At 36.7% G+C, this 288,358-nt stretch overlaps 1 protein-coding gene across 1 annotated transcript; it reads right to left on the reverse strand.

The window, feature by feature from the left end:
- Positions 1-79,336: 79,336 nt before the first annotated feature.
- MDFIC (MyoD family inhibitor domain containing) lies at positions 79,337-198,490 on the reverse strand. Its single transcript, XM_043967302.1, has 5 exons — positions 198,278-198,490; positions 197,612-197,768; positions 173,044-173,166; positions 130,133-130,408; positions 79,337-81,221 (listed from the first exon to the last, which is right to left on the reverse strand). Exons 2-5 carry the CDS (start codon positions 197,703-197,705, stop codon positions 80,974-80,976), a joined length of 741 nt encoding a protein of 246 aa, XP_043823237.1. The 5' UTR covers positions 197,706-197,768; positions 198,278-198,490; the 3' UTR covers positions 79,337-80,973.
- Between the last annotated feature and the right edge of the window lie 89,868 nt (positions 198,491-288,358).

Consider the following 288,358-nt stretch of genomic DNA (forward strand, 5'->3'; position numbering starts at 1 on the left):
TTAGTCCACAAAAAATTGGATGCAAGACCTAAAAGAACCACATCATCCCAAGTATGTTTAGAGATAGAAAATGCGGAAAGGCAACAGGAAGATGTTGGTCACCACTTTGGGGAAGCATTCTGACTTCTTAGAGTAGATGCAGGTGAGCCCTAGCTCACAGGGAAGAACTGGAGTCAATGGGACGGACACATTTTAAGTAGGACATTTGTAACATTTGCTATCATTTATTTCTAGCATCAATTGTCAGTCAACAGTACAATATTGGTCAAGATCTAAATGGTTGACACCATTAGTCGGTAATCCAACCACAATCTGTGCCTTGAATTAGACATATAGAAGCAGATGCTACAGACTGAGGCAGTATAGAAAGTTAACAATGAGAAATGCTATTTTAAGCTAATTTTTAATACTTCATATTATATGGCACAGGATTGTTTTAGTTCCAGCAGCTCTGCATTGTGCAGCTATCATCAAGTTTAAGAGCTTAGTACACTGTTATTGTGACATGAATTTTGACAAAAGCAATCAGCTATTGTTAGCCAGTGAAAGTTGAACGGGTCAAATCAAAGCATTTTAGCCTGGGAATACACTTGATAAAATGCAACCATCAAAACACTGCCAGAGTGATTCATGATGTTGGAATGTTCTGTTATCTGGATTAGGTCAGAGGAAATGCTGAAGTGGTATCATGGTTTACCCCAGAAGTTCAAATTCTGACTCTGGTCTGTCTCTCACCTAAGACAATAGACCAAGACAAGGCACATTGACAATTCAAAACAATGACCATGAATCATATTGGTTATTTCTTTTTTTTTTTACTTAACTTAAGGAGTACACTGAAACAACTTTCCATTACTGTTTAAAACCATTACTAAGTTCTGTTTACATGTGTTTTTTAGCATTGTATTCTGCTGTAAAGCTATCTATTTTGTAACTCCAGGCTCTGTAGCAGAAAGCAGTTTGTATGTGAATTAAATCAGTGAGTTGGAGCTGCAGGGATGTGGTTAATGATAACATTAACCTTTATATTTAAATTAATCAAGCTGTAAAAGCTGGTTATCTCTGTGGGGAGGAGGCAACTTAGTGCAGGGTTAGTTAGGGAAATGACAGTCACTCAGATTCATACTACCTACTGGTTTAGGAGTCTGCTGTATTACTGAAATTTCCTGTAGTCCAAATCAAAATCTACCCGTGGATATAGAAATGAGGAAACTAGCAAAAGAAGGAACCATAGGAAATGGAAAGGTTACAACTTTATTTAGCACTATCAGTTTGGAAGGGCATTATAAGATCATAAAATGAGAGCCAGAAGATACTTTAGACTTCATCTAGTCTAATTCCCTAATTTTCTAAATGAGGAAACCCAAGGCCAGAATGGATAAAATCACTTGCTCATTGTCATATGACCTCAAAGCCTTTGTTCAACCAGACTACAGTACCTCTCAACAAATAGATAATGTGTGGTTTTGAAAAGGGGATACTTGTTGGCATATGGGAAAATAAAACTGCAAAGGATTTTTGTGCCAAATGACACTGAAGCCCCAAAGAACTGGAGCTATGCACATCCCCTGAGAAGAATTTTTACTCTAAACTAGGATATTTAAGGTAAATTTAAAGATGCATTCTAGTCAATAGGGAGGAAAAGAATGCTAGGTTAACACGTGAATCGTAACAATTAAGGAATAATTAGATACTTAGATGTGCCATTTGCCATCCAAATACTGATTCACATTATGAATCATTTTCCTTCCCTATCAGAAGAGTCCTCAGTTGTTTAACTAACCCTGTCCCAAATTCTTCTTCTCCACAGATATTACCAGCTTCTATGTTGGAGTTGCTTGATTTAAATACAAAGGTTTATGTTATCATTTACCATATCTCTCAAGCTCTAACTTTGTGATTTAGGTCACATTTTTATTCTCTTCTGTTACAGAGATACTTGGATTCCAATTCAGCTCTGCCATTTATTCATTCTCTGATCATGGTTGAGTATCTTCCCAAATCACTTTATGACAATTACTCTTCTGCAGCAATAAGGGGTTCCATTAAATAATCTGACATCTCATTCTTCTTTAAGATCCTGAACCTATATTTTTGATTTTAGAGACATGGGGAGGTGGGAGACTGGGCCATATGATATCAAGTAACCAGTTTGATTTTCTTTTTTTATTTATAATTCAAATTACCCAAATATTTTGATGTCATAGAAACACAGTTTGAGACACTTGCCTGGGAAGTTATTATATCCTTTTTAAAAGCTGGTTATGAGAAAACTAGAGAACAAAGTTAAGATAGAAAGAATTCAATTGCTTCCTGAACCCTACCCCACACCCCCACAGGAAAAGTCCCAGGCATGTGATGCCAACATGTAGAACTCATGTGTCAGATAAAAAATACTGTAAGCATCCAAAAAGAAGCAGTTCAAGTACCAAGGAACCACAGTCAGGATCATAAAAGATCTGGCAGCTTCTGTTGTTAATAGGAGAATATCTTTAAATACAGGGTGGGCCAAAAGTCACAAAGGGTTTGGATAGTTTAATAACTTTTTGAAAATTATCTTTTCTTTATTTCCTATATTTCTTTATTTCCTATATATGCTGTACATGATGCTATGGTATTGTAAATTAAAAACAAAAACATAAAGAAGTCATTAAATATTAAAACCCCTTAATGACTGTGGCTTTTGCCCCACCCCGTACAATATCGAAAAAGGTAAAGATAAAGGCTTGAAAACAAGAATAGTTTATCCTATAGAGCTGAGTATAATCTTAAAGGGTAGAAAAAGGATCTTTAATGGAATAGAGGATTTTTCAAGGATTTCTGATGAAAAAACTACAGCTGAATAGGAACTTTGAAATACTATGATTGATTAATAAATCAAGAATTTGGGGATGTTTGAATTTATTGATTATCCTATAAGAGGGGCAGTTAGATGGCACAATGGATAGAGTACCAGGCCACGAGTCAGGAAGACTCATCTTCCTGGGTTCAAATCCAGCCTCAGAAACTTACTGTGTGACCTTGGGCAAGTCAAAACCTTATTTGTCTCAGTTTCCTCATTTGTAAAATGATCTGGAGAAAGAAGTGGCTAAGCTAAACTTACTTACTTGACTTGAAGCTGAAAAATCTCATTGTTATTCATGTGTCTTTTTGTATGCTTTCCAATATCTTCCTCCAAGAGACTCTCTAATACCTGGGGCAGAGGGTGAGAATTTTGGTCTGAATTTGTTTTGATGTGAATACTTCTAAATGTCTCATAATTTTGAAAGGGCTGAAAGACCCCTGGTAACATCCAAGGCTCAGGTCTTCCCCTACTTTGTAAATCCTTATCCATCAATGAAGCCAGTTCTATTTCTATGTGTTTTTTTTTCCCCCTTGGCAGAAGTCATCATTACAGATTGGTAGAATTTAATGCTAAAGGAGGGAAGTGTGTTCAAGTTCAATTTTTCTCAAACAACAGCCTGTGGCAAACTTTTAACACCCGGCAAAACTAATGATTCTTACTTCTTAAAATTTACGTAGGGAATGTGTCTTTTGGGATACAGTTTTTCCAAAAGTACTGCCAACATCACTAGGATACTTTCCAGTTGGCTTTGGTGTCATTGTGGCCCAGATTATTATAGCCTCCTAATTGTTCTCCTTGCCTCAAGTCTCCCCCCCCCCCTCTAATCTGTCCCACACACAGCTGCCAAATGGGTATTCCTAAACCAAAGCTCAGAATTTATCCTTCTCTTGCCTATCAGAATACTTCAGCAGTTCCCTGCTGCTTCTAGGATGAATGACCTATTTTTTTTTTTCAGTTAAAGCCCTTCACAATCTGACTCTAGAATCCCATTCCAGGCTTATTACATGTTGCTTTCTTTCACATTATCTAAGTTCCACCCAAACTGTACTACTTCCACAACATTTCATCTCCAGGTCTAGAATATAGCTCCTCTCAATGTTCATGAGGTCCTTTCTAATCTACTCTCCCTCCCATATAATAGTGTCCTCACAAATTACTCTATAACTATCCTGCATATCTGTTGATTTGCCTATCTCAATATTTGTTATTTTTCCTGATCAATTATAAAGTCCTCAAGGGCAGAAATTGTTTAATTTTTTGAAGTAGGGGGCCATACTCAGTATCTTACCACAGTGACTGACCCATAGTGTATATTTATTTGATCAATTTGACGGGGGACATGAGTTGGTTGGGCAGGATTTAAAGAAGAAAAAAGTGACAGGTGGGAACACAACACATACACACCTGACTGCATAACTTTTGTCGAAATTAGATTTATGACAGCCATTTGGGGCATTTGATCTATGCTTTTTTTCAGGGCTGAGGAGGCAGTGAGAGATAGAGTCACAAGCCAGAAAAATGCATGATAAATTTTCAGGCATCTGGCAACCAGAGGTAGAGTTAGGGATGTAACTCTTTGACCACTCAACTGGGACCAGGAGAACAACCAAAAGCTTCTAAAGTGCTCCTGAATTCCAACATCGATGACCTACTGGGAGATAACTGTGTCTATGCCACTCCCATTTTGCCTAAAGATAGAAGGTTTATTTTAAGACACTCAACTTAGAAGTTCTCTCTCACACATAATCCAGGAGACAGAAAATAATGAAAATGGACCCCAAATTGAAAGAGGGCTGGGAAGTTGGATGTTGCATCCTGTGATACATGTGGCCAATGTTCTTTGCTTTTATCATGCTTTAATCTAATTAAAATGTTTGTTTAACTATGTTTAACTATGAAATTGAGACTGAAGTGATCTGTAAAGAACATGCAGTACCTCAATGGAAAGAGGGATTTTTAAGCGACATGGCAGCACATGAAATAACAAGAAGAGAGCCTGATAAAAACACGGTCTGCTTTGCATGCTTTGCTTTTGTGGGGACAATGTGTTGCACTTAAACATTTTAAAATGTTTGTTTCTCTTTCATAGGAATAACAGAATTAGAAGAGATTTCAGAACTCCTCTAATTCAATCCATCCCTACTCAGGGATTCTTTCTGCATCTCTGAGAAGTTGTCATACAGCCTCCACTTATAGACTTCCAGTGAGGCAGAACCCACTCCCTCTAAACTCAGCCCATGCTGCTTTGGGGCAGCTCTGATTGGTAAGAAGTTTGTTCCAAATCTCAGACTGAAATCTGTGTCTCTTTAACTTCTTCCCATTGCTCCTAGTTCTGTTTTCTGAGACTTGAAGACAAGTTTAAAACTTCTTTATTACACATGAAGTCCTTTAAATACTTGAAAACAACTATTCTCTTTTCCTGGTCCTTGTATGAATGCCATCCTGATTACACTCACCCAGATGTGCTCTATTTTGTCAAGGTTTTCCCCAAAGTGTGGAGCCTATGCCTATAGACAGTATTTCACTTCCTTCTCTGTGTGCCTTTCTCTACCCTCTCTCTTTTCTCCCAAGATCCTAAGTCATCAAAAGCTGACACTGTGATGCTATGATGGATAGAACTGTCCTTTGTCTGTCAAATGTTTAGATTTTTGCCAGTTTTCAATATATTTGGGGTGGGGACAATTGCTCTGTTTGGGGAAAAATACAAGATGTGCATAGAAACAAAAAATGGGGAGCTTCAGGCAGCAGTGAGTACTCCATTTTGCTCAGATAGAATTCAAGCCAATTCAGTCTGTTATGTGCAAGGTATCATGCTAGACACTGGGGACAAAAATAGCCAAAAACAGCAATAACGACAACAACAGACACACAATCCCTGCCCTCAAGGAGCTTATATCTTCCTGAAGGACACATATAAACAGAAAAGTACATATAATAAATGAAATTGGACATACTATTTTATGCCATAGTTTTTGTATATTTATATGTACTCCTAGAATGTAAACAAACTCCTTGAGGTCAAGACTATTTCTTACTTACCTTTGTATCATCCTCAGAATCCAAATATAGTAAATTGCATATGATAATCAATCAATAGACATTTATTAAATGCCTTCTATGTTCCAGGAAATCCATAAGTACTTGCTGAATTGCATTGAATTTTAAAAGTATCAAGATACATGGATTCCAATCCAGCTCTACCACTTATTCATTCTGTGATCATAATTAAGCCTCTTTCCAAATCACTTTATGACAATTACTCTTCTATAACCATAAGAGGTTTTATTAAATTATCTCAGAGATCTCATTCTTCTTTAAGAGCCTGAACCTGTATTTTCAGTTGAAGAGTAGTGAAAAGGCAGGAGAGCATTTGGAGCACATGATACCAAATAATTTGATTTTCTTTTTTCAGTTTTTGATCCAAATTGGTAAAATATTTTGATGTAATGGAAACACAGTTGGAGATATTTGCCTGGGCAATTATTCCATTCCCTTTAAAGGCTTCCACTGCTGGTTATGAGAAAACTGGAGAAAAATCTGCAGATAAATGCTAAGGAAAATACTACAGGTTCACTAAATGTTTTTGTTCATGATAGCAGAGTAAGAGAGTTCCTATAAGATAACCTTGAATGACTATGAAAGATTAAAGGAAGCATTCATGGTTAAAATTACATGCTTTATCACCTTGTAAAGAACTTTATAGTTAAAGATTACAGAAGAGTATGTAGTCTCCACAGTAACAAAGAAATATAAGGAATCCTTCCCATATTGTATATTTATCCATAATAGCAGGACCAGAGACAGGGTTGAGAATGAGTGGGGAAGAATGCTAGACAAGATGGAACCCAAAGATTCTTCCACCTTTAACAGTGTCTTATTATACAATGCACAGTGCCTGACACTTAGTAGGCATTTAATAATTGCTTATTTATTGATTGATTGCGCAGGTTCTGTTCAAAGGATAGAACCAAAGACCTAAAATCTAGGGTTGCCTATGGATAACCAGGTGAAAAATGTAATGATAGACTATAAGAGAAATCTGCCCCTCTCCCAAGAGATAAAAATAATCCAATTCTTTCTTTTCCCAGGATCAAATGAAAAAAAATGCACAACAGACCTAGTGAAGCCAAACAAAACAGAAAAACCCCACTCTTCCAATTTAGCAGTAGGTAAGTCTCCTAGATGATCTCTCCTGCTCCGTTCTCTGCAGGCCCCAGTGGAACCGTGAACAAAGATGACAGGGGAGTGATTGATGAAGCTCTGTAATGCATTGCCCTGATTCTTCTTCTTTTCTTTTCTTTTCTTTTTTTTTTCCAAATCTTCAATCTATTTCTGTAATGATATTAGATGGGTTTTGCATCAGGAATAAGCAATGGTTTTTATTGTTAGGTTGACTTATACTTTGAGAAGTGTCTTCGTTGGCATGTGAAGGGGACTGACAGATGAGCAGAATCTACAAAATAGGAGCTTCGCTTTTGAACTTCCTTCTCTCTAAAGAGGTTAAAAGTTGGTGGAAGGCCATGGGAGTAGTGGTCAGCAGTGGTCAGATCCTACAAAGACAAAGGTCCCTTCAAATGTCTCTGAATGTTTCTTAGTAGGCAAGATTTAACACCTGCCTCACATATGTTGTTCTCCTGCATTATTCAGGCTAACTTTGAGTAGCGTGCTTTGAAACAACCTATGTTCTTTGCTTTATTTAAAAAATCCTGAGTTTTTTCTGCCTTATTTTTCAAATGTCATACATTCTGTGGTGCTTTCTTATTAATGCCATTGTTTCAAAAACGAGGCATGGAGACTCCTGATCTCAGCAAATATCTTCGCGACTACACTTTTGCTTTGGGGCGAGCACAACTTAATATTCATAAACCTTGGAATGCAGAGGCAGGACGTGAAGAGAATCAATGTGGATTCTCAAGCATTAGGTATTGGGGCTAAATATCTGATGTGAACAACTTATCATGGGATTGGCAACATTATTAAAGTATCATGTAAGAGCCAAGATAGCTCTAAGTTTCAAAAATCCAGGGAAAGGAAAACTCTATGACTAGTTGACATTTCAATAAAATATGGCTAAGAAGAAAATGCCTTGTATAAAGAGATCTCAATGGGCTAGCATTGAGTGAAACAATAAAGGAAAAGACAAAGCAGTAAAATAAAAATATATCCTAGTGATGACACTTGAAAGTTGAAAATCAATTAAAGCTTATTTTAAAACAGTATAATTAGGTTATTTTATGAGGGGTCCAAATAAGAGACAAATAAGTGTGTTTTAGTATCTTAGCTCACATGTAGTTTTATTACCATCTATTCTGTGTCAGACTTGCTAATGTTAGCCAATGTCACTGATTTCAATCAAGACACTAAGCAATTTTCAAAGGTAATTAGTTTATTTCACCGGAGCAGTTCACACAGCATCCAACATGGTGTTTAATGTCAATGGGGTGGTAGGGAAAATGTGACAAACTCAAATAGTTTCAGGGGATGCATTTGGGTAAGTTCTTTTTTCTGAAATAAGCAAAATTTGGCAATGTATTTTTAAATAAAAATAAGAAGGATTCAGTTGCAAATTGCGAATTATGTTGGCTCTTTATCCTTCATCCTCTTAGTCTCCATCATACTCTTAATGCTGGTTTTTTCATATTCAAGAAGATAAAATTATTTTCTGAGATTTGCATTGTGGAATGGGTAGGTGAATGGGTTGAAGATACTGAAACTGAAGTGAAAATAATATTAAATCCACTACTGCTATAAGAAGGGATTTGGGGGGCACAAATGGGCCCCTACCCTTCCCAGCAGTGGAGAGTGGGACACTTAACTGGCTGAAATCCACTGAATAAATAGACAATTTTGCTCAGGAGAGATGGAGAGAGATTATTTAATGAGGACTAGAAAGTACATGGGCTTTCAGGGAAAATCCTAGCTTAGGATAAACATGCAAATTCATCAAAAATGCTTCTATGAAGAAAGAATATGATTCTTAACAGTAACCCTAAAAATACAGGATTCTGAATCATTCCTGAGAAGAGGATGGAACTAGATTATTAACTGATACCTGTCCTAGGCCCAAACAGGCCTCACACAGACAAGAGCCTAGGAAGGAAAATGTGCTACCTGAATCCTGCTCCTCCAGTCACCTGGAAGGGAGCCAAGAGAAAAAGAGAATGTAAAAAATAGAATTGCTGCTTTCTGCTCTCTCTCCTTTGTTGTACAAAGACCCCAAAGAAGAAGTATAAGAGTGGTGGTGGGTAGGAACTGTTTGGCTGATCCTTAACCTTCTCTCTGACCCCTACCCTGTTGAGGATGGATCTCACTCTTTTTCAACTACTTCCTCTTGTGTCCCCATGAATAGTTTTAGACTTTTCCCTTAACCACAACCCTCCATTCTATCTGTCTGGTTGAGAGGTACAAAGGACTTTTTTTTAATAAAAGTATTTTATTATTTTCCAGTTACATGTAAGAATAGTTTTCAAAGGATTTTTAGTACCAAATTTTTCCCCACCCTCCTTTCTCTCCCTCCTCCCCAAGACAGAAAACAATCTGATATAGTTTATCTATGTACAATCACATTAAGCATATTTCTGCATTAGTCATTTTGTGAAAGAAGAACCAGATCACAAGGGAAAATTGTCAAAAAAGAGGAAAAAAATGGCCCAAAAGTAGAAACAATATGGTTCAATCTGCATTCATAATCCACAGTTCTTTTCTTCTGGATGTTGAGAACTTTTTCTATCATGAGTTCTTTGAAATTTTTTTGGATCATTGCACTGCTGAGAACTAAGTCTATCACCATTGTTCATCACACAATGTTGCTGTTACTGTGTACAATGTTCTCCTGGTTCTGCTCCTCTCAGTCAGCATCAGTTCATGTAAGTCCTTCCAGTTTTCTCTGAAATCTGCCTGCTCATTGTTTCTTACAACACAATAGTATACAATTCCACATTCATATACCACAACTTGTTTAGCCATTCTCCAAATGATGGGGCATCCCCTCAATTTCCAATTCGTTGCCACCACAAAGAGAACTGCTATAAATATTTTTGTACATGTGGGTCCTTTTCCCTCCTCTAATGATCTCTTTGGGATACAGACCTAGCAGTGGTACCACTGGGTCAAAGGGTATGAACAGTCTCATAGCCCTTTGGGCATAGTTCCAAATTGCTCTCCAGAATGGTTGGATCAGTTCACAGCTCCATCAACAATGCATTAGTGTTCCAATTTTTCCACAGCTTCTCCAACATTTACTATTTTTCTTTTTTGTCATATTAAGCCAATCTGATAGGTGTCAGGTGGTACCTCAGAGTTGCTTTAATTTGCATCTCTCTAATCAATAGTGATTTAGAGTATTTTTTCATATGGCAATAGATAGCTTTGATTTCTTCATCAGAAAACTGCCTGTTCCTATCCTTTGACCATTTCTCAATTGGGGAATGACTTGGATTCTTATAAATTTGATTTAGTTCCTGATATATTTTAGAAATGAGAAGTACTGGCCATAAAAATTGTTTCCCAGCTTTCTGCCTCCTTTGTAATTTTGGCTGCATTGCTTCTGTTTGTACAAAAACTTTTTAATTTAATATAATCAAAGCTTTCCATCTTGCTTTTCATAATATCCTCTATCTCTTGTTTGGACATAAATTGTTTTCTTCTCCATAGATCTAAGAGGTGAACTACTCCTTCCTCTCCTAATTTAGCTATGGTATCAACCTTTATGTCTAAACCTTGTACCCATTTTGACCGTATTTTGTTATACAGTATAAGATGTTGGTCTATGTCTAGTTTCTGCCATACTATCTTCCAGTTTTCCCAGCAATTTTTGTCAAATACTCAGTTCCTATTCCAGAAGCTGGAGTCTTTGGGTTTATCAAACAGTAGATTACTATAATCATTTACTACGGTGTTTCCTGTGCCTAACCTATTCCATTGATCTATTCTACTCTATTTCTTAGCCAGTAACAAATAGTTTTGATGACTGCCACTTTATAGTATAGCTTCAAATTTGGTATAGCTAGCCCACCTTCCTGTGTATTTTTTTCATTAGTTCCCTTGATATTTTTTACTTGTTGTTCTTCCAGATGAATTTTGTTATTATTTTTTCTAGTTCTATAAAATAATTTTAGGTAGTCTGATTGGTATGGCACTGAATAAATATATTAATTTAGGTAGAATTGTCATTTTTATTACATTAGCTTGGCCTATCCATTAGCAATTGATATTTTTCCAATTATATATATATATATGATTTTATTAGTGTGAAAAGTATTTTGTAATTGTGTTCATAGAGTTCCTGGGTTTGTCTTGGCAGGTAAACTCCCAAGTATTTTATATTCTCTACCATTACTTTAAATGGCATTTCTCTTTCTATCTTTTGCTGCTGAGCTTTGTTGGTCATGTATAGAAATTCTGATGATTTATGTGGGTTTATTTTATATCCTGCAACTTTGCTAAAGTTGTTCATTGTTTTGAGTAGTTTTTTAGTTGATTCTCTAGGATTCTCTAAGTATACCATCATATCATCTGCAAAGAATGAAAGTTTTCTTTCCTCTTTGCCTATTCTAATTCCTTTAATTCCTTTTTCTTCTCTTATTGCTAGAGCTAACATTTCTAGTACAATATTAAATAATAGAAGTGATAATGGACATCCCTATTTCACCCCTGATTTTATTGGGAAGGCCTCTAACTTATCCCCATTACATATAATGTTTGTTGATGGTTTTAGGTAGATACTATTTAGTATTTTAAGGAAAGCTCCACCTATTCCTATGCTCTCTAGTGTTTTTAATATGGATGCGTGTTGTATTTTGTCAAATGCTTTCTCTGCATCTATTGAAATAATTATATGATTTTGGTTACTTTTGTTATTGATGTGGTTGATTATTTTGATAGTTTTCCTGATATTGAACCAGCCTTGCATTACTGGCATAAATTCCACCTGGTCATAGTGTATTATCCTGGTGATCACTTGCTGTAATCTCCTTGCTAATATTTTATTTAAGATTTTTGCATTGATATTTATTAGGGAAATTGGTACGTAATTTTCTTTCTCTATTTTAGCTCTGCCTGGTTTAGGTATAAATACCATATTTATGTTATAAAAGGAATTTGTAGAACTCCTTCTTCACCTATTTTTCCAAATAATTTGTATAGTATTGGAATTAATTGTTCTTTAAATGTTTGGTAGAATTCACTTGTAACCCCATCTAGCCGTGTAGATTTTTTCTTACGGAGTTCATTAATGGCTTGTTCAATTTCTTTTTCTAAAATGGGCCTATTTAAGGATTTCATTTCCTCTTCAGTTAACCTGAGCAATTGTATTTTTGTAAATATTTATTGATTTCATTTATATTGTCAAATTTATTGGCATACAGTTGGGCAAAATAGCTTCTAATTATTGCTTTAATTTCCACTTCATTGGTGGTGATTTCACCCTTCATTTTTGATACTGGTAATTTGGTTTTCTTCTTTCTTTTTTTAAATCAAATTTACCAAAGGTTTATATGTTTTATTGATTTTCTTCATAAAACCAGCTCTTAGTTTTATTGATTAATTCTATACTTTTCTTGCTTTCAATTTTATTAATTTCTCCTTTGGTTTTCAGGATTTCTAATTTAGTATTTAATTGGGGATTTTTCATTTGTTCTTTTTCTAGATTTTTTTAGTTGCATGCCCAATTCATTAATCTCTTTCTCTTCTTTATTCATGTAAGCATTTAGAGATATAAAATTTCCCCTAAACACTGCTTTGCCTGCATCCCATAGGTTTTGGTATGTTGTCTCATTATTGTCATTCTCTTGGATGAAGTTATTGGTTGTTTTTATGATTTGTTGTTTGACCCACTTGTTCTTTAGGATGAGATTATTTAGTTTCCAATTAATTTTCAGTCTACCTTTCCATGGCTCTTTATTACATGTAATTTTTATTGCATCATGATCTGAGAAGGATTTTTTAAAACTTTTTTTTTTTTTGTGAAGCAATGAGGGTTAATTGATTTGCCCAGGGTCACACAGCTATTAAGTGTCAAGTGTCTGAGGCCAGATTTGAACTCAGGTCCTCCTGAATCCAGGGCCAGTGCTCTATCCACTGAGCCACCTAGCTACCCTGTAGGAAGGACTCTTTAGCCTACTTGGGGAAGTTGTGGGGAAGAGATAATAGAAGGGAATTTACTTGAGGTCATCACCTCAGAAAAGAGCTTATTCTTACTGCCATTTACCAAACCTCCTTCTACCAGAACACTGTGGGTTCAGGTTGTTATCTGGTATGGATTCATTTAATCTTTCCTTACTTTCAGGGAGTTACAACAATATGTATCAGCAAAGCCTTTGGGGTTCATTTTGAGCCCTTAGCTTTTGATTACAGCAATTGGAAAGTGTATCTCTCTTTCTGTTGTAGTCTACCATAGCTTTTCTCTTAGCTGCCTTTGAGAAAATGAAATACATTAGCTATAAGCCTACTGCATAAATCTCTGATATTATCTTCTTTTAGAAATTATGATGTTCCTTTGAACAGGATGGTAACTTTAAAAAGGTATAATAGCCCCAAGAACTCAAAAGAACTTTTAAGTAGTTGTGGTAACATTAAATTCTAGCTATACCAAGAGTTAAAATGAAAGAATTATTACTAAGAGAAATATTTCATGATGAAATAGTCATATCATGTGCATAGTTAGACCAGTAATGCCTTGGTTAACCACAGATTTATCTTAATATTGGCTTTTAGAGATTAGATGGACAAATATTCAAAATAAACTGTGAAGAAAAACAAATAATCTTTAGCTTGTATGCATGCTTTCTTAAGAAGTAAGAGGGGCAGGGTAGAGGAGACTTTCACTATTTGTGGTTCCTGGCAAAAACAGAAAATTACAATTTTCCTGCTATGTCTCTGAGTGCCAACTACTGCCCCCCAAATGATCCCCTAGCAATCCATTTCCACATTTTTGCAGTCTACCCTCTCCACTCATCTCTTCCCCTCAAATCAAATTAACATATCTGTTTAAAAATCAAATGAAATAATATTTATAAAGCTCTTAGCACATTTTCTGACATAGAGTAGATATAAACACTTATTCCTTTCCCCTTCCTCTCCTTTACACCTCAAGAGAGAAGCTGATTTCCTCCCTCATTTCTCTCAAGATTTCTCCTCTTCCCTTCCTTCAGGACAGGGTGGAAAGATCTATCTTTTCAGAGGGTAGCTAAAAGGAAGGCTAAGGGATAAAGCACCAGCCCTGGATTCAGGAGGACCTGAGTTCAAATCGGGCCTCAGACACTTGACACTTATTAGCTGTGTGACCCTGGGCAAGTCACCTAACTCTCACTGCCCCTTACAAAAAAAAAAAAAAAAAGGAAGGCTAAGACTCCTCATGGTTCACAGCAGATTAAGTAGAGATAAGGAAAATGCCAGAATCCTCTTTATATTAGTGGACCTAAGTTCTACCTACTACTTCTGGGCTAGTCAGTTCACATACAATTAATTTCTGCCTTTCCAGCAGCTAAATATCCTGCTCCTCAGCGCTCCCTAAGGTTTGGAAGCAACAATCTAAATTCCAATCTCTATTTCATATGTAAAGACCGATTGAGATGTCCTGCTTTTCAAGGTAAAGTCTGTTTTGGAATAGAGAAGTCAAACCCTGTTAACAACATAAAGCTGCCTGCTGACTCTATTTGTACAGTTTATGGGATCATAGAATTAAAGTTGAAATGGATCTTAGATACAATAGAATCCAACCTCTTCACTTTACAGTTAAATAAATTGAGTTACAAAGAAGTTAAGTGACTTCCCTAGAACCATACAGCAAGTTAATGTCTGACCCAGAATTTGATCATAGGTTTTAACTGCAACTCCGGGGCTCCTATCTATGCCTCCTCATTATTTTTTCTCATGTGCAAAATGAGAGGTCGACTCAATAGCCTCTAAATCTTTTCTCCTATAAACCTTGTGATTAGACTGAGGAGGCATCTTTTGTTTTTAACAGGTTCGTGTCTCTAATTCAAAACCAACTTGTATCATGAAAAGTAGAGCATTAGGTTGCTGTTCACTCTTCTGAGACCTATTGTTCTGACTGGAATCTTGTGGAGGGGTGAATTTTTCTGCTTGCTCCCCAACCTTCACATACATGTTACACTTAGCTAAAAGGTAACAAGAACTCAGTTGATAACAAAGATATTTCTACTGTTAACTGAATAGACAGGTCTCTAATAATAAATTAAGCAGTTGAATCACTGAGAGGGGGTGCTTGGTGAGGAAGGGGAGCAACAGAGGGAAAAGGTAGCTTTTATAATAGTTTCATAAACTGTGATTATGATTGATTATTAGACACATTTAGCAAAATTCAGTCTTAAGGATTCCCCTCAAAGAACTCCCATGAAGAGGTTCCCAGATTTATAGATCTTGTTTGCCAGCATGGATATTTGAGACAGATGATACAAATAGACAGAAAGTTGGTCCCAGGGTGACCAGTAGGAAGCAAGAGGGATACTTACAGAAATCACAAAGTGCCTCTAAAAACCCAACCTCTTCTGGAAAAAAAAAAAGCCCATTTAAAAAAGATATTCCCATTCTACTGCCATTGTTGCTAAATGGAAGTGAGGCTTAGAACATAATACTTTCTGGGGGCAGCTAGGTGGCACAGTGGATAAAGCACCGGCACTGAGTTCAAATCCGGCTTCAGACACTTGACACTTACTAGCTGCGTGACCCCGGGCAAGTCACTTAAACCTCATTGCTGCCCCCCACCCCAGACACACACAAAAGAACATAATACTTTCTGAAGAATTAAAAATGAGTATCACACAGTGGGCAATGAAGATATGCATGGCAGGTGTGGGAAGGTGTATGTGTATGGGAGGAATTTGTAGAACAATGAGGAACTTCAAAGAAGAGGAGTCACAAGATGTCACTGGGGAAGGGAGAAGGGTGGGCTGATTATATGGTGAAGGAGAAGGGTGACATGTGAACAAACAGTGCTCCTCTGGCACCCTTACAATGTCAAGAGAAATTGGTAAAAGGTTCTAGGAAGGAACTCTGGGGTGAGTTTATGAGAGGATACAGGCAAGATTTGTGGAGGATGGGCTGGCATAGGTGGAGTGCATCACTAAAGGAAATCCCCATATTGATGGGATCATGAATCCATCTGAGCATCTGAGCACTCAGTGATTTGCATGGAAGATATAGCATAAAATATATCATGCATAAAGCATTAGATCAGAAAAGGAGATGGACTAGACATATTGCAAGAACGAGGAGTAAGAGATGAACAGCTGATTGCTGCATATTGCCCATTAATTGTTTTTGTTTTGGCCGGGCAATGAGGGTTAAGTGACTTGCCCAAGGTCACACAGCTAGTAAATGTCAAGTGTTTGAGGCTGGATTTGAACTCAGGTCCTCTTGAATCCAGGGCCAGTGCTTTATCCACTGTGCCACCTAGCTGCCCCCCCCCATTAATTGTTAAAAGACCAAAGGATGTCTTCAATGCATTGGTAGGTATTCTGTGGAGTATTTACAGTAGGAGTTGGAAAAGAACCCCACAGCATTAGAATGCCAATCTGTGCTGATATGGGGAGTTTTTATATTAATGAGATCATCATAGATCCGTGTAAGTATAAGAATATTTAACACAGTTATGATTACAGCATTCTTCAACTCTGCTTGTAGAAGCCCTTTCCTTTTCTCTTGCCTAACCCCTCCCTTATCTCCATCTTTCCTTTCTACATTTTATTCTTCTGCCAAACTTTCTTACCACTTCAAAACATGATAAAAGATGTGAAAAGTCAAAAAAAGATGGAACCTCCATGTTTGAAGGCAGACCCCAAATTTGGGTTTAGCTTATGGTTTGATAGTTAAATTGTCTTTTTGTTCTTAGTTAATAAAACATTTTAAATGTGGGAAATAACAATTTCATTTGACAAGGGAATGTAGCACATGTGGAGCTTCTAAAGGTTATGTTCAACATACTTTCTTTTGTGTGTTGGGGGTGGGGGTTGAGCAATGAGGGTTAAGTGACTTGCCCAGGGTCACACGGCTAAGTAAGTGTTAAGTGTCTGAGGCCAGATTTGAACTCAAGTCCTCCTGAATCCAGGGCTGGTGCTGTATCCACTGCCCTACCCAGCTGCCCCATATTCAATATACTTTCAATGGTGGATGACATTAGATTGTCAGAAAAAACCACAACAAATAAACATCTTACTGGATCAGATTGGTGGTCTATCCTTTACAGTGTTAATTCTCTTGCAGTAACACCAACAAATGTTTGGGAAGAAATCATGAAATATTTCCTTGATAATAACAATCTCAAAAAAAGAGAAATCACATCAATAACAATCTCAAAAAAAAGAGAAATCACATCAAGTATCCTTAGTTTCTCTTCTCTGTTAAGTATCCATTCATCATATTCTTGGATCATAGAATTAGAAGGGACCATAGAGATCTCTAGCCCAGTTGCTGTCATTAGAAAGATGAGGAATATGAAGCTAGATAAGAAAAGTAACTTGACAAAGGTCAAATTGCTAGTTAGTGGCAGAGATGAAATTCAGACCCAAGTCTTCAGACTTCCGAACTAGTGCTTCATCTATTATACCTCAATGTCGAATTTCCCATTTTTAAATAATGTTTTTAAAAATTGATTTTATTTAGTCAACTGGTTATTTTATTTGGGTTTTTTCATAAAGCTAACTCCTAGTATTATTAATTCAATGGATTTTTTGCACTCCAAATCACCTTTAAGGTTTAGGATTTCCAACTTAGTGTTTAACTGGGGATTTTTAGTTTGTTCTCTTTTTAGTTTTTTTTTTTAATTGCATACCCAATTCAAGTATGCTTTTAACTTCTCTTATGACTATTATTTAATATTGATCTTTCACCCTGGTCTCTAATGCGAACATTTTAAAGGTTAACTTAAAATGAATCATTCCAATTCCTCTTTGTATGCCATGGATTTTGGTTTTGCTTTGTTTGCTATCCAATAAAATAGGATGAATTGGCTAGTAATCTACACAATGACAATTGAGGAGTGGGAGGGAGGAAAAATTCTATGTAGGGAAAAGAGGACATCTTTTCTTATTCAGATACTGGGGTTGTGATTTCTTCTCTCCAGAATTCTAGGTTTATAGTCCCAAATATGACTTCTCAAAAATGAATACTACAGAAAAAAATCAGACACTAACCTTAATTCAGCCCCTTCATCTTTCCATTAACATTGTACTTTCTTCTAAATTCAATCATAGATTTAGAACTGGAAGGCCTTCTAGTCAAACCTCCTTTTTTTAGAGAGGCAGAATCAGGTCCAGGGAGGCTAAGGAATTTATCCAACATTATCCACATAGTAAGCGGAAGGGTCAGAACTTGAATCCAGGTCATCTGACTTCAAATCCATCATTTTCCTGTTGCACCACATTACAACCATGTAACTATAAAAAATAGAGAATCTTAGTGTTAGATTAAGCCTCAGAGGGCCTCCATGCCAACCCCAAACTGGATTAGAATCTCCTCTATCAATAGCATAATTGTAGTTGTCTATAAGAATTAAGTTTTCTATGAAAACATGCAGTCAAAAAACCCAACAACAACAACATTTTATTATTATTATTTTTTTGGTGAGGCAATTGGGGTTAAGTGACTTGCCTATGGTCACACAGCTAGTATGTGTCAAGTGTCTGAGTTTAGATTTGAACTCAGGTCTTCCTGACTCCAGGGCCAGTGCTCTACTCACTGCGCCACCTAGCTGCCCCAACAACAGCATTTTGATAAACAAAAAAGCCACAGAGCAATTAACAGGATGATCTTTTAAAGTTAAAAATGTAAAAATATTAGAAATGTAAAATACAAATTTTACTTTCTAGTGGAAATTGCAAGAGAATGGTATAAAAACTGATGGAGATTCATAATCTCTTAGTGTAAAGAAGCTACTGTATTTTGTTTTCAATAGTTAGCTCAATGTTTACATGTCATTGAAAAACATTTATTTGGGGGTTTACAACACTTTTGATTACAAATAAATAACTCAAATTAAATCAATATATTGTGTTTTATGAATTGAATAAGTTGAAAAAATATATGCTGAAAAATGAGCATGATTTTCTAATGTGATGTACAATATAGTCAAATCAAGAATTTTTAAAGCCCATTCACCAATGATACTTTAGGTATAGTTTGAATGACATTTTAAAATCCATCAAATTATTCATTTTTAGCCCCTGATACCAAGAGCTTATTGAATTAATAAATTCATTCAGGATAGATTCCTTCTTCTGCTTGTCTCACACCAGCTTGTCACTGACATAGAATCCTTTTCCATAGATGTAGTTATTTGACAAATTAAAAAATGCTAGGGCTTTAAATGAAATTATCCCCATATGTTATTTGTTTTGGTTTGCAGTAATTTTTTTTGCATGTGTATAGAGACAGTGCTTCTTTGATGGGCTACAACATGCTATGTCTCATACCTTGAAGTTAACTACATATTTTATTTTATTTGTTTGGTTATTTTTTATGTGTAGAGAGCATTTTTGTACTGGGTAGAAATAAACAAAATAGGATCACACCAACATTTTTCTTGCTGGCAGATATACATAATAAAGGAAGGACTATAGAAACATAGATTTAGAGCTGTAAGGGTCCCTTGAGGTCATCTCATGCAAACTCCTCATTTTACAGAAGAGGAAGCTGAGGCCTAGAGAGGTTAAATGACTTGCCCAAAGTCACACAGTTAGGAAGTTACAGAAATGTGGTCCAGGCCTTTACCTGATCTTTTATCCTTGCCCTAACTTTGAATGCCACCCCAAGAGGATCTTGAAAGTGAGGTGGTCTTTGTTACCCCAGCCTCTACACTTCACAAGCTACACTTTGTTTGAACCAACCTCTATGGGTTTTCCTGAAATAAAGGGATTTGGAGAGCAGACTCACAATCAGGAATGTAACAGTAGCTACAAGGAATTTTCCAACCCTGAATCAGCATCAGATGAAGGAAACAAAAAGAATAGATCTAATCTTATCCTGGGGTTTTCTGCTGAGCTTTGTTGGCTGAATTAGAAAAATGTAGCAGCTAAAAACCTCAGGTAGATGCTAAAAGATCATCAGCCTAGTTCAGGAGGGTCTTTTTTAGTCACTACACCTCAGTCGGTGGGAGCTGAAGGCCAAAAGAAGATCTTCACGATGAGATCCGCCACAATACCCAGCAGAGACGACAGGATGATCAGCACAAACAGGAGATGTAATGCCCAGAAGGGAAGACAGAAGACCTCAAAGAGAGCAAAGACATAGGAATGATTGGTCTGTGCCTGTCCACACTGCCACATATATCCCCATATTTAAGTTTTACATGTATACTCCCTGGGCCCATGTGTCCTCTGTACGTATGCCCTTCCAGGTGGACAGTGTGATAACCTATGGGAAACTACAGCTCATATGTGCACTGGACGATCTTTTCTTACCATTTGATTTTTTGTACTATTTGATTAAATGTCTTTTGTTTTGAACTGTGTGGTAAAAGAAAATACATTTCTGTTTGTGGTTTTTTGTTTGTTTGTTTTGGGTGAGGCAATTAGGGTTCAGTGACTTGCCTAGGGTCACACAGCTAGTAATTGTCTGAGGTCAGATTTGAACTCAGGTCCTTCTGAATCCAGGGCCAGTGCTTTATCCACTGAGCTACCTGGCTGCCCCTAAGAAAATACATTTATGAAGGCTTATTTGCTATGGTTTCTGGTTGACTCAGAATACCTCAAAGCATGGGGTAGCTATCTAGGGATCCAAGAGAAGTGGGGAGGGGCCCGGGTGTTACACATAGAAATTCACATCAATGAAGAAAATTGCTATGGGAAAATGCCATTGTGGATTTTCCCTAAATTTCTCTTATTTGCTTGAAATAACTATCATTCTACTTTTCTACACTCCTTTAGCAGAGATGGAGATTTCTACAGAAAAAAATTCAATTAAAATATTTATTAAGTGAATATAGGTCTAAATATATTGTTAGCATTTTTGAACTAAAAACCCAGGTCAATTTATGCTTTGGATACTGAGGAAGTTAAATATCAAAATCCTTACTGTTCTTTTAGCAGTTGATGACATAATATACACATGATACGACTGCAATAGTTCCTAAATTATCACACATTATTTGTAAAAGCATCTAATAGGATACAAACCTAGCCCCTATGACTATGTTGTTTGGTCATTTCACTCTTGTCCAACTCTTTGTGACCCCATTTGTGGTTTTCTTGGCAAAGATGCTGGAGTGATTTGCCACTTCCTTCTCTAGTTCATTTTACAGATAAGGAAATGAGGCCAACAGGGTTAAGTGACTTACCCAGGGTCACACAGCTAATAAGTGTCTGAGGCCAGATTTGTACTCCAGGAGATGAGTCTTCCTGACTCCAGGCCCAGTGCTGTATCCGCTACACCACCTAGCTGCTCTAGAACGATAGGATACAGTTAAATGGATACTTTAGCAAGATGAGTAGCACCTAGCATATGCTTCAGTACCTTGCATATAGTAGGTACCTAATGAATGCTTGATAATTGATTGATCATACCACAGAATCTCAAATCATATCCCACTATCCTTTATAATAAAATGTAATAAAAAGAATTCCTAGAAACCTAGGATCCAAATCCTGTAGGATAAGAACTCTAGAACTGGAAAAAAACCATCCATCTATTATATACTATATTCTTCTCATTTTACAGATAAACACTCTGAGACCTTTAGAAAGGTCAAGTGACTTGCCCAACAATACATGGGTAGCATGTGTCAGATCAAGGACTCTCTCCAAAATCCAGTTCTCTTTCTGTTGTATTACTCTGCCTTTCATTAATAGGATACAGTTCAGTCTTGAAATTCTGTGTTAAGGATCTTCCTTATGAGTTAAAGGATGGAACCAAATGGCTCTTTCAAGCATTATAATGCCTACAAAATCTGAAGAGATGCAGTTTGTTTTTGTTAACTGATTCAGTGATCTAAAGGGGGATATAAAATGTTCATCTATGTTCAAGCCTCAAAATGAGTGCTTTCTTTGGTATTATTTTATTGAGTAGGAAGGGGAGGTTGATGATTATATATTTTAAATTGACTTGGTTTATCCAAATACTACAATTTGATAGTTGCCCAGATGAAAACTAGGTCCCCAAAACTTTTAACATGACCTGTCCTTTGCTATATTTGCTGATCTGCAGTGGTGGAGTGAACTTTTTTTTTTGCAGGGGCAATGAGGGTTAAGTGACTTGCCCAGGGTCACACAGCTAGTAAGTATCAAGTATCTGAGGTCAAATTTGAATTCAGGTTCTCCTGAATCCAGGGCTGGTGCTTCATCCACTGTGCCACCTAGCTGCCCCCTGATCTTCTTCACCTATCGATGAATTACAGATTCAGTGACAAGTATTATGGTAGGAGCTGTGATTACAAAGATAAAAATGAGACATTCCAGTCTTTATGCACATTATATTTTATGAGAGGAGGAAACCTATACACTTGTTTTATATGTACATATATAATAAAACCTATATGTGAGCTATGAAGTTATATTTATACACATAGTAATATATAATCAAGTATCTATCATATATAATTTATAATATACTTTATATATTAAGAAATGCATTATGTATAGTATAGCATTTGTGTGAAATATGAAGTAATATATAGTTTATTATTATGTCTTTATATATTATTACAAAATATATGTAATATATTATTATACATTATATAATATAGAATATATGTACATAGATACATATATACACATATATGAGAAATATGAAGTAATTCAGGGAGGAGGAGACACTACCTACTAGGGAAGACTAGTAAAGGATTTGTGTAGAAGTTCTCTCTTGAAGTAAAAAGAGATTCTAAGAGACAGAAGTGAAGAAGGATGGGGTGATGGTTATGCAATTAAGAATGGAGAGTCACCATGTACAAATTAGTCCCAAAACAACTTTAACAACTTTCTTCTGCTTAAAGCATTTTATAGCCAAATTTATTTCAATGTGATCAGAGATTTGTTTTTTTAAAAAATCTTTAATACCTCAGGAAAAAAAGCCCATGGTTAATGGAACTCTCTAAAAAATTTTTTTTCCAACTGTCTGTCTATATTGCACTGAATTTTGGTGTTATTAAATGTGACATTTCACCTATCATGTTTTAAGCTTCTTCAGGGAAAAGAAAAATACAGCAATTTTTCTCTTTAGGAGTAAAGGACCAACGTTACGTTGTTATGGTAACAAAAGTTGTGAAACATTTAAGAGAAGGGTGACTCTTCGAAAGTTGCTCCAACTTGGTAATCACACAGGCACAATGCCATTTGTCTGGAATAGATGCATTATTACATGAATATAATTGTCTCCAGAATGTACCAAAGTACTTTCTTAGTGGGTTCATATTTCCCCAAAGGCTTTTTCTGAAGATTAACAAACCAAATTTTTATTATTTTATTAAGGAAATTATTCAGAGAATTTCACGGGGTCTATTATTTTTAATTTCTTTTCCAGTAATTTATGTAATTTCTTTTCTAGTAATTTATGCACATCTTGGAATTCTTTCAGATTGATAAAAATAAGCATGTTATTTCTCTCACAGCTAGGCAGAGAGGTATAAAATATTTATTAGATATTTCTATAACTATTGATTGTGGTTTTTTTTTTTTTTTTGGCTGGGCAATGGGGGTTAAGTGACTTGCCCACGGTCACACAGCTAGTAAGTGTCAAGTGTCTGAGGTCGGATTTGAACTCAGGTACTCCTGAATCCAGGGCCGGTGCTTTATCCACTGCGCCACCTAGCCGCCCCCTTGATTGTGTTTTGAGTGGGGGGAATCAATGTTTTAAGTTACTATTACTCTGTCTTTTACATTTTTCCCATATACTATCACCTTGAAATGATAAGGACATTACAAAAATACAGTGCTTTTAATAAGAAATATATATTACGCTCTACATTTTTAAATTAATGTTTAATTAACAATAGAGTGCCAGTATGCATCACACTATCATCACAGAATCTGAGGTATCAGTTTAACTCAGATTTCATTTAGTCTCAACCATATGGGCACCTGAGATTTACAAAAGAAACCCATTCTGCTGTTGGATACCCCTGTTGTTGTTCATTTGTTTCAGTTGTGTCCAACTCTTCATAACACCATTTAGGGTTTTCTTGGCAAAAATGTTAGAGTGGTTTGACATTGTTTTGGATGAGGAAAGTGAGGTAAACAGGGTTAAGTGATTTGCCCTGGGTCACACAGCTAGTAAGTGTCTGAGTCCGGATTCAAATGCAGAAGACATCTTCCGGACTCCAAGCCCAGCACTCTATCTACTGCATCACCTAGCTGCCCCTTTGAATAGCTCTAATGGTTAGTAAATTTTTACTTATATGGAGCTGAAATTTCCATTTCTTCAACTCCCTCTGAGGGTTCGTAGTTTTGTCCTCTGGAGCTAAGTGGAGTAAACTTAATTCCTCTTCCAAAAGGCAAAATTCATATACTTGAGTATAGGTAGCATGTCGCCCACAAATCTGTTCCACTTCAGGCCAAACTTCAGGCCCCAGTGCCTTTGGTTGATGCTTGGCTGGTATTATCTCTAGGCAACTGATCGTCCTGTTCAGCCACCTCTATACGCCCCCCTCCAACTTGCTATTTCCTTTTGTAAAAGTTGGTGCCAATACTATAGATGTGGTCTAGATATTAGGGCAGAATACAGTAGAACTATCCCTTCCCTTATTGGGGACCTCTATTAATGTCTCTTTAAGAGATTTGTGAAACTTCTATTAACTATAATATGGAAATAATGGCATTGTATTATATTGCTAATATAATGAGAATACCTACCTTTATCCCTATGCCTTGGAGCAAACATGTCCCTAACTAAACAGGTATAAGGGGGAAAATATGTCTTTAAGATTACAGAGTCTATGTAGTAATTCGAAATGGAAATTGGAAAAAAATCTTAATATTGAGCTAAATTTGCTTTTTTAAAAATTATATCACACTTCAAGACATAGGTGAAAGAAAGCTAACTTGTTCCTGGAGAGAAAAAAAAACACTTCAGAAAAATCTATATATAAACCTGACACTGTAGTGGCCACTGGCTGGAACAGGATGCTCTGGACATGAGTAGGGAAACTTAGAGTTTTCCTTCTGTGCCTCACTATATCTCTAAATGAGACTATAGAATTATTATTTTCCAGTTTTGTATGTAGACTGAGAAAGTTGCTTTAGGCTCAGTAGGAAAGACACATTATATTCACTAATATCAATTCCACAAGTAAGGATTGGACTAAGGGGTCAAAGCAAAAAAAGAAAAAATTCAGCAGCAACTAGTCTAGTCAATGGTGTAGATGTGTATTTGTGTGTGTGTGCATGTGTATGTGTGTGAGAGAGAGACAGAGAGAGACAGAGACAGAGAGAGTAGGGAAAGGGAGGGCAGAAAGGGAAGGCAATGTAAAGAGAGAGACTAAGGGAGAAGGGAGAAAGGTGAGAGAAAGGATGAAATGAAACATTAGTGCTATGAGGGGAAAAAAATTGGAAAACTGACCAATGAAAATCAGTGTAAGTTTATGCTGAGGTTGGAGAAATTCAAGCTGTGTAATGTATCTACAAAGCAATCACCTTAAAACTACATTGGTGGGGGCAGCTAGATGGAGCAATGGATAAAGCACTGGCCTTGGATTCAGGAGGACCTGAGTTTAAATCCAGCCTCAGACACGTGACACTTAATAGCTGTGTGACCCTGGGCAAGTCACTTAACCCTCATTGCCCGGCAAAAAAAGAAAGAAAAAAAAACTACATTGGTAGTGGGGGCAGCTAGGTGGTGCAGTGGATAAAGCACTGGCCCTGGATTCAGGAGGACCTGAGTTAAAATCTGGCCTCAGACACTTGACATTTCCTAGCTGTGTGACCCTGGGCAAGTCACTTAACCCTCATTGCCCCACAAAAACAAAACAAAACAAAACTATATTGGTAGTGAAACTATTGCTATAAAGATGAAAGCTGACACTCAAATTTTGGGGTTTGTTTTGTTTTGTTTTTTATCAAAGTCACCAAAAAGAAGTAAGAGACAATGCGGTCTACCTATATAATACTTTTCTAGGCTAATTCTAAAGAGCTTGTGGATTCCTATTTTTTTAAAGTATAACAGTGATGTGAATACAAAAAAGTATAAATAAAAATTTAAAATAAATGGTATAAGGTTTTCATATGAACAAAAGAATCTCATAAGAAATGAAAAAGGGAAAAACAAGGATATGCAAAGTAGTATATTTCCATTATAGTGGAAAGAGCATGGGATATTGAGACAAGTGTTCAAAACTCCTTTCTGGAACTACCACTGTGGCCCTAGACAAATCACAATCTCCCTGAGACTTAGTTTCTTCATCTGTTAAATGAGGAGGATCGATTAGATGATCCCTGAGAGCTATTCCACCTCTAAATGTATGATTTTATAAGGGTCACAGATTAATACCAGGTGGGATCTAGAGCCAAAACTATGACTCCATCTACCTAAAGTCAATGCCTCAAAGGTTTTAGTCAAACACGTTTATAGGTAAATAATTCTATACTAGCATCAGCAATCTTTTAAAAAATGTTTTCCATGGCAAATTATAATTTTGTTGGTAGGACTAATGGATAGATTTGCTATCCATCCAATGAAAGTATTTCCCTCCAGTAGTGCAGATTATAATCCATCCATGCCTGCCTATCCTCTGACACTCTTCTCTTAATGTTGTGTGGATGCCAATGGAGCAGATAGGATGGCTATATTTCACTTTCTCTTTATGGGGTGGGTCCTTTTTAAAAAATCAACTATACATTTTTACAGCAGTTCTCCCATGTAATTCCTTGTTGGTAATGTGTTACAACCCATTCACACCCTAACACATGCTAGAAATGTTTGCTTCAATGGTCTGACTCTCCAGGCTTGAGTAAGTGCCTGGGGGAACTGAATTTGAGGTATAAGTTAGTAGAAATTTTACATTTACAAAGTTGCCAGGAGGTTTACATGGCCTAAGTTGCCACATCTGTCAATAATTTCCAGTCACCAACCTTAAAGCAAGCAGAAACTCACTTTCTAATTTCACAATTTAATTCAATTCACTAAGCATTTATCAAGAGCCTGCTGTGTAGGAGGTTATGTGTCAGGGACTCAAAGACATAATGGAAAAATCCTGCCCTCAAAGAGCTTATGTTCTATTAGACTTATACAACATTTACACAGATGTCATTACCAGATCATTAGTGAAGGGAGGGAGAACTAAACAATTTAGGGATCAGGAAAAAGGCTACACATGGCACCTCAGTTCATCCATGAAAAAGCTAAAACTTCTAAGACACTAAAGTATCTTAAAAGGTAGAGAGGTAAATATCTTAAAGGTAAGGAGGGCTTGCCAGAGAATGTATACAAAGGCATGGCCCCAGGTAACTAAGTTTCAGATGAATGAATGAGTGAAAGAATGAATAAAAAATGCATTTTTAAAGCACTGAACTAGGTATTAGGGAAACAAATACAAAAACTAGATAATTCCTGCCCTCAAGGAGTTTATATTCTAGTGGAGAAGTAATACTTGGGGAGTATTGACCACCAGGAAAGAGAATTTTAGTCTGAGAAGTCACAGAAGGTGAGTGGAGGAATGGAGACAGTTCATTTGACGTGCACTCTCTTGAAGCAGTAGTCAACTGTTGATCTGATTCTAGTTGGAGGGTAGGGGTGAAGAGAGAGAATGGTTTGGCTGGTATGGAAGAAATGGCTAGGGAAAACAAAGATGAGGATCTGTGGACCTAGGGAAATCTGAAAAGTTGATCTCCTCCTAGGTATGGTGTCTGGAGGATCTTTGGAGTATGGAATAGCTGCTGGAGTAGTTGAGTAAAAAATGGCCAGGTTTCAAGAATAGCTAGAAGTCAGTTTGTCTTGAATGTAGGGTATGTGAAGGGTTGTAATGTGAGGTATATTGGGAAAGGTAGGTTGGAACCAGATTGTTGGAGGGTATTAAGTGCAAATCTGAGTAGTTTGTATTTTTTAAATAAATGGCAAAGTATATTTGGTCATCACAGTATTACTGAAGAGCAGAGGAAATGACAGAATTCATCATTACTAAAACTGATTATTTTGGGCATTAGTTACTTCATCCCTTTTTTAAAAACTTCCAAAATATTTTTGAGCTATTGTGTATACATATAGACACTTTGAATTGGTTTTGGTTATGCCAGTGAGAGACAGAGGATACATGAGGAAATGACATCCTAAGAGAGTCATTTGGGGTCAACTGAAGGTGCCATAACTATTTTACCATTATTAACAGATGAACAGTAACAATAGGAGGTAGCTTACAAAGTGTTACTAATGGTTATAATAAGTATGGGTAAAGGCTATGCAGTGAAACCAGTAGAGAACACTATGGATCCAATGCAAATTATTTATGTAGACATACATTAAGCTATTTAATCTTCCAATTTATAAACTGTGGTTCCAAAACATATTTCTGCCCCATCTGTGCCATGACACTTATTTAACTTCTATGTATTAAATATTCCCTAGCTGCTCTTTAGAAAATAATAAATTGCTTAATTTAACAACAGCCACCTATGGCTAGGATGATTCAAGAGACACAATGGAGTGAAGTAGTTCATAATTTTTGACTCGGAACTTTAATGAACTAACAGTAATGATGTCTTCTGTGTTCACTGGAACACTTCTTCCCCATGAGAGTAACAGTATATTAAAGCATTATAGAAACTTACTCACTGAATATCACTGAAATATCTTATAGAATATTTTCAAATAGTTTCTTTTTCAGTTTGCTGCATAATGCCACCAGATGTGATTGTATTCCTCTCCCTAAGAGTATGTTTGCCTATCTTTCCACTCTCCTGCATAAAATGAGCAAAACATCATAGCAGACCTTGTTAGATGAGAGTCAAGAGGAAAAACATGCAAAGCACAAACGATATTGCCTAGGAATAAATGAGAAGGAATGGACTTGAAACACCTTTCCACTTCTCAGATGTAGGTCTGACTAGACCATAACCAAAGTTAATTTACAAAACAGCATGGTGGTTGACCTAGGTGAGGTGGCAGCCCATTAATCTTGTCCCTAAGTAGCAGACAGAGGAAAACCTTGGCTCACCATATCCTTTCCTTCTAAATAAACTTGGAATGGAATTCATAGGTATAGCACAGCATGGAGTCTTTTCTATATTATAGAAAGATATGATCAGGCATATAGAATTATATATCAAAAATTCACTGTTCTATATAAAGTAACAGATGACTAATCCCTGTACTAAATATTATTGAGAGTTCAACAAATAAACTGGGGCATCATTACAGACAGAACAGTTGCCTACAACTGTCTTCACATTACATTGACCAAAAAAAATAATAATAAAGACAACATTTTAGTAGATGTCACTAAACTAAATTCACATAATTTCCATAAGACATGGAATGAATATAAAAAGAATAGTAAATATAAAAGAATAATAGCGGGATAGCTACTGTCCCAGGACCATTACTATCTGACTCTCACTGAAAAAGATAATAATGTAACAACACAAATAACAATAATAGTAATAATACTAACTCAATATATAGAAAGGAAAAATAAAGGTAGAAAGCTTAATTCTTTATGTCAATCCAATGGATGAAAGTGATTCTTTTTTTTTTTTTTTTTTGCAGGGCAATGATGTTTGAGTGACTTGCCCAGGGTCACACATCTAATAAATATCAAGTTCTGAGGCCATATTTGAACTCAGGTCCTCCTGAATCCAGGGCCAGTACTCTATCCACTGTGCCACCTAGCTGCCTCCAATGAAAGTGATTCTTACCTATATCTTGATTATCTCCAGGCAAGACATATCAAACAAAAAATTATCAAGGAGAAAATAGCAGTGGTGTATGATAAGAGACACACTGACATCCTAATATAAAAGCTCATTGGTGAGGATGTTCATACAATTTTTGAATAGGAAAATACTTGTTAATGAATTGGGAAATATCTAAGCTACTTAGATAATATTAACAAAACACAGGGCCCATCATCCTATGGAAGTATGGAAAGATGAATATTTCCTTATCACAAATGTGGAAGAAGACTGATAGGTGGTCTTAGGTTGTAGGAAAAATAGATTTAAAATTCATAGAATTACACATGAGATACCACCTCATTAAATAAAATTTTTTATAGATGAGGCTTCATTTAATAAAATAAAAATAAAGTTTGACAATAGGTATACACTAATGAGGATATAAATGTAAGTGATATTGATTTAGCACTCTACTGGTCCCATGAAATGACTAAGATTCAAGAATTAGTTCCTCTGTACTATTCAGGCATTTTATTTTATTTTATTTTATTTTTTATTTTTATTTTTGGTGAGGCAATTGGGGTTAAGTGACTTTGCCAGGGTCACATAGCTAGTAAGTGTCAAGTGTCTGAGGCTGGATTTGAACTCAGGTCCTCCTGATTCCAGGGCCAGTGTTCTATCCACTGCGTCACCCAGCTGCCCCATCAGGCATTTTATTAAATACATAAACTAAATAAACCAGCAAAAATAAAAATAAATGCCACCCCCCAATAAAAAGAATAAGTTCCTCCATGAGTGGCATCCACAGAAACTCAGACTACAACGATGACAAAGAAGTATTTAATGGGGCCCACATAGAAATATAAAAGAATATGCCATTCAAATGTCTGAGTCAAGCAGATTTGTTTACAAAAATGGAGGGGTTGATAAGAGTGATACAAGATCATGTCACGAGTTCCAAAAACTACAGAAATCTTATTCTTAAGGAGTCCACACCTATTGATTGATACATATTTTGTAAAGGAAGCACAAACTGTAGACTATGTCACTGTGTGCTGTAAAAGCTTAGCAACTCTACCAAACACTAAGAACACTATCAAGTGGGCAGAATTATATACCCAAAAAATCAACATTTTTCAAAAACAAATCTTTGTACTATAAATACAAACCTCAAAATATGCTTGAGAATTCAATAAGTAAACTCTGGCCACGTATCATCACAAATAAGAATTCTCATTAATAATTGTTCAGTTATAACACTAACAAACAAAATTTTAAAGAATATTTTAATAGATATTACCATAGAGAATACTCATAACCGTAAACTACATGGAATGAAATATTCTAAAAATATAGAAACTTAGAAAAATAAATCAAAACCACATAGGAACAGGAACTACATATCATTCCTTTCATTCTGTCTGCTACTGAAGTTTTCCCAAAATGTTTTCTGTGAGTCCACAAAACTTGAAGCTGTATCCCTACAATTCCTTCATTCAATTGTAATAATAAGAATGATAACAACAACAATAATAGCATTTATGTAGTGTTTTAAAGTTTGCAAAGTGATTTATAAATATTATCTCATTTTATCCTCACAACAACCTTGGGAGGCAGGTGCATTATATTCTCAATTTACAGATGAGAAAACTGAGTCAAACAGAGACTAAGTAACTTGTCCAAGGTCAAACAGTCAATGTCTGAAACAGGATTTTAACTCCAGTCTTTCTGACTTCATGTCCAATACTCTAACCACCAGACTACGTATTCATTTTATCCACCTGTGAAAAAAGAGTTTATTGAACACTAATCATAAAAGAATGATTGAAGCATAGTGACTTGTCCCAAGATAATTTCTATTTGAGCTCAATTAAATAGAAATGAGAATTTAATAATAATAATAATATATTTATAGATTATTTTAAGGTTTGAAAACTACTCTCCTCAAATAATCATAGTATTACAAACTGGTAGAGGCTTTAGAGACTATATAATCTGGCCACTTCATTTTACAGTTAAGGAAACCAAGTAGCATGAGGCTAAGTGACTTGTCCTGATCAGCCAGGAAGTAGAGCTAAGATTATGACATCAAACATAGGTAATGCCAAGATGGCAGTATTATCCAACAAGTCCATGATAAAATGAGGATTGTTTTTTTCCTTTCAGAGTCCTATTTGAATTTTTTTAATGGTTATCTTATTACCTTTTAGCTTCTCTGCATTAAAATCTTATAATTCAGATCAAATTTGAGTTAATGAAAACTAAATTTTAGAGTATTTTCTGCTCCTTTAAAGCCAAATAAGTAAGAGATAATATTACCTTCAAGTATAAAGTAACAAGAAGGGAAAAAAGGGAAGGGAATGAACATTTATTAAGTGCCTACTATGTGCCAGACAAATACTGTGCTATGCATTCTACAAATATTATCTCATTTGATCCTAATAACTACCTTGTGAAAGAGGTGCTATTAAACTAACAAGTATAACTAAAATGTATTCATATTCTTAAGTTTTATAAAACAATTTTTTCAAAACAGCTGTTTGAGGAATATGTTATCATATTATTACTCCCATTTTACAGAATGGAAGCTGATAATGAAAGGTAAAATACTAGTCAGGACTCAAAACTCTGCTTTCTGACTCCAATCTAGTATTGTATTGGCTATAGCAATACTATCTCTCATTACACCATAAAGCCTAACAATGTAGGATCCATTGGGACTTGATTTAATACATTAAGGATGACTTTCTAACTCTTACATTGTGTTTATATGCAAATGAGTATTCTTCAGGTGCATGACTATAATTTGTTCTCTTAATAAGCCAACATCATCCCTACAATGCTGTATATATTATTTGTTTACATAGCAAACCCCTTTTATTTAAATGACCCAAAGGGAAATTTCAGCCCTGTTTTTGTCTGAATTATTACAGATTTCAAATTACTATGGACTGAATTTTTAAATATATTTTTTGGTCAATTTCTCATAGTTCTTGAAAGCCATGATAGCAGACTCTGGCAGTACCTACCTATACCAATACAGCTTTGAGTGTAGTCAAAGTAAGTATCGTCAAAGATAGGGTGAGTCTGGTGACTGAGGACCAACCTATGTTGGTAGAGAGAGGCTCCTCACTAATAGATGGATCAAAAGGTAATGAATTCTTTGGATATAGTTACCCATAAAACGAAGACATTTTTCAGTGCCCCTCACTCCTTTCTGATTATTGATTGTGATAGAATGGTAGAATATGGTCCATGATTTACAAGGTTATGACCAACTTATAAATATTAATTAATACTCTGAATGTGAAATCTTTATCCAATGAAGTGGCATATATTTGTAATAACTGAAACACAGGAATATTGAAAGGCTCTTAATAAAATACACCAAAAGACAAAAGTTAAGTGTCAGCAGAATAGATAGATAGCTCATAGGTGTATATAGCTTTACCATGGTCCCAGTGGCAACCAGAAATATTATTTTATGAGATGCCTGACCACTCATGTTAATCATTAAAAAGATAAACATAATAGTTGAAATTTCTATAGCAAAATATGTTGTGGAAGATGAAGACATAAATTCTATGATAAATTGAAAAGAGCCTCCAAACCAAGTTAATATGTACTTTGATATTCAGATATTTCAGTGGCAAAGCAGATACATAGAAGAATCGTGAAAAATACATTGGAAAATGTCTCAATTTTGATAAATAAAAACAACCAAAGGTTTATAAACTATATAGAAGCCTCATGTCTGAATAATATAAAAAAGACTATTTAGAATAATTGGACATGTTGAATACCAAACAAGATCTCACACACACAGGAACAGAAATCAACTGTATTTTAATAGACAAAAATGGCAGATTACTGATGTGTCATAAAAAATCAGCAATTAAAGTATGTTCAGATCATTATCTAATTAGAAGAAAGGTATAAACCAACATCAAGGTATAAGAAAATATGCAAATGAGAACAATCACAACAACCCATTCAAATACAATCACAACAATATAACCCATTCAAATGATGCTTTCAATGCCCCCTAAAAGCTAAGTGGAAAAAAAGACAAAGCTATTGACTCCATGTGTTGTACAGTGGAAAGGGTATGTGTTTTGGAGACAGCAAAACTATCTTCAAATACCAGTCCTGTCATTTCTTGCTAGTGTGACCAAAGGCAAATCACTTTATTTCTTGAGGTCTTGTTTTACTCAGCTATCAAAAGACTGGGTGGGATTCAATGACTTTCAACATTCCTTCAAGCTCTAACTTTGTGACCTTATGCTCTTATATTGACCTTGATTATCACCATTACCTGCAAATGTGTGATTGATATAAAGCAGTAGCCACAATGTGAAGTCCAAAAGAGTTCAAAAGCTACCTTGGCCAACAAATGCTTGATCCTGCTCAGACAGCACAAATGGCAGCTCAGGGAAACATCAGTTTGCAATATAAACTTATTTGTAAAATATTCTTGAGGAGGACAGTAACATCATCTCATATAGTATTAAAAAGAAGCAGAAGGGGGCAACTAGGTGGTGCAGTGGATACAGCACTGGCCCTGGATTCAGGAGGACCTGAGTTCAAATCCAGCCTCACACACTTAACAATTACTAGCTGTGTGACCCTAGGCAAGTCACTTAACCCCAATTTCCTCACCAAAAAAGAAGAAGAAGAAGAAGAAGAAGAAGAAGAAGAAGAAGAAGAAGAAGAAGAAGAAGAAAAATAAGCCTATAGAAAGTTTGGCATGAAACCAAAGTGAACCACATCATCTTGAGTATTCACAGATGAAACTTATAGGAAGATTAATAAATACCTATTAAATAAAATGAATTTTCTGACATTCTCAAAATGGCTTATTTTCATTATCAGTAAGAGAGGATCTACCATATTTGGACTCAGACATATAAATGCTAAAGTGCTAAATGGGTGTTAACGGCTAAAATTCTAGCTAGTCTGTCTAAAATATTTAATGAGTGGTCGCCAATAAATTATAAGCTTTAGCAAGAGTTAGACTTTTAAGCATTTATTAAGGAGAATAAGAATTTGGTAAAGAGAGAGAAAAAGGCCTAGATTCCTATCTATTAAAGGGAGAGCACATTTCTAGCTCCGCTCTCCACCAGAGTCCAGAGGAAAGAGCCCCAGAGTCAGCGCCAGTCTCTTCCTTCCTCCTCCCACTAGTCCGCGTCACTTCCTCCCGCCAAAGAAAAGGCTCCTGGTCTTGCCCTCAAAGACCTTCGCTTCATGGGCAGAACTCTTCTACAGTAAGTATCCAGCAGGTGGCATCATTCCAATCGTTACATGGGGATGATTCAAAGGGCAATAAAGAAGAATATGGTGTGGCTCGTTTTCAGTGATGACATATGTATAAAAAGTTACATAAGCAAAATTGTCTTGGAAATGTGTGAACAGGAAAGGTGAGATGCTAGTTATATGGCAAGAGAGAGGGCATAGCATAGCAAATAAATAGCTTTTCCACTGGAACCCACTAAATCCCAAATATACAACGATAGAGAAAAACCATGGTGGGTGGATCTCATGTAAAGGTTTTGTGGCAGTACATGTGGAAGAACCATATTGAATGAAAAGCCAAAAATCCTACACTGCTAAAAGGAATGCCTATATTGATTAAATCAACTATTCCCTAAAGTGTTGTTGTTTATTTTGATTTAAAATGCAACTCAGGGAATGAACCTTCTCTGACATTTTTAGTATGGGCAATGGCCATTCTCTAATCCTATCTAGTTGCCCCGTGCTGCTTCCCTAATTCCAGATTTTTTTTTTTTGCCTCAGATGGCAAATTAGATCTTTCAGAATGCCAGTGTATGAATTTGTAAATTACTTCTTAGTAGGCATTAGTGAATGAATAGCATAATAATCCTCATGGCCTGATTCTCATTAGCATTAGAATTAATTAATATTTCATGAGCACCCAAAAGTTGCAGTTTATTATATGAAAGACAAAATGACATATTGCCCAATCATGTGGTACCAAACCTGGCTTCATGGCACCTTGGGGAAATTTTACTGATCCCAAAGGATGTCTTTATATTCTCAAAACATTCTCAAAAAAATTAATTAACTTTGACTAGCAAGTTAATAGAGATTTATTTTATAGCTTCTATACTCATGGTTAGTGTTAATCAATTCCAGTTATCTTGTCATATATTAGTCAATTTAAGAATAGGTAAAACTGAACTGAGAAGAAGTTGGTTGCAAGAAAGACCTGGGAACAAGTCTAATCACTAACAAATACTGGTTGTGTGACAGCGGACTAGTCACCTAATTTTTCACTACCCCCAAGAAACTCTCAGTGACTAGTAAGCTGCAGAAGGTGCCAGTGCACATTTTTAGAGGTAATTTCCTTCTATCAGGAGCTCCCTATGCCAATAAAAACATTCAATTTTAAAAACACTGAATTTCATCATATAGCTATATGGATAAATCACATACACTCTTTTGGTTTTTTTGTTTTGTTTAGTTTAATGAGGCAATTGGGGTTAAGTGACTTGCCCAAGGCCAGATTTGAACTCAGGTACTCCTGACTCCAGGGCTGGTGCTCTATCCACTGCGCCACCTAGCTGCCCTAAGTCACTCTTAATCCTAGTTACTTTATCAGGGAGGAAATATAGAGACAGAAGGCTAAACTCTGCTTAAAGACAGAAGGCTAAACTGGATAATCTCTTGGACCCAAATCAATTAATTCACTTCAAAATATATTTATTAACAACCTATTTAGGAAGTATACTGTGCTATTTTCTGGGGGAGATGTAAGGATTAGATAAAATCCAATCCCCACCCACATGAAGTTCATAGTTTAATAGGTATTGTAGTAAGGAGGGTTAAGAAGTGCAGAGAAGGCATATATATATATATATATATATATATATATATATATATATATATAAATATAGACTAGAGTTAACTGTATCTCAAAATTAGTGTGGTTACTAACACGGGAAAATTCCTAAAGTAGGTGTCAGGAGTTAGGAATGGCATAGAGTGGAAGACTTAATCAGGTGCTGAAGTGATTGAGAATGTTGAGAGAATAACTAATGACTTGGAGGCTGGAAGATGATAGCAAAAATATAGGGAGAGCATGACATAAATTTAAAAGAAGCAGCATCATGGAGGCATGGGGTTGAACAATCATCTAGAAGGGCAAGTATGGAGGGAGGAGGATGATAACCCATGAGTCACAAGGAGTATGAGACGTGTTCTTCCGGTGGTGAGTGTTTCAAGGGATGTGGTGGTCTCAAGGATAAGGCAGATTTCTGTTAAGGTGAGAAGATGAAAAGAGTGATACTTGAAAAATTCTAAGATATAGATGAATTCATTTAGTTTTGCTACAGTCTTTGTGTGTGTGTGTGTGTGTGTGTGTGTGTGTGTGTGTGTGTGTGTGTGTGTGTGTGGCAATTGGGATTAAGTGACTTGCCCAGGGTCACACAGCTAGTAAGTGTTAAGTGTCTGAGGACAGATTTGAACTCAGGTACTCCTGAATCCAGGGCCGGTGCTCTATCCACTGCGCCACCTAGCTGCCTGGTATATAATTTCTGCCCCTCCATTTCTTTCTATATAAATTTTTCCCATCCTTCAAGATCCAGCTCATTTCACCTTTTCCATGATACTTCTCTTTTCTAGTTCTTCTCTCTGAATTCTTATAGTATATGAGTCTTTATAGAATATATAGAATATGTAACACAAGATAGGATGTAATTATTACTGTATTATATTATTCGTTGCTATTATGTATTAGCTCTGGCTAGCACTTTGCAGGGTAAGTACTTGGTTCAGTTCTTCCTTTGTTCACATTCAATAAATGCTTGAGAAACTGAAGTTGTTCAGAATTTGGAATGTTGGCTATGGCTTTGAAAAAAATATTTTTTTTCTCAGCAAAAAGCTTACTTGGCTGTATTAGGAAAAAATCAGGATCCTCTTAGTATGAAAATAGAGTGCTATCTGGCTTATCCAAGACTGAGCAGAGAAAGTTGAAGGGTGACAATCATAATCACATATATCAAAGGACTCACAGAGGAAAGAATACCCATTTATTTGCCATCTTTGTTGGACAATTGGCTAAACTCCTGGCTTCCAACTTCGAAATCATGCTTTCATATTGTGGAACTTCCCTCACTTCCTGGTGAATCCTTGCTCAAGAACATACCATGTGGCCTTCTCAACGTGAAATCTTCTATAAAACCCATCCCTTTCTCTTATTTGTGGTTCTTCCTGGTGCCTAGAGGTGGGATGGGGAGGGCAGGCCAGCCTTCATTCCCCTATGGGTTCTGTTTCTAGCTTCCAGACTTCGAAACCATGCCCACATGCTTGAAACCTGCCTTTCTCTTCATTTTAGCTCTCTTTTATGTGTTATTTACACCCATCAGTATGTGTTATTTGAAGAAATGGACTGTCCTTTCTTGCTCATTTTTTTATCCCTAGCACTTAGTACAATGCCTGACGAAATCAGAGAAAGCTTCATGGAGGAGATGGTGCCCAAGGTGAACCTTGAAGAAATAGAAGGGTTCTGGAAGAACGTGGTAAGGAGAGAATGCATTCTAGGCATGGGCAACTTATTAAAATGCACTGAGATAGGAGAGAGGTCAGATTCAAGGAAAAACTAGTCATCGAATTTGGCTAAAAAACAGCCTGTGAAGGGCAGTAATGAGAGGTAATATTAAAATATAGGTTGGAAATAGCTTATTGAGGAATTTCTATTTTGTCCTAGAGTTAAGAGGAAGACACTGAAGGTTTTTCAATAGAGTTTTTTAATTGATCAGACCTGTGCCTTAGAAATAGTACTTTGATAGATATATGGAGGAAGGGCAAGGTAGGGAACAGGGTGATGGATAAAAAGATTATTACAGTAGTCCAGGTGAGAGGGGATAAGGGCTTGAATAGAGTGGTTGCTGTTTTAGTTTAAAGAATAGGACAGATGCAGAAGATGTGGAAACAACCACAAACTTTGACAATTCATTGGCTGTTTGTGAGTGACAGTGGGGAAAGAATCAAGGATGACTTCAGTTACAAATCTGAATAATGTGGGGAAATGGTACTTCTTTCAACAGAAATAAAATATAGAGGGAGAAATGGATTGCAGAGTAGGGGCATGAAGAGGTGATCAGTTCCATTTTGGAATGTTAGATTTGAAATGCTAATGGGATATCCTGGTGGAGATTTTTATCAAAAAGTTGGTAATGTGGGACCAGAGGTCAGAGAGAGTAGGAGTAGATATAGGAATCTGGGATACTTTGGCACAAAGAAGATAATAGAAGTCATGGAAAGAGCACAGAAAAAGAAGAGAAAAGAAATGGGTTGCTGAAGAAGATTGAGAAATCTCTGAAAAACTTAAAAAATAAATCTAAAAAAATTTTGGTGTGATTCTCCATGAAGGCAGTTGGAAGAAGAGATTTAGATTATATACACATCCCCCTAATTACTTTGTAAATGCATTTTTAATGTTGTATAATGTGAATCAATCATTACAATCATTTCACAGAATCACAGAATTTAAGAGTTGTAAGAGGCTTCATCAGTCATCCAGTCCAACCCAGGCATGAAAAGAATTCCCATGATATTTATATCTTCATTCAGTATTTATTGTCTAGTTTTTGCATTTCTATTAAACACTTATTTGCAATACTTTTCCTCGGATTCCTCATCAGAGTGGATGCGCCATCTGAGGCATCACCATGCTTCATGGTGTGGAAATAATTATGTAAGCAGAGCCCAAGCTCTCGAAGCTCTTACCAAACTGGAAAGGCCTAGAATAGAAGTGCCGAATTTGCAGTCAAAATTCCCCCCGATCAGATTAAAATGTAATTGGGAAATGTTTTAAAATAAATGAAAATACAATAAAACATAAATAATGTTAATTTGTGGTCTTCTACATCAATATGTGGCTTCCAATAATCATTTCTTTTTTATTTTGGCACCTCTGGCCTAGGGTATTGGTCTGGTGATGGTCCAAGATCTAATATAGATAAGTGCAAAGGCTTATACCTAAAAATTTGGCTATCAGTTGTTAAAGCAATTGACCTTTGAGGAAAAACTGGGGTCAGTGTGAACAGAAGAATGATCCATACTAATAGATCTTTCAAAGTAATGCTGTCTATCTTAGATTATACATTTCATAAAGTTGAACACAATGTTGGATCAAATCATTTTATGTTATCTCATGTAATTACATATTAAATAAGTTCTTTTGACCTGATCATCTCTGTGGTGCAGTGGATAGAGCACCAGGCCTGGAGTCAGGACGATCTGAGTTTAGATCTGGCCTCGGACACTTACTAATTGTGTGATGCTGGGCAAGTCAGACATGACCAAAATGAATAAACAATAAATTCAATAATGACACTGATGATGAAGGTAATGGATGATTTAGAGTACAAAATCAGGAAATTTGAGGGTTAGAAGTTGTGGAAGACAAAGAATTAACTTAAACATAGAGCAGCTGGCAATAGTTGAAAAGGAACTTCTCCTTCCCCCATCTTGGATTTAAGCATGGGGTCTCTAAAGGGCAGCCAATTAGGATAAGGTAGATATTCTGAAACCTGACTTTCCTGTTCCTTAGCAGCAACTCAGACCTGAAAAAGAGAATCTCTAGCTCAGTGCAGAATGACCAAGAGAAGCTTTGTAGACAATGGAATGTTTCAGGGAGACATACTCGATGTGTATTCTCTTATACCACTGCTTAAGAAAAAAAATTGAAATTCAGTCATTTTTTACTTCATGACCCCACTTAGTGTTTTCTAGGCAAAGGTAATGAAGTGGTCTGCCATTTCCTTCTCCAGATCATTTTACAGATGAAGAAACTAGGACAAACAGGGTTAAGTGACTTACCCAGGGTCACAGCTAGTAAGAGCCTGAAGCAAGATTTGAATTCAGGAAAATGAATCTTCCTTACTCCAGGCCCAGCACTCTATCCACTACACCAAAGTTTCTTAAACTGTGGGTGGTGACCCCAAATGGGGTCACATAACTGAATATGGGAGTCATGAAAAATTTGGCAACAGTAAAAGGTTATGTATACCTATTTCCCATTTCTATATTCATGGAGTTGTGTTAAAATTTCATGTGCAAAAAGGGGTCACCAGTGAAAAAAGTTTAAGGCCTGTACTATACCACCTAGCTGCCCTTCTTAAGAAAAGTAACCTATTAATCTTATACTTAAGAACCATGTATTATATTGAGTAAGAACAGAGCAAGATTCAGTTGTTAGACTGAAGCAAAGTGGCTTAGTGGACAGGGTCAAGATTGTCCCCACATCCCTCCCAGACTCCAACAAATACCAGGGTGGCCTGATATAGGCACTGGGTATCTGTTTACAAAGTGAAAATAAAGAGTGAAGGGACCATTCCTTGGCTGGTGAGGCAAACAGCTGACCAGTAAGACCATAGGCATTGCTGTCAAGACCATTGTAACCATTGCTCACTATTATTGTCATAAAACCTAAAAGTTCCCTCCACTCTACGAACAAGACAGTGCCTTATGCTTAACCCCATAATTGCCCTGGAGCTCAGAAGTAAGGATATCGAGGGTAAAAGAGTGAGAGAGATAACAAGCTAATAACTGCCTTGATGAAGCTACAAGAGGTGAGCTGAGTTGCTGTGCTATAGCTATGACATTTTTTGCCCTATTTAGGAGCACTGTTGTCCTGGACCTTAATGTCTTTCAGAGTAATCGGTAGCCCTAGATATTTATGCTATTGGAGGCTAGGAATCAGGAGGTAATAACAAAAAAATAATTAACAACAATCATAGTATAAATTATTATTATATATAGGCAGGCCAGCAATTGACTTCAAGACAGAGCAACTAGCAACATCTAGAAGGATAAGCATATCTATCTCAAAGTCAACTTCTCTAAATATTGTTGACAATGGTCAGCATTAAGTTGATTTCCAGTTGTCTGGACCAACTATACTTTGTGATAGTACATTACAGTTTGCTTTTGTATTATATACTCAACCTAGGACTCTGAAAAATCAAGGAAACAGAAGCAGTATCCTGAAAAAAAAAAACAAACAATAAAAGGGCAGAAGTAACTTCAATGTTAAAATTAGAAGCCATAATCAATAAACCTTCAATGAGTGAGAAAATATATCTACATTTTTTTATTAACTCTTTTTACTAACAATCTTCTTGCCTTTCCAGTAAAACAAAGAAGTTAGAAACAGTGATATCTTAGAGAAAATCTGGGTTTTGACCTCCTTTGAATGTGCTGCTATTGACTATAGAAAGCTGGTTCTAATCAGGAATGGAATTTTCAAACATGACCTAGGGCACCACAGAAAGCAAAGGTAAACAAATTGTTCAATGTATGAAAGTTATATGTAGGGGAAAAAAGCTAATATTTTCTTGAACATATATAATGTAAAATGAGGTAAGATGTGATGTCATACTTTAATAAAGAATTTCTTTCCATTAGAATTCACAGAGTTCTTCAAGGTCAAAAAAATAGCATTACCAGAAAATGTGGAGTAATAATTCACTAGTGTTTAGAAAACAAGTCACAAATTTTCATTAGTTTGGAACATGATTAAGACTCTATTTTTAGGAACTAGGTATAACAAAACACACACACATATACATACATACATACTATACACACACACACATACATACCTTTATAGATATATAATTTGTTGTTCATCCATATCAGTTATGTTGGATTCTTCATGAACCCACTTGGGATTTTCTTGGCAAAGATACTGGAGTGGTTTGCCATTTTCTTCTCCAGCTCATTTTACAGATGAGGAAACTGAGGCAAACATGGTGGAGTGATTTGCCCAGCCTCACACAGCTGTAAGTGTCTAAGACCAGATGTGAACTCCAGTCCTTCTGACTACTGGTCTGGTACTCTATCCACTTTACCATCAAGCTACCCCTAAATATATACATATTCCTCCTTTAAAAAAAAGACTACATTCAATATATGGCCTTGGGTCTTATTCACCTCTCTGGGCCTCAGTTTCTTCATATATAAATTAAAAAGCTTGTATAAATGGCCTCTTAGATCTCTTCTAGCTCTAAATATATGATATTATGATCTTGTTGTCAACAATTTCAAGAAGGAGGAAGAGATAAAAAGGCATCTTTTAAAGGGGTGGATGCTTTTTCTTTTTTTTGCCAGAACTTTGCCAGTGAGAATTTTTCTCCATGTTTTTATTAGATCCTCTAGCCATCCCATCTCTCATTTGCTGCCACCACCTAACCTACCCCCATGTACTCAGAACAGAGGCAGAAAAAGAAAATGAGAATAATGATTTCTTGGGAAGTGTTAAGGTGTCTAACAATATAAGATCAGAGGTAGAACAGAAACAGAACTTTAAAAAATCCCCTTTTACACCAGGGAGTATAGAAGAAAAATTCCTAGAAAACTTACACATCACTAATATGTTCCAAAACGTGAGCCAATAAAGCCCCTGCAGCCATCTGTGTGAAAGATTTTCATTAAAGTCCCTTATCATTTGATTTCCAAGTCCCATCAAGATGGTGACGTCGCCTTGAGCCAAAATGAAACATATCCAATTGTTTCTCTCCATAGGTGAGAAACAAAGCTTTTAAAGACATACTAACTAGTATGGCATTCAGTTACTGTAAGAAAGCTTTTGATTTAAAAAAATGAATGGGTATAAGGAACAATGTAAAGAACATTTTTGGGGCATAACAAAAAGAGGTTTCATTTATTTTGGCAGAAAAAAAAAACTTGAAATTGAGTCCTCCCCTATATATAGGTACTCTTTTTTTTGAAACAATTGGGGGTGACTTGCCCAGGGTCACACAGCTGGTAAGTGTCAAGTGTCTGAGCTCAGATTTGAACTCATGTCCTCCTGATTCCAAGGCCGTTGCTCTATCCACTGCGCCACCTAGCTGCCCCTTCTTCCCTGTATATAGGGACAGTTAGGTGTGCAATGTTCAGATCATCAGAGTTGGCGTCAGAGCAGAGTGACCTAAGTTCAAATCCAGCCTCAGACATTTACTAGCTGTGTGACCCTGGCCAAGACATTTAGGCTCTATTCACCTCAGTTTCCCTCAACTATAAAATGGGGGATCATCATAGCACCTACCTCCCAGTGTTGTTATGAAGATCAAATGAAATAAGATTTGTAAAGTGCTTGGCACAGTGCCTAGCACGTAGTAGGTACTATATAAATGTTATGATGATAATGTAGCTATTAGAATCAGAAAAGAATCAGAAAGAACCTTCAAAATCATCTAGTACCACTCCTTTGTTTTATAAACATGAAAACTGAGACCTGACTTATTGACCTGTCCAGGGTCCCACACCTAGTAACAAAGAAAACTGGTACTTTAACTCAAGTCTTATGAATCCAAATTCATCACCCCTCCTACTATATATATTTATATGAGTATAAACAAAATTACCAAACAGATTGTAAGAATGGGAGAAAGCAGAACATCATGTCTTCAAATGTCACTGAAGTTTGCTTTTCTCAAGAACAACAACTATAAACGAACTTGCTGCATATCCACTCTGTGGTCTTGGCTACTTTGCCAACTAATAAATTCAGTGATCTCTTAGATAAGCCTAGCTTTATGGTATAAAAATAAAACTAACGTGTGCCACCTGACTTAGGAGCAAGCCATTTTGACAGCAACTTGGCCATGTGGGCAGAGGGATACTCCTGGAAGCATAGAATGGAAGAAATCAATAACAGAGAAACTGACAAGCCTTTAGAAAGAAATGAAAGAGACTATGCCTGAGTTTTCTGCATTCAGATGACACCTGTCATGGCTTCCTAGAATGAAAATGCAGTGTTGTAGCTTGGCACTGGTGATCGAACTAATCTCAAGGAAGAACAAATAAAATCACTGGAAACATTAATATCACCTAGGAGATCATCTAGTGGGCAGGAGGATAATATATTACTCTCTAGTGATATGTTGATTTCTCTGGAACAATAATGATGCTGAATCAAATCCCTGGTGTCAAAAAGCTGACTTCTGTTCAAGTAGGAGAATACAGAGAACTCGAGATGACTCTTTGCAAATATACTTCACATTGTCTTGTGACAGAAAATAAAAGAAAAAAAGTTTTTGAGAGTTGGAGCAGAACTTGATTCCCCTTCAAGAGAGAAAGGGAGTGGTAGTTATGTTCCCCCTACTCTCCAAAAAGTTTTTTGAATAAAATAAAATGAAAAAATTAAGAGCAAAAAACAAAATAAAAAATACTCAACTGTTTTCTGATCCTAAGGACAAGAGATTTGTTTAGAGCAGAGAGAAGAAAGCAGCTAGCCAGTGACACCTCTGAACAAGTAACTGAATAAGGAAAAACGGCTAGGAGTTCCAAAGAGGCAAATTCAAGCTTTCTATAAAAAGGGGGGAAAAATAAAGCCACAAAACTTCCTTATGAGTGGCCCAAATCAGAGCAAATTAGATTTAGACCAAGAAGGATTCTTGGTTATCGTCTAAGCCGATATCTTCATTTTATAGATGAAGAAACTGAGGCCCAAGGAAGTTAATCAACTTGTAAAATATCACATATAGTATGACATGGATGGTTAGTGTGAAGTAGCTGGTGTTTTAGTGGATAGGATCAGGATGACTTGAGTTCAAATCCAATTACAGATGCTTGCTAGCTGTGCGCTAAACAAGTCGGTTAACCTTAGTTTCCTCATCAGTAAAATAGAGATATTAACAATACCTACCCCCTTGGGCTGTTGTGAAAATAAAGTAAATTAATGTCTGTAAAGTGCTTTGCCAACCTTAAAGTTCTATATCAATGATAGCTATTATTGTTGTTGTTATTTTTATTATTATTACATTTGAACCCAGATCCTCTCACTTCAAAACCACCTCATCTTTCCACTTCGTCATGCTAATTGAGTTCCCCCTCATAGGAGATACTTAAGCCAAAGCTAGATGACTATATGTCAGGTATGTTGTGAAAGGGGAAAAGGGAAGAGAAAGGAAATAAATACTTGTTGATTGGAGGAAATTAGAAAATGAATGTGAATAAAATAACTCATATTTGTGTAGCACTTTAAGATTTTCAAAGTATTTTCCACACAACAACTGTGTGAGGAAGCTAGTGAAAATAATACCCCCTTGTGTAAATGTGAGATTCAATGTATTGCTCAATTATTAAACCTGAAAGGACCCTAACCCAGGTCTTCTAAAGCACAAAACCAGTTCTCTTTCCACTATGCTGGTCTTTCTTTGTCATAGACATTCTAATCAATTTCTTTAGTTTTATCTACTTTCCAGTTTTCCAAGTCAATAGTCAATTTTAAAATTTGAGATTAGAAGTGGTATAGTTGTGTGTCTTTTCCTCTTTCCTCTAATTCAGTATTTGTTTTGAGTTTTACTCTGACCAGATGATTAATCCAATTGCCCACAGATAGCTAATTTTGAAATATGTATCATGTTGGTCACTAGTCATTTCCTGACTATTAAAACATTATCAATTTCATTTTGGGAAATATTGGTCAGTGCTCACCATGTCTAAGCATTTTCTGACTTTTGAAAAAACATTGCATTTCAATCAACATTGCTTGGCTGATTCATCTTCCATTTGTATCTCCCAACATTTCAGCTGACTACTCTTCTCTTTTTTCTCTCTACTGTATCCCTTGGTGATCTCATTAGTTCCCATACATAGTCATCCCTTTTCTCTCTCCTCAATTCCAGCATAGCATTACCATTTCATAGATCTCTCTCAAGTACCATGGTATCTTCAATTCAAAATGTCCCACATGGAATTTATATTCTACCCAAAACATGTCTTCTCCAATGTTTTCCCTGTGAAGGGCACTACTATCCAACCGTCATCCAGGTTCATAACCTGGCTATTATACACTCCTCCATCCCCAATATCCAAACAATTAACACGTCTTGTTAATTATACTTCCACAACATTTCTTTCACCCATCCCATCTACTATACTCACCTGGTCATCACCTTTTCATCTGAGGGTGATGGCCCTCTTTACCACTTATCTGCATTATTATAATAAACACCTAATTGATCTGTTTCCAATCTCTTCCCTCTTTAATCCATCCTTCACACAAATGCTAACAATAATGTTAGGGCACAGGTCTGTTCTTGTGATACCCCTGTGAAAAAAAAACTTCTGTGCCTCTGAGTGGTCTCTAAGAAAAATCAGATTCCTTAAACTGACATTTAAGGTCTTCCACAATCTAGTTCCTACCTTTCTTTCCATCATTATTTCATTATAGTCCTCTTCAAATATTATGGGTTCAAACCAAACCAGAAAACAAGGTATACCCTGAATTCACCAACTCTTACCTCTGTGTGTTTGCAGCAAATATCTTCCAATCTTGACATATATCCCCTCATCCCTGCTACTCAGAACCCTAAATTTCCATCATGGCTTAGGTCAGTGACATTTCTACTGTGAATTCTTTCTTGATATTCCCCTAATGTGTTTGCTATCTTCCTCCTCAGATTGTGGTGCATTTATCTGCTTATATTTATGTTTTTCCCTTATGCCAACCCCCATCCCCACCTTGTAGAACAAAGACTTATTGAAGCCAGGGATTATTTTAGTTGTTTTTTTTAATCTCCTGAACATTGTCCCTAGTATTTGTACATATTAAGCATATATACATACGGACACATACATATACATACATATGTGTGTGTATATGTATATACATGCATATATATATATATATGAAAGGTTATTGAATTAAGCCAAAATGACATGATCACTCACACACAAAAACATAATTGTTGTATGTGAACAAGGACATTTTTTAAAAGTATGCACATTACCTTGAAATTTGAGTAGATTTACTCAAGTAGAAATACTTGCCACAAAGCTTACCCCTTTGAATTTCATGATCTCTTTTCTGTGTGTTTTTCTGGGGATTTTGTTGAAAACAGGATTCTGTATGCTCTATTCTTGCATCATGTTTTAGCTTAACGGTCTTTGATGCTTTTGTCCCTTTTCATTTTTTGTTGCTTATCTAGAAAATTATTTATGCAGAACTGGCTTATTTTTTAAAAATACAGATATCTTGTTTTAAGTCTCACTGCCAGATAAAGTGACAAATGAAGGAAAATGCGCACAACATTGGAAAACAAAGTCCTTCAAGGTCTGATTGCATTGTCCTTCACTAATTGTGCCTACCAATTTATTCAGACCCAGAAAACCTTTTAAAATTTTCTTCTTCATCATTTATATAAATAACAATAGAAAAACATGGGCTGCCGCATTGCATTTTTGCTACCATATTTCTAGGAGGATACATGGTTTGCTTTTCACACTTGCTAAGATCTTACATGACGGAAAAAACTTCCTATATATTCAAAAATGGCTTTTGATACTGTTTCCAATCTGCCAATCTGAAAATTACTAAGGTTGGCTTGATGAAAACAGGACACTATTGCAACTTTGACAGGATGGGAGTCTCTTATCAAAAACTAGGATTCCATTTAAACCCAGAGAAAGCAAATACTTTTCCTTAACTAGGGATAATTGTGGTTGTATGGAGAAAATCAGCTAGTTGTCATTTGTAGTGAAGATAATAATACCTATCACACATATGTGTATGTATATATATATATATATATATATATGATAGATTTAAGGCAATTACATGTTATCACATTTGATTCTCACAACAATCCTGTGAGCTAGGTGCTATGATTACCTCCATTTTATAGATGAGCAAACAGACTGGGATCAATCAAGTGACTTGCCCAGGATCACACAGCTATATTCCAGATTAGCGATATAATCAGGGATCTATGGTCAGACCACTCCAGAGATCCTATATTCATTTCTTGGCACCCCCTTTTAGGGGCAATGTTGATAAGTTGGTTCATCTTCAAAAGGTGGTGACCAGGATGATGAAGAAAACTGAAGCTATGCTATTCATTGAAGTAATCTATTAGAGATGCTTAGCTGGAAAAAGACAGATTTTGAGAAATTATAATGTCTTCAAACATTAGAAGGATTGTTAAATTGGAAGAAAAATTAGACTTATTCTACTTGATCCAAGAAGAGAGAAATAGAACCTAGAGTTGGACATTAAATGGAATTACGTTTGTCTCATTATAACAGGGGATGTATGGCACAGTGAAAGAATTTAGGAATTGGACTCAGGAATTAAATACCTGAGTCCTGACCTCTTCCACTTACTAACTCTGTGATTCTGAGCAGGTCACTTACCCTCTAGATCAAAGCTTCTTAAACTGTGTGTTGCGACCCCATATAGGGTCACATAACTGAATGTGGGGGTTGGAAAAAAATTGGCAACAGCAAAAGGTTATATATACCTATTTTATATATACTTATATACCTGGGGTCACATGAAAATTTCTCAGGCAAAGGGGGTTGAGTGGAAAAAGTTCAAGGAGCCCTACTCTAAATGTCTCAAACAGTCCCCTAGTACTTATCTACCAAGTACACAGGAGGAGACTTTCCCAATGATGACAAAATCATGCATCCTTCACATACTCAAGTAGGGTTATAAATGGTTTCCCCTCCATGGACTGTAAGTTCCTTGAAGGCAGAGATTGTTTTCATTTTCATCTTTTTATCCCTAGCTTCTAGCACAATAGCTAATAAATCTTATTAAATTTAAAAATCTTATTAAATTAAATTGAATTGAGTTGAATCAAATTGGAAAATGAAATGATCTTTCTTATGAGAAGAGCTCTTTGTTGAAGGAGCTGTTCATACAGAGACTAGATGATCTTTTAGGAATGTTGTAATAGTGATCAATAGATTATCACTTTGGTCCTTTACTGACACCTTACCACTACTCCTTATTATTATAAGGTTCTATGATGAACTTAGAGACTAAAGATTCAATTTCTTAATGAAACCAAAGAATTCCATTGGTTTAAAAACCACTGAAGATTCTAGTTTTTAGAACTTTAGATCATCTTATAAGGTTATGGCAAAACTGATTTCTACATCTATTTGGAATCCCTGATGGGGAATTCTATTGAGTGACTAACTGAAGGTTTCTGTTTTTATTTATTTAATTTATGTTAAATCTTTTGGAGAAGGGACATATCCGAACCATGTCTATGAGATGGGCTTATAGGAATTAGTCTCTCAGTTGTTCTTTTGTTGTTTAGTCATTTCAGTTGTGTCTGACTCTTCATGGCCCCATTTGGGGTTTTCTTGGCAAAGATACTGGAGTTACTTCCCATTTCTGTATCCAGCTCATTTTACAGATGAGGATATTGAGGCAAACAGGGTTAAGTGACTTGCCCAGGGTCACATAGCTGGTTAAGTGTCTGAGGCCAGATTTGAACTCCGGAAAATGAGTCTTCATGACTCTAGGTCTGGCACTTCTATCCTCACTGCCCAATTGCACCACCCAGCTGGCTAGTCATCAATAGCCATCTAAAGACCACATCTTATATCCTTTTCTTTACCTTTGTCCACTTTGACATGTCTGCTGGCCAGTACTTAAAATTTTATTCAGTGAATGTTTGTCTAGTCTAGGTTTCCCATGAACACTTTCCTTTTTTTTTTTTTTTTTTTTTTGCAGAGCAATGAGGGTTAAGTGACTTGCCCAGGGTCACACAGCTAGTAAGCGTCAAGTGTCTGAGGTCGGATTTGAACTCAGGTCCTCCTGAATCCAGGGCTGGTGCTTTATCCACTGCGCCACCTAGTGGCCCTCCAATGAACACGTCCAAGAGTGGGTTAGTGAAAGCCATTACAGGGACTCATTCTTCTCCCTTTTCCATAAAAACCATCTTTGTTTCTCTGTATATATGGCCCACAGGAACCCTTATTCAAAATAATTCTCTTCTGAAGCTCCTACTTCCCATCTCATTTTCCCTCCAAAATCTTAGAGATGCAAGAGAAAATGTTGAACACCAAATTTTGGGTATTAAAAAGGATCCATTATTCTAAAGTTCATCCAACTGAATAGAGGGGTGGGGAAGGCCTAGGCATGGGGGCGGAGGGAACATGTAAAAAGGGAGGTCAACTGAAAGAGAGCAAAAGAAAATCAGAAGAGGGAAGACAATAAAGGACTGGGATAGGGAAAGATGGAGAGAGACAGAGAATGTCAGATTGAGAAAGAAGTATGTGCCCAAGAAGATGGAGCACCTGCTTGTAGGAAAGCAACACCCATCACTTTTGCAGATGTTAGAAAAGAGAGAAAAGGGGTGATTTAGGCTGAACTACATCCTATTTAAGATGAAGAAAATGAGGTTCAAAAATGGCAAATGACTTCTTTACTTCCACAGCTAGTTAGTGATGGTGCTGTACTAAAAACTATGTGTCTTTGTTTTCTGTTTTGTTTTTCTTTGTCTTTTTGCAGGGCAATGAGGGTTAAGTGACTTTCCCAGGGTCACACAGCTAGTTAAGTGTCAAGTGTCTGAGGCCAGATTTGAACTCAGGTCCTCCTGAATCCAGCACCAGTGCTTTATCCACTGTGCCACCTAGCTGCCCCAAAACTATGTGTCTTAATGGCCAGTCCAGTGTTCTTTCATTGTGTTCTATGGCTTCTCCAATAATGAATACTTGTAAGCTTCCCCTCCCTTTATTTTCTGCTCCCTAACGTTGCATAACTATATCTCCTTGTTTCATGGGATAGTTCTGTTGGAAGGGTCATAACTGGGAAATGATTATGGTGTGAAAGACAAAAAGCATCAATAAAACATCATTTAAAATATAATGGGTTTTGTGTGTGCCTAAAGTCAACATATGCATTGTAATAATTTTGAGACAAAAAATTATATTTTCTAATTCCAAAATGCTCTATAGTTTAAACATTCTCTTATAATTCTCTTGGCAATCCATTCCCAAATCTAGGAAAGGATTTTAAATAGATTCTAAAGTGTCTGTTTCACAATATCTAACATTTTACCTGATCCAAAAGTCAGCGACAGTGCACTGTGAGCAGTGGTAATTAGTCTGTCAAAAAGTCTCTGAACGATTCCCAAATCAAAAATGACCTGGCTGGCTCAAACATGCTAGCAACTTCAGAGAAAAATGGATACAGTTTATAGTGTTAATTCTCCTTGCCAGACTGTAGTTGGAAAATAGAATAGATTTGAAAGCTTTTTTTTGATTTTTAGATAGAAAGAATTCTGGAGAGGCTTTAAGATTTGTTACCATGTTCCAACTTTCTGAATTTATATGACAATGTTTTTTCCATAATTCACATGAAAACAAGACGTTTCCATGGGTCCAATACACTTTTCCTACTGCCCTGCAGCGATCCGGTAATCTGTTATACTACTGTTCAGTGTTGCAGGAATCAGAGGTTTCAGCCCTGCAATGACTGACACCTTGCCCACACTCCTTATTAATAGACAGAGAACACTAGAACCATATCTCCCCAGCCCCTGACTAGCCATTTCTTTTTCTTTTTTTATATCTGGACAACTTTGCTTAGTGACCTCTCCACCCCTCTCTCACAAAGAAATAAGCTTGACTAACCATGCTGGTTTGATATGGACCTTGTATGGTGACACCCTGATGTCAAACGGATCCCCCAAATTATTCCATAGCAACTTAAAGAACAGAATGTCTCCAGGTTCTCTTTGTAAGGGTCTGTAGGATTCCTCTCCAGAGTAATCACACAGATACAACCACTCTGGATAGATGGGATTTTATCTGTACTTGACATATTTTCCACCTCAAAAAATTATGCAAATGGAAAAGTAGGGATATAGGTCATTTATATCTTCATAGTTGCTTTGGTAATAATAAAGCCTGAAATTTTCTAAGCTTTTGGTGTCCTCTCTTATTTCACTTTACTTGAGAACTTGTCTGTTGCTGCCTTCAGAACCTTGTCGCTTCCAGTGATTCATAGAATTATTGGATCATAGATTTAGGATTGGAAAGAAACTTAGGCAATACTTAGTCCAACTCCCCTCCCATTTTACATATAAGAAAATTAAGCCTTAAAAAAGTTAAATGACTTACCCAAGATCTCGGTGGTATCAACGTAGGGTCACACATATAATGACACAAATTACATTCTGGTATTTTTTCATACATAGACCAAATGGGAAAAAAGATAGAATCATAGGTTCTTAGGTCTATGACCATTAGGGACTTTGGAGGTCACCTAGGCCAATACTTCATTTTACAGATGATGAAACTGAGGCCCAGAGAGAGTAAATGACTTATCCAAGGTCATATTGGTATCTTGTATCAGAACTTAAAATTGAACCCATGTTATCTGACTTTAAAGCCAATATACTTTCGCTAGCAGTATGAAAACAACCTGCATCATCACAATAACACTTGAAAAGTATACTTTTCAGAAGAAGCAAACTTAGTACTGAATACTGGATAATGAAATACTCCAATAGGGCAGTGGATTCATTGAAATGGATATTCCCACCAATGAGGTAGCTCATAATCCATCCCTGCCTGGGAAGTTTACTAGTCCATGGCCTTCCATCACTTTACCACTGTGGGCCTAGCAACAAGTTATAGCCTTGCTAATATGTTTTTCACATCATGGGTACTCTTAGGGTATGCAGTCTCTATATATGTCATACCTCGCATTTGTTATGCTAACAACCCATTTCCCCCCATTTCTCTGATTATATCCTTTACACCATTTCTCCCACGTAATTCCTGAGTTATCCTACAAAGCATACTTACATGGTCAATCCCATGATATTTCAGTTCAGTTCTTCAGAGGGAGCCTTATCAAAAGATACCCATATCACTCTCAAAATACTGATGTTTACAAAATGGGTCTTTGTTTCCAAGAGATTTAGGGGAAAGTATAATTAAAATAATTATACAATTTCCCAAAGCAGGCCATCCTTCCATCTCTCCCCTGTTCAATTTTGGACCCAGTTCATTATCATGTTGCAATATCTGTCTAAGATATATACACAAATATTTCTATATATAGCTATAAGTGATATTGATGTATATATATGTGTTCTAGATATATGCTCTGGATATAGATGACAAAGGATGTAGATATATGGTATAGACACAGATGAAAAAGATATATGGTCTAGACATAGATATACAATATAAAGGTAATATAGATATAGATTGTAAATATGTGATATAGACATAGATGATAGAGATATAGGATATAAATATATGATATAGACTTAGATGGTTATAGCTATATGATCTGGACATAAATTTTATATATATGCTATAGGTATAAATGATATAAATATAGGATGTAGACATATGATTTAGACAGAAATTATACAGGTATATATGTATGGGATATATATATATATTCCCAATATAGATATAGATATTGATAATATAGCTATGTGATATAGATAGAGACTATTGAAGAACTATGCAGGTTTTCTTAAAATTGCATATTGTAGTCTGAAAAATTAGTTATCTTTTATCCACTGGGGTTTTCCTGTGTGGAAAGTGAGGGCAAATTCTGAGTGATTGTGGATCTGATTTAAGAAGGGCTACAGGCTGCACCATCCAACCCTCTAATCAGAAGGCAGAGAATGCTGAAGGAGATGGGAAGGACAGTTTTAGGAGCTTGAAAGGTTGGAAGGAGGGAGATGTTGTGCTGATACAGGAGTCAGGCCCAACCCCACAGTCACCCTGACACAAATCCAGTCCCAGGAAGGCCTCCCAGAGAAAGAGACCCCCAGAGCCTCTGAATCAGCTGCAGTGCCAGTGTCATCTGGAACTAAGCTCACAGTCTGGTGAAAGGGATGAGCCCTTGCCAAGGGGGAGATTACAGGGGTCCTTGCTGGTACTGAGGCAGAACTTGGGTTTTTCACCCCTGCTGGGAACCAGGAGGTTCGCTCGAGTAGCAATGCCCCAGGTGGGGGAGGGGCATAGACTCATCAGAGCTGACAACCACAGCACATATAGCTGGTTGATTAGCAAGTTGGTCTGGGGTCTTCTACAGACCAGGGAACAGGACAGGCAAGTGAAGAACCTGATCCTCCTTAAATCATACCACCTGGGACTTCTTAAGCTTGGGATACTGCAGCCTGTAAACACTTCAAGGAGCTAAAATGCAAGTAAAAGAAAGACAAGATGAGCAGACAGAGAAAGGTGAGGACCATAGAAAGTTTCTTTAGTGACAAGAAAGATCAAGGTGCACCCTCAGAGGAAGATGTCAATGTCAGGGCCCCTATATCTAAAGCTTCCAAGAAAAATATGAATTGGTCTCAGGCCATAGAGGCACTCAAAAAGGACTTTGAAGATAAAGTTAAAGAGGTAGAGAGAAAAAATGGAAAGAGAAATGAGGGTAATGCAGGAAAGACATGAGAAAAAAAGTCAACAGATTGAAAAGCCAAATGGAAAAGCTCTCTGATGAAAATAACTGCCTAAGAATTGGGATTGAACAAATGGGAGCTAGTAACTTTATGAGAAACCAAGACACAATAAAGCAAATCCAAATAAATTTTAAAAATAGAGGGCAATGTGAAATATCTTCTTGGAAAAACTGTTGACCTGGAAAATAGGGCCAGGAGAGATCATTTGAAAATTATTGGTCTACCTGAAAACAATGATCAAGGAAATAGCTTAGACATAATTTTCCAAGAAATTGTCAGGGGAAATTGCTCTGATATTCTAGAAGCAGAAGGTAAAATAGAAATTGAAATAATCCACCAATCACCTCCTGAAAGAGATCCCAAAAGGAAAACTCCCAGGTATATTATAGGCAAATGCCAGAACTCTCAGGTCAAGGAGAAAATATTGCAAGCCACCAAAAAGAAAGAATTCAAGTACTGTGGGGCCCCAGTCAGGATAACACAAGATCTAGCACTTTCTAAATTAAAGGACCAGAGGGCATGAAATATGATATTCCAGAGGACAAAAGAATTGGGATTACAACCAAGAATCACCTACCCAGCAAAATTGTGCATAATCTTTCAGCGGAAAAAAATGGTACTTCAATGAAAAAGAGGACTTTCAGGTATTCATTATGAAATGACCTGAACTGAATGGCAAATTTGATTTTCAAATACAAGACACTAGAGAACCATAAAAATTGGAGTTGGGGGATATACCTGGGGTCATGCAGTGGGTGACTGTCTTGTGTCTGAGGCCAGGTTTTGGCTGGGATCCCCTGGATCCAGGGTAGATGCTTTGTCCACTGTGTCACCTAGCTGCCTCATGATGGCATCTTTAGGGTAGAATTGAGGGGTGAGGGGAATGCACAGGGGGAGGGGGAAGGGCAGAGGTAGCATGGGGTAAAACCCCACATGAAATAAACAGGAAAGGACTTAAGAAGTGGGGGCAGAGATGGGGGAGAAGGAGGGCAGTAAATGAATTTTACACTCATCAGAATAGGCTCAAAGACCTTAATCTCACCAGAGTTGGCTCAAGGAGGGATTAACATACACACTCAATTGGATGGAGTAATCTATTTAACCCTGCAGGAAAATAGGAGGGGAAAGGGATAAAGAGAGAGGGGCAAAAGAAGGGAGGACAGATTGGGTGAGAGGACAGAGAAGCAAATCCCTTTTGAAGAGGGATAGGGTGAAAGAAGATAGATAATAGAGTAAATATCATGGGGTAGAGAATAGGATGGAGGGAAACAGTTAACAATAATAATTGTGAAAAAAGAGAAAAGGAGGAAACATTGTACAAAAAAATATTTTTAGCAACTCTTTTTGGTGGCTAAGAATTGGAAATCAAAGGAACGTCCATCAATTGGGGAATGACTGAAGAAGCTGTGGTATATTATTGTAGCGGAATGGCATTGTGCTATAGGAAATGACAAACAGGATGATCCCAGAAAAACCTGTACTCATATGAACTGATGTATAGTGAAGTGAGTAGAACTGGGAGGACATTGTGCATAGTGACAGCAGTATTGTTTGATGAGCACATGTGAATGATTTAATTACTCTCAGCAATACCATAATCCAAGACAATCCCAAGGGACTAATAATGAAACATACTATCTACCCCCATAGAAAGAACTAATAAAAAGAGCACTTGTGGATTGTACACATAAAACTTATATCAGATTGGTTGCTGTCTTGTGGAGGGGGGAGGAAAGGGAGGGAGGGAGGAAGAAAAATTTGGAACTCTAAATCTTATGAAAATTAATGTTGAAAACTACCCTTACATGTAACTGGAAAAAATATAAATGTTTATTGTTTCAAAAAACCCAACAATAACAAAAACAAAAACAAACAAAAAGAAAATAGTTTATATGCCATAGAGATCACTTGTACTTTAAATATTTAATAAAATTCATGTGAACCAAAAAAAAGAAAAAGATTTGAACCCAAAGATTTTCTTACTGCAAATTGAGCTTTTTCTTCATTGTACCATGCCATTTATATTCCAAGACAGGATTGTCAATAAGAGAAAAAATGTGCTCGACTTTTCAAATGAATAAATATGATATTTACCAAAAAAAAGAAGAAGAAGAAGAAGAAGAAGCGCTATGAACTGCTGGATCTTGTTAAGAGCTGCATTGTGTTATCTACAAGTAACAGTCATGTTCCATGACAGTGGGGAGCACCTTTAGCAAGCATGTATCTCTCTCATTTACACCTTACTTCATATGCATAAAAAGAGGGTCATCAAACCAAGGAAGATTAAAGGTTTCTCGTGTGACTTTGATACATGCAAAGGAGAAATCATATTGGAGAAGGCTGGCTTTTGAGGTAGTGATTCACTCTGCTGAATTAAATGTGTCTTTCAAAAAAAATCAACAAACAACAATCATAGTAACAACAATGATCTTATGATCTATTTTCTAAATCTTTCAGGAAATTCTATTACCAAAGTCATACTATTCGTTCCCTACTTAATGCTGTCACCTAGTATGCCTTTGATAACTGTGATGTTAGGGTACAAATCTGATGACTCCAATGTCCCTAATGATAAAAAGTTTGTCATAAAAAAATCTATAAAGATTTTTCCCATTTTTTTTATGTTTATTGTCCTCCTTACAGTTTTATTTCTAAATATCCTGGGTGTGACTTTCCTTATTATATCTCTCACCAAACTCTACTTTAAATTTATTTTTATTTTTCCTTTTATTGCTTCTTGCTCTTTTATGAGAAAAATACTCCTTATAATCTCGAGATGGTTATGTTGCTCTGTGGTTAGAACACTGGATCTGAATTCATGAAAATCTGAGTTCAAATCTTACCTCAAATACTTATCAGCTTTGTGACCCCCAGAAAGTTACTTCTTAACCTTTGTCTGCCTCAGTTTCCTCCTCTATAAAATGAGGATAATAATAGGATCTACCTCTCAGGATTGTGAAGATAAAATGAGATAAATATTTGTAAAATGCCTTGCAAACCTTAATGCACTATGTAGATATTAGCTATTACTATCATAACTATTATAATCTTCTACTATCCTTCTCAATAAGATTTTACAAAATGGTTTATAATTTATTCCACTGCTTCTTGGCTGCCATAGCTCTCTTTTTAGTGAAGAGATCAAATATTTGCTGCCTGAAGTTCTTTGGTCTCATCATTATGGCAATTGATTTATGTCATCTAAACTCCTTTATAAAATTATTACAGTTAGTGTCTATGTTCTTCCCCCATCCATTTCCCATTTTTACATCATTAATTCATTAAAATATTAAGATGTTATAATTGCATATAATCTCTTTTTCTAATTTTTTGTTAATTATTATAATTATGTATTAATTTTTATCATTGTTTCAACAAGTCTGATTCTGTAACAGAGAGCTAATTCAGAACTTCTCCCATTGTGTCTACTAAAATGTAATCAAATTTGAGGGGGCAGCTTTCTATGTCCTCCCAAAAGTTCTGTTTGTATAACTTATCATGGTGTGTAAGTATGAGTGCAAAGGTTCTAACATGCTACAAAGTATGGTGCCAGCAATAAATTCTAGCTGTTTTCTGAGGATCAGACTAGGTAAGTACAAAGAGGTTAATCACTAATAAGATAGTCACTTGGTGATTACATTGGACATGGAGCAACCTATGGAAAAATAATCAAAATGGCCCTCAATGCTGCATAATGTGCTTTTGTTTCTGTGATTGGTTTATAGAATGGTAGAAAGCAGGTCCAAGGCTTCTATGTTTCACAAATTTTTTAGGTCATCTAAATATATTAACTTGTTGATAATCTAAATGTGAGATTCTTGTTATATGACCAATGAATGGTCTGCTGAAGGAACTGAACTATATAAATCTTGTTATTTTTGCTATATATTAAACCTGAAGAATAAAGAACTTGAAAGTTAAATGGGTGGATGACATAGCTAAGGATACAATAAATGTATTAAAAGAGTTAGTTTTCAAAGAAAAGCTTTGGGAAGATACCTCCCTCTCTTCTTTGAAGAGGTGGGGAACTATAGGTGTGGAACATTAGAGATGTTGGACTCTTTCAATGTATTCTTTTGTTTGTTTTTTAGTGAGGCAGTTGGGGTCAAGTGACTTGCCCAGGGTCACACAGCTAGTAAGTGTAAAATATCTGAGGCCAGATTTGAACTCAGGTACTCCTGACTCCAGGGCTGGTGCTCTATCCACTGCGCCACCTAGCTGCCCCTAATGTATTCTTTTTAGTGAATTGTTTTCCTTTTTTAAAAATGGTCTCGGGGGACAGAGGGAAAGGATGCACTGGGAAATGTTGGTTATATAAAAACAAAAAATATCAATAAAAATCTACTCTGAAAATTTTAAAAAGAGTTAGTTTTATGATGTGTCCAAATGCAAGAAGAAGCATAATTTCTTGGGACATTTTGGCCATCTCACATTGAAAATAATGATATGATTTTGATAGGTAAATGTAAGAAAACCAATATGAAAATAAATGCAGTTAATATACTAAAATAGGTTTCAAAGGATAAAGAGGTGGAGAGAATATTTGAAAAGTATGACAAGACCTTCAACATTATATCACCATGTCTTATAATAATCACTGCCATCCCTTTTATTCATACAAAGGTGGAAGAGAAATGAAGGCAAGATTTAAAAAAAAAAAATAAGGTTCCTAGAAGGAATGAAAGAGCCTAGCTTAGTGCCTATATATCACAAACACTTCCTTTAAGAAAGTTCAAATACATTATGGAATTATTAAAAAGGAGATCATTGTGAAATTATGATTCATTTTTTCGCCCCTGTATTTATCATTTTAGAAGTAACTTATTTTTACTCATCCTATCAAAAGAGTTTCTCTCATATCCATTTCTCCTATTACCTTGTAAGATTTTTCTGTACCATAAACTATCCCTGTGAATTGATTCCACACTCCCTCAAATATGACTTCTCATAAGTCAAATCCTTTAAAAATACAATATTTCACATATTTCTCAGGATTCATGTCAAATCAAGGTCTTGCAAACATAATACTTTTCTAGCATTTTCATAAGGCTTGGTGTTAGGAAGAAGAAATTCAGGATATCTATGGTTAAATCTGAAGTAATGCAATTATTAGTAGTAGTGCAATTATTAAAATTGCTTTTATCTGTAGCCTTTTTCAAATGAAAGTGGCAGTTAAATTTAATGGTAATTATACCATGAATCTCATACACAAAGTTCGGCCCTATGTATATATGGTCTTTTGGTGTTATTAAGGCAGCTCTATTTATTTCACATCACTATGGATACAGGTTCCCAAAAATCTTGGTTTAGTTTTAAGCTTCAAAAACTTAAAGCTGCAATAAGACTTTTGGAATACCCTGCAAATAAATAAATATATATGCATATATGTATAAGTATATACACAGATATATACACATACATACATACAAAAAGATGATATATGTATATTTAAATATACATGTTCCAGATATAGTCTATGTATACATATATACATACATTCTATTTGTGTATATTATTGTTTGTCCTTCATTTTTTAAGAGGACCAGTAATCTCGAGGGTGATATGTTGATTTAAGCATGAATTGGATTTAAATGAGCCTGAGTAGCACAAAGTCATAAGCCTCACCCTGTCTTCCAGAGTCATCATAGTCCAGTGGTAGGACAAAGTCAAGACAACTGGCAATGGCCTGGAATATAGTGTATGATCTTGGTGTATTTGATGTGTGACCAAGCTCTAAGCACTCCACAGTGCCTGATTCACCCACCTTCGTGGCCTTTGAAAACAAATTGTTCTCATCTGCCCTTTCTGCTTGGGGAAATGTTCACATTCTTGGGGTAACTCACCAACAGGTTTGAGGACTGTTGATTACCCTCAACTCTCACTAAGAAGTTGTAGCATTCAAAATGGCCATACCCTGGTAAAATGTCTGGGTAGATAGGCTAAAATGTGTGTACACATGCACATACATACACACATATGTACATATATGTGTGCATATGTTTATATGTGTATATAGAAATATCCTCCCCTTTGATACTATTTAGGCAACTATTTTTATTCTATTCTTCAGCCAGGAAACTTATTCTGGACATAGTAAGACTTCACCCATGAGGCATTGTCTATATCCAGAATAATTTCCAGAGGATTCAACAATGCTACATAGAATTCATTAGACTCTAAAGAAAGAAGAAAAAATTATTATGAGGGATTTCATCAGAGGCTGGCTTTCAAGATATCCCAATCTTTTATGATATCTTCAACCAGGGAGTATATAGATAGAGCCAGGATAAGATAGCATAAAAGTCATTTGTGTCTCATGATGCCTACCCTACTTTCACTTCTAGTACTTGAATAGATATGGTTGTTTAAATATTGTTCCCATTAGAATGTTAGCTCCTTTAGGACAGGGACTATGTTTTTGCTTCTTTGTTGGTATCCTCAATGCTTAGTAAACAATAAATGTTTGTGGACCAACTAACGAATCTCACAGATTATTTATCGTGTTTCTTCTTGGTAACTTATCAAATTTATTTCCCAGAAAAGGGCTTAGAATCGCCATTTGGTCAGCATGGCTAGAAGCTGTAGAATACTTCTGTCTTAAGTGAATTAAAATTAAAAACCACCCAATTGAGAGAAGAACCAGGTATGTGTGAATGGGCATTCCAATACACTACCAACTAAGAAATGCACAAGACATGGTGTGAAAGTTGTCATCAGGGCCTTATATCTGACCAGAAAAGAAGATGGGCCAGTCATGTGGCAAGCTATCAGTTACTCACCAATATCTTCCATATTCCATTGGTATCCATGCAAAATCAGGAAAGTTAGGGGAAGGCCTATAAAAACATTGGTTGGACACTTTATGGAAGACTAAAAGGAAGATATAAATAGGAGTTGCTCAGGTTGAGAATGATAGATTACTCATGACCTATATTCTAAGAGAGAGTACACAAATCAGTGAGATCATAGCTTCATAAAAATATGGAAGAGGGCTGCGTAAAAAAAGGATTTAGCTAAACCTGTCACCTGTTTACTAAGCTACTCAGGACTAATCTCTGGGGGAAGAAGGCAGCACCCCCTTCCTATGCTAATGTGTTTAAATGTCTCAGCAATGGATTATATTTTAAATATCCTTCTACTTTCATGTAAATTGAATGTGCTAGAATCCTTGCTGTGGTGCTGATAACCTTCTTGTATCACCCACAGTCAACAATACCTTTTCTTTAGCTGCAATGATTAAATGAGTGACATTCACTCTTGGTGAATCCCCCATGGAGTAACTGGAGCTCACATGTGCCTAGCCACAACACCGGTAATGACATGATTCTGAGGGAATTGGAAACCCTACCTCAACAAATTTATTTCTGTTTTTCAACCTATATTCAAAGCAATACTTTGGCATTGTAATGTGATTCTTGACAGGGCTAAGGTAAATTCATCATGCTAAACTGAAATGTTTCTGGCAGATGTCTCCTCTGAAACAGTCAAACTGTGTGTACTGTAATATGTAACAACCACAGTGCTACTTCTAGTTGTAAAAATTATAAGTATAATACTTTATTAATGGGAATTCAGAATGTAATTATGCAATATATTATAGTCTCACTTTTTTCTGAAGAGAAAAACTTTCTTGAAGACAGTCTCCCCACCTAGGAAAATAATAGAAATCCTGAAGGCAAAAAAAGAAAAGCAACTTTCCTATTTACAAAGACATTGGTATTTTGATACTTTTCAAATATTTCAAAATTTTCTTGAAGATGAAGGAAACAAGAAAGGGAAATTTTGTCTCTTATTAACTGTTGGTTTGCTTTCCATATGTGTAGCAGTTTGTCACATTTAGTGTTCTTCAGAGAAGAAAGAATTACAAATTAAACAGCTAAGGGACAGCTAAGTGGCGCAGTGGATTAAGCACTGGCCCTAGATTCAGGAGGACCTGAGTTCAAATCCGGCCTCAGACCCTTGACACTTACTAGTTGTGTGACCCTGGACGAGTCACTTAACCCTCATTGCCCTGCAAAAAATAAATAAATATATAAACAGCTAAGCCCCAGAGATCAGGTGCCACTTCCTCCAGGAGGCCTTTCTTGATCTCTCTCCTTCCCTTCCGTGTTAGGGCTTGTTGCCTCTAATTATGTTGTATTTCTACAATTATGTTATACTTCTTTGTATTTAGCTGTGTAATGATTGGAATGACGCCACCTACTGGAGACTTGCTGTGGAGAGCTCCACCATGAGGAAAATGCCTCAGAGGCATTGTGGCTTTTCCTTGGCGTCAGGAAATGACGCTTGCTCATGGGTGCTGTCTATCAAGTCTACCAGCCAATCAACTGGAGGAGCCTCCTATGGTCTGGGAGGAGACAGGAAGGAGGAAAGGGAGCCTGCGCAGAGAGCGCGGGCCTTTTTGGCTTCCGGACTTGATGGTGGTGGCGGCAGAGGACTTCACAGGAGATTTGAGGAAAGATAGGAATGCCAGACTGTTAGAATTCTGTTCTCAATCCTTTTCTTTCTATTTTCCAATAAACCCTTAAAAACCTAAACTCGTTTTATCAGTGATTTTTAGTCAGTTTCCCCCAAACTGGGGGAACACATTAGAATCCACATTTAGAATCTTAAATTACACAGTTGTATATATATATATATTACAATATCCCAGCAGAATATAAGCTCACTGAGGGCAGGAATTGTTTTGTTTTGCCTTTGCAAATACAAAACTTAGCACAATGGCTTACTCTAAGATGGTGCTTAAAACTATTCATTAAATTGAATTTAATACATATATTCAACAATAAATAGTTCTTGTGATACTTCTAATTTTTTTCAAAGTCCACACATGTTACTATAATGAATCACACTTTAAACTTGAGCACTTTATATTATTTTATATTTGAAAAGACAAATAAAACATCCACATTCAGACTTCGTAAAAGACCAAAAATATCAGTATAGTCATATTTATCTTGTCAATGTTTAATATTCCCATTTAAAACATTACTGAAACCAGACTCTGTTCTTCTAAGAATCTGAAAAGTTTCCATTTTAGCATGTTACTTTGGCCCCTCCATCACCTAAACCTAGATGTAATTATTTATTAATTGCCTAAAGTTTGGGGAAGGGGGTGGAGCCAAGATGGCAGTGGAAAGGCAGTGAGCTCTCAAACTCATAACACAATCGCTCCAAAAAACATCCAAATAATACCATAGGACAATTCCTGGAGCAGCAAAATCCAAAGAATAATGTGCTGAAATCATTTTCCAACCAAGGATGGCTTGGAAGGTCAGAAGGAGGAAGGTGTTGTGCTGAGACAGGAAAGGAACCCAACCCCACAGTCACTCTGACACAGATCCAGTCCCAGGAAGGCCTCCCAGAGAAAGAGACCCCCAGAGCCTCTGAATCAGCTGCAGTGCCAGTGTCATCTGGAACTAAGCTCACAGTCTGGTGAAAGGGATGAGCCCTTGCCAAGGGGGATTACAGGGGTCCCTGCTGGTACTGAGGCAGAACTTGGGTTTTTCACCCCTGCTGGGAACCAGGAGGTTCGCTCGAGTAGCAATGCCCCAGGTGGGGGAGAGGCACAGGCTCATCAGAGCTGATAACCACAACACACAAAGCTGGTTGATTAACAAGTTGGTCTGGGGTCATCTTCAGACCAGGGAACAGGACAGGCAAGTGAAGAACCTGATCCTCCTTAAATCATACCACCTGGGACATCCTGAAGCTTGGGACACTGCAGCCTGTAAACAGTGCCCCACTTCAAGGAGCTAAAAGGCAAGTAAAAGAAAGGCAAGGTTCACAGACAGAGAAAGGTGAGGACCATAATAAGTTTCTTTAGTGACAAAGAAGATCAAGGTGCACCCTCAGAGGAAGATGTCAACATGAGGGCCCATATATCTAAAGCTTCCAAGAAAAATATGAATTGGCCTCAGGCCATAGAGGCACTCAAAAAGGACTTTGAAGATAAAGTTAGAGAGGCAGAGGAAAAATGGAAAGAGAAATGAGGGTGATGCAGGAAAGACATGAGAAAAAAAGTCAACAGATTGAAAAGCAAGATTGGCCAAATGGAAAAGGAGATACAAAAGCTCTCTGATGAAAATAACTGCCTAAGAATTAGGATTGAACAAATGAAAGCTAGTGACTTTATGAGAAACCAAGACACAATAAAGCAAATCCAAATAAATTTTAAAATAGAGGGCAATGTGAGATGTCTTCTTGGAAAAACTGTTGACCTGGAAAATAGAGCCAGGAGAGATCATTTGAAAATTATTGGTCTACCTGAAAACAATGATCAAGGAAAGAGCTTAGACATTATTTTCCAAGAATTTGTCAGGGGAAATTGCCCTGATATTCTAGAAGCAGAAGGTAAAATAGAAATTGAAATAATCCACCAATCACCTCCTGAAAGAGATCCCAAAAGGAAAACTCCCAGGAATATTATAGGCAAATGCCAGAGCTCTCAGGTCAAGGAGAAAATATTGCAAGCTACCAAAAAGAAAGAATTCAAGTACTGTGGAACCCCAGTCAGGATAGTGCAAAATCTAACAGCTTTGGGGCAACTAGGTGGCACAGTGGATAAAACACTGGCCCTGGATTCAGGAGGAACTGAGTTAAAATCCGGCCTCAGACACTTGACACTTACTAGCTGTGCGACCCTGGGCAAGTCACTTAACCCCAGTTGCCTCACCAAAACAAAGAAAGAAAAAAAGATCTTCCAGCTTCTACTTTAAAGGAACAGAGGGCATGGAATATGATATTCCAGAGGGCAAAGGAATTGGGATTACAACCAAAAATCACCTACCCAGAAAAACTGATCATAATCTTTCGGAGGAAAAAATGGGACTTCAATGAAAAAGAGGACTTTCAGGTATTCATGATGAAGACCTGAACTGAATGGAAAATTTGATTTTCAAATACAAGACACTAGAGAACCATAAAAAATTGGAGTTGAGGGACATATCTGGGGTCATGCAGTGGGAGAATGTCTTGTGTCTGAGGCCAGGTTTTGGCTGGGATCCCCCTGGGTCCAGGGTGGATGCTTTGTCCAGTGTGTCATCTAGCTGCCTCATGATTACATCTTTAGGGTAAAACTGAGGGGTGAGGGGAATGCACAGGGGGAGGGGGGAGGGTAGAGGTAGCATGGGGTGAAATCCTGCATGAGAGAAACAGGAAAGGGTTTATGAAGTGGGGGAAAAGATGGGGGAGGAGCAGGGCAGTAAAATGAACTTTTCACTCATCAGAATAGGCTCAAAGACCTTAATCTCATCAGAGTTGTTTCAAGGAGGGATTAACACTCACAGACCCAATTGGGTGGAGTAATCTTTTTAATCTGGGCAGTAAATGAGCCTAACACTCATCAGAATTGGCTCAAAGACCTCAATCTCATCAGAATTGGCTCAAGGAGGGAATAACATACACACTCAATTGGATGGAGTAATCTGTCTAACCCTGCAGGAAAATAGGAGGGGAAGGGGATAAAGAGAGAGGAGCAAAAGAAGGGAGGGCAGATTGGGGGAGGGGATAGACAGAAGCAAATCCCTTTTGAAGAGGGATAGGGTGAAAGAAGATAGATGATAGAGTAAATATCATGGGGAAGGGAATAGGATGGAGGGAAACAGTTAACAATAATAATTGTGGAGGGAAGCTAGGTGGCACAGTGGATAAAGCACCAGCTCTGAATTCAGGAGGACCTGAGTTCAAATATAACTTCAGACACTTGACACTTACTAGCTGTGTGACCCTGGGCAAGTCAGTTAACCCTCACTTCCCCAGCAAAAAATAGTAATAATTGTGAAAAAAGAGGAAAGGAGGAAACATTTTACAAAAAATATTTATAGCAACTCTTTGTGGTGGCTAAGAATTGGAAATCAAAGGAATGTCCATCAATTGGGGAATGACTGAAGAAGCTGTGGTATATGATTGTAGTGTAATGGTATTGTGCTATAGGAAATGACAAACAGGATGATCCCAGAAAAACCTGGAAAGACTCATATGAACTGATGTATAGGGAAATGAGCAGAACTGGTTGGACATTGTGCATAGTGACAGCAGTATTGTTCTATGAGCAATTGTGAATGACTTAACTACTCTCAGCAATACAATGATGCAAGAAAATCCCAAGGGACTAATGATGAAGCATACTATCCACCCCCATAGAAAGAACTGATAAAAAGAGCACTTGTGGATTGTATATATATATAACCTATATCACATTGGTTGATGTCTTATGAAAGGGGAGAGGAAAGGGAGGGAGAGAGAAAAATTTCTAACTCTAAATCTTATGAAAATGAATGTTGAAAACTACCCTTACATGTAACTTGAATAAATAAAATAAATGTTTGTTGCAGAATAAAAAATAAATAAAGTTTCGGGAAAGAAGAAAGATGGAAGCTCAGTACAAGATGATGTGCTGACACAGACTTTCTCCAGACAACTAACTGAGTAGGAAAAGTCTGGTTTAAGGAGTGACTTGAATGTGTTAAATATGAACAGAGCTACTCCAATGCCTCATCAAGGCATGGCATAGAGGAGATCCTAGGTTCTTTTTAAAATAATATTTTCTCAAATTACATGTAACTTTTTTTAACATTTGGGTTTTTGTTTATTTTTTAATTTTTGAGTTCATGAAAAGTCTTGAGAAGTAGTATAGGTAGAGAGCAGACCTGGAAGTGAAGAAATACTCATTCAAGTTCTGGCACTAACATATACTGGCTATGTGATTCTAAGGAGGACGCTCAGCCTCTCAGTGCCCCCAGGCTACTCTCTTAGACTAAAAGTTGCAAAGAAGGTGCCATTTTTAGAAGGTGCATTATTAGAGGAAGAATATTCAATAGGAGCTCCTTATACCAATTAAACCACAGATCTGATTTAAAAAGAAGAAAAAAAAGCTTTTGTTTGCAAGGTTAATAATCCCACTTTTCATAAATTTAAAAAAGAACCTCAAGAATCTAACTTCTTGTAAGCTACCTTTTTGTAATTGTGTGAATAGAGAAACTAACAATCAGAACAGATTTGAAAAACCCTGTAAGAACTCCATGAACCCAATGTAGAAAGAGATTGTGGATATTTAATAGGAAAATCACAAAATGCCAGTCACCCAAAACCTGGTTCAACTAATTGCACTAAAGTCAGAGAAAAACAAACAAACAAACAAATACTCTTCATTAAGGGTAAACAAAAAGGTACCATGGTCAATCAGTTAAAAAGTGATTAGTAGTGATAATCTAATAAGAAAAAAAAGGTCAAACTTTTTTGTAGATACTGTAGCCTGAGAATTTTCTTTCAGCAATACTTTTTCAGTAACTTGTCCATTTTGTATAACTTATCTGCCATTTGTATTATACATATATTTATATGTGCTGAAATTGGGACAGAGCAGCTGAACCGGAATCCCAAGAGCTGCTACTTACTACTGGTATAACCTTAGTCAAGGAACTTTCTGAGCAATCGTAAAATGAACAAGTTGGATTAGATAACCCCTGCTTTTAAATTCTAAATCTATATTGCTCTGTGTGTATATGTATTTGTATGTGTATGAATGTATGTTTGCCCCTCCTCTCTCTCTCTCTCTCTCTCTGTCCATCCACACATCCATCCTCCACCAAAATCCTACTTTGATTCTAGACTGTAAACTCCTCAAGGGAAGACATTATTTCATTTTTCTCTTTGTATTTCTAGCATCTAGCATGATGCCTGGAACATAGCCGGCACAATAAAGTTGAATGCTATGCAAAGAACAACAAACTTCTAGTGCATGATTGTGGAGGAGAAAAAGCACAGAGTTGTAAAGATGTATGACTAGAAAATAAAGTGACCAGGTGACTAAACATGAGTGAGACTAGCTTACTAGGCAAAATCGTGGTGAGCCCATATTCTGAGAGGCAACTTAGCTGAGAAATCAAGAGCCCTGGGCTATAGTCAGTCCATCCATTCTATCCATCCATCCATCCATCCATTGACTTGTTCATTCACATATTCATTCATTCAGTTTCTTCAACAAGCATTTATTAAGCACCTATGCTGGGCAAGATGCTTGTCTATGGAAATACAAAGGCAAAAAAACAAAACAAAAAAATGAAAGAATCCCTGCCCTCAAGAAGCTTATAACTTTTGTTCCAGCTCTCTTACTAACTTTCTATGATAACCTTTCTGTGTATTCATATCTTTATTTGTAAAATAGGGGAAACAACCCCTGCCCTGACTACCTAACATGATTTTTTTCTGGACCTTTGGCATAGGACACTCCAGGTGAGGACATTCCCTCTCCCAATGGAATTGGACATATATTCAGCAACATATGATCTTAGAGATTTTCCCGGGAGAACTGAGAGGTTAAGTGATTTGTTCAGTCACATAGCCAGTATTTATGTAAGAGGTGGGACCTAAACTCAGGTTTTCCATTCTCTCAGGGATCTCTTTATGCACTCTGCCATGGCATTTTTAAAAATGTGTATAATGCAGATCACATAATCAATACAACAATATTCTTAAAAGATGAAGATGTGGGGCAGCTAGGTGGCGCAGTGAATAGAGCACCGGCCCTGGATTCAGGAGTACCTGAGTTCAAATCTGGCCTCAGACACTTAACACTTACTAGCTGTGTGACCCTGGGCAAGTCACTTAACCCCAATTGCCTCACTAAAAAAAAAAATGAAGATGCCATGAAAATATACTATTTTTCCATACTATCCTCATAACCCATAACCCATATAGTCATAACCATATAGTCAGTTCATTTCTGTGAGACACTGTTGAGTCTATTAACTACCATGACTAAAAGCAGGGAAGGTAGTATAGGCATGCAACTGCCTGTAGCTGTTAATTATATCTATGAAAAGCTGAGGAAATGTAAGTCAGTTATGCATGTGTGAGAAAGATGACATAGAGCAATTATTAAATTATTAAATGTTTTCTGTGTGCCAGGATGACCAAACACTTGGAATATAAAGTAAAACATGCTAGACACCTCCTACCCTCAAGGAGTTTACTTTCTTATAGGGGAGGACAACAGATAAAAGTGAAAGAGTGACTGGATATGGAGAGTGAGATCAATGGAAAACTCAATGGCTTAGGAAGCCTTACAGTGAGGGCCTGTCCTAATTCTGCAGGAGTGGGGAAAATGTGAGGATCAAAGCAAACTCCAGGGACATGAACCCTTGTCTACCTACCTATCTGGAAAAATTGGGTAAGAGACACATCAATTCCAGTTTGGGAGCAACAATGAATGTCTGCTAGTCAGATATGATATTTCTTCACTTTATCTGCATCAGTATTTAATGAGCCCCTTTTAGTTTCTGAAGGGAAAAAAAGGAGAGACATCAGAGACAAACGAACCTGAAGCTTGCTGAGTAAATTTGAGAGCTGTGTGTGAATGAGTCCATAAGAGGGTGAGAATCTTGGTGTGCCTACCCCCACCCCTATTGCCCCCTTATCTCCCTTTCCCCTTCACATGGTACTCAACTCAACTCCAATTTGAACTTCACTCACAAAGGAAAGATAAGCAGTAAGCAAATCCAAAATGAGTTTGTCATACTTCTGCATGCAAAGAACAGAGGACTTGGTTCACATTGGGCTCAGTTCTCTTGGTGAGTAACTCCCCTTTCCAAAGGTCCTATTAACTTCAAAGGGAGCTCCATGCATGTAAATGATTATATTTATTGGATGCGCCAACTCTTTCTTAGCCTCTGGGCACAATTAGAAATATCATAGAAAAAAAGGTATGTCTGTGAGTTGGGCCCATATTTGATATTCTATGGGAAATTTCCCATAGAGTTACAGTTATTAAAAATCCTGCCCAATGCTTTGCTTAGGAGCACTATGATGTTTCTAATCAACCAGCTTTCCTTATTAGACTTTTTTTGTTTGTTTCTGTTAAAAAAAAAATGGGGTTTTATGTTGTTTTTCTATTTGGATGAAATAAAAAATATTTTCATTGGGTTTGAACCTATGACAAACTAAGGGTAAAATCCTGGCTTCCTATATAATCTCGCACACTTATAAACATTTAGAATGTATAGTACCACTCTTCCAAGGGTTTGCTAGTGTTTTTACTAAGGAATCAATACTAAAGACAATACTGTGAGTTACACAGAGATGTGACTATTCTTTCTTCAGGGTCATACTATGAGTTACTTATTGAATGAGTTATTGAAACTCATCATCCAGTAAGTAGGGGAAAAAAAAACTAAGTTCATGGTCACCTGATTTAGTATTGTATCTACAGCATACTACTACTTTAATATATGAGATAAACTCCAGCCAATCAAAATACTCTTTATTATTATTATTTTTTTTTTTAGTGAGGCAATTGGGGTTAAGTGACTTGCCCAGGGTTACACAGCTAGTAAGGGTTAAGTGTCTGAGGCCGGATTTGAACTCAAGTACTCCTGACTCCAGGGCCGGTGCTCTATCCACTGTGCCACCTAGCTGCCCCTAATCAAAATACTCTTGTTGAATATTTGTTATAATCTCTATGCTTCACTTGCAGAAGCCATAGTAAAGGACAATATAGATTTTGAGCTGAAATGTACCTCAGAGGCCACCTTGACCAACCTCTTCAATTTTATGGATATAGAAAATTAAACCCATTTAGATTAAGTAGTTTTCCCAGGTTTATATGGGTAGTAGCAGGGAAAGAGGATTTAAACCCAGGCTCCCTGTCACCAATGGGCAAGTAAGCGTAAGAGTCCAAGGAACACCACCACTCCCTAGACCTCCAGCCCTTTCCCCAGGTTGCTTCTCTCTATGGAGAACTTTCTCTTCACACACTGTAGTCCCCACCTCCTCAACAGCCACAGTTTACTGAGGATTTGGTAAAGAAAGCTTTTACCACCAAAGTTCTTGATACTGATAATTCAACATCAGAAAAAGAGGATTTTATGAATGGGGATGATGTTAAAGAAGATGCATCACCATCAGTTTTGTTGCTAACACCTACCATCCTTGGGAGTCCTTCCATGTAAGCTGTTACCCTCCCCTACCACTCTATTAGAAAATGAGCTTCATGAGTGTAGGCATTGTTTGTATCTTTAGTACTGAACTCAGTTCTTTACATGTAATTAGCATTGAATAAATGTTTTTTCATTCATACATTCATTCATATATATAGATATAGATGATATAGATAGATAGATACACACATACATATTTAGAATACATTTTCCTTATATTCTATAGGGGAGTCTATATTCTACACACCTCTTTTTAAAGCTATACTTTTACTATCTCATGATTTACTCTCTCTTTCACATTTTATGATCTAAGTGAACTCTTTAAGAAGAATCAAGAGTTTTAGATAGTTTTAGATAGGAGTTGTGATGTACAGTAGTAGTTGGAAAACAGGGACCCAAGTCAGGAAGAGCTCATTTTGAATCTCGTCTCTGGCGTAAGCTGTACAACCACTGGCAAAGTCCTAAAGTCTCCCTGAGCCTCAGTTTCTCCAACTCTAAAATGAGAATAATGATTCCTATAAGTAACTACCTCACAGAGCTGTCTCAAGGATCAAATGATGCAATGGATGTGAAGTAGTTTGCAAACATTAAAATGCTCTATAAATGCCAGTTATTATTGTTAATAGCGATCATACCTCTGGCTCTGATTCCTGAAGGAGGCACTTAGCTTTTCCACCTGGGCCTCTGTGTTTACATAGCACTCACAAAGAACTCTGAAAGTGCTAAAGAAGCAACTCCATAGTGTTATTACTTAGAATTTAGTGTCTGGACAACAATGCAGGTGGTACTTTTGAACTGTTCATTATTCAAGTCTCCAGATAAATGCCAAAGAGCATTGGGGAAAAGAATGCTTGTCCTTGAATGATGAAAACATTCATTGAAAATGTACCCACAAGTGAAGGGTGGTTTGAAAAGACATGGAAGATTTATAAAAATGTTTTGATAAACAACATAACTTACAAAAGGCTTATTCTAACCAGCCTTACTATAGACACACACAAAACCATTTAAAAATCATTTGGATGTATTCTGAGTCACTTGTAAAGGAAAATTAAGCAAGGACAGCCTGATTTTTAGTAAATATTTATAGAGCAAAACAATATGAAGCATATATAATAATCAGAATTCTAGTGAAAATGTGTGCAAGTAGGTTTATTTTGAAAGGAAAATTCCTACTCCCAGTGTCATACCCAATTAAATTCTCCAGGTAATGACCCCATTTGCATAGCGAGCTGAACCCACAAGTGGGAATTTTAATGGGCACACCACCTGAGTACGTTAATTGAGAGTGACACTACTTGAACTAGTTTTGTGCTTACCCCACTGAAAATTCTACTCATATTATTTTTAATGTCAAGCTACAAGTCAAATTTCAAGATGATGGATTTGTTCTTTTTTAAGCACTGAGTTTGAATAAAAGAAATGCTTTAATTCTGTTATGCATTGCATATCTTTGCTTTAACTAATCTATAGTTCTGATTCTTACCCTTGCCTCATTTTTTCAGTGATTGGAATTTAATTTTCTTCATTAATTTGTGAATAATTAGATAGAAAGTCTTCAGCAGTTAAATTGCTTTTGGATTGCTGTTTAATGTACTTTTATAAGAATATTACAGTTAAGCTGGCATAGTAGTTTACTAAAATGTAATTGTGTAAATATGCCCAATTATTATTTCTGAGGATCTAATAAGATTTAATATAATATGCATCCAGAGATATTTTCCTTCTCTGTGAACCCCCACCCCCCACTAATAGTCCAATTGCTGCAGAGAGCATAACAGATGCAGTGTCATCTGAGATTGCCACTATTTTCCTCATCTCTGAGGCACTGTCTGGGTCCTTGAAAGTATTTTGCATTCTGATTTGGGGATCCTCCTTTGAAGTCAATATTAAATGATGCCACAATATAGTCTTTACAACTTGGAAAATCAGGCACACGATCAACAATGATTTCTAGGTTTCTGGATGGAACATTAACTTTTCTTTTGTTTCACAACAACACAGCTGGCTATGTTAACTATTTGCAGGTCTTTGAAACCACACTTCGACATCTGTAATTGGTACAGGATCAAGCCGATTGGCTCCATCTTTAGACCGCTACCTACCAAGTTAAGAAACGGATTGGTTCAATATAAAACAGCAGGGCTGTTTTTAGAAATAGTTACTAGTGCCCAGTCTTCAATATGGCTTGGCTTCTTCCTATAATGAGATCTTTTCGTTCCTTGCTCAACAGGGCTTTATTCTTTCTGCAAAAGGCTATGAACTGTGTCAAATGGATCAGGAGCTTTTATGCACCCTCTTTCTTGGTCTTGGAACTTAATTCTTTTGCCTCTAACCCCTTTATACATCAGCACTTAGAGATCTTTTCAATTTTTAAAGCTAAACTTAGAAAGCATTTGTTTGAATTTGTGTTTTCCTCTTCAATTTTGTTAATAATTGTGTCCATACATGCCTAATGTGACAATTTGCTTTATGACTATACATATTTGTAATGGGCTTTTTCTAGCCTTTTCAATGAGTTGGGAAGAGGAGAGGGAAAAGAAGATAATTTGGAACTGAAAATAAGATAAAATTGAATTATTTGGGAAAGTAATTAAAGTATTGGCACACGATTTTTTAAAAAATACAATTCTGTCCTTATTCAAACTGAGCCTTATTAAAAAAATTATGCAGGAAGAATATACTTTATCAGTATTTTAGAGAATTACATTTCATTTTCAATATTGGAATACCCACTGAGTATAAAATATTATGGAGATATATCAAGATCATGACCAAATTATACTCACAATTCATAATTTGCCACATGATTATAAGGTAACAGTAGTACAGATATGTTGTTTAAACAGATAAAGGTGAGGGAAAGGGTGGGAATCCACAATCTTGTTGAACGTTGAAAGAAATCTACTGGTGCTGGTTATTTGGTTATATTTCATAAATAATCTTAAGTATTATCAAGCTTAGCCCCAGTGAAGAGATATGAGAAAGTATCTCAACTTCTTTCTTCAAAGGAAAGGGCCCATAGGTGTAGAATACCACATATCATGTCATATTTTTTTCTATGTTGGTTATTTTTTCCGAACTGTTTTGTTAAAAAAAAAAAAACAGTCATTATAAAGAATGGTTGAGGGTGAGTTTTAGAATAGATTGGAAAAAATAGTGCCTTCTTTAGGAATAAATTGACTCATTTTACAACTAACAACCATTTGCATAGAATATTAGAAGGAAAACTATACAATTTCATGATTTCTACATAAATTTCATGATTGTTAAGCATTTGATTTATGCAAAATTAGAACTTAATAATAATAACTAGCTAGTATTTAGCTTTAAGGTTTGCAATGTGTTTTATAATTTGAAAGAAATTATTTCTCTCATATTAACAAGTAATTATTGAATTAGGGCTAAAGTTTTTTTCCTTTTCTTAAATCATCATTCAGAAATCAGTCCTTATACATTATCCAGATAGCCTTTGAAGGGCAGCGCTGATGATAAGATGAAATATTGGGTGAGATGCAGCCAACTGGGAAAACTCATATCTGATCAAAAGGTAAAGAAATTCTGGGCTAGGTGAATTGATTAATTCTGGCCCATTGTATTTTAGTCAGACTGGTTGTAGGAGATGTGGATTCCCCCTTTTGTCTAGATCAGGGCTTCTTAAAGTTTTTCCACTCAAAACATCTTTTCACCTGAAAAATTTTTACATGACCCCAGATATATAGGTATATCAAATAGTTATGCATAACCATTTACTGTGGCCAAATTTTTTGTGACTCCCATATTCAGTTATGCAATCTCATATAGGGTTGCAACCCACAGTTTAAGAAGCTAAGGTCTAAATTACCCTAGACAGTGATATGGGGATACATAAGTCTCTTTGACCAAGATTCAGTGATCAGTCATGTCCTGCATATCCTCATTATAATATTCATTCTCTCATTACTTGTTAACCAGGGGTAGCTAGGTGGTGCAGTGGATAGACCACTGGCCCTGAAGTTGAAAAGACCTGAGTTCAAACATGACCTCTGACACTTACTAGCTGTGTGACCCTAGGCAAATCACTTAACTCCAATTTCCTTAAACATCTGGGACCATCTTCAGTCATCCTGATATATATCTTGCCCCTGGACTCAGAAGGCTCTGGAGAGAGAGTGAGATTGGTAACTTTGTGCAGCCCTGCCTCACTTAAATCCAATTCACGATATCACCCCAACATCATAGTCCTTTTCAAGAACTAAGGACAAACAACTCTATCCACTATACCACCTCACTGCCAACATAGGACATGACTAGCATTAGTAAAGAGAAAAAAAATATGAAAGGTAATATATGAAGCTGTCTTCACTCTTAGATGCTCAAAATTAAAAGGACCTCAGAAAGATATCTAAGTCAATTCAAACCTGAAGAAAAATCACCTTTAAAACATCACTGATAAGCAGTCATAACACCTTTTGGTTAAAGATACCTAGAAATGGTAAATTCACTACCACCTAAGACAGTCCATTCCACTTCTAGCTAACTTAACTTGTTGAGAAGTTTTTCTTTTTTATATAAAGCCTCAATTTGCCTCTGTATCTTCCATTCTTTGATACCAGTTCTTGCTCTTTGGGGCTAAGAAGAGCAAATCTATCCCCCCTCCCAAATACTTAAAGACAGTAAACATGTCTTTTCTTTTGGTACTCTTAATTTTAATCTAAGCATCCTTAATTCATTTAACTGATGCTCATATGATGACGACCTTGAGACCTTACACCATTCTGGACACACACCTCTGGATGCTTTCCACAGTTTTAGTGTCTCTCTTATAATATAGTGTTGAGAACTGAATGGTCTATCCAAAGCAAAATATGACAGGACTATCCACTCATTAGTTCTGGATTCTGTACCTCTCAACACAGGCTAAAGCTTCATTAGGAGAAGCTAAGTGGCATGCTATATAGAGTGGTGGACCTGTAGTCAGGAAGACTCATCTTCCTGAGTTCAAATCTGGCTTCATACACTTACTAGCTATGTGATCCTGGGCAAGTCACTTAACCTTCATTGCCTCAGTTCCTCATCTATAAAATGAGCTGGAGAAGGAAATGGCAAACCACTATGGTATCTTTGCCAAGAAAACCCCAAATGGGGTCACGAAGAATCAGACATGACTGAAATGATTGAACAACAAAAGCTTCATTAGTTTCTTTGGAGGCTACATCACCCTGTTCACTCATGCTGACTTAAAAGCCCTTTAAACTAATTCCACATTTTTTCAGATGAATTGCTAACTAACCAGGCCTCCTCCATTTTCTATCTGTGAGTTAATCTGGACTCAGGTATTTAAAAAAAAGATCAAAATGTATTGAAAAAACCCCCACAGAATTTGGGATGAGAGGACCTAGTTTCAAATCCTGACTCTGCCATTAACTCCCCTAGTGACTTAGGGTAATTCATTTAATTTCTTTGTACCACAGCTTCCTCTTCTTTTAAAAAAATGAGCGGCACTATATTAGATGACATCTAAGCTCTAATAAATTATCATGATTTGTGCTTATTAAATTCCATTTTAATAGATTCAGCCTTAAGTTTTAGTCCATTAGTGGGGTTTGTTTGGTTTTTTTTTTGGGGGGGATCATGATTATCATCAAATCTTACTATCTCTCCTAGTTTTGTGTCATCTGCTCATTTGATAAGCACATCACTTTTGGCTTCATATAAGCCCTTGAAAAAAATATTAAATAGCAGTGGGTCAAGCATAGATTAACCAGGGGCACTCCACTAAAAATCTCCTGCATATCTGGCATTATTCAACTAGTTCCCAATGTCTAGTCTAGAGCAAATCTTCTTATACTGTGGGTTGCAACCCCATATGGGGTCACATAACTGAATATGGGGGTTGTGAAAAATTTGGCAACACTAAAAGGTTATGTACCTATATAACCCAGTGTTGCATAAATATTTCTCAGGTGAAAATGACTCATGAGTGGGAAAAGTTTAAGAAGTTCTGCTCTAGAAGGAAGTGCTAAGATGAAGTAAAAGTCTACTGCAGGTGAACAGAGTTAGTTTATCCATAGTAATATAACAAACATCAAAGTTATTATTCCCCAAGAGTTTCCTAAAGCAGTGAGCTTGATCATTTGCTTAGTCAAACACCAACTCTCTATCCTAAGATATCAAGTTAAATAGTACTTATATAATGTGATGGAGAATCCCCTAGAATAATTTGAACATTTCTGATGATTTTCATTCTCCTGAGATCCATTAAACCTCACACTCATGATGTACTACTTGTGAATGATCAGTCTGTTTAATCATACAGTAAAAGTTAGCTTTTTAATAAGTGAAAGGTGAAAATTTTAAACCTGATCATGAGAAAATTTGCCAACTTCAATTCAGTATATACAAGTGAATGATTGATTTTTAAGTAAAGCAAACCTCTGATGTCAGAATGCATTACAGTTATTTGTCCTCATTGGTCCATTTATGTTCATGTATCACATCTGAGTGACAGAATCAGCAAGATCAATCTTCAGCAAAAAAAAGAAACTTAAGAGGATAAAACAAACCTTCCAGTCTTAAATCAAATGAAAAGCATTAAAAGAGAAAACGAAAATCAATGAAACAGTTTGGCATGAAAATATACCAATAATTCAACATAAAGCTGTTTCTTTAATTTCAAAATAGTGTTCTTTAAGATAATAAAAGATCCAGTTAATATAAAATTCAAAGACCACATTACCAATTTTTTAAAAAGGGAGTTAGAAACCCCCCCAAAAAAAACTTTAACTGTAAACTACAGAACTTAATCACAATTTCCATAGTATTCAAGAGAACATTTTATACATAGAAATTCTGAAACAATGCTCAAAAGTACAAGTTCACATTTATCTACTTTTATTTCTGCTTTGTTTTCATTATGCAAGGTACTTACAAAATGATTGTCTGAAGTAGACAAGAGAATTTTGAGAATATAGAAATGAAATTCCACTATCCAACTATGTTCTCTGCTACAGAAACATATATTACAAAAGTGCTGATATTTATATAGTAAATAACAGAATACATTTAAATATCAGATATCATAGCCAAAAAAATTTTAGGAAAAAAAAATGAAATAATTTGATAATCCCAGGTCATTAGAAGACTTTATATGTCTACACAGAAGATACTCATAATCTGTAATGTTTCATATATCTAGTGAGTATATGGAATGTTAGACTTGGGTACATATAAATATTGAGTTTCCGGTTATGTATAAAATACGACAAAGCTCTTATATTTGGTTTAACAAATAGAAGTCATTCTTTAGGAAAGAGAGGGGGAAAGGGATGTTTATGAGCACTCTAAAATTCAATAGCTCAAAAGTCCTCAGTTTGTAAAATGCACCATAAGTAGGATTGAAGACATTTTGTTGTTGCCATTTTGCTTTTTTTAAGCTCTGCAATACATGAAATAAGGCAGCTAGGTGGCTTAGTGGATAGAGCACTGGGCATGGAGTCAGGAAGACCTGAGTTCAAATCCAGCCTCAGACACTTACTAGCTGTGTGACCCTGCTAAAGTCACTTAACCTGTTTGCCTTAATCCATAGGAGAAGGAAATGGCAAACCACTCTAGTATCTTTGCCAAGAAAACCTCATGCACAGTATGGTCCATGAGGTCATGAAGAGTCAGACATAACTCAACAACAACAATAATAACAACAACAAAAATACATGAAATAACTATTAACTAGGTTTCATGAAAGGGATATGGTAATAGATGGCACTTGTGTCCTTGGAGCCTATGGCCATGCATTTCCAGGACTAATGCCATGATGCCTTTTTAAAAAGCCTATCTATGCTAATAGTTGGATGGAAAGGGGCAGGTTAATTAAATTGATCAACCACAGTCAGACACATTGTACACTGACCCCTGACATTGTGATGTCATTTTAGTCCTCTTCTATTACAAAGGACAAGAATGGGAAATGGGAATGGGGAAAGCAATAAATTAGATACATAGCAAGAAATATCAATCCAAAAATGTACTTCCATAACCTCTACAAAAATTACATTAAACCAAACTTAACAATCTAGAAAAAAATCAAGACAGAGGGAGACACATAATAAGGAAACATATTCCTCATTCTAACAAAATACACAAATGTTGTTAAGTCTCAAATCAGCTATAACTCTCCTTGTCTTTTCCTACTTTCCTAAGACATAAGGTGAATATATAATATGTGTCATTGACATCTTGGCTAATTTCAAGACTGGAAATCTTGAAATCTAGTCAAGTCACAATGGTGGAAATAGGAATTCTCACTGCATTGTTAAGCAATAGTTTGTTGTAATTGCCATCTATGTAATCTGTTGCTTTAAGACTAGTTAAAATCCAACAGAAACCAAAACAACTCCAAAAAAGGCAAACACCCACAAAGTTTCAAATTAAACTGCAAATTTACTAATGTTGCTCCTCTTGTTGGCACTGGCATTTCCTCACTCTGAATATACTGTATCGGCTTCATAAGTTTTTACTTTTATCAACATAAAACCTCATAATGAAACCAAAAATATTATAATCAGCTATAACAAAATACACATTTTGGTAAATCTTAGCCAACACATTTTATCCTTAATACTGTATTTTTTTTTACTGCTTTAAAATGGCTATGTATACTTAATTGTAATTGATTAAGAGTACAAAGAGTTTTCATCTTGACTTCTAAAGTTTGGTATGAAATGAAATTCTTCAAGTAACAAATGTGGAAAGTCTCTGAGACCTGAGCTCCCACAATTTTGTTTTTAGGACAGCTTTGAGTTTGTTCTCTCTAATTTAAACTACAAAGAATAGTTCATTTTAAACATTAATAGACGCATAACAAAAATAAATTTTCTTTTTTAAATACTCATTCAGAAATAAATGGTTGGAGCAAGGAGGCTTCCAGGAATGGTTATCTAGCTAAGAAGTAGGAGAAAAATGAATATTTGTGTGTGTGTTTTTTCAAAATCTCCCACTAATTTAAGCAAAGTATTAAAGGAAAAAAAGTAGTTACAATTTCACACATAAAACCATACATATTTGGTTATGATATGGAGTTTTCAAAGAGTCTTAAAAAAAAAAAAGAGAGGCAACAGTGCAAGTAACTGGTTTGTTTCATGAGAATCTTGTGATGCTTTTTCCCCCTTAGGAGAATTTAAAACAACAACAACAACAAAAACTCCAGTTTTGAATGAAATAAAATAAGGGATAAATATTTATGATGGGAAACAAATTCCACAGCATTCCATACAGATTTCTAAACAGTCTGATGATTCACAACAGGCATCCATTATGCCACAATCCATGTCACAAGGGCAGTTACAGTCATCTCCTACTTCATCACCACAGCAACAGCAGCAGGCCTCCGAGGTACAGATGCCACATGATGCTTGTCCTAATACGATATTGCAGAGGGTCAGGAACTCGCAGAACAAGCAGGCCAGGATACAGTGAACACAGCAATCTTCATAATGTTCATTCAATTGTCAAGCATATCACAGATAGAAAGGGAAAGAAAAATAATAATAATACATGTCAATAGAGAAATAATTCCAACAGATTAAAAAAAAAAAGAGTAGCAATCCATGTGTCATCCCAGGGCCTCTTCTTCCTATCAAATGCTAAAAAGGAACAAAGATCATCCTCATTAATCTTGAAATGTCATAATTAGAAATTGGAATTAATAGAGGATATAAGGGGGAAACATTTTTTAAAACAATTTAAGCAATCTAAAAGTGAAATGAAATGCATTTCCTCTATTACTCAGGGACCTAAGTTTTTGATTGGGAGTCTTCCCCAATTTCCAGCCTGAGCCAAACCCCAACAATGCAGTTTCTGTGCCCTTATCTCACCATGTTCACACTCTTTCACATCCCTCACCCACTTCTACCCCCATTCGTTAAGCTTTCCACCACTTGCCTTGGGAGCAGTAATTGAACCATCACTACCATTGCCAGAAAGGAAATGTCAAACAATCACTCTGAGTTTGTTCTCTGAACAAAATACTTTAACAAGTTCTCTGAACTTAAAGCCGTCCCTTTCCTCAATGAGTCTACACTTCATAAGGAAAAGCAGTCCATCTAAGGTAGTGGAGGCAAACAGAGTGTCTTGCTTTTTCCTTTAAAACAATGGGGTGGGAAGAATATCCTCAGCATTTAGCTGGAAATTCTAAGTACTTAATAAATGCTTTTTCACTCATTCATTCATTCATACTGGGTACTAGTGAGTTCCTCTTCACTGGAGGCTTTTAAAAAAAGTCTAGATGATGACATATTTCAGATGGTTTAAGAGGATATTCCTGTTCGGGTATATGACTAGATGATCTTTGGGATTCTTTCCAATTCTGACGTTTTGTGATTACAAAACATTTTGTAAAAATTATCAGAATGAAAATGGAGCAGTGATGGAAATGGCAGGTCTATTTTCAGTTGTAAATGGGATTCTGTTTTCTTTCTCTTTTATACCACTGTCTTCTCTGGGTTTAACTTCAAAGCGAGCCCTTTGATGGTATGAATAGGTTATGTTTCTCTTTCATGATTTTAAAGGTCCTATAATGTTATGAACATGCAGCCCTTTTGAAATATACCGTTGTCATTGTTCACTTGTTTTCAATTGTGTCTGACTCTTCATGACCCCATTTGGGGTTTTCTTGGCAAAGATACTGTAGTGCTTTGCCATTTCCTTCTCCAGTATGTCTCCATTTTACAGATTTGGAACTGAAGCAAATAGGGGTTAAGTGACTTGCCCAGGGTCACACAGCTAGTAAATCTCTGAGGCCAGATTTGAACTGAGGAAGAGGAATCTTCCTGACTTCAGGCCCAGTTCTCTAGCCACTGCACTGCCTAGCTACTCCTTGTAACAAATGAGTAATGTTAAATAGGCAACAGCTCTTTCAGCAGAAAACCAATGTGGCAAATATATAGCACATATTCAGTCCCTTTTAATGAAACCCCAAGTCATACTTTCTGGTATATTTTTCACTATCTTCCTATGTACTTTGCATTAAAGTCACGAAATACTGATATACTGTTCATTTCCAATTCCATTTGGAACAATTTACATTTCAAGATTTATAAAGGCAGTTTACAAAAAGTCACCTGGAGATAAAGAAACAACTCAGCTTTCATAAAACACTCATAAATACCTAGAGACACCACTGAATGTTTGGTAGTTGTGTTTATTATTGTCATTACTTAATACTTATTTCAAACCCATATGCCATTTTTTTAAAAGCAACACCCCAGTAGTGGCAGGCTGTCTCTAAGACTGGCTGGGTTTTGCAACAAGCCTATCAGAATGCTAGCTGGATTTCACAGGCACTAAGAGTGGGTGCCAATGCCTCATGTACAGACATTGGTAATATAAAAGTGAATATAATAGGAGGTACTCATTCTAACTTGGCAGTTCTCAGGCTGGCTTCTAATTAAGCAAGAAATTTTACATGATGTTATGCACTCAGATAAGAATCTGGCTCTACCAGAAAGATCTGGTGTAGCTTAGTTCTGGAGTGATGAGTAAATATCTATTCCCATGTAAATAAGGAACATTAAACATTGCCACAACTAGTCAACTTAAAAAGTTCAACTTAGATACACAGTGAAGTAGCCCTTAAAATATGTGAAGGGGTGGCATACAGTTAGAATCTTATTCTCAGAGAACTTATGTATTAACTAGCACAAATATGAAGTCAAAAGAATGACTTGGTACCAACAAGTAAAGGAGAACTGTCTTGTGAAATGGGAAAAACTTTGGGTCAAATCACATCCCCTAAAAACATAACCAATATGTTAAAAGCCTTAAATGATACCCAACAGCATGAGTTCCTGACTTGCATTGGTGGAGAGAATTTCTATATTGGTAATTTTCTGTACTAATGAAATAATAACCTTGGACTAAAAAAAAAAGCCAAGTTAAGAAGCTTTGAGAAATTCACTTATTCTAAGACTTTTTATTCATTTATAAACTAAAAGGGTTGAACTAGGTCACTTTTAGGGTTCTTTTCAGCTTCAAAACTCTATGGACCTGGGGCAGCTAGGTGGCGCAGTGGATAGAGCACCAGCCCTGGAGTCAGGAGTACCTGAGTTCAAATCTGGCCTCAGACACTTAACACTTACTAGCTGTGTGACCCTGGGCAAGTCACTTAACCCCAACTGCCTCACTAAAATAAACACACACACACACACAAAACCCCACAACAACAACAACAAACCTCTATGGACCTGCTTATTCAAGAAAGTTATATATATATATATATATATATATATATATATATATATATATATATATATATATATATATATTCAGAGATGAAGACTGATCTGAGCATGTTAAGTTCTTATAAAAAAATGTGGAACTGGAATAATACCCTAAAGTAGGAAGGGGGCTAGAAATTAAAGTTAAGACTTGATGTTGTAAGTGTTAAGGAACCCTTGATTGGGGAGGTTGTGGGGGGGGAGGCGGACCAGTGACAGATATGATGAAAACATTTAAAGAAATGAGTGTGGAATTCAATTCAATATATAACAAAGATGTTGAGAAAACACTCGAATCCAACACCCATTTGTGTTAACATTAGAATGCATATGAATAAATGAACATTTATTATACATTATAACTTAATGTATTAGAAATATCTATCTAAAACCAGGAACCAGAATGTTATATAACAAAGATAATCTAGATGCCTTTTCAATAAGATTTGAGCAAAATGAGGATGCCAATATCACCACTACTATTTGATATATATAGCGCTAAATATGCTAGTTATAGACTAAGACAAGAATAAAGAAAATAAGGGAATAAGCATGGGCACAGAAACAAAGCTGTTGCTTTCAGCAGATGATATGATGGTTTACTTTAAAAACCCTAAAGAGGGGCAGCTAGGTGGTACAGTGGATAAAGCACCAGCCCTGGATTCAGGAGGATCTGAGTTAAAATCTGTCCTCAGACACTTGACATTTACTAGCTGTGTGACCCTGGGCAAATCACTTAACCCTCATTGCCCTACAAAACACACACACACACACAAACCACAAAAAAACCCTAAAGAATCAACTAAAAATTGATGGAAACAATTTAAACTTTAGCAAAGTCTAAGCAAATGAAATAAATCCACTTAAAACATCTGAATTTCTACCAATGATAAAAAGACAGAGAGAGAGTGTGACAAAGAAAGAGAGAGAAGTCAACAAAGTCAGAAAGAGAAATTCTATTTAAAATAATTTCAGAATCTGTAAAATGTTTGAGATACACACAGGTACTATATGAAGACAACTACAAAAGACTCTACAGAAATTAACAGGCCTAAATAATGGTAATTAATAAAGATAGCAATATTATTTATATTAATTTACTTATTCAATGATAGTTCCAATCAAACTATCAAACAATTATTTTATAGAGCTAGAGAAAAAATTCATTTGAAAGAACAAAGGTCAAGAATTTCAAAGGAAATAATAGGAGAAAAGGTGAAAAGGAAGGTGGCTTTGCAGTGCTAGCTTTCAAACTATACTACAAAGCAGTAACCATCAAAATGACTTGGTACTAGTTAAGAAAGTGGTTGATGCATGGAATATATTAAGTACATAGCATCTATAAGCATATGAATACAGTAGAACAGTGTCTGATAAAGCTGAAGACCTCTGGTACTAGGGGTAGGAATTCAGTAACTGCTGGGAAAACTGGAAAGAAATCTGGCAAAAATTCAGGTTTAGACAATACTAATACTTGATCAAATAGATACATGACCCAAACATAAAAGTTCCTATCAGAAACAAACTAGCAAAGAAGAAATTACCTTTCAGGTCTACATATAGAGTCCATAATCAAACAACAGATAGGAAGGATTGCAGAAGAAAAAATGAACAATTTTAATTACATGAAATAAAAGGGTTTTTTGGAACAAATAAAACTAATGCAAACTAAAAATAAAAGAGAAGCAGCCAAGTGGGGGGAAATTTTTACAGCAAGTTTCTCTGAAAAGGTCTTATTTCCAAAATACGTAAAGACCTGATTCAAATATATATGAACAAAAGCCATACCCCAAAAGATAAATTGTCAAAGGATAGGAACAATTTTCATAGGAAGAAAACCAAGTTATCAATAGCTATGTGAAAAAATATTCCAAATCATTAATAATTAGAGAAATGCAAATTAGACTGGCAAAGATGAATTGGTGCAGCTATTCTATAAAACAATTTGGAAGTATACCCCCAAACATCAGGAAACTGAACATACTCAGTGATACCACTAGTAGGTCTATAACCACAGAGATCAAAGAAAGAAGAAAAAAGACCCAGAGTTAAAAATATATATATATATATATATATTTTTTAACTACTCCTTTGGATATTTATCTACTCATACACATACACATACATATACATATACAGCAAAAAATTAGAAACCGAGGAGTTATAGTATTACATGTTAACAAATGACAAAATGGTTAGTTTTGGAGAAAACTAGGAAGAATATATGAACTGATATTGAGAGAAGTGAGAACTGGGAGAATAATTTACACAATAACTACATTGAAAAGAAAGACAATCTTGATAAATTTAAGAAATCTGATTAAGGAAATGGCAACCATGATTCTATGGAAGTGATTATGAAGCATGCCAGCTACTTCCTGAGGGAAGTGAAGATGATGGACCTGAGATACAAAATAAGATGTTTTTTGGATGTGGCTTATGTTGGTATTTGTGTTACTTGACTGTGCATATTTGCTACAAAGGTTTTGTTTTTATTTTTATTTTCTTCCAGTGGGGGTGGGAGGAGGTGTGGGGGGGAGGGATATAGGAAAGAAGGGAATGGAAGGGAGAGAGGGAGGGAGGAAGGAAAAAAAGAAAGGAAGAAAGGGTCATTGAAGCATCTTTATAGAAAATGCACTACACATACATACACAAAATTCATAGAAGAGAAGGAAAGTCAAAAAGAATCACAGACATGTAAGATAGTACAAGGTAGCTTCGAAAGTTATATGTTGAGAGATGGAGCCAAGATGGCGGAGAGAAGCCATTGAGTTGCCTGAGCTCTCCCATTTCCCTCAAAAACAACATTAAATCAAGCCTCTAGACTAATTCTGAAACAACAGAACCTACAAAAAGACAGAGACACACAATCTTCCAACTTGAGATAATTTGGAGGACTTCAGAAAAGGTCGGTCTCACTCAGGCAAAGGAGGAGCACAGCTCAGCTCAGACAGTGTAGCACAGCACAGAGGAGGTCTGGGTAGGTCAGCAGGAAGCTCTTGGCCACAGTGGAGCAACTGAGGCCCTTTGATCCTGGATCAGCCGGCTGGTGGCACAGCAGGCCAGTTGTGAGATCCATCAGCACCAGCTGAGAGGGCAGGCTGCCAGCTGGAGGGCTACCCACGGGTAAGGCATGACTAGGCCCAGCCATCCCAGTTCCTGGAGCAAGCACAGGGAGCAAGCCCAGGGTGGTGAGAGATCCAAAAGTCATAGAGGCCTCAGAGTAGAAAGCCAGTGACACAGTCCCTATCCCCCAGCACAAGAAGCTTGAAACAGTGACCCTTGTGCCCTAGGTGCAGACCTCAACTTTAAAAAAAAAAAAAGCTGCAATATGAGTAAGAAACAAAAAAGAGCTCTTACAATTGAGAGCTTCTGTGTTGACAGGGAAGAGCTAAACACAATCTCAGATGAGGACACTACTCTCAAATCACCTACATGTGAACCCTCAAGAGAGAAATTGACTTGGTCTCAAGACCAAAAAGCCTTCTTGAAAGAGCTCAAAAAGGATTTTAAAAATCAATTGAGGAGGGGGTGGCTAGGTGATGCAGTGGATAAAGCACCGGCCCTGGATTCAGGAGTACCTGAGTTCAAATCCGGCCTCAGATACTTGACACTTACTAGCTGTGTGACCCTGGGCAAGTCACTTAACCCCCATTGCCCTGCAAAAAAAAAAAAAATCAATTGAGGGGACAGCTAGGTGGCACAGTGCATAAAGCACTGGCCCTGGATTCAGGAGTACCTGAGTTCAAATCTGGCCTCAGACACATGACACCAGCTGTGTGACCTTGGGCAAGTCACTTAACCCTCATTGCCCCACCAAAAGAAAGAAAGAAAGAAAGAAAAAGAAAGAAAGAAAGAAAGAAAGAAAGAAAGAAAGAAAGAAAGAAAGAAAAATCAATGGAGAGAAGTAGAAGAAAAAATGGGAAGAGAAATGAAAGTAACACAAGAAATTTATGAAAGAAGAATCAAAAGCTTGGAAAAGGAAGCACAAAGACTGAATGAAGAAAACAATTCCTTAAAAAATGCATTTGGATTTATAGCTGCTCTTTTTGTGGTGGCAAGGAATTGGAAGTTGAGGGGATGCCCATCAATTAGGGAATGGCTGGACAAGTTGTGGTATATGAATGTAATGGAATACTATTGTGCTGTAAGAAACGATGAGCAGGAGGAGTTCAGAGAAACCTGGAGGGTCTTGAATGGGCTGATGATGAGTGAGATGAGCGGGACCAGGAGAACATTGTGCACAGTATCATCAACATTGTGTATTGATCAACTGTGATAGACTAGATTCTTCTCACCAATCCAATGGTACAAGAAAGTTCCAAAGGACTCATGATGGAAAAGTCTCTCCAAATCCAGAAAAAAAAGGAACTGTGGAATATGGATGCTGATTGGACCATACTATTTCTTTTGTTTTTGGTGCTGTTGTTTTTTCTTTTTTGAGGTTTTTCCTTCTTGCTCTGATTCTTCTTGTATAACATGATTAATGCAGAAATATTTTTAATGTTATATATCAGATTACCTGCTGTCTAGGGGAGGGGGCAGGGAGGGGAGGGAGGGAGAAAAATTTGAAATTGGAAATCTTATCTAAACAAAGGTTGAAAACTTAAATAAATAAATAAATAAATAAATATTTTAGAGATGCATTTGGCCAAATAGAAAAGGAGTTGCATAATCACACTGAAGAAAACAATGCCTTAAAAATTCGAATTGGACAGATGGAAGCTAATGACTCCATGAGACACCAGGAATCAAACAGAATCAAAAGAATGAAAAAATAGAAGAAAATGTGAAATGCCTCATTGGAAAGACAATTGACCTGGAAAATAGATCCAGGAGAGACAATTTGAGAATTATTAGACTACCTGAAAGATGATCAGAAAAAGAGTCTAGACATATTCCAGGAAATTACCAAGGAGAACTGCCCTGATATTGTACAATCAGAGGATAAAACCATAATTGAAAGAATCCATCAAAAGAGACACCAAAAGGAAAACTCCAAGGAATATTGTAGCCAAATTCCAGAATTATCAGATGAAAGAAAAAATACTCCAAGCAGCCAGAAAGAAGCAATTTAAATATCATGGAGCCACAGTCAGGATTGCACAGGACCTGGCAGCTTCAACATTAAAGGATCACAAAGCTTGGAATATGATATTCCAGAAGGCAAAGGAGCTTGGATTGCAACCAAGAATCAACTACCCAGCAAAACTGATCACTCTCTTTTGGGGGAAAAGATGGACATTCAATGAAATAGGGGACTTTCAAGGTTTTCTGATTAAAAGACCAGAACTGAATAGAAAATTTGATCTTAACATACAAGACTCAAGAGAAGTTTAAAAAGGTAAACAGGGAAAGTGTTACATGTTGAATTTATTATATAATTAAAAGAAAAGTTTCTAATACAGAGTCACAGTTTCATGTATAATCCTCTTTTTTTGTTATACTATGTATCTGGAAATACCCATTTTATTTGGTGTTTAAGTTCAGACTCTTTAAGAAAAAAACCAACAAAGTCATCTGTATGTAATAGAGAGTCAAAGTTTCACTTATAATTCTTTTTTGTATGTATTCTATTTTGCATATGAGAATATTATTTTTCTAGTGATTACTGAATTTTAAAAGTTAACATTTTTTAAAAATCTATTAAGTAAACAACATGAAAAGGCCCTATGATAGGCACTGGAGATGCAAAGACAAAAAAAAAAACCAACAAAAACAAACAAACAAAAAAACTGCTTAGATTAGAAATGAGAGAGCCTAAAGAAAAGATACGATCCATGACTATAGCACATGCAGGGGAAAATGATGATCCCTTGGTGATCTCAATTATAGCCATGGTTTCATTTCAATCATATCCATGGTTTTATCCTTTCTGGGCAGCTGATTCCCTAATCAATTTACAATTCCAACACTCTCCTGAGCTCCTTACCTGTATTTCAAACTGCCTACTGGATGGTTTCCCCTATATATACACTCTGCTACCTCAAAGTCAACCCATCTGAAAGAAAATTAACTATTTTCCTTCTGAAACTAGCTTCTCCTGACATCCTTATTTTTGTTAGTGTTATCACTTTCCAAGAACTCATGGTTGAAACCATGTTTGATGCCTTTCTATCTTGTCCCAGCTACACTACTCCATCAAGTAGACATATGCCAATTCTTTCCCCTTAAAATCTCTTCCATTCAAGCCTGTAGTTTATAATTTCCTAATTCAAATGCTCAGTACTTGAAGACCCAGAACAATATGCATTTCTTCCATGAAGTCTTCATTCAGCCTCATTAGCAGTAGTTCATTAAAACCAATGTTCAAAGCTGAAAAGGATCTTGAAGTCTAAGAAATTTTCAGACTGGGAAAGTGGGGTACATACAGATGGAGTTACACAGTTAATTCATGAAATATTATGGACTAGAACTTAAGTCTCTCAAGCCTAAATCTAAAGCTCTTTCCCTATATGAATTTATAGTTCTTTGTACTTTCATATTTATCATGCCATATTTCATACTAAATTTAAATGCTCTGAGAACTTGTCATATCAATAGTGTGGGCATTCCCTCTACTATCAATGCATGATGCAACCCATCTTTGACTAAGCAGAGGGTTCCAAAAATGAGTGTGATAAAAAAAAAATCATATTGTGGTCAACCAAGTAATGAATCTCTCTAAACTTTGCTAGGGTGGTATTTAGAGGGCAGACATTTGTTTGTTCTTATTTGAAACCTTTCTAGAGTGCTTGTTTCAGCAGCACATATACTGAAACCGTTCTAGATAAATAGAACATTCATTTTTTTCTCAGTTAGTTAATATTTCCTTTATATTTCTACAAAGATGGAAGGGGCTTCAAAGACTATCTAGTTGAACTTCCTCATTTTTATACCTGTGGAAACAAAACACTTGAGAGATGAAGGTCACAAGGCTAGTTATTGGTAGGACCAAGATTAGAACCTAGTCCTCCTGCTTCTTGGTCCAGTATTCTTACAAGAAAACGAAGATGATATCCTTAGAACTGAGAAGTTAAAATTCCCCACTACAACTTTTAGAGACATTCTAATTATAATTCAAAAAAGGAGCAAGCAAGTGTTTATTTTAAACAGGAAAGTCTAGCTTCAGCGTAGTGGAAATAATTATTTGTTGTTTTGAAAATGTGGACTTTTTTTTCATTCTAGGAGTAGGGCCTATTTTTGTCATTCTTTCCATTTGCAGTAGTAACATTAAAGCTGTTTCTAGAAATTGGATGATGCTTTATAAATGGTGTCTGGGGAGGGAGATTGGATATAAATATAAAAAATTCCTGCTGGTTGACTTGTTGCCCATCTATCTTTTTTAGCCTTTGCTCACTGTCTAAAACTTCAGACCTGGTCCCTTTCCTTGCAAAGATTATTCTAAAATTTAATTTTAAGGAAGAGAAACTGAGAGCAACTATTAACTCTCAGTAAAGAAGTAAATGACATCACTCATCATAAAAGACTGATAAAATTTAGATATTAATCTATTTGATATATCAGAGATTCTCTTAATCAAGAAGATGTGTCAATCTGTAAATGACAAATGACAATAATGAAAAACCACACTATCCTTGGCTCTATGGGGTCCAGACTTTGAACCAAACAGATGGGAATTCCAGATCCAATGGAGGATTTCAAAAGATTAAGTTCTTGGTAAAGTGTTCATAAAACTTTCTTTGAACAATCACTCTGTTACTGGAAAAAGTGATGTGGGCCCCTTTTCTGGAAACAGTTCTATGAATAGATAACGGAAAGAAGTCACAAACCAAAAGGAACAGATTTTTAAAGATCGAAGTGATAAAGGATTAAAAAAGTAGACCAAAATTTTACTAGAAATAGTTTCATTTTCTGTATTTTACACACATAAAGCTTTTAGTAGTATGCAGTACACACTAAGTTCTAACTGAAGTGATTTAATCATCTGGGGATTTTTTTTTGTCTTGTCTTTTTCCTAGCAAATAACCTCCCTTCCATCTCTTTTCTGTGATTTGCAACTGTTCTACTAGATAAGTTCATTGTGACCTCAGGCAAAGAGAAGACTAAAAGCAAATTTGAGGAAGTAATTGTTTAAAGCTTGTTTTTTTCTCTAAAGTAAACAAAACAATATCAGTCATACTTTTATACAAATCATGAAAAAAAAATGACAAGGGTACTTTTAATATGAACTTTTTTTCCCCCTGGGAAAATATTTTAGGAAAGTAGTGAGAGAAAAAAAAGCCCAGATACAAGTAGAAAATACAAACATAAAAATACAAATGTTTTGAATTATTGGTTCCTCAAAGAAGAGATATTTCTCCCATAACATGTAATCATGTGATTCTTTGTCAAGAAAGAAATGTCATCTTATTTTCCTTATTGTTGAAAAGTTAACATTCTATGGCTTTATACATTAACATGCACAATCTAATTCCAAAATGTTTGGCTTCTAATGAACACACTAGTTTCAAGAAAGGATGACTTTGAGTTCATGTAAGCATTTCATAATTAATTGTACTTTAAAAAAGGGCAAAGCTCAGCAAAAGAAAGACTAAAAACTCCTATTAATTATGGCAAAACAAAGGCAAAATAGCAAAAAGTATATAATGGGGAAATCTTTAGACACATACTAGAAAAGAAATAAATGTAAAAATTGAAGTGAACAGAAACAGATCTTTTAGTCAACTAAAAGGTCTTTGAATTAAGATGAGTTATTTCTAAAACTAGTAAAGGTAAAGAGAACTCCAAATGACTGGGGACAATACCTGTGACTTCTATAGAAGAGGGCTAGGCTTTGCTCTAGATAAACTGAAACTTCAAACAAACAAACAAAAAACAAAAACCAAAAAACCCCTGGTTTCTTTTTTTTTTCAAGGCTATTTTAAATGTTCCAAAATTTTCAAAACTGACTGCCTCAGTCAAAACACTATTGGAAATCTTTGATTATAAAACAAGTGAGTGAGGAATGAAAAAAACACTCATTCTAAGTCTTTTATCTTTCTTTGGTTTCCTTTTTGTAAAAAAAAATATATATATATATATATATATATATATATATATATATATATTTCACAGGATGCCCTGAATATCTGTGAAACTGGCACTGAATTCTGAGAATAAGTGTAAACAAATACTTGGGTTAATAAGGACCTCTTATTTATATGCTAACCTCAACAAAGTTTCTTTTGATCAAGAGTAACTAAAATGCCTCTTCCAACTGCCTAAGTTCCTTGATTTAGATGTACATCACAACACATACAACTAAGGGAATTATATAAAACTAATATAACTATATTGTATCACATACTACGCTGTATTATATGCGATATAATATCATGTCACATACAATAATTACATACAACTAATATATGTGTGTACATATAATTGTAATGGATTAATAAGTGACTAAACATTTGTTAACATTTAAGACTCCAACTATAAACACAAATTACAAAACAAATATAAGCAATCCAATCCCATGGCACTCAATATTCACATCTTAGCTATTTGTGATTAGTAATTTATAAAGTTATACTAGGATTAAACCAAGCTTTGCTGTCAGAATTATCTATCACTAACAGTTGTTCCAAATGCTTTGGCTACTAAGGTTACTCTCTGAACAATGATAGTGCAACTCTACAACAGAAGCCCCTTTAGGTCTAATCATTATTCTTTCCATATATTATTTTACTTAAAGGCTACACATAGAAATCGAGGCTTCAAGAATAAGACTGAATATAAAAGATTACAATTTCACCATACAAAATTAGAAAGTAGAGCAGAAGAGGATTCGGTCATCCTGGACTGCAGCAGACATTGCTAAGTCATTTATCTAGCTTCTGTGAATCCAGCTGTGGGGAATGAGGCCCAGACATCTCTAGGGAATTGTGCTCCTCAAGTGTGTGGGGGTGGGGAAATATTTACTAATACAGCACAGTAGCTCAGTTTCAAGTGGTTCAGTGTCTCCAAGCCAGAGGCCTTGAAGTGTTTCTGGCCTGGAGCCCTAGACTGACCTACAGCCTGAATAAACTGGCCTGGTGTGCATACAGAACCCTGTCCCAAATGGCCACATATCATTTTAGTTAGAATACAGCCAAAAACGAGTAACATTTTCCTACAATGGCGAAGAAAATGAGATAGGTCAAGGAGGTTTTTTTTTAAAGAGTCAGAAAGACTTTATTAAGGAAAATTATAAGCAAGGAAGGCGAGTGTTCAGTTTCTATAGTGCTATCTGTTCCCTCAGGAACTAAAGAATAGTCTGGAAACATCTTATTAAGCAATACAACACTCCTTCGAGGCAAGACTCAGGTGGTAACTATTGCTGTTCTCATTTTCTGAAAAACTTATTAGAAGTAAACTCTTTATTAAAGTAAAGAGCACTTTATATTGTATCCAATTCTTGATTGCTCACCAACATGTAGACAGCATTACCTTGGGTGACTGTGTTACTTATTACCACTTCTACCCTGAGGATCACAGAATTTTAGAGATGGGAAGGAGCCTTAAAGGTCATCTAGTCCAAGTCAGTGGGATGAGAGAGAAGGAAGACTTGGACAGGAAGAGATGGTAAAACCAAATCTATCATTGGCTAAAACAAACAACACTAAAAATATACTGGAGTGTGTTTTTTGCAATATTTATGGATTTCATTTAACATGATCATCATCATTAAGACTGACCTGTGTCTCTATTTTAAAAGAGACTTGACATTTAGTACTGAGTACTGTTCATCTGAAAAGTTTTCAAGTCAATCAGTATTTATGAAACACCTATGTGCCAAGAACTGGGCTAAACACTGAGGTTATAAGAAAATGCAAGAACAATCCCTACCATCAAGTAAAGATGACATGAAAACAACTAAGTGGAAACAAGATATATACAGGACAAACTGGACATAATATCAGAGGGAAGGCCCTAAACAATAAGAAAAAATGGGAAAGTCTTGCAGAAGTGAGATTTTAGCTAAGATTTGTAGGATGCCAGAGGAGTCAGGAGAAAGAAATGAGGAGGAAAGGAATTCTAGGTATGGGAGACAGCCAGAGAAAATTCACTGAATTGAGAAATCTTGTCTTGATAATGGAACAGCAGAGGGCAATCACTGGATTTTTTCAAATAAAAATCGTATGGGGGGTGGGAGGGTATTGAAAAATCACCTAAGTATTAAGGGTACATTTACCTTAAATCATTTTTTTAAAAAATTTTTTTGGTGAGGCAATTGGGGTTAAGTGACTTGCCCAGGGTCACACAGCTAGTAAGTGTTAAATGTCTGAGGCTGGAGGTCTTCCTGACTCCAGGGCCAGTGCTCTATCCACTAGGCCACCTAGCTGCCCCTACCTTAAATCATTTTACAACTTTGAGAGACACTACATAAATATTACTATCATAAGATTTCTATCTAAAGAAGCTTACAAATGGATCCTTTCATTGTTCAACCCTTTAAAGGAAGGAGAGTAGAAAGTCAACATCTACAAATGGAGCTTGTGGAAGACTCAACAAGAAACAAATGGGTTTACATTCAAAAGAGTATAGAGTGTGGTTTGAGAGGAGGAAAATCTTCTTGACTGAGAGATGGCAAAACTGGCTACCATGTTAAGCTATGGTGTATTCATCCTTAGAAATTCTTAATGAGGGGCAGCTAGGTGGCGCAGTGGATAGAGCACCAGCCCTGGATTTAGGAGGACCTGAATTCAAATCTAGCCTCAGACACAACACTTACTAGTTGTATGACCCTGGGCAAGTCATTTAACCCTCATTACCCTGCCCCCCCCAAAAAAAATTTTTTAATAAGTCAACCTTCTGTCCTGAGAAATTTAGTTATTTATCCGGAGTGGAACTACTGCTATGTTTCAAAGATTAGCTATGCATTTTCATGAAAAACTTAACGGTATCAAAGTAAAATCCCACTTTAGTATAAAAATATATAATTTTATGTATATTAGACTAGTTGAAAATAAATATGATCATTAGGAAAGATTTTAGCTAATAATGAACCAAAATATACATTATGGATTTTTTTTAAAAATTCTCCTAGTACATTTTCTTTTTTTCTTTTTTCTTTTTTTTTGGTGAGGCAATTGGGGTTAAGTGACTTGCCTAAGGTCGCACAGCTAGTAAGTGTTAAGTGTCTGAGGCTGGATTTAAACCCAGGTCCTTCTGACTTCAGGGCCGGTGTTCTATCTACTGTGCCACCTAGCTGCCCCTACATTTTCAATAGATTGTTAAACTTAGTGATAACATTTATTGCACTGGCAAGCCACACCTTCTGGTTAATAATAACAATTTGAAACTAAAAAATCCTTTGGTTTAACAAAATTACATTTTTGAAACTTTTGATCTTTTAGATAAATCTTTAAAGTCATGCTTTTTTTTTTAAAGATTTACATCTTGATTTCACCATTTCCCATCCTTTCTTTTAAATTTTGCTGATAGGCAGGGGTAGAACTGAGATGGCAGAGTAGAGAAAGCACTTAAAGCATTCCTGGTAAAAAGACCAGAGCTGAATAGAAAATATTACTTTCAAATATAAGACTCAAGAAAAGCATAAAAAGGTAAACATGAAATAGAAATGAGAAATAAGATTAAACTGTTTACCTTTCTACATGGGAAGATGAAAAATATAACTTCTAAGAACTTTACCCTTATTATGGCAGTTAGAAAATCTCTAAATAGAGAGTGCAGGAATGAGTCAATTATGTTGGGATGATGTTAAAAAAAAATAAGTAGGTGAGAAAGAGGGATGCCCTGACAGAAGGGGGAAGGAAGAGGAAGAATAGGGATAATTATCTCACATAAAAGAGATTCAAGAAAGAGCTTTTACAATGCAGGGTAAAATAGCAGGGGTAGAGTGGAACAAGCAATGCTTGAACCTCACTCATATCTAAATTAGTTTAAAAAGGGAAAACACACAAACATACACTCACAAGAAATCTATCTTAACAGGAAAGTAGGAGGGGAAGGAGGCAAGAGAAGGTGGAAGGGGATAATAAAAGGAAGGGCAGATAAAAGAAGGTAGTGGTCAGAAGCAAAAAAAACTTTACAGCAGGGACAGAATAAAAAGAGAGAAAAGGATAAACAGAAGGAAATAGGATGGAAGGAAATGTAGTTAGTAATTATAACTGTGAATGTGAATGGGATGACCTCACCCATAAAATGGAAGTAGATAGCAGAATGGATTAGAAACCAGAATCCAACAGTATGTTGTCTACAAGAAACATAATTGAAACAGAAAGACACAAATGAAGTTATAATAAGGGGCTAGAATAGAATCTATTATGTATCAGCTGAAGTACAAAAAAGCTGGGGTAACAATCATGAACTCAGAGAAAGCAAATGCAAAAATAGAGCTAATTAAAAAGGATAAGTAGAAAAGCCATAACTTTAGTAAAGTTACAGGATACAAAATAAACCAACATAAATCATCCATTGTTTTTTTATATACTACCAGTGCAGCAGCAAGAGATTTCATTTAAAATAACTGAATATTATATAAAATACTTGGGACTCTACCTGCCAAGACAAACCCAGGGATTATATGAACAGAATTACAAAATACTGTCAGACAAATAAAGACAGATCTAAACAATTAGAGCAATATTCATTGTTCCTGGATAGGCCAAGCCAATATAATAGAAATGACAATTCCACCTGAGTTAATTTACCTATTTAGGGCCACACTAAACTACCAAAGAATCATTTCATAAAGCTAGAAAAAAATAGCAACAAAATTCATCTGGAAGAACAAAAGGTCAAGAATATCAAGGGGATAAATGAAAAAAAAAGTTAAGGAAGGCAGCCTAGAATTTCCAAATTTCAAACTATATTACAAAGCACTGGATAAGAAATAAAGTAGTGGACAAGTGGGATAACATTAGGTACACAATACACAGCAGCAAATGACGATAGTAATCTATTGTTTGATAAATCCAAAGATCCAAACTTTTGGGGTAAGAACTCACTATCTGACCAAAATTGCTGGGAAAACTGGAAAGCACTTTGGCAGAAACTAGGCATAGACCAACATTTAGCACCATATACCAAAAGCAAGGTCAAAATGGATAAATAATTTAGACATAAAAGGTGCTATCATAAATAATTTAGGGGAGCATGGAGGGAAGTATATGAATGGTCTATGGGTAAGGAAAGTTACGTCCAAATATGAGATAGAGAGCAGCAGAGGATATAAAAAATATAATTTTGATTGTTGCTACTGAGTCATTTCCAGTCATGTCCTGCTCTTCATGATCCCATTTGGGGCTTTCTTGGCAGTGATACTGAAGTGGTTTGCTATTTCTATCTCCAGCTCATTTTACAGGTGAGGAAACTGTAGCAAACAAGGTTAAGTGACTTGCCCAGAGTCACAGAGTGAGTAAGGGTCTGAGGCCAGATTTGAACTCAGGAAGATGAGTCTTCTGACTCCAGGCCCAGCACTTTATTCACTGTAACACCGAGATGAAATTAGAAAGCTTTTGCACAAAGTAATGCAACCAAAATTAGAAGGAAAACTGAAAACTGGGGGAAAATTTTTACAGTAAGTTCTTTAAAGGCCTCATTTTGGAAATATGTAGGGAACTGAGCCAAATTTATAAAAATAAGAGCTATTTCCCAATTGATAAATGGCCAAAGAATATGAACCGGCAGTTTTCAGAAGAAGATATCAAAACTATCAAAATTCATATAAAAATGCTCAAAGTCACTAATAATTAGAGAAATGCAAATTAAAACAACTCCAAGATACCACCTCATACCTATAAAATTGACTAACATGACAGAAAAGAAAAATAATAAATGCTGGAAAAATTGGGACACTAAAGCACTGTTGGTAGAATTGTGAACTTATCCAACCATTCTGGAGAACAATTTGGAACTACAAAGGGCTATAAAACTGTGTATACCCTGTGACTCAGCAATACCACTAGTAGGTCAGTATGCCAAAAAGACTAAGTGAAAGGGAGAATTACATGTCTGCACAAAAATATTTATAGCAGCAAAGAATTGGAAATTGAGGAGTTGACCAAAAATTGGGGATTGGCTGAACAAGCTCTGGCATCTGATTGTCATGGAACACTACTGTGTTATAAGAAATGATGAGCAGGATGCTTTCCAAAAAACCTAGGAAGATTTATAAGAACTTATGCAAAGTAAAGTGGGCAGAATTAGAACATGAACATAGTAATAGCAATATTGTAAGGATGATCAAGTGTGAAAGATTTAGCTATTTTCAGCAATACACTCATCAGGACAACTGCAGAGGACCCATGATGGAAAATGCTATCTACCTCCAGAGACAGAGAACCGATAAACTCTGAATGCTGATTGAAGTATACTTTTTTTACCCTCTTTATTTTTATTGTTTTTATATCTTTTTTTTTAACATGGCTAGTATAGAAATATGTTTTGCAAGACTTTACATGTATAAATGATATCAAATTATTGGCTTCTAAAGGAGTGGGAAGGGTGGGGGAAGGGAGAGAATTTGGAATTCAAAATTTTTTTAATGATTATTAAAAAATTTTATATGTAATTGGGAACTACTTAAATAAATAAATATTTCTTTAAAAATAAAGAAAGAAATTTTGCTGATAGGTTATCTTTAAAGAACATCCAATATAAGTCACACCACTCTAAGGGAGTAAGCCTGGAAAAGATAAGTGGGGGAAAATGCTGGGGCTGCTGTCAGCTGCTTTTAGTCATTGACATTAGCCTATAATAAACAAACCCACTGGGCTAGCCAGGTCACCTCCATATGATAGGAGGTCTTGATGGCATTGTAGCAGTAAATAAGGGCACACAGAAGATGCTGACCTTGGTCAATGTCTAAGCTAACTATATTCACAAGCTTCAGAGCTCTCACAACAAATCTCCAGGCACTTAGCTGCCTCACAGTAAGAATCAGAAAGGGCAAAATCACAATCCAAGTGGTGGCTGAGGTCCCCAGTGGGAGGAGGTGTTCCTCTAGGCCCACGGTGAGGCAGGAACAGCAGTCACAGCAGGTGTTACAGGCTTCACGCAGGCAAAAGGAACTAGGCCTTGAGAAGGACAGCCATGAACTGCGGAGCACTGACAGAAAAGGCAGGCCATCACCAAGGAAGCACAGCAGTATAATACAAATTCAAGGCAAGATGAAGAGGACCAAGCAGAGTAAAAACTTTAAAAAGAAGCTGGGATACCAAAGCACATTTTCAAAGCAAGAAATAAATCCTGTTATTTATGGAATTAATTTGCAAATCAATGCTGCCCTTATTATTCTTTCCATACTCCTCCCCTTCCATCCATCCAGGATACCTATTAATATCAATATCCCAAATTTCATTTGCTGGATGTTGAGGTTTTTCGTTATTGTTGTTGTCGTTGTTTTGTTTTAATTTTTAAATGCCACTACAATGTAGCTTCAGCCAAGCAGGACAGCATGACATGGAATTTTTAAAAGCATAAATAGCTCCACTTTAATTTAGTTGTTTTGTTACTACAGAGAAAAAAAATTTCCAGAGTCCAGGAAATCCATAAAAATGTTCAGAGTGCTTTAAAGTTGATAAAAAGAGATATGCCTGGATTTACCATATAATTAAATAAACAATAGCAACAAAACACCACTCTACAAATTACTTAAAATAGCAAGCAAAAACCAAGAATAAAATAAAACCTTTTACAGCAACTAGAAACTGTCCAAAATAAAGAATATGAGTTGCTCTAAAACTAGGAAATTAACACAACAATGTAAGAATTGGTGCAGTTAACAATCCTTCTGCCTCCTGATATTAACTTACCTACACTGGCTCCTATGCTCTCCATGCAAACACAAACAAATTATTTTTTTCTATGTTGGTCTGTCTAGTAAGAGATTACAGGGCTCTGAAGAGAAGGGCATTAAAATTTGGAAGGTATTATATCCATTCTGATGATCATGAAAACAAGGTATTCCAATGAAGAACGGTTAAGTTCCCCAATGGATAGAAAGTTGGATGTGAAATCAGAAAGAGTTCAAATCTGGTCTCAGTTTTGGTCTGTGTGACCCTGGGCAAGACACTTAATCCTATCTGCCTCAGTTCTTCATCTGTAAAATGAGCTAGAGAAGGAAATGGCAAACCACTCTAGTAGCTTTGCCAAGAAAACCCCAAATGGGTTCAGTGTTGGATACAACAAAAATGACAGAACAACAACAACAAAGCCTTGTGACTCTGGTTAATTTACTGTGACTCAGTTTCTTCATCTGTAAAATTAGGAGATTGGACTCAATGGCTTCTATGTTTCCTTCCAGTTCTAAATCTAAGATCTTGTGAATGCTCTGAAGAGATACCTTTATAAGATCCCTTAGCCCAGAATTGGCTCAAAGGCCTTAATCTCATCAGAGTTGGCTCAAGAAGGGAATAACATACACACTCAATTGGGTGGAGTAATCTATCTAACCCTGCAGGAAAGTAAGAGGGGAAGAGGATAAGGAGGGAGGGGTGAAAGAAGAGAGGGCAGATTGGGAGAGGGGGCAGTCAGAAGCAAATCACTTTTGAGGAGGAATAGGATGAAAGAAGATAGAAAATAGAGTAAATATCATGGGGAAGGGATGGAGAGAAATAATTAACAATAATAATTGTGAAAAAAATTTTGAAGTAGAGGCAAGAGTAATACAAGATGATGATGGATGACTGCTTGATTAAAAGAGGTCATACTAGGTAAACTCTAACTCAATTGATATTTATTAAAGGCCTACTATATGCCAGACACTGTGCTAAACTCTGGGTATACAGAAAGGAGCAAAAGATGATCCCTGCCCTCTAAATGCTTACAATCTAATGGATTATAACTAGCAGGGGTTCTTAACCTGAGGTACATAAGCATTTTTAAAAATATTTTGATGACTATTTTAATATTATTTACTTTATAATCTTATGTATTTCATTTTATGCATTTAAAAACATTAACCTGAGAAGGGGTCTCATAGGCTTTATCAGACTGACAAGGGGTTCATGACACATTAAAAAGCCCTATCTTGGGTTCTTTTCCAGTTCTGACATTCTATGATTTTGCGACTCTCAATAATTCACATAACTATTGTCTGGGCTAGGCAAGGGTATATCTTTAGTCTTTGGGCCAAGCAACCTACGGTGAAAATACCATGCAAAAAAATGCAATGGATAGAGTGTGGGGCCTGGAGTCAGGAAGACCTGACTCAGACACTTGCTAGCTGTCTGACTCTGGGCAAGTCACTTAATCTGTTTGCCTCACTTTCCTCATCTGTAAAATGAGCTGGAAAAGGAAATGTCAAAACATTCCACTATCTTTGCCAAGATAATCTCAGATGGAGTCACAAAGAATTGGACATGACTCAACAACAACAACAACAACAACAACAACGACAAACAGTGCTAGAAACAGAGTGTATGGCTCCTTACCTAAAAGAAGTTTCAAACCTTGCTGGGGACAAAGAGAATATACACATGAAACAGATTTCAGAATGCTTAGAAATTAACATTGACTTTTTTTTTCTAAAGTGCAATAGATTATAGTACAAAATCATAAAATGTCCCTGGGGATGAAGAGTAATAATGGGGAAGAGGAGTCAAGTTTAATGAAAAGGAAAGAGACTAAGAACACTATAGAATGCATGATATACAATGAGCCACAATAATCACAGCTCCAGCTGCTTTCCAAATTGATGAAGTTATTCAGGGGCCAGATTAGGAACCAAAGCAAGATCCATGGAAGTCAAATATTACTCTTTAAATTTAGTTCCTTCATCCCTTCTCCACTTTCTAAACAGGGCTCAAGAGCTGGTATGTAATATACTTTCCTAAATTGATAATTCTTGGCATAATTGGCATTGCAACTAAAAATCCATAGCTCATACCTCTAAAAGGGGGAGAGGATAGAGGAAGGGAAGAAAAGAATGCCATGCTTTGGGGAAAAACCTTATTGCATCAGATATACAGTAGGCGCTTAATAAAATAGCTGTTCTGATTTAAATCATTTATGCAGCTTGGAGTAGAGATCATTTTCAGTTTTACTTTAGCAACTCCTGTCAAATACTCCATAGTTGTTGGAAATTTCTTTCTAAAATAACTCCCTTTCTGTCACTCCAGAATGCAATTTCTGTGTCCTTCTCTGAGCATAATTATTAGAAAAAAAATAAACTTCAACTTGCAGTGTCAACTTTAAATTATGTTACGTTATAGGGATATTATTCCCCAAGAGGTCCAGTACCTCCAGTTTGATTTCCCTGGAGAAGTCAGAGTAGAAATTTAGGCAGGTTTAATATGTCTTTGGAAAACTAGTATATTAATCCATTTTGCTCTTTTCTTTCAATTATCTTCACATTCTTCCCTGATCCCTGGATTTTCCGAACTTCTAAAAGACAACTACCATTTGTTTGTGTGTTTTTTTCCCCTCTAGAAGTGATGGAGATGGCTAACCTCCCTGGGCTCTGTTTTCCAAGTATTGTATTCTATTTTTCTAATTGTCTCCTACATCTACTTTCACCGAACATATATTATCTTCTATTTTTCCTTCCAGAATAAGATGTTTTTTTCTTTCTCATCCATTTTGACTTTTAGGCCTTCCTTAGGAATCACTTTTGTTTTCTCAATTTCTAACTTATACGGCCTGTGCTGTACTAAGATTATTGATATCCTAATGGGCAGCACTTCAGAGAAAATGAAGTTAATGTCTCTTTTTCCCCACATTCTTCTAAACCCTCTCCTAAACCTTACTAAACCAATGTAGATGATTCTAGTCATAGTTTTAACACAAAAGTAAAGCCAGGAAATTACTGTTCCTTAAGAAGGGACTGTCTTCAAAAAAAAAAAAGGGGGGGGACTGTTTTCATATGGTTTTATGGTATATATACTTATATTTCCAACTTTTACCTGTTACTTAACGTTTGCTGATAAGCAACTTCAGTAAAATGCCTGTGATAAGAAATTCTATATACTAAAATTATGAATTTATAAAACAGATAAGCTAATATTATGTATGTGCATATATGTACATTACAAAATGGAGAAGAAATATAATGTGGATATGCATACATATACATGTGTGTATGTACATACATGTGTGCGTGTATGTATGTAAAATTGACAAGAAAATTGTTTATGGGATCATGAAGAGTCGGATAGGACTGAACAATCAACCACAGATGTATATTATTATAAAGGGGTTTTAAAATATTTCACCTAGCATGTTAGAATCCAATGTAAAAAAAATCTAGTTTACACGCAATTTTTCAGAATGACATTTAGTAATGTGAACTCAAGTTATTCCATTTAATACTTACTAATTTGTGCGACTTATGTAAAAATTTGACAATATATTCACAAAACTTAAAAAGGCTATCAGTAGCTTTTTAATCTTAATGATACTGAGATACTAATTACTGCCATATTTAAAGAGATAATTTCTCTTATTTTAATTAGGCACTGGATACCTTTGGCAATTAAATGGACTATTTGGAAGTAAATAAAAACAATTTGGTTAAATATCAAAACAATTCTACTTCCTTTAAGGTAAGAACTTAATTCAAATATTATTAGATCTTGACATCTAATTGGAAGCCCTAATCATTGCTGAGAAAGTACATGAAATTTAGACTTTTATTGTTTGTTTCAAATTATGTAAGTCATTGAAATTCAAAACAAACTGAAAATATAATAAAATATATTTTCCATATTTTATCTCATCCTCTCAAGTTTACTACAGCTATATTATATTCTATTAGGAAGATTAGTGGCTTGGAATTTAAGTTCAAATCCTATTTCCGCCACTTTATGACCTCTGGTAAAACACATATCCATTCTGAATATGTCTCCATATCTATAAAATCCACTGCATAATGGATAGAAAACTGGCCTTTAAGTCAGAAAGACCTGAGTTAAAACCTCACCTTTGACCCATTATATGACTATGGACAAATCACTTAATCTTTCAATGTACCAAATAACTTTCTAAAACTTTAAGTTACAGATCAGTACCAATCTGTACAGGTAGACAGTTTCCTCATCAATAATTCCTTAAACCGATGAATTCACAAGTCCAATTTCATCCCAAATTGGAGATAGGTCCCACTACATCTCTCATCTACCATACAGAATTGTTGTTGAGAATCAAAGTATTTTGTAAACTGTAAAGAGCTACACAAATATAAAATGGTATTACTATTCAATTCAATATAAATTTATTAAGTATCTAATGTATCCCAGGTGCTCTGCTAGATGTTGGAACTACAAGGACAAAAACTAGAAATGCCTTGCCCTCTGTGACATGTACACAGATAAATAAAAACCATTGATCTATACATCTACATTATATATAGAATATGTATACACACACACACACACACATATGCAAAATTTATATTCACACACAGGTATACACGAAAATATAAATACAAAGTAGCTCAGAGGGCAGCACTGACATCTGGGAAAATTAGGAAGGGGACCCTGTAGGAAGTGAGTGGTACTTGAAATGAGTCTTAATGAAGTCATGAATTCCAAGAAAGAAAAGTTCAGAAGAAGAGCAACCTCTAGTCATGGGGTTCCGTTTATGCAAAGGCATAAGAAGGAGAGTTGAAATGTCATATATGGGGAACAGTAAGTAGGCCAATTGAGACCAGAACATAAAGGGCTTGAAAAGAGTAATGAATAATCTACCTGGAAATAAAAGTTGGTGCCAAACTATAATGTTGCCAGTTGCCAGGCTAAGGAGTTTGTATTTGTATTATAAGCCCCTGAAGCTTTGTGAGGCAGGGAGTAATGTGGACAAACCTATGCTGTAGAAATATCAATCTGATAGCTGTGTGTAAGATGAACTAAAAAGGTGAGAAACTAGATGAAGGGAGGCCAGTTATAGAAGTACTGCAATAATCTTGGTGAGAGGTGATAAGAGGGTGGATCAGGTTAGCTATGCTTTGAATAGAAGGGAACAGATGTGAAATGTTGGGGAAGTAGAACCAATAAGACTTGGAAAGGGATTAAATTGGGGGTGGGAGGAGCAGTGGGGGAAGGAGAATGAAGAGTAGAGACTGTAAATCTAGGAGGCTGGAAAGATAATGGTAGCTTTGACAGATATAGGAAAATGGAAAGGAAAGGGTTTATGAGAAATGAAAATTAATTTGGTTCTTTTTCATGTTCAGTTTAAGATGATTATGGAAATCCAGATGGAGATTTGCAGCAGTAAAAAAAAAAAAAAAGAGGCCTGTAATACACCTGCATATAGGATAGGTCATGAATGATGACCTGGTGAAGGCAACTGAGAAGGCAGTTACATGGGTGGCAAGACAGTGAACTTGGACGTAACAGCATTACAATCACCCAAAGAGTAGAAAATCTACACATCAATGGTGTCAAATGATACAGTGAAATAAAAAAAGGAAAGGACAAGGGATTATAAAGCTGCTAAGGAATGGTGTCAAACAACAATGCACTGATGACTTTAAGGAAACCAATTTTGGTGGAATGTCAGAGACTGAAACCAGATGACAAGGAGTTGAGAAGTAAGAGGCTTTCTAGGAATCTGGCTTTGAAATGAAGAGTTGGTATAGGATGATTACTTGAGAGGATCAAGTGGAACTCTGGAAGTCAGTGGATGGGGACTCAATGGATAAGGAAAGATTGGAAGCTGTCCCCTCTCCTCTCCCTAACGACCCTGGCCTTTGCAACTTCCTTTTTTGTGTTGTCTTCCCCTGTTAGATTGTAAGTTTCCTGAGGACAAGCATTGCTTTTCTTTTTCTTACTTGCATCCTCAGTGTTTAATCCAGTGCCTGGCACAGAGTAGCCTCTTAATGCTAAATTGAATTGAAAATTAAGGTGAGAGGAAAGAGAACTTAAGTGGCAACTTCTTAGATACATGAGGGAATGGGGTCAAGGAAATAAATATAGGGGTAGACATTGGAAAGAAAATGGATTAATAGCCAGGTGATCTAATGGTCAGAACTCTGGTGATTTTTTTTTTGTGTGTGATCACATACACAAAAACCTACCAATCAACTTGGTAGGCACAGCCTCACACACAAATAATGTCCTCCCCCACAACACATCAAATCTGAGTCTCTACCCACCTATAATCTGGTTTACTTTTTAGCAGTCATACCAAAACAAACATAGAAGTCTTTAGGAGAAGCTAAATTCTGGGCCCAAGCAAATCAGACCTAAGTGAGGCTTTTTAGTCCAGAGCATAAAATAGTCTTGCTATCTGTTATTTTCACCATTAAAAAAAAGGGCAAGTCAGGACAACTGCAATATTTTACTCCTTTCCAAAACTATTTCCAACTTGTTTTAATGTTTGTTTATTCAGTAGATAAATTCAATAGTATAATAAATTGAGATAAAAGTGATTAAAAAAAACAAATACTCATGAACATCAAATACTAAAGATCTTTAAAGCATTCAGGAGAGCTAATGGGGACATTTTTTTTTTCTAAAAGCATCCAGAAAAACAGTTAAAACCATCACAGTAAGGCTACAGACCAAGCAAATTAATTCAAATTCAGTCTGGACTCCATAATTTTAAGATTTTCTCCATGAACTGATGGTCTTCTTGATCAGAAGACCAGAAGGAAGGTCAGATGGCATTTGAGTATACTGTTTATGATTCTTCAGTCTGTTGACTATTTTAAACCCTTCCATCCTCTAAAATGAAATGCTATATAAACTATCAAAACCATGCTACTCCTTAATGAGATTAATATACTTAAACTGGGGTTAAAATTAATTATAATTATTAGTAAAATAAACATTTTCATTTATTCTGAGAAATCCAAGTGGTTTTTTTCTACCACAAATTGCGACCTCAAATCTTTGAAAACATTAAGTTGGTGTCAGCTCTTCATAACTGTAAGAGACTTGAGTCATCAACCAGTTTCTGTCAAAGAACTCATTCTTCACTCTGTACTTTTCTTCCAAAACCTGGAATCCTATGAATCAAAGCATTAGACAATTTCTAGGGTTAATCCTATGGTTATAAAGTTGCTTGGAGAAGAACACTATGATGAAATACTCTCAAAATGATGGCAAATGTTGGAAAGATCCAAAATCTCTCCTAATGATAAACTTTTGTTATTCATAAAGACTTCAAAATGGTGACTTTATTATGTCACATTTCAAATTAAACATTCAGTAATTATTTCCTAAATGACAATTACATGCAAGGCCCTGTTCTATGTACTATGGTGGCTACAAAAAGAATGATTATTTTCCCTTCCTTTAAAGAGTTTGAAGTGTCAAAGGAAAGATGGGGCATACATACAAATAACTGTAGCACAAGCCAGCATGTAGTAAGTATTTCAAAAGTAGAACTAAGAGTTTTAACAGTGTAGGGGAAAGAGGGATATTTCTTGGCTGATGTGATCAAAGAAGGTATCATAGAGAAGGTGACTAGGCCTTGAATGACAGGTAAATTAAATGATGGGCAGAAATGAAGAAATTCCACATTCTTTTGATAAGCTACACATAAAAATTATAGCTCTTGTGTTGAGGCTTCCTCTTTAGGGAGAGGAAGTTCATTCTGAGAACCTCCTAGATAGACCTCATCAACCCTTTAAGCACAAAAATCTCTTAAGATTCAAAACATAAAATTTCTAGTGACAAATTAATGGGCATGTAATAAGACTCACAGGGGACTGACTTCCTCTCTCAGGAACTTGCACATACATAGTACCTTAAAGCAGTGTTCTGATTGGGCTCCAGCAAAAGAGAAAGCAGAAATCTGTCTATCATTGTACTGTCTCCTGATGACTTTATCAACATCCCTCTACTGGATGAAGAGCTCAGAGGTATATCCTCACTCCTTTCCAATTTCTTCCTCCTTCTCTTATCACCTCCCCTGAGTCAACTAAGCAAAGTTATTCACATTACCTTGGGACTGCCTCAAGAAAGAGCTCCCAAAGAAAGTGAAGATAAAAGGGAGATCTGTCTTCCCTGATACACAATATCTTGGAGGAAAATATTATACTATAGTAATATAAAATGCTACTGAATTAGTTTCCTCAGGTAAAGGACAGATGTCTACCAGCATTTCCCCCAAATATGGATCAGTACCATGCCTCTTCCTTCCCTCCTAGGACAGGGATTAGTTTTCCGTAAAAGGAGACAAAGCAGTCCCTGGACCTGATTCGCCTCTGCTTCCTGGTGACCCAAGGCATAAAAAGTCCCACCTTAGTAAGGACTGGGGCTTCTCAGACTTGGTGGGATCTTGAGAGGGAGAGGATGAAGATTGTATCTGACAAAGGTAAAGCTAAGTTGCTTTGTTGCATATCCTTTCTAAGTTAAGGCAGAGTAAACCTCCTTTTTTTGTTAACTGTTCAGTGACTTATGAATGCTCTATTTCATCCCCAAATCAAACTTGAATTAAGAGTGCCAGTGTTAGGCCTAACTCATCTGCAAAATAAGAATAGCAATGCCCATGAGATCTTCCTTATAGAGTTGCTGTGACCACCAAATGGTATAAAATGCCTCACAAACCTTAAAGCGTTACATAAATGTTTGTTGTTTTTATTATTGTTTCATTTTGGGGTTAATTTTGCTCAGTTAAAGGTATTGTGAAAATGGTAACCAAGCGGGTGGAGTATACAATGAAAAATTTTAAAAAGGACATCTCAGCTTTATCAGTGGCATCAGACCAACCAAACTGCTTCTCTGCTATGTGGACTGGGAGCCAGTTAGTAGCATAACCCATGAATACTACAAAGAAGAAACTAGTCTGTTCAGTTCATAGACTCACTGAATTTTTCAAACAGTAGCCTAGAGACCTTCAGGTCATATAATTCATCTGACTATTTCCAGGAATACAACAAAGTTAATTCTACAAATATTTACTCAGTACCTACTATCCACGTGACACTGTAGGAGGAAGAAGGGGAATACAAAAATGAGTAAGATATAATCCTATTCCTCAAGGGGCAACTTTCATGATTATCTCTAGAGAAGATTCACAACCTCCTCGCTTAAAAAAAAAATTAACCAAAGATGTTTCTTTTAAAATAATTAGTGGTCATTCAGTAACTCCCTACACATATGTAAAGTAAATCTTACCTGATGTAAGATAAGACTATTGGGAGTGGGGATGGAGGAGTTTAAAATGGAAAACAGATCCCACGTTTGTTTAAAAAAAACAAGCCTGTCTTATGTTCTCTGGACCATATTATACCATTCATTTGACATTTCTTTCTCGATTGCTTCATCTATAAAATAGGAACAATGCCTTATCTGGTTAAAGGCTAAGACAAGATGATGTCATGGCTAATTAAGGAAGGAGCTCAGCTCAGACCTGCCTGCAGGTCTTTGGGACTTCTCTAACTTTTTTGCCAACCCCAAGGAAGCTCATAATTGGGAAAACCCATTCCTGCAAGATCTTGTCAGCCTTAGTATTTTGCCTCCTCACCATGCTGTTTCTCTGATTAGAGGGAAAAGCCACGAATTCCAAAACCTCCATTTAAGAAGGGCAGTTACAGTGAATAGAGTACCAGGTCCGTAATCAGAAAGACCTGAGTTCAAATCTGGCCTCAGATGCTAGCTGTGTGATTCTGAGCAAGTCACTTAACTCTCTTTGCCTCAGTTTCCTCATGTCTAAAATGAGCTGAAGGAGGAAACAGAAAAGTGCTCCGACACCTCAGCCAAGAAAACCCCACATATGGTCATGAACAGTAGGATGCAACTGAAAAGACTAAGCAACAAAATGACTAAAGCTGTTACTTAATTGATAAAGGGAATTCCTGGACAATTTACTAGCTGTATGACCCTGGGCAAATTATTTAACCTGTCTGCCTCAGTTTCCTCAACTGTAAATTAGGGATAATAATGGAATCTAGTTTACCAGGTTGTTGTGAGGATCAAATGAAAAATATTTGTAAAAGTGCTTAGCACAGTGCCTAGAATATAGGAGTTATATAAATGCTTATTCCCCCTTCTTTTTCTGGATAAAAAAGAGTCACAAAGCAGCTGATAGGTCAGAGACAGGATCAGAACCGAGGTCTTCCTGGTTTGAGGCCAGGGTCACTAATCATTTCATCATGCTACCAAAAGAAGACAAACCTCAACACAGTATTCACTCAAGGGCCTCATTCAGCAAGGGTTCAGCAAGAGCCAACCTTCTAAGTGGGGGCAGGAGGGGAGGTTGAGTTCCGAAAGTTCATCTGTTAAGGTTGCTATCTGGAACTCAGAATGTCTCAACCAATCTTTAAACTAAAGCAAGCAAAATAAGCCAGGGCACAAAGAGCCATGTCCTGTCTTAGTCATTCTCCACTCCTGGTTTCCTCCCTCTTCAACCCCTTCTTTAGAGGTAGGAGGAGGAAAAGGAGGATGCCTGAGACAAAGCCACTTAACTGACTTGTTTCTTTAGTCAATAAATGGGCTTAGTTGGTTGGTGAAGTGGGGTGGGGCGAGGGGAAAGGGCAGGGTGAGAGTAGGGACAGGAAGGATGAGGGAGGGGAGCAGTGGGAGGAGTAAGAGGATCCAGAGAAGGTGGGGGCAGGAAGCTGCATTCCTCATTCTCAGCAGGGATACCACTAGCAAGTATGGGTGACAAAGTGTAGTGGTCCTGGGAACAGCTTTTTTTTTTCTCTCTCTCTCTTTTTGCTTCTGAAACTTTGTGGGTATCCACAGATATTCATAAACAGGATAATCGTAACTTGGGGAGTGGCTGTCGAGTGATTGGGAGATTTACCTTTGGAATGCTGTTTCTAAAAAGTAAGCATTATTTTTAGATATTTCATAATAGTAATCCATGTGACCAGTCATACTGGTGATCTAATAAGTAACAGTTCATATAATGTAATAATACAATTACTCTTTTATTCATGAAGTTTGAAAACAATTTTCTCCTAGCATAATAGGCTAGTTGAGGTTAGAAGCATAGGTGGAGGGCTGGGATAGGATCCCTACAAACTGGTTATTATTCAGTCATTTTTCAGTCATGTCTGATACTTAGTGACCCCATTTGGGGTTTTCTTGGCAAAGATACTGGAATGGTTTGTTATTTCCTTCTCTAGCTCATCTGACAGATGAGGAAAACGAGGCAAACAGGGTTAAGTAACTTGCCAGGGGTCACAAAGCTAGTAAGTATCTGAGGCTGAATTTGAACTCAGGTCTTCCTGACTCCAGCCAGGTGTTCTATCCACTAAGCCACCTAGCACCCCAGAGGAGGGTTTAAAGGCCATAAAGTCCAACCCCCTCATTTTACAAAGGAATATAACAAGGTCCAGGAGTCCCAAGGTAGCTTATTCGAACATCAGAAGTAGATTTGAACCTAGTGGCTTCAGTCAGTGCTTTTCCCAATTGTGCCAGGAAGTTACCTCAGACTCTTGTTTGTTTTGTGACAATCGGAAAAGATGTCAGAAAATTTTAAATTGAGAGAGAAAAGTTTAAAAAAAGAGAGAAAATAATATGTTCACCAGAAACATTTAATAGTGTTCAAATGTGCTACAATGTAAACATTCATTAGAGGCAGAGGGATATGTTCACACAGATCTGAAACCAAGTTGACTTGTTCTAGCTCATGAAGGGTACAGCATATGATGCTGCATATTTCTGACCTCATTCTCATATGAATCAGAGAGCTTTTACTCTACAACAATGACAAATGATTCATAAGACTTCACCCCCAAAGCTCTTGGGGACAAGCAGAAAGAAACAGATGATGTTTTTTTCCTGTTATCCTCAATTTAAGTGCCAGGTGGGAACTGCAGCTAGCACTACCCAATCCACATACCCAGGGTCTCTCTCAGTTTTGCCCATGTTACCATCACTTTTAACCCTTGCAAAACTTTGCTACATTCATAAAAAGAAGCACAAGTGATAGAACTACTCTAAGCAAAGTTGGGTTTTTGTTGTTGTTTGTTTGTTTTTCCCCCTGCAAAGAAAATCCACTTCAAATCATTTGGAGGAAAAATAAAATGGAACTTTGACAATATTGTTGCTATTGAGTTATTTCAGTCGTTTGTCTGTGACTCCATTTGGGGTTTTCCTGGCAAAGATACTAGAGTGATTTGCCATTTTCTTTTCCAGCCTATTTTATAGATGAGGAACTGAGGTAAATAGGGTTTAGTGACTTGTCCAAGGTCACACAGAATAAGGAAGTGAGGCCAAATTTGAACTCCAGGGCCAGCACTCTATTCACTGTGCTACCCAGCTACCCCTCTGTCTATGTTACTTCCCTAATTAATAAACTCCAAGAGCTCCCTATTTCCTCTATAAACTCTTCGTCTTTTAAGGTCCTTCACAACTTGCTCCGACCTTCCTTTTCAGCCTTTATTCTATATTACACCTCTCTACACATACTAGACCAGCCAAACTCATCTTTCCGGATGTTATTCATACACAAAACTACAAATCCTATCTCTACGCATTTTTGCTAGTTGTTTGCCATGGTTGGAATGCATTACCTCCTCCCCTGCTTCCCTCAAGGGGAAGCTTCCTTCAAGACATAACTCAAAGCTACCTTCTAGACCGTGCCATACCTAATCTCTCTAGTTGCTAGTACCTCCCCCCCCCCACCTCCCACTTCTCCCTATATCTATTTTTGCATTTAACTCTATTTGTGTATGTCTTCCTTGGCTAGATTGTAATCCCCAGGTAGCAGGGACTGTTATGCACATGTCTTTGTATCCCTGGCAACTAATATAACACCATACACGTAGTAGGTGCTTCATAAATGGTTGTCGACTAACCAGATGAAATTAGGCCTGCTCATTTTGACTATTTTACTGTGCATATGAAAAAGAAAGGAAATTTACATTAATAACAAGAGTCATTTCTATAGTACTTGGTAGTTTTACCAGGTGCTTTCATCAAAAGGTGGTCAATATGGGTACTATTTGGACAGCTAGGTGGTATAGTGGATAGAGTGCTGGGCCTGGATTCAGGAACACTCATCTTCCTGAGTTCAAATCTGGCCTCAGCCATTCATTAGCTGTATAACCCTGGGCAAGTTACTTAACACTGTTTGCCTTAGTTTCTTCATCTGTCAAATGAGCTGGAGAAGGAAATGGCAAGCCATTCTGGTGTCTTTGCCAAGAAAACCCCACATGGGGTCACAAAGAGTTGGACATGACCGAAAAATGACTGAAAGTTATTGGTTGTATCATTCCCATTTTACAACTGTGTCCATTGAGATCCAGCTTGGCAAAAGGGTGAAGTGACATTGGCTTTGTAAATGTTAGAGGTGGTATTTATACCTAAGTTTTCTGGACTCCAAATCTCATGTTATTTCCACTATATCACATTATACTATTTAGTATAAATGTGTTACATATTGGTAAAATTTAGGAGATATTTCTTAATGAGACAGAACTGGATGTTTATTTTTATTTAATGCTCTCCAGGACTGGATTAGCCTTGCTAAAAAAAAAATTTCCATGATTTGAGACACTAGTTAGTTTCCACCAGTGGCAAGACACTAATACTCCTCTACCACCCTGGAAAAATACAAAACCAAAAAGTTGTTACACACCAAATAATGACTACTAGTTAAGTACTAGTCCAACATGAGAATGTCCTTGGAAGTAGGCCCAGTGAATATTAATGCAACTTCTAAAAAAGTAGTATTTTAGGTTAGAAAACAACAGTTTAATGCAATTTTAAAATAAAAGGAATACCCTCAATGACAATGGGAATTCCATCCCACAAAAGTAGTCTGTACTCTTATGAGAAACCACATCATACCAATATGGACTAAATGCATCAGCAGCTTATTGGGAAGCATATGTTTATACCTAAATTAATAACAGTGCAATATTTACAGGCATGTTTTCTTAGACTGAATTTCCCTATTTTTACCGAGCCACTAATAAACCCAGTCCCACTTGTAATCACTAAAGAAGCTCTGACCTTCTCAATTTCCAAACTGAGTGGGTTGAGCCCTTCTCAGGCAGCCTCATGGTCCCGTTCTCCTAGGGATGCCCCAGGTTGGTGCCAGTTTTTGTTCAAATACCCAGCTGAATTAGCTTCACTGTACCTCAGAACTTCTGAGCTAAAACAATCTGCCAGGATTAGCCTTCTAAACAGCAAAGATTACAGGTATGGCCCATCATGCCTGTTTAGAAGGCTAATTCTGGCAAATTGTTTTAGCATTCTACTTTTCTTATTATGTTGCATTCTATTCTTTTGGGGGGGGGGGTAATGAGGGTTAAGTGACTTGCCCAGGGTCACACAGCTAGTAAGTGTCAAGTGTCTGAGGCCGGATTTGAACTCAGGTTCTCCTGAATCCAGAGCTGGTGCTTTATCCACTGGACTACCTAGCTGCCCCCTCGCATTCTATTCTTAACGTAGGGCAACTAGGTGGCACAGTGGACAGAGCACTGGGCCTGGAATCAAAGTCACCTACCCCTGTTTGTCTCAATTTCCTCATCTACAAAAAGATTTGGAGAAAGAAATGGCAGACCACTCCAGTATCTTTGTCAAGAAAACCCCAGATGAGGTCACAAAGAGTCAGATATAACTGAAATGACTAAACAACAAATTCTTACTGTATTATTTCCTTTCTTTAATTCTGTGATGATAGATAAATTATACTGTATTTTATTCCATTTATCACTCTAAAGAAACAAAACATTTGGGTACCTCATTTGAGTCACAAACAAGCATTTTTGTGAAAAATAATAGAGTAAGTCAAGTGTTAAAGAGGTTTTGGGTTTGTTTGTTTTTTCCATATCAGAATGACTTAAGTGGTTTTTTTAAAAGAACTGACCTCAAGGAAGTAATAACTTCATTTCAAGGGCAGTTGTCTTTCCTTCTTGGTAATCTCTTCCCCTACAATTCATAAAGGTCATGGTAGAAAGGAAAGGAAAAGAGAAATATGCTGCCATAAGTACCAAAAATAATAGAAAAAGCAAGTACCAGGCTTTCAAATATTTTCTAGTCATACCAGTAAAAAAAAAAAAAAAGGAAGCCTATGTAAAACAATATCATTCAAAAATATGAAAAGGGGGGAATTATAATTAGGACAGGATAGAAAAAGTTACAAAGGATGAAACAAAATTTTAACTATCTAAAATTTTAAAACCTTTGAACAAAATCAATGCAGCTAAAATTAGAATGAAAGATGTGAAAAGAGGATTATAAGATTATATATTTGGAGTTGGAAGGGACCACAGAAGATATAATTCTAAATCTCCAGCCAAGGACCAGAAAGACTAAGTGATTTGTCCAAGTTCACACAAGCCTTAAATGACAAAAGATAAGGTTCAAACCCTGGTCTGCTGAGTCCAAATCTACTACTCTTTCCACTGTACCAAGCTCACTTTTTATCACATAGCTCTAATATCTGACATCTAAAATTGATAGGGACTTAACATCTAAATAAGGACCTATACCTATAGCTATATATCTATATATGTGTGTATGTACATTTATATAATATATACATATAAAAGAACATGTGTGTATATGCATATACCCACACATACAGGGTGTCATTTATAAGAACCATTGATCACTAGAGAGGTGATCAGAGGGCAGAAGCAATTTTCAAGAATAAATCAGAACTAATAACTATCTAAAAATGTTCAAAAGCACAAATAATCAGATAATATGCAAATTTAAACTCTGAATTACCACCTCACACTCACACTTAGAGGGGGCTAAGGGAAGGAGTGCACATTAATTCACAGCTAGTAGAGCTGCAAATTGCTTCAAATGGCTCAAAAGGTTTAGTATTATGAGTATTAATATCAATATAACAATAATATATTTACATGCATATAACCTTTAAGATTACAAAGTACTCATAATACAAGTCATTATAAATATATATTATATAATATATAAATATATATATGTTAATATATATTACCAGCACAAGGTCAAGCACAGATTTATGGGACATACTTATATCCAACATTTAGCAATCACTTAAATTTTTCTTTTTTCCTAAATATATCTGGAATAGGTAACTTTGTACACACTGAACTTTAGGAAAGTGGACCAGGGTTTGGACTCACAACTTGCTCTGCCACTTATTTATCTCATGACCTTGTACTAACCCTTCATCTTTCTAAATCTGTTTCTTAATCTCTAAAACTACAGTAATAATACTTGCACTATTTATTGGCAAAAATGTTATAAGTAAGAAAACACATTATAGTTTGTAAAGTATAATACAATATACTTATCAATCAATAGATAGTTTTTAGTAGTAGATAGTAGATACTCTTATTAGTAGCTCAGTAGTAATGTATAATAATATTATTATGGATGAATAAATAAATAAGCATTTATTGAACATTTATCATCTACCAAACAAGGTTCTAAATACTAGAGATACAAATACAAAAACTAAGACAGTACCTACCTTTATGAACCTTACATTCTACTATCATGCTATAACAAATGATGAAGTAGATGTTTTCAGAGAAAACTGGGAAGATTTTTATGAAAAAAATACAGAATTGAAACGAGCAGAAGCAAGAGAAAAATTCATAAGATAACAAAACTGTAAAGACAAACAACTTTGAAAGACTTAAGAACTATTGATCAGCACAATGGCCAAGCCATGATTCTAGAGGATTCATGATGAAATCTACTACCCAGACTTCCTGATAAAGCAATGACAGACTCAAGAATGCAAAGGAAAGACATGATTAGTTGGATGTGGTCCCCCAATAACAGAAATTTGTTTTGCTTGACTACACGTGTTTGTAACAGGAGTTGGGTTTTGTTTTGTTTTATTTTTCTTTCTCATTTGGGGAAAGGGGTGATGGAGGGAGAAAAGGTAGATTTTTGCTCATTGAAAAAAGTTATGGGGGGCAGCTAAGTGGCACAGGGGATAAAGCACTGGCCCTGAACTCAGGAGGACCTTAGTAAACTGGCTTTAAAAAGCCAGCCTCAGACACTTGACACTTACTAGCTGTGTGACCCTGGGCAAGTCACTTAACCATCATTGCCCTGCAAAAAAAAGAAGAAAGAAAGAAAGAAAGAGAGAGAGAGAAAACAAAAGAAAAGAAAAAAGTTATGGTGGTGATATATGGGATTAGACTGACATACCCTTTCCAAAAGCAATGACACTACCAATTTAATTATGGTTCCAGAGACATAAAGTATAAGAAAGAAGTGTAGGGTTTGGGGGGGGGGGCGGAGGATAAGGGTGATTTTCTCAGTTTCCTCACCATTACGATAAGGGCGATGGATTACATGACCTCTCAGGTTCCTTACGGACAGCTAGGTGGTACGGTGGATAGAGTGCTGGCCTTGGAGTCAGGAAGACCTGTGTTGAAATCCTGCCTCATACATTTACTAATATTGTGACCTTGGGCAAGTCACTTAACCTTGTATGTCTCAGTTCCTCATCTGAAAAATGAGCTGGAGAAGGAAATAGCAAACCACTCTAGTACCTATGCCAAGAAAACCCCAAGTGGGATCACAAAGATTTGGACATGACTGAAAAGACTCAACAACAACCACAGGTTCCTTATACTTCTATGAGTGTATAAGCTACTGCCCCTTCCTCCACAGACTCCCTCCCAACAACCTGCTTAGTTTGGTTCCATTTAGCTAACTTGTTTCTCCAGGCCTGGAGAGACTCCTTCTTATCTCCCTTGGGAAATCCTTCCTTCTCTTTCAGGACCAACCCAAGAGCCATTGTTCTGTTTCCTCCACACCCACCAACAGAGATTCTCAATCTAAGTAGAACTTTGATTTACAAAGAGAGTTGTGCCTCCCTAAGATAGGTCTCATCCACAGACCCTCTCTCTCAAAAGTACAACAATTGTTGGTTATGTAGAGAGGCTAAGAGGTTATGGTGCAGAAGAAGCAATAATTACCAAAAACCTCTAAAGCATGAATTGTGAGGAAGGATGGGAAACTTTCTAGAACTTGGTACTTTTCTAATTTCCAGTGGGTTTACCATAAAATGCCCACATGGATAATTTATTCTGGATCACAAAATAAAGATTTGACTCACAGTCAAAAAAAAAAAAAGGATGAAATACACTAAAATGATAACACTATATCAACCATTAGGAACCATTAGAAAAACAAAACTTTTTTGTATTTCATTTAACAAGGCTATCTGAAAATTACAGATCGATAGATGACAACAATGTTATAGTTAAAGCTTCTAGAGCAAATTGTACTTTTATTTACACTCCATCAAAGTCCATTTAAACTCTTTATAAATTTATAATTTTTATTTAATGGGTTTATGCTACTGTGGAAAATGCAATTATCACAAAGTAGTTGAAAATTCTCATTTTTAAAACAAACACTTTTCTTTTCTATCTGATGTGGATAAGTTCTTGATATTTGGTACTCTTTAAAAATAATTTCCAGCCAGTGAAATGCTTGTGTTCCATTTAGTGTGTTGGCAGCAGAATGAGATTTATTAAAATACCGTTTTCCAAAGGCCTGACACACATTACTTCAAAAGCAATATTGCAAGACCTTTCTCCCATATCAGCATAGTGACACAGAATGAAGGGTCCAGTGCCTGGGAAAAACAAAACAAGATAGCATCCAAAAAAACCAAAGTATGTGGAGCAATTCAGAGCTATTTCCTGTCAGAAGTCATAGGAAATCTGTTTCTGGAAGCTGTGATTACAACACGAGATTATACTATCCTTTTATCCTACATGGGCATATTTCATTCTCTACCATGAAGTATAACTAAAATTGTAGGTTAAATGAGAATCCAGAGCTCTATACTCTAAATATTAATTCTGTATTTTGGTTATTTTATTTGGTTTCACAATCTGCATTTTTCTGGAAATGATGTTATTAGGAGAAAGAGCCTGGGGCTAGGAATCAAGAGCACTGGATCATTGCTTTAGAGCCCAAATTCAGATGTTTCCTAATCCAGGCCTCTCAGTTTAAAGATGAGGAAACTGAATTGTACAGAAGTTAAATTGCTTGCTCACACTCACACAAGGACTACGGGTTAGAGGCAAGATTTGACCTCCAGTCCTCTTCTTACTCCAAATTCAATCACTTATATAGTGCTTACTGTATGCCAGGCCCTATATTAAGCACTTTATAATTTTGATCTCATTTGATCTTCATAACAACACTGAAAAATAGATACTATTATTATTCCCATTTTATAGGTAAGGAACTGGAACATACAGAGGTTAAATGATTTACCTAAGGACATGCAACTAGTTAAGTGTCTGAGGCTGGATTTTAACTCAGATCTTCCTGACTCCAGGCATCCACTGTACTACCTAGATGCATTATTAATACTTTGCACTGACCCATCTCCATTCCCCTATCCATGCCATTCCCTTACCTAGAATATTCTATCTCATGCCTCTCATCACCCACTCATCTTTCTGTGTCCAACTCAAATGACATGAAATCTTCCTTAATAATCATAAAGGAAAAATTATCTGTCTCTTATCTGAACTTCTACAGCAATTTTATTATAACACCAATATATTACTTATTGTGATCTGTCTCATCTTTGAAAGATAAAACATTTGTTAAATGCTTACTATGTGCCAAGCACAGTGCTAAATGTTGGAGATACAAATATAAACCTGAAGACAGCTTCTGTATTCAGGAAACCCATATTTTCATAGGAGAGATAACATATATTGGGGAATGGTGGCCAGGGAAGGGCGTTTTGGTTCGCAAAGTTATGGATATGGTGAGTGGAGACACAAAGATAGAGACCAATACATGCTTTTCACTAGCAATGGAAACACTTATATAATTATGTTTAAAGACAGGACAGCGGGCAGCTGGGTGGCGCAGTGGATAAAGTACTGGCCTTGGATTCAGGAGGACCCAAGTTCAAATCCGGCTTCAGACACTTGACACTTACTAGCTGTGTGACCCTGGGCAAGTCACTTAACCCTAATTTCCCCACCGAGAAATAAATACATACATACATACATAAATAGATAGATACATACATAAATGGATGAATGAATGAATGAATAAATAAATAAAATAAAGACAGGAAGGGGGCCTGGTATAAAGCAAGGGCAGGGAGGATGGTGTTCATGTCAGAAAGCAAGGAAGATAGCAAGATGGATCGAGAATAAAGTGAAGCATAGGGGAAGCCGGGCAGGATACAGTGTGTCATATGAGGCATTCCCCAATCATCAGATCAATGGAGGGCCAGGGGCAGGAGTTCCAGAGCTCAAAGGATCACATGTCTCCTCTATCTTACTTCTTGATCATGAATGTACTTGAAAGAAGGGATACTGCCTCATATGTGAGTTTCCTCTAGACTGTCTAGGATCTTACTGATACATGATATATATGTTGACTAAATGATGCAGCTAACTGCTGTTATCAGTATAACCCATTTGGATATAATTCATGGCTCTTTAATGAGAATACTGAAAGGGTGTAACAGTGTAATTGTGAAAAAGTTTAAAATAACCAAATGCAAAATACTTGCCAGTCAGAGGAATGCCCATTTCCCTACAGTTATATGTGGCATTCTGGTGACTATCAACTATTAGATGAGTATTATTCCATTTAAGGGGTGGAAAATAATACAGAAATTCCATACTGGCCTAAAAACAAGAGTTCTCTCACAACATCATAAAGTTTGGTGCCAAAATAGCCAGGAGGTGGCCAGAGTGTTTCCTAGATGACAGAACTGATCCCCAGAGAATCAAGATACATGACTGCAGAGTCAATAAAGTTTCTGTAATATTTGCTTAATTTTACAGAGAGAATTTTGGTGCTAACAGAAGTGTAACTAAGCTACTGATAACTATGTAATACTGTTCCTCAAAGAGCACTGAGAAGGATATGACTAAGTTAATATGGGATTGCCGAAACAATCAGCATTTATTAATAGGCCACTATGTGTTAGGCACTGAGGATATAACACACACAAAAAAAAAAAATGCAACCATCTCAACTTTCAAGATGCTTACACTATAAAAATAAGATTTTTTTAATAAGCTGCAAAATTATACATGAAGTTTTAGACTTATAAGTAACTACAACTGAAAATGAGAAGGATCATTGTTACTTCTATATGTTGCTGTACTCATCACTGTAGCTCTGAAATTTTGTCCAATGAAATTTTTAGGTAAGGTGTATATGTCTTCAAAAATGTTCAACCCCCTCCCACACCAAAAAAAATTTTTTTTTAAATGTTCAACCTACAACATCAAATATGAGCTGTTTCTATAATGGCAAATGCCACCCAAAGGTAAAACGGCTACTGAGAATAACTTTGTTGAAACTTAGTTTTACAAAAAACCTTTGATGGTAACTGGCCAGCCTAAAACACACTTAGATTTATCACCATTCTATTTGGCAGGAAGAGCCCCTTTGACTATAATAAAAACCCTTGGCAATTTGCATATTACAGAATACTAGATTATTATACTATAATTACTTAAAAGGTCAAGAATCTTAAACATTTAGTCTTAAAACTCTTCACCTGAGTGATGCAATCAGAAAAGTAAAGTATGTATGAAAATATTTAATTATACAAAACAAGGAGAAATATGATAATTTAATAACCTTTAAATAAATCATGCAATGTTTCCCCACATAGGTACCTATCCCCAACCAATTCCATTAAAGGCACTTAACAACAACAACAACAACAAACCCCAGCACTTTTTAATGTGTGTGAGCATACATTTATTTTCTAGTAGTGTTTTTTAAAGAAAATTGGAAGGAACATTTTGGAATATAATAGTTTATGCTGCTTACCTATCTCAACAGGAGGCACAACTGATTAAAGCCTTTTCAAAAATGTAAATTCATTAAATACATCTATCTTTATAAGAGAAAGAAATCATTAAGAATTTTAAAAGAAAATGGAATAATTTTTGTAAAAAACAACTATCTGAGAGACACATGTGTATAAAATAAACGTGATTAACATTTTGGTGGAAACATATAATGAATTCATTTCACCACAGACTATTCAGTCTTAAAACAAATAAAATACAAAATCTTTTGTATTTATCTACATACCTGTTGTTTCCACCCCAACAAAATATGGGCTCCCAAAAGGCAGGAATCATTTCATTTTTGTCATTATATCACCAGTACCTAGAAACACTTGTTGAATGAATGAATGAATCTGTTTGATCCACTGTCAATTTAATTTTTAAAATTAAATTTAGATTAATAAATTTACTTAAATGGATAATAAGCTTCCCACAGAGTTAGGAGATTTTATGGTCCTTTTCAACTTACAGTAACATAATCTACAGCTTCAAGTTTTAGCTGTCGCTTGTAATTGTGTGACTCTAGACTAGGCACTTATTCTCACAGTCTCTGTTCTCCCATCTGTAAAATAAGCATAGAGGTTAGGAGACTTTTCCCATTGTCACAAAGCTAACCATTAGCCAGACTGGGTTTATAACATAGGCTTCTAAGGAAGCTGGTGACACTTAGTATAGAGAGCCAGATATGAAGTCAAGAAGACGTGATTTCATTCTACCCTCAGATACTTAATAGCTCTATGACACTGGACTCTGCCTCAGTTGCCTTATCTATAAAATGGGGATAATAATATCACATACCTCCCAGAGTTGTGAGGGTAGCATGAGGTAACTTTATACAATATTTTTGCAAACCTTCAAGTGCTATGTAAATTAAATGGTAGCTCATATTATTACTATTCCTGGCTCATTATGCAGAAATAGTCATCGATCTTTAGGCAATATCACAGTGCCTTCCTTAGAAAGCATACACCTTTAAAACTGAAAGTTAGATAAAGAACTTAAGTATATACCAGAGGCTGGAAGAACAAAAGTCCCTGCAAAGCAAAGCACAGTAAAAACTAATTTCGGGGTTGTAGTGGGGGAATGTCAGTGACTCAAAACTGTACAAAAAATATAAATTTCCCAATCTTAGTTCAGACATAATCAATATAATAAAACAACTTTTAAAAGGGTGAACTTATGAAGCAATATGGTTAAAGAAGTGCATTTCTCTTAATATTGACAACCTATAATGTTAGGCTAGTTTAAGAATGGAGAGTGAAAACCTGTAAGGTGACAAAGTCTGAAGAGTTTTTCTACAGTGTTTTTTTTAAGCTATAAAGGTAAGCACTGAAAAAAATATTTCTTCATTGATAAACTACAGAAACAAAACTTACTTTAAAGTTTTCTCCCAATTAGTGCCTACTTGGCTTAATGACTTATACTCCAAACCTGCCCTATTTAAACTGATTTTGTATTTATCTGAGTATACCTAGTTCATAACTTCTTAATAACATTTCTAATGCTTTCTAACCTAACTCTAAGGAACCATCATTTGTCCAGTTGCCCAAGACCTACAACCAATGGAGACCTTATAAGACTATTCTTGGGACTGAATGTCATTATTAACTCACCTACATATCAGTCTGTTCTATTTCTTATCACCTGCCCAGAGTCAGGAAATAGATTATCTCGTGTAAGACACAATAAGGAGGCCAATGTCCCTGGATCATGGAATACATGCGTAAGAAGTATAAGTTTTAGTAGACTAGGAAGGAGAAAGAAGATTCTGAATGCCAAAGAGATGATTTTATATTTGGTCTTGGAGGTGATAGGAAGCCAGTGGATTTATGGAGTGTAGGGTGACAGGGTGAGACCCGCACTTTAGGAAGATTGCTTTGACAGTTGAATGGAAGATGGAAGTGCGGACAGCCTTGAGGCAGGCAGAACCACCAGCAGGCTACTGTCCAGGTGTGAGGTGATGGGGGCTTGCACCACGTTGGTGGCACTGTCAGAGGAGAGAAGGGGGAGTGTTCAAGAGATGTTAGGAAGGTAAAACTGACACGTCTTAACCAGGTTGCAACTCATGAGGTAACCTGGGAGAAGGGTCACTGTATTAATGCTAGACATAATGTAAACACTCAATTGGCACAGCCTCAGAACTCATATAAGCTCAAGAAATCCACCAGCTTTACACTTTCTCACAGAAGGATTTACAGGCATGAACCACCACACTCAACCTAAAAATACTTTTAAAAAATTAGCTTATGTTATGAATTATTCAGCTCGGTGGTGCAGTGGATAGAGTGTTAAGCCCAAAGTCTGGGAAGACCTGAGTTCAGATCCAGCATCAGACACTTACTGACTAGGTTACCCTGGGCAAGTCACTTAACCTTATTTCCCTCAGTTTCCTCATCTGTAAAATTAGCCGGAGAAGGAAATGGCAAACTACTCCAGTATCTTGGCCAAGAAACCCCAAATGGAGTCACAAAGTTGGATAGGCTGAATACCAACAGCAATAACATGAATTATTCATTGATTTCCCTCCACCTTCTTCATACCACTCACTCCCTGGCTGATCTTCCTTAGACAGAAATCTGGTCAAGTATCTTCTTCCTTTGGAATTCTCCAGGGATTCCCTGTTGGTTACATAGTAAAATTCAAACTTCTTTGCCAGACATTCATGGTCTTCCAGAAGGTGGTGCCATTTACTGTTACAATCTAGCCAATATCTTATTCTTCACCTAGCTCAAAATATCCCCTCCGGAAGCTCCAGACAAACATGAATGCCCTCTAGTCCTTTAAAACTTCCCCTGTAGGGGCAGCTAGGTGGCGCAGTGGATAAAGCACCAGCCCTGGATTCAGGAGGACCTGAGTTCAAATCCAGCCTCAGACACTTGACATTTACTAGCTGTGTGACCCTGGTCAAATCACTTAACCCCTATTGTCCCACCCAAAAAAAAAAAAAAACCAAAAACCAATTTCCCCTGCTTTCTAGGTGGGCTTTCATGCCTTTACTCAAATACTTTATTATGCCTGAAATATTCTTTTCTGTTTTCACTTGCTAAGTTACTTTAAAGTATAACTCAAATGTCACCTCTTCCAAGAAGCCTTCCCTGGTTCCCACTGATAACAATTATTTACCACATGAGCCTTGTCTAAGACTTTGTCTTACACTTACCTCTCTAGAGAAATTAACACATATTATTTTGTATCTGGAATAGGTCATATCTTCCCACTATACTGTAATACCCATAAGCAGTAAGATGGTACCCAAGCAAAACTGGGTTATCTTGCTTCAAAAGCAAAAGATTAACCATTTTTTACTTTACTGTATTATTAATGCTCCTGACATTTTATCATGCTTTATGATTTAGAAAGACTATTGTATGAATACATTCCTTATGCAATGCTCAAAATAACCCAATAAAAAAATAAAAGCATTATTATTCCCACTTTACAGATGAAAAAAGTAAGGTCTGGGGCACATAAGGGCTGGCCCAAGATCAAACAGCAGGCAAATAGAATAAGTGATCCTTAAGAGAAGGATTACTGATACCAAGTTTTCCACTTTATCACGGCTCCCTTCTTTGTCTAACTCACAACATATAATTGAATCCATTTTAAGTGAATGTATATGATTTTAATGGCGGGGGGGAATAAGGAAACTTAATTCACAAGAAATTGTGAATGCTGTTTTTATTTTTAATCTGGTTATATTTTATATTGAAATGACATAATATTAAGTCTTCTGGTAAGTAGTGAGACTTAAGGTCCTGAATTGCTTTCCTTTGATGTCCATTTTTCTCATTTAAAAAAAAAAAAAGGTCTCACTTCTGATACTATTTTATTTTCACATTACCATTTGAAAAAGAAAATCTGAATATTTATGTTTTAAGATTATGTTTAACAGTGAAAATTAATTTCTTCATCTTTCAAAAACCAATCATTTTGGACTGTGAAGATTGTCATCTTTTTAAATGGTATGCTTGCTGCGTGTAATACATGCTCTTCAATTTTAGCAAAGTGCTTCCAAAACTGGTTATTTGCAAAATGGAAATTTTCCTCAGGATAGTACCCATATATATATATACAGTTTATCCATGGACATTTCACAGGCCCTCACAGAAATGTGTAAAAAAATTTTTTGGAAGAGCAAATGGTCTAAATTATATACTTCTGAAACCCTTGGCTTTGACAAAGTCTAATTTATTTTTGTTAAATTGATTTAGAGTTTGTAAAATGTTAGCTATCATGTCTGAGAGTAAGACTAATACTGGACTGTGGTAGTAATAGACAGTATTTATGTATTAGCCTTGCTTCTTCTTCATTAAATATAATAAGTGGCCTTCTGAGAAATGGAAAGAGAGCTCCTTTGCACAGAGTTTGAGGTTCAGTTGTACTAGTCTATTCAGGGTTAAGCCTCTCTAAAGAAAATGTTAAGGGGGGAAAAAAAACCATCAGAATGGCAAGTAGAGTTACCAGAAGAACTGGCAAGAACTAAATTACTTCAAACTAAGAATGAAATCATGGATTAGCCTTAGTTGAAATCCACCCATCAAGGGCAATGTTTCCTCAGTTTCATTATTCCCCCTGGTACCACTCTGTCAGGAACAGAATGAGGGTACTTATCTCCTCCAAATATGGGCAGAATTTTCTTTGCTTTTGAAAATGTAATGTATTCATTTGCATTTTTATTCTAATAAGGTCTACTTGATGTCTTTAATCAATCAACAAACTTTTATTAAGTACTATTTATAGCCCTATTATGGGCTGTAAATACATAAAATACTTTAGTGATTTTAAGTGGTCTGCTTTTTCATAAAGAATGTAGATTTTTAAGCTATCATGAAAAGCAAACGGATTAAAGAAAAATGTTTAAAAATGACTAAATTAAAAGGAAAAAAACAAAATGAAATGATAGGTGTCTTATATAACACAAATATAGTACTTCTTTTTGACATAGCATTATTTCACCTGATCACCTAGATGCTGAGGTCTTCTAAATAAAATTGCATTGCATTCTCAACCCCTCAGAGAGTCAGTTTAGTTAACAGCCTACCTGTGCTTCAGAGTTGACCACACATCTTACATGTCAAACTCATTTTAAAGTGCCAATCATGTCCCTTCCAATCTAATTAGTTTGGGAAGTAATGTCACTGACCTAGAACTATGCAGACAGCTTATTATCATATCATTTGATCAACCTAACACTTTAACTCAGTTGAATTTAGAACACCGGTAAGCAAAGTGTAATATAGTTTCTTTCAATTCATTACTGGTAATTCTCAACACAATTTCCTATTTGTGAGTAAAACCCATCTTGACAAATGAAGAGCGCTTGGCTTTATACAGGCATCACACAGGAAGTAATTATTTAGGTTTTAATAGAAGTTGAAAAAGAAAGTTAGAGGAAATAAGTAGATAGCCAATGTTACTTGATAGAGATGCTAAACTAAAACATGCCAAGCACTATGGGAGGAGGAAGACCTGGAAGACAAAGATAGATATACCAGAGAGGGATACTTGTGAGTAGAAATCCATATGCATCCCCAATCAGAAAAAAAAAAAAAGATAGCCTTTTTGAGGTAAAACAACAAATGTTACTAGTTATACTAGTAATAGGAAATCAGTTGTTTTCTAATATTATTTATGACTCATCAAGGATTTTTAAATTAAATCATAGTGTTAAATCTATAGAATGTAGTAGGACAGAATCTCAGAGTTAGAAGGGATGACACCCAATTTAGACCATTTCCAACAAATAACTAAATAGCATTCACTTCAAGACCTCTAGTGATGGGGAATTTTTTGTGGCAAGCCCTTTTATTTCTGGACAACTCTGACTATTACAAAAATGTTCCCTTATAGCCAACCTAAATCTGCCTCTCTGCCAATGTGCCTTCATTTCTTAAAGTTCTGCTCTCTGAGGCCAAGCAAAGTCAGTCTAATTCTCTTCCACACAGTAGCTTTTGAAATACCTGAAGACAGTTATCATGCCCCTAGGTCTTCTTCTCCAACACCTTCAGCCAGGAACTCTGAGCCTGCTAAAAGATTGAGGCAAGCACAGCTGCAACAAGAAGGCAGTCAGAAGACATGACCAAGAATTAGGGAGGATTAGCTGAACTCAACAGGTTATAATAAAACCCACTGGCCATGATAGTAGAAATGAAAGATTAGGGAAAGATTTGAAAGCTCTGCTGCATCTGAGTGGGAATAAGCAGAGGCTTTAAGCAAACATACAATTAGTGAGATTAAGAGTTGATTGCATAGTAAGTATATATAGATGCAGTTTAGCATAGTGAATAAAGGACTGGCCTTAAAGTCAAGCAGACGAGGGTACAAGTTTCATCTCTAACACATACGGGCTGTGTAATCGTGGGAAATGACTTAACCCTTCAATTTTGTCGCTGATTGTCCAAGACTCTTAAGTGGCAGAGAAGGTATTGACCCACTTTAGTAAAGAGAAGTGATCCTGTCCTATACCAATGAAATCATGGGTCTACTTCCTGTCTCTATCCTACATATGCCATTTAATAGGTTTGTCTATGTATTAATGATAGTCATAGTAAGAGTAATAGATAGTAAGAGTAATAGGAGTCATTTAGATAGGGTGTACTAAAAGTCTTCAGGACGACTGGAGTTGGCCCTGGATGTTTTGGTTTTGTTTTTGTTTGTTGAGGTAAGCTGGGTTAAGTGACTTGACCAGGGTCACATAACTAGTAAATGTCAAGTGTCTGAGGCTGGATTTGAACTTAGGTCCTCCTAACTCCAGGGCCAGTGCTCTATCTACTGTGCCACCTAGGCAACTCACCTCAGACACCAGCTATATGACCCTAGGCAAGTCGATTAACCCCAATTGCCTTAAAAAACATTTGGGCCCATCTCCAGGTGTCTTAATATATATCTTGCCACTGGACCCAGATGGCTCTGGAGGAAAAAGTGAGGTTGTTGGCCTTGCACAAGCTTTCACCTCACTTAGATTCAATTCAGTGACATTCCTGACATTATCCCAATGTCATGGTCCTCTTCAAGAATGAAGGACAAACAATAACAACAACAACTAAAAGTCTTAGTGCAGCTTTAAGCTTTAATAGACTAAAACCACACTAAGATTTTTCAGTTTTAGGCCATAAAAGTTTTAGGCTGTGGAGTTACTATTCACTCTAAAAGTTTAACTCTAGAGAAGATGAAAGTTTAAAAGTAAGAAGTCAATTTTCCCTTTGTTAAAAGACTTAATGCTTTCCAATTGGGGAAGTTACTTTATGTTTTATCCCAAGTTCTGTTTTTCTCTGAAATATAAATAAAATAAGAGCATGGGCAGGAAAATCAGAACACTTGAGTTCTGGCCCCACATTTGACATGAACTTCTATACTTCATCGTAGGTGAAAAATGAGTAACTGAACCTGATCATCTTTAAGTTTATTTCCTGCTAGAATTCTATGATGACTTTAGTTATGTTTAATCGATGGTGCTGCTATTAGCAAGAATGGATTGGAATTAGCATTAAAATAAAGAAAAATTCTGCATACAACTTAGCTTACCTTCAGGTGATGAGCCTGGTTTTTGAGAAAAGACAGCGCTTACTTTACTCTTCTTGCTCATATCACTGCTTACGGACAAGCTGGACTGAATTTTTTTATGCATTTTTTGTGAAACAGGTGCAGAAAGTTTTCTGTTTTCTATAGAGACATGCCGAACCCCATTGTGGATTCCATTTCCATTTCTCAGATTTGTGTGACCATTCTTGATCTTGCCCATTTCTTCCTCACTTTGCTCCTGTGCTGAAGTTTGGGGCTCAGGCAAGCGTTGAGGTTGTGCTAAAATGAAGAAAAGAAGAAAATTTTAATGTGGCAGAAATCTAATGTTAGGAAACAAAGTTTTCTAATATTTATATCTCGGTGGAGAGAAATTATTAAAAAAACACTAAACACTAACACTAACAAAATCCACAAAGACATACATGAAAAGTAGGCACTTAGCAAATGCCTATTGACTGATTGGTAAAGTTGCCAAATATGGCATCCAGGACAGAATTTGGGGTAATGAAATAATTTTAAAATCATATTTAACCTGAATTTTTGATAATGGGAAGTCTTTAACCATGGAACAGTATTTCAAGATAAGTCGTGGAGGAAATAATCTAGGCTGTAAAAATAGCACAATGTACTTTAAAATATACTTTTGAAAAAAATTATGCATTTGACCTGGGGAATGAAAGAGATTATCTTATAAATATTTTCTCTTTTTTAAACATCATAGGTGAATATTTTATTTTATTTTACTTTATTTTTTAAATCATAAAGTATTCTATTATTTTTCATTTACATGTAAATATAGTTTTCAAGATTTGTTTTTATAAGATTTTGAGTTCCAAATTCTCCCTGTCCACCCCCTCCCTCCCCCCTCCCCAGGACAAAAAGCAATCTGATATAGGTTATATATGTACAATCACATTAAACACATTTTTACATTAGTCATGTTGTGAAAGAATAATAAGAACAAAAAGGGGAAAACCTCAATAAAGGAAAAAACAACAACAAAGTAGAAGAAGCAGTATGGTTCAATCTGCATTCAGGTTCCACAGGTCTTTTTTTCTGGATGTGGAGAGCATTTTTCATCATGTGCCCTTTGGAATTGTCTTGTATCACTGCATTGCTGAGAAGAGCTAATTCCATCACACCTGATCATCACACAATGTTGCTGTTACTGTGTACAATGTTCTCCTGCTTCTGCTCACTTCACTCAGCATCAGTTCACTTAAGTCCTTCCACATTTTTCTGAAATCTGCCTTTCTTATAGCATAATAGTATTCCATTATATTCATATACCACAACGTGTTCAGCCATTCCCCAATTGATGGGTATTCCCTCTATTTCCAATTCTTTGCCACCACAAAGAGAGCTGCTATAAAAAATATTTTCTCTCTTTAAATTCTCTATTTTCATGCTAATAACCATGGATGAAGCAATAGAATATAAGCTCCTTGAAGGATGGTGCTATTGGTTTTTTGACTTTGTATCGCCAGTGTCTAGAAGCTAAGTTATGCAGTAGCTAGAGTGTCGGGCCTGGAGTCAGAAAGACTCCTCTTCGCAAGTTCAAATCCAGCCTCAGATACTAGCTGTGTGACTCAGCAAGTCACTTAACCCTATTTACCTCAGTTACCTCATCTTAAAATGGAATGGAGAAGGAAATGGCAAGCCATTCCAGTATTATTTGCCAAGGAAACCCCAAACAGGGTCACAGTTTGTCAAACATGAATGGAATTACTGAACAATATGGACTTAATAATTAATTCTCGTTTAATTTAGTTACATATAACAGCTAAATTTTGAGTCATTAAAATCCTGCCTGTTATTTATTATATTATATGTTATTTACATCATTATTGTATTATATAAATATAATTATATTATGTCATAACAGGCAAAATACTTAACCCTGAATTTCCTCACCTATAAACTAATGGGGTAGGACTACTTAGTCAGTCAGATCCCTTCTAATTGTAATTCTGTGATCCTAGGATTCCTTTGGAATGTACAAATTAGATCATGTTCCTTTTAAAATTTAGATAATCAACTGTTATTAGACTGTAAGCTTCTTTCTTTTTTAATTAATAAAGTATTTTATTTTTTTTCCCGTTACATGTAAAGATAGTTCTCAACTTTTGTTTATACAAGCTTTCCAATTTCAGATTTTTCTCCCTCCCCCCTCCCCTACCGTAAGCTTCTTGAGATCAGGGGCCATGCCTTACCTAAATTTTACATCTTCCTTTCTATTTAGCACATGGTTTTATAACTAGTAGATGCTCAATAAATGTTTGTTGAACTAAAAACATAGAAATGTTCATTTTTTTAAATGATATAATATAAAATACCATAGTAATTTACAATAAAATTAATAAAATAATAAATAGATAAAATAATAAAATTAATAAATAGTAATTAGTGGGCATATATCAGGAACTTACTTCAATTCTTAAAGAGCATCTGTGATTTCACTGGTATAAATAGTCTCACTACCAGTGCTGGTCACAATCCTTTGGGGATTCAATGGATAGATAGTCAATTCAATAGATAGATAGTTTGTTATTGTTGAGTCTTGGGTTTTCTTGACAAAGATACTAGAATGGTTTGCCATTTCCTTCTCCATCTAATACAGATAAGGAACTGAGGCAAAGAGGGGTAATTGACTTGCTCAGGGTCACACTGCTAATAAGTGTCTGAAACTAGATCTGAACTCAGAAAGAGGAGTCTTCCTGACACTAGGCCCAGAATTCTATCCACTGCACCACTTAGTCATTTCTTTAGTCAAAAAAGTCATCATCTTTCAGCCAACTTGGCAATGAGCTTTGTTGAACTTAACCAGGTTGAATCTCAGAAAATAGACATGAACTTTTATCACCAGATTCACATTTAAAGGCTTTCAGAGATTACACTATCTATGAACTAACCTTCAAGAAACTAGGGTCATCTTCTAGGCCACAATAAGGCAACAAAATAGGATTTTAGTGGAGAATGGACTAAAATGTAATAAATATCCAAAGAGGGCCTAATTTTAAGTGAGGGAATAATTCTATAACATCATCTTTTGCTTCAGTTATTGTATACATACCAAGTGATCCCTGGATATAAATGTTTTAACTATACCCAAAGAAGTTTATTTGCACGATATAAATTCCAAGGGAATTTTTGCCTCACTATTTTTTCAGTTGGAAAATGAGAGATGATACCCAAAAGATTTTTCTGATCATTTTTATTAGCACCAATGATCAATTGCTTTCTAAAGAAAGGAATCTAATTATCTAAAAAACTTATTACTCACTTTAGCAATACCATACAGTATCAGTAGTAGAAAAGTATTACAACTCTTTATTTTTGTTCTGTCTTGTTTTTTTTAAAATTACTTGTTCTTCTGACAATTATACGTGCCCTCCCAAAGGTTTCTGTAGAAGGAGTTCAGTTTCCTATGAGTGTGTAGTCCTTTGATTTAGTGATTAATTTGCTGCTCACATAACCTCTCATATCAACTAGAGTGACATTCTAATGCTATTATAGAGCCTAAAACAAGGAATGCAGGTATTATATTTTTGAAAATACTAGACCTAGTACTCTTCTCCTTTTCGTCTCAAAGACAGTAGAATATTTTGGTCCCATTTTTCACTGGTAAGTGCAGTTCATGGAAGAGAACTCTGTTAGGAATACACATTGTCCACTTTCAAGAAGATAGCCAAACTCCTAAAAATTACTTGACAAAATTAAATAAAGATTTCTAAATAGTGGATAAAGTCTAAACAATAAAGAAAAGAATACCGGAAGATAATTATATGCCTAAAAACCAAGTTCTTACAACTGACCAATGTGACCTTTCCTTAAATGACTTTAACTTATCAGTTCCTTGTAGTATAATATCCTAAACCATACTTATGTATTCAAAACTATCTAAAACACCCTAAACTGTATTTATATCTTCAAACCCATCTAAAATACCCCAAACCATACTTATAACTTTAAAAAAGCATCTATTTCTATTAGTGAGTCTGTGAATAGGGAACCTCAAAAAATGACAGTCTTACTTCTTTCTTATTTCACATTCAATTTATTATGATTTTGTTGCAGTTTTATTATCAATGCCAAGTCCCTAAATATTAAAAAGAAAAATGCTTCATTCCAGTATTTTAACATTAAAACACAACTTTTTTGGCTGAATGATTTTGTCAGTCACACAGGGCATACAAGGTCAAATCAAAACTGAATGAACCCCCAAATGTGTTAGTCATCTCTATTAAAATTTATTTTAGTTTTATTGACAATTTTTCACAGGGGAGAATTGAATCTTGTGGTGAAATTATACTTGAAACCAATTAGGAAACATATGACTGCTTTCTAGCATAAAGAACAAAAGTACCTGACAGAAAATAAAGCCACAATCATTTGGTCTAAAACAGAATTTTTTTTTTTACCTTAATGTATAAAGGTTGTATATGGCTTTAAAAAAAAAAGTAATATGGGAAACGACACAATGCTTCTTAAAACACAAGCGATGCCTAGGGACCCTCACTCTCCCTTTAATGATCCACTGCTCTCATTCAGCTGTCTTTCTTTTTTCAAATCTTTACATATGTGACAGCTCTCAAAAGTAGACCATAGACCATCTGGCATTTTCAGAGGTGTAACTTGTGCAAATTCAGCTCTACTGGGAGCACAATGCTATCTTCTGCCTGCGTTATAAAAGGTACAATAGAATGGAGAACTTATGAGTTGTTTTGAATTATTCATTTTTTTGCCTGTATATTCAAGAAATTTTACAAACTCTGCATTTTGTACTACATAATCACATGCGTTAAAGGTACAAAGAAACTTTTTGACACCTCTTTTCTACAGAAAGCTGGCATTTTGTTTGATATGTGAACATTCAGCATCTGTTATATCATTCTAAACAGACCGTATGCTTCTACAAAAGACCCCATTTTAAACTCTCTCTGTATGAGCAAAAAAATGTATTCTTGATATTCAGTAACGAATGCAATACACATCAAAATTTCAAATACCAGTTATATGAACATTCAGCATCTTCAAACCTGGATAGCATTGGTCACCCGCTTACCATATGTTTAAAGATTTTTTTTAATCACTCCTCACACTACATACAGCCTGATTGTAATTTTAATATCCATGATGAATACTTACAAATGTCTTAAGAAATACTGTGCTTTCTAAGTTCAAATGTTTTCAATCTAGGAAGAAACCAATAGATTTAGGTCTAGTGATTTTCAATAAGAATGATAAATATTGGAGTAATGATTCAATAGCATGAACCTCTTTTCATAAAAAAAAGAGGAGATATTGTAGCTAGTAATAACTATACATGAATCTGCTGCTTCTGAAATAGCAATAAAAAAGCAATATATTGCTATTGCATATAATCTATTAACGTGTACCAATGATGTTCAGTCATTGGTCTCTTTACAAAAGAAAGACTTAATAAAATTACAAAAATTTCCCAGGCTTTTTAGCCAATTTCCATGGTTATTTAATTGTATACATATACAGTGTCATAAAATTAAATGGTTATAGATTTGAAATTTACAAGTAAGAAGCTAAATACACATTTGAAAATATAAGAAAAAGCAGAGAAAAACCAATCAATCAACAAGTATATAATAAGAACATGCTAGGTGCTCAGCACTTTCCTTTTATGGTCAATATGGATAAAGTTTATAGGAAATAAATACTATGAAAAGGAATTGGTTGTTTCAATATATACCAATATGATATATTTCTCTGCTTAGTATAAGGTCATATAATTTAATATTTGGGCTACGGCAAAACCTGGTGGCATCCACTTCTATAAATGTGATTAGATTTAAGCTGCCTTACCTGTGGCAGACCTCTTTCATTCTGACTAGACTATAATCTCTCAAGAACAAGTATGGCAGTTACCAAGAGTGGTTTCTCCAATCATTTTTTTGGGTAATGGTTCGGGTAAGAACTCTTATCATGTCCTGATCAACTCTGGCATTGGAGTCAATACCAACTCACCGGGCACCCAGATTTTCATCTCACCCAAACAGAAAAAGAGAAATCATTGGAGAATCTGATAAATCAGAGAAGTTGCAATTTTATAAAATTTAGTATAAAATCCTTCCTTTTCTTGTGGGAATAAGTGATGATGTTAAAATCCCTCTTTTGAAAACTGTTGTTATATTAATTTTACTAATATACATTCATTACATTTCAATCACTACCTCCATACCTTAAGATGCTTTGTTGCCTAAAGAGTACCCCAATTAACCAGGCATTTGTTTCTTGCTAATTATGTTGCTTCTTTTTCCTTATTTCTTGGAACTACCACATCCAAGAGATTAAGGTACCACCCAATTATATGCTAACCACTATTTGTCCTTCTTCAATGAGCTTTTAAAGTCATCTTCCTCTAGGGTGCCTATCCTTTTTGTTACATCTCCCAGTGTTTTTATGCCCACTTATTTCCTTGGTTCTTCTACACAGCCTTTTAGCCATTTTTCTTAATGCATTTCTACTTCTGACCTTTTTCACCATCCTTAGTTGTTCTATTTTTAAGACAATATAGCATTACACCATATCTTAGAATGATATCCATCTTATTTTTTATACCAAATTAATTCCATGAGCACATGAAGGGTGAAAGTAGAAAGGAAGGATGCTCTAATGATACATTATATGGAAAATAAAATGACACAAAAATCATAAAATTTTCATAACTTTTGACCCAGAGATTCTACTACTGGGACTATATTCCAAAGATGTTATCAAGAGCAAAAAAAAAGATGTGAACAAAAATGCTCATTGAAGTATCATTTGAGACTTTTTTTTAAAAAGCTACAAACAAGGGATGGCTAGGTGGTGCAGTGGTGCAGTGGATAAAGCATTGGCCCTGAATTCAGGAGGACCTGAGTTCAAATCCACCTGACACTAGCTGTGTGACCCTGGGCAAGTTACTTAACCCTCATTGCCCTGCCCCCCCCCAAAAAAATTTTTAAATGAAAATGAAAAAAAAACTACAAACAAAAAAGAAAAAAGAACAGAAAGGAAAAAAGCTACAAACAAAATTGGCACCCAATAATTGGGAAGTGGATGAAGAAATTATGATATAAAAATATAATGAAATATAACTGAGCTCTAAGGAACTAAGATCTGAGAAATTTGGAGAAACATGGAAACACTTGTATGAACTAATGCAGAGTAAAGATAAAAGTCAAAAGAGCAATACACCTGATACATACAAAAACAAAGTCAAAAAAGGGTCAAGAATTAGACTGTTGATTTTACTGGAATATGGAAATCCTTAGTAAGAAGGAAATTCTTTGTAACAATGCAGGTTAGTACCTTCTCTTCAACTTACAGTTTTAAAGATTTGCATTGAGCGTTAAGAGTTTAAAAGACTTGCCCACAGTTGTATAATCAATTAAGTGTCAATAGTGAGACTTGAATTCAGGTCTTCCTGATTTTAAAACTATGGCTAAACACATAGGTCAATGTCAATATCATAATTTCTGAATTAAAAGACACATCCAGATGTGTGCTGGTAAACATTTAATAATTGGCTTCTGGGGGGAAAAAGCCATATACACAACACACTTAAGTCTAATATTGAATGATAACATTTTCTCAATAACTTTTTTAAGTCTACATAATTAATAAAACAATAAATCAAGCTCTTATTTGTAACATTTGTTGATTTTTGAGGTATAAATGTTCATGTTGAAAAGGTAACAAGCTGGTTCAAGCTGGCTCCAGCAAAACCATGGGAACACCTCTCTTTTCTATTAACAAATGATAAACTGTCTTATTTTGAGTGTTTATTGAGAACTGTCTTCTATATCAAAACAAAATCTCAAATTTTAAATGAAAATACAAAGTTAGAAAGAGAAGGGCAAAACTAAATAAGCTGGTGTAATGATAAAGGCTTTCCAAAATGTTTGGAAGACAATCCATACCTACACATCTTCAAGAAAGTTTTTAAAATACTTGGAATACAAAATTAAAATTTGATTTTTTTAAACTACTAACAGAAAATATTTTACAAGATTTTTTAAAAGACATTAAAGACTTTTTTGTGCTAAATCTTATTAGCTATAAATGTATATAAAGTTCACCCTCACATGCTTACAAGATATGATCCTGCATCCTTCCTTTCTCAGTCAAACTCTTTAAAGAAGCTGTTTATGCTCATTGTATGCACTTCCTCTTCTCTCACCACAAAAAAAAAAATAATAATAATGTATATAAAGTTCTTCAAGCCAAAATGATTTTTAGGTCAATAAAAATATATTGAGTGCCTATTATATGGCAGGCACTGGGATAAGCATTAGAGCTATACAAAGAGAGGCCAAAAAAAGAAAGAATGAATGAATGAATGAATGAAAGAAACACCCAAACCCTCATTGTTTTTAATTGATCAGGCTTCTTATCACTTATTTTAAGTGGAGCTTGAAGGAGTAAGTTAATCAACCGTTACCCTTACACTATTCAAGCAGAAGACACAATTAATTCACAAACTAAAAAATGAGTCACAGTAAAAAAAAAAAGAAAGCAATAAAAAATTTCCCCCATAAACCCTGAGCCCTCACTCTCACAAATACATAAACTACTAATGGACACATGAAGGTAACGTTTATGAAATCAATTCTCTCATTTTTCAGATAAAAGAACAGAGATTTGGACCTAGCCAAATTCACATGGGTTAAGTAATTAAAGAGGTCAGGATTGGAAGGTCCTCTTATTCTGAGCCAATATTTGCTGCTATGTCACTGGAAGAAGACCACTAATTGAGAGCATTAGAAATGTAGCATGATAATACTACAGTACTGTTAGCACACTATTCTCTAGAACTATTGAAAAGTCATCTCTCACTTCCATAAAGATGTCTCCTAGTTTATCATGCAGGGTCTTCTGTTAAAGTGTAAAAGTAAATTGTATATAGTTTTCTAGGAAATATGTCTCAGTATAATAAGGCACTATTTTTTTTAAAGGAAATTATGACTTGGTTGATAACAAAAGCTTTAAGGGCTTTTAAAGGATAGCAATTTATATCCTTTCTAAAATTAACATGTTAAAATGTGTGAAAGTAAACAATGAATGACAAAAACCTTCTGCATCTTATTATACACATTTTCCTTAAAACGTTTTTTTAATCTCAAACTCTATTGATGGATTTGACCTTATTTTAAGTAAACTAAAGTAGATCCATTCAAATCAACTTATTTAGATGATATAAGCACTCACATACTTAACTGGAAAAGTATTTGGGTTTAAGTTAGGTCCTGCTACAAAAATAGATTGTTTTTCCTTATAAATTACTGCATCAATTGTTTAAAAAATGACAAATTTGAAAACTACTTTGGAAATGCATCTCATACATAACAAATTCCTTTTAAGTAGAGGGCCTATTCTTCTTGTCTTTGTAATGTTTTAGAGACTTTAGTCAGACATGAAAAGGCCAAATTTTTATATCACATAACCCTTTAGGAAAAGGTATACTCAGTGGTTATGCAAGCTTCTCTTTCTTCCTTTTTAAAAATGAAAACCTTTACTGGACTCCATGAGAATCTTCAAAATACATCAATAGGTACTTCTGCATAACTATCCACAATATTAACATTCATATTACAAGATGTACCTCTGTAAAGTGGCTTTTGTCAGCAATTATTTTTGAATATTTTGTAGGAAATAAATAGCATATACTGTATCTACTGTAGCACAGAAAGCATATATTAACTAAATAACAGGGTACCATCAAGGCACAATCAATCTTTTAAAATCAATTTTTCATACTGAATTTTTTATGCTATGCCGACTTTATAAGGAAAACCAAGTATCAACCAACACCAACAATTTCTTTAGAAACACCTCTGTATTTTATGAGAGCCATTTTCAGTACAAATGCACGCCCTTTTAGTGCTACCAAAAGGATGTCTATGAATATTTTTTTTAATTTGTTAATTTTCAAGCAGAAGTTTGAAAGACCCACTTTGATGACTGATGAATAAATATTTTCAGCAGAATATCAAAAATACCATCTAAACCAAATGCATTGTTTAACTGGCATACACACATAGATAAGCATTTCAACTACTGGGTCATAAGTTATGAATGTACACCCCCATCCCACTGCACTCATGTTACACATGTAAGTTTATAGGAAAAGATGGAAGAAATAAAATAATCCATTCACAAAGTTATTCCTGAAAAATGCAATGCTGTTTTGATTACTATTAACTACCATATTTCAGGCATAATCTATCCTATGAGTTATTTCAGTAAACTTCCAGCTAACACCCAAAAAAACTGAACAAATGAGCAAAAAGTATTCCAGAAATTAAGTACAAGTCAAGGAAATCTACAACTGAAAGATTTAAGGATCTATTTTCAAAAAGTGCCACGAATGTAGCTTTGAATCACTGTGATGCAATTACACTAACAGCAGGTATAAAGTCTGGGGTGCCCTTACCTACCTTTATGGTAAGGATGGTACAGTCTTTGTTATTGCAACCCAGTGGCTTTGGCTTCCATGATGTTTCTTTCACAAGATAGTTCCTCTGCCAACTATGGACATTTTCTTTCTTTTTTTTTTCTTGCAGGGCAATGAGAATTAAGTGACTTGCCCAGAGTCACACAGCTAGTAAATGTCAAGTGTCTGAGGCCAGATTTGAACTCAGGTCCTCCTGAATCCAGGGTCTGTGCTTTATCCACTGCACCAACTAGCTGCCCCCAATGGGCATTTTCTCTAGTCATCCATCATACCTGAAATTCTTTCCCTCCTCATCTTTGTTTCTTTTCTTCCTTCAAGTCCCACTTAAAATCCTACCTTCTATAGGAATCCTATGCAATCCCCCCATAAGGGACAGCTAGATAGCACAATGGATATAGAGAACTAGACCTGGAGTTAGGAAGACCTGAATTCAAATTTTGCCTCAGATGCTTATCAGTTGAATGACCAAAGTGACTTTCCTTAAGCACTCCTTAAAAGGAGTCTGTGTCACACCTCTACTGAATAAAATCCAAAGGCTCCTACTGCATCCAGGATAAAATATAAGCTTCATCCATTTGCTATTTAAAGCCCTAAATTTACAACCTGGAACCAACCTACCTTTATTATATATTACTTCCTTCTTGTATTCTATAATCTAAACTGGCCTTCTTTCTAGTCATCATGTATGACACCCCATCTCTACCTCCATGCTTTAATACTGACTGGACCCATTCCTAGGATGTATTTTCTTTTCTCACCTCAAAGAATCCCCTTTTCCTTTCAGGACTCAGATCAAATGAGATAAAATTTATTTAAAAAACAAAAAAGCAGCACAGTGTCTGATGCATAGTAGGAATTATATAAATGCTTATTCCCTTCTAATAAGCTGGCAATGAACACACAAAATGTAAAATGCTCCATTTCATTCATTCAACCACCTGAAAACAAACAAAACAGTTTCAAAGTCAAGGTATAAAAAGTCACAAAATTTTGTTTTGGGACTCTGCCTACATGAAAGGCATAAAAAAGTTGAGAGACATTTTATGGGTAACATCATTTTTATTAATTATTGCTAGTGGATAATTAATAAAACAGTCATTTGGTTGTCTCTCCTAAACCAAAGACAGATCATGGTGGCTTATCAACACTTATATGCTCTTGGAAGAGTAGGTTTTCCCAAAAGACAGCAATCAACTCTGATTGGTTAACAATAAATGAGAAGAATGAATATTATAATGAGAGGTAGGCTGGTAGAAGTAACGTTGATCATGTCACTTTTACTCCCAGACAAACCCCAGGCCCTGGAAATCTAGACAAAGGATCCAAACCCCCACCCAAGCCTGTGTAGAGCACAATGGGCTTCCCCACTTGGGTGGAATCACAACAAGATTGAGGAGAAAATCCAGTCTCATCATCAGCAATGTCCTTTCGCATGATGGATGAATAATCTACAAGGATCTGCTTTCTGAATGAGGAAATAGGAAGGTAAAAAATCCTGGCCCTAATTCAATAACTGATTATTAATATAAGAGAGAAATAAACATTTCTCTCAAACATTATTTACTAAAATTTCCAAATTTTTCTTTCTACTCTAATAATCTATGATTCTGAAATGGTCCATTTTGGGAATATATTTGTATACGTGCATCTCCCTCCAAATATCCAAAAAGGGCTGGATTCAAATTTGAAGAATACATAGTGTCATTCAAAAATATCAACAAACTTCAAAGATAGCTATTAATAATCCAGATCCCAAATTAGATATGATTTATAATAAGTGGAATTGACAAAACAATGAATCCCTTATAAATCACTTATGGGACATTCATACTCTAAACTTTGCTGTGAAGACTCAGAAAGGCAAAAAAGAATATCAGCAAAAAACAGATCCTTGTTGGGCAAGTATTTATTCTTCTTAATGGAAGCCAGAGCTAATAATATCAAATGTGGTCTCTGATCTTAAATGATACCCTGAACCTAAAAATGAATCTTATATACAGGAGGCCTTTAATAAATGTCTAATTGAACCCAGAGAAGGCACCCTTTGCAACTCAGTACAGCCAAACAAAAGCAGAAGATTATTTTCTATAGACTAATGCTTATTTATTTTTCCCCAGACATTATCTTTCTGAGGGAAATCTCTCTATCCAAAAGCATATCTGCATCATTTGTTCTACAGACTTGTCTCAAAGCAGGGAGTTCTTAACTTGGACACCCATGAAATGCAAGTATAGAATTCATAAGGTCCATGAACGTGGAAGAAAAAAAAAATCACATCTTTATTTTCAGTAATCTCATTTCATTCTTGGGGGGGGGCAGAGCAGGACAATGGGTGTTAAGTGACTTGCCCAGGGTCACACTGCTAGTATCAAGTGTCTGAGTCCGAATTTGAACTCAGGTCCTCCATAATCCAGGGCCAATGCTTTAATCCACTGTGCCACCTCGCTGCCCCTATTTTCATTAATCTCTAACTGAAATTTAGCATTTCCTTCAATTGTGAATTTAAAGAAAAAAGTATTCTACTGAGGAGTCCATAGGTTTCATCAGAGTGACAGAGTGGTCCAAGAAACACAAAAAGGTTAGGAGTTCCTGTCAGAGTCCTTTGGGGCACTTGAGGGGTAAAGTGTCACAGGGGCAGAATAAGCCACCTCTCCATTCATGATACCAAGTTATCACATTTATACTATCACCAACCAAAAAAAAAAAAAAGCACAAATTAAAAAACCACTATACTAACATTTAAGTGGTCTGATATTTGGGGAATTAAAATAATTGAAAACACAATACTCAGTTTATGTTTCTTGACCTTTATTCATCTAAATCTAATTTTTGTATTATTATTATTGAGAGTGGGTCTCTTTATCTAGGCCAGGCTAGAAGTCCCTTAACATGGTCCGTTTTTCCAGTCAAGGCTGGTTTGCTTTTCATTAGGCAGCCTGTATGCCCTCTGCTTTTTTGGGAGGTGGTTTGGGGAGGGGGGGAGGTCACCATATTGGTGTGACTTAGGGAGGACATCCAATGGGCTTATAACTCCTGAAATCAGGTAATCCAATAGCCTGAGCCTTTCTAGCAACAAGGAATGCAAGCAGGTACCACTACGCCTGGCTAGTCATCAGATTTTAAAAAACATTCTGCCTGCCACTTTTTAAAAATAGCCAACTATCGGGGCAGCTAGATGGCGCAGTGGTTAAGTACCGGTCCTGGATTCAGGAGTACCTGAGTTCAAATCTGACCTCAGACACTTGACACTTACTAGCTGTGTGACCCTGGGCAAGTTACTTAACCCCCATTGCCTGCAAAAAACAAAAACAAAAACAAAACAAAACAAAAAATAGCCAACTATCAAAACATGAAAAATCCCACAATTCTCTAACCAAAATAAATGGGAGAGATGGGAATGATGGGGTGGGTTTAAATACAAAATTGCTGCCATAAGTGATAAGCCACTAAGCCTCATCTGTACCTAGGAGGGTATTTTAACTACCACAAGAGACAAAGATTTAACAAAGAGAGGAAGGAAATACATAGCTTTGGAGGAAATTAGCACCAAAACTACACAAAATTGTGGGGAGTTTATATTTCATTATTTAAAAAAATATTAAAGTATAGAATTCTGGAGACTATGCTTTTTAAAATTTTAATACCTTTTAACATAAAGTTGCAAACTATGTAAAAGGAATTGGGCTTTTTGTCCTCTCTGTGTAACTTTTTTTGTTATGCCTATCTTTCAATCTTCCTGGTTCCAGATTTAAACTGTCTCTCCAAACATAAGCACTAGCATTTGGGATAAACACATATAGGAAAAAAGTTGGTTAGAGAACTCTCAAAGCTAAGATTGCTAAGAAAACGTTGAATATTCTTCCATGGAACTTCAGTTCTCAAACTAACACCTTTTCACATAACTAAAATACCAGCCAAATCATATCAAATTTGAAACGGCCATCTCATTAGTAGTACCTTCTGCCCCAGAGCACCTCCTTCCCTCTGATTGGAGAATTTGGACGGTGTCCTCCTACATGTTGTAGTGGCTGTTGGGTCTGAGCTGATATTAGATAAATTAGAATTTTAAAATGCATGTTGAATGAATAAAGCATTTTTAAGTGCTTACTATGTATAAATCACCATATTATATTAAGTTCTGTGGCAAAAAATAAAAAAGATAATCCCTGCTCTCAAGGGGCTTACATTCTAACAGGGGGAAATAACACAGATGGAAGGTTTTAGTAGCTACGGATTTTTATATATGGTAAATACAGCAGAAAACCATGTTGATGCACACTAAAACCAGTCGTCTTGATTTTTGTCCTGCTACTAGCCTAAGAATAACTCAGGAAGAGAGAGTGAGGCTGATGACTTTGTGCAAATCTGCCTCACTTAAATCCAATTTATTCAGTTAAGACATCATTCATAATGTCACCAGTCCTTTTCAAAATCAAAGGACAGGGGCAGCTAGGTGGTGTAGTGAATAAAGCACTGGCCCTGGATTCAGGAGTACCTGAGTTCAAATCCGGCCTCAGACACTTGACACTTAACTAGCTGTGTGACCCTGGACAAGTCACTTAACCCTCATTGCCCTGCAAAAAAACAAAAAAAAACAAAGGACAAACAAGAAGGAGGAAGAAGAGGAGGAAGAGAAGGAGGAGAGGGAGGGATGGGAAGGGGGGAAAAGGAGAGGGAGGAGGAGGGGGGAGGAGGAGGAGGAAGGGGAAGGGAAGGTAGAGGAGGGGGAGAGGAAGAGGAAGGGGAGGGGAAGAGGAGTAGGAGAAGGAGAAGGAGAAGGAGAAGGAGAAGGAGAAGGAGAAGGAGAAGGAGAAGGAGAAGGAGAAGGAGAAGGAGAAGGAGAAGGAGAAGGAGGAGAAGGAGAAGAAGGAGAAGGAGAAGTTCTAAATCTCTAATCTTATACTATGAATTGGTTTGTTTCGAAAATCTTTAATTTGGGGAAAAAATACTAGTCAGCAAGGAAGAGTTCAACATATACGAAGCAACTTTATTGTATACACACTCAATCTCAATCCCTTCAATGTAAAAGATTTCAAAACATTAATGATTTCCAAGATGATTAATGCTTTACATCAGTAATTCATCTATCTTTTACATCAGTAATTGATCTATCTTTTCCTGGTCAAAAACACAGGAAAAGGCAATTTTCATCCAGTCGCTACAGCCTAACTCCAAATTGTTCAAAGCTTCAGAAGTCAAAGGTAGCTCTTCACAATTAAAATGAAAAGTAGAATTTAAAAAGATACCCTTCAACTTTTAAAGTGTTTAAATACAATAGATTCTTGTTTGTTGCCATTTTTTTTAGAAAAAAAAAACAGGTAACATCCATCAAGTGGGGATTTTTAATCTGGGGTCCATAAATTGGTTTTTAAAAAAATATTTTGATAATTATATTTCAATATAATTGGTTTCCTTTGTTAACTTGTGTGTTTTATTTTATGCTTTTAATTTTTTTTTCTAAGAAGGGCTCCACTGGCTTCAAAAGACTACTAAAAGGCTCCAAGACACAAAAGGTTAAGAATTCCAGTCTTAAAGCTTAGAAGGAAGGGAGATTCCACAAAGTTTATTCTAATGTCTTACTGTGATGTGGAAGTGACTCTAAATCCTCAACTCTGCCAGTGGAGCACAAACTTCTCTTCTAAAGACCAATCTAGCCAAATGTATAAAGGCTTATCACTAGACTGACCGTGAGGAATGAATTTTTTGTTTTTGTTTTTAATAAAAGTATTTTATTATTTTCCAGTTACATGTAGAGATAGTTTTCAACATTTGTTTATATATTATTTAAAATTTCACATTTTTCTTCCTTCCTCCCTTCACTCCCCCCCTCCCCTAGACAGCAGGTAATCTGATATCGGTTATATATACATAATAATATTAAACATATTTCTGCATTAGTCATGTTATAAGAGAAGAATCAGAACAAAAAGAAAAACAGCACCAAAAACAAAAGAAATAGTATGGTTCAATCAGTATCCATATTCCACAGTTCCTTTTTCTTTTTCTTGGATTTGGAGAGCCTTTTTCCATCATGAGTCCTTTGGAACTTTCTTGTACCATTGGATTGGTGAGAAAAATCTAGTCTATCACAGTTGATCAACACATAATATTGATGATACTGTGTATAATGTTCTTCTGGTTCTGCTCATCTCACTCATCATCAGTTCATGCAAGTCCTTCCAGGTTTCTCTGAACTCCTCCTGCTCATTGTTTCTTACAGCACAATAGAATTCCATTACATTCATAGGAATTATTTTTTTTTACCACAGTGATTATAAAAAACTGTCAACCAACTTGTAGAGGAGATAACTTTCTCAGCAGAAGAGTACCCACAACAGCAAAGAGAAATGGAAAAGGGGGCAGTCCAAAAACCCAAAATAACTAGGCCCACTGTAGACAAAAATCCTATAGAGTAATTTGTCAGACATTCTTCTAACATCCTCAGAGATGATATAACTCTTTAAGATTAAAGTACAAGTAAGGGGCAGCTAGGTGGTGCAGTGGATAAAGCACTGGCCCTGGATCAGGAGGGACCTGAGTTCAAATCTGACCTCAGACACTTGGCCACTTACTAGGTGTGTGACCATGGGCAAGTCACTTAACCCTCATTGCCCCCGGCCTCCCCCCACAAAAGATTAAATACAAGTATAATCCACATGCAGGACTATAAACAGTCATTAAGGTTAGCAACTATGTAAGGAGTACCCTCATGAAAGACAATCTGGCCCCTGCAATGCAACTTTGAAGGAAGAGGGGAATTAAAAGGAAATGGGGGGGCAGCTAGGTGGTGCAGTGGATAAAGCACCGGCTCTGGATTCAGGAGGACCTGAGTTCAAATCCGGCTTCAGACACTTGACACTTACTAGCTGTGTGACCCTGGGCAAGTCACTTAACCCTCATTGCCCCACAAAAAAAGAGGGGAAAAAAGGAAATGGATTAGAAATCTTTGGCTGTACCAGTGAGACAAAGTGGTTACAATTTCAAGACTTATAAGTATACCTTCAAGAAGAGAATCTCTAAGGTCCAATTTTAACATAACAGCCATTCTACCAATTCTGATCAACAATAAAGTATCCCAATGGAAAGTACAAATAATTCAATTACCTAGGTAAAAGAACTTAAGGCACATAATGAAGGTGAATTCTAATTTTAAAACATAATTAGGACTCATCATCTGCCATTATATTGTAAGCTCCTTCTGGGTAAGGTCTTTTTCATAATTGTGTCCCCAGTGCTTAGCATAATAAGTGGCATTTAATAAATGTGTATTATGTTGAATAGAATAAATATAGCATTAGTATTGGTATGGCATGGCATGGTATGTTATGGTATTACATTGGTATTGTTTAAAAAGTTACCTACCAGGGGCAGCTAGGTGGCACAGTGGATAGAGCACTGGCCCTGGATTCAGGAGGACCTGAGTTCAAATCCGGCCTCAGACACTTAACACTTACTAGCTGTGTGACCTTAGGCAAGTCACTTAACCCCAATTGCCTCACTAAAAAAAAAAAAAGTTACCTACCCAGCCACTGTATGAAATGCTAATTCATGTTAACTCATAATGTTAATATAAATAAAAGTTTTAAAAAAATTTTTTTTGCTATATGAAACTGGTGTACATTTCAAATTTGTTCTATCTTTTCATGTCACACTATCAAATTCATCTCCAATTAGGTTGGTTTTTTTGGTTTTTTTGGGGGGTTTTTTTGGCAGGGCAATGAGGGTTAAGTGACTTGCCCAGGGTCACACAGCTATAAGTGTCAAGTGTCTGAGGCTGGATTTGAACTCAGGGTCCTCCTGAATCCAGGGCCAGTGCTTTATCCACTGCGCCACCTAGCTGCCCCCTTACAATTAGTTTTTGCATGCCAAAAAATTGAGGTGAAGATCATACATAAGTTACTGAAGTTCATAAAACACTCTAAATAATATACTGAACTAACAGAAAGACCTATGCAGTTACACGTAGGTCAAAATGTTTGATATTTCAAATTTATATTTCTTTTGACTGTATCTGCCCCCCCCCAAAAAAATATACTTAATGTATGATTCCAAGAGAAAAAGCTAACACACATTAGAAAAATCGTAGAATGTGGTTTCTATATAACTCTTACTGGTAGCATCTTTCTGGGCATTTTGTTTCTTTCCCACATAAGCCATTATTCTAATAAATTATTCACTTAAAAAGGCTACTCTCCATATAAGTGACCAGAGATTAGGCTCAATTCTTATCAAAATATCACACACACAAAAAGAGTGCTCAGAAAACTAAGCAAAGGAAAACACAACTATTTAAATTTAATGCAAGTAAGTTCTAGAATACTGTGGAACGTATTTATTGTTAACTATCCTTTACAAGAAATAACACCCATTTCTCTATAATGGGCAGCTGTGTCAAAACAGATTTTGGTTTAATAGAATAAAAATGAATCATTTTATATGATGGTTAGTAGAAAAATGTGGTTTCGGTGGTAACAAGGTCATTTGTAGAATGTGAGCATGTTTATGAGAATTTTGAGACCACTGCTACTTGATTTTTTATTCTCTTCATGTTGTAGACATCTCAATTCCCTGAAGTATCAGACTCCCTTGGGAATTGGAGGGCTGGGGCAGGGGAGGGAGAGAGGAGGGGTTACTGTCATTGTACTCTACAATGAGCATGGGATGCTGGAGGTAGCATATGTAACTTTTTGACATATGTGACTTTTTAATCTTTCTGCCTTCTTCCTTCCCACTTTCCAACTTTTCCTGGGCAATGAAATTTTTTTAAACACCCCCGTCAAAAAAAAAAATTTAGCCACTATTTTATATTGATCTTCTAAGGGTAAACAGAAATAAAGAGCCTACTCTTTGAGTATCCATACAAACATGCATTTGTTGTTCTTGCTTGTCTGACTCTTTATGACCCTATTTTGGGGTTTTCTTGGCAGAGATACTGGAGTAGTTTGCCATTTCCTTCTCTAATATATTTTATAGATAAGGAAACTGGGACAGCTAGGTGGCAAAGTGGATAGAGCATCAGCCCTGGATTCAGGAGGACCTGAGTTCAAATCTAGCCTCAGACACTTAACACTTACTAGCTGTGTGACCCTGGGCAAGTCACTTACCCCCAAATTGCCTCACAAAAAAAATTCTTTAATTAAATAAATAGCTAAGGAAACTGAGGCAAACAGAATTAAGTGACTTTCCAGGGTCTCACAGCTAGTATGTCTGAGGCCAGATTTGAACTCAGAAAGAGGGGTCTTCCTGATTTCAGCCCCAGCACTGTGCCACGTAGAGTAAATTTGTGAAAGTTAAAGTGACTGTATCTATTAATATAATAAGTTTGTCTCTCTGTAGCCTAACAAATTGTATTTTGACTAATACAGAGTATCAAATCCGGGAGTGTTGGTGGAACCATCTTGAATTGGCTGGAGCTGATTGTGAAATATCTTGGAAAGAAGGAAACACAACAAATCAGGACCTGATTTATTGTTTTGTTGAATGCCTACACTAAGAAAGTGATGGAACAAAATAGTAATAAAGTAGATTATACTTAAAAGTATATTGTGGGGGGCAGCTAGTGGCGCAGTGGATAGAGCACCGGCCCTGGAGTCAGGAGTATCTGGGTTCAATCCGGCCTCAGACACTAACACTTACTAGCTTTGTGACCCTGGGCAAGTTACTTAACCCCAATTGCCTCACTAAAAAAAAAAAAAAAGTATATGTGCATACAATCTCCCTGGTGAGCTAGTTGTTAAACATTTACTAACCAAACCTCTGACCAAATCCCATACTGTTGTTCCACTATTCAAAAATGATTATTCTTCTTGATTCTCTAGAATCACAGTATTTGGAGCTAAAAAAAAAAAAAATCCCTTGGAGTTATTTTATCCTACCCCCTTATTTAAAGAAAAGGAAAGTTGGGCCCCAGGTTGGTTAAATTAATAGCCAGAGGTCACACAGGAAGCAAATCCAGTAGATCTAGAATTAGACCCCAAAGCAATGTGTGGGTTGGCTCAGTTTAGGAATTTGAGACTTGCGGTCTGCAAATAACCTATGGGGAAAGAGTGAGATATCTCTCCCAATTGATCAGCCTGAACTTTCTACTTTTGCAAAAGAGAACCAAAATGGAAATTAACTGCATTTCCTTCTTAACCCAATTCCCCAGTTACTACACAAGTCTCCTCACTGGATTGTTGTCCACAGACATCTTAAACAGGAGGCCAACACCTCTGGAAAATAGAGCTAATTGCTAAATAAATCCAGCTTTTGGCTGTCGCTAAATGTTCTTGCTTATCCTCCAAATACAGCATGCTTTCTTTTAAAGTCTCAGAAATATGGAAGTTGGACTAACTGGCTTGTCATGGGTGGGCACTTCCTAATTTTTCAGGAAGTATCTATATTACTCCAGCCATCAGTGATCTCACCAATCCTTCACTAGTCTCCACACATAATCATTAACAGCTCATGAGATTTCAACAGTCAGTTCCCAAAGCACTCCAAGAGGTAGGTTTCATCAGACCCAGTAGATTGGAAACTCTGTAGTTCAAAGCAACCCTTGTGAGAATTTATAAGAATTAATTAAAATCTCTGTACGGCAAAACTTCTTTATGGCATTTTCTAAGGGACTGAGTTTTAATGTTATTATGCAACAGTCCACAGAGAGGCACTGAGACACACATCAAAATGGACTTTACCCCAATACACAGTATTTACAGGTCTATCCAAGTGCATATTTTCAAGGAATGAAGTAAAAATCCGCCTCTCAATCAGTAAGGAAAAAACAAAAATGCCAACAACAAAAATGGCTCAACCACATCACCTCCCCTCCAACCCAGGAAATACTATTCTAGGCTTCTAAACAGTACACTATCTTTCAATTCATTGTAATTTTGTGCTAAAAATATTCACTGCAATCTATCATTATTACCAAACAAGCTGTAGTTTCTGACTTTTGGGGACTTAGCTATATAATTTTATATTTAATACCTAACTGGTAATGATTGGAAGTAAAAGTTTTGTTTCTCTTTTTTCCATTTTAAAAAGAATAAGATTTACTAAAATGAAAAATTGCTCCCATCTCACTTTTGCATATGATTAAATCCTACTGGCTTACATCATTAAACAACTTGTACTCAATATGCTGCAGATGTCACCAAAAATTAAGTGAATGGATTACTTTTTTTTCCAGTATATGCCAGTGGCATGGCTAGAGTAAGAGTTTGGAGTAAGGGAAACTAGTTCAAATTCTACCTCGGACCCTTACTAGCTACGTGTAAATCTCTGCCTCAATTTTCTCCTCTGCAAAATGGGAATATAATTGTACAACTACCCCCGAGGTTGCTGCGAGGATAAAATGATTATATTTTTAAAGCACTCTGAAAACCTTATATGAATGCTTGTTTACTACTCATAATAAGCTATAATATTGTGACTTCTAGCTGAATAAGCAAGCCTGAAGAAGATGTTTGCTCAGGATTCTTCTAGTCTGGGCTAAGATAAGGTATTCTTTTAGACGCAAGGCTTTAAATAATCATGAGCTCAAGATAATTTACTATTCCATTTTTAGGTTAGGTACTTTTTTCCTAATAAACTATAGGAACAATATTATAAAGACAAACAACTTTTAAAAATATAAGAATTCTTCTCAATGGAATGAGAAGCCACAAATCCAAAGAACCAGAGATGAAGCATTATCTAGAGGAGATGGACTCAAGATGTAGAATAACGCATACATATTTTGGATGTGGCCAAGTGGGAATTTGATTTGCTTGATTATGTTGAAGGCTGCTAGGTGGCAGAGTAGTTAAAGCACTGAGCCTGTAGTCAGGAAAACCTGAATTCAAATCCAGCCACAAACATAAGCTGCAGAATCCTTGGCAAGGCATTTATCCTTTTTCTGCCTTTTTTTCAACATCTGTAAAATTGAAGTAATAACAGAACCTGACTCCCAGGCTTTGTTATGAGGATAAAATGACATAATATTTGTAGAATGCTTTGCAAACCTTATATATCAGTGATGATGATGATGAAGAAAAAGTAAATGATGTTACAAGGGTTTTCATTTTCTTTTTTTCCCCCAGTAAGGGAGAAAATAAAATGCTTATTAGTTGAAAAAAAAAATTAATGATAATAAACTCTGAAAGAGGAAAGATAGAGGAACATTTTACATTCATGTCAAGGGAGACCTTAAAAGGGTAATAAATTGCCCTTTTATTTCGAGTATAGTCCATGAGAAACTCAATCTTGTATGTTATCATATGTCTTTCTAATCCTAACCTCACTGCACACGCACTGACTGGACTAGTAAGGTGCAAGCAGCCCTTTAGCAGAAATGCAATTTGAGCAAAATTAGGCAAAGGAAATGGCTGAAAAATGTAAACTGATTACTTTCCAAATTCAATTCCTCTTATGTTCACTTCCTCTGTTCACCATTAGAAATTTTTAAATCCCCCCTTTCCATCATTTTATTTCCACATTTTACCACTCAGAACAACCAGGTATGTTGAATGCAGGTAAAAGGCAGCCAAATTGGGAACAGCATCTAATAGTACTTTTCTCTGGCACCATGAGGATTTCTTAGAGAGAGGCAGTTTTATTACTTTCCTTTCTACATTTTGTTACCTTACCCCAACTCCTACAACATTTCCCACCTACCCAGAATATGCTTCATTTTGACGGTCTATACTTCTTCACTATATGTATGATGGTGCTTCTGGAGCAGGCTAATTTTTCAGTGCTTTGTGAAAGAATAACCATTAGTCCATTTCTGAGTGGCTAAATAGCAAAGACTATCTTCAGCATTTTAATATGTTTAAGAATTGTTGTTCAGAATGTTCTGGTATAGGCAGATAATTAGTCTGTGTTATTGACACCAACACTGTGTTAGATGTTATATAGAACAGATGTTTGCCCAATACGCTTATAATATTTGCAACTCTCCCCCATTTAAGTAACTTTTACTAAATTAGCAAAGTCTGAACTTTCATAGAGCAAAATGGTTGAAAACTGCCCCTAATAAATCTTTACAGTCTCTCACTAGATTCCATAGAATTGAAAGAAATGGCTGATATTGCACAAAGTTCAAATACACTATTCTCCCAAGTAGATGCTTTATCAGCAATTTATTTTAACTCTCACATCTCCTTCTCATCGGGAACTGAAATTAATTGTGCATTGTCCCACTGCCCAGATACCAATGAGATGCATACAGATTCTTAAATTGTTTAAAATTTTGAAATTGTTATACTTATTGATGGCATTCTTAGATATATTATATAAGATTGTTTTATTCTGATAATTAATTTTAATTAGAGTAGTCGCCAAAACTCTTTATAATATATACTATAGGGATATTTATATATAATTATATTATATATAATACATTAATAAAATATATTAAAATTTATCTAAATATATAATATGTGTATAGATGTATATATGTATGTATATATATAGAGAGAGAGAGAGAGATAGACATACACATACAACTAATGTACATTTCACCAGAGCTGTATCATAATGAACTATTTAAAAATATTCAGTGGGAAAAGTACCACACACAAATTATAGAGAGGAAGCATAGATATTAAATACTTTAGAAATATAGAAAGAGGGCCTTTGTCCTTTAAAATAAATCTCATATATATTAAACACATTGATTCCATCTCAGCACATTTCTGCTTTAAGATTATCAATTCTTTATGTGTCTGGCACTGTGCTAAGCACACAGTAGGTTTGAGAAGCTTACATTCTATCATGAAAGATGATATGTATTGTGTGTGTATATAAACATGTATACATACACTTATATATACTTACTATATTTCCATAGCATGTAGTGTAAGTACATATAAACACATGCAAACGAATTACAATGTAATTCATACATAAATACTTACCATATTTCCATTGCATATAGCATAATGAGCATATATAAGCATATAAACACTAATTACAATGTACTTTATACATATATATTTACTATATTTCCACAGTATATATGTAATAAGCATATGTAAACATATACAAATTAATTAAGCTATAATTTATAATATGCACATATTACTATATTTCCATAGCATATAGAATATATAAACATACAATTAAGTATAATGCAATTTTAGGGGATGGAGAGAGGTACTAACAGAAGGAGGGAACTCAGAAAGGTCTCAAATAGCTCAGTAGGTAGTGTTTTAGCTGAGCTTAAGATAACATAAATGATGCTATCATAAATTTCTTAAATGCTTTATAGTTTTCAAAGTAATTTGGGATGTACAGCATCCAAACAAAACACAACCAATAATAATATTATTTCATTTTTTTCTTCAAATGCCAGAGAATTCCTATGCTGAAGCAAAGAACATGAGGGCATGAAAGTCATACAAAGTGAACTGTGCCTAGCACAGTGCCCTGTATGTAGCAGGCATTCAATTATAAATGTGTTAAATGAATTGAATGAAATGAATGAATAACCTAGCAAAGCAAGGCAGTAAAGCCGGGGAGCCAATGACTGCTCCGTCAAAAAGATTACATTTTAATAACCAGTTTATATGAATCATTTATAATAATAATCATAATAGTTGACATTTATATAGCGCTTTACCAACCACTTCTAGTACACTATTGAATAAGTCATATTCTATAAGTTTCAGCTGCTTTTCACACCCTTATATTTGATCTATTACATTTTCTTCAATAACTCAACTGGTCTATCTACAGTCGAGCTTGAAAGAAGGAAGGAAGAAAGGAAGGAAGGAAGTGAGGAAGGAATATGAAAAAAGCTAACTTATCCACTTGATCTTCATCTCTTTCTATCTCCTCTCAAGCTCCCGCTCTCGCTCTCGTCCTTCCTGCCTTTTTTTTTCTCTCTCTCTTCAGAGTCTCCCACTCTATTGTTCCCTCCTGTCTGAGGGTCAAATATACTAAGGTATCTACTTTACTCAAACTTATCTTCACTTGATTATATCCTCAAGCTATAATCTTTCCTCTTCCTTTGCTGGTCAGTTTGAGAAAAAGTAGTCTACATTCTGAACCCTATACTTCTCCATCACCTACTTCCTCCTCAATGCTTTCAATTATTTACTTTCAAACACACTGTTCTACCAAAATTGCTTTCTCCCAGTTATCTAAAGACTTCTTAATGGCCAAAACCCAAGACCTTTTCCTAATACTTAATCTCCTTAAAATTTCCATATCACATTAACAGCAAGAAGTCATTCTTTTTGGATACTCTCTCCTCTCTTGGATTCCAGACAATTAACTTCTGGTTTTCCTCTTATCTGTCCAGACCAATCCTATTCAATTGATCTCCTGGTTATTCTTCCTTCTCCTTTGAGTATTCCCCCAAAAGCTCAGCTCTCCTCTCCCTCAACACTTTTTTATCTCTCCCTCAAGAATGTTTGACATTCTTGTAGGTCATGGCAAAACCTCAACTTGACTCATCATCTCCCCATTAACAATGTGCCTCTGCTCCCAGTTTCCATCTTTTTGTTAAAAGCAGAACCTTCCTCCCATCATCCATGCTCAAAACCTATATTTATTAATGTTATATCATTTGATCTTCACAATAACCTATGATGTAGATACTGTTATTACCCTCATTTTATGGAGAAGGAAACTGAAGTAGCTAGGTTCAATGATTTGCACAAGGTCACACAGTAAGTTTTGAACTCATGTTGTCCCTGATTCTAAATTCAATGTCCCTCCCATTGTACCATGCTCTCTGCTGTTCAATGCATTGTGCTCAAGCTGCTAAAAGAAGAGCTATCATGACTTTCTTTAGCCCTGGTATACAGTGACATCAATTACTTACAGAGGCTGCTAATGAAGTAACACTTGAACCCAAAGCAGACATTTTCTGATGAGAATGTAGAATACAGATCTAACAATGAGTTTTCCTCAGTGTAAAGTGGGAATAATAATTGCCTTGCTTACAAAAAATAAAATGAGATCGTGGGTGGGAAAACACTTTGTAAGCAATATGCAAGACAAATGTAAGATTCTATAATGAATAAATTGTTTTCCAGCTACTGAGCATAAACATCTGAAGAATCTATCTTCCTACTTACCAGAAGCAAAAATAAATAAATAAATAGATAGATAGATAAATAAATAGATAAATAGATAAATAAATAAATAAATAATGGTGCCACATATTTTTGTAATGCATTACTTCTAATAAACCCAAGATTGCTATAAAGTCCAATTAAAAGGCTAAATGTGGTAAGGATCATACAGAACCTGCTATTTTGTTCCCTGTGTAGTTGACTCTTGGAAAGGGACTTAACCTGTTATTTCCCTGATATAGGGAAGTTCCTGGTGAAGAATGTTGTTGTTTGTCCTACATTTTCTCAAACAGGACCATGACATCAGTGTGATGTCATGACTTGCAGTATTTAAGTGAGGGAGGGCTGTGCAAAGGTCACCAGCCCCACACTCTCCTCCAGAGCCATCTGGGTCCAGGGGCAAGATATATATCAGGACAACCGGAGGTGGCCTCGGATGTTTTAAGGCAACTGGGGTTAAGTGACTTGCCCAAGGGTCACTTAGCTAGTAAGTATAGGAGGTCCCATTTGAACTCAGGTCCTCTTCAGGGCCAGTGGTCTATCCACTGCACCACCTAGCTGCCCCTCTTGATGAAGAAACCAATACAGGTCTGCACCTCTCAGAAACTTAGAACCCTGGGGTTCCCTACAGAGAGAGGATAAACTTTCTCAGGGTCACATAGCTATTATATATCAGAGGTAGACTTGAACCCAGGATTTTCTAACTCTAATGCCTGCTTTCTATCTGCCACACCACATTACCTCTGTTTGTGTCCTGCATTTATATAAAAATCCAACAGACAATTCTGATCCTTACTGTTTGGTGTCAGGACTACAGGAATTAATTCACTTCCTCCTTTCAAAAAACAGACAATGAACAGCACCCAAATTTAATCTGGTGCTAGACAACCAGGAGGGCTATAGCACGGTTCTCTTCACACTGCAAATGGGTTTCCAAAGAAACTTAGACTTTAAGATGGACATTCTTAACCTTTTTTTTGTGCCATGGCCTCTTTTGGCAATCTGGTAAAATCTAATGAACCATTCTCAGAATTATGTTTTTAAATGCATAAAATAAAATACATAGGATAACAAAAGAAAAAATTATATTGAAATAGTTACTAAATATGTATATATACATACACATATGTATGTATATATGTATGTGTGTGTGTGTAAATACACCCCCCCCCCAAGTTTAGAGACCCCAGTTTAAGAAGTGCTTTAAGGAAAAGGAGCAGTAACTATCATTCTAGTCCTCCAGGCTTGAAATCTAGGAGTCATCCTGGATTCCTCACTCTCTCTCACCCCCATCCCCCACCCCCCCCCCCCTCCAAGCTGTTGCAGACCTGTCAATTTCACCTTTCCAACATTTCTCCAATGTGGCCCTTTCTTGGCTCTGACACTCAGGTCCTGAAGGCTCCATTACTACAACAGCCCGCGGGTGAATCTGCCTGCCTCGAGTCTCTGCCTACTCCAATCCATCCTTCCTTCAGCCACTAATGTGATTTTTCTAAAACTCAGATCTGTTCGTGTCACCACCACCACCCCACCCCACCCCACCCCCGCCACACACACACACACACACACACACCACTCAATAAACTCTGGTAGTTTCCTATGGCCTCCAGAAGCAAATACAGGAACTCTGTTTGGCATTAAAAGTCCTTCATAACCTGTTCTGCTCCCACCTTTCTGTCTTCTTATACCTTACTCTCCCAATGTGAACTCTTCAATCCAATAACACTGGCCTCCTGGCTATTCCATGAACAAAACATTCCATTTCTAAGCTCCAAGCATTTTTTCTGGCTATTCTCCACACCTGGAACACTTTCCCTAGTCCACTCCCAACTACTGACCTCCCTATCTCCCTTTAGGTCCCAACTAAAATCCCCCTCTTAATTACATTATTTTCCCTCTGTTTATTATTTCCTATTTTCCTGTATATAGTTTTATTTGTGTTTGGGGGGGGGGGCAACAAGGGTTAAGTGACTTGCCCAAGGTAACACAGCTAGTAAGTGTCAAGTGTCTGAGGCTGGATTTGAACTCAGGTCCTCCTGAATCTAGGGCCAGTGCTTTATCCACTGCAGCACCTAGCTGCCCCCATAGCTTTATTTGTATATATTTGTTTGCATGTTATCTCATGATTATAATCTCTTTGAGGGCAGGGACTATCTTCTGCCTCTTCTTGTATTCCCAGGGCTCAGCATAGTGCTTTATACACAGTAGACAGGCACTTAATAAATGTTTATTGAAAACTGAATTATTTATCCTTCACTGTATGGCATTTTATTACAGGGGAAGAAAATGCTATGATTAAAAGAGTAGTAGGTACTATTTAAAATAGGTATTAGAGAATGTTCCCTTAAGGATATTATATACATATAAGTTTATCTATTTGCTTTTTTAAATTAAAAAGTATGTCATTTACCTCCAAAACTACTGAATTTTAAAAATCAGTTTTATTTTTTAAAAATTGTTCAAAACTGGTACAATTGAAAGAGGGTTAGGCTTAGAACCAAAGAACCTGGGTTAGAACACCAGCTTTACCATCTGTGAGGCCTTTGTCAACTCACTGACCTTCTCTGGGCCTCAGTTTCTTCATCTGTAAAATGAAGTGTTTAGACTAGTTGACCTCCCTTCAGCTCTCATGTTGTGGCCTCATGTTCCTATGAAAACTCAAGGCTAAAAAAATTTAGTCAAAATGGAAATGCTCTCAATACAAACTTTTAAATAGCCTGTTTTTAGTTTTAATCTTACAGTATTAGAAAGGCATGGCTTACATTTCTGAAGTTCTGAGTTCAAGTCCTAACTGATATGTACTGGCCATGACCCTGGGCAACTCACTTAATCTTCTGGCTCTCCAGGAACTCTCTAAGACTTTAAATTTCAAAGAAGAGTGCCAATAAACATTGGTACAGGGAATCTCCTCATCAGAAATTCCCTATTCCAATAAAATCACTGGGCCAATTCCTTTCTATCCTTATAACATATCAATATTTATTCATATATAGTTAAGTACTAGAAAATAAAATATTTATTGTAGGAAAAGGGTGATAGCAAGAATTCAATTTGACCAATGAACTCTAGGAAGCTAAGAAGATGACAATAAGTACTCAAAAGACTTTCTCTCGGTTTCATGAGACATCCATTATGGTTGTTCTCTAGTATACTTAAAGGGATATGAAAAAAACAGTGAAAAATGAGGCTTTTAATCCCCAAAGAAGGACCCCTACATAGAAGTTACTTTATGAAAGGGAGCAATATTAAAGATAGGGAATGATGGACAGCAACGAATGCTTGAAAGCACAGGCTTCATTTAATCTTATTATGATTGCATTGGTATTAATCAATTATTTATGACAATTTGAATCTGTGGGAATCTTACTTTGTTTCTTAAATTTCACAATGCCAAGGTCTCAAAGTACCAGAGAAAATGTATTTAATTAAATAATGTTCCAAAACGGAGAGAATTTTTCCACCCACTTATTTCCCAGGCACATTCTATGACACACTTAATGCAATTTTCACCCTCTAATACCAGAATCTGAAAGTATTCTAAAGAGATTCCCCAGAAGGATCAACATAGATAACTTTTAGGAGCCAATTTTTTAAATGTATATTTTTACTATATTATACTACAAAGCCCATGCTATATTAAATGTTCTCCAAATTTGATATCTTTATTCAAAGAATGTGCAGCACCTGAGACTAGAAGGTTGAGAACCTTTAAAGATTAGAGCAGTCATCTTCAACACTTCAACCAAGTCAATCATGAATTCTCACCTGGTTGATTTCCAAATCAGGTTACCTGACATATCCATCTTCCCCATGGCTCAAGGGCATCAGTACAATTTTTTATTACCACTAATACCTCTCTCCTCGGTTGGCAAGGATGCACAACAGGAAGGTGAAGGTAGTCAAGATCTTCCTGATTCTCCTATGCCATCCCCCTCCCAAAATACTGTTAGCATAATCTACCTCCCCTTGTCACTGTTTATAACACTTTAAGGGTAGCAAAAATAGCTCCTCATCGATATTAGGTTTCAAATCTCTGGGTTAGGGAAAAATTAAGATACTGATATAGACCGGATGGTTGTGATTATTGTTGCTGGTAGTGGTAGTGGTGGCCCTTTGTTTTCAAAGGGGACCAATGACATGATGGGTGATATCTTGACTTGCCCATGAATTGGATTTAAGTGAGGCAGAGTTGCTCAAAGTCATCAGCCTCACTCTCTTTTCCTGAGTCACTGAAGGACAAACATGACTGACATAGCTATGAGTGTGTGTGTTTAAGGTAGATGATAAAAGAAAATATACCTGAGGCATAAATTCTTCAAAACCCAACTCAAATGATACCTTTTCCATGAAGTTTTCTGACACCCTTCCAAGCTAGAAATATTTTCTTTCTTGAAACCACTGTATCTCTAGTGCATTTTCCATGTTCTATTTTCCATTATATATGAATTCATGGTATTCGTGTATTTGTGCCTATTACTTTGTCAGCACCTTGACGACAAGGACCATGTCTGTCTGTCTGCCTTTCTTTCCTTCCTTCCTTTATTCCTTCCTTCTTTTTCTTTCATTCCTTCTTTTTCTTTCTTCTTTCTATCCTTCCTTCTTTCTTCCTCCTTTTCTTTCCTAATCCTTAACACAGCGTTTTGCACATGTTTTTAAAGGGCCATGATTTCACCAGTGTAGGTATTCCCTCCAATAGTGAAGATGGAAACTAATCCATGTTTCATGAATTATGATAGTCAAAAAACTTATCAGGGGCAGCTAGATGGTATAGTAGATAAAGCACTGGACCTGGATGCAGGAGGACTTGAGTTCAAATTCAGCTTCAGACACTTGACACTTACTAGCTGTGTGATCCTGGACAAGTCACTTAACCCTCATTGCCCCGCCAAAAAAAAAAAATAATTATCACCTAATAGTCATACTTCTGTCGATGACCCTTTTCCACCTTGAGCTAGGCCAACTGGTTGTTAGACAATAGACATATAACCTGTCCGTACAGGAAGCCTTTACAGTCTGTTAAGTCCTACCAAAGCTTGACTTCTTCTGGAACAGCCTTTCAAAATCCAGAAGACTTCAACAATGTAAATAGAAAGAACAACCACCACAAATTAAACTAAACACTATGTAATTCTGAAGATTAGGCTTGGCCCTGAATGAAAAGAGAAAATTAACTTTTTTCTCTACTTTGCAGAGGTAAGGGACCAGAATGTATAATACTACACATATTATTAGACTAGGATAATATGTTAGTTTTGATCAATTGCTTTTTCTTCCTCTTTAAAAAAATATTTGTTGCAAGGTATGGCTTACTAGTTATGACAGGGGAAATATATTGAGAAATTATGGTATATGAAGACAAGAGATAAATAAAATTTAATTATTTAAAAATAATACGGGGGGGGGGGCAGCTAGGTGGTGCAGTGGATAAAGCACCGGTCCTGTATTCAGGAGTACCTGAGTTCAAATCTGGCCTTGACACTTACTAACTGTGTGACCCTGGGCAAGTCACTTAACCCCCATTGCCCCCCCCCAAAAAAAAATAATAATACAGGGGCAGTTAGGTGACACAGTTGATAGAGCACTGGCCCTGGATTCAAGAGGACCTGAGTCCTGCCTCAGACATTTAACACTTACTAGCTGTGTGACCCTGGGCAAGTCACTTAACCCCAATTGCCTAACCAAAAAAAAAAAAAAGATTACAGGGTCACCTTCATGTAGAAGGAGGTACAAAGTAGGATTTCAATGAAAGATCTGCATAAGATAGATGTCAGCAAATGTGTGCTGAATTGCACTAAAAACAGTTTTAATTAAATTTGGTAGCTAACTGGGACACTATGGAAGCATTATAGGAGAGGATTTTTTTTAAACAGGATGTCACAGAGAGATGAAAATGAGGCATGTGACCTCTTTAGTACAATTTGAACCACCATCTTTTGCCAGGTTAGTTTGTTTACAGCTTACCATTTCACAACCCATTACATTCCTGAGGCAAAATCAAGACAAGCAAAGTTAAATATTGGAACAAACTAATTACTAAAAAGATTCTCTTAAAATAAAAATGAATTCATCTCCTGAACATCTGTAGAGCTGTACAACAATTTTAAATAAAAACACAGTAGGATTACAAACATCCAAGAAGGGGAAAGGAAAGGAGGAAAAGGAAGAAAAGGAAGAGAGAAGGAAGGAAAAGGAGGTGTTGGAAAATGAACAGCTGGAAACATTTAAGAAGGAAAAAAAGCACCCTGAAGATCATCCTTACAAAAAGGAACAGTGGGTGGACAAACAAAAGAGGGGGAAAAAAATGAATCATTAGAATAGTGATAAATACAAGTATTTGCTGACTACTTTGTTTAACATTAACAGGCAAAAATAAAGATGTGATCAGGAAGCACTATAAAAAGTTATGCCTGTATATTTGTATGCCCTAAAGCCTAGTATAAAAAGTTCTAAATAAAATATTTTTGAATTTATAAAAAAGTGGTTTTATAGCATGCTAAAACTGTTCTTGCTTGGTACCAAGTGCTCCCCAACAAATTCCAAAACAAAGTTTCTTTAGTTACTATTAGCATACTACCTTAACATAATTAGTAAGCATCAAAGAACATTTCTCTGTACATACATACATACACACGCGCACACACACACACACACACACACACACACAGACTGTTTAGGTTCAGGATAAAAAAATAAAAATAAAAAGTAGAACTTGTCTATGTATAAGGTAAATCAAAATCTTCCCCACATACTTTGAATGACTCAACTATTAGGGGTTGACCAGGAGGGGATAAAGTGGGAAAGGGACAGTAGGAAAGGAGTAAACCCAAGAGCCTCTCATTCTTCTATTTTTCCAACAGCCAATCAAACAGGATTAGGGAAGCACTGCAAAATATTTTTTCTTCCCACCTTCTCTCCCCAACCCTCATCCTTCTTCCAACATCATCTTTTTTTCTTTTTTACATATTTGGGGGGAAAAACTGTATAGGAAAGCAATTAACATTTTGCTCAAATGTACTCTAAAATTCAATTGATAGATACCCTTTTGGTAAAGGTAGGAAATAGTCCAACTGCTATGGATTTCTAGTTGGAATTATTCATGAAAATTGAATAACTTGTCTATATCCTTTGATATAGAGATTTCACTACTGGCCCTATAAATACCAAGGAGGTCAAAAAACAAAAACAAAGATCCAATATACCAAAAGATTTGTAGCACTCTTTGCGTTTCTAGTGAACTTCAAACAAAGTAGATACCCAAAGACTGAGGAATACCTGAAAAAAAACTATGGTTTTAATAAAATATCATGGCACATTAAGGAATTACATGTAAAAAGAATTCAGAGGAACATGGGAAGATGTGTATGAAAATTTAAGCAGAGTAAAATAAGCAGCACCAAGATAATATACACAGTGACTTCAGTAACTTACATGAAAAGATCATTAAAATAAAGTCAAATTCTTAGTAATTGAAAAACCAATGAATATCCTAAAGATGTGGTACCAAATCCAAATAGAAATGGATCCGACTTCGACACTTCAGTCCTAGACCAACAGCTAATGAAACATATATTGCCCTCAAAGAAGAGAAGCAGAAGACTATTAGGACCAAATCCGGTATTTTGTACATTGGTCACTGAGTTGAATTTTTGCTTAATTATTTTTCTTTGTCAGAAGGGAAAGTGTAAAGTAACTGAAGACAAAAGGGATCAATAATGCTGAAACCTTCTGAAAGAAATTCAAATGAGCATTTTCTATATACATCGTTTATACCAAGGCAGCCCGATTTCCATATAATAATTTCCAGCACAAAAATGACACGTGATTAACAAAACCAGGAACCTGTGTTACTCATGGTGCTTTACACAAAGCAATTGCTCAACAAAGTTTTAACATGAGTTTCATTACAGAGAGATCCAATGGTCAGCTGGCAAGGAAGGATGAAAAGGATAACTGAGTTTCCAATGAATAAAGCAAGGCCAACTATAAAGATTCCTTAAGAGGAAACAGGAAATGCCATGAGAAAATCATCATGAGGTTCAGTGACCAAAAAAACATACCACATAATATAACAGCTTCATAAAGTTAGGGCAATTCTGAATTGCTGTCAAGAGGATGGCATCCTATTGGAAATTAAGTGCCTTAACCAAAATAGCAAAACTCCACATACAAAAAAAAAAAAGAAAAAGGTTAAATAGGAAAGTAATTACAATCTAAGTATAGCATGTTGACTTTCTCAGCTTTAGAACATGGGAATTCTGTAAAATCAGAGAGAAGAGAACTAGTTGAATTAAACAGTTGAACCTAATAAGAATTCCATCACAACAGAATCTAAGGAAGCATTCTGGAGATAAGGGGTTACATTTAGAAGTCATTTGTATAAAAGAAATGTCCAAAGACATAGTAAGCAGTAAAAATTTTCAGAAAAGAGGATAGAGACTAGAAGCACTTTAGTAATAATGGAGAAAAATGTAAGCCATCTACATAGGGTATGTTGTTAGGAGGAGATAATTTGACCCAAGAGGCAGGATGGCATAGAGTACAGAGGGGACTGGCCTTAAAGGCAGGGAGACTTGGGTCACAGTCTTGCCACTGACACGTAACAAGTACAGAACCATGAGCAAGACACTTAACATTTCAATATCCCCTATCTTAACATATAAGTAATGGATAAGCAAATAGAGTGAAGGGCCTGGAATTAGAAAGACCCTAAATTCAAGTCAGGCCTCAGACACTAACTGGCTGTGTGTTACTTGGTTTCTGTACTTAGTCTCACCTGCAAAATGAGGGTAAATGATTGCACTTACCTCACAGAATTGTTGTGAGGATAAAATGAGATAATATTTATAATGGCCTTAGCACAGTACCTGGCACAGAGTAGGTATTTAATAATACTTGTTATCTCCCCACCCCAACCATACTAGGAGTTCTCTTAACTACTAAATCACAGGCCTGTACAAAAAAAAAAAAAAAAGACCCAAATGCAAAACACATGCATATGCACTAATGTGTACACGTATAAGACTATAAATAATCACCCAAAAGACCAAGATCAAAAAGTTACTCTTATTCCATCTCCATTCTAATTTAAAAAGCAAAGTTAACTATCTAGTTATGAGTTAATGCATATAATGGGTTAATTTTTTCAATTAGCATTAATTGAGGACAGCTAGGTAGCGCTGTAGATAAAGCACCAGCTCTGGATTCAGGAGGACCTAAGTTCAAATCCAGCCTCAGACATTGACACTAGCTGTGTGACCCTGAACAAGTCACTTAACCCTCATTGTCCTGCCCCAAAAAAAACCTCATTAATTGAATTGGCCATCTCACAGCAACATTTATTTTACAAAAACAAATAGTGATCACTAAAATGAAGCAAAACTACATTTTAAATAAACAATATTAATATATGCTGGATATCTCAAAAAGAAAAAACCGTATAAGGTTTCATGTGTGTCAGGCTATTTTTGCTTTTGTTCTGGTATCCTATAACTAAAAATCAAAACTTTATAAAACCTTAAAAGTGAAACTCTAAATTTTCAACTTAAAGTGAAGTAAAAAGGTTTTCTCTTAACTATAGAATGTACTGAAATTATCAGGACTAAAATAGAAGGGTTTTCATATATAAGACTTCCTAACAAAAACGCTACAATATTTTTTAATTCTTCCCTAATCTGATAATGAGACATTTCTCAACTCGAGTGGGTAGACTCATTTTTCAACATAAATTATACTAATTAGTAGAAACTTTCCATATATCTTATTACCTCAGTGGTCCCTAATTCTGATCTAAGGCAATTTGTATTACTCTAGAGGTAAGCCATCTATGTATCTCTATGAACCCATCATGACCCACAAGTGGGTGGTCTGCATGGGTCAAGGTCAGAGTTGACAGAACAATTTGGAAAATGCTCAGCTAATACAGCCTCAGCGGTACACCCTCTAATTAGAGAACAATTTCCAAAGCGACCACTCCCTTGACTTTCCAGAGCTCAGTTCTCAGAACGCTGAATCAGAAACAACCACAGCACATGAGGCTAACAGTCCGTTATATAAATTATCTCCTAAAGGAGTCTAAGAAGGAGGGCAGCCAGCATGTGGGGGAATGGAGAGGTAAGCTGCCAACCCTAGCTACCCACCCCTCAAAGGAAAGAGGAGAAAGTGCAGTCGACCTCCTGGGCCCTGCAGCTGTCTGTACAGATTCCATTGAAGCAAGGAAAATGGAGTGGGTAGTTCATTTGAAAATGTTCCCACACTCTTGCCTGTTTCTTTTTTCTGATGGCCCCATCTTCCAGCACTGTGGCGGGAGCACTAGAACCAATTCGGTGAGAGCCAGCTGTCCGCCTCTTCTCCTCTACTCAGGGAGCTACCATAAGGATCCCGTAAACTAGAGCCAACTCCATCCTGACTCACCACAGATGTTACTCCCTCCTTCCCTGGAGCAGCAGTGAGCCAGAGACCTCTTTCCAGGGTCTATTATTGTTGTAAAAGATTTATTGGGCCCTTACAATGTGCTAGATGCTAGAAGGGAAAGGGAAACATACACTCCAACTGCTCCGTTGAGAGAGATGTTACGTTGTTCAGGGACAGCCAGCAGTTTTGCATGCTAAAGGCTAGAAAGAGGGAAGTCAAGTTGAAGCAACCATTTCTTTGGAATCCTTGGGCAAAAGATGCATTCTAGTTTCAAGGAGTAAGGAAAAAAAGAAAATCAGTAATACTAAATTTGTTTTTTTTTTAAATTACTATGATTTGAGAGTTTATTTTTTAAATGATGATTTTACTTTGTGGAAATGGAGCATACATACAATAATTATTGATGTGTGGACAATCGGGATCAAGAAAAGGAGCAACAGTTGGCTTATGATATTTGTAAGCAAGAGAGTTTGTTGCTGTTATTTGTTTTTAATGTTTGTCAGCTGCTCCACCTTGCAATTCAGAGAGTACCACTGTAACCTGTTGCTGACAGTTCCCTTTGTGTTGCTAGTCACTGAGTCAACCTACTATGTGCCAAGCATTGTGCTAAGTTCTGGGGATACAATGAAATGAGATCAGGAGTGATCTCAAGAAACTCACACATGCAAAAATTACATATAAGCAAGATACAGACAGGATAAATTAAGGGTATTTTCTATTGTTCAACTCAAGTTTTCCCTGCTAAGAGATAGGAACTGTAAATCTATGCATGCCTTCCTAACAGTGACTATCACTGTGAAACAAGGCAAATGTTCTAAATGTTTCAGGCCAAAGTCTATCATCTACTCAAAAGAGAAAAAAAAGCCTTATGTAAAAATAACTCATATTTATATAATCCATAATGTTGACAAAACAACTCCTAATGTCCCTATGAAAGGGAAGGGCCTGTACTATTTTATATTTAAGTCAAGTGACTTGCTGTTGGTCACACAACTAGCAAAGTATCAGCCTCAAACTCTGAATATCTCATCACTATAATACTCTGCACCCATCACTTGCTTGAAAATTTAGCTGCAAATTCAAGCCATCTTCTTTGAAATGATTAGAGTCTATTTCCTACACTTGTAGGAAATTTAAAATTTAGAATTTTTCCTAAGGTGAATGTGACTTCATAAGATCATAGAATCATTGATTTATAATTGGAAGGGGATTTAGTCCTATATTTCTAGAAAAAAAACCCTCATTTTACAGAAAAGGAAACTGAGTCCAGGGAAATTAAGTGACCTACCCAAGATTACACACACAGTGAAGGGGCTGGATATATGAATTCTGATCCTCTCACTCCAAAAGCCAGTTCTTTCAGATATTATCATGATATTTCTTAGCAAAGACCTTGTAGCAACACAGATTTTGATCAGTTTAAGCACATACAAAGTAATTCACTGCAATTCAGTTCTACTCAATGACAAGGATTTTAGGTTTCTCCAAAATAGGATTTAGCTTCCTGAATTTGGGAAATTTAAGGGTTTTTTTGTTTTTTTGTTTTTTTACATATAAGGTATTTTATTTTTTCCGTTACATGTAAAGATAGTTCTCAACTTTTGTTTATACATGCTTTACAATTTCAGATTTTTCTCCCTCCCCTCCCTCCCCCCTCCCCTAGACAGCAGGTAATCTGATATAGGTTATATCTATATATCTATATACATATACATATAGATAGATAGATAGATATATACACACACATAATAACATTAATCCTATTTCTGCATTAATCCTGTTATAAGAGAAAAAATCAGAGCAGTAATGCAAAGCCTCAAAATAGAAAAAAAAAACAATAGTACCCAAAACAAAAGAAATAGTATGGTTCAATCAGCATCTATTACTCCACAGTTCTTTTTTTTTTTTCTTGGATTTGGAGATCCTCTTCTATCATGAGTTCCCTGGAACTCTTCTGTACCATTGCATTGGTGAGAAGAATATAGTCCATCACAGTAGGTCAACACTCAATGTTGATGATACTGTGTACAATGTTCTTCTGGTTCTGCTCATCTCACTCATCATCAGCTCACGTAAGACCCTCCAGGTTTCTCTGAACTCCACCTGCTCATCATTTCTTACAGCACAATAGTATTCCATTGTATTCATATACCACAACTTGTCCAGCCATTCCCCAATTGATGGGCACCCCCTCAACTTCCAATTCCTTGCTACCACGTAAAGAGCAGCTATAAATATTTTTGTACATGTGGGTCCCTTTCCCCCAATTTAAGGGGTTTTTAATTTTATTTTTTCAACTTGAGAGTACATATAACAAAGTTTTAATGTTAGTGAGTTTGAGAGAAAGTAGGAACTTGGATTTTAGACAGTGAAAAAATTCACAATTCTATAATCTCAAGGAACTCAGGGTAAATAGAGTTTTTCAAAAACTAAATTCCTCACCCCACCCTTGCTACAATTATGTAGCTCTTTCATCTGATCTCTTCCCAAATTCCATAGGTCCTATTGTCCTCACTTCTTTCCTCTCTCCTTCTCTAGAGCCAAAACCTAGAAAATCGATATGACCCTGTAGTTGTAGTGAAATAAACATGCACATTTGGGATGCTTTGAAGGTAGACTGTCTCTGTTTTAAAAATAAGTTATCAAAAATTATATGACATCCTAGAAGAGAAATAAGGCATAAGATACTCAGTAATAAATCCATTGTATAATACTCCAATGAATTAACACAACCAACAAATGTCTCTACATGCCTGAGTTTCCTAGAAGGAGAAATGAAGGTAGTAATACCACTTGACTCTGCAATAAATGGCAAGTACTGCTGTATACATTCACTCTAAGACCTAGAGAATAAAGGAAGTGAGCATGTGGTCAGGAATGAAGAAAACTACAGAAGCTTAAAATTTCCACAAAGCTTCTGGCCTTCTGGTGGAGTGGACCTTCTCTAACAGTGGCAAGAAGGGACATTTTTATTGGTAAATGTGGTAGCTATTATTCATAGAATCAGAGTCCTATGAGTTGGAAAGAGCCTTGGAATCTATTCCATTGAACTTTCCACCAAAGGCTCAACCCACTACTACTTAGGAATTAACCCTGTCAGAGCACAAGGCTAAAAGGCCATAAAAAGTTTGCCCAAATATAGTGTGTGGGCATATACCCTTCAGATTTGGTGGATATCCCAGGACCTACCAAGTCACCACACCCAGTCCTGCTCACCCAAAACATTTTCAAGATGGAAATAAAGGAGGCCACATCTACTGCAGCTAAGTGCTACTATATTATTGCTGAATATTCTTTATATTCTAATCTTCTCTTACTTGTTCAATGACGTATGAGTGCTTTATTTCATCCCAATATCTAACCTAAGCTAACAGGGTACTGGTTTAAGTCAGGCCTGCAGCAACTTTCCAACTAGCTCAAGCATTTCAGTGCTTCCTGTTTTTACTTCAGGCAGTAATAAATAGGCAGAGTTACAGAAAATTAGGGGCAAAATATATTTGTGTTGTCTAAGTACTTACTTATTTTTCTTAGTATATATGATCTTACTATTTTTTAAGAGCATATCATTGGACTAAGCTACATTAGTGCTGGAGGGCAGCTAGGTGTTGCAGTGGATAGAGTGGATAGAGTGAATAGAGCCTAGAATCAAGAAGAGTCATCTTCCTGAGTTCAAATCTGGCCTCAAACACTTACTAGCTGTGTGACCTGGGACAAGTCACTTAACCCTGTTTGCCTCAATTCCTCATCTGTAAAATGAGCTGGAGAAGGAAATGGCAAGCCACTCCAGGATCTTTGCCAAGAAAACCCCAAATGGGATCACAAAGAGTTGGACATGATTAAAAGAAATGAACAAATGAGTACTGATGACTTATTTGTTTCAGAAGCACTTGATATTTGGGTTAACTTAAAAGATTACTAGGTTCAAATCTGTCCATTGTCTAAATAGAAATCTGCAATATAGACACTTCTAAATTGTTACTATTCAACATTGGTCAAGTGACATAAGTAATAAAAATGCAAGTCTAGTTGCTCAAGTGTCTTAAATTAGCAGAAACAGGTAAAACAAAATACTATAGAATTTTTACATTCCATCAGATATAGACTATTTTAGAGAGCATGATGATTTAATAAGAGGCAGCAAAACATAACAGAGGGAGGAAACTAGTTGGAGTCAAGGAGACTCTGAGTTCAAGTCCTATTTCTGACACATGCTACCCTGTGGTCATGCTAGCTGACCACAGGCAAATCAGCTGATCTCTCTTCCGCTCAGTCTTTTCATCTATAAAATAATGGGGTGGGAATTGTGTAGTCTCTAACTTTAGTTCTAAATCTATGACCCTATGAGTTAAATTCTGAGTACCCCAGACATCTCTCTCAAAGTATAAAGCTACAGAGGAGTTGCTGATGTGCATCAGGTGGTGGAAGTTTCTACACTAGGAGTTCCCCACACCAATGAGAGAACTTTAAGATACCTCAAGAGATAATTAGAAACATTTTAGAGCGATAAAATAAAGGACTGAGAATTACTATTTTTTACAACCATGGACTGAAATCTAGATTTGGACCAAAAAAAAAAAACCACGACAAATTAACAAAAATTGAATACTATTACACTTATGGCTTTCAGAAATAAATATATAATTTTCATTTTCTACCATGGCATACAACTAGAAAAGCTGAATACCTACTACTTAGATATTGACTGTCATAGAATCTATATAGAGCTCTTGGGCAAATACAAATGATCATGTAATTAAAAAAATGCATTACTTATAATTTCCTTTAATTTAGCTAATCAAATCACAAAACAAACTGATATTTATTAATTTCCCTCTTGGAGTTCTGAGATCCAAGTAGTTGGCCTTCTCAGGTGTGGATCAGAGGAAACCCTCTATGCATTCCCAATGACTTGTCTTATACAGTTAGTATTACTGTCAGACACCTCCCTCCTTTCCCTAGAAAATCAGCTGGCCACCACTATAGCCACAAATCCATCAGTATGGTGGCCAAGAAAAATACATTTGCTTTTAGATTTTGAAATTTAAGCTCCAGACCAAGGTCATAAATGGTAGTGATTCTCACTCCTAGACAGCAACACTCCAGAATGTTTCTAATTTTCTCATGAGGTATCTCTCAAAAATCTCACACAGAAAATTAGTTTAATTCATCTGAGTTTTAAAATAAGTATCCTGGAATCATGCTATTTGTTACCAAGGATAACCCAATAGGTGCTGGCTTAGTTACTAAAGGATTAAAAGGACACTGATAGAAGGTTGGTTTGTTTGTTTTAAAGGTATTTCCCACATTGAAGACAATGTTATATTGAGGATCTGTGGTACAAACTACACAGGACTTTTAGGAGGTAGTAAGATACCCAAGATGACAATATCAAGTCTCAAAGTTGGGAAGTCGCTGATACTTTGGAAAAGCTACTTATATTTCCTGGGCCTCAGTTTACTCATCTGTACAATTAAGGGACTGAACTAGATGGGCTCTGAGATTCCCTTCCCTCTCTAGATCTCTGATTTTCATGGAATCCTATATAGGAGAACCAGGAAGTCTTCTGCTAGGATCACAGTATGAGAGATCTTTAATGTTATCCTTCCATACCCTTCACCCCTACAAACCACACACCTAAAAGGGTTTAAAATTCTGGGAACAGGGAGAGCAGCCAAGCAATCTTTCCACTTAGGCAAAGGCTGGGATTCTCCCCAATGTCTTCCAGTAACCCTTGGCTGGCTATCCCGCACTGGATTGTGAACTCACTAGCTCCATTACTGTGGGAAGGGTGGGAATTGGCCTGGCTTATATGTTTGATTCTGGTCTGTATTTATAATCAAGGGTAGGAACCATTTCAGAAAATAACATTGTTGACACATTTCAGGAAATAACAGTAACACAATTACATGTGACATATCTAACTGAGACAATAATTCTTATTTTTATCTTGTCAGCCAAGTAAAACAAAAGCATTACAATTTACTTACTTCTGATGAGATCGCCATCTGAACGATTTCCCCAGATGGGCTGGTCTTGATTCTCTCCATGCATAAATAGACTATTGGTGGGGGGTGTAATAGCTCTCTCTGTATTGTCTTGGTCACATTTTTCTAATAGAAAAAAAAAAAAGTTAAGTTTGCTTTTTGCCTCTGGATTTTCTTGTTTAGGTTTCATTTAATGTATTTGTATCAACAGAGACTGGCACATGAAAAGAACTTAATAAATACTTCTGATTGATATGTTCCTTTTACTTCAAGGATCATTGATTTAGATGTAAAAGGGACCACAGAGGTCATCTACTCCAGTTCCTCTAATTTTGCAGAAAAGGAAACTGAAGTTCAGAGAGGTTAAGTTTTTGCCCAAAGCCACACAGGTAGTAAATGTCAGAGTCACAATTTGAACTAAGATCTTCTGACTCCAAAGCCAGTGCTCTTTCCATCCCACCATGTTGCAAATTATAATATATTGAGTTTATAGGTTTTCTAGATGCTTAAAGATCCCATGAGAGGCATCATGGCACAGTAGACAGAGTCCCACTTCTGACACACACTGACCCTGAGACTCTAGAGGCTTCTGATACTCCATGTCAAAGTTTCTTAAACTGTGGGTCATAACCCCATATGGGGTAGTGTAACTGAAGGTGAGGGTCACGAAAAATTTGACAATGGTAAAAGGTTATGTATACCTATTTTATATACTTATACACTTGGAGCCACATAAAAATTTCTCAGGTGAAAAGGGATCTCGTGTGGAAAAAGTTGAAAACACCCTGCTCTAGGTAAACAAGGCTATAAGTTGAAGAAAAGGTGCCAACCTATATTGATGAAGGCAATTTCTTCTTCCAATGAAATCACAGTTCTAGTCCTGGTCTCTATCTTTAAAGTCTTACTGTTTTAGTGAAGAGAAAGAGATTGTCTTTTCTAAGTATTGTCTCCAAGTAGCATTAGGGATTGTTATCTCTAAAACTTCTTTAGAAAATTCCATACTTTGTATAATGTTGTAATGTCCTGTTTAAACATTCCTTAGATACTAACTTAGTACTATGATGCCAGCTTTGCTAAGATGTCTCTCTTCAAGATCACAATAATGTTTCAAATAAAATGAAACCAACCAAATTAATTGGAATACTTGGTTTTTCTGCACATTTTCTGCACATCTGTAGATTTGTATCTCATGAGCAAATCACTTATTCTGTGGTAATTCCAGGAAGACAGGAGTTCTGCCAAAAGTCTGTTTTGTATTTTTCATGATTCAACACAAGATGATGGAGAGATACCAGATAGAACTGAGAGGAGTGAGTATATACAAAAAGAGGACCTTCAGTTCTATTATTACTATGAAAAAATGAAGTATTTTTGAATAGTAATAAATATAAATTTGGTGAATGCTTAACCTTTTTCAGTTTTGTAAAACATTTATTCAACATTATTACAAACAGAATGTAAAATGATCTTTATGATGTCATGGAATTGATCTTTTTTAATGGTGGTTTTAGAATCTTCTCTCTTCCAAATGACTACAAGCTATTTTACAAAATGGCCAAAGGTAAAATTATTACTATTATGCATAAATTTTTTAACAAATAATTTAAAAATCTGTGAGTTCATCAATAGGACCTTTGTATCTACCTTCAAGACTCTGTACTTAGCATCTATTGAAAGGAAAAAAGGGAAGGAGGAAGAGGGAGGGAGGAGAAAAAAAGAAAATGAAATTTAAGAAGGATAAATGTAAAGTTTTATATCTAGACTCAAAAAATCAACTGCACAAATACAGGACTGGGGAGACATAGATAACAGTCCATGTGAAGAAGATCTGTAGATTTTAATAGACTCCAAGATCAAAGAGTTAACAGTGTCACATAACAGTTAAAAGAATTAATTTAGTCTTAGGCTATGGTAATAGAATTGTGGTGTCCAAAAAGAGCAACTAATATTCCTGCTATCCTCTGATCTGGCCAGTGGGCATTGTATGTGCTCAAGTCTGAGTGACACATTTTGAGGATCTGATGATTAAAATGGCAACATGAAATGAATCATAGAGAGAATGTAACCAGGTTGGTGAGAAGATCCTACCTATTCCAATGGTTCTATGCAGATGTTCGACCTAATGAAGAGAGAATTCAGGAGAAATAGGGTGGATGTCTTCAAGCATTTGAAGGGGCATCATGTAATAATAATAGTAATGTTTATTACTAGTAATAATAACAACATGCATATAGTGCTTTAAGGTTTGCAAAATGCTTTAAAATATCTCATTTTATCCTCATGATAACCCTGGGATGCTATTATTATCCCCATTTTACAGATGAAGAAAGTGAGGCAGGGAGAGATTTAAATGTCTTGCCTAGGGTCATAAAGCTATTAAGTTTCTTCAAGGCAGGTTTTCAAATTCATGCCTTCCTGACTCCCAAGTCCCATGTCATATGTACCGAACCACCTAATTGTCTCTGTAGAAAAGGCTTTGGACTTGGCAAACTTGCCTCTGGAGAGCAGAACCAAGAACAATGGGAAGAAATTCCAAACTGATTGGATTTATGTTCCTGACAAATAATGCTGCCCCAAAGTGGAATAAGTTCCTTCAAGAAACAATGGGTTCTCCTTTGTTGAAGATCTTTGACAAAAGACTTCATTAGGTAACCTAAGATTAAATTAACATTTTTGACTGTTATATGGCACCATTGACTCTTTGATATTGTAGTCCATTAAAGCCTACAGATTTTTGTTCAAGTGACTAATTATCTAACCATGTCTCCCCAACTTTGTATTTGCAGAGCTGATTTGTTGAACCTAGATGTTGAAAGTCTTCATCTAGACTGGATGACCATGTGTTGGGAGGAGCCTCTAGAGGTAGAATGGACTGAATGACATATATTTCTGTGAAGATGCAAACTCTACCAAAGGAGTACAAAAGGGCAGTTTCATATTTCATTTATTTGCTAATAATAGGAGGGGGGAAGGCAGCCAGGTGGCACAATGGATGACAAGTGCCAGGCCTGAAGTCAAGAAGACTCATCTTCCTGAGTTCAAATCTGGCTTCAGACACTTATTAGTTGTGTGACCTGGGACAAGCCACTGAACCCTGCTTGCCTCAGTTTCCTCATCTATAAAATGAGTTGGAGAAGGAAATGGCAAACCACTCCAGTGTCTTTGCTAAGAAAACCCCAAATGGGATTACAAAGAGTCAGACATGACTGAAAAACAACTCAATGGAAACAAAAATCATATATTTATATAGCATTTCATAGTTTTTTAAGGACTTTCATACATCATTTTACTTGACCTTCCAACCCCCCCCCCAAAGTGAGATAAGGAGGGTAGCCACTATTATCCCCATTTTACAGAGATGGAAACCAAGCCTCAGAAATGTCAAGTCATTAACCCCAAGGTTCCGGGATTTCTATCTGGCAGGGTAGGACCAGGAAGCCACTTCTTCCAAGCCCCAGCATATTATTTTTGTTTTGTTTTTCCACTCCAAGTCCAGTGTTAGGTAGAGGGTAGGAACTGATTAAATACTATGATTTGAATTTCCCTGACTCTTTACTTCTATGACCTGGATAATCTGTGTCAATTAGCTGTTCTATGATTTGCTATTATCTATCATTTTATACGATACATATCTCCTTCAATATTCATTTCCATAAAACACTTACAAGGTACATAGCACTATTTTAAACACCACAGTGGAGGTAATAGACTTAATTCCAATCTTGAGAAGCTGAAGCTTAATTTATAGAAGCTAACATAATTGACACAATTGTAATCAACAAGATGTATGACTACACAACCAGACGGTCTAGTGGCACATTTCAGTCACCAATCAGATTCTGGTTTTTTTTAATTGGTCTCTATTTCCAAATTTTCACTGCTTATAAAATCATGTATATTAATAGTGGCAATTTGGAATTGCCAAATATTTTGGCAGGGCTGGATCTACAGTAGATACAGAGACACATTCTAAAATAGAATTTTTACATTAAAACACAGGGTATCCCTGGGGGCAGCTAGGTGGCACAGTGGATAAAGCATGGGCCCTGGATTCAGGAGTACCTGAGTTCAAATCCAGCCTCACACACTTGACACTTACTAGCTGTGTGACCCTGGACAAGTCACTTAACCCCCATTGCCCAGCCAAAAAAAAAAAAAAAAAAACAGGGTGTCCCAACAGTCTTATTAGGGCACTGCACTAAGACTTTAGGGACAACCTGTATATTATGGCTCTGAAAGACTGACTCCCCAAACAGACAGGTGATCCATATGGAAACATATCAGCAGACATTTTGTACTTTTCCTAGCATTTTTATATATGCCTCTGGTTGCTTTATTCTTCAGTATTGCAATTTTTCCCTTAAGGAGAATGTCAATATCAATGAAACAGATGTGATAGACTTCCTAAGCTCTTCTCTTCATATAATGTAATTGGAACATAATGCTATACAATTATTTTTTTTAAATTGAGAGCACACTGAATGTTGAAATAGAGAATATACTACTCATCACCAAGTGTCACAGTATTCTGAATAATCATAGAATATTATCTAATCATCTAATTAATATAAAGGTATGTTTTTTCTGCCAACATGTCAAAGAAAGCTTAAGAGAAGAGGGAAAGGAACACATATATAATTCTATTAACAGACAAGTTGAAAGAAACTGTGGTATAGAGGTTAAACACTGACAGAAAACCCTCGGTTCCGGTTTAGGCAACAAGTTGGCATGATAGAGTGCTGAGCCTGGAGCCAGCCAGACCTGAGTTCAAATCCAGCCTCATTTTAACTGAGTGACCCAAGGCAAGTCACAGCCCCAGTTTCCTCAACTATAAAATGGGGATAATAATAGTACCTACCTCCCGGGGTTGTTGTGAAGATCAAATGAGATAATATTTATAAAGCACTTAGCACAGTGCCTAGCATATATATAGTAGGTGTTATATACATGCTGGCTATTAATATTATTGTTGTTATCCCTATTAGTCTTGATTCTACCAATAAATAGCTCTATATGCATGACCAAGTCTTTCTCAGTTTCAATTTCTTCACCTGTGAAATAAGGATAATGAACCCTGCCCACATCATAAGGAGAAGGAATCCTAGATATAGGAGAGAGCTGTAGAAACCATTTTACAGATGAAGAAACTAAGGCACAGAGAGATAAAGTTAACTTGCCCGGGTTCACATATTTTATAAGTGGCTAAGGTGGGATTTGGCCCCTGATGGATCAATTCTGGTTCAGTATCTATGAAAGCATCCTGTAAGTGCTATATAAATGTAAGATTAGAACAACAAGAACAACAAAAACCAAGAAACTACAAAGGTTTTAAAATTAGCACTGGACCAAAGTACAGGGTTGTACTGTCAATTTTTTTTTTGCAGGGCAATTGGGGTTAAGTGACTTGCCCAGGGTCACACAGCCAGTACGTGTTAAGTGTCTGAGGCCAGATTTGAACTCAGGTACTCCTGACTCCAGGGCCAGTGTTCTATCCACTGTGCCACCTAGCTGCCCCAGTACTGTCAATTTTTAAACTATCTCCAAAAAAAATTCACAGTGAAAAATCTTATCATTTATTCATTTGTCCTATTCCTAACTCTTACAAAGGGAATACCACCAATCCTTCCCTTCATACTTAAGTTCTTTCCCAAGGCATTATACCTACAACAGGTATATTCCCTTGCCTTACCTATCTCAAGCTTTGATGAATTAGCTCAACACTAAATCATCCACTGCATTGGAGTCCCTTACCCCTTATGCTATTAACCAACATACCTTATCAAGTCACGAATTACTCCCACCATTTGCTCCTTTGCTTCCTATTCACATGCTGGTGAATGGAGTTGCAGGATGTCACAAAACCCTACTGATTGGGTCCATTACAATTGGATGGTACATAATCTTAACAGGGCCCTCACTGCAGCAAGGCAATCTTTTTATATCTCCCTAATCAATTTAGTCTCCCTCTCACCAAAGCAGCTATTCAAAACATTTCCATCCCTTTTCAAGCCTCCCGCAAAACTTCCTCTCCCTACCCTCTCTAAATTCACTGAAAAAATTGAGGCTGTTCAATGAAAATTCCCTCTTCTCCCCTCTACCTCATCTCACATTATTCAGGTGCCTCCTCCACCCCACTATTTCCTCCTTCACCACTCACATAAAGAAGTGGCCTTTTTTGTCCTGGTAAACCCCTCCACATGCATAAGTGACTCCATTCTATTTTATCTTCTCCAGCAGATTCCCCCACCCCCACCCTCTAACAACCCCATTCTCACACTAAGCTTCAGTCTCTTATCTAGTGGCTGCTTCTATGCTGCCAAAAACATGCCATATCTTCTTCATCTTTAAAGTCTCACTTGATCAACCACCCCCACTATCCATAGTCCTCTATTTCTTCTTCCTTTTGTGGCAATCCCTTGAGTGCCTTCCTCTACTTTCTTCTAAGCCCTATGGCTTCCAGCTTCATCATTCAAATAAAACTGCTATCTCCAGAGTTATCAATGATCTCTTAATTGCTAAATCTAATGGTTCTTTCTTACTATAGGTTCTCTTCCCACAGTCTTTGGTCCAGACAAACTGTACTCTCTTTTCCTAACACAATGAACTTCATTCTCCCTTCTCACCCTACCTACACTTCCCTCTATGCCTTTGGATTGGCCATCTCCAATGGCTGGGACACATTTTGCTCTCTTCAAGTCTTCAAGTCACTCAAACACCATCTTCTGCATAAAATTTTTCCTGATCCTGCCCCCGATCAAAACTATACTGCCTAACTACCTTATATTTAGCTATCTTGTTTGTAACTACCTAATTTAATATTGATTGTATCTATGTTTGCTTGATACTATATAGTTGTGCATGCTGTCTCCCCCAATGAAATAAAACCACCTTGTGAATAGGGATTGGTTAATTTTTTTGCATTTGTATCCCAGAGCCTAGCACACAATTGGTACTTAATGAATGCCTGTTGATTGAGTCAAATGATGAAATAAAAAGTAGAAATGAAGGAGATTTGACATTACCAGAATTTAAATTGGTATCAAAAATGATATAGTACAAGACAAAAAAAAAAAGTTGGTGAGCAGAAGAGGATAGATAAGCAAATCTCAGAAGCAAATGTTTATAGTAATATTCACACCGATAACATTATCAAACCATGGAGGAATTAAAGCAAAGGACAAAGGCTGTAAATTAATATCATTATTTTATGAGTTTATTGCTGTTTAAAGATGACATAGTTAAACATGACATAGCTAGAACATTTCCATCTAGTTCTTTTTGCCCTGCTTTGTTAATTCTACATCATTTCATATGCCTTCTCATCCTTCTCTGAATTCTTAAAATTACTTTTCCTCTGACACTTATAGGAGGAGTAACACTAAACAAGACATGTGACCTCATTGAGCTCTAGAACTACAAAATTTACTGAGAACTGATTCCCCACCCAGTCCCCTCTTTCCCAGGCAGGTGAATTGCCTGGGGCTGACTGTCTTTGTCATTTCCAGACTCTAGATAGACTTATGGACCTTCCCCCAAGCAACTTATTCCCTCCCAAAGTTCCCCACCTTACTCCCTGGACTTTATGTTATTATGTAAAAAGGGTCCACCTGCATTAAGTAGTTTCTATTCAGAGTCAGTAACGCCTATACTCAAATTAGGAGCTGTTCTATTATTTCTTTTGTCAAAGGTTCATTTACATTAATTAGCTATATGTCACTCTGGAGCGATCTTTTGGTTCTGTTACCCCACTAAAACCCTGTCCTCAGTTCCCATCTTTGGGTATTCCTAGCTTCCGAGCTTTGCGATACCACGGGCTATAGTTCCTCTGCCCCGATTAAAGACCTTATTTCTCCTATATTGATTGTTTCCTTAATTTCCAGGTTAACACCGATAACATTATCAAACCATGGAGGAATTAAAGCAAAGGACAAAGGACGCTGTAAATTAATACCATTATTTTATGAGTTTATTGCTGTTTAAAGATGACATAGTTAAACATGACATAGCTAGAACATTTCAATCTAGTTCTTTTTGCCCTGCTTTGTTAATTCTGCATCATTTCCTATGCCTTCTCATCCTTCTCTGAATTCTTAAAATTACTTTTCCTCTGACACTTATTGGAGGAGTGACACTAAACAAGACATGTGACCTCACTGAGCTCTAGGCAACTCTCTAAGAATGTAAATCACAGAGGGGCAGCTAGGTGGTGCAGTGGATAAAGCACCGGCCCTGGATTCAGGAGTTTCCTGAGTTCAAATCCAGCCTCAGACACTTGACACTTACTAGCTGTGTGACCCTGGGCAAGTCACTTAACCCCCCATTGCCCTGCAAAAAAAAAAAATTAATTAAAAAAAAAAAAAGAATGTAAATCACAGAAAAACTGACTCCATGTACTGCAAGTTTACTAATCCGGGAGCTCTCTAGATTCATAACCTACCAAATTCAGTTCACAACCCTACCTTCCTTACAAAACATTAATATTCCATCAATTCCATGTACTATACATTTGCTCAAACATCGCTCAATCATTAGGCAGAGTTTCTTTTTCAATGTTTACTATTAAAAAATAATACTGCTATAAATATTTTCATACACATAAGTCTTCCTTCTCAGTAAACTCCTTGATATATAAAACACCAAAAAAGAGATGGTTGCGTCAAAAGGAACACATAATCTTGCAACTCTTCTTGCATGACTCCAAGCTGTTTTCTAAATATTAAAGTGTCCGATTACATGTACTATGAATTATAATCACTCTTTAGACTTTTATTTAACTGCTTCCAAGGTTTGTACATTAAACGGGATACACTGGGGCAGCTAGGTGGCACAATGGATAAAGCACTGGCCCTGGATTCAGGAGGACCTCAGTTCAAATCTGGCCTCAGACACTTGACACTTACTAGCTGTGTGACCCTGGGCAAGTCACATAACCCCAACTGTCCTGAAAAAAAAAAAAGAAAAAAAAGAAGAAAAAAGGGATACACTGGGTATCTACAGATGTGTTAGGGCAAAATTTATCACAAACTTTTTGAAGAATTGTTATAATACATACTCACAAAATGTAATTTAAGAGAATTTACTCATAACTACAGGATCATATCTTGAGTTGTCACATTCAACCAACACAGGCAACAGTAAGTCAACAAGCATTTATTAAGGTCTTACTATATGCCAGGCACTGTACTAAGTGCTAAGGATACAAAGAAGAGAACAAACTAACAGTTTGTACTTCATTCTCTTCAAAGAACTCAAATTCTAATGGGGAATTTAGCATACAGGGCTATAAGATAGAAACTACATATAAAAGATAGATGGATGGATGGACAGACAGACAGACAGACAGATAGATAGATGATAGACAGAAAGATAGATAGATAAATAGATAGATGATAGATGATAGACAGACAGACAGATGGATGGATGATAAATAGATGATAGATAGATGATAGATAAATAGATGATAGACAGATAGATGGATAGATAAACAAATGATAGACAGATGATAGATAGATGGATAGATAAACAGATGATAGACAGACAGATGATAGATAAATAGATGATAGACAGACAGATAGACAGATTCATGATTTGCTGAAGATTGTGCATGTAGTAAAAAGAAGGTTAAGACTATGAAACCAGGTTCCCTGATTCCAAATCTTGCATTCGTGCCACTGTACCCTTTCACAATGACTATTTCACCGGATGCCCTCCCCATGAAGTAGAATAAACAGTTAGCTATGGAAACATGGAGCCCTTTGGGACATCCCCAGGGAATGTTCCCACCCTTGACAGGTTCCAGAACCTTACTCTATTCCTGTCCTACACTGTTTTATTGGAAAAATTCTTAAACAAGTAGGAAAGTTTTCATTATCAGTTTTCCCCTCTCATATTTACCCCTTCCTTCCTATTCCCACAGGCTACCACCCTAATTCAATAATAGCTGTTGCTATGTTTATATAGTGCCTTATGGCTTACACAGGCACTTTTCTAAGAATTCTATAAGGTGGATAATAGAGACAGTGATTTTACAGATGAGTAAATGGAGGATCAGAAAGGTCAGATGATTTGTCCAAAGTCATACATAAAGCTATCAAAGTGGAAAACCTAGAACTCAATCCAAGTTCTCTGTTTCTAAAAATCAATGTTTGTTTTTACATGTATGTATACATACACACATATGTCTGTGCGTGTGTAAGTATATGTTGGTGTGTATACATATATATGTCTTTTGTATGTGTATGCATATACACACACACATTGCTTTATATATATTACTCTATATTGCTTCTTCCTCTCATCAGGCAGTTAGATGGCACAATGCTCAGCTTGGAGTGAGCAAGACCTGAGTTCAAATTCAGCCTCAGATATCAGCTCTGTGACGCTGAACAAATCACATATCTTCATGTAGCCTCAATTTCCTCTTCTATAAAATGAGAGTAATAGCCCTACTTCACAGGTTGTTGGAAAAATCAAAAGTGCTTTCCTAACCCTTAAAGTGCTGTTTAAATGTTAGCTACTGTCATCATCTAAATCTCAGAATGTTATCAACTGAAAAGCATTTCAATGATGAAATTAAGGATCAGAGAAATTAAATGACTCGACCGAGATCACACAACTGATAAATGGGAGCTGGCATATATACTCGAAGTCTTCTAATTAGCAATCTCTATTATATTATGCTGCCTCCTAACCAGTTACTGTAACTGCATCCCCTACTGTAAGTTTTCCCCTGCCTTAGGTCTCATACCCATCATGCATACTACAGGCAAAAATCATTCCTAAAATGTGATTTTGATCATGTCACTGTCCTGCTCAAAAGTTTGTAGCACACGGGCAGCTAGGTGGTGCAGTGGATAAAGCACCGGCCCTGGATTCAGGAATACCTGAGTTCAAATCTGGCCTCAGACACTTGACACTTACTAGCTGTGTGACCCTGGGCAAGTCACTTAACCCCCATTGCCCTCAAAAAAAAAAGGTTGCAGTACCTCTCAACTGCTTCAATGATGAGTTCATCTTAAACTGGAACTCTCCACAATATGGCCCCAAGTTTCTTTTCCATAGCTGCCAATCAGGTCCTATCTCCAGTGCTTAACTCTAAATGACATAACCAGCAACCTGGAGGCTCTATAACCCCAAATCGGCACCACAGCATGTTGACCTAAGTACATGAGGATAGACCACTCTTGCCTGAAATGATTTTTTTTTCCTTCTCTGAACTCTTAGGGAATGGCAGGTCAATATATGATCAATGATTGTATTATTCATTCTGCAGCCGATTGATTGGGTATTGCATTGTGACATCTCTCCTATAGTTTTCATAAATCCATTTCAAATCTTATAGTATAATTAATCTTTATCTTTATTGTCTTTCTTGTTTTTTTGTTGGAGGGATGCCTCCATACAGACAAACTTGTTGAAGAAAGCAAATCAATAATATTTTTTTTTCTGATTCTTTAGGGTGCCTAGCATAGTGCTTTGCACCCAGGAGGAGCTTGATAAATATTTGCTGATTTGATTTTCCCTTTTTGACATTCCAACGATGAAAAATGATTCACATATGCAAATACTAACTTCAGATGAGTAGTCAAACTTGAACCCTCCAAAAGGACTGGAGTAAAGACACATGCACATGAATCATCTTGTTAGGAATATGTGGGTGTGAATATGAAAACAGAAGTGAGAATACATCTAGAAGCCCAAAAGTTGGGTACAGACTAAAATAACTATCTTCTCAATAGATCTTAGTTCATGTCGGAAAATGGCATTAGTTTCTATAAAATAAATCTGTTTACAAAAGGTAAAAATCAAAGAATTTCCTGCTTAAAGATATCTGTGTTGATATAAAAAGGGGATGTTTAAAATTTGAGTGACTTCATTAAATTGCATTCACTTGCTTCCCCCTAAAAAAGTCATTCAAAATACAAATATGCTTAAATATAAAGAGTGATGATTAAGAGAACAGGAAGCAACAGCTTTAATCTCCATCGATGTAATGCTGAAGTGAAACTACTCAGAATTTAGTCTAATCTCAAACCAGAAAATCAGGAAGAGACATTTAGAAAGCACAGAATCAATCTACAGCCTCACAGAGGTACTAAGCTTATACCATCCCAGAAAGATGGATTTGTTGTACATTTGCCACATTCTGCATTTCAACAAATTTGTCAAGGATGAAAGGCATAACTTTCCAATCCGACCAATGCACTTTGCTTCAATTTTTCCAGAATCTATACTTCAAGAACACAGCACTAGCTGAGTAATTTGCACATTGTGGCTAGGCTCTTTTTAATTTGAAATCACTTCATCTAGACTCAGGAAATGAGGTTAAAGAAAATGGGGGAAATGCCAACTCATGCAAGATTTCTACAGACTCCCTAATAATCATATTAATATAACCACCATCAATACTGGTATAAAAGAAATCTCCTCACTTTGGATTTCTCTATCCAAATGAATACTAGTCTGAGCTCTCTCCCTATCCATACTTCTTTGGCTCTGGATCTCATAGATATGGGTCTTTTATCTCCTTCAATGCAGACTAAAACCTAGACAAACCTTCTCCTCCTGAATGATTCTTAGCCAGGTTCTCCCACAAGCCAATTTTGTTTTTGTTTTATTTTATTTTTCTCTCTCTAATCAGTTCTCCACAAAGCTGCCAAAGTGATTTTTGTAAGGCACCAGTCCGATCAAGTCAACACTCCTGCTCAATGAACTCCAATGGCTCCCTATCCCCTCTAGTAGCAATTATAAACCAAAATGAGTTGGCATTATAAAGCCCTTAACAACCTGGCCACAAACTAACTTTCTAGACTTATATATTGCTCTTTTTCATGAATTCTATAGTCTAGTCATACTGTTCTTACTGTACCTTAAATCACATTTAATCTCCCATCTCTAGGCCTTTGTATTACCTTTTCTCCATGCCTGGCTTGTTCACCCTCCTTTTACCTCTGTCTCTCAAAACTCCTTAGTTTCCTTCAAAATTCAGCTCAAGCACCACCTTTTACATAAAGTCTCCATTCTGATTTAACCTAGTTACTAGTGCTTTACATCTCCTCCCAAAAAAAATTCCTTGTGTTTATTTTGCATATGTTACACATCTTCTCTAATAGAATGGAAGGTCCTCTTTCTCTAAAATCAGTGCTTTTTTTTTCCCATACTTATGTGGAGGAAAAGACTCCACTTTTGTCTTTGAGTTTCCCAGCACCTAGCACATTGCTTGGCATACAAAAGGGGTTTAATAAATTCTTTTTTTTTATTATCTACCCAAATGCCTTCAGTCCTTCTGGGGCCCTTTTGTTGCAGCTAGCTGGGCATCACACATATTAAAGTCCCACATGTGCAAGGCACGGAACCTCACTCAAACAAGTCATTCAGACAAGATCTTTGCTCTTCAGGAATATCAAACAATGACTGAGCACATTTTCAGGACAAAGGAATAAGGCACTGATAACTAAAGTAAACATAGTTTTGATTCCGTTGGGGAGATGAAATGCTTTCAAACTAAAATTTAAACATTTAGGCAGTCTCAAGTAAAAAATGCCTAATTTCTGTTAGTTATATACATATAGACAGCAAGGTGTAGACAGGTTGGCCTTTCCCTATCTACCCAAAGGCTTTCCCCATTAAGGCTAATGGCTAACCATTACCCCAGTTTTTACTCACAAACTCCTTGCCTTCCTTCCCTCAGCCCTATTTGGTGTCTTCATTTTGGACAAGAATCAGTGGCCTGGTCATGTCACTTGCTGACACCTATCTGACCTAAGCCTTCTTTTCCTCCTTTTCCCATTCTTCCGCCTCAAGAACACAACGCAATAACATTGTCCCTTTCACTTCTACTTTTCATCAGGCAATAGTCAGTCAATTCTACCTTAAGCTATCTATCTCTTCTTCCCTTTCTATATTTTTGCTCATGCTGCCTCTCTTACTTGGAACACACTCTGTTTCACTCCACCATACCCATCTGTAGATGGACTTCTTAAATATCCAAACTCTCCACAAAGCTGGTTCTTATCCATCCAAAATGAAAGTGATCTTGCCTAAAATTTTCTCTTAGCATTTTTCCTATCTCTTTGTCCTTTGCACACTCTCTCTAATATGATACTTACTTATGAGCATGTTCAATTCCACTAAAATTCTAAATGTCCCTTGAAGTCAGAGATGCACTAATTTTTTACCTTTGTAGCCAAACTACAATGTCTTACACAAAATAGACACTGGATAGGTATTCCTCAAATTGAACTGGTATACACACATCCTTTTTAAACCCTTTTCCTCTTCCTACATGTAATCTCTATACAGTTATATTAGAAAAACCTTTCCTTATCATTCATGAAAGAACAAGAAAAGCTAGATACAATGTGATGTACAACACAGATTTCAGGAGAAACAGTTTCAAAGAGTTCAAAAAGAGAGAAAAGTAGGACCCATTGCCAGCAATTCTACAAGTGAAACCAACCCTAGGGGAATAGTATGCTTTAAAGAAAAAATCCCACCAACAGAATTGAATGAGGAAGAAAGAGTATATCTATCTAATCAGTCAATAACTATTTATTAAACATCTATTAAGTGCCAGGCATTAAAGAGAATGGTGTGGATAAAACTCTTTTGCCAACTTAGATTTGAAAAACATATATACAGTAAATGGAGATATGGACAGGTAACACAGGATCCATACAAAAGAGTAGAAAGTCTTACAAGAACAGAGAGCACGCTACCAAAGTGCAAAATGAAGGGGTGCTGGAGACAAAGTCAAAAGAGAGCAAAATGATCATCTACTCCAATGCCAAGGTCACATAAGTACATAGTTGGAATCTGAATCCAGGTCCTTCCTCAAGAAATCCAATGGTTCTTTTCACCATAACATCTAACGCTACTCAAATTGGATGAGAGAATAATAAACAATAGAGAGAGGGGCAGCTAGATGGCGCAGTGGTTAAAGCACTGGCCCTGAATTCAGGAGTACCTGAGTTCAAATCCGGCCTCAGACACTTGACACTTACTAGCTGTGTGACCCTGGGCAAGTCACTTAACCCCCATTGCCTGCAAAACAAAACAAAACAAAACAAAAAAAACAATAGAGAGAATTAATTCTTATTTTTCTCCTGTTTTTCTCTAAGAGGGAAGAAAAATCTATGAATTGTAGAGAACAGAAGAAAAATAAATGATGGGAAATTGAAAGCCAAGAAATGAGTGAAGAAAGTAAGAAAGTACTTAGCTTCTCTCAATTAGGTCAAGTCATCATGTGACAGTTACTATTGCTAAGTTGATGCAATTAGTGTCTAAAAAAATCATAGATAATGGGAAAGGTACAAAGAGGTTAGATATGAGAAAATGTCCCAATTTCCAACAAAAGTGGAGTGAGAGCGAGAATATATCAAACTAAAGGCTAGTTAAACTTTAATTATTAGCAAAATTTTAGAATTTTAAACCTCTACATAATTTTGGGGTTTTAAGATTCCAGAAAAATAAAGAGATGATTTGTGATCACATAAAGGAAATGGTGATCACCAAGAGCCAACATGGGTTCATCAAGAACAACTCTGCTAGACCAACACTATTTCCTTTTTTGCTAACAGGGTTACCAGATAGGTGATTAATTCCTTCACTAAAGTCCTAACATAATGACCTTGGGTTGTCAAAGTTCTGGCAGGTAGTACTAAATTAGAAAGGCTTCAAATGTGGATCCAAGGATGAATGCATGTCTGTTATCTACAGAGATTTGCAGAGCTGAGTTCAAAAAAGGCTTGTCAAGATGTTTGCAGGGTGATAATTGTTTTGTCCATAGAAACTGTACAAAAGTCATTTACTATATCATATTAGATTTGTAATCAACATCAGTAGAGGGTATATATGTCAGATGTAGAAAGAGATTTCATCACCACACTGATGAAATCACAGATCATTGAAACATTGTAAAGCATGAGCATGATAGATCATGGAATATCAAAAACACATTATACTGTACTTTGCCAAGGTTCTTGACAAAGCTTCTTATGATATCTTAGAAAATCAAATCAGGGGGCAGCTAGATGGCACAGTGGATAGAGCACCGGCCCTGGAGTCAGGAGTACCTGAGTTCAAATCCGGCCTCAGACACTTAATACTTAACTAGCTGTGTGACCCTGGGCAAGTCACTTAACCCCAATTGCCTCACTAAAAAAAAAAAAATCAAATCAGGACAACTAGATGGTACAGTGGACAGAGTGCTGGGCCTAGAGTCAGGAAGACTCATCTTCCTGAGTTCAAATCCAGCCTCAGACACTAGCTGTGTGACCCTGGCCAAGGAACTTAACCCTGTTTGCCTCAGTTTTCTAGTCTGTAAAATGAGCCAGAGAAGGAAATGGCACAATACTGCAGTATCACTGCCAAAAAAACCCCAAAGGGAGTCATGAAGAGTCAGACACGACTGAAATTACTAAACAACAGTCATAGTAACACTTGTACTACCTACCTCACCCGGCAGTTATAAAGATTGTGTTTTGTGAAATGAGTTACTACCATTGAGGCAGCTGGTGGCCCAGGAGATAGAGGACTGGGCCTTGACCTAGGAAGACCTGAATTTAAATCCAGCCTCAGACACTTACTAGCTGTGTGACCCTAATCAAGTTATTTAACCTCTAGCTGCCTCAGTTTATAAGATAGCATAATATTCGTACCAACCCTCACAGGGTTGTGTGAGGATCAGATGTAAAAGTGTCTAGCACAGTGCCTAGCACAGAGTAGGCAATATTAAAGACTTATTTCCTTCTCTTCTCCCCGCTGAAAAACTGGACAATACCCAAAGAAAATTGAGCAGGATAATGAAGGACTATGGACCATGACACACAAGGAATGTTAGAAGGAACTAGGAAAGTTTAGCCAGAAAAATGAAAAGACTGAATGAAGAAAAACGTGAAATATAATCTCCTTGAAAGAACAGATCATTTGTTGTTGTTTTTTTAAATATCCAGCTGTTGTTGTTCAGTCTTTTTCAGTTGTGTCTGACTCTGCATGACCCTTTTTGTGGTTTTCTTGGCAAAGATACTGGAGCGGTTTGCCATTTCCTTCTCCAGCTCATTTTACAGATAAGGAAATTGAGGCAAACAGGTTAAGTGACTTGCCCAGGGTTAACACAGTGGTCTAAACACAGCAGGAACCCAATATGTGTTTGTTGAATCTAAGTGATGAATTTAACCCTGGCATGATAACTGTCTGAGGACTTTTGAAGGGCCATCAGCCAGAAGATGGATAACATTCTTTATGCTTGGCTCCGGAAGTCACAATTAATTATAACAGCTTCACTGACTCTTGGTTTAAGGCTTTCTAACAATTAGAACAGTTCCAAAATTTGAATGAGAGACTTCAAGAGGTAGGGAAATTTGCTATCACTGGATATCTGAACACAGAAGCTTGATGATCAGGAGTTACTGATGTTGGATTAGATGAACTCTGAGGTACTTACTGACTCTAGAAAGTCAGTGATTCTATATTAAATTTGTGATCCAAAAATCAATTCTAATGCTCACTGATCACAAAATTATCAATAAAAAATAAAGTCAACAGTTTTTAAATGAAGCATGAAAATGAAAAAGTGGCATCCAGTTCTTGAAATTACTGAAAAGTTTGGATAGAGATAGATAAACAGATAGATAGATAGATCATACATACATAGACAGACATAAATATATCTATATATGGGGACAGAGACAGTGGCTCAGAGTCAGAAAGACCTAAATTCAAGTCTAAGGCTGATACAATGGGAGCCTGGGCAAGCCAATTAACCTCTTAATTTCCCGAATGACTATCTAGTACTACAAGATGCACAAAAGGTGACAATCTTCATTGGTAGAAAGATCCTCCACACTAGGAGTTCTCTATATCAAAGAAGAAAAGGAGGGAGGCTTGTTTCTGATTCTAATTAAACGTGTTTTCTCTTATTAAACTTTTATTCAAGGACCAGCATTCAAAATAAGGTTTTTAAACTATCACTTATCACTGCTTAATTTTATTTGATTACTAGCACTGAAAAGTATTGTAATATTAATTTTATATCAAAATGTATAGTATATTTTAGGATGGTGTTTTACAAACATTACAATTCACATTTAACTATAAGTGCTTTATAGTTTACAAAGAACTTTCCTTAAAATTGTCCTATCCATGAAAAGTATTTTTTAAGTACCTCCTCTGTGTCAAGAACTGTCAGGCACTGGAAATACAAGTACAAAAATATGAAACAACCCCTACTCAGAACCACCTATTAACTGAGGAAACATATGTAAGAATATACCATATAAATAGAAAGTTGATAAATACAAATATATACAAAGTAGTTAAATACCTGGTAGTTTGGGAAGGAAATATATACAAGATAAGTGGTACAAGTATTATTAGTATAACCAGTTAATAAATGAGGAAACTAAGTCTTGGAAAGGTTAAATATTGTGTCTATTTTCACAAGGCTAATTAAGTCCAGATCTTCAAATCCAGATGTGTTTCTGTTTCATATGATATAGTGGTTTCTCTAGGAACCATTAGAATCTCTCACAGAATCAGAATTTTTTAGAGCTAAATTATAATATTGTTTCAATGAGAAAATTAATTCTAAAATCCCAATTACAAATTTATCATTTTGAAATACAACCCAGGGGGCAGCTAGGTGGTGCAGTGGATAAAGCACCAGCTCTGAATTCAGGAGGACCTGAGTTCAAATCCGGCCTCAGACACTTGACACGGACTAGCTGTGTGACCCTGGGCAAGTCACTTAACCCTCAATGCCCTGCAAAAAAAAAAAAGTGAAATAAAACCCAGTTTTTCAAATTAAGGATTTAATTTGCTGTGTCTATTGTCCTTAGTCATGTGGATTGACTTGGGCTCTGAAGTCAGAAGCAATGGGAAAGAAAGTTACAGATCTCCTCTGCAAGATATTAGATTTAATATTCCTTTGTAAAGATCAAAACTAATTCTGTAGGAGTCTTTGACTTCTATGGAGAAATGGTGCTATAGAAATCAAAAGGATGAATATATGTATGTCTATATGCATAAGTATATATATATACACACACATACACACATACACACATACATATATATAATATTATAATCTGGTATAGATATATAAATGTGAATATATAGTGATCAGAACCATTCTCTCCCAGGAAGACTCATTAGGTATTTAAAAGTCTTGGACATCTAAACTACACATCTAAAATAAAGATTTTTCTATGTAATTCCAACTTGAAAACCTGCTCCCTAGCTTCTATTTCAGATTATTTTTAATTAACTTCATTGGCATTTTGCATCCTGCTATGAAAAGTCCGCCTAATAGTCTCAGAGGATCCTCCCAAGAGAGAAGAATGCATTAAATCACACATTATCACATTATCGTGTATTTCAGTACTTAGAGTCCACATATTAAAGGCTTGGCAAAAGCATCAGGGGGAAAAAAAACATGAATAAAGTTTGACTGGTTCACAAATATTCAGATGGCATTATCCTTAATATAATAGTACTAAAAAGTTAGAATATTGATTTCCTATTTCTCCACATTCATCTCAGTAAACACTGAGAATGACTATTCCCATCACCTTTGCTTAATACTAACTAGCTCTGGGACCTTGGGAAAATCTCTTGACCTCTCTGGGTTTCAGTGTGGAATGGTGGAAAGCACAGTGGATTTAGACTCATGAGATCTGGTTTAAAATTTCAGCACTAAGACTCACTAGCTCTATAACTATAGGCTAGTCATTAACATCTCTGTTCTCCAGTTTGCTCATCTGTGAAATGGGGATGATAATAATTACCTCCCCCAAGTTGTTTTGAGGAAAACACTTGGTAAAACTTAAAGCCCTCCAGAAATGTAAATCAGCCATTTTCACTAAGATAAACCCTAAGTTTATTCCTAGACTCATTCTGTTTTATAAATAAAGGCACTTGACTGACTTTCATAAGCACAGATTCATCACCTGTATTTTTACTTTCTCCTTGATAACATGTTTAATTCAAAAATATTTTAATCAAAAAATAAAGATTATTAGAGTGGCCCCTAATTAGGACACACTCTTGCCTTTGTGTAAACATAAGTTCTTTTCAGGTTTTCTGCAAATATAAAAGAACCACTTCCAGATATCATAACACCACCATTCTTCCAATACCTAAGGTCAAAACCTAGATTCAGCTTTGGGGCTTGCCTCCCTCATCCCCTACATCCAATCTGTTGGGAAGTACTCTAGATTCTACATCTCTTCCAGCTATCCTTTTCTGTGTGGGGAGATGATAGATAGACACATAGATGGATGGATGGATGGATGGATGGGGAGATAGAGATAGCTAGATATAGATAGTAGATAGATAAATAGATAAATGGATGGAGAGACAGAGATATAGATAGTAGACAGACAGACAGATAGATAGATATACTAAATGGAAGTAATATGTAATGAGAACCTGAGTTCAAATCTGGTCTTTGACACTAGCCATATGAACCTGGACAAATCACTTAACCCCTGATTGCCTCCCCCAAAAAAGCCTCATTATGTATTACTTCCATTAAGTTTCCCAAAACTGATGTGATATCTCTTGCCTCCATGAATTTGCAAATACCCTAAGTGGAATGATTTTCTTCTTCATTTCCACTTTCACAATCTTTCTCTTCCTTCACTTTGTTTTGTTTGTTTGGTCAGTTGGTTTTTGCAGGGCATTGTGGGTTAAGTGACTTGCCCAGGGTCACACAGTTTGTAAGTGTCAAGTGTCTGAAGTTGAATTTGAACTCAGCTCCTCCTGAATCCAGGGCCAGTGCTTTATACACTGTGCCATCTAGTTGCCCCACCCCCTTCCTTCACTTTGATTCAATTAAATTTGACAGGCAAATACTAAGCACCTATTATGTGTAAGACACTGTCCTAGGCACTAGGCTTACAAAGGCATAAATGAAAAATGGTCCCTGCCCTCAAGGAACTTACATTCTAACGAAGGCTAAGAAAGAAGTATAAGATAATTTGAGGTGGAAGAGAACACAAACAAATAAACAGTTTAGGAAAGGTCCCAGGAGACATGTAAACTAAGCCATCAAGCAGTAGCAGAATTCTAAAAGGTAGAGGTAAGAAAGGTATACACTTCAGGCATGTTAGGACAGCCCTAGCAGAGGCATGGAAGCTAGAGATGCCATATTAGGTTCAGCCAACAGCCAAGTAGACCATTTGGGCTGAAACATAGAATGCATTTAGGGGGATAATGAAAACTAAGTCTAGGGGCAGCTAGGTGGCAGTGGATAAAGCACCTGCCCTGGAGTCAGGAGGACCTGAGTTCAAATCCAGCCTCAGACACTTGGCACTAGCTGTGTTACCCTGGGCAAGTCACTTAACCCTCATTGCCCTGCAAAAATAAAAAGTAAGTCTAGAAAGGCAAACTGGAACCAAATTATAAAGGGTTTCAATGAAGAGTCTTAATTTTATCATAGACAAAATTAGAGGTGACTTGATCAGATTTTTGATTTAGGAAGTTTATTTTGGCAAATGTGTAGAAGATGGCTTGAAGAAGGGCAAGACTAGAAGCAGAAATACCAACGGGGGCCTACTGAAATTGTCCAGGCTTGATGTGATGGAGGCCTCAACTCCAGTGGTGACTGTGAATGGAGAGAAGGGGATGGATATGAGAGCTGTGAAGGCAGGACTCACAACACTTGGTAGCTTATATGGGAGCAAAGGAGAGAGTGACTGGAAAGATGGTTGTGTCTTCAACAGCAATTGGGAAATGTGGTGGTGGAGGAGTGGATTTAGGGGAAAATAAAGTGAGTTGAATGGGACATGAGTTTGAGATGCCCATGGGACATGCCGGTAGAGAAATCCAGCACACAGATGGTGATAAGAAGAGAGCTCGGGAAAGAGATTGGGAGAAAAAAAAGAAAGAGAGAGAGAATTCCATGGGACGATTAGTGTTCTATTCAAACACCACCTCCTCCATGAAGCCTTTCTTGGTTTTCCCAGCTCAAAGTTTTCTCTGCCTCTTCAAATTCTCCAATGATCTTTTCATAGAAATTTTCAGTTTGAATGAAAAGCATTTTTAATTATTTCAAAGTAACAGTAACAATATGAAACTGAAATATAGGGCAGGTAGCATCCTTAGGGCAGCTAGATGGCACAATGGATAGAGCAGTAGGCTCATAATCAGGAAAATTCATCATCATGAGTTCAAATCCAGCCTCAAATATTTACTAGTTGTGTGACCCTGGACAAGTCACTTCACCCTTCTCAACTACTTATCTATAAAATGAGCTGGAGAAGGAAATGGCAAACCGCTCCAGTGACTCTACCAAGAAAACCCCAAATGGGGTCATGAAGAGTAGGGCATGACTGAAACAACCCAACAACCAACAGGTAGTATGCTGCATAATGTTAAAATATGGAAAGAGATTTTGTGAATATATAAATACAGATTTCACCTTTTGCAAAATATAGACTTGGTCTGAATGATTTTTCTTTATGCTGACAGCTTTTGAATTACATAAAACATTTCAAGTCTGCCTTGTTTATCCCAGTATTTAAGAAAGAAGTCACTAGGTAGTATTTTAGTAGTGAGAGCACTGGACTTGAGGTCAGGAAGCATGAGTGCAAATCCAGCATCAGACATTGACAGTGTAACAACACTGGGCAAGTTGCTTTATCTGTTCCAGCCTCAATTCTTCATCTGTTGAATGGGGACAATAACACCTAATTCCCAGGGTTTTCAAGGACCAAATAAGATAATACACTAAAGCACTTGGCAATTTTTTTTAAAATGCTATATAATTATAAGCTATTATTATTTCTAAGATTATATTTGCAAGGACTTTTTAAATAAAACTTCAGCTAACTTCAGCTACTGCCTATCACAAATTCATCAATCTGTACTTCAGAGGATTGGCCTAAGGAAAAGACCTTAAGAGGTCAGAAGAAACAAAGTAGGAGAAAATTCTCTATACAGATATTCTCTACCTCAACCTGGAAGTACAACTGAAGTAATTTAATCTTCAGTTAAAATCAAAACCAAGTTCACACACTAAATAATGAGTTTTAAACAGCTTACTCTCAAACTTCATGCAATAATAAGTACTGCATTGATCCTTAAGGATTTGATCATATGACACAAACAATGATCCACTCTTAGGATGGAGGAACTTGTCATTCCAAACTCTTACAGCAGCTTACTGTGAGGATAATTAAAAAATAAAAATAAGAACACACTATTAAAATAAAATTTATAATCTAGAAGGTAATTTTTAAAAATAACAGTTTTTCAAAAGTTCCAAATTGGTTTTATGACACAAACATTGTTTAGAGTTATGAATGGCCCATGTCTGACTATAAAAAGCATGATGATTAGTTGAAATGAATACAAAGGTCATTCCTAATGACAAGAAAATTATTCTGTTGACAATAATATGTGTAGAACAGAGACGGTTTCTAGAAAAACACCTGTTTATCATTCCAACTCTCTCTGTGATTTTTTGGTAGCTAATTCATTTTTATTTTCTCTGTTTAGAAATTATGAGTCACTTTATAGAACAGAAAAATAATGATAACTATAATTCAGTTTTACAGCCCTCCATGCCAGAACACTTTTCTTTAACCATGGGTATTTTCTGGTTTCATATGCTAAAGGCTTTGATTTACTTCTCTCTCATTTCCTTCTATGTCCTAAAAAAAACAAAAAAAAACTTCCCCAGAAGCCAACAATATTGTTATTTTTTTAATTGTTCAGCTATCACTTAAACCGAAAGTCAAGGTTCTAGATTAAGTTTCCTAACTCTAAAAAATTATTTATTTTGATATTGTTTATCAAAGATCTTTGAACCAGAACGGTCAGTGGGGTTAAAAAAAAAGTATCAGAAAGTATAGTCCATACCTGTGAATGGATAACAAAGGAAAACAAGGAGTATTGTCTCCAGTAGAAGGACACTATTGTCTAACTTGTTTATAAGGCTACTTTGGAAGTTAGCCAAAATTATCTTCTTTTACAAACAGCACATAACAAGAGAGGTAATTCATTCTTGTGAAGTGTTCCTTTTAAAGCACCTATAAGTTCAAACAAAGTGAGAATGTATATGCATGGGCCAGTTCAAAGAAGTGGGTCACCGGACAAAGATTAGGAAAAGGGTTTCAAGGCAGGCTCCAGGGACAAACAGATCAAACTTGGAGCACAGACATGTTCATGGAGCTACAGCATTCCCAAATCTGCTGAGGAGAGAGCAATCTGAGAGGAGGAATGAGGGAGTTGGACTAGGTGGCTGGCCTCTAGCTCTTCTTTCAGCTTGAGATCTATGATCCTATGAGTCCTAGGTCCTGAGTTATAAATGCATCTTCCCCCAAAATGACGTTAATCAATTCTGTTTCTCCCCAGCATGGGGAAGGAGGAATAGAGGTCCTAGTAGCTGGTACTCTTCTGGTTAACAATTTGAAGTTCTATCCATGCTAGAGGTCAGTGCTACAGAAATTAGAACAGGTCTACACACACCACACAATCCCTAAATGTATCAGCCCAAACAAACAAACAAACAAACAAAAACCCAACCCAACAATTATAAAGAAAAAAAAAAAGTTAGCAAGCAACTTACCCCCAGGGAGTGAGATCAAAAAGCTGCTTTCAGACTCAGCTCCACGCTTTGGCCCTTCAGGCCCAGGAGGAAGAGGTTCTCCCACTTGGGACATCTGCCAGCCCTCTCACCAAGAAATAAAGAGCTTACACCCCTTTGACACAACTAACAGACGACCCTGAAGGAACAAACAAATGAAAGGACTTTTATGTGTTGCATTCGGGAAACTTACTGCAGCTGGCCGGGGGGGGGGGGGGGGGGGGGGGGGGGGGGGGGGGGGTGGGGGGGGGGGGGGGGGGGGGGGGGGGGGGGAAGCATTTTAAAAGAAAAGCACACCACCCACCAGGAATATTTCCTCCCCCTGCTCCCCAACCCAAGCCCCACCCCTTGGGAAGTTTTGATTTGAAAAAGAGAAGAAGTAAGCAAACTATTACACAGCCACTCGACGGCCAAAGCAAAGTTTCTAATAGTCCTGGGGGTGGGGAGGGAAGAGCTCAGAAGGACTGGATGTGCGGGTGCTGGGGAAGGGGATAGGAGGGAGGAGAGGGGCTCAGAGTTTGAGTTTGGGAGAAGAGAGAGGAGGAGCGAGCAGCGTGAAGGGGGGAACGTGAAAGCCCCTCCTCCCGCGGGGCGATGGGGAAGAGCAACGAAGCAACTCCATGGAGCTAACAAACTTCACTCACGTACCTCGGCATCGCGGTCTGCGAGCCCGGCTCACTCTTCCTCTTCCTCGTCTCCCCTGCCTCTCCTGCAATGTAAAGTTAGCGAACCTCCAGGAGCCGCAGCATCTCCTCCCGTCCCGCGGCCGTGGCCGTGGCCGTGGCCTTGGCCTTGACCGCCGCTGCTGCCGTTGCCGCTGCCGCTGCCGCTGCTGCTCCCGGGACTACGTCTCAGCCTGGACTCTGCTGCGCTGGCTCAGAGCACCCCGCCCCTTCCCCGCGCCCCGGAGCACCTCCGCTGGGGACCTTTAGCCCTGTACCTCCCTTTCCCTCTTCCTCCCTCCCTTCCCCTCCTACCACACTTCAGAAACACTTTTCTTTCTTTCTTTCTTTTTTCATCATTTCCGGATCATGAAAGCATCTAAGTCTTGGCGGGTGGCCACAGCCACTGAGACTGAAGGGAGGCGCAGCCCGGGGTCCTGCTGCCCGCCTCGCTCCTCCTCCCCACCCCCTGGTCGGTGTCTGGGTCAGGAGGCCAGAAGGCTGAACAGTCCTCTGGCCAGGATTTTAGAGCTCAGACTTCGCCCTACTAATGGGCCTCTGGATAAGAGGGTGGGAAGCTGATGCCGTGCACCCACCCCCGACACACACACACACACACACACACACACACACACACACACACACGCCCTTCTAATATAGTTTCTCTCCACTTTCCAATTCTGCCCCAGGCAAAGTTGCAGTCATGGAGAATGCCCTGAGGAAAATTGAAACCCAGAAACAAAAAGGGGAAAACTGAAATCTGGTCAGGTGTCCCAACTACTGGTCTTGGTAAAAAGAAACCTCTGAAATCAGGTAGAACTAGTTGGCACGGGGCGACAGGAAGCAGTTTGGACAAGCAAACTTGATCTACTAGGGACAGATGCCCTGGCCGACATTTCTAATGGCCATTCTCAGGAAGGATGAAATGCATCAACCGGACAGACATCCCATGTGTTAAGTGTAGAAATTTTGTGTAAGGTTGCCAAGGAGCTGGTGAAAACTACTGTTATAAATTACACACTTTGTAATTTAATGAGCTAAAAGTGAATAACGATTGTAAAACTCTTTATGAAGTCCTTAATAATGCCCCACGCAATGCTTAGACTTATCGATATTAAAAGGCAAAATTAACTTTTTTAAACTAAAACAGTCAGACTTTGACTCAGTCAAAAGGGGAAAAATCATACTATGAGAGTCAAACTTGAAAGTAAATGTAAATGAAGTTAATATGTCACTACTGGTGTCTTGCTCATTTCTTTCCTAAAAGAATTACCCAGAATTGGTACTTATTCAGCTGTTCCATATCTTAACTTTTTGTAATCATGTCATTAAAAGTCCCTAAAATTAACTAGTTTCCATGATCAGTTTTTAAAGTCAGTTGCTCAATGAATTTGATTCTCCCACTATACAACTTGACCAGGGCAATATGGCATTGCTCACCTTACATTATACTTGGGTTGGCACTTGTGTGGATTTGTGTTTTTCTCCAATTGTAATATAGATATAAATTAAGGGCCTCTAAGTAGCGCAGTGAATAAAGCCCCAGCCCTGGATTCAGGAGGAACTGAGTTCAAATCCAGCCTCAGACACTTGACACTTACTAGCTGTGTGACCCTGGGCAAGTCACTTAACCCTCATTGCCCTGCAAAAAACAAAACAAAACTATAAATATAAATCTTGTCTTCCCCAAAAGGTTGCAAATTGGCCATTACACTGCAGTGCCTAGTGCTTAATTAATACTTGTTAATTGATTGCCAAATAGATCCATGCATATAATAATACAATGCATGTAGTAGGTGATAAGTCAATATTTGTTGAATGAATAAAGCCATCTTGTATCCCCTTTCAAATCCATCTTCTGATGCCTACTATCTGTGTGACCTTGGGCAAGTCAACCTACCTGGACCTCAGTTTCCTCATCAGCAAAATGAGATTCTATAATTTTGTAATTTAATGGAAATGTTAATGTAGCATCCCTGTAGGAATATTCCAGTTTCCATAAGTGCTCACAGATCGGGTCCCCAGAAGACTTCTTCCAGATTCTAAGGGTAACTCTATGGGTATGTCTGCACCCCTAACACTGTAGATAATGAGCCCCTTCCAGTGTGCTTCCCATAAATAATCAGCCTGAAGACAATCAATTCTTTGTAAAGGTATTTACTAAGATAACACATTAAAAATCATAGATATAAAACATTCCCTCCAAAATACTGGGGTACACCTTCCCACAAATATATATAGCATCCATAGGAAGAGCAGGCTCAAATTTAGCATATTTGTGTAATGAGGCATATGTGTAGGATGTATGCCTAGCAAAGGGAACTCAAACTCCTAGTTCTATAAAGCCTGGAAATGTCTTCTTTCATTGTAGTCTTCATGTTGGGTCCCCAGGATCAACTCCTTTCCATAGCCTGACTCTCAAATGTCAGGGATCACACTCCATGAAACTCTTTCCTCCCCTTGGTGACAACCTCTCAGTATATGTGTCTGTCAGAGTGTGTATGTCTCCTCCCTGCTGGATACAGTATCTCCTTCTGGTTCAGTGGCTTTCTTCAAAGCTATATTACCAATGTGGAGAATGGGAAGGAAATTCTCTTCCCTTTCCCCACAGGGCTTTTCCTTAACTGGCAGTTCCAAGCTTGCAAAGTCTCTTGAATTGGGACTACTGAAATTCATGCAGGGATAATCTGTTTAAAGCTCCCAGAGGCATGGTCAATCCTTTTGCCCAGCCAATCACTGAGACAAGTGTTTGGTCCAATCAGAGCTTCATAAAGAGTTCAAATCATAGATCAATCTTATATGGTTAGTTTAATAACTCATTAACACCTAGAGATCATATTCTGTGCTGTATGAGATCAGAGCAACAGAGGTGGGGAGGGAACTCCCTCCTTTTTCATTAGAAAACACGTTTCAGCAGTAAGGCACTAGGTAAACCAAAGGCATTTATATCATAAACACTCCCTTTAAGAAGAGAATTTGAAGATACTGTGCAAGTTGAGCACTGAATAATGTGAGCCCTCAAAAAGAAACTGATTATATTTTAACAGATAGGATATGACTGATTACTGAAAGAAGTCATGTTAAAATCAGCTGTCTATATACAGTTAGACAATCAACACGATATAGATCAAAGTCAATTCCAAGTTAGAAGAAAGAATCCAGAGAAGGAGTAGCATATAACTGAGGCAACTCTAATCTGGCATATCTAAGCAAACTGTCTGATAGACAGTGAGCTGGCCCCTAATTGATAAGGAGGAAGAAAATGAGCCTACTGCTTTGGGACAACTTCACTCTGGCTTTAATGATCTCAAACATCTTCCTGAAACAACAGCTCGTTTTGGAACAGCAATATTCTTCCACTGATGATGTGTGCCTGTGAGTCATGGAATACCAAAGTCTCTACAGAACCAAAGTTGAAGGTCACCCAGAGGACAAGTGGACATGAAGGCTAAAACATATTACCCTTGAAGGATGCCACTGGAGAAGTAGTTTAAAGTATATTGTTGGAAGGCTGTATGTATGACCCCAAAAGGAGCTAATTTTGTCATTTTAGTAAGAGTGAAAGTTGACTCGTAGAAAGACTGTTTGCCTTATGGTACCCACACAGTATTAAGAGAAGTAGAGGAAGGCTCAGCATATACTGTGAGGACGTGGACAAGATGAGAAGATGCAGATAGGTTGTGATTTATACAAAAGGAAGGAGTACCTATGTTGATCAATCACAGATTCGTTGAAGTATTTAAGTAAATCACATTAAGGTCTAATTATTCGAGCACAAGGTGATTGTATAATGAGGGGGTAGGAGTATTCCTGGCCAGTAGGCCATGTACCCTACCAGGTAAGTGATAGGGAATGATCTAGACTAAAGCAGGGGTTCTTGACCTAGGGTACATGAACTTGGGTTGTTTTTTTAATAGCTGTATCTTAACAATATTTGGTCCTTTACAATCCTGTGTATTTTATTTTCTGCATTTAAAAATAGTACTCTGAGAAGGACCCCATAGCCTTCAGCAGACTGATAAAGGGGTCCATGACACAAAAAAAGTTAAGAGTCCCTGGTCAATAGACGTGCATATTTTGAAAAGGCATCTAGGCCTGACTTCATATACCTAAAGATTATCCAGAATTATGATGAAAGTCTATTTTCCGCTTACAAATTGTTTTGTCTGCCTGTAGTATAATTTGCAAGTCAGCCTTAGATTTCCCCAGGTTAAGGAAGACTACAATATATAATCCAAGTACAAGGAGGAACCCCGTGGAAAACCTTAATTTTTCTAAAAAAGCACTTAAAGTGAATGGGTGAATAGTGTCATTGTAACAGTATTCAACAGTGTACAGTGATCAGATCATCTTGATGTTGAGAAGTATAACACCTTAGATAGTGTTCAAATATCTAGGTCATGTTCCCTCTTGTACTGGGGTGACAGAAAGATGAATCTTTACCTGGAAAACCTCAAAGAGTAATAAGCACAGCCCAGAGATGACAGATAAGCTAGATATAACAATCAAAGACAACATGAAAGGGGAGACCATGCAGCCAGAAAATGATTTTCAGGAATAGGTGGCCAGGCTTTGTAGGAATAGGAAAGCCAAGAGAACATAGAAAATGAGCCATCTTGGTCACAATTTTTACCACCATCAGAAATGGCTTTGAAACCCTTGAAGGGAGGCAGGTCCATAACAAAGACTAGTATTACTATGACATAGGGGTAGAAGAGAGACTAAGGGGGCAGCTAGATGGCGCAGTGGATAGAGCACCAACCCTGGAGTCAGGAGGACCTGAGTTCAAATCCAGCCTCAGACACTTGACACTAACTGTGTGACCCTGGGAAAATCACTTAAACCCAACTGCCTCCAAAAAAAGCTAGTAACCCTATCAAAAAAGAAAATAAGGTTTGTCCTACATAGAAGAGAGACTAGGAATTATAACAAGCCTGCTGACTTTCCATAAAGACCCATTCTTGCTGCTTCCTTCAGCCCCAGGTTCTCAATCTGCCATGATATGACCTCTGCTGATAGCAGTCATGGTACACCATGACTTGGTGATACCAAGATGTCCTCTTCTCTCAAGATGGTGCTCCCATACCTTAAATACAACCTTTACTGGGACTAACTCCTTCTCCCATACCTACCATGGTCAACTTGTAGAATAAATACAAATAGAGACTGTGGATTCAGGGAGGGTAGTGTAGTCTATGAGTTGAGAACCACATGGAACTCTGTGTACTAAAAAAAAAATGAATTATTTTTGCAGGTTGTAGTAGGTCAAGGTGGGAGCCAAGGTAAATTGGCTTTTGAGATCTTTGAATCTCCCTCCTGCTTCTGCTGTGTAGCAGAATGCCTTGGGATATTCTAGCAAGTAAGACTAAAGTACTGTCAAGAGCAGAAAATTTGGGGATTAAAAGGTGGAAACATCTCACAAACCTAAGGAATACTATAAATCTTTTGCCAATATGGAAGCTCTCAACTATAGAATATTTTCTGTGTCATGTAAATACACACATACCCTCCATCAAAAGGTAATCTTCCTTTTGTCACTTTCTCATATCCTGAAGAGGCCATTATATACCTTGGAAGAATTTGGTGAATACCACCATCCCTTCATACTTTCTGGATCAAAGTGCCTTTCCCTGGCTACCATGTGTCTTCTCTTTTCTTATTAGAATGTGAGCTCCTTGAGGGTAAGAACTTTTTTGCTTTTCCTTTGTGTATCTCACACCCTTAGCACAGTCCATGGCACTTAATACTTTTTGATTCATTCATTTATTCATCCATTCATTTTTCATACCTTCTATCTCATTTTCAGTCCCTCCTTTTCTACTGGCTTCCTTCCTGACCATACCTACAAACATGTGCAAGTCTTGAAGAGTCTCTGTCTTACTCCATGAGAATATCTATCTACCTGGAAATGGTGCTTTGACAGCATTCCACTGCCACGATTGTGTTTTTTAAAATGTCCCTAAATTCTCTATTAGAAAGATAATTCTGTCTCTGGGCCTGTAGCTGGATGTGACTCCAAGCAATGCTCTAAGTCCCACATAGTAAATGAATTATGCCACACTACCCAATGGATTTACTCCCTTATAACACAGCCCATTTCACTTTTTGTACAGCTCTGTTAGGAGAGTTTTCCTTACCTCAAGCTGAAGTCCACATCTTTACAATTTCTTTTTCTTCCATCTCAGCCCTCTGAAACAAATAAACAACAAAAAATGTCTAGTCCCTCATATACATAAAAGCCCATACCTGACAAGAGCAAAAATGTTCATTCCCCACCCTCCATCTTGAGTTCTCCAGGTTAAAAAATCTCTAGTGGGGCAGCTAGGTGGCGCAGTGGATAGAGTACCAGCCCTGGAGTCAGGAGTACCTGAGTTCAAATCCGGCCTCAGACACTTAACACTTACTAGCTGTGTGACCCTGGGCAAGTCATTTAACCCCAATTGCCTCACAAAAAAAAAAAATCTCTAGTGCCTTCCACCAATTCTCATATGACAGTCTCCATTCCTGTTTACCTTTCTTCAGTCTGTCAATGTCCTTACAAAAATCTGCTACTCAACTAAATACAATTTTCCAAATGAATTCTAAAGGCCAAGTACAATGAGAGTACAATGTCTGCCTTACTTTGGACACCTTGCCTCTATTAATTCAGCTACTAGAGTCAGATGACATGAGTTTAAAACTCACTTCCAATGTTTATTGCCTGTGAGATCTTAGCCAAATCACTTAACTTCCCTAAGCCTCAGTTTCTTCATATGAAAAAAAAACAGATGATTGAACTAAATATCTTCTGAGTTCCCTTCCAGCACAAGATCTATGAGTGCTACGAGTCATGTAAAATTATTTGGTTTCTGTGTCAGACTGTTGGCTAAAGTAGAAAGGTGGATTTCAGATCACCTTTTGTTTAGTCACACTTTCCCCATCATATCCTTTTACGCTTTTTGTTTTTGTTTTGTTTTTTAGTGAGGCAATTGGGGTTAAGTGACTTGCCCAGGGTCATACAGCTAGTAAGTGTTAAGTGTCTGAGGCCGTATTTGAACTCAAGTACTCCTGACTCCAGGGCCGGTGCTCTATCCACTGCACCACCTAGCTGCCCCACAGTTGGGTTTTTTAACCAAAGTTTTGGACAGGATATCTATTCCTATTAAGTTTCATCTTAGTCATAAAACACCTAAGTTGTTCTTTATCATAATTCTGGATAACCAGGTCAAGTTAAAAGATTAATTCACTATGTGAGGCAAGGTCCTCCAAATGTGCCTGCTTTTGAACTATTGGGCTGTCATTGTACCAGGCCCCAAGACAGATTGCAGGTCTTTCTAGATGAGATCTATAACCAGTCAAAAGAATTTGGTCTAACCAACCTAAGTGGATGAAGAATGTTTATTGTCCAGAATAAAACAGGTAATTATGTCTCTACCTAAACATATATGTATGCACCTATATGTAATAGGCCAGAGTTGACCCAGATGATCTGTTACCTTATGTCTGAAATTGGAATAAAATGAGACATAATAGGCCCATCTAGTCTGTTAAGAAAATAAGTCTTACTTAGGCTACCGTAGCATAGGAAGGACATTTAAAGCAGAAAAAGTATATTCATTAAGAATATAATTCATTCCATTGGATGCTATTTTCCTATACTATTGTTGGTCATGCTGTTGATCTATACCCTAGCTTCTTAAACTGTGGGGATCCCATATGGGGTCATGTAACTCAATGAAGGGGTCATGAAAAACTTGACAACTATAAAAGGTTATGTAGGGGTGGCTAGGTGGCGCAGTGGATAAAGCACCGGCCTTGGATTCAGGAGTACCTGAGTTCAAATCTGGCCTCAGACACTTGACTTACTAGCTGTGTGACCCTGGGCAAGTCACTTAACCCCCATTGCCCAGCAAAAAAAAAAAAAAAAAAGGTTATGTATGCCTATTTTATGTACCTATATACCCAGGGTCACGTAAAAATTTCTCAGGCAAAAAAAGGGGCATGAGTGGGAAAAGTTTAAGAAGCCCTGTTCTACATAAAACCTGAGGACCAGTGCTGTATATATCAACATCTACCCCTTTAGAAATTTTCCCTTTTTTCTTCATCATCAGAATTGTTGGGTTTTTTTCCCAATTGTCAGAAATTGATCTTTGAGAGTTTTCCATCCCTTTAGAGCTGCTACCACTTTAGAACTTTAGACCACGGAGAATCTACCTAACCTTTTTTCTGAACTCTTTGAAATTTGTTCTCCCAAATCTAGAGCATGAATTGGGCTATGATCAGCTTTCCTTTCATTTTCTATCAAGAATTCTAAGATGAGGTCCTTACTTCCAAGGGACCCTCTTCTAGATAAACAATGAATCCTTCCTTTTTAGTCAAAATCAGATACAGGATAGCAATTCTCTGCATCTTTGAAGGTGGAGTTTACCATCTTTTTTTTTTTTTTTACAGGGTAATAGGGGTTAAGTGACTTGCCCAGGGTCACACAGCTAGTAAGTGTCAAGTGTCTGAGGCTGGATTTGAACTCAGGTACTCCTGAATCCAGGGCTGGTGCTTTATCCACTGTGCCACCTAGCCGCCCCCAAGTTTACCATCTTTTGCCGAACTTCCTTGCCTTTTGAAAAATGAAATTTTGATTAAATTAATGAAAGAATTTATCAGTTTTTTCTTTACTATTAACAAAGAGCTCCAAGAGTTATCTGGAGAATGGAAACCTCTCATTGCTAGTGGGTCATACCTCTGAGTCACTTTTCATCTGTTTCCCAAATTCATCATCCATTTTTCATGATCCTGGTAGGTGGAATGCAGTAACCTCTAAACATAACTTTACGTCTCTTTCTCCCTCCCATTGGTACTCATTGGTTCTGAAAGAACAATTCCATATCACCTCCCTTGGTGATCTTATCTACTTCCATAAATTCAATTATAATCTCTATACAAATAATTCCCAATTCTATATCCAATCCCAATTTCTCTCTTGATTCTCAAATCTGTCATTCTAGTTGTATTCTGGACTTCTTCTGAACATCCCACTGACACCTCAAATTCAACATGTACAAAACTGAATTTCATTATTACTTCCACTAAACCTCTCGTTGCCATTTTCCCTTGTTCTGATAATGCTAACTTTATCCTTCCAGACACCCAGGTTTGAAACTTTAAGGCAATCTTTGACTCTTATATTCCCCTGAATGCCCACATTTAATCAGTTGCTAACTCCATAATATTTCTCATTTATTTATTTATTTATTTATTTATTCATTCATTCATTCATTCATTCATTTGTTTATTTGCCTGTCTGTTTATCTATTTACTTATTTATTTATTTATTTTTGTGGGGCAATGAGGGTTAAGTGACTTGCACAGGGTCATCCATAATATTTTACATGTCCAAAGCCCTAGTTCAGACCCTCACTATCTCTACCCCTGCCTATTGTCACATAACCCTAACTAACCTCCTCTTTTATAGGTTCTCACTTTTCCTATAAAACAAGGGTACCAGGCAAGTAAAACCACTGCTACCACCTCAAAGCACCACTTCCCCTCAGACTCAAGAGCCTAAGAGCCCCAGGAATTGCAGTTTCTCCAGACTACATGCTCAACTTCTAATCTGACACTCACAGCCATTCCTGAGAGGGGCAATCCTAGTGGAGAAGGCAATAAACACCCCAACTAACACCAACACCAAACACTAACTAGCAGTCAGTGATGGGCAAGGAAGCCCAAGATTCTGGAGAATAGAAATGCCTCAATACCACTGGCCTTGCTTCCCATCCAACCCCACCCTCTCTCAGCTGTCATCAAGGGAAGCAACCCTTGTGGAGAGAAACTTAGCAACTTTCTTTGCATCCTGCCTCCTCAGCAGTGTCAGCTGAAGCAGAAAAGAGAGTGCTTGTCACCAATGTCCTTGGCACTGTCAAATGACTATAGATTATTGTTTTGTTATGGAAATGATTTATACTTTGTTCCTGGGACCACTGGGCTTTTCCATCTGACTGGCAACTGCAACTTCCTCTATGTTTTGTCTTTCCCTATTAGGACGTGAGCTTCTTGACAGCTAGGGATTCTCTTATTTTTCTTGTATCCCCAGTGCTTATTACTGTACTTTTTTGTTGGTTCTATGCTTCATATAGCTATTGAAGTAATTTTCCTAATCCATAGGTTTGACCACATATGTTACTTCTCTGCTTAAAATATCTTGATGGTTCCCTGTTACCTATAAAGAGCAAAAGTTGCTTCCACTTACTTTTTGATCTTTTTCACTTTCTTCTCCTTCACATTCTACATTCCAGCCAAACTGAACTACAATCTGTTCCCCAAATCCATTCTGTCATCTTCTATCCCTATGTAGGCTATATATTCCCAGCTTGGAATAAACTCCCTTCCTATCTCTTCTGGTAGAAATCGTCTTTCTTCCATACTTAGACCATGTGTCACCTTTCTTCCATACTTAGACCATGTGTCACCTTCAAGTTGAAACCCTCCCTTATCCTTCCATCTGACTTTTCTCCTCCTCCTCCTCTACTTCTCCTAAATATTATGCCTGAATATCAACTTCCCTACTCTCACATTCCATATGTATTATAGTCATTTGCTTATCTATTATATTTTCCCTTAGTAAAATAAATGTAAGTTTCTTGATGGTAAGGACTGTCATTTTTTTCATTTTTGTATTCTCAACTTTGCACACAGTAGTCACTTAATAAATGCTTCTTAATTGAATTGACTTGAAATCCAAAGAAGGGGTTGCTTTCTCCATTAATAACAGCTCACATTTATATAGTACTTACTATGTACCAGGCATTGTGCTAAACACTTTATAAATATTATCTCATTTAATCCTTACAAAATCCTGGTAAGTAGATACTATTATTTTATAGATGAGGAAACTGAGTTAAAAAAAGGCTAAGTGACTTTTTAGGGTCACACAGCTAGGAAGTATCTGATATTAGACTTGAACTCAGGTCTGCCTGACTCCAGGCCCAACACTCTATGTACTGTGCCACCTAGCTGCTCCTAACATGAAAGGTGGTAGGCCTGTGAGGAGTTTGTCCCATCAGGTAGAATATGACTTAGAGTTCCAGAAATAGTTTTCATTCAGCTAAAAACCCTGCAAATTCTTCCACCTGTCCAGTAAAGAATCTAGATGATTTACTGTGCTGTTTGGGAGGCAGGGCCAGTGAGTGACTCTACCCTGTTCTTGGAGTTGATCTTCTGATTCCTACAAGGTCTCAAAAGCTCTCCAGGACATTGCCAAATCAGCCCTTTCCCCCAGAGGAAAAAGGGATAAGGACACACAGACCAAAAACAGCCAGAGTGCCTGATATATCCACTGAGGATCAAAGGAATTGTACTAACTTATGTGTACAAAAATCAGGGGGAAAAGTCACCCAAGTGATTATGTCACAAGCTAGCCCATGTCTTCAATACTTTCTTTTTTGTATCTCTTTGTTTTAATATCAATAAACAATAGTTATTTCCCTGTGAGTATAAGCTATCTTTCACTTCCTTAAATTCCAAAAGTCAGCTGGTGCAAGCCAGAGAACTCACCAGTGTTAATGAATACAGAGGACTATGGAGGAGTCATAATATAAACATTGGAGCAGTGATCAAGACAAAAGGATTCATCGAGGCAGCACAAAGCATTGGAGAATGAGCCTTTGTATCACAAATTCCCTACCTGGGACAATATAGAGCACTGGGACTGAAGTGAGAAAGACCTGAGTTCAGATCCACCTCAAACAAGCCATGTGACACTGAACAAGTAACTTAACCTTTATCTGCCTCAGTTTCCTTAGTTGTAAAATAGAGATAATAATATCTCCCTCCCAAGGTTGTTGTGAAGATCACATGAAGTAAAATTTGTAAAACACTTGGCACAGTGCCTGACCACTTAATAAATGCTTGTTCCATTTCTTCTTCCTTTTCTTGCCTCCTTCCTCCCTTCCTCCCTCCGTTCCTCCCTCCGTTCCTTCCTTCCTTCCTTCCTTCCTTCCTTCCTTCCTTCCTTCCTTCCTTCCTTCTTTCCTTCCTTCTTTCCTTCCGGAATGCCATAGGCTAGCCTATGGCCTTAACTTACTCAGGTACATGGTATCATTGGAGCTCAGGTACATAGCTAGTCAAAAGCAGAGTCAAGGCTAGAAGAATCCAGGGGGACTGATGGGTACTCAAGTCTCCTAGTTTACTAGAATCTGTGTCAAACACATAACTGTTACTACTGGTGTTAAAAAATTATATTGTTATTATAGTTGTTGTTAAAGAAGTCCTACTGTTATTGTTGTTACTGTTTTAATTCACTCTTATGACTTTATGAGTGTAGGAAGCACAGAATAGGAAGCTTCATCTATCAATTTGGATCAACAACTTATCTATACTTTATAACTTTAGACATTTCCTAGATACACTGAGAATTTCAGTGACTTGTCCAAGATGTCACAGAGCAACTAGGTGGCTCAGTAGATAAAGCACTGGACATGGACTCAGGAGGACCTGAGTTGAAATCCGGCCTCAGACACTTGACACTTACTAGCTGTGTGAGCCTGGGCAAGTCACTTAACCCTCATTGCCCCACCCAAAAAAAAAAAAATGGCACTTGAATGTAGGAATTCCTGACAGTGAAGTCAACTCCCTAACCACTATCCCATACTGCTTCTTATTATTATATATGACCTCTAAATGGTTACTCTAGTGTTTGAATTAACCAGAAGTACTTAGGGCATGTTCATTTTTATTACATTACTTTGACATAACTTCATGCATCAATTAGTCCCCAATACATCTATCCTGTTTCAGCTCATTCAGTACTCATCCAATGGCCCTTCCTCTCAGGGACACTTTGTTTTTTTGTTGATAGTATTCCGAAAGAGGGGAAGGACGTGGCATGGCAGAGGATATGGCATTACAAAAACAAATGCCAAGTTAAAGCTCAGATGGAAGCAAGGATGCTGTGGGCATTTGGCAAAAAGCAGGTTTGCTTGGTGAAAACAAAGAAGGTAAATGTAGTTATGCCAAGAGGTTAGGTGGTAAGGAGGGCCAATTAGTAAAGAGCCTTGAAACAGATGGTTCAAAATGCAGATTTGCTAAAGAGTCAATTGGGATTCATTACAATGTTTTGAGCCAGGAAATGACATAATCAAAACAATTAATAAAGAAGATAATTCTCACCGAGCATGAACCCTCAACTCTTTTTGACAGATAAGTTACACAGAAGCTCATTTTAGTCTGATTTTTTTTAACAATAACATTTCCAACTCATCTCCATTTTTCTCCAAATTTTGCATTAGGGAATAAAAGCCATGTCAGAAATTCTACATAACTAAGGCTATAGTTAACATATAACACATACTAGGCTGGCCCTGGGCAAAATCTTAAAGTAAGTGAAGTTTGCCTTTGGCACCCTTCTAACTACCCTTTATCATTTCCCCCTTTATTCTTCCCTTTCCCACCTCCCAATGTCCCTGTTTCCCAGACATATGGAGCCTTCAGACTTCTCTCTGACTACCCAAAGCCTGGACGACAGCCTTCACGATCAGGTTTCTCCAAGTGGTTAATGGAAAGTATCTGATTAAACTAATTCACAGAAAGATAAGGCTGATACCTTTCTTAACTTTTTCAGGAATTTTTGCCTTAAAAAGAACTGATCAGTATTTCAAATAAACTTATAATTGATAGACTATAAGTAAGTGATAAAACGAAGAGAAGCATTTATAGCAATTTCTTTGTAATTTAAGGAAAATATTTTGAAGGGATATTTTTTTTCTTCTAGTGAATGTCACTCCAAATAGGTGGTCAGTTATCCTATCAACATATAAAGCCAAAACATGGCATCCCACTCAATAAAGTGTTTTCTGAATCACAAGTAAATGAAAGAGAACATTTGCTGTAGTAAGAGGCAGTGTGATATAGAGGATAGAAAGCTGACCTCAAAGTCAGGAAGACCTAGGTTCAATTATCTAACCTCTGACATATACTGACTGTGTGTTTTTCTAAGATTATAAATTGCAGTAAAGATAATAGCTTACAATGGTACAGAGAGTTTTCTATGCCAATGGAATCATGAGTCCATGACACCACTGCTAGGCCTATATCTCAAAGAAACAAGTAAAGAATTCCTAAGTACAAATATATTTAGTACAGCTATTTTTATAGTAGCAAAGAACTGGAAACTAAGAGGGTACCCATCATTTGGAGAATGGCTGGACAGATGATAGTATTTTAATTCAATGGAATACTATTGTTCCCTAAGAAATAAAAAGGATAGTTCCAGTGACTGTGTGAGTCACTGAATATGCCAAGTCCTCAAAGAGATAGGAGTAACAAGTCATTTTACTTTCTCCTGAGGAACCTATATGTGAGCCAAGAAGCAATAGTTAGAACCAAACATGAAACAACTGTTTGGTTTAAGATTGGAAAAGATACAATAGGGTTATACATTCTCACTTTATTTATTTAACTTATATGCAGAGTAAATCATGCAAAGTGCCAGGCTGGATGAATCAAAAGCCAGAATTAAAGTCACTGGGAGAAATATCAACAATCTCAGATATTCAGATGATATTATTTTGATGGCAGAAAGTGAAGAGGAATTAAGAAGCCTATTGATGAGGGTGAAAGAGGAGAGTATAAAAGCTGGCTTGAATTTTAATATTAAAAAAAAAACTAATATCTTGTCAACTGATCCCATTATTTCCTGGCAAATAAAGGGAGAAGAAATGGGAACAGTGTCAGATTTTATTTTCTTGGACTCAAAGATCACTACAGATGATGACTACAGCCATGAAATTTAAAGGTACTTGCATTTTGGAAGAAAAGTTACCAAAAAGCAGAGACATCACCTTGTAGACAAAGGTCTATATAGTCAAAGCTATGGTTTTTCCAGTAGCAATGTATAGCTGTGACAGTTGGACCATTGAGTGCTGTGGAATCAACATTTTTGAATTGTGGTGCTGGAGAAGACTTTTTAGAATCCCTTGGACAGCAAGGAGGTAAAATCAGTCAATATTTAAAGAAATGAATGCAAACTAGTCACTTTAAGGTCAAATACTGAAGTTGAAGTTTAAATATTTTGGTCACATAATGAGAAGATGGGACTTGTTGGAAAATACCCTGATGTTGGGAAAGAGTGAAGGAAAAAGGAAAAGGGGATGGCAGAGGATGAGATTGGTAGATGTCATGGGAACAATGAACATGTACTTGGACAGACTTGAGAGATAGTGGAGGATAAAAGGACCTGTGCTCTGGTCCGTGGGGTCACAAAGAGTTCGACACAATTGAATGACTGAACAACAAGAAGTTCCACTGAAACTTGGGAAGATTTATATGAATTGATTGAGAGTGGTAGGAAAACATTTTATACACTAACAAAACCATAAAAATAAACAGTTTTGGAAGACTTAAGAACTCTGAGAAACACAATGATCAAGCACGATTTCAGAGAGACGTTATGGACTCAGTATGCAGAATGAGTCAAATATGTTTTTTTAACATGGCTAATGCAGAAATTTATTTCCTTGACTGTGCATATTCGTTTTGAAGGTTTCACCCTGTAGTGGTGGGGATGGGGGTGGAAAGGAAAGAAGAAAATTGGGTTTTGTTCATTGAAAAAATGTGTTTAATCACATGCCCAAGTCCTGTCTCTAGTTAATTTACTCCAGTATTGTCTTTTCAAGAAGGTAGAAATGTCCGTACTTAAGATTGAATATATTGAATAAACTATGTTGTTTAATTTCTGCTTTGTACTTGGCTGATCAGCTGCCACCTTGCAATCTCTTTAGACCTTGCAATGCCTACAAGATGCCTATGTATATATGTATGTATGTCCATCTCAGGGTTACTTCCGGGTCTCTATGTGACTCCAGCAGTGACTATAACTACCAGCTCATGTGAATTCTGCCATTTATTAACTCTGGTCACTTTTAGGACCTTTGATGAGGCCTCAGTAGATTTGAAATTCATATGGTTATATGGATACTACCATCTTGTAATACTGTAAGGGGCTAAAATTCTAGCTATACTATCTAAAATCTAATGAGTGGTCACCAATAAATTATAAGCTTTAGCAAGAGTACTTAAGTGTTTAAGTATTTATTACAGAGCTTTAGGATCAGAGAGAAAGGTAAAAATCTAACTATTTCTAAGAGACCCCATCATCCAACCCACCATGGCAAGGTCAGGAACCAAAAGAGAGGGAACCCCTCCGCCAGTGTCCACTTCCTCCTTCCTGTCCTCCTCCCAGAAATGGGAGACTCCTCAAGTTGATTGGCTGGTAGCCTTGATAGACAGTATCCACGAGCAACCGTCACTTCCTGACGCTAAGGACCTTGACCACATAGCTTGCCCTCAGAGGCCTTCTCCTCTTGGTGGAGCTTTTCTACAGTAAGTTTCCAGCAGGTGGCGTCATTCCAGTTGTTACAATACTTATTTACCTCAAATCAGGAAATAGCCAATAAAAAAAACAAAACCCTGAAGTATTATGTGTTCACAGACACATAGTAACCAGGTGAGAGATGAGGTAGTTTCTACACCTAAAACTCCAAGCAATCCTCTTCAGTCAAAGCTGCCAAAGAACAATCACACTTACTCTATTTATAGTCAGTCCTGGCTTAGTCCTGAGTCATCAGTTCTTCCAACTCTAAATCCAATTAGATGACTTTTTATCATCACACAGTACCAACCCCTGAATCACTTGTGGCCGGAAACAGGCTTCCAAAGTTCAATATGTTGGATGGAACCAGGCAGGGATAGTCTGCACGTGCTCTATAGAACCCAGCAAAAGAATCTAATTCAATAATGCTCCTTCTGTTACTCATCTTTCAAAGTAAAACTTATGAATTCCAGGCAGCAAACTACAATGGCTAAGCATTCTGAATTGGAAGATCAGGTTTCTGGTTTCTGGTTCTGTTTTCTGGCTCTTCCCATAACTGAGATCTCTGATCTCTTCCAAAGGCAATTAATTGCTATGGATCCCAATTGCCATGTTTATAAAACAAGATGGTGTTGGATTAGATAGTCTCTAAGGTAACTTCCAACTCTAGCATTTTATGTTGCTATGAGGTGGCACCGTGGATAGAATGCTGGAGTTGGAGTTCAAATCCTGCCTTAAAAGTAGCTGTCAATCTCTCTGTACCTCAGTTTCTATATCTGTAACACGAGAGGATTGGACTCTTCAGCTTTTTAAGGTCCCATACACTCTAAATTTATAACCAATGAACTTGCATAGGACTTTGACTCTTTTGTCAAATTTCTTTTTCCAGGAAAACATATTTTGAATGACAATCTACTCATTCACAACCACAATCTCTTCAAATTTATCTATGCCAAAATAGAGGAATATTATTCCTATATTACAGGAGCCTTTGATTTTTCTAAGATTCATAAGCTACCTTATATTCACCTAAGATTTACAAAAGCAGCATGGTTCACTGGCAGGAGCATCAAACAAGTTAGAATCAGAAGACAAGAGTTCAAATCCCAGCTTCCCCATATATTATCTACATCACTTTGGGAAAGTCACAACTTCTTTTAATCTCAGATTTCTTATCTGCCAAATTTCTCATCTAATATAATTTCCACTATGCCTTCTCTGCTTTGCAGCGTGTTTCAAATTAAATCACGTATGCAAAATATTTTGTACCTTCCAAGAGTTATAGAAATGCGAGCCATTCCTGAATGAATTTCTTACCCCAATTTTTGCCTTAGTTATACCACACAGAATCAAATCATTAGAGACACAAAATGGCATAAGAGTTTGCTATTTTGGGGACTATATATGTGTTATTTGATTTGAGTTCTATTATTTCTACCAGAGTCTTGTTCTTTCAAAATGCCTAGCTATGATGGTGATAGCTCAACATTCTTGTTACTGAAACTTCTAAAAAATTAAAAAGCAAGAATTTAACAGCATCTTTTGACCAAGGAGACCCTTTAGAGAAAGGAATCTCAAGCTGAAGGTCTAAAATTTTCCCAGAATCCATTTTTCAAAATAGTGTTTTTTTAATTGAGTGCTATTCCCAAAGTGAGCATAACTATCTCACAAAAGAGGCTACTGAGCATTGTGAAACATCCCAAATTATAGATTCAGATTTTTATTTCAGCATAAGGGACATCGATCACTCTCTCATTTCACTTCTGTGGAAGCCATGCCTTCCCAAGAGTCAGTAGTTTCTAAATCAAGAAACCAAGGCCTCCTCCCCCCATTCATAAATGAAAATGGGTGGGGCTTAAGGCGATGAGGTAGGGAGGCTTGATTAATCAGAGAATCCCAACTCTTAACCCAAGAGAAAGCTGAAATATCCTAGAAAAACAATTGGCACTTTGAAGTGTGGTTAGGAGGTTTTAATGGCTCTCCCTTTTTTCCATATGTCTCCCTGGTGCACTTCGGCCCCAGGCAATAGATACATAAAAAACTGCACATTCCAAATGAGATGAAATGAAGAAAATTCATTCCTAAATCCCTGGTGACTTTATGCCATTCTTGTAGTTGGTGAAAACTCCTCAACAGTGATAGCCTATCTACTTATATGAATCTTACTTTCATATTTATGGATGATAATGAAGTTTAATTAATTAGAATTTCAGCAAAAGTGTTTTCCTTTCTGTCTATGGTTTATTGTATTCAGTAGAGGCTCTTAGTAGATTGGAAAGAAATTTAAAAACACTGAATAAAAGACATTTGGTTCCACAGTACAAGTTAAAAATATACCCAAACTATTTGGCTTTCCCTTGACATATGTATGCATATATTTATCATTTGAGAGGTATAGTGAATAAAGAAAAAATAAAAAATAAACTGTTTCTTTAAAAAGCAAGTTTATTATTAGATAGTTCTCTTTTGGTGGCTTTGACTGTTTTCTCATGGAAATATCTAGGCAGTAGGTAATCATTTGCTAAGACAATCAATTTAAAGATGCATTAGATCATATACTAAATCATGCAAACTACTGTTACAACACACACACACACAAAATTTGACTTATAATTCAGATTTCTGCAAACATGCCAGTCAACTAAGTGAGTAGAGTTAAAATAATTAACTTATTTAGACCATATTCCCTTTAGTATTCAACTTTACAAATTGTAATGCAAATTTAATAACTTTTATAACCTTAGGGGATTACTTTGTTCCACTGTCAGTCAATATTTATATTACATGCATACAACTACCAACTCTATAAAGATATTCTTACAGATTATGTAACACTTTCTCCACAGTATCATGTTAATTCCCCAATATTATTAAGTGAAAGAACAACTCTACTGAATGCTAGGAAATGTGATTTTCTATAAAATAGTACTTTACACTTTGCAACTCCAACACCCTGTGAGGTTCACAAGTGTCATTTAGTCCTCTATCCTCTTTCTAGCTCCACAGGGTATGATAACATCCATTCAGGGCTGTAGGAGTGAATAAAATGGAAAGTTAGCAAAATTTCAACCTTGGCAAATCCCCATAGTATCAGCCCACCAGACACACCTTCCAGGATCTGTAGATCTCTGCTATCCCTTTACTTATCAAAATCCAATAAACACAGTATTTTTATGCAGGCCAAGGGGCAAATGCCTGATTATCCCTGCTATAATCTGACCTGCTCTTCAGTGCCTGTGGGGCTAGGAAATGAATTCCTCTACTCCCATAAACCTTCAAATTTCCCTCTATAGGTTTATGATAACCTAGCTTCCAACCTGCAGAGAATCAGAATAAGTATGAAGGAACTGCGTGTATCTGTGAGTATTATACTTACATATATTACAAGATGGAGTTTTATTTTTTTTAAATACAGAAAATGGGATTGTACTATAATATCTTTTCTTTTCCTAGTTTTTTTTTAAATTTACTCAATAGGGAAAAAGACTTATTCTATCTTTGAATATGAAACTTAGAAATGAGCAAATGAACATCTAATAGTCCAATTTTATTTTATTTTATTTTTAGGAAATCCCAGTACCAGGAACAGCTAGCTTGCTTCTGCCTACATTCTACCTCACTGGGTAGTAGACAGTCCTTGTTATTACATTGAATTCTGATGAAACTAGGCATATCTTTTATTACTTTGACAAATCACAAAATATTTCATGAAAATTTTTTTAAAAGTCAGGTCTGCTTCAAGGTTTCTTTGGAAGAAAACTGTATTTAGACTAGATAGGTAAAATGATAGATTAGGAAATTTCCCAGTTACTTTAGTGGTGGGGATGAGAAAAGTCTTTATACAAAGGTAGTCCAGATGTCCAGGGGCAGCTAGGTGGTGCAGTAAACAGAGTACTGGGCCTGGAGGCTTGAAGATTCATCTTCCTGAGTTCAAATCTGGCCTTAGACACTTACTAGCTGTGTGACCCTGGGCAAGTCATTGCACCCTGTTTACTTCATTTTCTTCATCTGTAAAATAAGCTGGAGAAGGAAATGGCAAAACTCTCCAGTATCTTTGCAAAAACAAACAAACAAACAAAAATGCAAAAGGGGTAATGACGAATCAGATACAACTGAACAACACAGACTGGATGTCCTAAATGCTCTAGATTGAGTTATGGCTCAATCTGGTTAATTCTATCCTAACTGACTTGTAAGATAGTCACTGGGGTCCCTACTTCTCCTGGCCTGAATTATACTGTTCACTTACCTAATGAACTCTGTATGGTGATAGCTCCTGATTCAGATTTAACACATTGAATGAGCAATATTTGTTTGCCTTTAATCCTCACTTGATACTTTTCTTAAAGCTTATAAATTCCTTTCTTCAGTGACTATGCATTCAATTTGTCTTCTGGTGATGTACTTATTCTGTGTCTAATCATTACTATCGTCATAATAGTTAGAGCTAGCATTTATATAGTGCAATAAGATTTGCAAAGCACTATGCACATAAAACAATAATAGCTAACATTTATATAGTTATTACTGTGTTCTAGGTACTATGCTAAGCGCTTCACAATTATTATCTCATTTGATCCTCATAACAACCCTGGGAGGTTAGCGCCATTATTGTGCCCATTTTATAGATGAGAAAACTGAACCTCAGAGACATTAAGTGACTTACCCACAAAGGGTCACACAGCTATGATCTGAGGCAAGATTTGAACTGAGGTCTTCCTGATCCCAAGTCCCATGTCTTACTTATTGTACCATCTGGCTGCCTTAGGTTTACAAAGAACTTTACAAATATTATCTCATTTATTGTCACAGCGACTCTGGAGGTTGGTGAGTACTAGAGGTAGTTATGCTAGAGGTAGCATTATTAGCAAATTATGCTAAAATGTCAGTAAGTTTTAATTCTAAGGTGACTACAGCCATATTTATGGACTAGATTTCCTAGTTCATATGTATATATATATATACACATATGTAATATATACAAACATATACATGTAAGTACATATAAACATGTACCCTCACAAACATAGAATCATTAGGATACTGAAGGGGAAAAAAAAAATCAATTTTTGTATTGACCTCCAATCAAACCCATAAGTAGCTCTGTATTCACTGTGTAAAAGATATTCCCATATTCTAAAAGTAACACAGAGTACTATAGTGGAGAAAAAGTCACTGGATAGGTCTTCAGAAAATATAGATTCTCCTTCCTGACCTGCTACTGAATTTCTGTGCAGCCCTAGGCAAGTCATAACCCATCTAGCTTTGTATTACATCATCTAGAAAATGAACAGGTTGGACAAGATTACCTCAAGCTCTAAGATTCCAACAATTTTCATTTACATTTCTCTCTCTGGAGAGCCTTTCCCACCAATGAGATTCAAAAACTTAAATGGATAAGATGAATATTTCCTCCAATGATCCACAAGATCACAAGTCATTCATACCTTCCTATTCATGTGACTCTTCTCCATGGCCATAAGTATGCCACAGTGGCCTACCCAACATGCTAGGATGCTTCCTCAAGTTCTCCAAAAGCTCATGAATACACAGGGGCTATCCATTGATTATCTTTTGGGTTTTTTTTACCACTAAGCCAGTCCGTCTTATTTTTTGGTCATACATTTTGCTGACAACATCTTTTTTAAAAAATACTTTTTGGGGGGGGCGGGGCAATGAGGGTTAAGTGACTTGCCCAGGGTCACACAGCTAGTAAGTGTTAAGTGTCTTAGGCTAGATTTGAACTCAGGTCTTCCTGAATCCAGAACCGGTGCTTTATCCATTGTACCACCCAGCTGCCCCTGACAACATCTTTTATAGTGCTTTTTCATAATCCCTTGTTTTTAATGTGTTGCTACTTGCTCATACCCACCAAAGTGATCCTCAACCATCTTCCTTTCTTCAGACAATGTAGTCATCTATGACCTGAATCTATATAACAACGTAAAATAGTGATATTTTAAAATGGGCCTTTAGGGACAGCTAAATGGCCTGACGTCAGGAAAACCAATTTTCATGAGTTCAGATCTGGCCTCAGCCACTTACTAGTTGTGCGACCCTGGGCAACTCACTTAACCCTGCCTGCCTCAGTTCCTCATCTGTAAAATGAGCTGGAGAAGGAAATGGTAAACTTCTCCAGTATCTTTTCAAAGAAAATACCAAAAGAGTCAGAAATGACTGAAATTGACTATGCAAGAACATTAGCAAATCTGCTAACCCATCAGGATGTTGACATATTGACAAATTATGGGTTCTTAGAGCTTGAGATCATCTTATCCTGATACAAAGGCTATAATTTTTCTGTCAAGATCTATAGTTTTAGAGGCAATGTGAAATCCTGGTTAGAGAGCCAACTTCAGAACTGGGGCAACCTGGTTTCAAGTCTGACCCCTGGAATATATGGGTTCTATGACCCCAGACAATTAGTTTCACCCCTCAGGGCTCTAGATAATTCTCTAAGACTATAAGTTGAAGAGAAAGATCTGCATTAATAAAGAGAGATTTTTCATCAGGGTTTTCCCCACAACAATGAAATCATAAATACTGGCCCTATCCCCTATCTATAGCTGTATCCTGATCTTTTGGGGGGGGGGTTATTCAGTCATTATCTCCCTCTATCACCCTATTTTGGGGTTTTCTTGGCAAAGATACTGAGTGTAGTTTGCCATTTCCTTCTCCAGCTCATTTTACAGATGAGAAACTAGGGCGAACAGGGTTAAGATTAAGTGGCTTGCCCACTGTCATGCAGCTAGCAAGTATCTAACGCTAGATTGGAACTCATGAAGATGTCTTACTGATTCCAAGCCCAGTGCTCTATCCACTGTGCCACCTAGCTTCCCCTCCTGAACTTTAACATAGGACAAATATATAGTTAGTAACATAACAATGTCTGTGAGGCTCTTGGGCACTAGCATTTGCACACAGTGTGCCTCTAAGATCACTAAGGTTTGAGACAAGGGAAAAATATAATCATGTATTTCCTTATCCTTTATTTAGAACAATATGTTCCATATGTAATTATCTTTCTAATATTTCCTATCATCAAAATAGCACATACATCTTCATATCCAAATTATCTCATATCCATAGAATAAATAATGTATTAGAACAAAATGTTCTCCACTACATATTCAACTAGTCCATTAATGGACTCATAAATATTTACTCTGATTTTTTCTCTCTGACTTAATATGCATTTGGAAGTTACACAATAATGTTTCTTTTTTGTTGGTTACTTTGATACATTTTGTGAATGAGTTTTAGCCAACTAATACATTCTGCATTTTGGACTCTTGATATACAATGAATACAGTTACACAGTACAGATCATTCTTATATGTATTCAGAGCATATTTATAAGAGCTCCTTTGGAACCATTATCCATGTATGTAATGAATGTGTATTAACTGGAGAATAGATTTGCATATTATGAGTTCATCATATTGAATGCATAGTAAAATCTTTATAAAAATGTAGTTATGATACTCAGGTATTATTCACTTAAATTTCTTATTTAAGGTTCTGTCATTCATTAAGGACTATTTTTCAAATTTCTCCAAATACAGTCAGTGGGAAACATTCATTTGCATACTTCTAATGCTATATTGTCAACTACTTTTTGTTTTGAACTAGGCCTTGCCTGTTAGCATCCAAAATCGCAATGTCTAGTTACAATCACTAAATTCTGGTGAGATGTTCTATTTTGTTCCTTTGGGGAGGGGGTGTTTATTTTCATTATTCTTAACTTTTAAAATGGCCTTTTAAAGATGTGAAGATTCTGATAGCCTTTTGCTAATAACCACATTCAGTGATTTGGAAATAATATTAAAACTATAGCTCTTTCACTTATAAATGGCTCTCATAGTTAGCAAGTAGTTGGCAACAACAGGTGTGATTCTTTGGTTAAAAAAAATACCCAAGAAAATACCTCTCTAAGGGGTTCCATAATGCCCAACATCTTTAGTTTTCTGAGGAATCAGCTAGAATTCTATATTGTTCAACTGGCATTGCTGGGCAGTTGGAAACAAGAAAGAATGTACATTTCTGGATGCTTTTAAACACCCCTGTGGTGTTATAAGGCCGTGGGCTGAAGTCTGAATGACTTAAAGCAGCAAGGAAATGAAATAACTCTCTTGAATTACAAAGCTTGTGATGTCTCATTGCTACTCTGAAATGAAATTTCAACATAGTACAAAAGGAAACAGTCAGATTTCTGCATTCAAGGAGGCGTTATTAACATAAGCATGGTGGCTTAGACGTCATTGGAGTCAGAAGGTTCCAATTGTGTACAGTGTTCTAAAGTCATTTCTCAATTGAGATAATAATCCTTCAGAGACAGTAGTCACTGTTCAGTAGTAAACTCCTGTGATTAATATAGAATGTTAAGTATCAAATGTTTATGACTCTATAAGTAAATAGAATAGCATACAGAGGGCAAAACAAAGCTGTCACAACACTCCTCAGTTAGTTTTTGCTGGGAACCAGGTCAATAGAATGACCATATTACTTTCATTAGGGTATCAGTAACAGGCTGATGATCTAGAGAATCATTTATTTGAATATAAAATGAAGGAGTAAGTCAGGAATATTTCAATGCTTTCACTTTCTTAAATAAATAGCTACCATTTTAGTGACTATATGGATCCTACTAATTTATTATATTCATATTTTTAATAAGCCATTCATTGGAAATCCTTTAAAACTGTTGTATCCAAGTGCAATTTCATCTAGTGTCACTTAGTCAAAACTGTATATATCTGATTCTATTAGAATTACCATAGCAATGATACACATGTCAATAATATAATTGAATAATAAAGATGAAAACCTTTTTTTAAAGATTAAAGCAATGTGGTCATGGTATAATGAAAATAGCACTGGACCAAGTGTAAGTTCAGAGACCCTAATTCTCATTCCAACTTTGTCCCTAAATAGATGTATGACCATAGGAAATTAATGCATGCAACTCTTACAGAAAGATTAAATGCTATATATTTTGGTGTCTGGATCTGTGATTTCTTCAGTGATTTCAACCCCTGTGGTTGAAACTCCCTCTACTATGCAGACATTTAGATCTAGGATTTCTTTGTCTTTTTACCTTTTTCTATTTGAAATGAAAGTTTGGGGGCAGCTAGGTGGTGCAGTGGATAGAGCACCGGCCCTGGATTCAGGAGGACCTGAGTGTAAATCCGGCCTCAGACACTTGACGCTTACTAGCTGTGTGACCCTGGGCAAGTCACTTAACCCCAATTGCCTCACCAAAAAAGAGAGAGAGAGAGGGAGGGGGGGGGGTGAAGACAAAAGCAAAAAAAAATGAGAATAATAGATCTAGGACTGGAAGAGACTTTAGAGGCTATCCAGTCTAACCCTCTTCTTTTATAGATGAAGAAATTGAGGCCCTGAGAGGGCAAGAGACTTGGCTACACTAAGCATCAGAAGTAAAATTTGAACTCAGTTTCTCTAATTCTAGACCTGCTGTTCTTTCTGTTATTCCACACTGTCAAGAGCACCCAAGTAACTAACTATAAACTTCATAAGGGCTTAGCTAACTTTGCATTTCCTGTCATGCCTACCACAGTGCTCCATACATAGAGGGCTCTTAGTAAATGGTTGTTGAATCAATAAATTCTTGCAAATAGAATTATCATTCTTGAAAAGAATAGTAAAAAAAATGCAACAGAAATGACGCTAATTTGGGTACAGAGAATCTGAGCATAAATAAAAGTTAAGGAGGGACAGGCTTGATCTAGTAAGAATATAAACATCTCAAGGACCTCAGAGACTACATACTGTCTGACTTTACATATTTTTTGGGTATCACCTACAGCCTAGCACAATATTAAGCGTATGGGAGGTATTCAGTAAATACTTGTTGACCTGATTTATGCAACAATGACTAAAAATGTTTGCAACTAGACTACCATGAGTTAAACACAAATCAACTGTGGAGTATTGTGATTTTACAAAGCATTCATTCATTCATTTATTCATTCAAAAAATATTTATTGAGTTCATACTATGAGGAAGTCATGCTGGAAGGTAGACACGATGGGTGAATAAAAAGACGAATAAGATATTATTCCTATCTCAGGAAATTTTTAATCCAGTGTAGAAAATGGATGTCTCATAGATTTCCCAAACTCATAAGGCCCAAAATTTCATTCTTTATCTTTCTTATAAACCCACCCTTCCTCTAACTTCCTTGTTCTTTCAAGGGTACCACCATTCTCTAGTCACACAGATTCACAGCCTCAGGAGTCATACTCTATTGTTCCCTCTCACTGACCTACTCGTGTGTAATCCACTGGTTCTGCCTCACAATAGCTCTCACATCTGCCTCCTATCACACCACGAGCATCTTTATTCCTTGAGAACTGCAACAGCTTCCTAAATGATCTCTATATCCGACCTTCTCTCCTTGCCAGGTGGTATCTCATAGTAGAGAGAGCAGTGAAAAGATTTGGAATTGATTCTCAATCTGGAGTTGGACACAGTCTTTGGCACTTACTATTTCCAGTGAAGTATCAGCAACTTCAAATGTTTCAAATATTTTTTTATTTTAATTTTAAAATGTTCAAATGTTAAGCAACTGACTTTCTGGAAAAACATATGTACATGTTAAATTTTTAAGTTTAATCATTAATAATAATAATAACTAATATTTATATCCACTTACTTTGTGCCGGGCACCAGACCTTAAACTTATTATCTCATGTAATCCTCATAACAACATTGAGAGATAGGGACTATTATTATCCTCGTTTTATAGATGTGGAAACTGAGGCAAACAGGTTAAATGACTTGCCCCGGGTCACATATCTAGTAAGTGTCAGAGGCATCGTTTGAATTCAGGTCTTCCTGAATACAAATCCAATGTTCTATCCATTGTGGCTGCTTTTCCTATCACTTTCTCAAGTCTAGATAACCAATAAAATAATAAAAACAAGTCCTAATTTGTAACATTTATCAATTGCTGAGGTAGGAATACTCAAGCTGAAAATTTAACAATTGACTCTCACAAGCCAGGACAAACTGGTCCCAGCACATTTCCTGCGCATGACGTTAGGCAATTCACTTCAGTCACTTCCCCTCAGTTTCTCCTATCTTTAAAACAGTGACAATAACACCTACCTGACAGGGTTATTGTTAGAAAAGCATTTTTTAAATTCCAAAACACCAAAGAAATAGGAACTTCCCTCAATTTTTTACACTGACTCACCTCTCATATGTAATCAGTTGCCAATTCTGCTCATTCTGATTCTAACCAGAATCTTGATGTTTCTTCCTCCACATCTCCACATGTTTACATAGTCATCCCGTAATTATCCAACCTTCTACTTCCTTTGAGCACACAGGCTTGATTTTCATATATCTACAATGACTAGTGGATAATCCTTACATCGCAATGATAGCCATTTTGTGGAGATTCCCAGCAAGTTGGGTGGTCCCCCTATGCTGAACTTGTAGGAAGATGTGGGATTTATCCTAGATCCCCTATTTCCATTCCCATTATCATTACCTTCCTAGTTGGATTATCTTCATCCAGTCTTCCCATTCCACAACCTATCCTCTACCCAGCTGCCAAATGAATATACTTAAATCACACTACCCTGCTCAAGAAGTTTCAGTGGTTCCCTATTGCCTCTTTGATAAAATGCAAATTGCTCTATTGGTATATAAAGCCCTTCACAATGTGGATCCCAATGTGGTTAATTACGTATTAATACCACTCATGAGCTCTACATTCCAGTTAAATTGGAACTACAAATTCTTTCTTACAGAAAACATCCCATCTCCTCTCCCATGCCTCTCGACAGGCTGTCCCACATGCTCTTTCACTTCTGTCTCTTAGAACTTTCTTCAAGATTCAATTCAAGTTACCTCCTTTGTTCAGTTATTTCAGCCAAGTTCAACTCTTCAAGACCCCTTTTGGGGTTTTCTTGGCAAAAATACTGGAGTATTTGCCATTTCCTTCTCCAGCTCATTTTACAGATGAATAAACAGAGGCAAAAAGGGTCAAGTGACTTGCCCAGGGTCACATAGCTGAGGCCAGATTTGAACTCATGAACGTGAGGCTTCCTGACTTCAGGCCCAGTACACTATCCACTCTACCACTTAGTTGCCTCCCAGATGAAACATTTTTTATTGTTGTTTCTCTGATTGGTAGTGCCTTCTCTGCCCCATTACTTTATATTTATCCTATACCAATCTTTTAGGTTCCTTAATAGCACAGATAATTCTATTTTTGTCTTTGTATCATCAACATCTAGCCTTAATAAATGCTTGTTGAATGAATAGATTATAAGAGATAAATGATGCATAAATAAAAGTTCATATAAAATGCTTAGTTGCTCCAAATCACAGAGAACATCCAAGGGAATTAGAGGAATTGGGACTGTAATATTCTCAATAGCAACTACATTTTCCCCACCCAATAGCCAGAGGCTGTAGCTTGTTCTCATTAATATCATATTCAGCAAATGCCTCTCCTGGCACTGACTCATTCCCAATCTGCTCCAGTCTGAGAGACAATAGAAAGACAAACCCTTGTTCAAGAAAGAATACGGTCATTTCTGGTATTGTTCTCACTTTGTCAAAATCATAGGACTTTGGTCACACTTGAAAAAGAAAAGTTTTATTTTACAATATAACTTTTCACATTAAAAAAGTCAAAGATGAAGGACTTTTGTTGTTTTGTGCTGTTTGTAGGTGGTTGAAGGTTTGAAGAGTGCCTGATTTATTCGTTGTCTGTATTTATTTGTTGTCTTCAGTCATTCTGTAACTATTCAACCTTCTACTTCCTTTGACCACATCTATCTACAATAACTAATGGACAGTTGTTATGTTTCAGTGATGGCCATGAACTGTCAAGACTCTGAGCAAGTTGGGTGTATCCGTTGTGCTGAACTTGTAGGATCACATGGATGGAAGTTGCCCTGGATACACAGGCATGGAGAGGTTGTGAAGGAATATATGCACACTGATGAGACCATAGATCCCTTATAGTACCAGAATACTTGTACAACAGTGTGTGATGGTAATAACAATCATAATCTAGTGTTTTGAGTACTTTATGTTTTATAAAGTGCTTTACCAACATTATCTCATTTGATTCTCTCAACATTCTGGAATGTACTTGCTATGATTATCCCCATTGTATTTATGGGAAAACTGAGGCAGACAGAAGTTAAAGGACATGCCCAGGGTCACAAAACTAGTAACCGAGGCTATATTTGAACTCAAGAGGGAGCTAAGTGGCACAGTAGGATAGAACACTGGCCCTGAAGTTGGGAGGATCTGAGTTCAAATCTCACCTCAGATACTTACTAGCTGTGTGACCCTCCCTGGGCCAATCATTTAACCCCAATTGCCTTAAACGTCCAGGGCCATCTCCAGTCATCCTGATATATATCTTGCTACTGGACCCAGATGGCTTTGGAGGACAGAATGAGGTTGTTCACCTTGCACAGCCTTCTCTCACTTAAATCCAATTCTCCATAAGTCATGACATCACTCCAATGTCATGGTCCTCCTCAAGAATGAAAGACAAACAAGAACAATTTGAACTCAGGTCTTTCCAACTCTGGTCCTAGGGCCCTGGGTAGTCAACCTCTTCCTTCAAGATAAATTATCATCCAAACATATACCTCACTAGATCTAAAATTCCAATAATAAGTAAATCCATGTAGGTTCAAAAAGAAAATGATCTTCTTTCCTCTATTTCCTTTTTTTTAAAAAAAACAAACCCTTTTCTAAAAGCTCAGGGAAAACTGGAGGCTTTAGCAAAACAAAAAAATCATTACTCTGAAAGCACATGAACTTCCATAAGGTAAGCATCACCCTAATCATCAGGGAAAAATCTAAAGAAATAGGAAGTGACTAAGAGAGTAACCCTTTCAAAATGCCAGATTGTAGCTCACAGCAAGAAGTTCTTTGTTTCTCAGGACACTAAGAGGAGTGGTGTTGAATCCTGATTGGGAGAATACTTAGGTACTAAACTATTGGTGATACCAAACTTGTGCATCATATGTAACTTTAAAGAAGATTCTGGAGATATGATCAGGATCTCTTTAGCCTAATTTAGAATGGAGAAAGGGGAAGAGTATTGCCTTTCTGGATTTTTTTTTCTTAGACCTCAAATTTTCCGCTTCTACCAATGCTCCCATCCAATGTAGTTAGTTGATTTTTGTTGTTATTGTTGTTTGATTATATTCTGGAGTCTGGATCTCCCTGGCTCACCCAGGCTGGAAATGCAATGCCTACTCACAGGCCAGATGCCCACTATTGATTAGTGTGTCAAAATTCCATTCTCAACCTAGGTGACTTTGTCCCTCTTTAGATAGCCTTGTAGTGCCACCTCACTCCCAGGACTCGCTCTATTTCATTTAGTGTAGAAACCCAATCAGCTCAGCCTACTGCAACTCAGAACTCTCTCAGTCTCAAAAATTAGATGTGTGCACTATAATCATAATGCAGTTACTATGGCTAAAAACAAAACAAAACAGAACACTAGAATCCTCCCGATTCAAGTGCTAGAAACTTTGAAATGGATAGATGCCCCTCCCTCTATTTTTTTTTTACATACCATATATCTAATTTCAGTTCAATGACCGGAAAAGTTTCTTTGGGTGATTAGTTGAGTTCCTCTATTTTTCTTATTTTTTTTTAACAGTTAATATACAGCTCAGAAACAAATACAAAGTTAGCTGAGGAACAAGCAATGTATTTTTTTTTGGACATGAAGAAACCAGTAAGAGTTATCTCTCTCTATCAGGCAAAGCAATTAAGAAATCAACATACCCATGTATGAATATTCAAGATCTGCAAAGCCACTGAAGCATAGTGGACAAGCCACATAGCATGTAGACAGACTTCAATAACATTGAAAATAGGGTCTTTGTTAAATACAACTAAAATCATAGCTTCCTTAGAAGTAATGTCTTACTCAGGGGGGACAGACAATTCCAGCCATAGCTTCTCTGGCTCCATTGACTCCAGGTGGTGGAATTAATCATTGCATTGTTCTTGGGAATGAAGGGTAAAGTGGAAGAACCCATGCTTTTTACCTGGGGGAGTTTTCCTTAAAGCATACTCCCACCCCCAATAAGTTGTGCAAATTCAATAAATTTATAATACATTTTTTTAAAATCTAACTTTGGTGTCATCCTATATAATTTCAAGTATTTTGCTTTAATTGTGATCTTTGGAGGTGGTGGCCTCTTCATTTGTTTCAACATGACTGGATGACTGCCAGCTTTCTTGGACCTGTCCCACAGCCTTGTTTCAAAGCCAACTAGGCTCCTGTTTTCAAGACAGGTCACTTCAGTCTTTTCACTTAAAGGAAACTATTAATTATAAACTTAATAACTGGACACCAATAAAACCAATTCAATGTCTTTTGCAACTATTCAGTAAGATAAATACTTCAAGCTGAAAAATGTCCTAACAACTTCCTCTAATTCCAGACACTTCCTCTAATTCTCAAATGAGGCTAAACCAGTTCTTTCCCATTTACTCTATTTCTTTTGTACTGCTATACTGGGTTCTTTAAGCCATTAATCAACAAAGCACTAAATAAGTGCTTACTCTATGTCAGACACTGAAGAAAGCACTAGGAATGCAAAGACAGTTTTACCTGAGGGGATCTTACATTTTTACATGAGAGATAGACAACACGTACAAAACTTTCCAGCCATTATCATGTCAGGCTACCTACATTCCAGCCATTCTTCTCATCTCTATCCCCTCAGAACTTTAACCTCCACCTCCAGGATGCTAGTTTCTTAAAAGGTAAGCATCTACCTAATCTTGCCCAGAATCATACGTCCACTCTACTCCCCAATAATTTCCAAACGAGGCACTGTTCCATCCTTGCTTCTAGCTCCTTTTTATGATTTATCATCCTCAATTTAAATGTAAGCTCCTCAAGAACAAGGACCTTTTTGCTTGGGTAGCTGTAGATCTTAGCACAATGCTCTCATGTGGTAAGCCACCAGTTCTTGAACTTTTTGGTCTTAGGATCCCTTTATACTTGAAATTTGTTTAATTCGGTCACAGCTGTTGATGTTTCCTGTATTATAAATTAAAACTAATTTTAAAATATATCTATTAATTCATTTTAAAATGATAATCAACCCATTATGCATTAACATGTTTTTACAAAAAATAATTATGTTTTCCAAACTAAAAAAAAAATGAGTGAAAGTAGAATTGTTTTCATATTTTTGAAAATATCTTTAATGTCTGGCTTAATAAGACAGATGGATTCTCTTATCGGCTCCTACATTCCGTCTTTTGCAATATGTTGTTTCGGTTAAAGCATAAGAAGAAAATCTGGCCTCACAGAGATATTTAGTTTGTAAAGACAAGAGTATTTTGATAGATCAATGACATTTTGGTATTATTTTGAAAATAGTTTTGTCTTCATGGATCTTCTTAGTCTCAGGAACTGTAGTAAGCATTTAAAAATGCTTTATCAACATCATCGCCTATATACATAAGAATATATGGACTATATATATATATGGAATACAAAGTAGTTTGGAAGGGAGAGCCCTCGTAGGATCCCTGGGTGGATCAGAAAAATCATACAGAAAGTGTTGCCTGGAATGACTCTTAAAGGAACCCAGGGATTCCAAGAAGCAGTGAGAGCTGAGGAAGGAATGTATTCCAAGCATGGATTTCAGCTAGTACAAAGGAATTTCTTCTTCTTCTTCTTCTTCTTCTTCTTCTTCTTCTTCTTCTTCTTCTTCTTCTTCTTCTTCTTCTTCTTCTTCTTCTTCTCCTTCTTCTTCTTCTCCTTCTTCTCCTCCTCCTCCTCCTCCTCCTCCTCCTCCTCCTCCTCCTCCTCCTCCTCCTCCTCCTCCTCCTCCTCCTCCTCCTCCTCCTCCTCCTCCTCCTCCTCCTCCTCCTCCTCCTCCTCCTCCTTTTTATTGCTTTGTACAATTTCATAAGAGTCCTCCTGGATTTCTTTCCATTCTTCATGCTTGTGTATATTAATTGTTATGTAATATGCCACTATATTAGTGTACCACCATTTATATAACTTGATGTAGGATACTGAGGTGGCTGTTTAAAAATTTATAGGTAGGGGGCACCTAGGTGGCGCAGTGGATAAAGCACAGGCCCTGGATTCAGGAGGACCTGAGTTCAAATCCAGCCTCAGACTCTTGACACTTACTAGCTGTGTGACGCTGGGAAAGCCATTTAACCTTCATTGCCCCACCAAAAAAAAAAAAAACTATAGGTAATAATGCCGTATAAATCTTTGAACACATAGGTCTCTCCCTCCTTCCCACCTTTCTTCCCTTTCTCTATTTCTCTCCCTCCCTCCCTCTCCCCTCTCTCTTTTCCTCCCTCCCTCTCTTTTTCTTTCTTTTCCCCTCCCTCTCTCTGTCTCTCCTAATATGTTCAGGGTTTATTCCCAATAAGAGAATTATTGAGTTAAGGAATATGCTTATTTTTGTAATTACTATATGCTGCCAAATTACAATCCAAAAAAATAATTCTACTACTTTGCAATTCCATCAACAGTGACTAAATAGACCTATTTCTGTATAACCTCAGCAATTTTGGGTTTCATTGCTTTAATTATTTTTGCCACTTTGGTGGAGGCTAAGTTGTTTTAATTTATAACTTTTTAGAGTGTTAGTGAGATTTGAGCATTTTCTTGAGTGTCTATTAGCAATTTGTATTCCCTGTTTTATAAATTGTTTATATGTTTTTAGGACTAGGAGGTGCCTTCATAAATAAACTCCTCATAGAGTTTAGATACAATTTTAAATGTTTTATTTTTTATAAATATTTTACCCAAACTATTATTTTTCTTTATATTTACTATATTGCTTTTGTTACATGTGTTTTTATTTCAATGTAATCAAGCACAGCTTTTCCCTAATAATACCATCTATTTGTATGGAAAAAAGTAATCTACCCATCCAAAATTGAAACACATGCAGTTCATTTTCTCCCATATTTATTATGGTATGTTTTCTTGTGCTTAAAGATGGAATTCAGTAGAATAAATTGCGTGAGATGTGGATCTAAATCCATTTCCTACTATTTTACTGTTTCCCAAATACATTTAAATGACTGATATTTCCCCATTTTATAGGTTTCTTAAGCACTAACCTTTTATATGAATTTAGCTGTGTGCATGGTATCTCTATTCTGTTTTGTTGATTTATTTCTTTATTTTTTTTGTCCATCAAAAGACAGTTTTGATAACTACTTTGTAATACATTTTCAAATCTAGGAATTCAAGTTCAGCACCATCAAGTTGGGTTTTCTTTCCCATCATGTCCTATGATGTTCTTTCCTGCTTGTTTTTCCTGTGAATTTAACTATGATTTTATTTAGCTCCATGGCAAAACCTCTTGGTATTGTTTAAAATTTAAAAAAAAATGTGAATGGATTACATCAAATATATGAATGAAATTGGTACTAATGACATTTTAACTCTATTTATTGATCCAAACCATCTAGGAATATATCAAATACCACTCCAGTTATTTAAGCCTTCCAGTTTATTCACTTTTAGAACAGAAAGTGCCACTTCTAGTAAACAACATTTTTATTTTTCTTTCGATATAAATTAGGTAGCAAGGTGTCACAATAGATAGAATGCTGGATCTGGAGTCAGGAAGACCTGAATTCAAATCCAGCCTGTGAATTTACTAGCTGTGTCATTCTGAGCAAGCTATTTAACCTCTGTCTGCCTTAGTTTCATCAACTGTGAAATGGGGATAACAATAGTACCTACCCGCCCAGAGTTGTTGTGAGGATCAAATGAGAAAATATTTGTAAAGTATCTGGCATATAGTAGGCACTATATAAATGCTATTATTGTTATTGTTATTATTATTATATATCATCATGCTTTATGAAATGGACAGACTTCAGTGAAAAGGTAACAGTAGCATTAACATCCATTCAAACACATTCACCTCCTTAATTATAAACAGTTTTTTAAAAAATACATTTAATTAGATTCTGCGATGGGTCCAAGTGTACAAGTGACACAAGTTGCAACCCCCAGTTCCCTGACTCACAGACTTTCCTAACCACAGTCTCCTCCCCCTTAACCCCCCCTCCGGCCTTCTCTTTTCCCCCTCCCCCCACCAGGGCTTCGCTTCCTAGACAGACACAGCTTCCCCCTCCTGCACAATGTAATTGGTCACAGCTTCCCTGACGCAACTTCCCGTTCTGGGGGCATAAAAGGCTTCTGCCCTGAGTGTTCAGGGTCTCATACTTGGCAGGTGCTTGATAATACTTGATGCTATACTCACGACTGACTGACCAGGCACAATATACTGATGGGGACGAGGGAACCGCGTCCAGAGAGGCTAAGTGTCACTGTGCCCTCGTTACATATTCTTGCCGTATCAGGGCAAAGAAAACCTCCATTGTTAAATGTTAACTATGACCCGGCCGGGCTTCGTTCTGTCCCAGCAAAGAACCTGAATTAAGATGGTGCTGGCGTCAGAGCCTCCCTCCCGATGGATTTCCTGTTGCTTTATCCTGAAAAGGGGGGGGAGAAAAAGTGTTTTCAGAAATACAGGCCCTCTGTCTTTGGAACTTTTCTATCTAAAGGCAAAGTATACTCTCATACTCTCGTGGGTCTGGAGATTCCCTGCGTGGATCATAACAGATCCACACTTGCCTCTCCTGTTTGCCTCTCGTCTATAGCAACCCAACACTGAGGCCCCGAACGTCGTGCTTGGGGCCTTCCTCCCGTGTCCTGCCATCGGGAGGATACCCGTGAAGATTGCGGTGCTATCCTTCCATTATCCTTTGCTCAGCACCAGCCCGTCTTTTTATTTCATGCACAATCATTATTTTCTTCCAAAAAATGATAAAAAAATATTTATACGGAATTTTATAGTTGTGTCCGAAAATGCTTTACATATTTGCTTAATTGCTCCTGGAAACAATCCTGTGAGGTAGGGAGTTAAAGGCATTATTCTCCTTCTGTACATGCATAGAGAAACTGTAAGGAAAAGCAGACTGGCATATGTAACCATAAGCTATTATTAATTACCCAAGGGCACCCAAGCAGTATGTGGAGGACTTGGGATTTGAATTTGAATCTGATAATTCTAAATCTCTTTCCATTATAGTATAATGTGAACCCTGAGCAAAGGACCTGTTATCTTCTGTAATCTCCTGTCCACGCCTGACCAGAGCTATTTATTTAGATAATTTCTCAAATGATATGTAAGCATGTCTGAGTGGTGAACAACAAAACAAAAATCCACTCAGTCACCTAGAGATCTTTTGGAGGTGAAATAGTAATGATTTATGTAAAAAAGTTGACTAAATAATAGCTAGCTTCTCCTGTTTCCTTTGGAACCTAAAAATAAAAATAGGCAATTAGGGGCAGCTAGGTGGCGCAGTGGATAGAGCACCGGCCCTGGATTCAGGAGGACCTGAGTTCAAATCCAGCCTCAGACACTTGACACTTACTAGCTGTGTGACCCTGGGCAAGTCACTTAACCCCCATTGCCTTGCAAAAAAAAAAAATAGGCAATTAGAACAATCAAAAACAAATTCACTTAAGGTATAATTGGTAGAATAAACTTGGTATAAACCAAAAAATCAGATGCTAAATATATCTGAAAAAAGTTAGCTCGGTGTCCTGGGACTTAAATGTTCAAAAAATAAGATAGTCTGGAATAAATATGTTTTTGGAGTGAAGGAGAATCTTTGTTTATATATTGCAGTCTATATGTATATATTGTAAATATCAGAAAGACTAAATCAAAGAACAACTAACAGTGGTCTAGCTCAGAAAAAAAATTTTGAAAGTGTTGGGTTTTCATTCCTTTCACAATGCCTTGAATTGCATGAAATAGGTGTCTAGAGTCCAGTGAATAATTCCAAATGATATATAAGATTGTAGGATAAGGATAAAGACTATTCTTGTGATTTTATTGGAATAAGAAACTTCTACATATGCAAAACAGTACCTTATTAGCTACTTAAGAGTCTTAATGAGTTGCCTAGAGCAGAGGTGTCAGAACTGTGGCTCTACAATACCGCTGAGTTCAAGTTGGGCAGGAACCAGATCAAAATGTAATTGGGTTACATTTGTAATTTAATATACTAAATCAAAATATAACAAAATATAGATAATGTTAATATGTGGTTTTCTAAGTCAACATGCCCACACAGATCCTTATATATGATTTAGTGGCCCTTGTTTCTATTCCAATTTGACACCACTGGCCTAGCACACTAAGAGGTACCTCTCAAGTCAGCTCACTATTCACTGCTCCATGGCTATAGACCACAAATCATTTAATAAGGAAGAAAATGAGGTGGGAAGAAGGAAGGATTATGGGGTGAAAGAATAGATGGAGATGAAAGCAAGGCCTCTTTGTCTCTCCCTAATGTGTGAACACTTTCCATTTCAAAAGAGACTGATAATAATTCATTATTTTCTAGATTTTGGGGGGAATAGATAAATTTGGGAATAAATGAATCATAGCTAGTTTTTCCTTGTTATACTTAATAATAAAATGACAACCACCATTTACAAACTACTCTTAATCTTTAAAGTGTTTTCCATGGAAGAAAAGGTAGATATTTTATTTTTAAAACTTAAACTATGTTAAAATTTGTAAATATCTTAAAGTTGAAGGTTTTGGATTTAGTAACTTGATCTTTTAAAAAATTTTTTTTTATTTAGAATGAAGTCCATCATACTATGCAATATTCTTTTCTATCCCCCAAATGTTAAATGTTTAATTACACAAAAATCCATGTTTCATTCATTGGTACCCAGATACATTTAACAAGAAGTTCAATTTCCCCATGTACCTAAAAATTATTTTTAATGTTATGTTAATTTATATCATTCCTTTATGATAAGTGTACACACAGTGCATACTTAGGAAATTTTGAATGACTAAGAAAATACAAAGGAGATAATTAAGATAGTACCTGTGTGTCCTAAGTAATGGCTAACACAACTTCTCTTAACTTGAGTTTACTCCAATATAAAATGAAGGCGTTAGAGTGGATGGCTTCTCATGTTACTTCCAGGTATGTATTTATGATCTAGTGACCCTATGAGTACTTTTTTGTTCAACCTAGAATATACAGAAAATGACTTTTTGTGTGTAATTGTGCTTACCAACTAGAACACAAATAACATTTCAGTACTTTATCATGACATCTGATTAATTAATTATGTCTACAAACCACATAAACATCCAATTAAATAGTAAAAAAAACTGGTCAATCAGATTTTCCCCCTTGAATATGACATTTCACATATGTAGGGTCATAGCTCTGGCAATAGAAGAGATGGAGGTGATCTAATCCATCTTCTTTATTTTTCAGATGAGTAAACTGAAGCCCAGAGAGACTATAATTTGTCCATAGTCTTAGAGCTTGTTGTTACTTAGTCGTGTCTGACTCTTAGTGACACTGTGGACCATAGCACACCAATACTATCCTTGGGGTTTTCTTTTTTATTTGCTTGGTTTTGGTGAGGCAATTGGGGTTAAGTGACCTGCCCAGGGTCACACAGCTAGTAAGTGTTAAGTGTCTGAGGCCGGATTTGAACTCAGGTCCTCCTGACTCCAGGGTCGGTGCTCTATCCACTGCGCCACCTAGTTGCCCCTTTGGGGTTTTCTTGGCAAAGGTACTAAAGAGGTTGGTCATTTCCTTTTCTAATGGATTAAGGCAAACAGAAGTTAAGTGACTTGCCCAGGGTCACATAGCTAGTAAGTGTCTGAGGCCAGATTTGAACTCAGGTTTTCCTGAGGCCCAGTGTTCTATGAACTAAGGCATCTAGACAGAATTTGAACATAAGTCATCTGACTCTAAGACTGGTAACTCCATCCCCTTTGGCATTCCCCCACACCCCATCCACTTCCCACTATGTATCTTCCTGCATTTATGTTATTTGGCAAATGAAACCTTAATGATTGAGTGTAAATTTCACCTTTCCTATAAATCTTTTAACTTCATTGAGATATAGCCATTGACTAATAATGTTGTTGATTAAAAAGAAGGGTTTGGAATTGTTTCTTTGCTTTGTGGTATGAAGGTCATACTTAGGCCTATGATAGTTGGCTCTAGCCAATTTGTTTCTTTTGGTTTTATTTTTTATTGGTTTATAAAGACAGGAAAATGAAACGAAAGGAAAAGGAAGTTTATACTTATATTTTAAGTTACAGTTTATATGAGCATCTAACACGAGTGTTTTATTTAATTCTGCAGGTTGCTACCTTTCTTGTTTCCTGAAATATAATACCCATTAATCCATGTTTGCAGACACCTTGAAATATTTATTGAATAATACAATACAGATTCTAAAATGTAATCTTCTTTTATGAATACTGGCACAATCTAACCCAGCTCTGTAGAAGATTTAAGAAAAATGGCAGGGCAAGATCAGACACTGTTTACATCTCACCTCCAGCAAGATATAACTTTACTCTTGGCTGACCTTTAAGCAAAGGCAATGGTTATGTAACAGAGTAAGCTAAAAACTAAACAGGAAAAGACAGGAAAAGGGGCACATAGCCCAGAATGAACTGCATACTTACAGTATTTGTTAAATTTTGATTTTTATCACGCCTCTCAAAAGGACGCTGAAGTTTCCTATAACTGAAAATTTAACATTTTATCTTTCATATCTGAAGGTTTCAATGTAAATATGTCATTACTTAATTAAAGTAATTTATGAGGTCATATGACATTCATACAATAGTCTGGACATTTCACAGGGTCCTAGTGTTCCTCTGCTCACCAACAAATACTTCTAAATGAACTAAACTTTACCCTCACAAGCTCCTCTTCACAGCTGGTGAACATCAGTAGAAAACAAGATGCAGCCTTGATAAAGTTCTACAAACAAATACAATGAGTCACTCCCTGCAGTTAAGTCAAAGAGTCACAGAGCCATAGAATTGGAAGGGACCAGTAACCCATGAAGTTTGTCCATAACCTAAGGCAAGAATTTCCTTGACTACCAATACAGGATCATTCATCCCTCCTCTCCAATGATGGGAAATTCACTACCTAACAAAGAAAGCTCATTCTAGTTTTAGAATTGCTAGAAAATGCCTAAAGTCCTTATGTTGAACCAAAATCTGCCTGCCTTCCCCCCCCCCCCCTTTTTTTTAGTGAGGCAATTGGAGTTAAGTGACTTGCCCTGGGTCACACAGCTAGTAAGTGTTAAGTGTCTGAGGCCAGATTTGAACTTCAGGTCCTCCTGACTCCAGGGCTGGTGCTTTATCCACCTAGCTGCCCCTAGCTGCCCCCCCTTTCATATTTATATCATGCTTCCCTGCTTGAAAATTGCTTTCTTCCCAATAACAATGATCCCCATTTTACAAATGAGGAAATTGAGGCATAAGAGAATTGAAGGGTCTTATGGATATAAACTGCTGAAATGTGACCTTGAATCAGATCTGCTGATTCTAAGAAGAGTGTTTGTGTTTTTGTGTTATTGCTGTTGTTAGAAACTCTCTTTTCATTTATATAGTGACTTCCAGATGAGGAAACTCCTATTATGCCTCACTTTATACTTCATCCATTGTCCTAATGCTCCCTTCTGTGTCCAAGTAGAATGGACTATGTGCCTCCCACATTTCAACCCTTCAGATATTTGAAAAATAATAATCATGCTTGTCTTCTACATCTTTTTTTTCCCCTTCAGCTAAACATCCACAGTTTCTAGAACAGATCCTTTTATGATAGCTATCTTGGTCACCTTCCTGTACATGTGCTCAAGATTGCAAATGTGGCAATCATTCCTGAATACAATTCTCCAGATCCAGTAAGGGCCCAGTGTAATAGGACCCTTCCCTTCCTGGTTTAGGAGACTATTTTTATTAATGTAGTATAATCTTGTGCTAGAGAGGCTGCATGATGTAGGGGATAGAGGACCAGCCTTAAGAGTAGGAAAACATAAGTTCAGATCTTGCCTTGGATGCATACTAACTCTATGGCTTTGGCAAGGCACTTAGCATCAAATTGTGCAATAAATTGCAGACAAGCTGACCATAAGCATCAGTGGAGGGAACATCCATACTAAGACTTCCCTATACTGATGTATAACTTTTCTTTGTTATAGACCCCTTTAACAGTCTAATGAAGCCTATGGGCTCCTCAGGATCATGTATTTAAATGCATATAGCAAAATATGTGGGATTACAAAGAAAACCAAATATGTTGAAATAAAGATATATGTTTTTTCTCAATTAAGTTCATAGACCTCCTGAAACCTATCCATGGGCCCCAGAGTAAGAACCCTAGTCCAGACTTACTGCCCCACCCCTTTAAAAACAATTCTTACTAGTTTTTTTAATTTGTTTGTCCTGTCTACCACATTGCAAAGTTGGCTCTTATTAGCTTGCAGTCACCTGAAACACCCAAATCTGATTTATATGAGTGCAGGATTTCACCTTCATCCTCATTAAATTTCATTTATTACATGCTTCCATTAAATTCCTATTCTACTACCACAGAAGGTTCTGCATTCAAGGCTAAGACAGAGGAAGGCAAACTCTGGCAGGTCCTACCAAGCTGGAAAGGCTTCAAGTACTGACCCAAAGATATACAGGATGTCCAAAAGTCTTAGTTCAGTTTTAAGTTTTTAATAGCCAGAATTTGTACTCAGACTATGGGGGTGCCTTGTAATGCACCTGTCTAATTTGTGAACCAGCCTGCTTAAGTTTAGGGAGACTCATCATCAGAAAATCATCCACCACGTAATAAAGACTTTCAGGTACAACTATCCATGAAAACTATCATGGGGAGGGTAGGGATGGGTAGATATAGCAAGATAGCTAGATAGATAAAGAAAGAAAGAAAGAAAGAAAGAAAGAAAGAAAGAAAGAAAGAAAGAAAGAAAGAAAGAAAGAAAGAAAGAAAGGAAGGAAGGAAGGAAGGAAGGAAGGAAGGAAGGAAGGAAGGAAGGAAGGAAGGAAGGAAGGAAGGAAGGAAGGAAGGAAGGAAGGAAGGAAGGAAGGAAGAAAGGAAGGAAGGAAGGAAGGAAGGAAGGAAGGAAGGAAGGAAGGAAGGAAGGGAAAGAAAAAGAAAGAAAGGAAGGAAGGAAGGAAGAGAAAGAAAAGAAAGAAAGAAAGAAAGAAAGAAAGAAAGAAAGAAAGAAAGAAAGAAAGAAAGGTAGATAGAGTGAGCTTTTATTAAACACTTAATATGTACCAGGCACTGTCCAATTTTCCACCAGGGAGGAAGCAAAGAAGCTGTCATGAAATGAGTCAAATGGAGGTGGCATGGCTGGAAATTCCTGGGAAGTGACATCATCATCGTCATCGTCACGGCTAACGTTGATATAGCTTCTTCAGGTTTGCAAAGCTCTTTATAATTATTAAAGCCCTTTAGATTGTAAGCTTCTTGAGGGCAGGGACCATCTTTTTCTTAATTGACAGTATCCCCAGTGATTAGCATAGTACTTGACATGTTGTAGTGCTTGATAAATGTTTATTGAATTGGATTTTCTCATTTGATCTTTAAAACAAAGCTTTAAGGTAGATTTTATTATTATCTCCATTTTACAAGTGGGAATAAAGTCTCTATAGGGAACTCAGGCAGACAAATTGTGATATACTCAGGGTCACACAACTATAAGAGTCTTGTCAAATAGGAAAAATGGCAAAGTTCAGGCAAGTAGGTGGCACAGTAGATATAGTGCTGGGTCTGGAGTCAGGAAGATCTGAGTTCAAATTCCATCTCAGACATTTACTAGTTCTGTGATCCTGAGCAAGTCACTTAAACTCTACGTTTGCATCAGTTTCCTCATCTATAAAACGAGGATAATAATAGCACCTACTTCACAAAATTGTTATGAGGATCAGATGAGCTAATAATTGTAAAGTTCTTGGTACATAGTAACTTGTTTAAATCTTAGCTATTATTCTTATAAAGTAAAAAAAAAACTAAATTTACAAAGCATCTTATTTAAGACTTAAAGGGGCTATAGAGTTTATATTTATAGCACATATGTTTTTCAAGTGTTGACCATTTTTAAGTGAACATAGCCATGGTGTTGCTTTGTACCATCATCATGCCCCATTCATTTCATGAAATAAGACCCTTTCACATATTTGCAACTAGTTTTGTAAATCTTTGATTAAACTACCCTAAAAGTAATGCAAACTTATTGAGAAAATAATATGGATAATAGTGAAGAGGACATGAAAACTGTTGTTATTCAAAAAACTATGTTCACAATGGATTATTAAATAACATAAAAATAGAGATTTTGTGTTTTCTTCCCATAATTTCTACTTTAAAAAAAGTAAACAAAGGAAATATGCCTTCAATTCACTAAACTATTTAAAATGCCTACCATGTGTAAGGCATGTACTAGGCACTGATGAGACATATATGAAAAATGACAGTATTCATCCTCCAGGTATGTAAAAGTCTAAGTAGGGAGACAAGACAATTACACAAATAATTATGCTATAACTTGGAATATGACTGGAGCAAAGAAGAGGTCTAGATAAGGAAGTGGGGAAAGGGATTACTTTTTCACTTGTGTTGGACATGACTTCTTGAAGTTGCTGATACTGTGCTGGGCCTTGAAGGAAGAGAAGGGTTTCCATGCACACAGATGTGAAGGAAGTGTGTTTCAGACATCAGCAAGGCCCTACGCAACTGCTCAGAAATGGGAGAGAGCTGGAAGTGTGTTGAAGAGCATCTAGCAGTTCAATTTAGTTTAAATTTAGATTAGATGAGGTGGAATAATATGAAACAAACCTGGTAAGGTAGATAGAATGAAAACAATTTGTGGAGTCCTTACATATCTAAAGAGTTTATAGTCTATGTGAGGTGTCTCAAAAGTCTTAGTGTCACATTAAGATTTCATTGCTCTGGTAGCTTAAAATCACAGTGAGATTTTTGCGACAATCTGTACTGTAAGCAGTAGTCCTTACTCTCACCTCCAAAGTCATCTGGGTCCAATGGTAAGATATAATATATCAGGATGACTAGGGATGACCCTGGATATGTGTGTGTGTGTGTGTGTGTGTGTTTTAATTAGGGCAATTGGGCTTAAGTGACTTGCCCAGGGTCACACAGCTAATAAGTGTCTGAGGTGAGATTTGAACTCAGGTCCTCCTGACTCCAGGGCCAGTGCTTTATCCACTGTGCCACCTAGCTTCTCTTGTCAGGAATCTATCTTACACTGAAGCTCTACTAGCCAATTAGATTTATCAAAAAAAAAAAAAATCACTTGATGTTGGTATTGCACATTTGCTTTATTTAAACACCAGGTGGCATTGACAGCCATTCACCAAATTGGGTTCAGCTCTGAGGATTTGGGTACTGGGGTATCCAGTGCTTATATTGGCACCTTGACTTAACCTTGGCTGTTTGGAAGTAGAGAGTAAACACTGACTTCTCTCTAGCTTTCAGAAGGTAAGCAACCTTCTGTTCCTCTGTTCTTCCTCTCTCTTCTGGCAGAGCTGACTGCCAAGGGGTGTGTACATTTGTATATTTACCCAATTAGATCTTATCTTGAACTTAGTACTTCAATGACCCCTGTCCCTGTGACCATGACATGAGAGTGGGCTTGCCACATGTTGTTTTTACCCTTAGTGTAGCATCAAAAAGCAAATGACTAATCCATAATAACTTATAGTGAAAACAAAACAGATATAAATTGGCTGTTTGTTGTTGTTATTGTTCAGTCATGTCCAACTCTTTGTGACCCCATTTAGGGTTTTCTTGGCAAAGATACTGAAGTGGTTTGCCATTTCTTTCTCCACCTCATTTTTACTGAGGCAAACAGGGATAAGTGACTTGCCCAGGGTCACACAGCTAGTAAGTGTCCGAGGCCAGATTTGAACTCATGAAGATGAGTCATTCTTGACTCTAGACCCAACTGCACAACACTACCTGCCCCAAATTGGCTACTTACCCACAGCTTTCAATCTGTGGAGTTCTAGTGTTTGAATCTGTTTAATTTCCCACCACCCTCTCCCCTTTGAGTCAGCAAAGGAATCGATTCATGTCTTCCATTCAGCTGGTCTTTAGGTGAAGAGGCAGAACTTTTAAAGAAACTCTGGACCTGACACTCAGGAGAAATGGAGTTAGGATACAGCGATACTCAGAAGACCAAAGTTGCAACGGCAGATGATGTTCTTGGTTTTGACTAAGTGGTTCTGACAGGGACCTCCAATCTTACGGGCTTAAGCTTGCATTTGCTCTCTTACTCCATCCTGGAGCATATTAGTTCACTAATGAAGGAAGGGGAGTCTCTCCTCTCATTTCTTGTTGTAGCTGGGTAGAAGAGGGAACCACAGAGTGAGAAGGGAACCACATGTACACAATAGTGTAAGATTATCTGCATTTATTTGTTTGTTTTGCAGGGCAGTGAGGGTTAAGTGACTTGCCCAGGGTCACACAGCTAGTAAGTGTCAAGTGTCTAAGGCCAGATTGGAACTCAGGTCCTCCTGAATCCAGGGCCAGTGCTTTATCTAATTTGTATTTTTTTTTTTATAAAGCTATAGCCAATTACTTCTCATGAGGTTCATTCCCAAAATTTACTGAGCATTTTCTTTATCAATTTTCTAGTTATTTAAAAAAAATGGCAACTGAGATTAAAGTCTGACAGGGAATTCTGAAATCCAACTGAGAAAGCTGTGAAATTGTAGAGGTAACATGTTTAATATACAGTATTTACTGCTATCCAAGTTCAAGGTGCTTTGTTGGAGGTCAGTTGAAAAGGTAGGGAGTTGGAGGATACTATTTGATAAATTTACAACAAATATTTTGAGAAAGACAAATATTATTTAAAGGAACAAAATGTTTCCAACTAAATCCTTCATCAAACCATGTTTTATTGATAGAATTCTTTTTTAGCATTTCAGGACATGTAATAAATCCTGTTTCCAGAGTAGGATTATTTTTTTCTGGTATAATTTTTAATGCTTTCTCTAGTCTTATTTCAAATGACTAAAATGAAAGATTTTTCACAACTTCCTTTACAAAGTGTTTCATGGTTTAATAATTCTGATACAGGAAACTTACAGTTTATGGAAAGATGTCATTTTTTTAAAAAAATCACCGCAAGGCACACATTTTCTGTTCAAAACCTGCCCTGAATTTCCCATAAATCCTGCAATATTATATAGTAAATAGGTTTCTTAACACAAGAATTCCTGCTGTTGTAGTCCCACAAATATACTAATAATTGAAGTAGAACAAAATGATGAAGCTAATTGGGCTGGATAATTCGAGGCTAATAAGAGTCTAGGAAAACTGAATTGGAGCTGCTTGGGGAACTATCTAGAAAAATTGTGCAAAAAATCAAGCTTTGTTCACCATGAACTTAGAACAAAATCAGAATATGTATTCTAAGTTATTCAAAGAATTACTCTGGGTGAACAACCAAATTTAGGATAGACTAGTAATACTAATTACTATGGGGAAGTTATACCTGAAGTTAGACTGACCCAGAGTGCAAAGTAGAGGTATGTTGGAGCCAGCAGTACTGGCTCATGGAAACTGTAAAATTTTCTATGTGACATTTATACATTGGAAATCAGCAAATGCTACACATCAGAACTTCATTGATTGTCTAGATTTAAGAAAGGGTAGAAAATTTAAGAATGCAGATTAAGCTTTTGAGGTGTGTCAAGCCTATGCCCCTCCCCCCAAGAGCTGCATGTTAACTAATTGCCAGCATACCACTGGTAGTGAAGTCGGAGACAGCTTCCCTAGAAAACAAAAGGGTAAGATACAAGGAGTCAGTGCCTTTTACTTGGCACTGTCATACAAGTCTCCACACCCCAAGTACTCTGCTGACTAGACACATTTCAGTATGGCGACAAGACGGGTTGTATCTACCCAAACCGACACTGTATCCTTGCTGAGTATGCTTTCTGTAATATGGTTAAATAAAGCTCTTTTTCTTAATTGTTAGAGGGCCTGGAGGTATGTCATTTTGTTCTGATCATAAACCTGAAGCACCAGAACAGGGTGAATCAGACCTAGTATAGAACAGGGAAGGGAAGGGTGTGCATAATAAAAGAAGAGCTATTAAATTTCTAAGTCTCTTTTTCAAAGTTTGATTGAGCAAAACTTGAAAAGTTTATATATAAGTTTGGACAATCTCTAGAATAACCCCTGTTTATCCAAATATTTTCTGAAATATCTTTGGAAATATAATCTGTAATCCTGTCATGCAAATTAATTCATAAGCATAGTTATGAACTATGAAAGAAATCTACCTCAAATCTAAGATAGAGTCCACTGGGAGAAGAGGCCCAAGACACCAAATGAGATAATATTTACAAACCTCTTAGCACAGTGCCTGCAACATAGAAGTATTTAATAAATGCCTTTTCTCCACTTATTCCCATCTAGTCCTGGAGTATCATGAGACTCAAATGAGACAATGGATATAAAGCACTTTAAAAACTTCAAAGTGCTATATAAGTACCAGTCATTAATGTCATTGTCATCATCATCACTGTCATAATTATCATCATTATTATTAGCCTGAAGTCACCAGGCCTTGAGTCTGACTTCATTCCCTGAGCCTGCTACCACATTTCTGCTGAATTCAAGCTATAAATTTAGCATATGCAGGATTGTACTGACAAAAGTTTAACAAGTGATCTGGGGAGGGGGGAATGTATGTTCACACACAACTTTAAATTTAATCTGCATTATTAACATTTAAGTCTAGACAAGTAAACAAAACAATGAATCAAGTCCTGATTTGTAGTGATTAGGGATTTCTGAGATGTAAATAGACTGAAGATTTGATAAACTAGTGTACCCCTGATCCAGTCCAACTGAAGCCCATGAAGGTAGAGTAACTCGAAGAAAGCCACATCACAAAGAGTTAGGTATGGGGGCAGCTAGGTGGCGCAGTGGATAGAGCACCGGCCCTGGAGTCAGGAGGACCTGAGTTGAAATCCAGCCTCAGACACTTAACACTTACTAGCTGTGTGACCCTGGGCAAGTCACTTAACCCCAATCGCCTCAATCCCCCCCCCCAAAAAAAAAGTTAGGTATGTGTGGAATATTTGAATCACAACCTGTAAAGAATTAATTGTTATTTGAGGTTTTTATGCCTCCCCAGGCACTGGCCTGGGGCTCCGCACTGGGTGGAGCCGTTGTCGTGGTGCTGGCACCTCACATCATCACCACTCGCTAATGCCTACATGGGCCTGGCAAAATTATGATTGGAAGCCTAGTGAGGGCAGTCATGTGACTGTCAGAGCAGCCATCCAATTGGCTGGGGGCTGTGTGGAGTGTGTGGGGAGGAAGTTTTTTTTCTTTCCCCGCATTCTGGCTGGAAGCTCTGCTGTGTATTCTCAGCTGATTCCTGGGTGGTGGTATTTTCCCTTTCCCCATTTTATTTCCTTTCCATTGATCCTACTGATCCTGTTTGTGGTTTTTTTAAAATTCATTCTTGTTAAAATAAATCCTGTTCTGTTTTGAGGGAGGCTGCCAGTCTCCTTCCTTATCCCAATATTGTGGTGAGCTGCTTAGCTAACACTCCCCAATTAAAAATTGGTCCCCAGAAACCCAAGAATTGAACTTCTCTAGGTTATCAATACCTACTGCTATGTGGTAGATAATTACCATTCAAGATGAGAGGGTAGGTGGGGGGAAGACAGGATCATTTATTCATGGTGCATCTAGATCCAGGCTTAGAATCCTGCCTTTCACCCTTACTGCATTTGTGATCAGCAGCAAGTCATTTAATTTCACTGGGTCTGTTTCTTTATCTGCAAAATGGGAATAACACTTTTGCATACTTCACAGGGTTGTTGGAAGTTTCAGGTAATAAAATATCTGTCATGAGGTTTTGAAGACTTTAATGTACTATATAAAGGTCTATTCTTTTGGAGAAAATGTTTGAAAGGATGTTTTGGTTTTTTTTTTTTTTAATAGCTGCTCTCTAGTTAATATTTTTTAAAGTAATTTGTAAACTGGAACTGAATTCTTGAGACTAAATCCCCAGTGAAACTGTCATGCAAACTTCTCATCTCTACTTCATAGGCCTTCATTAGTGGCACTTTGGGTAGAGCATGGAACATGGAGTCGAAGGCCTGGTTTTAAATTCTACTGGATACTTTCATAAGCTGAGTAACTCTGGATAAGTCAGTTAATTTGCCTGAGATTCCATTTCTTTATCTATAAAATGGGGATAATAATAGCACTATCTCACAAGTTCATTGTGAAGCTCAAATGTGGTGATATACATAACATTTTGAAAACTTTAAAATGCTGTTTAAATTTTAGCTCATTGTGTGGGTCATATCTTTTCATCTGTCCTGAATCTTCTTTCTAAGCTATGATCATGTTTCTCAGGCTTCTAGAAATGATGGGACACACCCTTCTGATTATATCCTTGCATAAAACTATTTGGAAAGACTTTCTTTTCTTTTTTTCAAATTAGAAGCTTGAACTTTTTTTTTCTAAAAACTACCCCAAACAAGGATATCATTTAAATGGGAGTCTGTAGTTCATCAGTAAACTGTGTAGAAACTGATTTTTTCATATAATTTTGAGTAAAGCACTCTGTGTAAAGAAACAAGCAGAAATAACACCTATTCTGCTTACCTCCTATGGCTTTTTTTTTTTTTATCAGAATTAAGTCAGAGATGGTACAGAAAAGGGCTTTGAAGAGCTTAAAGTGTCATGCAGATGTAAGGTATTATTATTTCAGTATAATACCCTAGATAAATAGTCCAAAACCAGACTAATTAGAATATTGAGAGAAAGCTTGGGGGTGGAGTAGGGAGGTTAGGGGACAGTTGATTGCCTTTTCAAGTTAACTGAAGGCAAAACCTGTAATTTTTCTTTCTAATGCTTGGAGTGGTGCATTGAAGTGCTGGATTTGCAGTTAGGGGATCTGAGTCAAAACCTATCTCTGCCACTTATTATCAGTGAGACCTTGGGCAAGTCATTTAAATTTTCTTCATCTCTAAAATGAGTGCTAGGTTAGTGATTTTTAAGGTCCCTTTCAATTCTAAATTTATGATTATGTGTGTCAGTCCACAGCTTACTTCCATCCTATTGGGCAAAGTAGTTAAAATGTAAGACCAGAAAATTAGGAACTCTACGTTTTAATTTATTAACTTTTTTTTTCTGGGTTGGCACTATAGGAGGATTTTTTTTTTAAATTGGGAAATGAGTATTGTGAGGACCTTCAACTAATATTGCTTCATGAATGATGACAGAGGAGTCTGGTTCTCACAATGTACTTTAGAAAAGATCTTTTTTTAAAAAGATTCCTCCCCAAATCAAGAAACTACAGTAAATCCTTTCACTTAACCAAAAAATCATAAAAAAAAAAAAGATAGCCAGAAACCTATGGGCAATGAGAAAGATGTCCTACCATAAAAGCCAGCTAGAACACAGATAAACAAGCTAGAAAACTGTTATGGGGAAATTGATGGGAGTTTGGAATAGGGTTTCTTAGGAATTCCTCTTTAAGAATTATACCTTCTTGCACACAAATCCAATTAGAATGAAATAAGAGTTTATTTAAAGTCCTAGGGAAAGGAAACCAAGAGAAGAAATCCTTGGACTTCTGATGGGGAGAAGGCATGACACAGAGGCGTGGCTCTCAGATACCTATCTCCTAGAGCTGGAGACAGGCAGATACTTTTATAGAGGATTAATGGGGGTGATCATCTGACTGTGGAAAGCTCCCTTATTGGGGAAAGACCATCCCCCACTGGTGGTGGCTGGGGGAAGTTGGGTGAGGGGTGGCTGCAGATCTCTTAAACCATCTCTCTCCTCCTCACACCACAAAGGCAGCAGTCACACCTAATCTTATTTCCCTGAGGGGCGAGGGAGGGTGGTGGTCCTCCAGCTAACTCAGTCCTCATCCAGTGCTGCTTATCTCTTTAGGTGTGTCTGTCCTTTGGTTTAGTTTCTCAAGGAGAAAGTTCTTTTGATTGATTTACCCCACAAAACTTCTGGGGTACGCAGGGCCATAACAAAACTTTCCAGCACAGACTAGAAATGCTCCAGGGAAACCTTAAGGTTTCAGTACTTTGCCCCAGAGTGGTTCACCCAGAATCACATGGGAACCCATTTAGCAGTGGAACTCCATTTGAAGCCATATAAATGTGGAGGATTTATATGTGGAGACATGTAGGGAATACATGTAACTAGTAGACATGCATGAAGTGGTAAACACCAGTACTCCAAACATCCAGATCCAAAATGTGGAGAATACACACACCAGGGCAATTCATACCTCCACATCTGAAGAGCTGTTGGTGTTCTCTGGTGATGTCATCATGCTGCTTTCTGCTGGGTGTCACTATGAAGTCTCGCCTTTTTTACATTTAAAGCCCTTCACAGTCACACACCAGTCTAGTTTTCCAGGATGTCATTGCATATCATTTCTCTGAACTCTACTCTTAACAGAAGACACATTAGTTCAAAACTCATTGGGATGGGGACAGCTAGGTGGTGCAGTGGATAAGGCACCAGCCTTGGATTCAGGAAGACCTGAGTTCAAATGCAGTCTCAGACACTTACTAGCTGTGTGACCCTGGGCAAGTCACTTAACCCCCATTGCCCTGAAAAAACAAAAAAACAAAAACAAGAAACAAAACTCATTGGGAGTAGCTTATGAGCTCTAGTTTTGGAGTGGTACTGACCTACAGGGTACCTCAAACATGAGATTAGTATTCTAGGAACCCCCATGTATGACAGGGCGCTGAGGGACTATTCATAACATTATTGCATTTAATCCTCAGGATAACTCTTTGAGGTAGGCAACACAGGTATTATCACCTTTTCTTTCCAGCCTAACTAGTCTATTAGCTATTCCCTGTATAAATACATTTCATCTCCTACCTCTCTTCCCTTGCCTGGAATGTAACATGCATCCCACCAGTTGAATAAAAGATCCATAGGTCTGTGAGAAAATAATTTTTAATAATGAGTTTCTTTGGGGACCCAGCTTCTTTCTTCCCCACCCCCTCCTTCAGAAAGATCAGTTTTTGAGGAAGTTTTCCTCTTGTTCAGGGCCATCTCAGGGATACAATAGATATGGGGATTGATTCTTTTGTTTAGCTAAGAGGACGGATGGGAGTAAGCCCCACCTAAAGACTGGACTTCACCCTTTGCCCAAGGGTCCCTCCCATTAGGTTATTACATCATGATGTCATCACAGAGTTCATTTTAATTTGGACCAACCTCAAGTCATGTCAACCAATGGAATGGAATGATGCTAACCAATTAGCTTTGACCAATGTATAGTGGCCTGCCTCTATCAAAAGAAGATAAAAGCCTTGACCACTCTTGGCTTCCTGGACCCGCTCCCTTGGCTCAGAATCCTGTCTCTTGGTGCATGGTCTCCTCTTAGGACAGTGTAGGTAATGTCGGCATTCTGAACTCTCCTTGAGGCCATGTGCTCTCTCTGAGAGACATTTCCTTCTGCTTGTGTTAAATGCCATGCATTAATATATAATATTAATTAATAATAAAGTTTTACTGCCAAAATAATGCAATAGCCATTACTATGTAAGTAGAAAATAAGTATTTAAAAACACAATCTAGCATAATAATTTTAAAAAACAGAGGTAGGAACCATCTTATTTTTTATGCATATCCCCAGCACCTAGTACATTGTCTGATGTGAGTAGATAATACATGTTTGTTGATTAATAGATTGACTGATTTATCTCATAGTGGCTGAGTTTTTTGCTAATAGACTCTAGTCTTCATATCCACAGGGTCTTCTGTTGACTCTCTCAGCTCTTGTTTTCTAAGGTGCAATGACTAGAAAGCCTCTCCTTGATAGGAACCAACTAGACCTGTTTAATCATAGCTGAAGTTATGAGCCATTTTAGCTAAAAACAGAAGAAAAGATCCATTAAATTGATAACTCATCAGCTGCACTGATTTTTTAAAAAGAGAAATGAAAACTAAATTGCTTACAGTACAAGAAAGCCAAGAAAATCTTCTGTTCAGTCCCCCCAAACTATAATCCCCAGAAGCAACCCTGTATAGATGCAACCTGGCAAGTGCTTCTTTGAGAACTGTAGTTTTTACTTCTTCATCTAACGCAGCTAGTAAAGACCCAGGAAAGAAAATATTTGCCTGTCAAATCATGCACCTTTAAAAAAAATATATGATTTTATCAATGGAAAGGATATTAAAGAAAGATGTATAACTATCTGCTTTGTTTACTGCACCCTCAATACTGTGAGACCTTTCCACTTGACTTGTAGCTGAAATCTGTTATATGTGTTGTTTCTCCCTTAGGCTATGGGTTTCTTAAGACCAGGGCTGTTTCTGCTTTTCTATTTATGTCTGAAGTACTTAGCACGATATTTTATACATAAGAGCTTAATAAATGTCTTTTCACTCATTCATTCAATATCAAAAATGGAAAAGGAAAAAATGCAAAAGAAATGAAAAGCTAGATGAGACTTTAAAAGTCATTTAGTCTAATCTTCTCATTTTAAAGATGAGACTATTGAGCCCAGCAGTGGTTAAATGACTTTGTCAAGGTCACACTAGTAGTAATTGACAGCTACAAGATTTGAACTCAAGTCCCCTGATGCCAAATCCAATTCTAGACCCCCAAAAAAGTGAATCATAAATGTTTTTTATCTTCTAGTAAGCAACTGGTACTGTACTTTAAATAAATCTGAGCAAATTTTTGTTGCAATCTTCATCAGTATAATATTTGATTAGAAGGAAAAATGTGCTTTTGGTAGAATAGTGAGTCAAATATGTGAGTTGTATGTATGGACCCAAGGTAGCAATGTGAAAGAAATCCCAGTGGGAAGTAGATTAAGCAGTTCAAAAATATTTAATGAGGATCTTTATACTGTTATAGTATTCAACTTTGAAAGTAGAGAAACTCAGTAATAGATTTGATTGGATTGCATTTTAGAGTCTGGAAATAGGAAGTTTGGATAATGTGATGGTTTCAAGCGCTCCCAGCAGTATTTACTCTCCACACTTGGGAGATCTGCCAGAAAAATGGTTTTATGTTTAGTCAATTATTTAGAGAATGTGTAACATTTAGCTTACATTCTGAAGGAACCTAGCCAGACCTGCAGTATTATACTTTCAGCAACCGAGTTATTCTGTTACCTCCCTGCTGGCGGGGAGAGAGAATAAGGGAAAGAAATACTCTCTCACTAGTAGTCCATGGGAGAGCTGGCAGAGTCCCAAAGAATGCAATCAAAAGGAGATGGGGGAAAGTTCTTTACAGATCTTCTTATAACCTACAGATTGGGAAGGTGCTTATACAAGGGTCTGCTCCCAATGACACTCAGTGGCCAACCCCCAGCAACAATAAGAAATTGTTACAGGCACAGCAGATGTCCTTCAACAAAAGACTAATGAGCATGTCCAATTATAAGGTTCACCCCTAGTGTCCGTAGTAGTTCTCATATTCTAGCCCACTCATTTCGAATTTCTGGAAAACATCAAAGAGTCAAATGAGCCACCTTAGAGAAATTAAGGATTCAAAGGAATGAGAGAAGGAAATGGACTGGGAAAACTCTATCATGTAATTTAGTAGAACGCAAACTGGACTTGGAATCAGAAGACCTGACTCTGTCTTGTTCTCACTCTATGAACTTAAGTAACTTAACCATATAGGATTAGAAAAATGTAATGGGAGAGTGAAGGGTCCAATCCTTTGAGCAAAGCAGAGTGCCTTGTCTGGTTCCAACCTTTGTGGCAACTTGGTGAGCCTGCTTCTGGGTATGCATAAAGGAAGGGCCTTTTCCATACCTAAGCATCTTCTGACTGTTTTTTATCTACTTCCTCTGTGGTGGCTTCTGAACTGGAACTGAATGTGTGCATAGAGAAAGTTTGAACAGGCAAGCTCTTCCACTGTCCCTGGTATCTTTTGAGTGAAGTGAAAGAAAAGCAGATCCTGAAGAAGCATTAGACCCTGTTTTCCACCTGGCTACCACATGTCCATGAATGCAGGCTCCTCTGTTTCTTATGTCTTTTGTGTTGATTCTTTCCTGATCTTAAGTGAAAAAGTATCCGAATCTAGGGGCAGCTAGGTGGCGCAGTGGATAGAGCATTGGCCCTGGAGTCAGGAGTACCTGAGTTCAAATCTGGCCTCAGACACTTAACACTCACTAGCTGTGTGACCCTGGGCAAGTCACTTAACCCCAATTGCCTCACTAAAAAAAAAAAAAAGTATCCAGATCTGGGAAAGAACAAGTTATGACTTTGGAAATGTTTGAAGAACCATCAGAGGTCCAGCACCTGGAATATGTAGCAGAGTATAGTGATAGCTTCAGCAGGCAAGCTTGGTGAGGAGCCCTCCCTGAGAAGTAACATGCTTGACCCAGCCCAGCAAGAAGTCAGCCCAGCTGAATGAGGAAGTGACTCATCCATCAGCTGTATCTTGCTTTGATGTAAACTTGGTGGGGGCTCTATAAAGGGAGAAAAGGATTCTCAGAGACCATGTTGGGGAACAAAAGGGAGGACAGTTATTTAAGTTTGAGACCACTCTCCCAATGGAATGACTGTGCACAGGAGAGAGTATGTTCCTGTTTTTCTTTTGGGGGGGAGGTAGGGAGAGGAGGATGAAAGGAGGTATGGTTTTTATACTTTTCTCCTTGCTTCATTTTCTCAGTAATTGTTTTTTTTATATTTGACCAAGCTAATTAATGCCAACTGGTTAGTTGATATTGTTGTTCAGTCATTTCATCATGTCCAGGTTTTTGTGATCCCATTTGGGGTTTTCTTGGCAAAGATACTGAAGTAGTTTGCCATTTCCTTCTCCAACTCATTTTACAGATGAAGAAATTGAGGCAAATAGGGTGAAGTGACTTGCCCAGGGCCAAGCAGGTAGTAAGTATCTGAGGTCAGATTTGAATTCAGGAAGATGAGTCATCTCCTGGCTTCGTACTATGTACAGTGTACCACCTAGTTGCCCCCCCCCCCAATTGATATTGAGAACATTTGGTAATTTGCTGATATTGATATTCAAGGGAATATAGAAGATAGGAGGTTCTGAGCAATAGTGCAGGTGTCTCTAACTCTTTAGTCTTATCCCTAGAGTCCTGAGGGGAGAAGAAGTAAGCTGGCCCCTAGGAATTTCTCCCCTCCCCCCATTTGAGAGAGAATTGAAAAGTGAACCCAGAGGCACTACTATAAAATTATAAAATGTTAGAGCTGGAAGGGAAGTGAGGGACTATCTAATTAAGTCCCCTCATTTTTCCAATGAAAAAACAGAGACTCAGAGAAGGAAAAAGATTTGCTTAAGGTAACACAGCTAGTAAATTGCAGAGCTAGGTCTAAAACTCAGCTTTTCTTAATCCAAATCCAGAGTCTTTTCTACTACCTCACTCTGCCAGTTCCTGCATTTGTTAGATGGAAATAGTAATATTCAGAGAAAGACATTATTATTACAAACATAGAAATGCAAAATAGGCTTAAGTGTGCAATGGAATATGAAAAGGATAAACCCATCATGGACAGACTAGGATTTAGGTAAACAGTATTTTCCTCTTTAGTAGTGTAGGCTGTATTACATCTCCTCCCTCCCCTTTAGGCATAGGCATAAGGTGGGAAAATCAGATTTGGAGCTGAAAGGGACCTTAGAGGTCATCTAGTCCAACCCCTTCATTTTTCAGATAAGGAAACTGAGTCCAGAGAAATTAAATGACATCGGTAGGGTCACATAAATAGCAAATGGCAGAGACAGATTTTAAACCCTACACCTCTGACTCAATATTCAATAGTATTTCCACTGTAGAAGCCATCCTCTCTAGGCTTATACATTTGGAGCCTAAATTGGCTAGAACTGCAATCCTCATAATCAGGTGATTGGAATGTCACTTTTTTTTTTTTTTTAGTGAGGCAGTTGGGGTTAAGTGACTTGCCCAGGGTCACACAGCTAGTAAGTGTTAAGTGTCTACGGCTGGATTTGAACTCAGGTCCTCCTGAATTCAGGGCCAGTGCTGTATCCACTACACCACCTAGCTGCCCCGGAACGTCACATTTATAAAATCATTACTCAATAAATAATGAAAACTCACTTTATGGTTCCCAAAATGCTGTCCCTAATGATAACTCCATTTCATAGTTGATGGCATTGAACCTCATAGATTAAATGGTTTATATACAGTTCCAACAAACATTAAGTGTTCTGACATTAGACTTCATTCCAGTTCTCTCGACTCCATTTTGTACTCTTTCTACTGTCTTGGACTACCTCTCTACCCGTGTGACTATTGGATGCCCCATTGAAAATAGTAAAATATAAAAATTAGGAGTCAGGGTAAAGTTGAGGTTGTATGTGCAAGCATCACATGTAGGTGTGAGTAACACTAAGCTAGAAGCTTATTTTGGGGAAAAGGGGAAGTAGATACTAAAAGGAGGAAATGGAGGACTATCTGCTTGGGGGTTTTGCTTTGGACTTGCCCTAAGCCATAGGCTCCTAGAAGTGCTATAAAGAGCATTTCTTTCTCTTCTAAACTCTAAAGTGTAAGTATAGTTCCTGTACAGGGTCACCCCAAAAGGGATTAGCTTGGTTCCTTCAAGAAAAGAGACTCAATATATAATGCAGATATCAGGTAGAGACACTATCTATTTCCCCCATAAAAGAAAGGCTTAAAACACAAATGACTCATGATAGTGCCTTAACAACTACTTAATAAAAACAATGACTTATAGTACCAATTATCTTTTCTAGGAGGTAATGATGTTTATGGTACTGTTCAATTTATTTTCTCATTTATCTATCTATATCTATATATACACACACACACACGTATTAAACAGTACTATATATGTGTGGTGTATATATGTGTGTGTTTGTATATGTATGTATGTATGTATGTATTTCTGATTCACCTTGGATATTCCTTGACTCTCCAAACAACTTTCAAAGTCCAGATCTTCTGACCAACAAGGCAATACCCTTAAGCCACTTCAGGTTCAGGATGATACTGTCAGTGGTCATCTCAACCTCTGAGAAGAGTAGTGGTAGCAGGAAGCATTTTCCATTGGCAGCCAGCCATGACTCCATAGTCCATCAACTCCAGAATCCATAAGGTAGCTGCTAAAGTTGAAATCATCTGTTTATCAGAATCACCATTTATTGACCTGTGTTCAGGAAATAAACACAAAGTGGAAGAGTCATCCAAGTACTTGAGGTCCAATTCCAGGATCACTTAGGCAACCTTATTTTTTCACTGTTTTGTGCTTATTACCTCCTTTGTTTGTGAGAGGCAGGAGGGAAAGAAATCCCCACTTTGTATTGCTCCATGATCTAGCAGAGCCCCAAGATATGCCCCAAAAGAGACAGAAGTGAAACCTTCCTATATCTCTTATAGCCTTCTGGGAGACGGGGGATTCTCCCCATGAGATCTGGTAGCAAATCTTCTTTCTTTTCTCTTTTTTGCCAATCTTTCACACAACCTTCAGGCACATATGGACACAAAAGGAACAATAAGGAGTGATTGTCATCTCCACTGAGATATTCATGCATGACAGTGATCACAGTACTTTTAAACCCTAAACATGCAGGAATCTTAGAACCCTAAACCCTAAAGCACTAGCAAAAACAGAAGGCACAAAGCTAATATCACATATAAAGTAGTCATAGTTTCACTTTTTTCCCATTGCAGGAAGAGAGAGAAGGCCTCAGAACTTATCTTCTGGCTATTAAGTGCCTTGATTAAGAAGGCAAGGTTTTTTAAGGTATAATCCATCATCCTCTTCCTCAAAAAAAGAGAAGGAAAGAAAGGGTGGTAGAAAAAAGAAAGGAAGGAAAGAAAAAAAGAGGAGGGAAAGGAGAAAAGAGAAGAGAATTGTCTATGGTCAAAGAATAAGGAATCTTGATCTCTTTCTGTAGCACATAAGGTGGGGCATACCATTAAGTCTTAACTGATCATCTTCCCCCTACACTAGATTCTACCCTATAATCAATTTAAATTGGGGGGGGCAGGGCAATGAGGGTTAAGTGACTTGCCCAGGGTCACACAGCTTGTAAGTGTCAAGTGTCTGAGACCATATTTGAACCCAGGTCCTCCTGAATCCAGAGCCGGTGCTTTATCCATTGTGCCACCTCGCTGTCCCCTATAATATATTTAAATCAAAGCATTTGAACATTAGAGAAGCAGTGGATTATAGTGGTATAAAAGGACTGGAAGCAGAGTCGAAGGACCTAGGATAAATGGTTCACATACTACTTGTATGACCTTGGACAAATCATGTAACATTACTGGGCCTCAGTTTCCTGAACTAGAAGATGAGTGAGTTAAACTAAATGATCTTCAAGAACCTTTCCAGCTCCTGAACCTAAGTTTAAATAAAATATTTCTAATTCTTAAAAAATGTTGAGTTCAGTTTTAAAAGAATGTCCAGTCACTCTACCAGGAAGAGACATATTATGCAAAACACTGGCACTAACTATCATTTTTGAACCAGACATTGCAACATCTACTCTGGTAATTTTATTTTCCTTATTTTAATTCCTCAAGTTTACATAATTGTGTGTCTTCATATTTATATAAATATCAGAGGATGTTCTCAATCTTTTTTTTACTACCATTATACTATCCACACTGTGCCATACACATGCATGCTATGTAATCTGTCAATAGATGATATGAGCAAGACTATAATGATCAGGGTTCTGTGAGTAATTATGATATTTCTTTAGCTGATAATTTTGGGCTTTTAATGGCTATCATTCTTATGTTGCTTGGCTGGGTGTCCATCAAGTGGGAAATAACAACTAATTATGGAATGTAAATATAATCAGATATTATTTCACCATAAAAATGATAAATAATGAGTAATTCAGAGAAATATGGGAAGACTTATATGAACTGATATAGAGTAAGATAAACAAACCAAGAATGATTTATTCAAAGACATTGTTCAGTTGTTCAAGTCATGTCTGACTCTTTGTGACTCTGTGGACCAATTGTCCATGGGGTTTTCTTGGCAAAGATACTGGATGGTTTACCATTTCTTTCTCCAGTTTTATGCAGGCAGGGGTTACTTGTCCAGGGTAACAAAGCTAGTAAGTGACTGAGGTGAGACTTGAACTCTGATTCCAGGCCCAATGCTCTATCCACTGAACCACCTATCCAAAGACGACAAAAATATAAATGAGGGGGCAGCTAGGTGGTGCAGTGGATAAAGCGCCGGCCATGGATTCAGGAGGACCTGAGTTCAAATCCGGCCTGAGACACTTGACACTTACTAGCTGTATGACCCTGGGCAAGTCACTTAGCCCTCATTGCCCTGCAAAAAAGAAAAAAAAAAAAAATATATATATATATATATATATGAAAACTCTAAAAGACAGTCATAGTCAGATTAACTACAATAAGCAATCCTTTTCCTAGAGAAAAAAAAATGACTCCCTCCTCTTGATAGAAGAGTGAAAAGGGGAATGATGGGGAGGAAATGTTACATATGCAGCCAGATGAAGTCACTATTTCTATCAGTGTCTGGGTCAGCTCTTTTTCTTTTTTATAAGGGAAAGTTCTGTGAGATAGAGGCCTAACTTGGAAATGACTGATACAAAATTAAAAGACACTAGTAAAACAGAAAAAACCCTAAGTTATATTTTAAACAATACTTGATTCAATGACTATGAAACCTGGAATTTTCTGCTCATTTCTACAATTTATGGTGATTGTTGAACAGAATATTTGAAATGGAGGGCAACTAGGTGGTGTAGTGGATAAAGCACTGGCCCTGCATTCAGGAGGACCTGAGTTCAAATCCAGCCTCAGACACTTGACACTTAGTAGCTGTGTGACCCTGGGCAAGTTACTTAACCTTCACTGCCCCGTTAATGAATAGATAGATGGATAGATGGATGGATGGATGGATGGATAGATAGATAGATGGATAGACAGACAGACAGACAGACAGATAGAGCTATGAATTTTAGTTCAACTATATCCCAGTTCCTTCCAGGGTGAGGCAATATTCAGAAACATGTTTTCTTGATCTTACATACTTTCTGGAATATTCTTGTGGGAAGGTACTTACAGATTTTTTTTTTCATCTTAAATCAAACCAAAAACAAGGTTAATCTCCAATCAATAAAACAAGCTATTTTAAAAATTAATTATATAACAAAATTACTAATATGGAAATGTCTTACATTTTTGCATATGTATAACCTATATGTGATTGCTTACCATCTCAGGGAGAAAGGGAAGGAGGGAGAGAGAGAATTTGGAACTCAAAACTTTAAATACATTTTTTTTAAAATTTTGAATGGGTTACATACCCACTTTCAACTCAACAGAAACATTGAATGTGTGTATGTCTGTCTATGTATTCGTGTATATATGAATGTAATCAGGGCTTGAGCCCATTCGCATAAAACTGAATGAGGGGCAGTGTAAGTAAGAGATTGGGAGAGGAAAAATCCTTGTTCTTTGGGCTTCCAGTTTCAAGAAGAAAGACATGCCCTTTGCAGATTCTTTTCAGGGAGCGGTCCCTTAAGAGAGAGAGACTAAGAAGAAACTAACATAAACAGATTGGCCCTATCTAACTAAAAAATAAAATCTCTCTAGGGATTTTAAAATGGAATCAGTTTTAAAAAACTCTACTTTTAATAATTTGAAAACCTTCAGTCATTTAAAACTTCAGTCAGTAATTTTAACAGAATAAAATTATTTCCAAACTCACTGTCTTCACAAATGTTTTTTCATTCACTTATTTTTAAAATTTCTAAATCTGTTTTTGTCTTAATATTAATACCTTTTAAGGTTCGAATGAATATTTTCTTGAACATTTGGGTAGCTTTCATTTAAAGATTTGCAGATAGGCTCATTTTCACAAATTTTCTATAATATATGCAAAAGAATAAAAAATAACGAGTTTCCTACAGGAAGAATTTGCTCATTCATTCATTCCTTTGTTCAACAAACATATTTTGAGCATATTTTTTTCTTTCTTTGTATTGCATTTATCAAGAATCAGAGGTGGCCAGATAATAAATAGAAAGAAAATTCTCAATATGAAGGGTAAGGCTGAGTTTATCTGCAAAAAAAGGCAGACTAGGGTCTATCACAATGTTAGATATGAGGGAAACAAAGGTAAATCAGACACAATTACTGTTGTCAAAGAATCAACAATCTATTAGGGAAGATAAGCAAGTTTAAAAATAACTATATCTTCCTCTCACTAACAAGGAGGAGCAGGATGTTGTTGTGAAAATAAGGATAGTTCCTAGAATGGGAGATCGATTAATGAATGGAAGAAATAGCCAAAGTGTAAATGCTATTAGCAAAAATTCCCAAACTGGATTCAATATCGTAAATTTTAAGTATGGTAATGACTAGAAATCCAAGTATGAAGAAGTCAATGGAGATTCAAGAAAAATGGTTTAAATGGAAGGGAGTGATCTAGCCACAGCTTAGGGGTACAATCAGCATATAATTTTCTACCCCAATAACAAAATCAGAAGAATATAAATTTAAAGTTTGGAAGGTAATTCTGAGGCCAATAAATTCAACCTCCTCCTTTTATAAATGAGGCATTTGAGACCTAGAGAGGTCAAGTGATGCCCCAGGTCACACAATTGATAAGCAGTTCATCCAGGAAGTGTCAGGCCTTCTAACTCCAAGACCAGTGTTCTTTCAACTATGCCACAAAGGCATGAGGAGCTTGAAGAGCAGCCATAAAGAGAGTGGGGTTTCAGGAAGTAAAACCAATCAATTGGAGGAGCTGGGGTGTCCAGTAAGGAACCTAAGAGCTGATGAACTGAGTTACAAGGAAGGGAACTTGGTTATCAGGAAATCGTGAGTCTAAGGATAAGTTTGGCCCCAGAGTTTGAGGTGGACTTGCATTATTGGGTGGCTGAAACTGAGAGGTTTAGGAAAGAGCAAGATCCAAGTACCTCATAACACATCCCCAGTTTTAAAGTGAAACAAAGTAGAAAGAAAGGGGAAGTTGAGGAGTATGGGTATATAAATATACAAAAAGGAAGTAGATATAGTATGGTGTGTTCTTTTTTTCATTAATCATAGACTTAGTTTATGTTTCTGTGTTCACTGAGGCAGGTTTATTGTTATAAAAAGTGGTGGAACTAAATAAATAGCTAAGCGCTGATTCCATTTCTGGTTGTTTAATTCTTCAAACACGAAATAAAAAAATGTGAGAAGTAACTTTAGTATTAAAACACAGACATAACACCTTCTGCAGCTGTAATCATAAAAAGAAGTCTCCATCTCCTGTTTATATACATGCCAAAAAAGGGAAGGGGGAACCCTCAACCACCTGAAAGATTATTTTCTGCCTGAGAAATTTTGTATCTATAATCCAGCTTTGATAAAATCTCTGTGAGATATATGTCTATTGTAGCTAGTGATTGGAATAGAAAACTTGGGCCTTTGGCTGAGCTACTGCATCTGAGATGATGAATGCTTAGAGCAAGCAGAAGTGTCCATTAAAGTAGTAACAGTTGACATCATGTCCCTCCCCATGATGTCTGACACTTACACTCATGCTACTAAAGTGATTGTGCAGTCAATGGTGAGTCCATCCTGACAAAGTAATGTATCAGAGATGAAAAGGGGACTTGTTGAGGTTATTAACCTGATGCATGCTTAAAAGATGGAACAGGTTATGCTGTTATTAAAATTAGGGTCATATTTGGAGCTGTGCCTTGATAAATAAAGTCCCGGACATGCCTGTTTGATATCCATATAGATGGAAGTATTTAAATCAAATCAAATTTCAAAGCCACTTAGAATCCACTTGATACTCAAAGAACAAATTTCACTGACCCTGTGATTTTGCTATTTGAGGTAGCTGCATTAGTCACATTTCAGACATGGTAAATGATGATGCCAAGACTGGTTGACTTGACAATCAAGCAACAAGAAATATAAGGGTTGTCAGGTTTCCTAAAAAACAGAAAGCAGTGATTTATCCTTTAAAGTTCACGTGTTTTTCTATCCTGGGATAGAGTTGCAGCTCTACATTCAACTCTCATGCACTAGCACTGTCATTCCCCAAAACTAGTTAAGACACTGTTCTTTTTTTTTTTTTTCAGGCAGTAACATCAGCTCCTGACGCTTTAAGTTAGTAGAACTTCTCTTGGATAGTGGAAGTGACTAGCAGCAGTAGCAGAAACAGCAATCTGACAATTTGCCCAACAGGGGAGAAAGAACCCAGAAGAATACTGGGGAATTTGGTCAAAAGAAGTGAAACTATGGTCCCAACATAGGTTGACTCTTTACACATAGTAATTCTACTTTAACAGAATGAATGCTTGTGGGGAGAAATGCCTAATAGAAAATATTCCAGAAAATGTTTTACATAATTGCACATGTATAGCCTATATCTGATTACTTACCATCTGCAAGGAGGAAGAGGAGAGGGAAGGAGGGATAGAATTTGGAACTTAAAATTTTAAATTAAAATGTAAAAAAAATTGAAAAAAACTGATGATGAAAAAATAAAGCTTAATTTATCAAAAAAGAAAAAAAAATATTCCAGAAATAAAACTAGCCATGCTTAGGACTGCCAAATGAATTTAAATGCTTGGTTGTTCTTTTCAGGAGTTAGATGTCCAAAGTTGCTGCCTTCTTTTCTATTATCCCTTAAATTCTCCTTAGCTACTGAGTTTAATAGAATTCATGTGTTCATTGAAAGATAAGATGATGTGCAGTAGATTCTTGATTATTAAAAGGCAGGCTATTCACATCAAAGATTTTCCCAACCTTCTTCATCTTCAACTCCTTATTGCTCCTACTACATCATGGATATTTTGTTACATTATCACTAGTGGGCGAGACCAGGACTATCCTTGGGCAAAAACTGTGAAACAGTTAAAAGTTGATCTTTGGTGTTCCCTACCTCCATTTTCAGCCCATCCCCACCAGGGAGCCAGTGGCTCCTTTTGACTAAGGCAGAGGCAGATAGTGAATAGAGTGCAGAGCTTGGAGGCAAGAAGACTTAAGTTCAAATATTGCCTCTGACAATATTTGCTCCATGACCTTGGACAAGTCACTTAACCAGTCTCATCTCTAAAATGAGGGAGCCAGGCTCCTTGACCTCTAAGGTTGCTTCCATTTCTAAATCTGTGTCTCTGTGAGGTACCCCTGTGTTATAAAAGCAAGAGATTTAGTCATCTAACTTACACTATGGTTGCAGTGGCATGCTGTGCAGGCATGCATATATACATATACATGCACATGAGAAAGTGCTCTTGGGATTTGCATCTTAAAAGAGTATTTCGATGGGTATCCCAAAGCAATAATACTCAGAGACCTGCACCTGGATGGGCAAGATTTTTTAGGAGAAGGTAGAGTAGGTATTCCCAATGCTTCTCATATCACAGTAGATATTTAACTGTTTATAGTTAGTGGTGATGTGTACCTAAACCAGGCATCACAGGTACTTTAGTAAGATAAATAGAAAGTGGCCCTAAGGAAGTTGCTTATTTCTAAATATGGTTTCTCCGTGGCCCCAATGTTGGAAATCTCAGAAACAGCAACCTATCAGACAAGGGTATGCCAGTGTAGCTTGTAGTTGGCTAAATACACACATATATACAACATACATGTATGCACACATATGTATGTGTGTATAAATATATACACACATGCATGTGTGTGTGCATGCACATGTGTACACACACACACAAAACACTTCTTCAAGTCTGGCAGTAACCTGATCAAGCTTATCCCTGACTTCTTCCACCTTCCTCACCCATTGATGAGCCGGAGGACCTACCTTCAATAGGTACACAAATACACCCACATATATGAGACTTTGTGTTCTGGGACTTGCTCAAGTGATAGAGAGCACAGAAAGAGATCCAGTATCCAAAAGAGGCTCTGGACCTGCAGTCACAAGCTAGCTGTGTGACTCTGGACAAGTCACCTAACTGCTGCCAGTCTTTGTTTCCTCATCTATGAAATGAGTATGACAATAGCAGCTAACTTGATGGATTGATGCGAGGATAGAACAAGATAGTGTTTGCAGACTTTTAAGTTCTATACAAATGCTAGTTGTTGTTATTATCATCGTCCATCATTTATTATCTCACACAAAGGAAGAAGCAGGAAGTCTAGAAACAATTGCAGTTCTGGGAATCTCCTTCAATTCCCCGGCTTAACAACTCAGAGTGTACATCATCATCATCATCACAGCCAAAATAATGATAATAAATAGCATTTGCATGCCACTTAAAGTGTGCAACAGATATATAAATGCTAGCTATACTGGTTGTTACTGTTACATCATTTTTATTCTACTCAGATAAAGGGAGAAACCCCTAGTTTAAAGAAAACATACTTCTATGCCTATCTAATTTAGTGTGCCTAACAACAACAACGATGATAATAAATAGCATTTACATACCACTTAAGATTTGCAAAGCGCTAAACAAAAATGATCTCATTTGATCCTCACACCAACCCTGTGAGCCAAGTGCTAGTATTGCCCTCATTTCACAGATAGGTTTCTACCTACTACAAAGCTTACCCTGGAATAACAGGATGGGTACCCCTGGCTCAATAGATCACTAGCAAACATATGTCTCTTCCCTGAGCTTTGATCCTTTGGTTGGCTATTTGGTTTGTACAAAAGAGAAGTGGTAAATGTCGTCTCTGCAGCTGTTCTGTATGGGATGGGAGCTAAGGGTAAGGCTGTTACATAGGGTGCATAGACACCTTCTCTGCTGACTGACTCCTTCGTTATAAAATGTGAATGATATACTTTCCTGCCATAGCTTGTTTATTTTCCTCTTGTCTCCTACTTCTCTGGAGTATTGTTCTTGACCCCTGTATCTCTAACTCCAAGGGCTAATTTGTTTCTTGTCAACTACCAAAGAGTTGCCCATTATTTCTAGACATATTCTGAACTCCAACCTCAAAAAGAGTGATTAAAGGATGCTAGTTCATTTCAAGTAGCTCTTTGCACGCCTGGACAGTGTCCTTTTTAGTTCTGTCTCCCCGGCACCTAGTAGAATGCCTTGCACATAGTAGGTGCTTAATACGTCTTTTATGGAATTTAGCTGGTATAGCAGAAGAGGCATGGGATCCCTGTTCAACCACTTATTGTTGATGGGATCTTAAGTAAGTCATTGCACTTCTGAAGCATCTCTGTATCTTCCTTTCTAAAATATTAAGGTCAAACTAGATTATTACTAAGGTTACTTCTCCCAGCTTAAAACTATACTAAGATTTTTGGTATACCCTGTATATTTGAAGTTACTCTGATAGGAACATTAGCATTTTTAATTAAGAGGTGAATTATAGTATTCATTTGAGATTTTAATTTTAGCAAAAGAAGAAAATTCACAGAATGATAATCTATAAGGCATTCCATATTTTCATTTTGGCACATACAGTGGGAGAAAGATTGTATTTATTTGAATATATTTGAGATCAAGCATATTTATGCCAATATACTTTTAAGATCAAATGTATTTACTTTTAGCATACATTTTGAGATCAGAAGTATTTATTGCTATATACATTTTGAGATCAAATGTTTTTTAATAGGTTCAGTATGTATAATGGTGCCTAATCATTGGCACTCACATTCATGCTATTTCAAGGTGCAGAGCTCCAGATAATTACATGCTGACACATTCATACATCATACTCTGTAAGAGATTTTCAAATACTTATAATTTTGTTGATATTAACATCTTCAAACATCTATACTCATTTTTTTCATTATTGAGTATAAAATCTATTGTAAGTACAGAATCTAAAGACTAAACCTTTTAGAGTTACTATAGTTTAGGCCGGTTAGAAATAGAAACCTCTCAATCAACTCTTTCTCCTCCTCCAAAAAGGGCTTCTTTTGACTATTTAGGAAAGTTAAGTATTCCAGAATCAGTTCCTCTCTTCTTAGCTGTCTAGGTAAGGTAAGTTCAACAATTATAATTCAAAGAGGGAAAAAGGCCATTTCCTCAGCTTTTTTATCTGTAAAATGAGAAAGTGGACTAGATGTCCCCTAAGTTTCATTCTAGTTCTAAGAAATAATTTTTTCATTCTAGTTCTATGAAATAATTTTTCTGCTCCAACATTAATTGGATATTTGCTGCATTTCTTCCATTTGACTTGGTTGTGCAGTATACCTTACAGTCAGGTTTAACTGACCAGTGGGGGGTAAAAAGATAATTATTTATTTATCCTAATAATTCAGGAAAAATGCCTATTTTCTCCCAAAGGGATTGGGTGTTTTAAGTAAATAATTTAGCTTAAAAATTCTGAAATATTCTGAAGGAACTAATATGTGTCTTTACTTTTCTTTTACTGTGGATAACCAGACACAGTCTAGAAGCTCTTTCTGATTGAGGATTGATGGTTTAATTTTTGTCTTTTATCCCTAGCATCTAGCAAAATGCTTTGCACTTAGGTACGTCATAAATGCTTGTGGAAACAAATAGGCTGAACACAGAATTAACACTGACCTCTGAAAGCACCTTCATCACGTTATGAGGACAATGTTCCATTTTTTGGCCTATCATTTGTTTATCACAGAAGCTTTCAGTTAGCTCTTTCTGGGCTGTTTTTATTGTTCCATTTTGTTTTGGCATATCAGTCACTTTCCAGTAAACCACCTCACCCAATACCTTCCCATAAAAAAAAAAATAATAATCAAAATCACCTATTGGAGTGATTGTGACTGACAGTGCATGTCACTTTACATTTTTTTAGTTTACTATTTGTTAACAGAAAGGAAGGATGTGTACTTTAATTTTAATAATTTGGAAACAGTATTGCCCATTGGATTTGACCTGAGGTTTGTTGCCTTTTGGCATTGTTTTCATTTACACTGTTGAAGTCACTGTGTATACCAGGTTTTTTTAACTCTGTTTTCTTCACTCTGCATCACATCATACAGGTCTTCTTGTCTCTGTGAATTGTTCATATTTGTCATTTCTTTCAGAGCAATAATATCTGATTACATTAACATATAATTTTTTGAGCCATTGTCTAATCATTGGTCTCACAGATTTTTCCTCCAGTTTTTTGCTATTACAAGTAGTGCTGATATTAATACTTTGGTACATATGAGTCTTCTCTTTCTATCATTAACCTCCTTGGGGTATAAACCAAAGAGTAGGTGCTGGATCAAAAGATATAAAGAATTTAGTAACTTTTCTACCATGATTCCATTTTTTTCCCACAATGGCAGGACCAACACTTAGTTCTACTATCAGTTAGCAATTAGTGTGCCTGCCCATACTGCCCCGCCAATAAATTTTTTTTTTTTGTGAGGCATTTAGGGTTAAGTGACTTGCCCAGGGTCACACAGCTAGTAAGTGTTACGTGTCTGAGGCCAGATTTGAACTCAGGTCCTCCTGACTCCAGGGCCGGTGCTCTATCCACTGTGCCACCTAGCTGCCCCATATAATTTATTTTTTATCTTTTGTAGTCTTTTTTATACAAAATGGAAATCATATTACCCTTATACAAAATTATCTCACTCATCCAAATATACAAATAATTATGCTAGGAGAATAACAATTTTGGAATGACTACTAACATTTAATTATCCCAGAACTATGCATTCATAAACATGTATGTGTATATGCACATGTGCACAAAACACCTATGGAGAAGTAAACATAGAAAAGAAACAAGCATTTATTATGTTATTACTACTATGTGCCAGGCACTGTACGAAGTGTTTTACAAATATTATCTCACTTGATCCTCACAATAATACTATGAGGTAGGTGCTATTCTCATCTTCATTTTACAGATTATGATACTAAGATAGACAAAGATTAAATGACTTGCCTAGGGTAACACAGCTAAGCATCTGAGGCTCGATTTTAACTCAGGCCCAGTGTTCTATGAATTATGCCACTTACCAGCGTACAGTGAAACAGAGAAGATAGAGGAAAAAATGAAAGCTAACAAATCTCTTAAAATCCTCCTCCCACCCAGTCTAACCTCTGGGTGAATGAGCTTATCAGTGAGGAATTCTTTTTCCTGTTATGATAAAAAGCAAAATATGTTTGGGGAAAAAAAATCCAGATAGCCTTCATGTTCAGTTCCATAAACTTTTTTAAAGCACTATATACAAGGCTAGATACTGGGCATACAAAATAAAAAATGAAAAACAGTTCCTTCCTTCAAAGAGCTTACATCCCAGAGAAAAATACAACATGTAAACATAAATATACACAAAAATATAAATATATACAAAATAGTTTGAAGAAGGAGAGAGAATAAAAACTAAGGTATCAGGAAAGGAATCCTGTAGAAAGTAACCTTTGAGTTGAACCTAGTAGGAAGATAGAGATTCTATGAGGAAGAAGTAAGAAAGGACTATATTCCAGGCATATGGGACAACCTATGAAAAGGCCAAGGTGTAAATATGGAGAGGGGAGTAAAGGAGATAGAATGCCAAGTTCAAAGAATGACAAGCAGGCAGTTTGCCTGGAAATTAGAGAGGATAAAGAGTAGTAATATGACAAAAGTCTAGAAAGATAGAATGAAGGCAGATTGTAAAAGGTTTTAATGCCAAGTAAAGAAATTTCATTTAATTATAGGGTCAACAGGAGGTAGTAAAGATTCTTGAGCAGTGGGGTGACAGGATCACCCCTTTGTTTTGGGGAAATTATTTTGGCAGCTCTCTGGAAGATAGATTGGTGAGGGAAAGAGACTAGAAGTAGCATATATGTGCTGGTCGTAGGGTATGAACTCCAAAAACTCTATACCAAGAAAAAGTCATAGAAATTGTAGAGTAGTATTTTTCAGTGTTTCAGAGAGTTACCAAAGATGCTTATGAAATATTCTGTCTATTCATTCGTGATTATCTAAATTAAAAAATTACAAGAGTTACCAGTGAGCCTCCCTACCGTGTAACATAATAAATCAGCTATCATATAGCCATCTTTAAAGAAATGTCAGCCTTCTTACACCTACTTCCCCAGAGAATCTCATGCAAGCCAGACTTCATCTCACCAAGCAATGTGTGCTATTCTTTAAAGACCATTTCATATTTTCCTGTTTGAAACAGTTAAATTGGGGTGAGATGAAGTATTCACATGGCATACTGAAGCTACTTTGGCTGGGGTTTCTGATTTCTTTGCCAAAAAAAAGCAAGAAAAGTCTTCTGGGGGTGGGGGAAGAGATACTGAATAAGAATCACCAGCATCTTGAAATCCTTCTTTTATTTAGTTTCTAAACAGACCAAAGTGAAATGTGAACTGCAGCTTTAAGACGTCTTCTTGAATTAATAAGCTCCAGGTGTATTGAAAACCATTCATTGCTTCTGAAGGGAGCAACAGGAGCCTTCTCCAAAAGCCTGTTATTTGGAGGAAAGATCCTAAGCTGAATGTTTGCTGCCTCAGTGAGTTCCTATGGCAAAGGTATTCACGTGGTGCTCCAACTATGAAGTTTGAAAGGAATAACATGGGCGTAGAACTTTGTTGTAGTAGGATGAATGCACGGAAGGCCCTGTAAAGGCAGTTGTTTGAATTACATGTATGTTAAACAGTTTCCAGAGAACTGTTTCCATTTGAGGTTCTTGCACAATAAAACCTAAATTGCACTTTTGCCTACTGCGACGAGTCTTTTAACTTGCTTTTTTTCAAAAATAATAAATCCCCCTAATGATGGCTGTGCAGCACTGTCACACTCTGACATAGTCGATTTCCTCAACCCTGTGTCATTAAAAGATGCAACTTACTTATTTATGATGATTAATAAGAATGAGATATGGCTGAAGAAATGAATTATACAAATGCTATGTGGTACATAACAGGGATGGATACAAATTGCCAGGTTCTGATTACTGGCAAGCCACTACAAACAATGGGTAACATAACATTTATTTTCAGTTGATTACCTGCCTGGATCTTCATGCAGAGGGCAGGATGCGAGAAAGTTTTGAGAAGTATTTTGACACCTAGGTATTCTTTTTTTTTAATTGTAGTTTTGTAAAATTATACTTTCTTTCCCCCCAGATTTCACTGTTGCCTTCACATCACATTATTTTAGGCAGGGTACCACACCTCAGCCAATGCAGTCTGACATGATGTGTCAAATACTTTTATCTCAGCTGACACAGAAATCCTAGATACCCTCCTGGTGCTTTTCTTAAATATCCATAACTTAACATTTGGGATTGGTATGCTGGGCGCGTTTAGCGAATGAGTGATTCTTGCAGTAAACAGTGCAGGTGCATGTGAAATGGGGTCAGGATGATGCAGAGGTCATTTTTTTAGGGTTTTAGGTTCATCAAAGTTCATTGATGGGACTATTTAATTGATTGTTCCTACTGCTGTACAGCAGTCTAGTTTCTGTATTTTCACTAAGAATAGGTGTGTACGATGAAAAAAATTTTGGACAGACAACCTCAAGACTCCTTCTGTGGTCTTCGGCAAATCACTTACTCTTCTTGGGCCTCAGTTTCCTCTTCTAAAAAGATGTTGGGGGCAGCTAGGCGGCGCAGTGGATAGAGCACCGGCCCTGGAGTCAGGAGGACCTGAGTTCAAATCTGACCTCAGACACTTAACACTTACTAGCTGTGTGACCCTGGGCAAGTCACTTAACTCCAATTGCCTCACTAAAAAAATAAATAAATAAAATTTTTTTAAAAATAAAAATATGTTGGACTAGTTGTTATCCGAGATAACCTTTCAATTCTTGATCTATGATTCCCATTTGGGGTATAGGCAGGGAAGTGGGGGAGGATAGGTTGCTTTTTATCAAATGCTTATTGACTTCACTGTACTATCCTGATGTAGGGAACTCCTAGTGAGAAGCTCTCTATATCAGGGTTGAACAGCAATCACTCAACAATTTACTGCATTAGAGAGTTCCCTAAGGCACTGAGAAGTTAAATACTTGCCCAGGACCACAGTGTTACTGCCCGTATAACATTAGGCAAGTCACTTAACCTTTGTAGGCTTCAGTTTCTGCATGTGGAAAATGAGGGGGTTAGATTAGATAACCTATAAGATCCCTTCTGGCTCTCCAATTCTGTGAATTCTACACACCATAGTTTGAACCTATGTGTTTCTGACTCTGACACTAACACTGTACTGCAATGCCTCCTTACATGTGGTAAACATTTGATTTTTAAAAATATAGTAAATAAGTGAAGTTTCTAAAATTTGAAGATGAGTTCATTTTAAACTAAATTCTAAGTCCACAGAAGCCATCCCAGAACCTCTCACAGGTTTGTTACTACCCAGCAGATCATACCCAAAACAAACAAACAAAAAAGGTCACCTTCAAACTCAAGAGGATGTAGGTGACTCGTCTTTGAAAGGGCTGTTTATGATTTTCTTCCCTTGAAAGAAATCAAAAAGAAATTCTCCTCTTAAAATAGCCCCACCTTGTCCTCATCTGGGACATAACCAGAGAAACCATTATGTTCTGCAGCAGGATGTATGTGCCTGCTAGAATGTGGGGCCAATGAAACCCACTTAAAGGATATTACCATTTCTGAACCAAATCACTGTCTGCTCATGCCCGGAGGGCGTGATGCTGTTTTTAAGCTGTTTCCAAAGCCTTTTTCTAATTAATCCTTTCATAGATGTCATGTACACTATAGATGTTGATGCACATAAATTATGTGACAGAGCCTGAAATGTGAAACTATTAGGGTCGAAACATTAAGCTGAAGTAAAACAAAAGATGGAGCATGCAATCATTTGATTCTGGCATTGAAAATTTTTGATGGTTCTAAGTTCACATTCTTCGGATACAGATTTTATAAAAATCCGGGAAAGCTTCCTGTCCTATTCCAAGGAAGCACAGCAATGTCCTCTCATGAGATACAACCCAAGAAGAGAAAGGTTCTGGATTGCACTTTTCTCCTTCCCTTGAGAATTGGTTTGTAATGAACCCCCTATTTCTACACTTCTATTTTCAGTGGTAAAAACAGGGTGAGAGTACACTTTACCCTGGAAGGGAATTACACAAGGGAGCTTGGCATAATGGATAAAAGATTGGCTCAGGAAGACATAAAGTTAAGTCCTCTGGCTGTGAAACCCTGGGCAAGTAATTTACCCTCTCAATGCTTTCAGAAAACTCAAAGTATGTTATAGATTAGTTGTTGAACTACATCTTTTGAAGGAGTTTCTACACCAATGAAATCATAGGTCCAGATCCCACCCCCCCTAAAAAAAGAGAGGATGAAAATTACCAGGATTGATGATGTAGCATGTCAGTATTCATCAGATTAAAGAATTATTTTAAAAATAATCTGTTTTATGAGTTTCAGTGACTAAACAGTTTATTAATTAGCAGCCAGAATTTTGGTGACAAGTTTCTCCAAACTTAGTAAGGCTAGTTCTCATATAATAGATATTCATATCTGAATCCAGATTTGAAGCCTTTTATATTTGGTAAAAGTTGCTAGAACTTAGGCTCTACAGTCTGAGTGTATAAGAAACCAGATTTAACTTTTATCCTAAAGATAACATAGTATAGTAGATGGAATACTGGACTTGAAGTCAGGAAGATTGGGTTTAAATCCCACCTCAGAAAGGAAATAATGAAAAAAAGAAAAGGAAAAAAAGGAGGGAAAAGAAGGAAAGGAGTTTAGCAGTACCAGGTCTCACACTATGTTACAAAGGAATAAAGAACTCATCATTCAACAAAATGGTGAACCAAGAAAGGTGGAAAACAACTTTTCATAAACCTGGTATAGAGCTACATTTCACACTTCATTCCAGGAAAAGCTCCAAATTGGTACAGATCTAAAGGGTAAAATCATAAACCAATTAGAGGAGTAAGTAAGAAATTACTGTTTAGATTTTGTAGATAAAGGAAGAATGAAGGACTGCACAAAATATAGAGAGGATCATAGAAATTAAAATGGACGCTTTTGATTACATTAAAAAGCTTTTGTGCAACAAAACCAACACAGCTAAAATAAGAAGATTAGCAGTAACTAAGGGGAAAAATTGCAACAGGATTTTCTGACAAAGGTTTTATATCCAAGATATTAAAACAACTGAGTCAAATTTATAAGAGCAAGAGCTGGCCCTTGAATTATAAATGGTGAAAGGGTATGAACAGGCAGTTTTTGGAGAAAGAAAACCAAGTTATTAATAGCCATATAAAAAATGCTCTAAATCACTAATAATTAGAAAAATGTGAATTAAAGCAAGTCTGAGATTCTAGCTCACACCCCTGAAATTGATAAAATTGACCAAAAAGAAGGAAAATAAATGCTGGAGAAGCTGTTGGAAAATATGCACTGTTGGTGGCTGTGAGATTTGGTCTAATCATTTTGGAAATCAGTTTGGAACTATACCCCCAAATTTATCAAACTGTACCTACTCTTGGACCCAGAAATACCACTACTAGGCTTATGCCACAAAAATCAAATAAAAAGTATAAGGACTAATATGTATAAAAATATTTATAGAAGTTCTTTTTATGGTAGAAAAGAATGGAAATTAAGGGGGAGAAAGTAGATTTTCATTGATTGAAAAAAGTTTAAATTTAATTTAAGATAAAAACATATTCCATCTCAGACAATCACAAGTCTCTTAGACTCTCTCTGCCTCATTTTCCTTTTCTATAAAATGAGAAGGTTGAAATTGATTGCCTCTAAAGGTCTCTTCAAGCTTGGATCTGTGATTGTATGCTGCCATGAATAGAAATATCCAATTATCCAATGGGCCCACTCTTTGAGAATTTATTCTAATTTCATCTTCTTTTATTTCAGGTCTCAGTCTTTCCATTCTCTTCAAGTGAAGTTACCTCATGAAAAAAATCTATTTCAATAACTTTTTCCAGACACTCATTTGATATATCTTTATCTAGTATATAACTTGATTTTGTTGTTACACTACTTTCTCTGTGAGTAGGAAGGCTAACATGGTATAGTAGAAAGAAACCTAAAGCAGGAGTCACAAGACCTGGAGTTTAATTCTGCTTCTTCCACTAACTCACTATGTCATGTCAGTCTTTCACTTTACCTCTTTAAATCTCAAATGTAAATCACACTAAATAAGATGCATTACCATCTGCTTTACTCACATACCCAAAGGATCATTAAGCCCTTCCATCTCTTTTGCAGTTGCAGCTTCCTATATAAGTTGCCTCCCCCTCTTAGAGGGCAAACTCCTTGAGAGCAGGAAAAAGTCAAGTCAAGAAATGTTTATTATGTACCTACTATGTGTTCAGGCACTGTAGGAAAACAAAACAGTCCCTACTTTCAAGGAGCCCACAGTTTAATAGGGAAGACAGCATGCAAACAAATATGTACAAACAAGATACAAACAGGATATATTGAAGATAATCTCAGAGAGAAGACGTTAAGATGAAGGAGAACCTGGAAAGGCTTTTTGCATACGGTAGGACTTTAGGTAAGACTTGAACAAAACAAGAGAAGCGAAAAACAGAGATAAGGAGGAAAAGCATGCCAGCTATGGAAGACAGACAGTTAAAGTGTCCAGAGTCAAGTGATGGAGTGTTATGTGGGAAGATCAGCAAGAAGAGCACTTCTACTGAGTCACAGAATAAATACAACGAGAAGTAAGGAATATGAAGATAGGAAAGGTAAAGCTTAACACAGTGCTTTGTACATAGTAGGGTTTTGATGATGGAGGAAAGGCTGTGACTCTCAGAACTCCTGACAAATATGTCCACATACCTCCAAAAAATGCCTGAAGCAGCGAAACCCACAAAAGAACAGAGACCATTTTCCAGCCAAAAATGGCTTAAATAGGCAGCAGGAGTCATCTGCTGTACCAGGGTGAGAGAAGAGCTCAGCATGCAGCGTAGATCCAACCCCAGGCAGGCCGTGCCTCTGGAGCCTCATCATCTTCAGCATCAGCAGCTTCTTCTGAAACTCAGCTCACAGACTGATGAGGGGGTCCAGCAGTTGACCCAGGAGAAATAGTAGGGGGTCTCTGCTGGAGCAGAGGTGGGAGCACTTTGGTGTTACTCAGAAAGCAGACTTGAGTGGCAGTGGCACTGTGGGGGGAGGGGGGGGCCACAGGCACACCAAGCTTTTGACTAGAGAGAATCAGATTTCAATCAGATTTTTGCTTCCAGGTTAAAGGGCAAGCAGGCCCATGGTTACTTACAGGCCAGGCGGGCTGAGAACGTGCCTCTCCTTAAATACTACCCCCTGGGATCCCCTGTAGCTTAGGATAGTGCATCCTGGAAGCAGCACTCCATGTTAAGAAAGAGTTAAAAGCCAAGAAATAGACGGGCAAGATGAGCAGGCAGAGAAAGCAGCAGATCATTGAAAGTTTCTTTGGTGGCAAGGTAGATCAAAATACACCCTCAGAAGAAGATAACAAAGTCAAACATCCTATATCCAAAACTTCCAAGAAAAATATGAATTGATCTCAGGCCACGGAAGCACTCAAAAAGGACTTTGAAGATAAAGTACATAGTAGAGTTTAAGAAATACTTTTTCCTACATTCATTCATTCATTATTCACCTGTCAATGATTTCTTGGATGTTCTTTAACAATATTTTCAGCTCCAATATTCTATAACTCTATAGGATTTTAATATTCATTGGCCCCTTTTAAAGTTATATGCCAGTGTCTCATTGTGTGATGAACTAGGTTTGTTGTTTTTAATCTTTTTAAAAACCAAAAATGACAGGAGGACCAGTGTAGAAGGTGTAGAAAAAAGCAGCATATCCTAGTTCTCCACAAAACTGTAAAGACCTAAGAAGAGCACTAGACCAAATAATGATGAAGAAATCTAAGGAGAAACAAAAATGCAGCATTTTTCCATTCCAGGATCATGAATTTAGCTCACAGGCCAATGACTAACATTAGAACTATGGAACAGCAGTGGCCCAGAGGAACATCTTCCAGGCTCAGATCAGTGCCATTGTTCTGAAGTCCAGACCTGGATCATAGGCTCATACCTCTGGCCTAAACTAGCAGTTTTGTTGCTCTGAACCTTAAATACCCTTCTGGCTAGCTGACCCAAGTACTAGAGCCAGTAACTCCCTGCTGCATACCTAAGTTCAAGTATGCAGTTTGTTACCTGGACACAAACAAGACTCTAGAGCCTAGGAAATCCACGAATACAGCAATCAACTATGTCAGACTTCTTAGGTCTTGCTGAAAATCCAAAGATCACTGACTCAAGCCACCCTTTTGCTCCTTAAAGAACACAGAACTTAATGCAGAGAAAAAGTAGCATCAGAACCTAAAGAATAAAATCCATAGACAAGCAAGGCTAGAAGAAAAAGTAAACAAAAAGAAAAGACTTCCATTATAAAGAGCTATTATGGTACCAGTAATATCAAAGACATAAATCCAGAAGAGGAGAGGGATTCCCAAAGACCTACAAGCAAAGATTTAAAAAGAAACCCAAACAAAAACACAGCTTGGTTACAAGGTAAATTATAATTCCTAGAAGAACTTAAGCAAGAGGGCAGTTTTTTAGTAAAAAATAATTTTACAAATGAAAGGAAAGCACTAGAAGAAAGAATTGGGAAAGAAATGAAAGCTACAGAGGGAATGATTATAAGTAGAATTAACACCTTAACTTGAAAATTAAAATGGAACCAAGCAAAAGTTAATGACTCCTTGAGATAATACTAAATAATAAAACAAAGTCAAAGGATCCGCCCCCCAAAAAAGGAAGTATAAAGAATCTCTTTTCAAAAATGATAGGCCAAGAAAATAGATCAGGTAGAGATCATTTAAGAATCTTTTGACTACCTGGAAGCCCTGACCAAAAAAAGAGCCTGGTTAGCATATGTCAAGAAATCATGAAAGAAAACCACCCAGACATATTAAATAAAAAGTGGAAATAGAATGAGTCCACCAGTTACTTCCTGAAAAAAAACTCAAATGAAAACTCTTAGGGATGTCAGAGCCAAAATACAGAATTTTCCAGGGCAAAGAAAAATACTATAAGAAGCCAGAATGAAAGATTTTTAAGGACCATGGAGAAAGAATTAAATATGATTTAGTATCTGTCACTATAAAGGAGTAGTACAGAGTATGGCAAAAGACAAAAGATATAGGTCTGAAACAAACAGAAAAACAAAAAATAGCTTCCTTTTAAAATGGCTTTTTAATGAAATAAAGGACTTCCAAGAATTCCTGATAAAAAGCTGAATAGGAACTTTTAAATACTGCATAAATACTGGAGTCAAGAGAAACATAAAAAGTAAATATGTGAGCAATCAGAAAGGACTAAACCAGGGCTTCTTAAACTTTTTCCATTTACAGCCCCTTTTTGCAAGAAATTTTTACATGACCCTGAGTCATGTAAATAGGTATACAAATCAAACATTTGGGGCAGCTAGGTGGCACAGTGGATAAAGCACCAGCTCTGGATTCAGGAGAAGCTGAGTTCAAATGTGGCCTCAGGCACTTGACACTTACTAGCTATGTTACTCTGGGCAAGTTACTTAACCCTCATTGCCCTGCAAAAACCAAATCAAACACTACCAAATTTTTTATGATTTCCACATTCAGTTATGTAATCCCATATGGGGTTGTGACACACATTTTAAGAAGTTTTGGACTAGAAAAGGATGAAGTGTTTATATTTTAATGGGGACTGCAATTTATATTGATGCAAAAATTTAAAGAACATATTACCTGAAGATAAAACAATATATTTAAACAATTATATACAATGACCAGATTGGATTTATACTAGGAATACAGGGCTGCTTCAGTTTTAGAAAACTATATATATAATTGATCATATTAATAAGAACAAGAAAAATAATATGATTAAATCCATAGATGCTGAAAAGGCTTTGGACAAAATACAACACATTTTTTAAAAAACACTATAAAACACAGAAATTCAAATAATTCCTTTCTTTAATATGATAGGTATATCTATCCAAAACCAAAAGACAGCATTTTTTCTTGAGGAGATGAATAAGAGACCCTTCCAATAAGATAAGGAGAAAAACAAGGGTGTCAAAATTTTTTTTAAAAAAAAGAAAAACAAGGGTGTCTGCTACAATCATTTAATAAAGCAATAAAAATGCTAGCTATAGCAATAAGACCAGAAAAAGAAATTGAAGGAATAAGTATTGGCAAAGAAGAAACAAATTAGGACTTTTTGCAGATGTAATGATAGCTTGCTCAGAGAACACCAGAAAGCCGGCTAAAAAATTATTAAAGTAATTTCAGCTGAGTTGTAGGATATAAAGTAAACCCAAATAAATCATCAACATGTCTGTACATTGCTAACAAAGTCCATCAAGAATAAAAAAAATATATCATTTACAATAATTAGAGTGTATAAAATACTTGGGAGTCTACCTACTAACACATAGAAAGGAACTACATGAATACATTTACAAAATATTCTATACGGTAATGGTGTATAAATTTATATATATAATAAATAATTCAAGAAGTATTATAATAAAAATGACACTGTATTTATTCAGTACCAGAAATGTATTCTTTTATGAACTATAGAAAAAAATATATAACAAAATGTATCTGGAGGGAAAAAAAGATAAAGGATCTCAAAGGAAATAATTTTTTTAAGCACTAGATTTCAAATTATACTACAAAACAATAATTATAAAAACAATTAGTACTGGTTAAAAAAAATAGGACTAATCAGTGGAACTGATTTGGTAAACAGCATACAGAAGAAAAACTAGTAGCCCTAAGATCACAGCTATTTAGATAAACTCTCATTATTTGACAAAAACTACTTGGAAAAACCCAAAACCAGAATGGCAGAAATTAGGTTTAGACCAACACTTCACACCATGTACCAAGATAAGTTCTAAATGCATCCATGACCTAGATATTAAAGGTCACATCAGAAAGAAGTTAGTGGAACAAGGAAGATATTACCTCAGATCTATGGCTAGGGGAGAGCACATGACTGAAGAATAGAAAATATCATAGAAAATTTAAAATTAAAAGTATTTACACCAAAAAATACAACTAAGATTAGAAGGGAAAAAATTCTTTGCCACAAGTTTATCTGATTAGTCTCATTTCCAAGATGTATAACTAATTTAGTTTGATTTCTGCTTCTGTTTTTTACTGCATGCATAACCTAGGCCAAGTCATTTAATCTTTGTTGGCCTTAGTTTCCTCATTTGTCAAATGAGGACATTAGATTTTGATGAGTTTTAAGGTCTCTTCCAGGTATAGGTCTATGCACCTATAAAAATAAAGATTTTGTATAAAAGGACAGAGCCAGTTATGTAACTACTTTTCTGCCACCTAACAATACTGTGCATGTAGTAGGTTCAAAGTAATTATTTGTTGAATTGGCCAAGTGTTTTTGTTTTTTTAATTGCCTTAAGGACTTTTTTGTTTGTTTTTAAAGACCCTCTAATGCAATGTTGTTTTCTAAATTCTGGGCTACAACTCCAAATAATGCTATAGCTACTCAAAACCCAGCTCAAATATTTTGATTAATAACTCTTCTTCCCACATGATGGTAATAGAAATGCTTTTTTCAGCACTTGATGATATTTCAGAGGTGAATTCATCAAGACAGAGGAAACACTACAAGCAGTTTCCCTTCCCCACCCTTGAAGTCAGAATAAATTCTGGAGCCTGGAGACATAAGCAGGGTCCTGAAGGCTGACAGCTGTGTTTACAGAGAAATCAATTCCCTTTACAAAGAGCTGCCCCCAGTTGAGTTTGTCACACTTGTCAATCAGTTCCAGCTATTAGCCAATCTGAGAGCACACACAGAAGCCTAGCTAAGGAACCTAAGGAAAACAAAAACAGAAACTAATCAAACTGGTTTGACCACTGTGGCAAGGGTGCTGAGAAGGTAGCAAACCCGCTTTCCCATTTCTGGAGGAGGGTTCTGTTTCTAGAGAGATTAGAGTCTCATGCAATAGCACTGTTCATTCATCTTGGATCATGGGAGCTTTTGTCATTCCTTATTACATCCTTGGCCACTTATCATCCAGGTTTCAGAAGCACCTTTCTTGCTACCTCAAAACAAGAACCAATCCTAAAGCCACCAGGGAGAGCCAAGTCTCCTTAGACTCTATAAAATAACCCAATTATTCCCATTGTTAAACTTGACTTTATATAAAAGTTGATAAGCTTAAATGATCCTAATCCTTACATCTGTATTATTTGTATTCATTTATTTTACTTTGAAATATCTTGTATTTAAATATCTATAGAAACCAAAAAGTTAAGAAGTTGGGATTTTTTTATAAATTCTTACTTTAAATGAATAACTATAAAGTTAATCTGTGTCAAAATTTAAAAAAAATAAAAATAACTTATTGGACCAAGGTCTGCCTTTAGTCAAAATTATAGGATAGCAAAGTTTCTCTATACGAACTTTCTCCTTCCCCTTTCTGTGCCTTTTCTCCCTCTTTCCAAGGATTCTTCTCTTCACACATATCCAAAGCTATATTTCTGATCTGATCACTCTTTTTCTGGAGGGATAAGGATCTGGTACTGCTTTCTTCCAGGCAGGTAGGTAGCTCAGTGGATAGAGCGCTGGACCTGGAGTCAGGAAGATCTGAGTTCAAATCTGGCCTCAGAAACTTACTTATTGTATGACCCTGGGCAAGTCATTTGACCCTGTTTGCCTCAGTTCCTCATCTGTAAAATGAGAAGGAAATGGCAAACCACTCCAGTATCTCTGCAAAGAAAACCCCCAATGGGGTAGTAGCAAGGAGTAGGATATGACTAAACAACAACAACAACAACAAGCTACTGCTCTCAGGTATGCTTGAGTTTTTAGAACAACAGTTAGGAAAAAACAATGGAATCAATCATTTACTAATAGAATAATTTCCAGTATCAATGGTGGAATTATTAAGAGGTTAAGGCACCTCTCAAATCAGACTATTACCTTTAAAGAAATACAGCCCTGGTTGAAGCAAGCCTTGCTTCATCTCATTACCACAATCTCAGTTTAGGGACCACTTTTGTAAACATTTGTCATTTCTACTTCTCTTTAGGGTATTGGCATTACAAATACAGAACAAAAACGTTATGGAAATTTAAACAAAGGGTTCAACTAATGACCTGGTAGATATAAAGAAAGAGTAGTTTCACTAAAAATGTAGTATAGATTCACTTAAATCAGACAGAGCAGAGCAAAAGAGAAAGCAGGGTTCTAGTTCTCTTGCCTAGTAGCCAGCATAGAATTTGTAGTAACTGAAGACTAGGTGACTGGATTTTTAAAAAATAATTTTTATTAATACCTATTGCTTTTAAATCACTTACACTTCCCACTTTATACATCCCCTGCACCTTTTCCAAAGAGCTACCCCTTATGACAAAAGAATAACAAAAGATGAAAAAATTTTAAATAAAATTAGCCAACATATCTAAAAAGTCTGATGAGTATTCCACATTCATTCCACCACATTTCCTCTTCCCACCACACACACACACACACACACACACACGCATGCATGCATGCATGCTTGCATGTACCTACTCATGCATCATTTTGCAAAGAAGGTAGGAGGAAATGTCACATATCCCTTTTTTGGGAGAGGTGAACTGGCTCAGGTTGAAAACAGAGCATGTCAGAGCTTCTACACCAACCAGAAGTGAGGTCAGACCTGTGAATGGCTGCTGTACTTCTTGCCTGGAAGAGATATTCCCTATATATTTGAGAAATGAAACCTTTCAGATTTCAGAAAAACTTCCATGAACTGATATTGAATGAAATGAGCAGAACCAAGAGAACATTGTACACAGTATCAACAACATTGTGTGATGGTCAACTGTGATAGACTTAGCTCTTCTCAGCAATACAATGATCCAAGACAATGCCAAAAGACTCATGATGGAAAATGCTCTCCACATCCAGAAAAAGAACTATGGAGTCTGAATGCAGATTGAAGCATACTATTTTTGCTTTTGTTGTTGCTTTGTTGTTGTCGTTTCTTCTTTCTTGTGTTTTTTTCCCTTTTGTTCTTATTCTTCTCTTATAACATGACTAAAGTGGAAATATGTTTAACATGATTGTATTGTATAACCTATATCAGATTGCTTGCTGGCTTCGGGAGTGGGGAGGAAAGGAAAGGTAGGAGAAAAATTTGGAACTCAAAATCTTACAAAAGTGAATGTTGAAAACTGTCTTTCCATGTAATTGGGAAAAAAATAAAGGTCTGGTAAAGGACAAAAAAAAAAACCAAAAAAGAAATGAAGCCTTTATCAGAGAGCTGTAAATTCTACCCCCTCCCCCAGTTTCCTATTTTCCTTCTAATTTTGGCTGTATTGGTTTTGTTTGCACAAAAGCTTTATATTTTTATGTAACTAGAATTATCCATTTTACTTTCCATGATCCACTCTATCTCTTGTTTGGTCATAAACTCTACCCTTATCGATAGATCTGACAGGTACATTTTTTCATGCTCCCCTTATTTACTTGTGATATCAACCTTTGTTTCTAAATCATCTATCCCTTTTGACCTTATTTTCGTATATGGTATGAGAGGCTATGTCTAATTTCTGCCAAACTGCTTCCTAGTTTTCCCAGCAATTTTTGTCAAATGATGAGGAATTACCCCCAAATCTTGGATCTTTAGATTCATCAAGCACTGCATTAATACAGTCATTTATTATTATATATTGTGTAACTACTATATTGCACTGATCCACCACTTTATTTCTTAGCCATTTTCAGACTGTTTTGATAATACTGCTTTGTAATATAGTTTGAAATCTAGTACTCCTAAGCCACCTTCCTTCACATTTTTTCATTGATTCCCTTGATATACTTGATTTTTGTTCTTCCAGATGAATTTTGTTATTATTTTTTCTAGATCTATAAAATAATTATTTGGTAGCTTGATTGGTATGGCATTGAATAAGTAAATTAATTTAGGTTAAATTGTCATTTTTATTATATTAGCTCAGCCTACCCATTAGCAATTAATATTTCTCCAATTGTTTAAATCAGTCTTTATTTGTATGAAAAGTGTTTTATAATTATGTTCCTATAATCCCTGGGTTTGTCTTGGTTGATAGACTCCCAAGTATTCTATATTGTCTGCAATTATTTTAAATTGAATTTCTCTTTCTATTTATTGCTTCTGGGTTATGTTGGTAGTATACTGTGGGTTTATTTTATATCCTCAAACTTTGCTAAAGTTGCTACTTTTTTCAACTAGTTTTTCAGTTCTTTTGTTTTGTTTTGTTTTGGTGAGGCAATTGGAGTTAAGTGACTTGCCCAGGGTCACACAGCTAGTAAGTGTTAAGTGTCTGAGGCCAGATTTGAACTCAGGTCCTTCTGACTCCAGGGCCGGTGCTCTATCCACTGCACCACCTAGCTGCCCCTTTTCAGTTCATTTTTGAGGTTCTCTAAGTACAGTCATATCATCTGCAAAGAGTGATAGTCCTGTTTCCTCATTACCTATTTTTATTCCTTCAAATTATTTTTCATTTCTTATTGCTATAGCTAGCATTTCTAGTGCACTATTGAATAACAGTGATTACAATGAACACCCTTGTTTCACTCCTCATCTTTTTGGGAAGGTTTCAAGTTTATACCTATTACAGATTATGTTTGCTCTTGGTTTGAGATAGATCTTACTTATTATTTATGATTTCTACCCTTTTCAGTGTTAATAGGAATGGATATTATATTTTGTCTGAGTTTTTCCTGCATTTATTGAGATAATCATGTGATTTTGTTGTTTTTGTTATTGATATGGTCAGTTTTGCTCATAGTTTTCCCAATATTGAATAAAGCCTGCATTCCTGGTATAAATGTCACTTAGTCATAGTGTATTGTCTTTGTGATTTATTGCTGTAATCTCCTTGCTAGTGTTTTATTTAAATTTTTGTATCAATATTCATTAAGGAAATTGGTCTATAGTTTTCTTTCATTGTTTTTGCTCTCCCTGGTTTAGGTATCAAAACTATATTTGTGACATAAAAGAATTTTATATGACTCCTTCTTTGCCTGTTTTTTCAAGTAAACTGTATAGCATTGGGATTAATTGTTCCTTAAATGTCTGTAAGAATTTACTTATGAATCTATCTGGTCCTGGGGATTTTTTTTCTTAGGGAGCTCACTGATTACTAAGATAGGGTAATTCTATTTCCTCTTCTGTTAATCTGGACAATTTTTTTTTGTAAATATTCTTACATTTTGCTTAGATTGTCAATTTTACTGGCATAAAATTAGGCAAAATAACTCCTATTAATTACTATAATTTCATTTTCATTGGTGGCGCATTTATCCTTTTCTTTTTTGATACTAGTAATTTGGTTTTCTTCTTTTCTTAATCAAGGTAGCCAATGGTTTATCTATTTAATTTTTTTTCATAAAGCCAGTTCCTGTTTTTATTTATTAGTTAAATGTTTTGTTTTGGTTTTTTCTTTCAATTTTATTACTCTCTCCTCTGATTTTTAGGATTTCCATTTTGGTGTTTAATTGGGGGTTTTAAATTTGTTGGGGGTTTTTTGGTAGCATTTTTACTTGCATGCCCAATTCATTGATGGGGTCTTTCTCTTTTTATTTATTTACTTGTTTAGAAATATAAAGTTTCCCCTACATACTGCTTAGTCTGAATCCCACAAATTTTGGAATGTTGTCTCATTGTTGTCATTCTCTTTAGTGAAGTTACTGGTTGTTTCTCTGATTTGTTCTTTGTCTCACTCATTCTTTAGGAATGTATTATTTAGACTTCAATTAATTTTTTGTCTATGCTTCCATAGCCCTTTACTGGATGTAATTTTTATTGCATTATGGTCTTAAAAAGGTGTGTTTAATATTTCTGCTTTTCTACATTTGAATGTGAAGTTTTTGTGCCCTAATACTTGATCAGTTTTTGTGAAGAGTGGAAGAAAAAGGTCCACTGCTTTCTATTCCCATTCATTTTTCTCCAGAGATCTATCATATCTAATTTTCCCAAGATTTTATTAATCTCCTTGTCTTCTTTCTTGTTTATTATATGGTTAGATTTATTTAGTTGTGGGAGGGGAAAATTGAAGTCTCTGACTAGTATGGTTTTACTATCTATTTCTTACTATACTTTATTTAACTTTTTCTTTAAGAATTTGAATGCTATATCTTTGGTACATATATGTTTAGTGTTGATATTACTTCATTGGCTTGTGGTTCCTTTTGGCAAGATGTAATTTTCCTGCTTATCCCTCTTAATTGGGCCTATTTTTGCTTTTGATTTATCTGAGACCATGATAACTTTTCTATTTCAGCAGAAACGTAATAGGTTCTGCTTCAGTCTCTTATTTTAACTCTGTGTGTCTCTCTGTTTCTTGTAAACAATATATTGTAGATTCTAGTTTCTAATCCATTCTGCTGTCCACTTCAATTTTATGAATGAGTTAATCCCATTCACATTCACAGTTATGATCACTAACTGCATTTTCCTTCATCCTATTTTCATCTGTTTATCCTTCTTTCTTTCTCTTTTTATCCTGTTTCTCCTCTAAAGTCTGTTTTGCTTCTGACTACAGCCTCCTTTTATATACCCTCCTTTTTTCTACTACCTCACCTTTCCCTTACCCCTTTTCCCTCTGTTGAGTAAGAAAGATTTCTATTACCAATGGAATATGTTTTATATTTAATATATACATTTATTACATATAATATATATGTATACATATATATATACACACACAGATGTAAAATCTCCCTCTTTAAATCATTTTAGAGGTAAGTGAGGTTCAAGCATTCCCCCCATTTTCCCTTCCACTGTAAAAGTTCTTCCTTGTACCCCTCTTTTTGTGAGATATTTTCCTCCATTCTTCCTCTTTCTTCCCCTTTCTCCTTGCACATCCCTTTTTTTAACTATCCATTTTTAATGTCATCCCAATATAATCAACTCACTCTCATGCCCTTTCTATGTAGAATCCTTCTAATTACCCTAATAAAGTTCTTAGAAGTTATATGTATTATCTTTCCATACAGAAAGATAGTTATTGAGTCCCTTGTCATTTCTCTTTCATGTTTATCTTTTTATGCTTATCTTGAGTCTTTGTATTTGAAAGTCACATTTTCTATTCAGCTCTGGTCTTTTCATCAGGAATGTTTGAAAGTCCTCTATTTAATTAAATATCCATTTTCCCCTTAAAGCATTATTCTCAATTTTGCTGCATAGATTATTCTTGGCTGTAACCCCAGTTCTTTTGCCTTCTGAAATATCATAGTCCAAACCCTCTGTCCTTGAATGTGGTAGCTGCTAAATCTTGTCGTGGCTGTGGCTCCATGGTATTTGAATTGTTTCTTTCTAGCTGCTTGAAGTATTTTCTTATTGACCTGGGAGCTCTGGAATTTGGGTGTATTATTCTTGCTAATTTTCATTTTGAGATCTCTTTCAGATGGTGAAATCCTCTGATTCTAGGATATCAGGAAGGAAGTTTTCCTTGATAATTTCTTGAAATATGATGTCTAGGCTCTTCTTTTTATCATGGCTTTTAGGTAGTCCAATAATTCTTAAATTATCTATTTTCCACATCAGTTGTTTTTCTGATTAGATATTTCAGATTGTCTTCTATTTTGTCATCCTTTTGATTTTGTTTTATTGTTTCTTCCCAATTCTAATTTTAAGCAATTAATTTCTTCAGTAAGCTTTTATACCTCTTTGTACATTTGTCCAATTCTGTTTTTTAAAGTGCTGTTTTCTTCAGCACTTTTTGTGTCTCTTTTACCAAGCTGTTAATTGTCATTACATAATTTTCTTCCTTTGCTTTCATTTCTTTACTTAGTTTTTCCTCTACCCCTCATATTTGATTTTGAAAATCATTTTAGATCTTATAGGAAGTCTTTTTGGGCTTGTGTCCAATTCACATTTTTTCCCTTTGAGGCTCTGCTTGTAACTGCTTTAACTTCATTGTCTTCTCTAGGTTTGTATCTTGGTCTTTTCTGTCACCATAGTGGATTTTCATGGTCAGGTTTTGGTTTTTTTCTCATTTTCCCACCCCGTTTCTTGATGTTGAACTTTATGTTAAAGTTAGATTCTGTTTCCAGCATTGGGAGTGAGGGGCACTGTCTCAAGCTTCAGGCCTTTTTTTTTTTTCCTAGTGCTATTTTCAGAGCTAATTCCAGGGGTTTAAAAGTTTCCAGTGCTTCCAAAGTAGTGTGATATGGGAAGAAGTATAGCCACATTGGGGAGGGGGGTCATGGTTCTGTAATGTTGTCCTTACCCAGCAAGAGCCCCTGATCCTTTGGGATTACAATTAATACAGCTGCCCAAAGGGCCATAAAACTGTACATATTCCTGACCCTGCAATACCACTACTAGGTCTGTGTCCCAAAGAGATCATAAAAAAGGGAAAATGACCCACATGTACAAAAATATTTATAGCAGCTCTTTTTGTGGTGGCAAAGAATTGAAAATTAAGGGGATGCCCACCAGTTAGGTAAAGGCTGAAAAAGTTGTGGTATATGAATGTGACGGAATACTATTGTTCTATAAGAATGATAAACAGGCAGATTTCAGAAAAACCTGGAAAAACTTACATGAATTGATGCTGAGTGAAATGAGCATAACCAAGGGCACATTGTACACAGGAATAGCAACATTGTGTGATGATCAACTGTGATAGACTTAGCTCTCCTCAGAAATACAATGATCCAAGGCAATTCCAAAAGATTTAGGATGGAAAATTTTCTCCACATCTAGAAAAAGAACTATGGAGTCTGAAAGCAGAGCGAAGCATACTATTTTCATTTTATTTGTTGTTATTGTTTTCTCTTTCTTATAGTTTTTCTCTTTTGTTCTGATTCTTCTTTCACAATATGACTAATATGGAAATATGTTTAAAATGATTGTACATATACAGCCTGTATTAGATTGCTTGCCATCTTGGGGAGGGAGGAGGAAGGAAGAAAAATCTAGAACTCAAAATCTTAAAAAATGAAGGTTGAAAACTGTCTTTGCATGTAATCAGGAAAA

Source organism: Dromiciops gliroides, chromosome 5, assembly GCF_019393635.1.
Source record: "Dromiciops gliroides isolate mDroGli1 chromosome 5, mDroGli1.pri, whole genome shotgun sequence".
NCBI classification, from domain to species: Eukaryota; Metazoa; Chordata; class Mammalia; order Microbiotheria; family Microbiotheriidae; genus Dromiciops; species Dromiciops gliroides.

Excerpts from the sequence above, each read along its gene's own strand:
- MDFIC (XM_043967302.1), bottom strand. The coding sequence starts at position 197,705 with ATGTCCCAAGTGGGAGAACCTCTTCCTCCTGGGCCTGAAGGGCCAAAG. Across the intron at positions 173,167-197,611 it reads TTTGATCTCACTCCCTGGGG|AAAAATGTGACCAAGACAAT; the intron begins GTAAGTTGCTTG and ends TTTTTCTATTAG. Across the intron at positions 130,409-173,043 it reads AGATGGCGATCTCATCAGAA|CACAACCTCAACGCTTGCCT; the intron begins GTAAGTAAATTG and ends TCTTCATTTTAG.